The sequence below is a fragment of the Schistocerca piceifrons genome, chromosome 3, assembly GCF_021461385.2.
Source record: "Schistocerca piceifrons isolate TAMUIC-IGC-003096 chromosome 3, iqSchPice1.1, whole genome shotgun sequence".
NCBI classification, from domain to species: domain Eukaryota; kingdom Metazoa; phylum Arthropoda; class Insecta; order Orthoptera; family Acrididae; genus Schistocerca; species Schistocerca piceifrons.
Window position 1 is genome coordinate 739,462,828 of NC_060140.1, and position 229,103 is coordinate 739,691,930.

At 39.2% G+C, this 229,103-nt stretch overlaps 1 protein-coding gene and 1 pseudogene across 1 annotated transcript; one reads left to right on the forward strand and one right to left on the reverse strand.

Moving 5' to 3' along the window:
* The first annotated feature begins 5,256 nt into the window (after positions 1-5,256).
* LOC124787655 (palmitoyltransferase Hip14) lies at positions 5,257-139,440 on the forward strand. The gene is made up of 12 exons (XM_047254456.1): positions 5,257-5,491; positions 5,585-5,710; positions 5,797-5,996; positions 16,507-16,716; positions 28,420-28,582; positions 28,809-28,940; positions 29,379-29,579; positions 52,259-52,420; positions 81,299-81,455; positions 81,555-81,683; positions 92,158-92,264; positions 137,062-139,440. Exons 1-12 carry the CDS (start codon positions 5,438-5,440, stop codon positions 137,320-137,322), a joined length of 1,902 nt encoding a protein of 633 aa, XP_047110412.1. The 5' UTR covers positions 5,257-5,437; the 3' UTR covers positions 137,323-139,440.
* Positions 139,441-169,973: 30,533 nt separating this feature from the next.
* Positions 169,974-170,091, reverse strand: LOC124790316 (annotated as a pseudogene).
* Between the last annotated feature and the right edge of the window lie 59,012 nt (positions 170,092-229,103).

Consider the following 229,103-nt stretch of genomic DNA (forward strand, 5'->3'; position numbering starts at 1 on the left):
TGGCTCCAACTTACAGGTATATTGATTGAACGTTGCTAAATCCAGTTTCAGCACGTTCATTTCCGTGTCTGCACAACATTTCTCCATAGTCACTTCACTATTGTAACAATTAAGTTCAAAATGTGATTGTGTCCAATTGAGAAACGTGTGATATTGCGCATGACCTAACATAATTTCATCGCTCGAACTGAAGAGGTGTTTACCGGTCAAACGATGTGGACGCTATACACGTGTTTTCCTGTACGAGATTTACCATTTTTATACTGGTTTTTTTCGCTCCTTATTTACAATTAAAAAAGGAGAATATACTTACCCATTCGTTCGATGTGGACGTACACACGTTCTCTCCTTTTCATAATTTATCCTTTTTATACTGTGTTTTTGCTCCTTATTTATAATTACAAAGGGGAATGTACTACCTGTCACACTGACTACTAAATTTGTACACAGTGCACTACTGTTAACTAAATTATCACGCGGCGCCGCCTATACTCAGTTGTCAATTCTATGTGTTGAGCTACACATACTAATTTAGTTTCGATTTTGTGGATTGTGTGCAAATATAGTTATTTTATACATTGGAGAGAGATAGTAATTTTTTCCCGACTTGTTCATTGTTACCACAGTCTAAAGCCGGGTTCACACAGGCAACAAAAGTATCGCCTCTGCTAATGGCGAACTGCAGTTACTTTGTAGTTGGATGTGTGAACTCCTAGTTTTCGTTGGCGCCATTTAAGAAGCGCAACTTTTGTCACGCCACAAAAAGTTGAACTTGTCTCTACTTTGTTGCGCCATTTTGCCTTCTCCACAATCGAACAACGTCATTCGATTGCTACCTCGCGGCTGGATTCAAACCTTTCTAGTGCGTATTCGTTCGCAGATAGTGCTTTTGTTTGTGCGTTTATTATTAATATGTCGAAAAAGTGGTCAACAGCGACAATTATGAGATTCTTGGAGGTGTATCACAAAAGCGAATCATACAAAGACAGAAAGTTGAGAGATACTGCATTAATTGAAATAGTAAACAGTATGCGTGAATATGTAACTGGAATTGATGTAGCTACAACAAAATGAAAAATTCGAAATGCTTACAAGAATGAACATAAAAAAGTACTGAAATCACTCAAGAGTGGTGCGTCTACAGATGGTATTTATAAACCCAGCCTTCCTTGGCTTGAAGCTGCAGACCGGTTCTTAAAACATGTAGTCGAGACAAGAGAGACGAGAAACACTTTGGTAAGTAATATTTTACATTCATTATGTTTCCAAAACATCTTATTTAGTAATATGTACAGCCGTTTAATCAGTTGAGACAGTTGACGCCATTTTGCAAACTGCGCAACTACGAATATGTAACAGTCGTGACACTCACTGCTGCAAAAGTTGTTACCGTTTGACAGATGGAGCGACACTAGCACTCCAAGCGCCGATTAAGGTGAACATCAGACGCGTCGTAAGCATAATGTTTGTTTTGCATCCATTTCCTGCGTTATTTACGAAATATTTGAGTTATTTTCTTGTCTCCGAGGGTTTGCGTAGTACCAGAAGGCATATATGTTTCTAAAAATGATTCTAAAATACCCGCAAGTATGGACAAAAACCATGAATCGAGTGACAAGCTACAACACATCCATGAAGCACACTTGTGACGTTGGATAGAATTGCAGCTTACCTCGTTGATATCAAAAGAATATAAACACACAGATTCACTCGTAAGAAGCACAGACATGTACCTCTACATGCAAAATCGATCTACAGCTCATTTACCGTTCTGTAGGCCCACTGTGTTTGTCATTGTCGCCTGTTGCCACAAGTACGACCATCATCTTTATATTATTTTAAGTGGGACAAGCAACTGCCAAATAGCGGGTGAAATATGTTGAAAAATTATAATGAGCTGATTACATTACATTTCACGCAAAACCAAATATTTGAATAATTTTCAAACAATGTCAGTGAACATGGTGCTAACAAAATGTCATCACACGAAGGAAGCAAGGAAAATTAAGTGACTAACAACAGAAGTGAATGAAATACATACCAAACATTACGCTTTTGTAAGAGACGAATAACTGCACTTAAACTAACCACTTCATCGTGAAAGCAGGTCTTTGTTGGCGATTCACACGAATCTGGCACTAATATATGGAGAGCTGACTGGCTGCTTCTGTGTCATAGGACTATTTTACAGCTTTAAATGGATTGTCGAATGTTTGTGGCAGTTTCCTCTTCATCGTCTGTTGAGGTGGCTTATTTGGGATGTCAAACAGTGTGGGTACTGCATTCCGCACGAGTTTATTATTGTCTGCGTTCATGAACTGGTTTTTTTTCGAAATGTAGCGAACAAAACCTAATATTATTATACAGGTAAATTGGGTCTTTATTCATAAAGTCTTCTCGTCGGCTATTAACTAGCCATTTTCTGCTCCTAAAACGAAACATTACTCATTAATACACATGTAGTTTGAAAGTGAATCCTGACAATACAGTTTAGTAACATGATGGAATATATCTCTCAGGATCCTTAGGAAACCTAAAAAAGACAGCTGTGGTGCCTTCTTCCTGTTGTTGCTGCAATTTATTGCGCTACAGACCCTCCCGCTTGTAAAAACCATCGTAGAAATCAAAATAAACAACCAATATTCGCTTTCACGATCGCGCTGAACTCACAGTTTAAGTTACTGGCCGCGCGGGCGCGGTAGGCAAAAAATCGAGGCGTAGTGTCACGATTATGTATGTTAGACGACAGTCTAACATATCAGTCGCGACACTCTCTGCTGTAAAAGTTGTTGCCATTTGACAGATGGAGTGACACTAGCGCTCCAAGCGGCAGGTAAGGTGAACGTCAGACGCGTCGTAAGCATGTTTGTTTGCATCCATTTCCTACGTAATTTCCGAATTATTCGAGTTATTTTCTTGCCTCCAAGAGTCTGTGTAGTATCAGAAGGTATCTACGTTTCTAAAAATGACTCTAAAATATGCGCAAGTATGGACAAAAACCATGAATAGAGTGGCAAGCTACACAACACATTCGTGAAGAAACACTTGTGAAATTGGTCAGAATTGCAGCTTACCACGTTGATATCAAAAGAATATAAACTCACAGATTCACATGTAAGAAGCACAGACATGTACCTCTACATGCAAAAGCGATCCACAGCTCGTTTATCGTTCTGTAGGCCTACTGTGTTTGTCATTGTCGTCTGTTGCCACAAGTGCGACCTTCATCTTTATATTATTCTAAGTGGGACAGGCAACTGCCAAATAGTGGGAGACATATGCTGAAAACATTATAATGACCTGATTGCATTACATTTCACGAAAAACTAAATATTTGAATAATTTTCAAACAATCTGTCTGTTGGCACTTTCCTTGTCCCGTAATAGTTTCGCTTCTGCACATTCTGACACTTCACGCGCTTTTGTAAGACACGAACAGCTGCACATTTCATCGTCAAAGCAGGTCTGTGTTGATGATTTACACGAATCTGGCACTGATACATGGAGAGTCGAACTGGCTGCTTCAGTGTCATAGGACTGTTTTACAGCTTTAGATTGACTGTCGAATCTTTGTGGCAGTTTCTTTTTCATCGTCAGTTGAGGGGGCTTATTTGGAATGTCAAATAGTGTGGGTACTGCATTCCAAACGAGTTTGTTATTGTCTGCGTTCATGAACTGGTTTTGTTCGAAATGTAGCGATCAAAACCTAATATTATTATACAGGTAAACTGGGTCTTTCTTCATAAGGTCTTCTCGTCTGCTATTAACTAGCCATTTTCTGCTCCTAAAACGAAACATTCATCATTTATACACATATCGTTTGCAAGTGAATCCTGACGACATAGTTTAGTAACATGGTGGTATATATCTCCCAGGATCCTTAGGAAACCTAAAATAAGACAGCTGTGGTGTCTTCTTCCTGTTGTTGCTGCAATTTATTGCGCTACAAACGCTCCCGTTGGTAAAAACCATTGTATAAATCAAAATAAACAATCACTATTCGCTTTCACGATCGCGCCGAATTCACAGTTCAGCGCTGCTGGTGCTGTAGGCAACAAAATAGAGGCGAAGTGTCGCGACGGTTATGTTACACTGTGGTTAAGCCCGGTCCACACGCAACGATCTGTCTGCGCAGACATCGGTGCAGATGTCTGTACATGCAAAAGATCGCTGCAAATGTGGTGTGTTCACACGACACAAACCCCAATCTACTACTCGCCCGCCATCTGTCGGTGTAGAAAAGAAATATCAGTGGCAAGCGACTACGCTCCCCGTAAACGTCAAACATTTAATTCAGTTATTTTGAAATATAGAAATGGAGGAAGTTCTGTTGTGGTCTGTGTTCGCAACTTGTGTTGCAAAAAACATTCAGACCAACCGCAGGAAACAGAGAAAGCGGGCAAAATGGTGTAGACAGTGGCTGCTAAAGCGAAAGCAGTTTTCTCACGTAAATTTACTGAGAGAGTTGCAGGACGAACCTAACGACTGGCGAAATTATTTGCGGATGGATGTCGAAACTTATAATTATCTCTTAAAGCTTGTAACCCTTCATATTATGAGAAAAAATACTTGTATAAGAAGGGCAATTTCTCCTCATGAACGGCTGGCGGTAACATTGACACTCCAATTTCATCTTCAATTGTACTCCTGCTTGGTCTTGGCGTTTCTTGATCACTAAGAAAGCCAAGCAGATCAAAATACCATAACGTTGGCTGGTATACTTGATCTACTCCTACACCAGATCTATATTTCTGAACTTTGGATAACTCAATTAGAGCATTGTATGCTGCAGTCTTTTTGTCTCGGTCACTATATTCTTTACTTTTAATCTTCCACAAACATGAGTGGTTTCTACATATTTCAATGAATTCACTTACAAACTCTTGAGAACACTGACGAGTATCAGCCAATTTAATGCCCTGTGCACGCAAACACTAGACTGAGCAAACAGCTGTTTCGCGCCAGATTTGCGGCGATCTCCTGTCCACACGCTCCAACTTGTCTGCGCAGATGTGGTTTGAACCCACAGATTTGAGAGGTTTCGCTCAAACCTCCAACTCCAACTTCCAGGTTTGCACACACCTCAGGTTGGTGCAAATGTTCTGTCCACACGCAACGATCTGTCTGCGCAGATGTGATGTGCGCAGACATTTGCGCAGACAGATCGTAACGTGTGGACGGGCCTTTAGACTGTGTTATTACTTCGCGTCCGTTAGGGTAGATACGAGTGGTACATCTTCGTGTTGATGACAACTCAAAGACGTTGATGTAGGATAAGACGATTGAATGAGACAATAAGTGTTTTGAGGTTGTTGGTAGGGTGGTGGTTGTGTTATGACACACTTTGCAATAAACATGACGTCTAGTTGTCGTGTTATTTTGCGATTCACGTCGCTCTCACTTTTCCGATAGTTATCTTTGTAAATAATTAGTAATAATGATGTCCGGCGAAGTTGACCCCACTTGTAATCCCGTTCACTTTGTGACACAGGCAAGTTTCGTTCGCATGTTTCGGAAATAGTGAAGTTTGTTTTATGTTTGTGTTAGTGGTGGCCTACATAAAAAAAGTGATCTATATTAACAGGATGCTTGCAAGCCAGGGCCTGCGTACAGAGGTGAGCAAAGCGAAGCTCATACGATTTTTCAAGAGCCTGTTACAGCTGTGACGGAGCAAGATTGCAGTGGATTTGATATAGTTAAAGCAACACAGGTACATATGTAAAATCGGCTACACTAGTCAGAACTAAAGTACATTATGTACGTGTCTAGTTATCACTTATAGACTCAATTTTGCAGTACGGGTCGTTGGCGCGCTGCCATGAGCTTATTGAAGCCGGCTATGATGTTAATCAGCCTGACAGTGAAACTGTCACATTACTCCACTGGGCGGCCATCAACAACCGAAGAGATATCATACGGTATTACATAAGCAAAGGGGCTGTTGTTGATGCAATTGGAGGTGAACTTGCTGCGACTCCTCTACACTGGGCCACAAGGTACATGTTCAGACAGATAACTGTATGCATCTTAAACGTGGCACAAAATTTGATTGGAAGCGACTGACATATATAACTGAATATTACAAATACAATTTTCTGTATTTGGTATCTCCCTACCAGACATTACCTTCTGGCACCCAGCACATCCGTCTTGTGAGGTATAGACAAACAAATGTCAAAACACTGTGTCATTTAAAAAAGATACATCATGAGGAGAATGTTGTCAAGTGCTGCTGTCACAAATTACTGCGTAATGGGAAAGAAACTATCCTACTCTTATGACTGAGATCTGGGACTCTGCTTAAGTATTAGAACGCAGTCACATCACACCTATTTGACTTTGGATCTCACTTTGATGCATGTGAAAGTGGGATTTGTTGCATTATGGTCTATTTGTAGAAGTTTATAATTTGCCATTAGGAGTACTGAATGGCATTGGTATGTCCCATGGTACAATTACACGAGTATGGAGTATCAAATAATAGAAAATATTAAAAGAAGATAATTATGCACACAGCAAGGGGCAGTTATCTCCTCTTTCTCACATTTTTCTGGAATATGTTGCAGGCTGCGATCCAACTCCAATTAGGTACATGTTCCATAATAATTCAAAATATAAGCATAAAAGTACGAAGGGGAGGTTAACACATTGAGCTCCCACTCAGGAGTGATATTAAAGTGCTCATCTGGACATGAATATTTAGAGATTTTATGGCTTCCCAAAACTTAATTGGAAAATGTCAGGGTGGAAGCTGAACGAAATCTACCTGTATTTGTATGCTAGAAATAAAAATATTGATGGGACACAGGTGGCATGAAAGGAAAATGGCATTTATGAATACATGGTTGAAACTGTTCTTTAATGGCCTCAAGACAAAAAATAGATCCTCTTACCTAAAGTCCTGTAATGTATAATTACCATTGGGATTCTTTCTCATAATGAAAAACATCAGCATACTGACCAAATTCTGTATCCTTTATGTTGCCTATACATACTTAAATTAGACTGACCACATCTGGAATTTATTTGAAAGACACATTGTAATCAGGCCAGCCCAGCCAGAGAAGATCCTCTTGAAGAGTGAACAAGAACTCCCCAGTCTCATTAAGGCCATGGCCCAAGATTGCTGGTTGTCTGTTTTGATCAGATTTATGGCTATGTCAAAGTTCACCCCAACATTGTAGTCTAAAATAAAATAGATCATTGTATTATGTCAACTGAATTAAAGGCTTGTTCTTATATATTGTGGTGTCTCATCTGATTATTTTTCCCAGTGTGTTGCTTTTCTTCTCTTTTATCATCATGTTTTAATTCTTAGGGCTTTCAATTAACAGGCTGACATCCTCCTTGTCAGCCAAGATAAATTCCAAAAAATCAATCATGCAAAACCCGATTATTGTTTGTTTTGATATGACATCCTAGAAATTGTGAATCAAGGCCATGCGGTAAATGCAGTATTTGTCAACTAGGCATTTTGGACAGCATTTACTCAGTAGCATACCTGAACTTATTGAAGAAAATGTGATTGTTCTGGTTGTCAAGTGAAATTTGTGAGTCGGTTGAGGATTTCATGGTACGGAGGATATACACAGGGAGATCAAAATGTCAGTATAAATTTGAAAACTTAATAAACCACAGAATAATGTAGATAAAGAGGTAAAAATTGACACACATGCTTGGAATGACATGGGGTTTTATTAGAACAAAAAAAAAAACAAAGTTCACAAAACGTCCAACAGATGGCACGTGAAAGATCTCTTGGCGTGCGTTGTTTGGTGATGGTCGTGTGCTCAGCTGCCACTTTCGTCATGCTTGGCCTCCCACGTCCCCAGACCTCAATCCGTGCAATTATTGGCTTTGGGGTTACCTGAAGTCGCAAGTGTACCATGATCGACCGACATCTGTAGGGATGCTGAAAGACAACATCCGATGCCAATGCCTCACCATAACTCCGGACATGCTTTACAGTGCTGTTCACAACATTATTCCTCAACTACAGCTATTGTTGAGGAATGATGGTGGACATATTGAGCATTTCCTGTAAAGGACATCACCTTTGCTTTGTCTTACTTTGTTATGCTAATTATTGCTATTCTGATCAGATGAAGCTCCATCTGTCGGACATTTTTTGAACTTTTGTATTTTTTTTGTTCTAATAAAACCCCATGTCATTCCAAGCATGTGTGTCAATTTGTATCTCTCTATCTACATTATTCTGTGATTTATTCAGTTTTCAAATTTATACTGACTTTTTGATCACCCATTTTTGGAATGATCATGTAGGCTCAGTTGTTGGTAAAGCAAGCGGCAGACTTCAATTTGTTGGTAGGACACTGGGTCAGTCAGTCATTGAAGAACATTGCTTGCAAAACACTCGTGGGATGCATTGTAGAGTATATCTCAAGTTTGTGGAAACTATTCCGCATATGACTGTCAAGAGGTATTGAATATATGCAAAATGTACAAATGGTCACAGGTTTGTTTGACCAATGAGAGAGCATCAGGGAGGTGCTCAAAATTTTAAACTGTCAGACATTTGGCAATAGATGCCAAATATCCCACGAAAACCTACTTCCCTATTTTCAAGAACCAGGTTTGAATGAGGAATTTAGAAAATCATACAACCTGTACATTTCGTTCTTATAGGGACTCCGAAGAATGATTTGAAGAACACTACAAAGGCCATTTGTGAAGATCCCCATGTAACCTGATCTGTAATTTATTTAGCACGTGTGGCATACCATCGCACTATATTCCGTGCCTCGGATAGACTGTGTTGACCACAAAATATTACTGCAGAAGTTGGACCATTATGGAGTAAGGGGAGTAGCTTACAATTGGTTCGCCTCTTACTTTAAGAACAGAAAGCAGAAGGTAATTCTCCGCAATATTGAGAGTGGTAGGCGATGTTCAGTCCCAATGGGGCACTGTTAAGTGGGGTGTTCCCCAAGGGTCGGTGCTGTGGCCACTGCTGTTTCTTATTTATATAAATGATATGCCTTCTAGTATTACAGGTGATTCAAAAATATTTCTGTTTGCTGATGACACCAGCTTGGTAGTGAAGGATCTTGTGTGTAATATTGAAACAGTATCAAATAATGTAGTTCATGAAATAAGTTTGTGGCTTGTGGAAAATAATTTGATGCTAAATCACAGTAAGACTCAGTTTTTACAGTTTCTAACTCTCAATTCAACAAGAACCGATATTTTGATCAGACAGAATGGGCATATTATAAGCGAGATGGAACAGTTCAAGTTCCTAGGCGTTCAGATAGATAGTAACCTGTTGTGGAAAGCCCATGTCCAGGATCTTGTTCAGAAACTAAATGCTGCTTTATTTACCATTAGAACAGTATCTGAAATAAGTGACACTTCAACACGAAAAGTAGTCTACTTCGCATATTTTCATACGCTTATGTCGTATGGTATTATTTTTTGGGATAATTCTTCTGATTCAAAAAGGGTATTTTTGGCTCAAAAACGGGCTGTTCGAGCTATATGTGGTGTAAGTTCGAGAACCTCTTGTCGACCCCTATTCAATAGTCTGGGAATTCTGACATTGCCCTCACAGTATATATTTTCTTTAATGTCGTTTGTTGTTAGCAATATTAGCCTATTCCCAAGAGTTAGCAGCTTTCACTCAGTTAATACTAGGCAGAAATCCAATCTGCCTTTGGAATGCACTTCCTTGACTGTTGTGCAGAAAGGAGTGCAGTATTCTGCTGCATCCATTTTCAATAAGCTACCACAAGAACTCAAAAATCTTAGCAGTAGCCCAAACTCTTTTAAGTCTAAACTGAAGAGTTTCCTCATGGCTCACTCCTTCTATTCTGTCGAGGAGCTCCTGGAAGAGCTAAAAAATTAAGCAAATTCCAGTGTTACATTGTTGATTTTCTTTATTTAAACTTACGACTTGTCACCTGAATATGTTTTTTTATATTTCATTTTATCTGTTTCTAATATCGTGTTATAATTTCATGTATTGACTCGTTCCATGACCGTGGAGACTTCTCCTTAATTTGGTCCCATGGAACAATAAATAAACCCCAACTAGTTTTCATGACTTGTGGGGAACAGTTTATTATGGATGAGGTGTGCTTCTCAACAGTTTTATCTCTCAAGGAGTATTGCACATTACATTACTGCCATCTTTGTGGTGGCAAGATGCTACCAGGCAGACGATTCTCATTCTGTTTCTCATAAGAGTATAAGATTGGTTCAAATGGCTCTGAGCACTATGGGACTTAACATCTATGGTCATCAGTCCCCTAGAACTTGGAACTACTTAAACCTAACTAACCTAAGGACATCACACAACACCCAGTCATCACGAGGCAGAGAAAATCCCTGACCCCATCAGGAATCGAACCCGGGCGTAGGAAGTGAGAACGCTACTGCACGACCACGAGCTGCAGACATAAGAGTATAAGAACAAATAATAATTTGCTGTTAGTCAGCATCACTGTAGAGAAGACTGCACTGATCTACATAAACTTTTTCTGTCCGTCTCCCCAATGAAAATGTATCGATAGTGTAAGAAGTATTTTAATTTAACAAAGAAGAAACATTACATAAATTTTGCAGAACATTCTGTTATCTTATTTAATGATCACACATATTGTTAAGAAGGGGACAGTTTGACATAATCGTAAATTCTGATTCGTTCACACTTTGTGGAAGAATCCTGGGTGAACAGTGGAAAGCAGTTTACCCAGGACACACGGTTACAACACTATAAATTGATTTTTCCTTTACTAGGAGTCAGGATTAGTTAGAGTGGATGCTGCGTGGAAGGGTGACTAACATTTGAGAGCAAAGTTTCTTTTGTGGGAGGGGAAAGCTAATGTAATGCAAGGTGCACTGCAGTGCCTCAAGAAAAACAAAAGCAATGCACCATGCATAAAAAATAAAAATTCCTGTACCAAAGCAAAAGCAGTTCGGAGAATTGTTATGCTTTAAATGAATTAACTCTGTGAGGTAAATAATATTCAGATTTCTGATGACAGTAACTGCAAGATAGATAGTCGATTGAAGTAATTGTCCAGCAAATTTAATAACTTTTTTGTAACAGTAGCAGGAAAACATGAGAAAAAAAAGAGCTATCAAAAGCAGATCCACTAGAGTTATTTAGACGGATTTCGTATACTCTGCCAGCAAACATAAGTTTTTCCTGTTCACTTCTTAAAGTGATAACAAAAATTATTGTTACTGAAAAGCAGTAACTCTTCTGGCTATTGTTCTGTTTCAGCCAAAACACCAGAATTTTAATATGACTTGATAGAACCCCACTTGTGTTACCTTTTGCAGCGAGTCAAGTATACAAGACAAGAGAGAGAGAGAGAGAGAGAGAGAGAGAGAGAGAATAAATGACTCTTCCTCTTACCTGTATTCACAAAAATTTTGAAAAGGTAGCTTTGAACAGTCTGACTGTAACCTTTTAACATATATTCAGTTTAGCATTCATAAAAGATTCTCTGCAAAGAAAGCAATATACAGTGCTGTGGACTCAGTTAGGGGGGGAAAAAAATACCGTCTTGGCATTATCCATGATTTTGCCAAGGCCTTTGACTATGTAAATCAAAATGATAAGGGAACTAAAATGGGCATTAAAGACAGCCCCCTTGGATTGATGGAGTTATATTTTAACAATAGAAATTAGAGGGTCAAATGAACATATGATACCACAAAACTATAACTAAATGAAAAATGGGAGAACATTAAATGTTGTGTCCATTGAGGTACATTACATCACTCGGTTCTAGCCTTGACATAAATAAGTAATTCACTAAAGATATTGGAAGGATCATCAGAATCTGGTATAATAATAATCTGTTATGTCTGCTGATGATAAAGGGTGCAAACATGTCCATACTAGGAGAATAATGGGAGACACTCGAAAATTGGTTCACAGCAAACAGTTTAATTCTCAGTCTTATAGGTACCAGCAACTCTTGATGAAACATAAGTAATTGAAGGAGTGAAGGTAACAGATTACTGAATGGTAGAGACAGGAGTTGTGATTGGTGGAGTAGGTGAGGGGAAAAATGTTAAAATGGGCATGCCACAGTCCAGCTGCCCACCAGAATGAATGAAAGGTCATTGTCAAACTGTGCCAAAGGCCACCCAGTGGCAAAACATGCTGCTGAAAATAACATGCTTGATTTTAATGACTTTCTCAACATGTGCCACCACCCCATGTTGAGAAAGGGCAATTGCTGGCTAGGAGGGACAAGCATCATATGTAGAAGATAGGGATAGGTATCTGACTTCTCTCAGGAGGCATTGCCTGTTCATATTTTTAATATAATATATTAAAATAATATATATCCTATACGCCAGTGAAAGTTGGGAAGTAGTCAAGAAGATAACATCACAATTGCAGAGCTTCGTAAATAGGTGTCCCCAGTTTATCATGAATATCTGGTGGCCAGAAAAAATAAGTAATGTGGAGCTTTGGAGGAAATCAAATCAGTTAATACAAGAGAGAAAGTGGAGATGGCTGGGGCTTACATTGAGAAAGCCAGACAGAACAATTGAGAAGAAGGCATTGGAATGGAATCCCCAGGGAACAAGGAAAAGAGGCAGGCATACAGCTACATAGAAGAGGACAGTGGAAGGGAAAATGAAGAGAGTTGGAAAGGCCTGGGCAGATTCAAGGGAAATGACCAAAGACAGAGGGTAGGCAAGTTCACCTGGATGTCCTACGCTACCATAAGGGCCAAAGGAATTAATAAGTCATAGGAATCTGGCACCAGTAAGACCACTCTGTCCACAGGCAGGGGGGATATGCACAGCTGGTGGGTGATTTATTTTTTTTGAGGGGGGGGGGGGCGTGTGACGACAAAGGAAGGGGATTGTGTAGGGAAAATTGTGTGGGTACAGATTGAGTGGCAGGGTGAATGTGGGTGTGGGTCAGAGGCCAGGAGGATTATGAGATTGAAGGATGTGTTGCAAGGTCAACTCCCGTCTGTGTAATGCATAGAGGTTGTTGTTAGAGAGAGTGAGAGTGGGGTGGGGGGGGGGGGGGGGATTCTGATGACACATGTTGTGGAAAAATGACTGGCCATACGAGTCATGTGTGCTCTTACCTATCTTATCTTATTCTCATGGTCCTTTCTGAAATACATGATAGAGGCAACACAGCTGCTGCACAGTCTTCCTCAAGTACTATTTCTCTGCATTCAACCAACCAGGTTTCTTGAGAACATCACCTGAAGATTCACCATTTTAAGTTTCCTTAGCACTTTTGTGTGGTGTGTATTGACCTGTTTAAGATCCTATCAGTGCCTTCTAATTTCTGTTGAGGTGTATGTTAAGTCTACATCATAATGACTCTAATTTGCCTTCCATTTTATTGATTTCATGTGTCTGTCCCATTTTGTATCAGTTCACAATATTATTCCCAGGTACTTAAACAAAATGACGAGCTACAAAAGATCTTGCAACTGAATGCAATCAGATTCTTTCTGCTTGTTATAGGTGTTATCTTGTGTTTATCCACATTTAAATAATGCTGTTATTCTTTACACAGCCTCTTTAGATTAGCAGCTGCCTTAGGGAATCAAAAACTCATGAAATGACTCTCTAACAACTGCATTCTGCTCACTTTAGCAGAAAGAAAAGGGAAGAAATAAAGAAAACCCTGACCACGTAGACAATTTTAATTTTCTAGTGAAATGTAAATGGGTTCAGAATATTTGCAGAGAAACTGGACTTAAACCGCAGGACAAATCCATGAATCTTCTGGCACCCCTTGTGCTCAACCATAATGGTCTCCATAGAAAGATTGACACACAGTGGAGAAGCGGATGCTGTAGTGGCTACTTTTATTAATGACATATACTACTATCTGTAATTCTAGTGAGCATGAATTTTAACAATACTGAACAGAGAACTCACTACTGCGGGCATGCTTTGCTTTCCGTGTGATTGTGTCGTGGGAAATTCAGGATATGTATTGCAGTTGCTACTTCACACACTGGATATACCTGTCATACTCAGTCATAGTTGAAGGTTTTCAAATGGGTTCTTATGAAACGCAAATGAATATTTAGAGAAGGTGAAACTATAATAGGTTTACTTTGTAGAGTGTTATGAATTTCTCTTTGAAGCAATTGAATTTGTATTTTAAGATTTGGAAAGCAATATGCAAGGTGTGATTGGAAAGTTTCAAGAATGGATCTGCTACTGCTTACTGGTTTGGCAGTCAAGTACACGGAAGGTGGAGAGTGAGTCATTGCCTTGTCCTTGAATGCCCTCTGACAGGAAACTGTGTTTCCTTTATTCAGTTTGTTGTGGCAGCTGGTTGAATTCGGGTCTGTTTGGGCTTGTTGCCAGAGTCTGCGTGAAAATGGACATAAAAACGGAGCAATGAGTTTGTGTGAAATTTTGTTTTAAAACCATGAAATCAGCTTCTGATACATACAAACTATTAAAAACAGCTTTTTGAGATAATTGTATGAGCCAGTCAAATATTTTTGTCTGGTTCAACAGATTTAAAAATGGCCGCGAATCATTTGAAGATGAACCACAGTCCGGCTGTCCATCCACCTCAAAAACAAATGAAAATGTTGTGAAAGTTTGTGACTTAATGTGCCCTGATTGTAGACTTACAATTACGGAGATGGCTGATGAACTTAAGCCACTATGCAGTTCAGTCAGTTTTAACTGAAGATCTGAACATGTGCCGAGTGTTCGCAAAATTCATTCCAAAAGTGTTGTCAGGTTACCAGAGACAATACCAACTTGAAGTGTGCCAAGAACAGATTAATTGGACTAAAAATGACCCACATTTGTTAAATAGGGTAATTGCAGGTGACAAATCGTGGGTATATGGATATGATCTTGAAACCAAAGTGCAGTCTTTGCAGTGGAAGACTCCAAGTTCACCATGACCAAAAAAAGTACGGCAAAGTCAGTCGAAGGTGAAGACAATGTTGGTGATTTTTTTCGATTCTACCTGTATTGTGCATCATGAATTTACCCCTGGAGGACAAATAATTAACCAGGAATACTACAAATGTGTCCTAGAGAGATTGCGCGAAAAGGTGCGAAAGAAAAGGCGTACATTTTGGAAAGACAGGAGTTGGGTGTTATACTATGACAATGCTCCGGCTCATCGTGCCTTCTCCATCGTTGAATTTTTGACCAAATTCAAAATTCCTGTGCTTCCACAATCGCCATATTCCCCTGATTTGTCCCGTGCGGACTTCTACCTGTTTCCTAAACTGTAATTTTCACTGAAAGGGAAGCGATTTGACTCGATTGAAGACATCCAGGCAAATATGGGGAGTGTCCTCAACACACCTCATGAAAAAAATTTCCAGGAATGTTTCCAAAAGTGGAAACACCAATGGAGTTGGTGTTTTCAGTCAGAAGGGGACTTCAGGGGGACTATTTTGAAGGAGATGTATCACAGTACCATGTAAATACCACCGTTGTACAATTACAAGACCATTCTTAAAACTTTCCAATCACACCTCATATATTCACCTAGATTCAATAAAAACATGTCAAAAATTCTGCATTATCATCATCATCATCAGGAAATGGATTTGTATAAACTTGTAATATCTCTCAATGAAAATGAAGTGCAGTTCCTGCAGAACATATAGATCCGAGATCTGTTGCTATATGTAGAATAGTATGAGTGTGTGGAAATTTTTCAAATGTGAGATTAAGAATGTATTGTGTGTGGAATACGGCTATTCTGCTCTCTGCTATCCCATGCTCCTGCCCAAGTGAGTCCTAAAGTATTTTGAACAAATTGTACGTCTATACATTCCTGTGTCAGGAGTGCTGAAATATCTTCCTGTGACGTACTTGTGAATGTGTTTTGGAATATTTGCCTTTCTTTCCCAAACAGTTCTGTAAATATGAACATCCCCTCCACTCCAATCATTATGAAACTGGATGAGTTTGTTAACTTTATTGTGACAACAGTTGTAGATGGGGTTGTGCAACCAGTGTTAGTATTGTGTGCATTTTATCTCAATTGAGCTATCATCTTGTAATATGTTTTGTTTTGCAGTTCTGCTCTTTGTGTAGTTCTGTCTCAGTTACTGTTATTAACACTGAAAAAATTGTCAGGAAAAAAATTATATGTATTTAAAAAAAAAAATTGTTACAATGGGAAGTCCAGGGTGGAATAACAACAATATGGAAAGGTAGACAGATTGCTACTCACTGCATTGAGGAGGCACTGAGATGCAGACAGGCACATTGAAAAAGAACACTAGAAGTATCACATTCAAATAAGTGGAGTCAACTCACAGTGCGCTGTAGGGTCAAGAGTCAGTGGCCATGTGTGCGGGAGTTTTGTTTCTGTGACTGTTTGTGTGTTTTTTTATATCTGAAGAAGGACCTTGCCAAAAGTTAGAAGTATTTCTAGAATTCTTTTCCTTTGAGCATATCTGATTCAACACCTCGTCTATGTGGTGAGTCACAATTGTTGTTGTTTACAAAAAGTGTGTTTCATTGAACTGTATTTCAGTATGTTTATGTCAGGCAGGGCCACCTCGGTACAGTGACATTGCTTATGCAGTACGGAGCAGACCCCTCATTACGTGATGGAGAAGGATGTTCCTGTATTCATCTGGCAGCTCAGTTTGGTCACACAGCAATTGTTGCATATTTTATAGCAAAAGGTGTCAACATGAATATGCAAGACCGTAATGGAATGACTCCCCTTATGTGGAGTGCATACAAAGTTACAAGGTGAGTGTCTGACTGTGTGTGTGTGTGTGTGTGTGTGTGTGTGTGTGTGTGTGTGTGTGTGTGTGTTCTTGTTATGTAAAAACAGAATCCTTACAGGATCACTTCGTTGTCCATTTGTCTTTCTGACTGTTAAAAATCTTTTTCCTCAAGAATGGATAGATGTTTCAAGTTGAAATTTAGGTTGACCTAGAATCATGAATTTTGGTAAAAAGCAAGGATTAACAATGTAACTAAAGGAAAAAAATCAGAGACTTGTTAATTTGTTATTATAACACATGAAAAATATTATCATTTGTCGTCCAACTTCAAACTTAAAATTAAAACATTCTCAAAAGTCTCGTAATGCCTGGAACTGATATCTCACCAGTGGCTACCTCAATAACAGGCAAAAATTGTAGAGTGTTTCAGTATATGTAATTAAGTTTTTATGGAACCCTCAGAGCACAAGTCCTACTCAAAACAGCCAAATTTTTTTGGGCTGTCTGTACCTTTCATTATCACAATTTTATTACCATTAAACCAATTCATTTCAGATTTGAACTCTCAAATCATTCAGTCATAAAAAATCTGTAACTCTAGACAGTAACTAAGGGATGACCCATTGTTTGGATGTAGAGAGACTGCTGGATCAGTGTGTGTGTGTGTGACACCAGTGGAAACAAAGTTATGAATACTGTTTGCAGTACAGAATCTGGGAATGAACTACTCATTTACATGCAGCCAAAACACAGAAGTACGTGGATCACCCCTCACACTTTGTGCCTTTTTCTGTGCTTGGGGTCGATAAAAAATTTATTTCCGAGCCCCCATTCAATGACACCACCAGTCTAACTTACAGATTTCATTAATAACATATTGATGAATTAAAATGGCTGCAGTCCATTCCACAGTTCTGATTCCAGAATTCATTTGTGCCCTGTGCTATGTAAATACTATGCCGTATCCTGCTACTAGTATGTGTGAGTGTGCCGAATGTAGTGTCGCTGCCCGTATGTACTTAAATCAACTGCCAACTGTATCAGTGCAGGCCAGCCACTAGAGGCCACCTGTAGGAAGCGTGCACATGATTATTTTGTCTTGTTCGGTATGGAGTCACAAGAGGCTTATTTCTGTTACTGCTCAGAGGTTTATGAATAAAGCCATATATGTGTCACTAGGATGGGCTTTGTGTGTTACTTGGTTACTACAAACTAATAAGCCAAAACCATGTATTTACACCACAATATTTATTTTGTAAACACAGTAAACAAGAGTTTCACAGTAGCAACAGACATCAACACACTGAAACTTCCTGGCAGATTAAAACTGTGTGCCCGACCGAGACTCGAACTCGGGACCTTTGCCTTTCGCGGGCAAGTGCTCTACCATCTGAGCTACCGAGCTTCTGTAAAGTTTGGAAGGTAGGAGACGAGATACTGGCAGAAGTAAAGCTGTGAGTACCGGGCGTGAGTCGTGCTTCGGTAGCTCAGATGGTAGAGCACTTGCCCGCGAAAGGCAAAGGTCCCGAGTTCGAGTCTCGGTCGGGCACACAGTTTTAATCTGCCAGGAAGTTTCATATCAGCGCACACTCCGCTGCAGAGTGAAAATCTCATTCTGGAGAGTTTTCACACTGTTGCCAACTTATACTTAGATGGAATTCGCAGAAGTAAAAGTGTTATGGATTTACACGACCTACCACAATGTCAGTTCACCCTGAACTGTCCTTTAGCATCTGTCTAAAATCTATTTGTAAACCTTTCTCTAACAACAGTTGATGTGACATCATAAAAATGAAGTACAAATATGTACTGCATAGTAGAACTGTCTGCCTTAATGGCTAGTGATATTTTAATTGATATTAGTCTGAACTCAAAAGAGTTTTTCGTTTGCATGCTAAATTTGTTGGAGTGCCTATTAATGTGGTAGCAATAATAGTTGAGACCACCATTCTTTCCTCAACCAGTTCTTCCATCTTACCAAAATATAATAAATGTGACCTCTGCAAAATAATGTGTAAAGTGTTTAATCTTAAAGGAATATTTGTGATGATTCCAAAACTGGTCTTGGATATCGCAAGTCTGTAATATTTCCAAAGTTATGGAAAATTTAAATATTATTTTTAATATTTTAGTAGTGATAAATCAGCTGATGTGTGTAAAACAAGGTCTTTTGGCCCCCAGCATCGGGAATGAACATCGCTTTTGAAAGAAGTCATTTAATTCAATTTTAATATTGCTCCACAGCTACCTTCGTTAATATGTGATTCACATATGTGAATTAATAGCTCTCCTTTGTAACCTGTTACTATATAATGGTTTAAATGGTCATAGGGTCTCATTTTGTGGTAGCAAAATAGGGTGAGGAATTTCATTGGTTTCAACATTCAGAATGTGGCTTTCTTACAGGAAGCCTAGAATACAATTTCAGGATTGAATAGCATCTGTGGAATCAATGTTGTGCTGTTGTTATAAACATGTCTTTGTATAAAAATGGATTTTACATGATATCCGTTTAGATTAATATCAAGGAGCCTGTTATCAGATGTCACAATTAACTTTACTTAAATAATCGATATTGAAATTGTATCTGAACTTTCATCTGGCAAGCCAAATTCGTCTCTCTCTCTATCTTCTATATCTGATCCTGAATCTCTGCATAAAATATCTTTGATCTCCAACTCTGTCAGCTTGTTACTTGCTGTTTCCACCTTTCTGTTGATGTTGTGATCTTCAGTTGAAAGACTGATTTGATGCAGTTCTCCACATTAAGCTAGCCTACACAAGTGCGTCTTCATGGCAAACTACGTCCAATTAAACCTGCTTACTGAAGTCAGGCTTTTGCGTCCCCTTATGTTTTTTACCGCCACGTATCATTCCATTACCAAATTAACGCTTTCTTGATGCCTGTGGGTGTGCGCTATCAATTGATCCTTTATTTTGGTCAAGTTGTCCATAAATTTATTTTTTCTCAGTTTGATTCAGTACCTCTTTGTTAGTTCTCCCATATTCCATCTAAATTCAGAATTCTTTTGTAGCACTACAGTTGAGAAGTTGGTATTCTCTTCTTGTTTGATCTGTTTGTTGTCTGTATTTTACATCCGTACAAGGGTACAGTTCAGTTAATAAGATTTTGCTTCTGTACAAGGGTACAGTCCAGATTATACCTTCGAAAATGACATCATAAAATTTAAATTTATATTTACTAATAAGGAATTCTCTCTTTTTCAGAAACACTTTTCATTTTGTTGCCAGTCTGCATTTTTTATGATCTCTACTTTGGTCATCATCAGTAATTTTGCTGCTCAAATAACAAAATCCATCTACTACTCTGACAAGGGAACCTCCCCATCACACACCCCTCAGATTTTGTTGTAAGTTGGCACAGTGGATAGGCCTTGAAAAACTGGACACAGATCAATCGAGAAAACAGGAAGAAGTTGTGTGGAACTATGAAAAAAATAAGCAAAATATACGAACTGAGTAGTCCATGCGCAAGATAGGCAACATTAAGGATATTGTGACCTCAGGAGCACCGTGGTCCCGTGCTTAGCGTTAGCAGCTCCGGAATGAGAGGTCCTTGGTTCAAGTTTTCCCTCGAGTGAAAATTTTACTTTCTTTATTTTTGCAAAGTTATGATCCGTCCGTTCGTTCATTGACGTCTCTGTTCACTGTAATAAGTTTAGTGTCTGTGTTTTGCGACCGCACCGCAAAACTGTGCGATTAGTAGACGAAAGGACGTGCCTCTCCAATGGGCACCGAAAACATTTGCTCGCAAGGTCATGGGTCAACCGATTCCTCAACAGGACAACACGTCTGATATATTCTATACATCACTGGTGACTGCATGTGCGTCACCTGACAGGAATATGTTGTCAACCCATCTAACTTGTACACTTGGCGAATGGGTAAAAAGATTCTTCTACCTTGCCCGATTTAGGTTTTCTTGTGGATGTGATAATCACTCCCAAAAAAGTGATGAAAACATAAGAGTTTGTCACATAAACTGCAACAAATGAATGCAACAGTTTCACAGTCGCACAGTTTTCCTTGTGCTCTGTCAAAACATATGTTTTTAATGTTTTCAAATTTTTCCATGTGTAGACCGTCAAATCCTGCATGTGTCCAAGCAAATCTGAACATGACCTGGAATTTTGGAGAGCGAAGTTGATTATGTTTGAGTGCCTGAACTTTGATAATTGTCTGAAAATAAAAAATTAATACCTTTCACTCGAGGGAGGCTTGAACCAAAGACTTTTCGTTTTGCAGCTGCTCACGCCAACCACGGGACCACGGCGCTCCTGAGTTTATAGTATCCTTGATGTTGCGTATCTTGCACATGGACTACTCAGTTTGTATAGTTTGCTTATTTTTTTACATAGTTCCACACAACTTCTTCCTGTTTTCTCGACTGATCTGTGTTCAGTTTTTCAAGGCCTATCCACTGTGCCAGCTTGTAACTAAATCTGAGGGGGGTGTGATGGGGAGGTTCCCTTGTTAGTGTATCATTCAAGACTCTAATTCTTTCAGCTTGTCTGATTTAATTTGACAGTATTCCACTACCATTAACATTAGGTGCATTATGGAGCCCCTTAGGCAGATAGCTTTCAGGGCTGGAAAGAAAGCAATGTGCACGCAGTATGTCTGCTGGGCAGTCTCATCCGGGATGTGAAGGCAACCTTGCCTGCAGCTATCAAGCATGTGGAGTTCAACCATCTGCAAGTTGTGGCTCACGTAGGCACTAACGATGCCTGTTGCATGGGTTCTGATGCCATCCTAAGTTCTTACCGGTGGCTGGTGGAGGTGGTGAAGACTGCTGGTATCATGCTTGAGGTGTAAGCAGAGCTCACAATTTTCAGCATTGTTCCCAGATTTGATCAGGGTCCTTTGATTTGGAGCCAAGTGAAGGGTCTATACTAAAGGCTTCATCAACTCTGTGATGGTCTTGGCTGCAGATTTCTAGACCTGCATAATCGTGTGGGGATTTGCAGGACTCCTCTTGATAGGTCAGATGTGTTCTACACGAAAGAAGTGGCTACTCTGGTAGCAGAGTATTTGTGGAGTGTACATGAGGGTTTTTAGGCTAGACAGTAGTTCAAGGTGCTCTGATGAACACTTGCCAGTGAAGTGAATATGCAGCAGGGGAAGCCGGACAGCATTCAGAAGAAAGAAATTTCAACTGTAAAATTTTAGCAGTAAACTGTCTTAAGTATTTGTAATAAAGTTCCCAAATTTACTGCCGTCCAGGAAAGTTATCACACTCAAATTATGCTTGGGACTGAGAGCTGACTGAAACCTGAGGTGGAAAGCTCTGAGATAGTGAGTCATGGAATGTATATTGGAAAGACAGATTAGAGGCCATAGTAGGGGGAGTGTTCATTGCAGTTGACAAAAATATTGTCTCTATTGAGGTCAAAGTTTAGTGTGTAAGTTATCTGTTTGTGTATAACAGATCTTGGTGAAACCAAGTTAATTGTTGGAAGTTTTTACTGGTCATCCGTTCGCTGTGACAGTTCTAGAGTCATTCAAAGAATGTTTGTGGTCAGTAGCATGTGAATATCCAGATCATGCAATACTAGTTTGAGGCGACTTTAACCTATCGAGTATAGACTGGCATGACTATGGATTCATTTGGGGGGGGGGGGGGGGGCAAGGTACAGACAGACAGATCTGTGGAATACTTTTAAACATGTTTTCTGAAAACTGTCTTGAGTAGATAGCTCAGCAGCCCACACACAGTGGAAATAACATATACCTTGTAGCTACAAATAGGCCATACCTTATTGACAATGTTAGTACAGACACGGGGATTAGCGATCATGATGTCATTATAACAACTATGTTTATGAAACTTGATAAACCAGTCAAGAAGGCTACGGGAGTGTTTCTGGTAGATGAGCAGTTGTTAGAATCTCACTTAGACAGTGAATTGACATCACTTAGTTCCAATAAGGTGGATGTAAGCAATTATGGGTGAACTATGGATGGAGGCTAACAGGCTGATTCCATATTTCTAGATTTCTGGAAAGCATTTGACATTTAGTCCCATTGCAGGATGTTAACGAAGGTACCAGCATATGGAATAAGTTCACAGATGTGTGAGTGGCTTGAAGGCTTCTTAACTAATAGAACCCAGTATGTTGCCATAGTGGAGTGGCTTGAAGGCTTCTTAACTAATAGAACCCAGTATGTTGCCATAGTGGTGAGTGTTCATCAAAGACAAGGGTATCGTGAGGAGTGACCCGTGGAAGTGTGATAGGACCACTGTTGTTCTCTATGTACATAAATGCAGCAACATGCAGTTGTTTGCTAATGCTGCTGTGATGTACGGTAAGGTACTGATGGTGAGTGTCTGTAGGAAGGTGCAAGATGAGTTAGACAAAATTTCTAGTTGGTGTGATGAATGACAAGTAGCTCTAAATGTGGAAAAATGCAAGTAAATGTGGATGAGCAGGAAAAACAAACTGTCATGTTCGGATACAGGGTTACTGGTGTCCTGCTTAATATTATGAAGCGATATGAAATGGAACGAGCATATGAGAACTGTGTTATGGAAGGCAGATGGTTGACCTTGGTTTATTTGGAGATTTCTCGGAAAGAGTGGTTCATCTGTAAAGGAAACCACCTATAGGACTCTGGTGTGACCTATTCTTGAGTACTGCTCAAGTGTTTGAGCTCCATACCAGGTCGGATTGAAGAAAGACATCAGAGCAATTTGGGGTGGTCTGCTAGATTTGTTACCGGTAGTTTCGAACAACACATAAGTGTTACAGAGATGCTTTTGGAATTCAAAAGGGAATGCTTGGAGGGAAGGTGGCATTCTTTTTGAAGAACACCATTGAGAAAATTTAGAGAAGCGGCATTTGAAGCTGTCTGCCAAATGATTCTACTGCCGTCAACATGCTCTGCGCATAAGGACCACAAAGATAAGGTATGAGAAATTAGGGCTCATATGGAGGCATATAGACAGTCGTTTTTCCATCACTCTATTTGCGAGTGGAATAGGAAAGGAAATGACTAATAGTGGTTCAGGGTATCCTCCGCCATGTGCCTTATGGTGGCTAGCAGGTTATCTATGCAGATGTGCCCATGTTTTCAAGTCTTTTTCTACCTGTGAGAGAATTACAGCGCCATCAGAAAATCTCATAGTTTTATGAGAAAAGGTACAACCACAACTGTAACAAGAGAATATCTTTATTGTCTTGCATGGCTAGTTTTGGAGGCACATTACTGCTATCCTCAGGCCCCACCGCTACCAAAAGAGAATTAGAATTCCTTGGCACATTTATTGTGGTGTCATTGTTGCTAGTACGTGTGGGCCAGCTTTCCTCAGGGATTACTCCCGACACCTTGTTGTCTCCAGTCAAATTTCTCCTTTGTTTCCTTCACAGATTGCTCAGTGTTCAGGTTTGAATAACTACTGAGCATAGGTTGCAACCATGTCACACTCCATTCCTTTTAATGTTCTTCGACTCTTCTAGCTGGAATCTGGTTTTTATACGAGTTTTAGTATACAACCACAAAAAAACTAAAAATGGCAGCCTCTTTGTAGTCCACTAAAGCACAACAGAATGAGATACCTGATAAATACTGCCCTTTAGCAGCAAATGAAGGAACTGCTTCCACATTGCAGGACAAAGCAGTTGCACTGAAATGCAAACTGTGTCTCATGCAACAGGTACATTTTCGCCTGTGTCGGGTGTTAAGTTTCAGCATTCTTTTGTAATTCCACATTTCTAAAGTAATTACTGTACTTTATTTCCTGATGAACACTTTATGGTATGGGTGTAAGCTGCATATTTGGTATTTGTTATTCAGAGTAGGTTCTGAATGATTTTCTGTCATATTTCTTTGACATTGGACTCAGAATATTTGGACAGCATTCAGTGGACAGAATTACTTCCAAGGACACACTTCACAGTATTAAAATTTCTAATCACATGCCTAAGTGACATGTGGACTCCTACCCTTACTGCTTCTTATTACACATAAAAGAAAATGATGGAAAAGTCCATTCAATGGGAAGCAATTTATAATTGACACTGAATTTATTATGCTTTAACTCCAGAGAAAATATTCCTGTGATATATAAAATTCACACAGTTCATGACCACAACTACTTCTCTATTATATATAAATAAAGATAAGTATGGAACCACACCCAAGCTGTCAGAGTTCTGCAAGAGTTACCCATTGCTTTTGCATTGAGTATAGTTGCTTTAAAAAGATTCTAGTTTTTCTTAGCAGATACAAAACTAATGTTAATCCACAAATATTACACTTTGGAACCTGATTTTACACAACACACTCACCCATGACCCGATTGATAAGCTCATTCCCAAGCACCAAATCAGCTGGTGCCAAATCCACACTTAACTTGGATTATGGGACATTCCCATACTATCCGTGCTGCTCTGGTCTGAGAGAGATAAATAAGGAGAGATCAAATACATAAAGTACAGTATTGATGTCTGTACCCTTACAGTGTGCATTGAGATTTTCTCCCCAGAATTTTCACACCATTATTTATTTATTTATTGTGTTAAACCAGGTATCCATTTCACCAGTCTTTCTGTAACATAAAGTGTCATTCAACACACAGTTTGGTTAATCTCTTTTAGTATTTGCCTATTGGAGTTTCTTTCAAATCAAGTGTGTGTTTTTGTAACTCTTCTCCATATGCACCTCTAATTTTTTCCCTCTCCCATTTTCTCAGAGTTTATGATTCACAACAGTAGTTTAAAACATTACAAATAACTGTCCTTTTATTTACCAATATCTGCATGATCACAGCGATTATTCTTTTTTACTCTTTACCGTAAATTACCATACTACCCAACTAACAGGTCTCATTTACTTCCTTTAGATTGCATTTCCTGTCTTAGTTTTGGTTCTCACATGTCTTTCTAATTTATTACAATCAGTTTTGTTTTATTTGTGTTTATCCTTAGCTTATGGTTGGTCACTGCAGAAGTCAAAATAGTTAATGTATAATCTGTGTCCATTACTGACTCTGCTAATATGTAAATATCATAGGCAAATCTAATGCACTGTGTTGGCTTGCCACTAATGTTTATCACTTTTTGATGTCTTCAGCGTTTCTGTCATTCTTCCTATAAGCAAAATAAATAAATAAATTGCTCAGTCTTCCAAACTAGTTTTTCTGAGGTACTAGTAAAGACTGTACAATTTACTTTTCAACATGTGTGAAGGATGAGTAACCCTCAAGTACTTTATAAAGAATAAAATACAGAAATTGGCGAGTTTGACTGATAATAAAGATGATCCGACCATAATTACTTACTGTTTCCTCATCATTAATTGCTACATTTCAGAGCAAGATTAGTAAAATTTTTAATTGTACAATTAAGAAAGTGACACATTATGTTCTTAAAATGATATTGGGAGGGGGGGCTTTTGAGAAGTTTGTAAGTTGAACCATCATGCTCATCTTGTTCGTTATGAGTGCGTATACCACTGAATGCCTCTAATACATGAGTGATTCTTTGCTCATTCCATTGCTTAACATAATATCCTTTGCATGTCTTTGTATAGCACAGTCTCTACACCTGTTTGCTATGTCATAGATTGACATTGCATTGCAGTTGATTATTTGAAATATAGTTAGATCAATAAATTGTGGCCCCACTTTGTGAACCCATACAGTTTTCCACCAGCGACTGTTGTTGAATATGCTGTGTGGTAACCATAACTGAGTGTTTTTACGTCCCTAGCATGTAAGTCTTGCACCATTTGCTTGCGTATGCAGGATAGTGAGCACAGGCATTATTTTAAGCCCTTTCTTGGAGGTTCAATTTTGAAAACTATAAAAATTACAAGGAGACATATTGACCGGCCAGTATTTGCCTTTAGGAGATAAAAATCTAAGAAAAAAAAGCTATTGTAGCTTTCAGGTCTGTTAGTTTCTTCCTCAGGGAGGGAAGAGGAACATGTTTGAGAAAGCTAGAAAGGACGGGCAAGTCACTCATACCCCAGATCAAGAATGAGACACACGATGCGCATACCGGGGCAGCAAAAATGGGGCAGCTGATTTTGCGGAGAATTATTCTGAATGTGCTGGCAGGCCCAGGGGCTGAAAGATGGTGCATTTTGAACAGAGACAGCAGCTGTTGGAGGTAGTAGTTCCCAAAGGTAATTTATAGGCCAAGGAAAGAGTGAGTTAACATCTGAGTATTGATCGTTTTGGAATGGAAATGGAGACTGGTGGAAAGATAGATTGCAAGCAGAGATGAACTTTTAAGCTGGGGCTTGTAGGAGTAATACCAAAGTTTAAACAGAACTGAAGGAAAATTGCATGATACTGTTGCTTGCGGAATGAGTGGAGCTATTGAGGTGTAGCATTAGGGAGCATGATGTGATGAAAAAAGGAGAGTTGCTTTAGAGTGCCGAAAGTTGCACTATAAACAGAAAAGTAACACAAGCTGACGAGTTTCTGTATATCGGCAGACTAGCTGCTAGGATAACAATAGAGTATAAAATAATAGTCACTATATGCACTTTAACAATCCCCAAGAATGAAATGCGACTATAAGGAGTAGGGAAAATGTCAATAAATTGAGAAAACCAGTACCTAAACAAGAGAAAATTGTTCGACAGTGCCACAGTGGAAGTAGAAGTGGATTTTCAATGTGCTGAACAGTCAAAGTAGATTGCCAGACAATGCGGATAGACTGACAAACAGTGGAGATGGGTAACCAAACAATAAGAATAGATTACTTAGCATGGAAGAGAAATTGTCAAATGATGAAAGCTGGGGGCTAAGCGACCTGTCACATTTTTCTAACTTACCCCAGATAAGGAAATAACTTCCTAAAATGGGATACTTTTTTGTACTTTTGTATGTGTATTATTGGCAAGACTTGGAATTTCCTCCTGAAGGCAAGTATAATACTCAGTTAATGAATGAAGTTTTCTGATATGTGTGGTGACGTAAAGAAAACTGTTCCAATCATTCAGCATTAGTTTCCTTCCTGAAGTGCTTCACACTTAAGGAAAGAATAAAGACATTATTGGTTTATTGATTTCAAATTCAGAAAAAAACACTGTTTACTGTGGTACTGCTAAGAAGTAGGATTAATTCTTTTATTTCACATTTACCAATGTATAAAAAAGATTTTTCTGTGAAATACAAGAAGATTTGCCAAGAAAGATCTCAACCAAAGCCAGAGAAAAGGTTCTGAAACACAGAAAGATAGATAAATAAATTGAGAATACGGTGGTTATCGGACTACGGTCATGGAGACAGCTTACAAAATGTAGTGAATCTATGTAAAATAAATGAGATCAAAATAGAAGATATACTTTAAAGTTTCCAACTGGTTGATAGTTTCATTTTTCTGGTGAGTATTTCAGCAACTGTCCAAGTCATCTTCATCCAATGCAGTGAACAATTCTTTTACATGTGCTGAACTTTCTATTCCATTAGAATGTGTTTGTGTGTGTGGCTGTAGTTGTGAATTCACAGAGAGTGAGATTTTACATTTATACATTTTAATGTTTATTTTTTGTGTGTCTCAGTATTAGGTATGTACTGAAGGGTTCTGCTAAATTAGCATTAAGACCATGAAGAAAGGAGGGGTATGTGACTGAAAACCCTGAGTAAGACAGTTTGGTTTAGATTTTCTGAGATTATTGTTAATGTGTGTGCTTTTGACATTTAATTGACAGTTAACCAAAAGTAATAAATTTTCATGTTTATATGTTGAAGCTTAGATCCAACTCGCCTGCTGTTGACCTTTGGAGCATGTACATCAATTCAGGACAAGCTACATGGTAATACTGCACTCCATTGGGCTATTCTGGCCCAAAATCATACTGCAATTAGTACACTTATTTTGCATGGTGCCAGTCTGGATATTACTAACATGCAGGTATGTGAGATGTGATCCCTTTAATTGCAGGAAATGAATAGTATGAAACAACTGTGTAGTTGATTAGCTTATTACGATCATTGTATTTTGACGGGGCAGTGTTACCTCATTTTGTTTTGAGTACATTGTGAAAAATCCAACTCTCCTGTCTATATAACAACACAGTGTCTAAGAAATTGACAAATTATTATTATTATTATTATTATTCTTACTGTTACTTTTTCAGGGAGATTCTCCATACACAATGTTAGCAATGTTTCAAAATGCACCTTGGGTAGGGAAGAAAGTTAGAGAAAAAATTCAAGAAGTATCGGTGACAAACAGGAGAAATCCTTGCTATAGATTTACCCGAGACAAGGTATGAGTTATTTTGAAGTTGCAGACTGGTTAGATGCAGCTCTTCTTGTTAGTGTATAGTTTATAAAACTTTTTGTCTTTAAGTAATTACTGCATCCTACATTCATTTCGAACTACTTCCTGCATTCAAGCCTTGGCCTGCCTCTGCAATATTCCTTGATGGCTCAGGATGTATCCCATCAACATATCCATTCTTTTGTAAAAGTTGTGCCATGAAGCATAAATAAAAAAAATGCTTATAAAAATAAATTATAGGCTTGTAGACTACCTGTGCATAATTTCCAGTGTAGCTGTTTGACATTAATGGTAATTATCGTATGATACTTGCTTCATACAATAATTACCATTAATGTCAAACAGTGTTTGCATACTATATGATATGTTATATATAATCTAAGTGAATATGTTACTACATGTGTATGTGTTTGCATTTCTCTAGCGGCTTCGTTTCTGGTGCATGGTCTCAACACCGTTTCTTGTTTTCTACCTGATTGGCATAATCTTGCAGTCAGATCAGAACTACCTAGTCAAACTTGGTCTTTTACTTGCTTGCTACATCATACTGCATTTTGGTGGCCAAGTTATTTTTGATGACCGCCTCATGAACCTGCTACCAATGTCCATATATTTAGCAACAAAGGTGGGTATCTCTTTCAGTATTATTTCTTGTAGGAATAAAATTATTCAGATCTGTCCTGCTGGATTTTGAATGACAACTTGAAGACATGATGTTTCTGATTTACATCAGACTGCAGATACGAGGGTAATCTAGGAAGCTTGCCATTTTGCTTCAATGAATTCCAGGTATATATTTTATTGAAATCAAACAATGGAAAATCCAGGATGGAATGTAACAATATTATGAGAAGGGAAGTTACTACTCACCATATAGGGAGATGCTGAGTCACAGATAAGCACAACATAAAGACTCTCACGATCAAAGCTTTTCGGCCATTAAGGTCTTAAACAACACACACACACACACACACACACACACACACACACACACACACACACACACACACACGACTGCAGTCTCAGGCAACTAATCATTTGTCATATCTGTCCGTGAGCTTTAGGATCAGTCCATGTACTCCATAGCAGAATAAACATAGTTAAATTTAGAAAGGTACCTGAACATTTTGGTATGAGCATATTTTGGACACAGTATGCTTTGATCTGCTTAGGCTTGCCACTCAGAGTTAAGCATATATGATTTACACTGATCAGCCAGAACCTGATGACCACCTAGCTGCTAGGCAGTATCTCCACCTTTGGCATCGATAACAGTGGTGACCTGTTGTGACATGGAAGCAATGAGGCCTTGGTAGATAGCTGGAGGTAGTTGCACCACATCTGCATACACAAGTCGCCTAATTCTCGTAAATTCTGGGGAGGGGGTGTGGGGGGGCGATGAGCTCTGACATCATGTTCAATCACATCCCAGGTGTGTTCAAGGAGGGCAAGCACATCAATTGGAACTCGCCACTGTGTTCCTGGAACTGCTCCATCACACTCCTGGTCTTGTGACATGGCGCATTATCATGTTGAAAAAACCCACTGATTGTCATGAAGGGGTGTACGTGGTTTGCAACCAGTGTATGATGCTCCTTGGCCAGAAAGGTGCCTTGCATGAGATCCACTGGGCCCATGAATGCCCATGTGAATATTCCCCACAGCACAATGGAGCTGCTGTCAGCTTGTCTCCATCCCACAGCATGGTTGTCAAGGAGCTATTCCCCTGGAAGAGGCCAGAGTTGTGCAAACTCATTGGCATGATGAAGGAAGTCTCGGGATTCACCAGACCTTGCAACACTCCAGCTCTCCACCACTGCGCCAACGTCCAATGCCGACGGTCGCATGCTCATTTCTGATGTAGTTGCCAGTGTCATAGTGTTAACTTTGGCACATGCATGGTTTGTTGGCTGCAGAGGCCCATTTTTAGGAGTGTTTGGTGCACTGAGTGTTCACACTTGTACTCAGCCTAGCATTAAAATCTTATGTTATTTCTGCCACAGTTTGCTGCCTGTCCCATTTTACGAGTCTGTCCAGCCTACAGTACCCAACATCTGTAATGAGGGGCTGGCCGCCCAATCCCACGACGTCTGGATGTAGTTTCACCTTGGTTTTGCAATGTGTTGAAGACAGTCACCACAGCATTTCTCAAACACCCGACATGATGTGCAGTTTTTGAAATGCTCATGCTGAGCATCCCGGCCATCACAGTCTGCCCACGGTCAAACTCAGATAGATTGCACATTTTTTTCCCCATTCTAAGTATGGACAGCACACTCACTGATACTGCGTGCACCATGTGTGTGGATGACTAGCAATCATTCCTCGCCAGGAGACTCTGCTACTGCCAGGATGAGTTTATATCGATAGTAGGTTCATGGTCATAATATTCTGGCTGCTCAGAGTATTCAGCAATAGTTGTATCATTGGAATGAACTAACCTCAGAAAAGGGGAAAATTACATCTGGGCCCTCCACAAGGCAGAGTAGTGGCTCGCTCTCGTTTTTTACCTACATAAATTTTCTTCCAGTGACTTTAAACAATGGTTCAAGAACTGTAATATTTTCAATGCCCACTACCTTTGTTCACATAAGAAGCTAGGTAGCAGGCCAGTGCGCAATAACAAGAAACAGTTTACCATGTGATGCTCTAGCAAGCACTGCCATTCTGCTGCATCTGCCTGTAGTGTGTGTTTCAGGATGTGTGTAGAACATTTAGCGTTGGTCTCCATATTCGTTTAGGTATGGTGAGGGCCTTTAGCTACTGTAGTGTTCATTGTGGTGGAATAAGCAAACATGACAAGTTTTATGCTAAGAAGCGGGTGTGCAGCGTACTTTGTGCACGTGTAAAGAATATCCGTCTTTATGTTACCAGGGTAAACATGTAAGAGAAAAATCATAGTTTAATCTTAGTTTAATTGAACAATGATAAACTTTCAAAATATGCATTAAAACTCTGTGTAATTAAACAGTAATGAAATAAACTTTCATTATATCACTGGCCACTTATGCAATTAGTCATTATCTCACAGACAACTGCCTAATTGTGGGATTGTGGTGCTAGCTTGTAATGTGGGTCATTTTCTTGCACGGATCATAAATTTTTTTCTGATCTAGTTTGCTGCATGTTGTACATCATTCCTGCTCACTTGGATATATGACAACACAATCTATCATTGTGTTACCTGAAGCAGTAACGAAGGAATAAGTATGGGCTCACCGTTGTGAAACAACAGTGAAATGGTGCAAAATGATTTAATTTGTGTTTGGTACACTTTATACATAGGTGGCCCCATTCAAAGGTTAAGTAATGTAATGATAGTTCATTGTTAATGCAATGCACAGATTTAAGTTTCTAAGAGCTCTTTCACTTTTGTTAATGTATATACTGATCTGTTCCACATCCCTGTGGGTTATCCTTCTCAATAGAACCCACGGAACACAATAAATGAATGAATCGAAAATAAAATCAAAACAGAGCACCATCACAGGAAGGTTTAGTCATAGACATCAGCTGTGATACTCATGTTTTGCCTGTGGGTACTTTTTAAAGGCTTTTTTGTAGACTGTAAAACTCAACTCCAAACCTTAGACATGAATAAAAAAAATCAGTAAAGGACGTCTTCATGACTGTCTAAATTCGTGTTGTGGTGTTATCTTGTCAAATAACTAGTGACCTGAAAATGTAGTATATCTTTTGTGTCGAAAGTTATATCTGTTGTTCGTGAAATTCACATCTAATTTTTTTTAAATGATTATATGTACAAATTTAAAAGGGTGTTGTGCTATTTTCCTGAAATCAAAGCCTTAGTGCTTTGAAATTGACTGTAAAAAAGAAGTGGCAATTTGGGAGCTTTTTGGCTGTAATGTTCACTTTTGCGAAAACCTCAACAATACTTTTCTGAAATTACCTTTGCTTGTTTCCTCATTTTGGTTCTACACAGCTTTCAACAAATTATTGTTGAGAAGCTGCTCAATTTTCATTCCTCTGATATCTCAAAATTATGTGTTTTTTGAAAACTAATCCATTAATTACAAAATCTGCAGAATATTGATTTGACCTGTAATGGGCATTCATAGCCTTTTGACTCACACTTGACAGTTGTACAGATAGAACCAGAAAGGTACTTAATGTACAAGTAGAACTGAAAATAACTATATTCACACATAAGGGCAAGACTCAAATATTTTAAGAGGTCTTCTTTTCTGGTTACACTACAGTGCAGACACTGTAAAGTGGCATTCGACCATGACCGTAAACAAATTAGAATTTAGACCTCCACAGGAGGAGGAGCAGTGCGGGGAAACAACCCATTGGCAGGGCAGCCAGCCTATACCAGTGTTCTGCATTTCTGCGCAAGCAGAATTCGACACGTGGTCGCAGGGATCAGTGATCCCTTCAGGTGTTTTGAGGGTTGAAACTGAACTCTGTGATGGTGATGGACTGGGATTAGTTTCTTCACTCATTTCCAAATAGGAAAAGAAAAAGCAACCGAGCACAATGCAAAGCCTCCAGTAACAGCTACTGCACAATTGCTTCCTTTTGCTTGCAGTGTCAAAAATAAGGCAGTGTCAAAAATAAGTCAGTTCAGGCCTGATCTTTACTGGTGTTTGACACAACCACAGTTCAAAACACCCAACACCTAAAATGGCCATGCTGAAGTGTCCACATTATAACAGCTTTTGAAGTTCAGATCACAGACAAATGTATGTTTCTTTGTTTTATGATGCAAGGTCCCACGATTGAGTCCAAGGTTGCATTACGTGGCATGTATCTTATGCAAATCATCCAACCACACACATCTGGCATGACACCAGAGCATCAAGTGCATTGACATATTGTTGTTATCGTGCTCTTTTTTTATTTTGCAAGTGCTTTCTTACACATATTACCTTCAAAAAGTTGTCTTCACTAGATGATTTGCAATACCAGTAACAAAACAGTACATTTCAGTATTTGTATGGAGAAAATAAAGCTGTTGCAAACTGCCTTTGAGAAAATAGTTCACCTGGATTCAGTTTGCTGTGAAGTAATGTTTATTAGGTAATTTCATGTCTTCCATTTTGGGGCAGAATTCACATTTATATTTGCATTTACTGTAAATTGCAAATTTTTTAGGGTTTTGCTATTAACCTAGCCATTCGTGGGAAGTTAAACTCCTGCCTTCATTCTTAAGTTTCTTAAACTCGTTTGTTTATTAACTTTAAACTTCATGCTTATTTTTGCATAAGTAGTTCACTCATCCATTCTGCGTCATGAAATATTTGAGAAAACTAGTATTGAAATCTCTACCAAGGTATTCTCACTTACATTTCCTGTGGTTCCTCCGTATCACCTTCAATGAATACCAGGATGATTTACATTTCCTGTGATTCTTCTAAATCACCTTCAACAAGGTCATGTCCAATTCTATCACACACCATCGCCATTTCAATAACATTCTTCATATCACTTTGGCCATTTGTCAGCCAGCTGGTTTGAGGTGTTTCTCTCACTCTCCTCTTTGTAGCCAAGGAAAGGGTCCCCCCCCCCCCCCCCCCCCCCCCCCCCACACACACACACAGTTTAGTCATCAGACCTTCGAGTTATGTGACTGTACCATTTCCACCTGGATTACAAGTGTATTTTGTTTATGGGAACAACTTTAAAACTACCTCTTAGGCTGCAGTCACAGTGGCACAGAAATTGGTGGATTCTGCCAATGGCCAATCCTTCCAAATCAGTACGTCATTATGAGCCCTGTCATACTGTAGCCAATATCATAATCCAAATGTACAGATTTCAGGCAACAGTCAGAGAAATTCAGATCAGTTTGTTTTCTTCAGCCAAATCGACCAACATTCTTAAACGTGAAGTATGGAATGTGAGAAAATGATAAGTTTAATCCAAGAAAGAGTGAGCTTGTGCCATCATGAGAATAAAAATATCATAACTGGGATATAGTTCGGAATCTGTGGACTGAACCTGCAGTTTTATTGGAAACCGCAAGTAGGCAAAATCATTAGTGGAAGTTTTAGGTGTGAATTACAACCTCAAAAAATAATTTGTTCAAGTGAAAAGGGGATAGCATATCTTGTGTTTAAAGTTACTGTAGTGGATTTTCTTTGGGTTGTGGGGGCAGACGTTAGCAGTCTATAAATTATTATTGCTGCTTGCTGGCATTTTTATGTGAGTAGGATGGTGATTCTGCTACATGGATTGGTTTTCAAATGTGGTTTCAGTGTTTGTAGTACCTTATTCTAAATTTTATGTATGTCGTTCATATATATGCTTGTCTTTGAAATTTAGATGTATGTCTGTGCAAACTCAGATAAATTCAGCAAAACGTAGTGGTTTAATCTTGCTTTTCAGGGTCACCACTAATCAACTCAAGTACGGAAAGCTGAAGACACATACATGAAACACTTATGCATAATGAAAGCTAATTTTGAATGCTTGTAGAAATGTGATTCAAGCTCTATTAAAAAACCCAATACCTACAGTAAAGATGCATTTCTGGCTCAAGTGAAACCAGCAGTGACATTTAGATATTTGACATCTGGCAATTACATCTTTCAGTACTAGGCCTATATCACAATCTCAAAAGTACAATTTCAGAGTTTTTGTGTGATGTGTTGGATGCTAATTTAAAAGCTAATATCTTCACTCTTGCACCTCCAAATACTAAGAAATATTAAAGTTCTCCTATACTGAATTTTACAGCTCTGCTCTGTGCAAGTTCACTAAATGATACTGTAGTAAAGTTGTTTTCCTTTATTAAAAGCTACACTCAGTCTGGAATAATACTGCCACCAGAAAACTTGTTACTTCCTTTCTCAAACCCACTGAGAAAGTGTTTAAAGAGCATTGAAGTTTCTATTACTAGAGTTGATTATCTGAATATACTGCCAGTATTGCATTAATTTCACCATTTTTAGAGTAAAGTGAGCTGCTGTTAAACCACAAAACTACCTTTTGTTAAATAATAATTGCTGTCACACACAAGTTTTATCCATGCATCTTATAATAGGAACATACTTCCACTATGTAACATAACCATTATGTGCTCGTAAGTCCATGGGCAAAATCTTTATACATCCAAATTGCACTCCCTACCACTGTATCTTAGTAAACCATACTCTGAACAATGTGTTTTGGAGAGATCCTTAATGTAGTGTATCATTGAAACTACATACTTTCATAATACATATGTTTAAATATGAAAAAGTCAAGTATGGGTCGTTAGGTTCAAAGGTGGCGATGGCGGGAGAAGGAAAGTGGAGTCACAAAGTTACAGTGTTTTTACCTTTTGTGGTGTGGTATTTTTCTTTTCATCTCATATATTTGTAAAACTTGTCTGGTAATTCCAGTAACTGATTGTAGAGTGTACAGCACTCGCCACGTTCTGTTCAAGATGGGTATACACTGAGGTGACAAAAGTCCTGGGACAGCAGTATGCACAGGTACACAAGATATAAAATGACATTGCATTGGTGAACCTGTCATTTGTACTCAGGTGATTCATTTGAAAAGGTTTCCAACGTGATCATGGCTGCATGACAGGAATTAAGACACTGAACGTGATCCGTAGTTGGAGCTACACAAATGGGACATTCCATTTCAGAAATCATTAGGGAATGCAATATTCCAAATCTTCCATGTCAATTGTGTGTCGAGAATACCAAATTTCGGACAGACAAGCAACACAGCATGAAATAACCACAGAAATCAATGTGGGATGTAAGATCGACATATCTGTTATGACATGCCGCGAAATTTGGCGTTAATGGGCTATGGCAGCACATGACCAACAAGAGTTCCTTTTGCTAACAGCACGACACGATCTTCAGCGCCTCTCCTGAGCTCATGACCTGGACCCAAGTTGTCAACAAGGCACTGTGGAAGCTGGTTGTGGCTCCATAATGGTGTGGGCTGCATTTATGTGGAATGAAATGGATCCTCTGATTTATTTGGCTACCTGGAGACCATTTGCAGCCTGGACTTAATAATCCCAAAAGAAGATGGAATTCTTGTGGATGACAATGCACCATGTCACTGGGCCGAAATTGTTCAGGATTGGTTTCAAGAACATTCTGGACAGTTTGAGCAAACGATTTGACCACCTGGATTGCCACACATGAATCCCTTCAAACATTTGTGAGACATAATTAAGAGGTCAGTTGGACAAACTCCTGCACCTTCAACACTTTCACAATAATGGATGGCTGTAGATGCAGCATAGTTCAGTATCTCTGCAGGGGACTTCCAACAACTTGTTGAATCCATGCTACAACTAGTTGCTGCATATGCTGGGTAAATAATGGTTCGACATGATATTAGGAGGTATCCCATGACTTTTTTGACATCAGTGTATGTAAATCATTTATATGCATCTGCCTCTTTTTAATAGCAAATGCCTCATTGCAGCACTTGGCTCTAAGCGCAGAGGTGTCATCGTATCCATTCCACCCTTGGAAGTTAAAATCTAGCCTACTTCATACATAGAATAGGTTCTAACCTAACCTATCCTCCTTGACTCCACCAAATTCTGACGGAGGAGGTTCGATACACTGTGACCAAGTTATCGGCCAGTGTTATCAGGTGACATTTGGCAGTAGTGTCTGACTGCCATTGTTGGTGCCACTGTGAACGCACCCTTATGAATTCATTGTGCACTGTGTCTTTCAAGAATAATCCTCCAGAACATTGTAACATGTACATTTCTCTTGTATGGAACTTCTGTTCATGAGGCTTTTTTAATGCCCTGATTTCACAGCCATATAGTAGAACTGATCTTATTACAGCTGTTTTATAAATATTGCATGTTGCTTTTATGAACTTTTTGCTTCTCTCAGAACCTCTGGAAGCATATACTGCTTGTCCAACCAGATTGGGATGCCTGCTCCAGTTGATCCATCCACTGACATTACTGATCCCAGATACATAAAATTTTTAACTTCTTGAAGACCAACATTCTCAAACTTCATATCTGTGGTTTGTGTGGCATCAAGACTGAAGTCGCACCTTATGAACATAGTCTTTGTTCTACTGATGCTTAAGCCATTTGTTTAAAGTGCGTTTCTCCAGTCATCAAGGTTCTCTTACTTTCCTGGATGGTGTTAGATATAACGGCTACATCATCAGTATACGGAAGATTCCATAGTGTTGCTTTTTGTATCTTTGCAGTTATATAATTCATTATAAGATAAAACAAAAGGCTATTCTCCAAGGGACACTACATTAACATTGAAGCATTTTCATATGCCTTCTGTCAACATGAGCTTTTTTGAGTATTGGAGCAGGATGTAGTTGGGTTTCATCAAAGGTTAAGATAGTTTGTGTAAATAATAATTTTAGGAATTATATAGTATATATAATTATGCTGTTTCACTTTTTGACAACAGATTCAATGTTGGGTACTCATTTTCAGTTACCTATTATGTTGTGAACATACAAGGCAAACATTGGATGAAACATAAATGAGTAGGGTAATGAAGAGTTACCTATAATGTCCCATTTATAAATACCAGCAAAACTCATGGTATAAATATGTATCAAGGACAAATAGCAGATCTCATAAGCTCATGCCTCATATAATCTACAAGGAAGTGGTAGCGAGTAGTGTTGAAGAGGTTGTGAAGAACGAGGAATTTGGTGAACCATGGACCTTGCCATGGTGGAGTGGCTAACATGCCTCAATGTAGTCATACCGTAGGTGCAATCACAATGGAGGAGTATCTGTTGAGAGACTAGGGAAAAGTATTGTTCCTGTAGAGGGGCTATAGCCTTTTCAGTAGTTGCAGGGAGAACAGTCTGGATGATTGGCAGATCTGGCCTTGTAACATAAGCCTACTTGGCCTTGCTGTGCTTGTACTACGGACGATGGAAAGGAAGGGGAAACTACAGCCAGGATGTGTAGCTGTACTGTATGGTTAAATGATAATGGCGTCCTCTAGGGTAAAATATTTCAGAGGTGAAATAGTCCCCCATCCAGATCTCTGGGCAGGGACTACTCAGGAGGATGTAATCATCAGGAGATAGGTTTAAGTTAGGTATAGTGGGAATTAGCGAAGTTTGGTGGCAGAAGGGACAGGACTTTTGGTTAGGTGAATACAGGGTTGTAAATATAAAATCAGATTGAGATAGTTCAGGAGTAGGATGAATAAGACTTGATGTACTCCGTCAATCCTGTGTGGTGAGGATCTCACACCTCACAACAGTATTCCAAAAGTGGATGGACAAGTGTAGTGTCGGCAGTCTCTTTAATAGACCTGTTGCATCTTCTAAGTGTTCTACCAACTTCTTTAAGTTGTTCATAATTGTAATTCCTAGGTATTTAGTTGAATTTACGCCTTTTACATTTGACTGATTTCTCATGTAACCACAGTTTAAAAGATACTTTTTAGCACTCATGTGGACGACTGCACGCTTTTCATTACTTAGTATCAGTTGCCAATTTTTGTACCATACAGATATCTTTTCTAAGTTGTTTTGATCTTCTGATGTCTTAATTAGATGATAAATGACAGTGTCATCTGCAAACAACCTGAGACGGCTGCTCAGGTTGTCTCCTAAATTGTTTATATAGATAAGAAACAGCAAAGGGCCTTTAACACTACCTGGGCCAATGCCAGAAATCAATTCTGTTTTACTCAATGACTCTTTGTCGGTTACTATGAAATGTGATCTCTCTGACAGGAAATCATGAATCCAGTCGCATAACAGAGACGATATTCCATAAGCACACAATTTGATTGCAAGCCATTTGTTAAGTAAAATGTCAAAAGCCTTCTGGAAATCTAGGAATATGAAATCAATTTGAAATTCTTCGTCAATAGCTTTCAGAACTTCGTGTTAGTTAAGAGCTAGTTGTGTTTCATTAGAACTATGTTTTCTAAATCTGTGTTGACTTTGTGTCAACAGATCATTCTTTTTGAGGTAATTCATAATGTTCATACACAATATATGTTCCAAAATCCTGCTGCATATCAACATTAATTGCCTTTCTTGAATATTGATGTGACCTGTAAAACATTCCTGTCTTTGGGTACGGATCTTTTGTCGAGAGAGCAGTTGTATGTGACTATTAAGTATGGGTCTATTGCATCAGCATACTCTGAAAGGAACCTAATTGGTATACAGTCTGCACTGGAAGGCTAGCTGGGAGGGGAGCTGGAACGCCCTATCCTGATGATGTTAAATTTAGTGACTTGGCTTCCCCGTATTTCGGGAACCACTGTAGCCATTGACGAGAAACTTTTACACGACATTAAACTGTATGTTCTGAGTCTACTGAACTACAATAATTGCATTTCAGCCACTGCTTTCGGAAATACAATTTCTTCTTTACACGGTTAAAATTTTTGATACTTTTTTGTACGTTATCCTAACTAGTTTTAATTATACATAACATTATGTTATTTTAGTTCAGTAGACTCGGGATGTGTATGTTGTTACTCCTGAAAATTTGAATACTCTACTCGAAGTGGTTTCTGAGATTTAGGGAAAAATGCTACAGAAAATGTAAATTTTTCAGGAACAGCTTCTAAAGTTTCAAAAGACTGTAACTCACTTAATATATGCTTAGTTTTTTATTTTTAGTCGCTCAGAAGCACCCTGAATCATACTGTATATTATCCTCCTGATCTTTTTCCAAGTTTTTTCTTCTTTCTGGACTCCTTAGTGGCCAACTGTGCCGAATACTCTACTATATCAGTGCGAACCTTTTCTATCCATTCAAGTTCTCTGATGCAGTTTGCTCCAGAATTAATTCCCATATACTGTAGCACTTTCACCCTACCAATGTTGCCATCATTAAAAGCAATAACAGCATCACTGATGCACCACTTTAGTGTCTTCATTCCAACAAAAACATTTTTTGGTAAGCGAGTCCATATAAGATTATTGAATGGCTCATTGGGATTTTGTGTCTCACCATGTAGACACTTCTTCAGTAACTCAGGATTTGCCAGGTCTCTGTAAATAGGTTTTATGCCATCCATGACTGCTGCTGGGATGGAATGTTTATGGCTCTATGAACTGTTTGGGTACTGGGCATTGTGGTAATTGCACCATGAATCAGGTACAGGAGGGCAAAGGTGGTATACTGGTTTTTCATCAGTTGACAGTCTGTGGAAGAAGGTAGCCCATACTGCCTGCTTCATTTTCAACAAATCCTCAGTATTGCTTCTAATGGCCATCCAATAATACTGCTGTAGTTCATCAGTCATTTTGTCTGTTGGCCTGCATCTTATGGTTTTACCATCAGAACGTTTCTTGTCTCTCAAACTTCGTTTCAACTTCCTCAACCTGGTGCCCATCCTCTTCTGGACATGAGGTGCCCATTCACGACCATGGATATTGGTTCGCTTTGGTACCAACTGGAAGATGTTCCATTACATGTTCGGCATAGGATATGGCTCCAACATGACGGTGCACCTCCATGCTCTGGAATTAATCTGTGACAGTATTTGGACAGAACATTTCCAGGGAAATGGTTCGGACATGGAGGTCCAGTTGTATGGCCACTGTGTTCACCTGACCTAAATCCGTTGGATTTCTTCCTGTGGGGACACGTGAAAGAGCATGTGCACTCTACTCCACCAATGAATGTGGAAGAATTGATAGTGTGTGTTCGTGCTGCTCTCGTTACTGTGGACACAGCTTTGGTGCAAAGGGTCCAGAGCTGTATGATCCGGCAGGTTGCGCGATGTTTGGACTTGCTGGGAGGTTGCTTTGAGCATCTGTTGTTTTGAGGATAATGTATTCTGTTGTGGAGGTCATGCGTTCATTAATGTGGACATTATTATTGTCACTGGTTGACATCTGAGTGCTCATATTACATGTAAGGTAAATGACAAGTAGATTTTGTGTTATTGTACTGTGCTGTCACCTTTAGCATCTCGAAATTGATATTGTTTTTGTTGTTATTCTGTCCTATGACAGGTCATTTGTTTCTTATTCGTCTAACCATGTATTTATTATGTTCAGCATTACAAAATGTAAATTTAGGATACATGTGACCTAAGAAACTGTGTATATTACGTTATGAAATGTCAGAAAGAAATTAGCAAATAAAAAAAAATGCGCCTCAACCCAGGATTGAACCCTTGACCTCTTACATGCTAACCCAAAAGTCTATCCACTGCACCAGTTGCAGAGCACAAATTACATGTGCTGACAGAGGTAGTTACCATACATGTGGTTACAATGTTGTCAGATTGCCACTCTTTAACGTCCTTTTTTCTGCCGGATGTACACTCCGAAAGAAATTTTGTGAGAGACATTTTTTTATTGCTGGCATGTGAGGAGTCACGCTGTGAAGCCAAAGTGTGCAAATTTCGATTCACCCTCCATATGTGTGTCTATATATGTATTGCAAATTTTATAATGAGATAAAAATCCGAAAATGTGAAAAAAAGTTTCCCTTCCCCCCCACCCCTGTTATAACTCCCCTTAAGTGATTTAAGCTGCTTCACTACTCCAAGGATATCTACTTCTAAGTTACTCATATTAGCAGCTGTTCTCAATTTGAATTCTGGAATATTTATTTCGTCCTCTTTGGTGAAGGAATTTTGGAAGCTGTGTTTAGTAACTCCGCTTTAGCAGCACATCGTCGATAGTATTTCCACTGCTATCACGTAGAGAAGGCATTAATTGCATCTTGCCACTATCGTAATTTACATACAACCAGAATCACTTTGGTTTTCTACCAGGTTTCGATACAAAGCTTCGTTGTAGAAATATTACAGCATCTCACATTGAAGTCCATGCTAAATTTCGAGCTTCTGTAAAATATTGCGTCTTGGGGATTTTGCATTCTTTTAAATTTGGTATGCTTTTTTCGTTGTTTCTGCAACAGTGTTCTGACTCGTTTTGTGTACCAAGGGAGATCAGCTCCACTGTTTGTTAATTTATTTTGTATAAATCTCTCAATTGCTGTCAATACTATTTCTTTGAATTCAAGCCACATCTGATCTACACTTACATTATTAATTTTGAAGGAGTGGAGATTGTGTCTCAGGGAAGTGTCAAGTGAATTTTTATCTCCTTTTTTTTAATAGTTTATTTTTGGAGGATTTGGAAGTTAAGATATTCAGTCTCACTAAACAACTCTGTGTTTACTTATCTCTGTATCCATTTTGATGCTCGTTAGCTCAGGATTATTTGTTGCTAAGAGACCAAGTGTGTTTCCACAACCATTAACTATTTGAGTGGGCTGATGAACTAACTGCCCAAAATAATTTTCAGAGAATGCATTTACCAAAATTTTGGATGATGTTTTATGCATTCCTCCACATTTAAACATGTATTTTTGCCATTTGCCAATATGTCGAGGGTAAATTGAAGTCACCACAATTATAATTGTATGAGGGGGGCATGTGTTTGAAATTAAACTCAAGTTTTTCTTTGAACATTTCAGCAGTTGTATCATCTGAGTTGAGAGGTCAGTAAAACGACCCAATTATTATTTTATTCTGGTTTCCATGAATGACCTCTACCCATACTAACTCACATGAACTATCTACTTCAGTTTCGCTTTAAGATAAACTACTTCTAACAGCAACAAAACATGCCACCGCCAACTGTGTTTAGCCTGTCCTTTCTGAACACTGCCAGGTCCTTCACAAAACTTTCAGCTGAATTTATCTCCAGCTTGAGACGAGCTTTCAGTGCCTATAATGATTTGAGCAGCAGTGCTTTGTATTAACACTAGGAGCTCTGCTACTTTCCTAACACAGCTATGACAATTTACAACTGTTATACCAATGGTTCCTAAATATAGGTTCTTTCTGTGTTTGACCTGCACTTTTTGAAACTGAAGCCCTTTTTGTTTTTCCTTGAGACCCTCTAACCTAGAAAACTGCCCAGCCCATTCCCCAAAACCACTGCTACCCATGTAGCTGCTTCCTGCGCATAGTGAACTCCTGACTGATTTAGCGGAGCCTGAAACCCCACCACCCTATGGTGCAGCTTGAGGAATCGGCAGTGTACACAGTCACAGAACCGTCTGAGCCTCTGATTCAGACCCTGCACTCTGTTCTTTACCAGAGTTGTGCAATTGGTCCTGTCGATGCTGCTGCAAATGGCGAGCTCTGCTTTCATCTCGCAAGCAAGACTGGCAATCTTTACAACTTCTGATAGCCACTCGAAGCCAGAGAGAATCTCTTCTGATGAAAGGTGACACACATCATTGGTACCAATGTGAGCAACCACTTGCAGTTGGCTGCACCCTGTGCTCTTCGTGGCAACCAGAAGGACCCATTCCACATGTGGAATGTCTCCACCAGTTTTGCACACGGACTGCAAATTGGTGTTCTTCCCCTCCTTGGCAGCCATGTCACTAAGGGTCCCCATAACTTGACTAACATTGGAGCTCCCAACTACCAGTAATCCCACCCTCTGTGATTGACTGGAATTTGCAGGCTGAGAAATTTTCTCTGAAACAGGACAAGTGACTAACATGTGGCTGCGGGGCAGTGTTGGCCACAGACAGCACCTGGATCCTGTTTGTCAGACTAACCAGGGAGGCCTTACATTCGGCCCTCTCAGAAGTCCACCACCTGCCACGCCCCGAGGCGACCTCCCACTCAGCAGTGGGTGAGGGGTCTACCTCAGTGCAAGCAGTAACTGGGCTGGCCACCAGTGCAACCAACCAGCAAACTCATGGGCCATGCTGGATGTCCGTTGGATCCCCACGACCCGCCCACAACAGTAATGCCTATCCAACTGCAGCCTCAAGCTTTGTAACCTAAGCCATCACTGCCTGGGGGCTGAGAGCAAAGTGTCACCAGCTCAGCTTGCATCCACATACAGTAGTCACAGTCCCTATCCATACTAAATGCTGTGGAAAACTACACTGCACAGACAAACAAAGGACTATCGACATCCACTACAAAACTGTACTGTAGACACTGATAAAAATGGGAGAACTGTGTCTAATAAATATGATTAACATGCAGGCATTCAAAAAACTAAACTACCAAAGTAGTCAGGTGTGACTAAATAATTCGCTCCTGATTAGGAGCTTGTAATATGTCCCCAAATCGATTTAATTTCTGACACAAACGTAAAACATGAGAACTGTGTCTATTAAATATTGAATTAACATGTAGAAATTCAAGAAACTAAACTACCAATCACACAGATAAAACTACATAGTTTGATCCTGGTTAGGAACTCACAAAATCAGTTGCTGCTTGTGTTACCGGCCAGTTGCCGCTGCCTGACTGGCTGACTAATACCAACAAGTGGTCACTAACTTTCAAAAAAAGTGAACAAATGGCTATCGACATGCACTCTGGAGCTCTACTGCAAATGCTGACTGTGCAAGAACTGTATCTAATAAATTAAGTTAACATGCACAGATTCAAAAACTAAACTACCAAAGCACTCAGGGTCAGACTAAATAATTCGATCCTGATTAGAAAGAGATAAAAATATAGTTAAGGGAGACAAAAATTTAATACTGATGGTGGACTGGAATTTTATAGTAGAAAAGAAAAGGAAAAATAGTAAAGTATGGACTGGGGGGGGGGGGGGGGGGAGGAGGAGTAGTGAAAAAAGGAGTAGCATGGTAGAATTTTGCAAAGAGCGTAATTTAATCATAGATAACAATTTGGTTTAATAATCATATAAGAAGACTGTTTATGTAAAAAAAGACCTGGAGACACCAGAAGGTTCCTTATTGATTATATAATAGTAAGACAGAGATTTCGGAACCAGATTTTAAACTGTAAGACATTTATAGGGGCAGAGGGTGAACTCTGCACACAATTTATTGGTTATAAAATGTAGACTAAAACTGAAGATGCAAAAAAGGTTGGAAATTAAGGAGGTGAGACCTGGATAAGTTGAAGGGACTAGAGATTGTTGATAGTTTCAGAGGGAGCATTAGGTAATGATTGACTACATCAGGGGAAAGGAATATAGTAGAAGGTGAATGGGTAGCTTTGAGAGATGAAATAGCGTAGGCAGCAGATGATCAAATAAGTAAAAAGGCAAGGCATTTAGGAAAATATCACAGGAGATGTTGGAATTATTGATAAAAGGAGAAAATATAAAATTGCAGCATATGAAGCAGGCAAAAGGAAGAACAAATGTCTTAAAAAGTGAGATTGACAGGAAGTGTGAAATATCTAAGCAGAAATTGCTAGGAGACAATTGTATGGACATAGAATCATACATAATTAGCAGAAAGATAAATACTGCCTATAGGAAGATTAGGGTACCTATGGAGAAAAGAGAAGCAACTATGTGGATGTCAGGAGCAGAGACAGAAAATCAGTATTAAGCAGAGACGGGGAAACTGAAAGGCGGAAGGAATATGTAAAGGGGCCATATGAGGCAAATGAACTTAAGGGCAGTATTGTAGAAAGGGAAGATGACATGGATGAAGATGAGATGGGAGATATGATACTGTGAGTCACAAGAAGAACTTGACAAAGCATTGAAAGACCTAAGTCGAAACGGCCCACTGGAGTACATGACATTCTGTCAGAACTAATGATATCTTTGGAAGAGCCAACCATGACAAAACTATTGTACAAAGTGTGCTAGACATAAGAGAATGGCACAATAGCCCCAGACTTAAAGAAGAAAAATTAAACATGCTACATGCTACCCTTTCCCCCTCCCCTGCCCTACCCCTCCTTTGGAGAGCCCCTAGCACAGCTAAGAATTGGCAACATCATTGCAAATGTTTGATGACCCTGTGGTAGTGCATTTACTTCCTCAGCTGGTCCTCAATTGTTCCACTAAATTCATGTGACTTTCACTTTCCACTTCAACAACTTATGCTACATAAACCTTACGTAACATGAGACACTGAGACAAAAAAACTTAATTTTTGGACTCCAAGAATGCTGTACTTCACTTAAGTAACAACTGTTCTTATCTTGAATGTTGCATTATGAGATTTAGTGACCAATGTTGCGTCGGAGGAACTTACTCCCAGCAGTGTCTCATTAACTCGGTTGTTCCACACCAGTCTTGTAATGCAAAGGTGGTGTGAGTTGTTCTAATCACAGTGCAGACCAGTGCATTCTAGGTTCTTGTTCTGTTTTATTTAATGTCGCTGCAAATTGCCGGAAGAAATTCTTTACCAAAACCTGAAGAAAACCTTTACACATTAAGTGTTCTCAGCAGCTCAATTCAGTAAGCTGTGTTAATGGTCATAGATGTCTGCATTTTCAGTACTGAGCTTCTTCAGTATACAAACATCTCCAAAGAGCTCTGACTTGATTTTCAACAATATGAATTTGAGTTTTGTTCATCACATAGGACCCATATATCATTGTGACTAGTTGTGAAGTGAATATATTTCCTTTGTGCTAAATCTGTGTAATGCCAACTAGGCACCACTGTAGAAGTTTGTTGGTTTAAGTCTAATCGAATACCATAAATATCTCTTTCATCAGCATTTAGTTCTCCATGAATCCATATATGGACATCAAAATGAGCAGTGTACCTGCATTGCTGTAGAGCATGCATTGCAATGTATTCACACAATTTATCACATACATTTACTGTAATAAATCAATCAATGACAGGAAAACACATACACCACAGTTACATGCTATGGCTTTATACATATATCTGACAAAAATATTGCATGAAGAATTGCTTCTAAAAGGAAAAGAAATGAAATAATGCTTTTAATAATAACATTAAACAACATAGTGTAGTATTCCGATTGGATCACAAACTATGATATTAATTTTGATCCAGACTCACATCTTGTATATTAGTGGAGTACAATACCCATCGCATTATATGGGTCATCTGCCTCCATTGCTGTTAGTGGAATACAATACTCATTGTATTAAAATTGGTCATCTGCTTCCATTGCTAAGAGCTTGAAATGCAAATTGCAGACTTTTTTGTGGAGCATCACTCAACAACAGAAAAGCATTTTATACTCTCCAAAGTGATGATCGGTAGCTCACGCTTTTGACAAAGGGTGAAGGGAGCACATTGCTGCCACCGCACTTACTGGCGGTTTGCAGCAAATGAGTCCTGGAGAGCTAAAGGTGCATGCAGCATCAAAGGCAGACAGAGTTCTAAAATATCTTTAAAAATGTTATTGGCTGGAAAATGTTATTGGCTGGAACTGTTATTACTGGTGTGTCCAGGCTTCAGAATTCAAACAGAAGGTGCTATAAAAATTTAGGCAAGGAGCAGTTTTGCCTGCAAGACGTTGCATCCAGAAGTGTGTGATTTACCACTAGACCATGTGCATAGACGTAGAATAGCAGATTGAACAGAAGACAAGACTTCCTCAAGGAACAGCCACAGCCTACAGTGTTACCAGTTTGTGCAGGTAGCTGGACCTCGAGTATTATCAGCATAGCCACAATATTGGTCTCATGCCATGGTTGACACGCAGTTAGATTCTGCGGTGGCTGGCCACTAGCCAGATTTTGTCTCAAAGAGTGTACATAATTCATTTGGGTAATGTAAATTGTAGTCTTCAAGTAGTTAAGCCAAAAGAAAGATATTATTTTAGCTGGCCAACAGAGCTGATGGTTCCATTGTAATCCTCAGTAATTTGACAACTGACCTGTTCATCTGTGTCCAGTGCTGTGAATGATTCCCTATGATTCGTCAATTTGTTTGCCTTTTGGACTCTAATAATCTAATTGGAATCAGGACAGTGACCCTTCGCAAACCATTGATTGCTTCCAACATCTAATATAGACAGAAGATCAGCTGTTGAAATGAAACCGATAATACAGCTCAAACCAAGTATATACCTTCAATGAAATAATGTACTGAGAGGAAAAAAAAAAAAATCTCACTTGTGCCCCCCCCCCCCCAATCCCCCACCCAAAAAAAAAGGTCAATGTGAATATGGATGGACACACACTAGATCACTGAAGGCATAGCACATTTTCTCCAGCGTCTCAAGTGTGCTTCTTTTGGTAACAAAACTGTTTTTCTTTGTACTTCTGTTCTGAGCAGATATCTTACAACAATGTTTAGCTGCTACTACTCATCCTGTTTGCTTGTATGTTACTCTGATGTTTCTTCAAAATTTCTTGCTACTGTTTTATTATTGTAACTGTCTTTCTTTGCTACAGTTTTAAAACTGTGTAAATTAATATGTTAATAAGGTTGAAAAAAGACCTTAAATGTAGTTTCATTTTTCCGAGTTATATTGTCCTAAGAAATAGAAAAAACATTGAGTTAAATGTGCTTCCTGCTTCTTATCTTTATTTCTGTCTACTGACTTGTCCACAAAAGATACTGACTTTCCACTTTGACTGTTAATCACATTGAGATAAAATTTTATCTGTCTATGACCAGCTCATCACACTGCCAAACTCAAGAAGTATGGTTTAGAAACAGAGAATTATCTAAAAGCTAATAGAAGTTTTTATGAAAGAGTGGTATCATTTAGTGATGCATTTAAAGAATGATAGAAAGAGGGAAATGTGAAATTAAAGAACTACAGGGAAGCCCACGAGAAATAGTACATTTTCATTTGCTTGTTTCGAGGTTTAGCTTATATTTACATCAATATAACTTATAGATAACTGTTCTGCAAACATTGCCATTATTGAAAAGCCAAAGATAAGTTTATTCCTTAGAACGCCCATCCTGAAAATGACTCATCATTAGTAATGCAACACTGAAAATGTTTGCATAATCTCGCCCTTACATTCAGAATCATTTCTAGAGAAATCTCTCTCTTCCTGGATTGTGTTTTTCAGTTCATCAGTATTGTGGGGTAGCCATAAACAAATTTTGTTCTTGAGATGACCACGCAGAAAAAATCGGGGGCTGAAAGATAGGGTAACCTCTCTGACCATGCTTTGTGTCTGAAAAATATTGGACACTTTGTTTACTGACAAGCCCATGCAGAAGTATGTTTGCCACGTTAGACATCACAAGTTTTGCCTGAAAGTCATCATTCTGGTTAATTCTGTCCAGGCATGTTGCACAGAAATTGCACGTACTCACTTTATCTCCCAGTCATAAATGTTGAACTGCCTGCAGCTTATGTTTAAATCCTGTTTCACAATCCTCTGCAAAGACCTGAAGGCATTTTTAATGTTCTAGAATGGCAATTGACAGATTGCTATAGGCTTTGTTGCAAAACTTCATGAAGTCATTGGACATTTTCCAGCATTCAAACGGTGATTTCAGGTCCCTTATGGTTCATGTTAGTTACTGAACTCATCTCATCTCATGTCATTGTTTTATTTACCTGGGTATCGACATTCTGTAGGAAACATGGTAATGGCAGCCCCTTAAAAGGTGCTTTGTGTGTTACAGAGGTGCAGTGCTCTGCACATGACAGTATGCATCAGAACTGGCCAAGTTCCATACTCAACTGAATTGTACACTATGTGCATATGATTAAGTGGTGTGAGCATGTTACAGAGCAGCGTTATTACCTTGACTTTTTTTTGTAACTTATAATGGTCTATTCACAACTAAACCAACAACACTTCGAATACTTTTTTTTTTAATTACCTGGACAGTTTTACTTTAGTTAACTGCATTAGTACCTTTTGAAAATTAACTGGACAATCTTACTTTGTCCAGAGTGTTTACTGGAAAAACTAAGGCTCATTGTGAAGCAGTTAAGCACTTCACTTCTTATCTTCATCTATCTTTCTGACAGATTATGTTTTCCAATAAAACACAGTGATAGCATACAACACTAGGCAAGGATCAATACTGATTCATGTTGTGCACAATCCTCCTGAAAAACAATTTAGTACTTGCCACAAATGATGTACACATCTTGTGAGGACAAATTAAAAAAAGCAAAGACTGAAAAATATGACTCATCAAAGTTTTGAGAATCCTGTTCTTGCGTGAATACACAACACTACCATTGCTTTTCATGGTAAAACTTACTGACTAGAAATTACTAATTCAAAGATGTGATTTAAGCAAAGTGAAATAGGTTCTTGAAATGAAATTGTAACACTCATTACAGTTCATGCCAGTGTATTAACTCATAACTACTTTTCACCTAGTTTGAATTTCTGTGAGTCTACCTGTCCTACACAACACTAAAGAATAAAGTGTCTGCGGCTACCCTTCTCAGATGCAGTGCAGGTGAGGACTTGGTGCTAGGATATTTTTGCATATTGTTCATGCCTCAACCAGGGGAAAGGCTTGACCATCATCATGCCTAATGGCTGCCACAGTTTTTTTACAGAATACGTGTTGTGTGATACTATATGTAGGATAAATTTAGTCCATTTAAATTACATATTTATTTATATATTTAAGACTATAACACTAGATAATCAATATCAAATCATCATGTAGTTTCACAAGGCATGATTACACTTCTCTCTATATGACCATCATTACATATTCATAAATCAATTGAATCACATTTTCATAACATACTACAAGAAATGTGAAGTAACATTATTCTGTTATAGATGGTCAATTGAAAATGTACTATTTCCTGTGCAACACCTGTGTACTTTGAATTGTAATAAAAATGTGCGTAAAGAGCTCAAAAAATTTAGTTGTGCAGTTTTAATGTTTCGAATTGATAGTGTTCTGTGTATTCACTGTGGAAGTCATTAGTTGGATGAATTCATTCTAGTCACTGAGAGATTTACACTCAGTTATTATGCATATGTCATTTTGAATGATCTACTTTAACTATTTTTGTTCAGCTTCAGGTTAAGATTTAACTGTTTCAAAAGATTAATCTTTAAATGTTTTATGTTATTGACCTTAGACAATGTTCTACTGTGGGTAACTGTTCCTGTCTTCCTCATAACAATTCATATGTTTTATGTACAAATGTGTGTTGGTTCGATGGCTTCATCTATCAGACTTTAATTTCAAGATCTATGGTTCAATTTTTGGTCTGACGGAGAACTTTTACATAACTTTAGCAATGCTTTCTGTGTTAAAAGTGCCAGCTTGTTCGGTAGTTTAGATTCAGTGTTAAATTGAAATGCCCCTACAATTTGTTGGAGGATCATTTCTGTAAAGAAAAGAAGAGATGCTAAAGATAGAAGACCAAACAAGAAAACTCATATAGACAATAGTTGGTGGATGCAGAGAGCAGATATTGTTAATAATGTCAAACACAAAACATTAATAACAGCAGAGAGCAATGGTTTATGTACTTTTTGCGTCGTATTTTTTCTTTCCTGTATAAGGTTGCTTAGAATATGAATTTATTTTATCTTCAAAATTCAAGGTTCATTGATTATTCAACAATAACAGCTGCATAGTAGTAGTTAGCTTAAACCTTCATTACATTTTGTGAAGCAATGATGGGATCTGTTTCTGTTCCCGTGACAAAATAATTTAATTGCCTATGTGTTATTTTTTCAGTTTTGGATGTACGTCACATGGTTTGTGTGGATTGCTCCTATTGTGGAAGTCTGGATAACAGTGTTGTTTGTTGGTTCCTCTCTCTTTCTATGGTATAATTTTCTACGAGCTTGGAGAGGTGATCCAGGAGTCCTTTCAAGCACTCAAGAAGAAAAATATAGAGTAAGTGGCATTATCTGTATAGTTCTGCTGCTGTGCAATTTTTTTGCCTGTAAAGGATGTTTGCTTTTCTGTATGCTCATTTACAGTTATTTCTTATTTGATGTATTGGAAATCTGGACACAAAGGATAGATAGTTAAATGCAACAAATAAAAATTTATTATTTGGTTGTAGAAGAATAGACTATTGATGTTAAAGATGAAACTTTAAGTATATACAGAGTGTCTCAGAAGTGATGTTCAATAGAATTATTGAAAGTTCAGGCCAAAAGTAGCTAATAAGCTCCAATAAACATGGGTCCACAAATCAGCCATTGCTGTTACACCAGTGAGGAGTACACTGAAATGCACTTCAAGTATGGCAATGTGAATGGCAGTGCCCTGGAGGCTGCACGATTGTGTGAAGAAGCTTTTCATCTCCACAGGCAGCCTGACAGGCGTACGTTTAGCCAGTTACATCAGTGCCTTAGAGAAACCAAGAGTTTCTCAGACAATGTATGAGAAGGTCGACCCAGATCCATAACAACCGATTTTGAGGAAAGAGTGTAACTCATTGAACAGGAATGTCAGAGTACTTCAACGAGGATGTTTGCTACCCAAGAGGTGTCCTGAGTCATAGCAGTGTATGGCAGATTTTACATCAGCAAGTATTTGATCCATATCATCTCCAGTGAGTGCAAACCCTCAACACTGCAGACTTCTCTCCTAGAGAGAATTTCTGCCAATGGGTGGAACAACAATGTACTCTGAATCCCCTGTTTGTAAACAGTATTCAGCTCATGGATGAGGCTGGATTTACCAGTGACAGTATTTTTAAATACCATAACTGTCACATTTGGGTTGATGTCAGTCCTAATGCAACATGCGTATCATGACATAAGCAGTGTTATTTCTTGAATGTCTGGGCAGGACTGCTCAGAGAATGCATAAATGGGCCACACTTACTTCCTCAGAGACTAACCGGACAGCAGTACACGCGGTTTCTGTGGACTGAACTTCCAGATGTAAGTGATGATGTCTCACTGAACCAGCACCTGAACATGATGTGGTTTGTGCTTGATGGTGCTCCAGTCCATTTTCATTTACGAGTGCACCGGCTTCTAACTCAGACATGTGGTCAACATTGGGTAGGTAGAGGAGGGCCCGTGCCATGGCCTCCAAGGTCTCTGGATTTAAATCCCATGGATTTCTGTGTGTGGAGGCATTTCAAAAACGTAGTCTATGCTACTGTGGTCAACTTTCTTGAGGAATTGTGCTTGTGGGTTGAAGCAGCCTTCCAGCATTTACAGAATTCCCCAGGACTGCCTGAGAGGATTCACAACTCATTTCAGAGATGAGTTAAATGTTACATTCAGACACATGGACAACATTTTGAGCATCTACTTTAACATTTAGTGTCTAGGAGCACATGGCATATCTAATGAACCGCAACAGAAAATGGGTTGTATCTCAACAATGATTGGAGCTTTGTAGCTACTTTTGGCCTGTACTTTCCATGTGTGTATTATTGACCATCACTTCTGAAACACCTGTATATTAATTAGTTTCTGTAACTGACAGATTAAAATGTACCTCCAAAGAAACTGAAAAAACCATTTGATTAAGTTGTAAAGAGAGTCCTGATGGCTAAGTGGAAGGACATAAAATATATCATTCAGTGCTTTCTATATGACCATGTTGGAGAGCAATTAGTAGTCCTGTCATTTAATACATAAAGAGTATTGATTTATTCAGAAGTTTAATGGCTCATAAACATTTCAGCACATATGACTTTACCACCAGCTTAGTGTTACAGTTTTTTGTTGCTGAACATTTGCCAAATTTTATACCAAAAAAAAAAAGAAAGATGTCAAGATAATGCAGTGAAGCATTGTTTATATGTTTTTGAAGGCAGATAGTAAAATAAATGTAAAAGTGAGATTCACATTAAAATGAAACCTCTAAAAATATATTCGTATCAACTTGAAATTCATCGAAATTAAGGATAATATACTGTACAGCAGCAGGTACAGCAGTCCAGATTGGCTTAAGCCGACATTATGGACAATTTTAGCCACTTAGGCTTGAAGAATGAGTCAGTTGTGGTTTGTTTTTTGGAAGCAACACTGCATTCATAGATAAAGTCCTCAACTGCAGTTGCTGTACACATCTTACTTCCAATCCAGTAAGTACTTCTGACAGACTGGGAGTGACTGAAGATTCAAAAATTTTGAATGCATCACACTGCAACATAAGCATCACAACCATCAAAATCAGCTCTATTTGAAATATGAGCCCAGTCATTGTCCTCTTTGGTACTTCAGAATCTTCAACAGATTCCAAGCAGTTCTTCTGTACTGCATTGCATAGCTATGCTTGGCTTCATCCCGGAGATGCTGTAGTAAAAGAGCAGAATAAGGTAGAACAGTGTATAATTTTCCATAAAAAGGTTCTTATCCTCATTAAGCATTTCTAACAACTTGTTGGTGAAAATCTTTCTGCTGTTCTCATTGGCGTGCATAATAGAGTGTTTGTTTGTGAAGCATTGAATCTTATGGAATACAGGTCCAAAGAAGTTTTACAAGTTTTTCGAGTCCACTAGAAGGAAAACATGTGGTATAGGCAGGGCAACAAACTGAATTTTTCACAATTGCAAAATCTCTCCTCCATTTCCGTCGAAACATGATCCAAAATTTTCTAATACATGGCTTAATACAATGTGAAGAGTGTGTTTCTAATAAAATACTCACTATATCGTAAGCAGGACTAACATTTAAGACAAACAACACTAAACGCACTACAGATGAAAGTATGCTCCATACACACAGCAACCACTGCTTTACAATCTGCCATCTGGAACTGGAAGTAACCAGGAATAAAATTTCAATCTATCTCAACATGTGACCCCTTCACAGACAAACTCAAGCGGGTGATGTCATGGCTGCTATAACAATCATACAGCTATGCTTGGCCTTTGTCGCCCCCCCCCCCCCCACCCCACCCCAGTGAGGTTGAGCTGCAAAAAAAAAGTGGAGCCTACTTCCTTCACCTTGGCAGAATCACTTGATTGCTGCTACAAGAAAGTTCTTGTGCTGCACAAAACAGGGAAATTTGTTTCGAGTAAATACCAGCATATGTGGTAAGATAAATAAACCTTTTCAAAGTGAGGCCAGATAAAAATATTGGGGAACTGGCATTTCACCTACTACCCCTGAATAACTGCCCCGATCCCCCTCCTTATCTCGGAAACTGACTGCCACGAGGGCATGAACAATAGTGCCACCATGTGTACTGTAGCTATGACATGCAGTATGATTTTGAGTTTGTATACATACAAAAAACCAACAATCAACGGCCACACCATATATGAATCATTTTATGAAGATTTCTTGGTATTTATACTATATAAGTAGGAGAAAAATTGCTGTGGGGAAGCAAAAATGATAGTGTAAAAATGTGAAAATGTATAAATGGAAAAATGTGAAAGTGGAGTCACTTTGCACGCAAAATTGAAAAAGTGCACACTATACAATGTACAAGTGCAAAAAACATAGAGATGAGGAACATATAAATGTGATACAATAAAGAACAACTGCTGTTAGTTGCATACGTGATTTTATTTCAATGCACAATGCATTTCAAGCCCTGGGGGCACATCTTCATATGCTTTGACAGTCTACATTGATTATTTTTCCAGATTTGGATTAATTCTGGTCCTGGTAAGATTACAGTGGTATACTACAAAGTGAACGCATTGTGAATATAAGTTTACAAAACTAACTCAAACCAAAAAATAAATTATTGTTTCCAGTGGTGAATACAGTTTGAGTAAACAAGTTTATGTGCATATATACAGTTTTTGCTCTACAGCACATTTTGGAAACACATGTCAAAACAACTCAAAGAATTTCAAGTGTAAAGATTCTGCATTTCTAAAAATACACAAGTTTTATTCTTTTAAAGGAGATACAAAGCTATTATTAGTTATACAGGATATCATTTATAGAACAAATATTTGTGAATAAGTCAAATGTGGATTATGTTATCAAATGGTTTTTGCACTATTAAAATATGTTTCTTTAGAAAAAATAAACTTTTAAAATTATTGAAAAAACTGTGGCAGCTAATTTCTGTTTGTTCATTCAACATGTTTTCATAAGATTTTACTCTGCGTAACATTATTTCTTATTGTTCTATTAGATCAAGATTTTTTACTATGGTTTGTGGAGTGCAGTTAGGCTGTTGTGATCACTTGTGGTTGGCTATTGTGAATTTGTCAAAGTGGTTAAATCTAAAAGCATCAGTATGTTCTTTCAAACAATAGAAAATACAGGATGGAATATAACAGTATTGTGAAAAAGAAAGTTGCCACTCACCATGTAGCAGAGATGCTGAGTCGCAGATAGACACAACAAAAAGACTGTCACAGATAAAACTTTCGGCCAATAAGGCCTTCATCAAAAATACACCCCCCCCCCCCCCCCCACACACACACACGGATGCGCGCGCACACACACGGATGCGCGCGCGCGCGCACACACACACACACACACACACACACACACACACATACACATATGACTGCAGTCTCAGGCGAGTGAAGCCACACTGCAAGCAGCAGCACCAGTACATGATGAGAGCGGCAACTGGGTAGAGGTAAAGAGGAGGCTGAGGTAGGGACGGGGAGGTGACAAAGGCCTTACTGGCCGAAAGCTTTATTTGTGACAATCTTTTTGTTGTGCATATCTGCGACTCAGCATCTCCGCTATATGGTCAGTGTGTTCTTTGTATCATGTGTGGAAAGTTCCTCCAATTGATCGGTGATCCCTTAGAACGTATCCTACCAAGCGATCCCTTCTTTTAGCCAAGTTGTGCCACAAATTCTTCTCCTCCCCAATTCTGTTGAGTACTTCCTCATTAGTTTCATGATCTACCCTTCTGATCTTCAGCATTCTTCTGCTGCACCTCATTTCGAAAGGCTCTATTATCTTCTTGTCTAAACTGTTTATGATTCATGTTTCACTCCCATACATGGCTACACTCCATACAAATATTTTCAGAAATGACTTCGTGACACTTAAATCTATACTTCATGTTCAAAAATTTCTCTTTTTCAAAAATACTTTCCTTGCTATTGCCAGTCTACATTTTATATCCTCTCTACTTCGACCATTATCAGTTATTTTGATCCTCAAATAGCAAAACTCATCTACTACTTTTAAGTGTCTCATTTCCTAACCTAATTCCCATGGCATCATCTGATTTAATTCGACTACATTCCATTATCCTCATTTTGCTTTTGTTGATGTTCATCTTATATCTTCCTTTCAAGACACTGTCCATTCCGTTCAGCTGCTCTTCCAGGTCCTTTGCTGTCTCTGACAGAATTACAATGTCATCGGAAAACCTCAAAGTTTTTATTTCTTCTCCATGGATTTTAATTCCTACTCCAAAATATTCTTTTGTTCCCTTTACTGCTTGCTCAGTATACAGATTGAATAACATTGGGGATAGGCTACAACCCTGTCTCACTCCCTCCTCAACCACCGCTTCCATTTTGTGCCCCTCAAGTCTTATAACTGCCATCTGGTTTCTGTACAATTTGTCAATAGCCTTTAGCTCCCTGTATTTGACCCCTGCCACCTTCAGAATTTGAAAGATAATATTCCAGTCAACATTATCAAAATCTTTCCCTAAGTCTACAAATGCTAGAAACATAGGTTTGCCTTTCCTTAATCTATCTTCTAAGATAAGATGTAGGGTTAGTGTTGCCTCGTGTGTTCCAACATTTTTACAGAATCTAAACTGATCTTCCAAGCGATCACAGTATGCCCATATTTTTACAACACACTATTACACAGAAATATGGGCATACTGTAATCACTTGTAAGCCCACAACTACAGTTTGTTCCGGGTCATCATAAATTGTAGAACACACTAAGAGTCTGGAAAGAAGAAAATGTGTTAAAAAACTGAGAAACAGTAGTTCAGCCCAATTCAAATCCAGTACACAAAACAGCCAGGTTACAAAAGCACAGTGTAAGCAAGGTAGAGATTTTAGCACAGCATGACACGAACTGTCTTGCAGAGGCCCGGTTGCACAGTGTTTAGCACACTGGACTCGCATATGGGAGGACAACAGTTCAAAGCCGCATCCAGCCATCCAGGTTTAGGTTTCCTGTATTTTCCCTGAATCACTCCAGGTAAATACCGGTATGATACTTTTGAAAGGGCAGAGGCAATTTCCTTTCTCGTCTTTGACACAATGCAAGTTTGTGCTCTGTCTCTGATGACCTCTATGTCGATGGGACGTTAAACCCAATCTTCCTCCTTTTCTTCACAGAGATCAGGTCACTGGGTTTTATATCCAGCTTGACATCAGCGGCGCCGGCCGCTGTGGCCGAGCGGTTCTAGGCACTTCAATCTGGTACCACGCCACCGTTACGGTCGCAGGTTCGAGTCCTGCCTCAGGCATGGATGTGTGTGATGTCATTAGGTTACTTAGGTTTAAGTAGTTTTAAGTTCTAGGGGACTGATGACCTCAGATGTTAAGTCCCATAGTGCTCAGAGCCATTTGAACCATTTTGACACCAGCGGCCAGGGCCATGTGACAGCCCACTGGTGCCTCTTACTGGCTGCCAGAGGAATCATTGATAGCCAACATTGTAGGTTATCGATCTCACTATCAGCTGAGAGAGATATAGCATCCCTACTCCTCCTCCCCCCCCCCCCCACCCCCCCTTGTAATCTGCATGTGATAAGGCCAGAAATATCCCTGTCGGTACCATAATAACTGCATGAGCAGGGGTGACGTGGGTGCACAAGCCAGCTAGAGATTTACTGCCCATCTCTGTCTGGTGTTGCTGTATCCTTTGCTTGTGGCAGGGGTGAGGTGCTAATGCTGCAGTAAGGTGGAGCTGTTGTACCAGTCCCCGAGTCTGTGCTGGAAGTCAATGGTGCAGGAAGTGGAAAAGGTCCCATTCTATGAGGGACCAATTCCAAAGACACAGATCCTGAGGATGTGGGTTGCCAAGTGTCTCAAGTTTATTTATCCATCACCTTAGGAGGGAAAATCATGGTTTTCTTGAGGTTGAAGTCTTTGAGTGTGGACACAGTTGGTTCGCATGTCACATCAGCGTGGTGCCATTGGCATCCACTATGAACATTTGTCCTCCCCGTCCAGCTCTGATAATGCCTGGTATCCTTCTTGGGACCCTCCCAAAGGTGCAAGTCCAGCCTCTATGTCTGGCATCTTAAAGGTGTGGATGAACTGTTCAGCTCTGCCATCAGAGATTGGGTGTTATGGTGCCATTTGTTAAGTGCTGTATGCCATCCCAGGAGCAGAGCTACTAAGTGAGGCAGCACAATGGTTAGCACACTGGACTCGCATTCGAGAGGATGACAGTTCAAATCCACATCCGCCCATCCATATGTATGGTTTCCCTAAATCGCTTGAAGCATATGCCAGGATGGTTGCCTTGAAAGGTCACAGCTGATTTCCTTCTCCGTGTTTCCCCAATCTGAGCTTGTGCTCCATCTCTAATGTCCTCAATGTCAACGGGGCATTAAACACTAATCTCTTTCCTCCTAAGAGCAAAGCTCCTGATTCATATTGGATGAAAATCAATGGTTTCTGGGGTTCCTTCAATAGCGAATATTTTCAGGAAGTTATGTATTGCATACCTTGTTGTGATATTTGACAATATTCTGAAAAGGATAGAATGCTGCTCACCTTATAGCGGAGGTGCTAAGTAACAGACAGGCTCAACAAAAAGACTGTCAAACAAGTAAGCTTTTGGCCAAAAAGGCTTTCATCAGAATTAGACAACATACACTCAACATTCATGTAAGCACAACTCACACACAGATGACCACAGTCTCTAGCTGATGAGTACAGACTTCCCATTTTGAATGTTAGTAATTGTGATTTTGTGACATTCACCTTTTGGCAGAGCCAATCTTTGAGTAATTGAGCTAAGCTAGACCTGCCAAGGAGGAAAAAATGCAAAGTCGCACACCACAGAAGACAAAAAGCTCTGAATAGCAGTACACAGTTTAGCTGTAATTCATAGAGATGCACTGGCGTGCCTCACACAGAGAGCGTCCCAGAGTGCCCCTGAGAGCTACAACACCAAGAATCACTTCTTGGCTTTTGGCAGGCTATATAAGTGTGACTGTTTCTGGTCGGGTTGGCAGTCTGGATCAGGCTGTTGCAGCTCCTTTGAATGTCTCACGAGATGTATCATTTTGGGAGGAGCCGGTACTCACCTGCTACTGTTTACAAGGCCATTGATAACACTGAAATCAGTACTGGTGCCAAGGAGAAGAATAAAGTTAAGGTGAAAGGCAGTGGTTCCCATGCCGTACTTGATAGTCCTTGTGTTTTTATAGGTGGTATTTTGAATTTTGCATTGTTTAATAATGATAATGAGGTTGAAGTGGAATGCAACAGTGAAGTTATCTGGCTGCTTATAACAGGTGTAGGTGAAACCAAATTAATTGTTGGATGTTTTTACCGGCCACCCGATTTCATGACAGTTCTAGAGTCATTCAAGAAATGTGTATGATCAGAAGCACGTAAATACCCAGATCATGCAATACTTGTTGGAGGTGATTTTAATCTACCATATATGTTTGAAAATGAACAGTCGAGATCACAATAGTATTTGTTTATTAACCGGTTTCGCCTTATCTGCAAGCCATCTTCAGAATTTTTTGTCCCCCCTATGGCTGGTGCTAGTGGCTCCTTGGATTTTTCATGATACCATCGTGGTATCTGAGAAGTCACCAGTACCAGCCATAGGGGGCCAAAAAATTCTGAAAATGGCTTGTAGATAAGCTAAGACTGGTTAATAAAGAAATATTATTGTGATCTCAACTGTTCATTTCTAAATATTGAATCAGTTTGCTGCTCTCCGTGGACTATGTTGTCAAAATTTACTACCAAATATAAACTGTGATGTCTATGGATTCATTGGCTAGTAATACTAGGGCCTGTGTTGCCTGGCAGCCTCATCCAGCGGCTAAGTCCCGTTCAAGGTCACCTGCCTAGCGTGCAACCAAGAACGGCACAGCCACCAAAACAAAAAGTGAATACATTTTTTTAATAAAAAGGGAGGGAGATAAGGAAAAGAGATAAGGAAAGGACAGAACACATTTTATTGTCTATAATAAATCATACAATCACCATTGATCTTTATTTTACAATTCCCATTGCCAACTTTAGCCCATAAAAAGAGGTACTCATCAGCATTTAATTTCTTCTTCCTTCTCGTAGTCAAAACAAATGGCATGCTTGGAACAAGAGTACCATAAGGCTGTTTAGCCAACAGTCCTGTAGTCTCAGCAATACTCCACGTCTTCCAAGCCAAAATGTTAGCATCTGGAAATGCTTCAAGGCCACCATAATCTGCTTGATTGCCCCATACAACAGCAAGTGTCAGCCAGGTACTACCTCCAAACACTGCTTGTACATCACAGGTAAAGTTCAGATGGAGTCCATGAAAAACATTTGGACCTCCAATCAATTGCTGTTTATTAAACTGCCCAGCCAAGTCAATATCAATAGCCTTCAAACTGCGATACACAGGTACACTGCGCCGCCAGCGACGACGCCGTGCATGTCGCAGAGGCATTGCTGGGCATGTTAACACAAGTGAACGTTGACAATGTTAGTACAAAAACAGGGATTAGCGATTATGATGTCATTATAGCAACTATGATTACAAAAGTTAATAAATCTGTCAAGAAGGCTAGGGGAGTGTTTCTGGTTGATAAACAGTTGTAAGCATCTCACTTAGTGAATTGACATCACATAGTTCCAGGAAGCTGGATGTAGAAGAATTATGGGCAAAGTTCAAGTAGACTGTAAATTGTGGTCTGGAGAATTGTGTGCCTGGTCAGTGGAAAAAGGATGGGAAAGACCCACCATGGTTCAGTAATGAAATTCAGAAAATGCTGAGGAAGCAGAGGTTGTTGCACTCTTGGTTCAAAAGAGAACGCACAAATGACCACAAGTGTAGGCTAGTGGAGGTTCATGCTTTTGTGAAAGGATCTGTGCATGAAGCATACAACAGCTACCACCATCACATTAAAGTAAAACATCTGACAGGGAACCAGAGAAAATTCCCTTGCTGGCCACTCTAGTGTGGCTGCTGAAGGTAGCAAAATGAAAGCTGAAGTTTTAAATTTCACAGTCAAGAAATTGTTAATGCGGGAGAATCATAAAACATACCATCGTTTGACCATCAAACAAATTCCTGGGTGGATGACATAGTAATAAGCATCCCTGGCATAGAGAAACAACTGAAAAATCTGAAAGCTAGTAAGTCACTAGATGAACATGGAATCACAGTTCCATTTTACAAAGAGTACTGTACAGCATTGGCCCCTTATGTAGCTTGTATTTGTCATGAATCCCTTGCTCAGCACGAAGTCCGAAGTGACTGGAAAAAAGCTTAGGTGACTCCTGTATATAAGAAAGGTAAAAGAACGGACTCACAAAATTACAGACCAACGTCCTGAACTTTGGTTTGCTGCAAATCCTGGAACATGTTCTCAGTCCAAACATAATAAATTTTCTTGAAACTAAGAAGCTTATGTCAACGAATCAGCATGGTTTTAGAAAGCATCGCTTGTGGAAAACTCAGCTTACCCTTTTCTCATATGATGTACTATGAACTATGAACAGAGGCCAACAGGCAGATTCCATATTTCTTGTAGGTTTCCAGACTGTATTTGACATGGTGCTCCATTGCAAGTTGATAACGAAGGTATGACTGACTCACAGATATGTGAGTGACTCAAAGACTTCTTTGGTAACAGTACCCATTATATTGTCCTTGATGGCGAGTTTTCATTAGAGACAAGAGTATCATCAGGAGTGCCCCAGGGAAGTGTGACAGGATCACTGTTGTTCTCTATATTTTATAAATAATTTGGCATGTGGGGAGGCAGCAATCTGTGGTTGTCTGCTGATGATGCTGTGGTGAGCGGTAACATGTCGAAGTTACTGCTTTTCCAATTTACAATTTTCCATGAAGTGTCCAGCATTGTCTCTGCAGATATCATTTGGTCCACCTTTCCTGGATTTTAGAATGAACCCTTGAGCTTATCCATTATTGGCGACCTCAGTAGAGATACTACAACACTTTGTTGGAACTCCAACTCCAACAAACTTTATGTTGTTCATCTTTCTGTACTGCATCCACGTATTAACAAGGCTACTGTCAAGTCAGAATCTAACGAGAGGTCAGTACCATTTTTATTTTTTTTATTTTTTATTTTTTTTATTTTTGAGCAGAGTCTGATCCTGTACAGACCTCTCAGTTTCTCGAAAAGATCAGCACTTCCCATCCCTTTGTTGTACAGGTGTACTAATGTTGGCTGAGGCACAGTTACTTGCTTTCGTTCTGCTTTACTCCATCTCTTGCCAGGTCTACTCGGTAAGACAATCATTGATTTGCAGATTAGTTGCTAATGTCACTTGGGTATTGTCATTTCATCTTAGCAGCATAAGGTGTTCATCTTGAAGAACATGATGAGATCCACAAGGTTCCATTTTTAAGTCTTTCAGTGTTGATTTCTCAACCCTGCCTCTCCAGATAGTGCCAATGCAATTTAATTCATGCTTGCTTTGTGCTTCCAAGAGCGGGAGAGAGTTGAAATAGTTGTCAACAAAGACAGCGGAATTAGTAGGAAGAAAACATACACCAATTTTTTCTGTAATTGAAGTTCCCACTATTTTTCCTCCTTCTTTGTCATCAGCACCAGAGTAAGGATTGAACTTCACAGCATAGCCCTCTGGTGTTCCATGGCACGATAACTTGTAACCATTGCGAATCGGTTTTCTCCTTATGAATTGTTTCATTGTGTTATGTACTTAGTAGGGTTCCGTGGCTTCATCTAAAGAGAACAAACATCCTAGTGGCTGAACAAGTTGCAGAAACATGATGTTGAGGTGTCTCAAGAGCACATCGATTTTGTAAGTTTTATTACTTGGATCTATAGTTGTGTTATCATTGAAATGCTGAAAACATTGATTTTTTTCAAACCTGTTTCTACTGAGTGAATTACTTACAAGATAATTGTAAGTGTCTGCTCATTTCCAAATACATTCTTCTAAAGGGGACTGGATTGTAACCAGAAAGAATAACTATTCTGAAATATTTGTATAACTCATCAACTGAAAGTTGAAATTGTAAATATACTTTTGGAGAAGCATATTTCACTCTCTCGTTACAAATTTACTCCATCAATTCTTCATTGAAAACTGCCTTGAATATATCTACAGGCATGCTATGAGACTGCTTCATTTTAGTTGCAAGAAAAGGCTCTGATATATTAGCAGTGAAATCTAATTGACTGCCAACATTCATGGTCTTCAGTTCCTTTGATATCCACTTCCATGTTATTGTTTGATATTTCTTTGATGTTTCTGGTGTTTTCTTATCTCTGTTGTTGCTTCTTTCTCACAGGCTGCACAATAACACCACTTCTGTTTCCTTCTGAAGTGGCTTGTACTTCCACTGGCTGTAAAAGAATCCCCTTACCAGTGTCACTTAAACTACGAGTCCATCATCTTCACTAGAAGCATCATCACAGGTGGAATCAATTCCATCATGCAATGTAAGAAAGACTAAGTCCAGCTCATCAGCTCAGTCTGTTTCACTGCAGATACTATCTTCATCGCTGTGATTTTCAAGTAGTTTTAGAATCTCTTTTGCACACTTGGTTTGTCAGGATTAAAATAGTTTTTATTTGACCTGCCAGTAAAATATGCTACATAAGAATGTACCAAAATGAGCTCAGGAAACAATTTCATCTGTTATTTTATTGTAAAAGTAAAAAAAAGAAATGTTTCCTGAATTACGTTTAATAGTAGTGATAGTTTTCCATTGTATGATATATCATCCGACAAAGTATTACTCTATTACATAAGACTAGATAAAGATTTTACAACCGGTAACAACATCAAGCTAAATTGTTATTCTAATCTAATACTAAAATCATAAGCCAAACATTTATATCAATACAAGCAGTTTCAGTAAGGATAAAATTCTTACCTGTCACACGTTATCTTGCCGGTTCTGCGTAGCACTAAGAGGAAATGGCTAGCTGTGCAATAATGGTATTTTTGTGTCACTGAAAACTGCTGTTGTTGTGGAGTGGCACCCACTGACTGTACAGACAAACAATAGTAAGCAGCCTACACCATTCCATCCAGTGGTAACAACACAAAATAAAAACAACGTATGGTATAACATACCATGGGCATTGATAGGTTAATGTTTTAGCTTGTAAAAGCCTCTTGACATTGCTATGATCTTTCATAAGTTGTACTTTTTTGTATAGATTATTAAGGGCCTTGCAGACTGGGTGCCGTTTGGTATAAATTTGACATAATAATTTTTTTTCTGAGCAAGAATCAAATGTCTTTTAAGTTCGCAGGGACGTTGATTTTTTTCTATGGCTTCCACATGTTGCTGTGTCAGTTGAAGTCCTTCATGGCTTAATATGTAGCCTTAGCATTCCACTTGCTTTTAAAAGAATTCACAAATTTGTATGGTGCAGTTTAGACTATTTTGTTGTGTCTGTAGCAGTAGGCATAACTGTTTTGTAGTGCCAGATACTAATATACAGGGTGATTATACGAGGGTCACTCCAAAAGAAATGCACACTTTTTTTTTTTTTTTTTTTTTTTTTTTTTTTTTTTTTTTTTTTTTTTTTTTTTTTTTATCCAACTTTTATTCTACATGTTTGAAAGTTTTACAGTGTGTAGATACATACTTTAGGATCAATATATTCATTTCTCCACATAATTTCCATCCCTCTCAACTGCTTTATGCCATCTTGGAACCAGCGCCTGTATACCCGCACGGTAAAATTCTGGACCAACCTGTTGGAGCCACTGTTTGGCAGCATGCACAAGGGAGTCCTCATCATCAAACCTTGTTCCACGAAGAGATGATAGTCACATGGAGCCAGGTCTGGACTGTGAGGTGGGTGATTCAGTGGTGTCCATCCGAGTTTTGTGATCGCTTCCATATTTTTTTTTACTGACATGTGGCCATGCATTGTCGTGCAACAGCAAAACATCCTGCTTATGCCGATGTGGTCGAACACGACTCAGTCGAGCTTGAAGTTTCTTCAGTGTCGTCACATAAGCATCAGAATTTATGGTGGTTCCACTTGGCATGATGTCCACAAGCAAGAGTCCTTCGGAATCGAAAAACGCTGTAGCCATAACTTTTCCCGCAGAAGGTGTGGTTTTGAATTTTTTTTTCTTGGGTGAATTTGCATGATGCCACTGCATTGATTGCCTCTTCGTCTTTGGTGAAAAATGATGGAGCCATGTTTCATCACCTGTCACAATTCTTCCAAGAAATTCATCTCCACCATTGTCGTACTGTTCCGAAAGTTCACTGCATACTGTTTTTCTTGTTTCTTTGTGAGCCACTGTCAACATCCTGGGAACCCACTTGACACAAACCTTTTTTAATACCAACACTTTCAGTATTCTGCAAACACTTCCTTCCCCTATCCCAACGTAGCGTGACAATTCGTTCACTGTGATGCATCTGTCAGCAGTCACCAATTTGTCAACTCTCTGCACATTGTCTGGAGTGTGTGCAGTATGAGGCCTACCACTGCGAGGACAATCCTCAATATTGCCGTGCCCGCTTTCATCATGTAACGTGCTTGCCCGCCGACTAACTGTACTGCAAATGACAGCAGCATCTTCATACACCTTTTCCAACCTCTTGTGGATGTTTCACACTGTCTCGCTTTCACAGCACAGGAATTCTATGACAGCACATTGCTTCTGACGAACGTCAAGTGTAGCAGCCATCTTGAAGACTTGCTGTGATGGTTCCACTCACGGGAACAGGTTGAACTAAGTTTGAAAACAAGCGGGAAGGGTGTATCTACACACTGTAAAACTTTCACACATGTAAAATGAAAATTGTATTTTTACAAAAATAGTGTGCATTTCTTTTGGAGTGACCTTCGTAATTAAAGTTAAACTTTCAAATCACTGTAGAAATAATACTACTGGTCAGAATGACGTCAAATTGCAACGGAATATTATCAGAGAAGGGGCAAAACGTGTGGCAGAAGAAAAATAATTAGTTACAAAATGTAGCAATAGATGGCGCTGTAAGCATCATAATTTAACAGTGGTCGACTACCAATGACAACTGAATCATGCAACAATGCCTAAGGTGTATGTTTGACGTTAAACAAACTGTACTACTCAGTATGTGTGGGTGTACAGGTGTGATACCGTTAGTTATGTTAGCCCATCCATCACGGCAAGGTCATATCACATCGGATGGGAAAAATCGGTTTTTAATTGTCCTGAGGTCAAAAACCACATAAAAAGCATCACTCACATTGGTAGTAAATTGCAGCCAAAAACCGCATAAAAATCATAAACAAAATCAAATCGGATTATTAATTTCCATGTGACGGGTGCAAAACATGTTTAATATGCTGTCCACCGTTTTCTGCAGCAAGTTGAAATCGAGAAACAGCATGTTCCACAATTGATCAAAGTCTTTCCAGGGTCATGTTCAGAATGTGTTGCACAATGCATGCCTTCAATACATCTAAATTTGCAATCGGAACACTGAACACAACATCTTTCAGATAGCCCCACAGCCAGAAGTCACACGGATTAAGATCAGGTGATCGGGCAGCCAGACTGTAGGGAAATGGTGGCTGATAAATCTAGCATTTCCAAAATGGCATTTCAGCAGCTGCTTAAAAGGATTTGCAATGTGCAGAGGTGCGCCATATTGCATAAAAATCATCCCATCCACACTGCTGTAGAGCCATAATGACATGGTTGCACAAAAGACACTCATAGCGCTTACCAGGTAACAGGACCAGGAGCACCTGTCTCTTTGAAAAAATATGGCCCTCTGATAAATGGTGCCGTAAACCCGCACCACACAGTGACCTTTTCAGGATGAAGTGGCACTGGTTGTTTTTCATGTGGAATTTCCGTTGCCCATATTCAACAATTCTGTGTGTTGACATATCCTGTCAGATGGAAGTGGGCTTCGTCTGGCCACAAAATCTTCCATGCCAATCATTGTCCATTTCCATGTGAGCCAGAAATTCTAAAGCAGGTCAACAGGAAGCAACCCATGCACATGGGTAATTTTGAATGGATTGGAAATAAAGGATATTTTGTAAGATTCTACGCAGCTTGCTCACTGGTATGTCCAATGTTTGGGCAACTCTCCATGCAGTATATGTTTGCACACCACTACTCATCTCCTCCTGTATTGCTGTGGCCACTGCTTCTACTGATGTCAGATCTGTTCCTTTCCTCCCTCCACAAGGTTGCACACCAAAAGAACCCATCTTTTTGAATTTCCAAATCATTTTCTCCAGATCCACAGTAGGTATGATGTTGCTGTTGTTACTATTTTAAAATGAAGAGATATAAAAGCATCCATCACAAAAATGTTATGCACCTAATGTGGTGGCGCAACTGAGACTGCGATTACAATGCATTTATTGCACAAAAGTATACCATCCTTGCATTTGTGATGTTTGCTGAAGAGACAGAAAACCAATTTAAGACCTCCGTATAAAAAGGGGATAACTCCACTTTTCCCTATAAGTTTTACAATCTAGTCCAATTATCACTTTGGTGGGAGAAAGGGATAAATACTGTAGATATCCCTATTTTGCATTGAACATTGATGAGACCGCCGCCTATGTTCGACATCGGATTTGTGAAACATGAGATATCCTGTTTTTGCACTGAGTTCGTCAGTTCATCATTTATGATAAAAACTGATTTCAATAAGAAATTGTAGTGATTGTTTGTTGATTGTTAGAGGGAGTGGAAAGTGTTGCAGTTGCTCTGTGAGAGGTTGTAATGGTGGCTATAACATGTTTACACTGATGCGATGTTGTTGGTGCAATATGGTTTTGCTTCTGCAAATTTCCACATGTCCTTGTTTACAGCACTGCACCCAGTGCGTATCCCTATACAGGACTGAGTGGACATATGTTTAGCAAAACATCTGGGCACCCTGGTTACCACTCTCTCCTGTTGTAATAGTTAAGTTGGGTGGTAGGGGGTTATGTGAACACTGTGAGTCAGACACATGCCGCTACTGATTTGTTGTTCTGGGCCATGTCTCTAAATGGATGTTGAGGTTGACTCACAGGTCAGATGATGAAGTATATGAGTTCTGAATGAAGTCACACAAGTGGTGGTGATGGTGAGTGCTGTTCTGGTTTGATAAGCTGTTTTAGTATACCTGTCATTGCTGCTTTTTCAGAATTTGTTTTTGTAGTTGTTCTTGCCATATCTGCTATTGCATTTGAAGTTGCAGCTGTTGCTTTCATTATTCTTCTTGTTCGATCTGCTGTTGCATTTGAAATTGAGGCTGTTGATGCCTTAGTTTCATGAATTCTGAATCCGTGATTACTGTACCTTATTGTCCTACGCACATGCTACGGTGCATTACACACTATATTACACAAAAATATGGGTTCACTGAAATCAATTGATAGTTCACTGAAATCAATTGATAGTTCACTGAAATCAATTGATAGTTCACTGAAATCAATTGATAGTTCACTGAAATCAATTGATAGTTCACTGAAATCAATTGATAGTTCACAATACAAATCTGCACCGAATATCGTAAATTGTAGAATGCACCAAGAGGGTAATCCAGGTAGTCCAGGGTCAAGCAAATCTGTCAATAACTGCAGAACAGCATTCCAAAATGTACTCCAGTTGAAATCCAGTTAACAACCAGATCATGAAAGTATGATGTAAACAAGGTAGAGACTTTAGCACAGCACAATTCGAAGCATCTTATAGAGTCCCGGTACCTGGGTTTTATCCCTAGCTTTTCATTGGTGGCCTTGTCCATGTGCTCTCTCATTGGCGCCTCTTATCAGCCCCTGGAGGAGTCGTTGATAGTGGACATTGTAGGATACCAACCTTGCTGTCAGATGACAAGAGATAAAGTAGCACTAAACTTTCTCATCTTAGTCCACTGAGCCTGTTTAAAATGTATGTTGATGGTAGGATAATTGTCATTCAGTTTCTTTTTCATATACCATTTCATTAAAGTTATCTAACAGGGTTTCATGGGAATGTGGTCACCTTTCTATCAGAGATTCCCAGTAGTGTTGCCTGAATGTTTCCATTACACTTTGATATACACTTTACTAATTTGTTAGGATCTTAGCAGCTTGTTTTTGAATTCATTCAACCTTATTTATTTATTTATTTATATTTTCTTTGCTTGGAGCCATCCCAGTGATGGCTTTTGGAAATGGTAATATTATGACAATAATTGTACTGTCAAAATATGTTATATACTGCAATTGTTGCATCTTATATCTATTTTATAAATTTATAACATGACTCCTGGTACACTACTGGTTCATGTTATAATCATTGTCTTAAAATTCTTTGAGTGAATATAAGCATTTTGCTATCAGAAAATATTTGAATTTTGTGTTAAAATCAGGCCCTGTATGTTTTTAGAGAGTTTTGTAGTTTGTTAAACCAAATCAATCCAGTCATGTAGTGTCTTCTATTTGTAATTTTTAATTTTGTTCTTTTGCAGAAATAATTAAATTTTGTCCAGGTATTGCGATCAAGTACATCACTGCACTTAATAACTTCCTTTAATTGACTGATAAAAATGTAACTAATTCAAATATATATAAAGAATATATTGTTAGGTTTTTGTGCTGCACATATACTTCACTACATGACACTCTGTCGTCTGTCCCATGCATAATCCTTATTGCTCTTTTCTGCAACAGTAGTATTTTTTTTAAGTGGCAGATGCACAGCCTTATAGTTTGAGCCCTGAATTAGGAAAGTGATAAATTGCACCACAATATATTATTTTCAGTGTTTAACTAAGAATTATATCTGCGAGATGCCTAAAGAAGTATAAAGCAGTATGGACTTTTCCAAATTCAAAATTAATGTGGTTTTGTCACCGCAAATTTTCATCAACATACTCCCCAGAAATTTACAGCTTCCAGTTTCTGTTGCGCAGGTGTTGTGCGCATTATTTACATAGCTGTAGTGAGAACTGCCGATTTTATATGCCAGTAATTGAGATTTTGTGACATTCCCCTGTAGGCCCTGATCACTGTAGTATTTTGTTGCTTCTATTATACCACTAGCAGCGAAAGATTCTTGTTGTGTACATTCTGCACTACAGAATAAGATTGACATATCATCTGCATAGCTAATTAAATGGGAGTTAATGGATTGTGCAATGTTGTTATTACATATGAGGAAGAGAAAGGAATCAAGGATTGAGCCCTAAGGTACACCATGTATTACTGTTTCATTTGTGGATTGAAAATTTATAATTTTGTCATCTAGTTTGCATGTAAGTGTACTGCATTGTTTATGATTCAACAAATTTGTGGCTAGAAGATTGTAGATGGATCCCCAATACGATATGACTTCAGTTTTTTTTTATAAGTAAACTATGCTTTACCATGTCGAATTCTTTTGTCAGGTCTAAAAATATACCTGGAGTCTTCATCTTCTGGTCCAACAGACAGTAAACTTCATGGAAGAACTGTGTAACTGCTGTGGTTGCACTTAGCTCTTTTCTGAAGCCATGCCAGGATTCATGTCTGTTTTTTATATAGACTCCAAACGGTATGTAATGGTACTAATCTGGCTGTAGCTGCCGCCTCCTCCTCTACCTCTACTTCTTCCTCCTCTACCTCTACTTCCTCCTCCTCCTCCTCCTCCTCCTCCTCTTCTTCCTCTTCCTCTTCATCTTCTTTTCCTTGGTGGTACTACAAGTTCTTCACCACATAGCTAAAAAATTGTGGGTACTGAGTGGTGGGAAAAAATTACGGGCACAACAACATTGTTTTTAGTTTCATTTGTCCTCACTTTTATTAATTTTAAATTAGCTGTCTGGATGATGATCATTTTCTTAATTCCTCTGTTCGTATATCGCATAGACCAGGCTAACCCATACAGCGACCGTTTAGTGGCAACATATCTCGTAGTCCTTATCCTTCAACCAATCTCAGTTCAAAAACATAGTCAGACAAGCATAGTTCCCTACTAAAGTCACAGTAGACACAGATCAATAACACATCTATAAAGTGCATACTAGCAAACACAGTGCTTCTTTATATCAATCAAAGTAGTTCACCAAGATACTGAATGATATGTAAACATCAATTGAAACAGTTCTGACAGAACATACACAACGTTGCTGCTAATATGTCCAAGCCCAGACTCACTCTTATCGAAGAAGTTCATGAAGATAAATGACTACAGCTTGTTCAGTAACTAAGTAATGCAGAGATATTAGCTTGACTGACTCTGAACATAGACTGAAGATATTTGGGGAGGGCAGTATTTAGAAACAGGTGAAAGGACATTTTATGATTTCATTAAATACATACTAATTTGTGAAATTGTAAGATAAGAATTTGTCATTGCAGATGAGCTGTGTGTTCCAGCAATAACTTGATTTACCTAATACACAGTTAGTTACAAAAATTAACATAAATTAAAGGACTGTTTAGTATCCCTCCACTGTGAATTGCTTATTTACAAGTATAGTTACCATGTTTAAAATTATGTTAATTTATACAATTCTTAGTCAATGACTTGACTGAATTCTGGAGGTTGTAAATCGGTTTAGAAAAATTAAACCAACAAACATATAATATGGATTTTCAGGATTAAACAGGAATAATCAATCCTTTGAGTATGTCTAAACTTTAATTAAAATCACCAACTGAGTTAACTAGTTTTTGGACAGACGAAGATAGTTATAGAAAAACTTTCTACTTGGGGGTGTCAGTCCTCTCAAAACTAATGATTCTCTCTTTTGAATAGCTCCATTGGACACTGTTATAACAATTTCAGTTACACATTCCTTTTAATGAACAAATTTTTATGCAAAACTAACTACATCACTACAGTCAGCAGGTTGAAAATTACCACTTGAACAATAAATTAATTAGAGATAGTACATGTACAGTGTAATGGCCATTCAAATATATGTAATATACACACAATATGTTTAGTCAGTCACAGTTTGAAATATAAAAGGGGAAAAGTTATGAATAGTAGTGCAACAATAACAGATTGAGAGGTGCTAACTATCTATATTTCAGATAGTGCAATACTCTATAAAATTGATCACACTAGTGCCATGAATGCAACTTCTTTTACAGCTAGAATGCTATTTGCAGAATCTTTCCAACAAATCTAGGTCTTCTGATCACATTCAGTGCTAATGATTGAACTTATTTGCGACATTTCATGTCACTTCTTCATGTTACTGCTAAACATATAAATGACGTGGCAGTTCCAGAAGTTTACTGTTATTCTTGTAATTAGATTCTACATTGACCTTGCTTTTTCCTTGAGTATTATCTTACGTTTATTCACTCTGGAAGAAAGCAGTCTTTCACCACACCAAGTGAAAATCATGACACTGTGTATTGTTTTCCATTTCTTTTCATGTGTGACTGTAATTGCTATCTGTTGTTCAGAATCTTTTGGTCAACACCAGTAGACATTCCTATCAGGGTGTGTATCACATGTGACGAAAATTTTGTGTCATAAAGTAATGTAATTACAAGATTTAAAAGTTCTGTGAAGGTTTAAGTCTTTCTGAATTTCCTTATAATTTTTTGTGACAATTCTCTCTTGTAGACAACAAAATTTTCTTTGAACTATAGTGCTGTAGACTGCATCAACAAATTGTTATATATATTGTGAACGTTAGTGCTCTTACTATGCTCCCTGTGATGGACCCAATGTTACCTTCCTTTCTATTCAACAATAGCCTTTTCCCTGCAGCTTCACCCACATATGCATCTGACACATGTATTTAACACTTCTCCTTCTCCCCCTCCCTGTCCCCCCCTCTTCCTCCTTCTATCTGTCCACCTCATCCTCCCATCTCTGTCTGTCTAACTCCTCCTTTTCACTCTATCTATCTCTTCATCTCCTCCTCTGCCTCTCTTTGTCCATTTCCTCCACCCCTCTCTCTGACCATATTTTCCTCTTCACTGCCTCTGACCATATCGTCCTCTCCACTCCCTCCGACCATATCCTCCTCTCTCTCTCCCCCCCATATCACACTGCCCGTATTGGAGCTAGAAGGTTATAAATCCCCCAGTGCTGATACTCATGAGGCCTGCTGTTTCTGTGTCAAATTTGGTTGAAATTGATCCAAAGGTTTGGGAAGCGATACTGGACATACATAAATACACTCTGCTTTTATATACTCAGTGAACATTAATAATACTGACAAACTGCAGGGACAGATTCCTGACTGGAAATGAAGGAAAAAAGGTGCTATGAACTTTTGTCCTGAAATGAATGGTGTATGTGCAATGACAACAAATTGTCCTGGCCACAGAACAGAGCTACATCCCATCCACATCACCACATATTTTCAAAATATCCTCCATGGGATTGCAGGTGATAGGAATAGTAGCAGTTGTCATGCAGGTTACACATAATTGTGCTTTGGCTTACATCATGTTGGCGTGCCACTTGTCTGGAGCTTGTACTACGATTCTTCTCAGTATCCTGTAGAACACGGTCCTCCAAATCTGGTGTTCGCACAGTCCACCACCTCCCTGCACATTCGTCCATCTGAAAGGACCCATGATCACACAAATGCCCAAAAAGAGCTTGAAATGTTGTGTGATGTGGTTGGTTTCTGTGAGAGTACATGTTTTGATATAGCTGTGCTGCCTCTTGACCGTTTCCTTCTGCTTGGCAATACACAACCACCACCTTGGCTTCTTCCTGACATAAATACTGGACCATTCTGCTGCTTACAGTACGCTGCATCAATCACACAGCCTGCAATACACAAGGAACACATGACACAGGGTCAGAGGAATTGTCATTTGTAAACGCCATCTACCATGGCAATGATGCCTTTCCGGACACTTGTTCATAAGCCCGTTTTTCCTCCATTTCCAGTCAGGAATTCGTCCCTGTAGTTTATCGCTTTCATTAATGTTCACCTGATTCCCTGTTCTGTAGAACATCCTGGATTCTATTTGTCACAATACCTTGGAGCTGATCTACGAAGCCACTCCTTATGATCATTAAAACATGCCTGTGAAGATACTCCATGGGATCATACCTGGGTTACCGGTTGGCCATGTAGCTCAGTGTCGATTTTATTTTGGAAATCTGTAAAGGTATAGACTGCTTGTTCATCATCATCATCATCATCATCTACTATTTTCTGTCATGCTGGTTCTGTGAAAGAAGATCCTTTTCCTCCAAGAATGTCATAATGTTTGAGCTTAGAATATACTCTAGGACTCAGTAAGATAAGGATACTGCCATTTCCTTAAACACGACTTATCACTATATTTTCAGTTGTGTGAGAGTATTTGCTGCATGAGGTATTATTGATATTTAAGAGTTTGGGAAAGGGCCAGTTCTATAATGTATTCAATGAAAAATCCAGTAGTCTTCTGTCTGGACTTGGTGCCTTGTTCGCTTTGAGTAGTTTAACTGGTTCTCAGTATTGGGAATGCTTCTTTCAATCTGCCTCATTTATGACTGTGAGCTGTGGTCAAACAGTGGCATGATTTCATCATGTATGAATTCAGAACCTATTTCAGCCTTCCGTCTGATGTCTTCAGTTTTAACACTAGACTAATCCATGAGAGATTCTGTTGAATATTTAAATCCAATCATTGACTTTTCATGTGACCAGAAATGTTTTTGTGCTGGATCCTTATCCAGAACCTGACTGTGAAACTTAATGTAGGTTTATCCCATAGTCCTTCTCACAGGTGCACAAATTGCCATTGTGTGTTTTTATCAGTTTTGCTGTGTTTTCTTTCATAGCAAGATTGTGTAAATATGTTTTTTCACAACAGTATATAAGTACTACTATACACCATGATGGACATTTTTGTATTTGTTTTTTTTATCTTGAGCACGATGGATGTTGTGTCTGGGCTTTAACATACACAACTCTTGAATGTTTGTCAAATTTAAACTGATGGCTCTCAGCATGTTCAAAACAGTTGTCTAAAAATGTTTTTGGTAATACTTGGGATATTTCCTGGTGTATTTGATGAATGTTCAGAGGGGGAGGAACTATGTGTAATAATTACAATGCTGTGGTGTAAAGATGTGCAATTACTGACTTGTTTATTCAGGGTACAATCCACTATCTGATTCCTTCACCTTTGAGTCTTATGTGGTCTGGCCTGTGTTGTAGATAAAAATTGTGTTTATATAGGTTCAGAAAATTACCAAATAATTTTGAAGTCTCTTTTTTTTTTAAGCTGTGTCTGTTCTTCCAACTTATGAGGTGTGTGAGAAAAGTAATGAGACTGACAACACTGTGAGCAATCTGGAGATACTGTGATGTTCTACTTGTGTCGACTGGTATCCTCATCCCTTCCAGATGCTCAGTCTGAGTGTCATCTCTGTACAGCTATCACATGATTTATAACAGTGCCATCAGTGAAGTTGTGCTTTTGTTGTTTGTTACGAAGATGGAACTATGGAATTTAGAGCAATGTTATGCCATTGAGCTTTGTGTTACGTTTGGGGAATCTGTGAGTGGGACCTTTTAAAAGTTGAATCAGGGGCCTATAGGGATCATTCCTTATCAAGAGCACAAGATTTTCACCAGCACAAATTATTTTTGGAGGAAGAACTTCACTCAGGGAGCTCTTCAACTTCAAAAACCGATGAAAACGTGTGAATGCTCTTGTGAGATTGTTCTTCCAGGGCAAACCGTCAACCAACTGATTTACAAAGGTATTCCTGAAAGCCTCGGGAAAAGTGTGAATTGATTGAGAGAGGACATTGCATACAAGTGGATACTGCATCATGACAATGCTCAGTGTCACATGGCCAGTTCCATCACAGAATTTTTGATCTCAAAAAGGCATTCCTGTCATTCCACAGCCTCCCTATTCACTTGATCTGAGGGCTTGTGACTTTTTTTCGTTTCCTGAAATTAAAAATTTCTTAAAAGCACGTCATTTTGGGACTGTGAAGAATGTTCAGAAGAATATGGCCGACATGTTAGAGGCACTACCAGTTGAAGACTGGAAATGACTACTCTGCCAGTGTACAGCTGCCAAAGGAAACTATTTTGGAGGGGACAATATTGTTGTTTGAAAAAAAAAATAAAAACTTTTATAGATAAAAAATCAGTCTCAGTACTTTCCTCACACACCTCATATGCAGCTCTGGAAAATCCCATATACAATTGTCAGCAATTTAGCTTTGACAGTTCCATAAAGTGTGAACAAAATTATCAACAGCTCAGTGTTCGCTCTCTAATAAGCTGTAGCACATACTGTCCAGCAGAACTCTCTCTTCATTTTTTCATCTCATAGGCCATTGTCAAGGTGCACACTATTCTATGGAGTACAGCATGTCTTAGAGGTAGGGACGCTGCTGCATGGAATAATCACCAAATCAGCAGGTGCCTGGAAGCTTGGCAAAGGACAGAACAATCCCCTTCTTGCAGAAATGCTGCTTCCATCAGTCTCATTAACATGCACAAATAATACAAATTCTCCACACAATATGCATATCCAAAGTGCCCTAAAACTACTAATGAAAATTAACTGTATGTTTGATGAGCATAATTTGTCGGTACTATTAACATTGTGCAACACACCACTTCATGAAAGTGGTATGTTACACCAAATACTTCAGGTGATACTGAGCACATTAAAGCTGCCACCAACTCTATTGCCACACAGTTTGGGTATTCCTACTCTCGAGTTAAGGCTGTTTTTGGATGGCCCTACAAATGGTGGGGATGAATCTGGTAAGTGGTAGATGCATCCAGTTATTAATCCAATTCCACCCATCCTGGTTAATCTTGTCCTCATGAGATCCTAGTCGGATTGATTTTGGACCTTGCTAGGTCTAATTTTTTTGCTTATCATTATAAATATTTCACATCATGAGGAGCCTAGTCTAGGTTGTTCCAGCTCAAGTGACCATCTGTGGCAGCCTCATGGGGCAGTGTTGGAAGAGCTTGGTCTGACTTGTCATTCCTATATACAGTCTATACTTTCAAAAATTCCCTTTGTCTCTGCTTGCAGTTTGTCGCTTTCAGTTCTTAATGTAGGAGCTATGGGAGCTGCTTTCTAATTCTGGGACTCCACACCAAGTGTTCTGACAGCTAACATTAATGTCTTTGAATCCTAGATCTCTCATATTTGTTATTTTGTAGTAATGGTTGTCTTCCCTACTGTTGATTTAGAAATTGAAGTTGACTTTAAAAAGGAAAAAAAGAAGCGATGTACATTTTACGTGTACTATGCCAACCAATGGCTATTACCAGAGTATTACACGTACCTGAGCTACCCATGTCGACTTACAACCATTCACCCTGTTGAACAGGTCACAAAAACAAGAAGTCTCTGGTTTATACCCTCCATTTAGTTTTAGATTAGAGGACCTACATCAGTCTCATAATAGCACTGCTAATATAAAGTTGTACTGGGACCCCATGAGGGATGCTAGCTATTTTCAAGGTTTTTGACAGTTTCCTGAAAGAAACTGAGAAGGATTTTATATCCCAGGCAACAGCTGCTGTTGGTGTTGATGTGATCTGCAGTTGAGTTCAAACCGTGCTCTCATTTGGTCTTACGATAGTCTCCTCAATCTAGCAGCTACACACTCTGAGAGCAAATGTGATTTGTGCCCCTCCTGTGACACTATATCTATACTATGGGTGTCAATCACCAAATGTTTTAAATGCTTACACCAAACCTTCTTTTCTTCGCCCTCTGTGTGGATGCCGTGTCATTGACGGAGGAGTGACTACTGCCTGAGGAGGAGAGACAAGGACTGCTGGTTGCCACTCATTATTAGTGGAAGGCAATGACTCAAACTCATTTGTTAGAATTTGCAGTGTACAACATATCCCGTGTAATGGACTCCATATCTTGGCACAACCCGCCAGCCACCATTAGGTCACTGCTTGGTATTAAATTGTGGTTCTCTGTAGTCAATACCAGCAACAGTAGTAACTGGCATGCTCCATGCGGTGTATGTGGTGACAGGAAACTGCTCTGAAACTACATCATCAGCGCAATTCATAGCAGTCATACGACCGCCCCTCGTGGTCTCGCGGTAGCGTTCTCGCTTCCCGAGCACGGGGTCCCGGGTTCGATTCCCGGCGGGGTCAGGAATTTTTCCTGCCTCGAGATGACTGGGTGTTATTGTGTCGTCTTCATCACTATCATTCATCCCCATTACGGTCGGAGGAAGGCAATGGCAAACCACCTCCACTAGGACCTTGCCTAGTAAGGCGGCGCGGTTCTCCCGAGACGCTCCCCTACGCTCTGTAAAAGAAGTATGGGACTCATCATCATCATCATACGAAGCATGTCGACAGTTGTCAAGCAACTTCCAGCAATTCACAGACAGTGGTCGACTACTACTCCATCAATGGGCCAAAACACACACACCCATATCTACTCATAGACTTTGCATATATACCTATCTCTTGCAAATACAAAAACAGGGTGATGTCTTGTATTGACTTTATTGGAAAAGTTGTGGAAATTTCAGGGTACTCTGAAAGATTCAGGGGAATTTTGAAAGACTCTAGTGGTATGCCAACTATTTCCTGATCAAATAACTGTTAGTACATTCTGAGTCATTTTGTTACAATTCACTTGTAGATTCTGCTTGAGGAACAGTAAGTTGTGGAGTCGTGTAAGGAAATGTGAAGAGGGGCACTGAATTGTTTTAATGTTTGTGCCTCAATTTCAGCTATCTCCACTGCACTCACTGACGTCTAGAATCTACTCGGGCTTTGGGTCTATTTCCTATTATATGACTGAAGTGCAGTAGAGTGTAATGAGCATGTAAGAATTTATTATGTAGCTTTGAATTTGTTATTTGCAGATATGGAAAGGTGAGTTTTTAATTTTATGTAAATTATAAATGCAGATCCATATTTGAACATGTATATTTTGTAGTTAAGTTTCAGTTCTTGTTTAATAATTTCAGTGCAAAGAAGCATTTTGCATACTTTCTTGTAGTGTCAAGCTTCAAGTTAACGATAGCCATAGTGTGAAGAACATCCAATTTGAAGCATTGTGCAATGTTCTGTCAAAGTCTGTTGTTATAATAATTCAAAGTTTGTGCCTGAAAGATTTCTCACCTACTTGAGGTTATCACACAATGGCACAGAATGCTGACAGCCAATGGTAAGGAATTCACAGCAGTGGCATGGCTTATAACTTACAGAATACGTGATACAACTCGTAATGCTTGCTCAGCCTGAAATAATTACAAATCAGTGACTTGGCCACAAAAAATTGCCAAATTACCATCAAAACTAGAAAAGTAAAACTTGTTATTGTGTACAACAAAAATTGGTTCTTGGAAATTTCGAATTTCAATGTGGAAAAACTTGGAAATAACAAACTTTTTTGATGACAAAAAGTTGCCAAACTGAAAAAGAAATCATGTAAGTCAAAAACTCTTTGCTGGTTACCTCCTCACAGAAAAATGTGAGAAGGACCACAAAGTGCCAACTCTAGTTTGTGGCTGATGCGAGTGGCACTGCTGGTAATACCACACGTGCGCACATCCTGCCCCCGCCCCCACCACGCATGCGCGCGCGCAGCAGGCGCCGCGCGCGCGCGCGCGCGCGCACACACACACACACACACACACACACACACACACACACACACACACACACACACACACACTCTGTATATGTGACTGTGTTAGTCAGGCTATTATGTAAATGCAGGAAAGACTCATTTCCTCCAGCCCCTTGTTAGCCCACCCTTGAAAGCTAGTGTATCGTATATTAATTACATAGAATTTTCCGTCATAAATTCATTACCTTTTCGTTGTTACAGACCATCATTGAACTGGCAGAACGTGGGGGTTTTGACCCACAAGGTTTCTGCAGCTCGTGCCTTGTTAGAAGACCAGTCCGATCCAAGCACTGTTCTGTTTGTAATCGATGTGTTGCTAAGTTCGACCATCACTGCCCATGGGTCGGAAATTGTATAGGTAAGCTGTTATTATGCATTGAATTACATGTGTGGTCTGTTTTTTACTACAAATTTTTATTGTTGAGATTTGAATAGTAATATTCCAATACATTTCCAGGTGCCAGAAATCATCGTTATTTCATGGGATACTTAATAATGCTTCTCACAATGTGTATATTTTTGCTGTATGGTTGCGTACAGTTTTGGCACATAATGTGCCCTGTCACAAGTGACAGTATCTGGGAAGGTGAGCCTACCATTCAGATTTAACACTTGTAATAATGGTCCTATAAGTAAATCCGATGGAGTGGCTAGAATTTTTTGAGAACTACAACTTTTTTGTATTCATCGTAGTTATAATTTTAAAACTTTTTTTGATTTTTTTGAACTATCTACTTCAACTTATCAATTTTGGTATTTTTTGTATTGAAAATGGACAACTTGGTAGTATTTACAGCAGAAAAAAAGTGATAATATGTTGTCTTTAAATGTATTTATTCATATACCTTCTATAACCAATTAACATGCCATATAAACACCCAAAAACCACAAGATCAAAGAAATTCCGCTTTCATAAAGCAGTCAAGTGTGGTACTTGAAGCAATTGAAAACAGTTCCAATGCTTCACTCACTACACTCATATCCTCTTTGGCCAGCCTTCCCTATTACAAATTTGTCCTTTTCACTCCATATGAATCACCTCCATTGGTCTTTTCTTCTTCACAATCCACTGAAATAATAGGAAAGTCAGGTGTAACAATTGCAGTTTTAAAAAATCAGGATTTACAGTCTTTTCACACAATACATTACCTAAATTGGCATCAAATACAACACCTCATTGTCTGAACATTTGTAAAAATCTCGTAAATCATTTTCTTCTCATATATCTCTTGTTCCCTGTACATTTTTGAAAATGAACACAAATCTCACAAAATACCAGAAAATCACAGAAAGTTCCAGCCTTCAGTGTCTGTGAAACCTAATAGTTTGATAACCAAGAATTTTTACAGTGGCAACAGCTACTGGCCTATCAACTTTCTCAACAAATTTTATGCTTTCCATTTCCTGTAAATGCCATAATAATACGAGGGCTATGAGCTAAGTTTTAATGAAATAAGTAAAAGCGAAGCATACCAGGTGATCAAAAAGTCAGTATAAATTTGAAAACTTAATAAACCACGGAATAATGTAGATAGAGAGGTAAAAATTGACACACGTACTTGGAATGACATGGGGTTTTATTAGAACAAATAATAATAATAATAATAATAATAATAATAATAATAATAATATTGCTAGACGCGTGAAAGATTCTTGCGCACGTCGTTTGGTGATGGTCGTGTGCTCAGCCACCACTTTCGTCATGCTTGGCCTCGCAGGTCCCGAGACCTCAGTCCGTGCGATTATTGGCTTTGGGGTTACCTGAAGTCACAAGTGTATCATGATCGACCGACATCTATTTACAGCGCTGTTCGCAACATTATTCCTCGACTACAGCTATTGTTGAGGAATGATGGTGGACATATTGAGCATTTCCTGTAAAGAACATCTTTGCTTTGTTTTACTTTGTTATGCTAATTATTGCTATTCTGATCAGATGAAGCGCCATCTGTCGGACATTTTTTGAACTTTTGTATTTTTTTGGTTCTTATAAAACGCCATGTCATTTGAAGCATGTGTGTCAATTTGTACCTTTCTATCTACATTATTCCGTGATTTATTCAGTTTTCAAATTTATACTGACTTTTTGATCACCCGGTATATGTCCATTTTTAGGCTGTATTATAGCACAAATTTTTATGAATATTTTATGTATGCATAGTATCCATAGTTATTTAGTTATAATTGAATTATGCATTTTCATCCCAAATGCAGTAGTTCAATATAACTTCATTCTTTTTATTTGCTCTTCCTCTTTACGTTGTTTTTTCCAAAAGATATGTCAGAAGTCTAAAAAGGTTAAGGAAATAAGAGAGTCTGTCTTCATAAATGGATAATCAGTCATTACAGTAGAACTAATTAAATATATAAAAGGAAAATTAATTTGCAAAAACTGTAAAATTATGAGGAGAGGGAATTTCTAGTTGGTACTTAATTTCAGGAAAAAAAAACATGATTCCTTGCTTTTTGAAAAGTTAGTTCCTTCCTTAGGGAGGAAGAAGAGAGATCTTTGGAAAGGTTGGAAAGGTCTTTGGAAAGGTTGGGAAGACAGGAAGAGCCCTTCTATTTTGAGGATAAGGGGAGATATCAGAGAGATATGTGGTCAAAGATAGTATGTTGGTAAATGCTGTTGCAACTGTACAAGTGCAATAGGTCCTGTTCAGGATGAAAGAGGATGTGAGCATTTGAAGGGAACAAAATTTGGAAATGAGGCCGCATTCTGTTATATATAGTATAAAAGTGGACACGCCCAACTCAGAATGCCAGACCATTAATCAGTCAAGATGGCAATGGAAGGATGTCGTCGTGACAGTACACAGTCTGAACAATCAGGAGAAAGAATAGTTGGTGCACATAATGTCCAGCTGGAGGCTGAAGCCAGAGGGAGCGTCCTGTCTTGGACCGACACTCCAGCAGCATCCTGAGTGACTTCTCTCGCACACTTCTCATTGGGTGTTGAGAAGCAGGGCATAGGGGTTTTTGGACTGCACATATAACAGGAACAAGCAATCTCTGCTGAAACGGCAATCCCGCTCAGGACGTGGGCCAGGTGACTTATACATGAACTCCACAGATGATTAGTATGTTTGAGTCTTCAGCAAACATTAAATTTTTTGGACCACACTTTAAAGTCATTAGATAATCATTTATGTAGATTAACAAGACTGATCACTGTACTAATCCTTTTGGGAACCTATGTGTTACGAGTTAAAAAATCAAGTAATGATGTCCTTATAGCTTTGACAATGTCTCTAGCATTGGGAGACAAAATGTGTTGTGCACAGAAACATGCTAAAAAATTACCAGGGGTGTGAATACTGGTCATTAAAGTCTGCGTTGTATGGTCAGAACGGGTTCTTGATCTCCATCTCCCAGACTCTGTATACTGATGGTCTGGGAGATGGAAATCCGTAATCTATTATAGATTCCACTACTGAATTGTAAAAAAAGAAGAAGAAGGGGAGGAGAAGAAGAAGAAGAAGAAGAAGAAGAAGAAGAAGAAGAAGAGATGGCTCTTAAAAGTATAAACATAGTTTGCCTTGCTTTACCTGACTCCTTGACTTTGATGGCAAGGTATCACTTCAGTAATCTAGAATTAGTCGCAATTTAAATTTCACCTGATAACAATCTTTGTTATTTAACTGCTAGTAACTTGGTGTTGTATTATTTGAGTGGTATAATAATTCCATTTGTTTACCAGGTTACAAAACAGTGTTTGAGTGTGCAAAGAAGTGTTTACATTTTGTCCCAATTTGATAGATAGACTTTCCAAATGATTCAAACATAATGACGTAAGTAGCCTGGAGTGCTTTGTCATGTATAGAGCACGTAGTGAGCCCTGGATTTAACCATTCAGGATATTAATTTCTGAACAGTTTGTTATCATGGTAATTGTGTGTGAGTGTATTTGTGGGACAGGGCTATACCTCATCCAGTTTTAAAACCAAGTTTGCAAGAGGTGGAAGCAGACATTGACCAGGAATCCACCTCATACGAGGCTGACACACCTGAAAGTTACTTTTTTCTTCAGGGGTTACTCCTGTAGGCCTTTGTACCCTCCAAGTCATGAAATATTTCCTCTCGCACCTTGAAAACTGTTGGCCATTTTCAGCAAGTACCATAGGCAAGGATCTACAATGGAGTGTTACCTCCAGAACCAGTTGGATTCAGTTTTTTTTTTTTACAGGATTCATACTCCTGATTCATCATCACTTGAAGTATGAGACTCTGGGCATGTAGCAGGCACTAGCAGTTTATTATTATTACGCATTTTTGCCTCCAGGGCAGTGGTTAACTTGAATGTTACATGATTGTTCACTTTTTCCTTTTTTCCTTCTTCCTTTTCTCTTCATTCTTTGGCTGTTTGGCATTGAGTTAAATGTACACAACTCAACATCAAAAATTGTAACTTCATATTCAAAAGGGGACCTTATGGAGTGGCATTCTTCTACTTTCCACATACTTACAGGATATGAAGATCAGTGTCTAGGCACTGATTTGCTGAAATAGTAAAATGCAGTTCTAAAGAAACTAAAAAAAAAAAAAAATGCCTTTGAAGATATAAGGTTAGTGTATCCATGGAAGCCCAGAAAATTTTGTCGGGACGGAGGGGGGGGGGGGGGGCATGTAAGATGCTAAAATTATTTTTTATACAACAGATTCAGTGAATTTGAAGAGAGATTGTGACCAAGAACTAAACATGTAGTAACTGTAATGATTACTAGATGTCCACTCAGTTCACTTTTGTAGTAAGTTACTTCAAAATCCAAAAGTGAAGCATATAATATTAATATATGCAAAATACATCTGTGGAAACACCATGCTGGAATACAAACAATATAGGGAAAAGATAGATTTCTACACACTGTGAAGGTGACATGCTGAGTTGCAATCAGGCACAATGAAAAGACACTTACACATTAGCTTCTGGCCAAAGCATTCTTCAGAAGGGGAAACACACACATCTTCATTCACACAAGCAAACACGTCTCATCCACAACTGACCGCCATCTCCGGCAGCTTAGACCAAGCTGCTAGAGATTGCAGCCATATGTGCATCAGGTGTGCTTGCTTGTGTGAATGAAGGATTTTGTGTGTGTGTGTTTTTCCTTTTCTGAAGAAGGCTTTGGTCGAAAGCTGATGTGTAAGTGTATTTTCATTGTGCCTGTCTGTAACTCAATGTGTCATCTTCACAGTGAGTTGCAGTCTACCTTTTCTTTGTATTATCAAAATACATCCGTTATAGTTTTCACATTATCATGGTTGTCACCTATCTTCAGCTAACGATGAAAAATTACATTTTTATATTATTAAATCAAGTGTATCCAATGAGTTGGGAAATGAAGCTAGAAAGTGTTCACAAAAATATATTTCTATTCATTTACCAGTACCAATAATGTTAGTTTGACAGAGAAAATTAAAAATTTGAAGTAGAAAATGAGTCAGGAAGTGTTACTAAATGTGAACAAAAATAACTAGCAAGAAATATCTTTTATTGCTAAAGGTCATTGAGAGTAACCAACAAGAAATACCACTCAGAAAATTGTAGGAACAAGTCACGTGGTAACGAGTCAAAACCGTCATGTATACAGCTGTGATGCAATATATGTTTTGTGGACAAAAATGTGGAAACACCATAAACATAACACATTACCATGCCTAATACAGTGTAGGAAAACCATTGCCTTTCAAAGCATCATCCAATCATCCCAAAATGAGTAAGTAAATACAGATCCTGTATGGTTTTTCAAGGGCTCTAATACCACCTTCCTGCAAAATAGTGGCAAATTCAGGTAACAATTCTGGAAATGGATAGTGATAATGCACACTTTTCCGCAAAGTAGACTACAAAGGCTCAATAATGGTAACAGTGATGGCCAGGAGAGGTCTGACAGTTCATCCCCATGCTTACAAATTCAATCCTGGACAATGCAAGCTGTGAAAGCAGGGGCACTGTCGTCGTGGAACACAGCATCACCATTTGGGTATAAACACTCTATCATGAGATGGACCTGATCAGCCAAAATGGTCACTTAATCTTTGATAATAATGTGACCTTGCAGAGTAACCATGGGGTCTATGGAATACCATGACATGGCTGCCCAAATAATCACTGATTTCCACCACGTGTTACTCTTGGGTTGTAAATTTGGGAAGAAGTTGGAAACGTTATGCAAGAAGACTTGTCTGATCAAATTATTTTCTTCCATTGCTCCCTTATGGCTTCAGGAGCACATTTTGCTGTTATGGAAATTTACATAACTGATGAGTGCTTTTGGAATTCCAACTCACCCTGCAATTCTGTGCTTATGAGCTCTCTTCGTGTTGTTTTGGTGTTCACAGGATTCGTGATACGATATCGAGTTCTCCAGTGAGTTTTGCAACTGTCATCATTATTTATTTTATTTTTTTCAACCTTGTTTATTTTTCATCACAGTATTCAGTAACCATCTGTCACTTTCACTCCACACACACTGACATTCACATTTTGACATAGCAGATGATGTTTTTCCACGTTCCCTGTAAGTGATATAAATCTTTGATGCAGTGCCTCTTGAAACATCGAACACTTTGGCCACCTTGGTTATGGAAATCACGCACATACCCACTGCATGAGCAGCAATAGTTTGCCCTTGTTCACTGATATCAAGCATTCACAGCTACACAGAACACTGTTTTGACCATGACTGATATTTGCAATCTACTGAAGACATTGCACAGGTGCTGTTCGTGATCAGTTACAGCAGTGCAGCCTGCATGTTGGCTAGTATCTGCGTTTATGTTCAGGCATGCATTTCGTGCAGTGTTTCTATATTTCTGTCCAGTTACTGTATATTACTTTCTTTCCTTACAAAACTTCACACGGAATTGTGTTAATAGATTTATAGGGTTGCTTTCATTCTTTTTGTTTTTATAATGTTGACTGTAATAATCTGAATTGAACAAAATATGTTATGAAAGCTACAGATTGTTTTTGTAACCCAGGAGCAGCATTCGACTATACAAATTGAGAGAAGTTCCCAAAACCACCTGCAAATTGGTCAATACAGCTGACTTAACAGTCTAGGACTGTACCAAGGTGGTCCTTTTCTCTCTATCATCATCATCATCATTTCCTTCCAGCGAGCTGAGTAGGAACTTTGTTAACAATAGTCCTCCATTGATTTCTGTCCTGGTGTAGCTTTTCCCTCTCCACTGCATCCCATATTACTCATCTCCTCTTGAGAGCTTCATTGACCTGATCTGCCCATCCCTTCCAAGGCCACCCAGTTGGTCTTTTTCCTGGTACTTCCATCTCCAAATACCGACGTGGTGTTTGAGTTGGTTGCATTCACTTCACACAACCTCACCACTTCAATCTCGCAATGCTTATTCTTTCCTCCATGGTCAATTAGATACAGTGCTGTGCATCAGTGCCAACCAGGCTACAAAATTCATAACTGTATGGTAGTATGTTTTGTTATGCTCCGTTCCATGAAATTTTAGATGAGGCAAACACCTGGTATTGAAATTTCACACTTTTTTTGTTTTCTTAAGTAGGAAATTACATTTTTTTCTTTTCATCTGTTGCATTTGGGACCACAGATAAGCACACACACAATGTTCTTTAGGGTTTATTGAAAAAATAGCTGCAACAGGTCTCATTCATGTGTGGAGAAAAGGCAAACTACCATTGTCATTAAGTTGTGAAGCAGGGATAGGAGAGAGTTGTTGCAGGAATTGAGGGCTGATGTTGGCCGGGTATACTGCAACCATGTTAATGTTAATGCTGGTTGGGGAGAAGAGAAGTGTCCTGGGAATTTGTGATGGACACCGAATGCCCGGTGTTTAGGACCAGTCCTCTCCTGCAACTCAGTAAGGGCTATACAAGGGAGCGATAGAGAAAAACACAAGGGATCTTATTTCGGCACTTTTGTGTGGAAGTTCATATCGACTTTCACTACAGAACTGCACCAACAGTGCTGCCACACCAAGGAAATAACACTCTCTTGTGAACAGTGAAACAGATAAGCAAACCCAAGTTACATAATAATTGCTGAAATCACAGTAGTTTCCATCCTGCGCGCCAGTGCCAAATGTGCAGTTTATTAGAACTGAAAAATGGAAAATCCAGGATGGAATGTAACAATATTATGAAAAGAAAAGTTGCCACTCACCATGTATTGGAGATGCTGAGTCACAGGTAGGCACAACAAAAGGACTATCACAGAATAAACTTTCGACCAACAAGGCCTTTCTCAAAAATAGACAAAACACACACACACACACACACACACACACACACACACACACACATGAATGCAGTCTCTGGCAGCTGAAGCCACACTGCGAGGAGCAGCACCAGTACATGATGGGAGTGGCTACTGGGTGGGGGTGGGGGAGGGGGTAAGGAGGAGGCTGGTGGGGAGGGAGAAGGGGGAGGGATAGTAGGGTAGGGGTGAGGGACAGTGAAGTGCTGCTGGGGAGCGTGCAGGTATGATGTGGAGAGAGGGTAGAGCACCTAGGTGCAGTTGGGAGGTTAGACGGGGGAAGGGGAGAGGTGGCAGGGGCAGAGGGGTAGTGGGAAAGGAGAGAAGTAAAAAAGTAAAAAGACAGGGTGTGTTGGCAGAATGAGCGCTGTGTAGTACTGGAAAGGGAACAGGGTAGGGACTGGATGGGTGAGGACAAGGACTAATGATGGTTGAGGCCAGGAGGGTTATTTGGACGTAGGAGATATTAATGTGAGAGCTCCCACGTGTGCAATTCAGAAAAACTGGTGTTGGTGGGAAGGATCCATATGGCACAGGCTGTGAAACAGTCATTGATATGAAAGATGTCGTGTTTGGCAGCGTGCTCGGCTACAGGGTGGTCCACTTGTTTCTTGGACACTGTTTGTCGGTGGCCATTCATGCGGACAGACAGCTTGTTGGTTGTCATGCCCACATAGAATGCAGCACATTGGTTGCAGCTTAGCATGTAGATCACGTGACTGGTTTCACAGGTAGTCCTGCCTTTGATGAGATAGGTGATGTTTGTGACTGGACTGGAGTAGGTGTTGGTGGGAGGATGTGTGGGACAGGTCTTGCACCTAGGTCTATTATAGGGATATGAACCGTGAGGTAAGGGTTTGGGAGCAAGGGTTGTGTAGGAATGGACGAGTACATTGTGTAGGTTCAGTGGACAGTGGAATACCCCTGTGGGAGGGGTGGGAAGGATAGTGGGCAGGACATTCCTCATTCCAGAGCATGCCAAGAGGCAGCCAAAACCCTGGCAGAGACTGTAATCAGTTGCTCCAGTCTTGGGGTGGTACTGAGTTACAAGGAGAATGCCCCCCTGTGGCCGTACAGTGGTGGGAAACTGGAAAGATAAGGCACCAGAGATTTGTTTTTGTACAAGGTAGGGAGCATAATTACAGTCTGTGAAGGCCTCAGCGAGACTCACGGTATGTTTCGGAAGGGACCACTCATCACTGCAGATGCGATGACCACAGGTGGGTAGGCTATATGGCAGGGACTTCTTAGTATGAAACGGTTAGCAGCTATCGAAGTGAAGGTATTGCTGGTGGTTAATAGGTTTGATATGCATGGAGGTACTGACGTAGCCATCTATGAGGTGGAGGTCAACATATAGGAAGGTGGCTTGTTGGGTTGAGTAGGACCAGGTGAAGCAAATGGGGGAGAAGCTGCTGAGATTCTGGAGGAATCGGGATAGGGTGACCTCACCCTCGATCCATATCACAAAGATGTCATCAATGAATCTGAACCAGGTTAGGGGTTTTGGATTCTGGATGTTTAGGAAGGATTCCTCTAGATCGCCCATAAATAGGTTGGCATAGGATAGTGTCATATGGGTGCCCATAGCCATACCCCGATTTGTTGTAGGTAATGCCTTCAATGGAGAAGTAACTGTGGGTGAGGACATAGTTGGTCATGACGACTAGGAAGGAGGTTGTTGGTTTTGATACCATTGTGCATTGTGAAAGGTAGTGTTCAATAGTTGCAAGGCCTTGGGCATTAGGATGTAAGTGTAAAGGGAGGTGGCATCAATAGCAAAATTGTTTATTAGAATTGAAGAGATTTATTTCTAGAAAAGGTTGAAAATTCTGTAATGAATTAAAAGTCTGTGCCACCCAATTCAAATTGGGGGCAAGTGCCTCTTTGTGCCACTCGCCTCCCTCCTTGCATACACGTATGAGTCTATCAATGAATTAGTCAGTAGCTCAATGCGTAGTGCAGTTGGATTGAATCATAAGGTCACTGGTTTGAATCTCACTAGTAGTATACTTTTTTTTCTTTTTTATGAATTCTGTATTTACTAACAAAAAGAAATGTTAATTAACAAATACATAATCAAACTTTTATTAAAAACATCTTTTTGGTTTAATTAATATTTGTATGAAATTGTGAATTCACAATAAATTGAAATTAGATACAAAAATGCAGAACATCAAATATAACACCAAATGCTTTTTATTTCTAGAAACTGAATAATATTATTATTATTAATGTATATGTTTTTCATGTAACAAATAGGCATTTTGCTTGTTTATATCAAACTTTAATTTATTTTCATATGGCCAGTAACTGAAAATAAAAGGATATTTGTTTTTCATAAAAATGTATGATCCCATATTTGTTAATTAACATCTCAGTTTGTCAGTGATTATAGAATTTATAAAAGGTAATAAAAAACTATGCCATCAGTGGAATTCAAACCAGTGACTTCAGGACTACAATCTGACTCCAATTTTTTTTACTTAACAGCACTCGGGAAGCTCCTAATAGTCAAAGGCAATTTTTATTTTTTATCATAATTTTTATTTTATATTTTTGCCTTAGGAAATTGATATCCAGGCACTGACCTTCAGATCTTAAAAATCTGAACATTCAAGCTATTATTCTATTGTATTTTTGACCAAATACAAAAGATTTCAGCTGCCCAAGGATCACATTAATTAATTCTAGTTTTCTGTAAATTTACTGAAAAACATCTGTAATCTGTTGTCAATGAAAATATTGTGTAGTAGTATTGTCTTTGATTGTTTGTTATGATGTGCATGGAAACATATTATTTTCTTCCAGCTGTTCTCAATATGGCAAAATGTGATGCGTGGGTTGCCTGGGTTGCTGGCAATGCTCTTCTACATGCAGCATGGGTAGCAACACTCTTTGCTTGTCAGATGTATCAGGTAAGGCAGCTGGTGAAAGCTGAGGAAAAAAGTAATGGCACATCATCTGTTACAATAAACGTCCTGTACAAATTACTTTTGTGGGTAAAATGTATATGTCTGCATTATCTGAAAATGTCGGGAAGCAAATATAGTAGTCAAAGTTTCACATTTTACAGTGTGAGGATTTTAATTTTGCATGTTGTATAAACGGTGTTGGTTTGTGAAACTGTGCTTTGCTCCAGTATCTTACATAATGCTCAACCTCTAAATATGACATTGTAAAATATAATGTAATATAATACACATAACTGTTTGCTTAAGGTTCCATTTTTAGGTGGAGTAGCACTCCAAATTGTTTATGAAATTATTTGAGCTCTTGCTATAAAATTAATGGCATGTTATATAATTCCAATATACAATGACAATTCATGTTTAAATGTGGTCACAGTGTATATATTTTCAGGTGAACTCATAAAATTATTTGTCTTTTGTACTACAGAAGTTAAATTTTAAGAAAAGGGGGGGGGGGGGGGAGTAATGAGACAGAACTTACCTTTTCAATTTCTATCCAGTTTTAGATTCTGCTGCTTGTCAAACATTTTATATGATTTTTGTAGCAGCTTTGTTCACTCCCTTCGTGAAATATAATAATACATTAAAGTTCACAAAGACTAACTAGGAAAAAGTCAGAGAAAATATTATATGATTCTGTAGTTAAAATACTGAACTCCATAAACAACTGTATATAAGATGATAGTATGGCATACATATCTGCAATGAAATCTATCTTCCTTAAGGGTGAGGTAGCTCAGAATATAATCGTGTAAAATATTCCTAATTAAAAATTAAGAAATAGGAATTCACAAAGAGTCAGTATACTGACCAAAACTTAGCTACAGGAGGCTCAACTATTGGCACAGCAAAGATAAAAATGTGCAGATGCAAATTTCCGTGGATATCTTCAGTAAGATTTCTATGATGAGTTACAGAAGCTGAAAAATGGCAGAAAATGTCATTACTAGATGAAATTTTAGTTCAAAGTGGACAAAAACTAATGAAAGATTCTTTTAGGTGAAAACATTGAATACCAGAAATGACATGAGTTCATACAGTAGCAGAAGTTGCCAGAAAAACAAAATGTTCATCCTAAACACATTCTTCTGTAACAAAGCAAATGGAAATTGGTCTTGGCAAGAACCAAATGGTCCTAAAAATTAAACCGGAGCACATTCTCTCAAATAATAAAGAAATTGTACTGGATGTTTGTCTCCTAAACGATTTTAGAATTTCAGGTTGTGATGGCTTATACAACAGAGTGTAACATGGATATAGAGCTAGAAAGAAACAGACTCCAGGCAGAAATCCATAAGTACGGATTATGTGAATTCATTTAAGGGTATGGAAATATACCATATTAAATTAATTACAAAATTCATCACACTACAAAATGAAGATAATACAAAGAGATGAAGAGAAAAATATTTAATAAAGATATTTAGGCAAACAGTATGTATGAAGAAAGCAAAAGGAAGGAAAACCTCAAATAGAATGAGGCAGCTATTAAAGAAAAAATGGGAATTTCTAGCAAACAATAGTATTAACATAATAAAATATAGTGAATTTCAGCAGTATTATTCATAAATGTCTTAGACGGAATGTGGGAAGATACAGTGAAAATTTGAGAGAAAGCCTCTAAAACAATAAGAGTATTATAAAAATATGACAGAAACTTAAATCAGTGTCAATGGTTAAGATTATGCAGTAACTAACAAAAGAGTGAAAACTGCACAAGTGTACTTCCTAAAATTACTAGAATCATCCAGAAAATAAATACTGTTATGTTATACAACATGAAAACACAATAGCTATTGGAAAAAAGCAATTGTGTTATATATATGAAGCTTCCTTCACCTCTCTTTGTGATCACCACCTACATTTAAACATTTGTTGTATCTGGTCATGACCATTTGCCGCCAGTTCATTAAGCCATGTGGTCACTGCATTCTGCAACTTTCATCAGTTCCAAAACTTCCACTGCCCAGCAATTCGTCTATCTTTGGAAAAGGTGGAAATTGCTAGGTGTAAGGTGTGCACTACATGACGAATCATCAGAAGTTTCCCTTCTGAATTGATCTGGTAATTCTTGAGTCGCAGCAGCAATGTAAAGGCTTACATTGTTATGCAGAAGCAAAATTCCTCCAGAAAGCATTCCTTGCCTCCTATTTTGGATGGCATGCCATAGTTTTATTAGTCCTACAATAACAATCTACATTTACCTTTTGGCACAAAATCCACCAAAAGAACACCTTTATGACCCTAAAAGATGATTGCCATAACCATTCATGTTGAGAGTGTGTTTGAATTTTCTTAGTTTTTTAGATGATGAAGGATGATGCCACTCAAAAGTGATTGACGCTTGCTCTCTGGCTCAATATGAGACACTTAGGTCACATCACCAGTCACAATCTCATCAAGAGAGGCATCTCCATCTGTGTGACGTCCTGTAAAGAACATGAGTTTTTTGTTGGTCAGTCAGTTGCCGTGGAACCCATCATGTTCCAACATGATTTTACCAAGCTAAGAATGAGAAATTTCTGGAAACACAATTAGCAATATGTAGAGTGTTCAGCTGTCTTGCAAGATTGTGTTGTTCACAGCAATGTTCAGGTCTTCTGTGACGAGTGAGGAGCATCCAGGTCAAGTTTCATTGTGCACATTTGTTCATCCATTGTTGAGCATTTCATACCATTTTCTCAAATTTCTTTTCTTCGTTGCATTGTCACCATATGCTACCTTCAGTTGCTGGTAAATTTTTACCGGTTTTACGTTTTGAACATTCAAAAATCGAATAACACTCTGTGAGGCAGTGGGTTAAATTTTTTGTAGCTTTGCCATTTTTATAAGAGCCAAAAAACAATTTTTGCAAGCAGCCATAAAGTGATGGAGACCACACTGACAATAATTTCCAGTCTGCAAGTCCATATTATTCTTGTGCTTACTGAAAGAAAATGTTTGTACTAGCTAATTATTCAGCTGGAGCAGGAATTATGACTATAAATAGAAGTTTTTGAGTTCTAACTGATTAATAAGAGTTCACACACACAAACATAACAATATTTGATAAGAATAACAGTAATGTCACTATCATAAACAACACTATTAGCAGTTCAGAGGTGACGTCTATGGTAAGTTCCAAGTAAAATGTTCTATTGCCCTGACTTTAAATCATGAAAGTTAATTGCTTGCCAGAAAAGTGGAAAATAATTTCACCATTTGCCATGCAGTTTTGTCAACATTATGGGCAGCACACAAACAGCTACTTCCGTCAAATCTAAGTGATCCAGGACGGTGTATAGTCCTTGCGAGTTCACGTCCTACTTTTACCAAACACGTTTGGTAGGAACCTACCCCTGACGTCATCCGAAGCAGCACGTGAGCCAGTGTTTGACTGACATGGACAGACTGATAGCTCGGCGCAAAGTGTCTCTTTCCAGAAAACTAAACTATCCAGAATGGTGTACAATCCCCATGAGTTCACTTCCTATTTGTACCAACAACATGTTTGGTTGCTACATGGCTGTGACATCATCCAAAACACAGCGTATGCCACCTTTTGTCTGATGCAGACAGAATGACAGCTCAGTGTGAAGTGTCTCATTCCTGCCTCTCTGGCCATATTGATATATGGGCACAGCAGACAGCCGAACGGAACATCTGATGTCAACTGCACTACGCACAGTCTGCAGCATTTACATGGCCATTTTCTCCGACACTTATTATTTAATAACTTTGTTGTGAAACAATTTAAAATCTTTGTAATTTTTATATCAGTGGAATTAAGTTGGCTTTAGTGACTGACAAAGTTTTAGTTCAACTGCATTTAAACTTTGTCCACTAAAAATTGTTAGAACGGAACTGACAGTAGGGCATGACCTCTAAAGAACTTTTTTAAAAGTTCTTGTATTGATAGTTATTTACATTAAAGTCTTGAAACTTGATACAGATGTATAATTTAATGGATGTAATCAAATGCTGCAATTAGAACTTTTTATCATTAATACAAATGAGACTTAATCTATTATAAATAAAGGCATTCGTTTTTAGTAAATTACTTGAAAACTATTAGAGGTATCGAATGGAGTCACATAGTCAATGTTAATATATGAAACTGATACTACGTTCGAATTTTCATCTTTCTCTGTCTAATATTTACTTTCTTTAATTTTTTGCAAAAATGCAAATTTTGACCAAAATATTGCTCCAGTCAAGTTGAGACTTGTAGCTATTGATTGTGACATACATTTGCACATCCTGAACAGTTTTTGGCTTTCTAGCTTTATTATTTAGTTCCACATTTTCTTAAAACAGTGCACATAGTGAAATATATTCATTTGATGAATTTGAGATTTAGCAGTTTTAACATTAATATACTGAAGCACATATAGACAAAGCTTCAAAAAGTCATATCAATTTTTATTTCATTCTTAGATTATGGCACATTATGATGACATAGCGCTAGTAGCAGTGAACTCGCTCGCCTCTGTACCTCTCAAATGATATTGTACTTGTTTCACCACAACTCCTTACCTCACAGTTGATTTTGACCACACACATTAACTGCATGAGGGCAGCTTCTTACAACCTTCACTCACAGTGTTGTGAGCTTAGCTACTATGAAAGCTGGTTGACCCTGAACAGAGAAAAAGGAGAGAGCTGTGCGACAGAAGTTTGTGAGCAGACTTTTGTTTAATTTACATGACTGACTCATTTCAGATAATGGTGGCGGAAGAGTAGAATATGAGAATTCTGGAACTCGTGACAAAGTACAACAAATTATTATGTAGAGAAGTGAATAAAACTTCAAGTATTTAACAGAACTGTTATTTTTTTCCAATAAATATCATGTTTTTCACTTTGTGTAATTAAACAGTCTTTATTGTGGATGATCCTTGAAAAAGAAGCCATGGTTTTTTGAGGCTATATATTATCTGGATCCAATGCTTCATTCTCCACTGTTGGCCAATTTCAATCTAGGGGTCACTCTGAAGTTTATTTATTTATTGCAATACATATTCCGTAGATCCAGTTCTGCGTATTAACGCATGGATGTGGAACAACTCAAAAACATTTAGTTCTTTATTACATTTGTTTCCATAAGGACAATAAACAAAGATTAATAATACAAGTTGGAAACACAATTGGTAAGATAAAATTACACTCACAAGCAGAGTTCCAGATACAACATTCTGATTTTGTCCAAACAATTTTTTACAGATCACCAATTAATCTGATTAACACAGCAAGATATATTGAGGCAGGAATATACAATAGTATCTGGGAAATAAAATTAGCTAGCTTTGCTAAAACTAGAAAAGCTGGGAATTAACTCTATAGATGTAGCAGTCAGGGCGAACAGGCTTAGATGGTGGGGTCATGTTATGCGCATGGGAGAAGCAAGGTTACCCAAGAGACTCATGGATTCAGCAGTAGAGGGTAGGAGGAGTCGGGGCAGACCGAGGAGAAGGTACCTGGATTCGGTTAAGAATGATTTTGAAGTAATAGGTTTAACATCAGAAGAGGCACCAATGTTAGCACTGAATAGGGGATCATGGAGGAACTGTATAAGGGGGGCTATGCTCCAGACTGAACGCTGAAAGGCATAATCAGTCTTAAATGATGATGATGATGATGAGCTTTGCTATAGAATTCTTCTAGAGAATAGAAACTTTTTTCAGGCAAGAACTCCTTTAGCTTATTTTTAAATATTACTTTTTTTATCTTGTAGTCACTTTATATTACTTGGAAGTGCATTGAAGATTTTTGTGCTTCTGTATTTCACACCTTTTTGCACCAGGGACAGATTTTTCACGTCACATTTCCTCCTTGTGTTTTGGTGATGGTACATTTCATGTGTCTGTATGTGCATCCTGCAGGGAATATATATATATATAATAGAGGGAAACATTCCACGTAGGAAATATATATCTAAAAACAAAGATGATGTGACTTACCAAATGAAAGTGCTAGCAGGTCGACAGACACACAAACAAACACAAACATACACACAAAATTCAAGCTTTCGCAACAAACTGTTGCCTCATCAGGAAAGAGGGAAGGAAAGGGAAAAGATGAAAGGATGTGGGTTTTAAGGGAGAGGGTAAGGAGTCATTCCAATCCTGGGAGCGGAAAGACTTACATTGGGGGGAAAAAAGGACGGGTATACACTCGCGCGCGCACACACACACACACACACACACACACACACACACACACACACACAAGCAGACATATTTAAAGACAAAGAGTTTGGGCAGAGATCTCTACCCAAACTCTTTGTCTTTTAATATGTCTGCTTGTGTCTGTATATGTGTGGATGGATATGTGTGTGTGTGCGAGTGTATACCTGTCCTTTTTTCCCCCTAAGGTAAGTCTTTTCGCTCCCGGGATTGGAATGACTCCTTACCCTCTCCCTTAAAACCCACTTCCTTTCGTCTTCCCCTCTCCTTCCCTCTTTCCTGATGAGGCAACAGTTTGTTGCGAAAGCTTGAATTTTGTGTGTATGTTTGTGTGTCTATCGACCTGCCAGCGCTTTCGTTCGGTAAGTCACCTCATCTTTGTTTTTTTATATATATATATCACCCACGTGATTTACCAACTGACCTGCCTACACTGTGAAGCGTTCTATGTGGGAATGACCAGCAACAAACTGTCCATTCGCATGAATGGACACAGGCAGACAGTGTTTGTTGGTAATGAGGATCACCCTGTGGCTAAACATGGCTTGGTGCATGGCCAGCACATCTTGGCACAGTGTTACACTGTCCGGGTTATCTGGATACTTCCCACTAACACCAACCTGTCAGAACTCCGGAGATGGGAACTTGCCCTTCAGCATATCCTTTCTTCTCGCTATCCGCCAGGCCTCAATCTCCGCTAATTTCTAATTTCAATTTGCCGCCGCTCATACCTCACCTGTCTTTCAACTTCATCTTTGCCTCTGTACATCCGCCCCGACTGACATCTCTGCCCAAACTCTTTGCCTTTACAAATGTCTGCTTGTGTCTGTGTATGTGTGGATGGATATGTGTGTGTGTGTGTGCGCGAGTGTATACCTGTCCTTTTTTCCCCCTAAGGTAAGTCTTTCCGCTCCTGGGATTGGAATGACTCCTTACCCTCTCCCTTAAAACCCATATCCTTTTGTCTTTCCTTCTCCTTCCCTCTTTCCTGACGAGGCAACCATTGGTTGCGAAAGCTAGAATTTTGTGTGTATGTTTGTGTTTGTTTGTGTGTCTATCGACCTGCCAGCGCTTTTGTTTGGTAAGTTTCATCATCTTTCTTTTTAGATATATTTTTCCCACGTGGAATGTTTCCCTCTATTATATATACATGTGTGGATGGATATGTGTGTGTGTGCGAGTGTATACCTGTCCTTTTTTCCCCCTAAGGTAAGTCTTTCCGCTCCCGGGATTGGAATGACTCCTTACCCTCTCCCTTAAAACCCATATCCTTTTGTCTTTCCTTCTCCTTCCCTCTTTCCTGACAAGGCAACCATTGGTTGCGAAAGCTAGAATTTTGTGTGTATGTTTGCGTTTGTTTGTGTGTCTATCGACCTGCCAGCGCTTTTGTTTGGTAAGTTTCATCATCTTTCTTTTTAGATATATAATAGAGGGAAACATTCCACGTGGGAAAAATATATCTAAAAGAAAGATGATGAAACTTACCAAACAAAAGCGCTGGCAGGTCGATAGACACACAAACAAACACAAACATACACACAAAATTCTAGCTTTCGCAACCAATGGTTGCCTCGTCAGGAAAGAGGGAAGGAGAAGGAAAGACAAAAGGATATATATATATATATATATATATATATATATATAGTTATAATAGAGGGAAACATTCCACGTCTTTGTCTTTAAATGTGTCTGTATATGTGTGGATGGATATGTGTGTGTGTGTATACCCGTCCTTTTTTCCCCCTAAGGTAAGTCTTTCCGCTCCCGGGATTGGAATGACTCCTTACCCTCTCCCTTAAAACCCACATCCTTTCGTCTTTCCCTCTCCTTCCCTCTTTCCTGATGAGGCAACAGTTTGTTGTGAAAGCTTGAATTTTGTGTGTACGTATGTGTCTGTTTGTGTTTCTATCGACCTGCCAGCACTTTTGTATGGTAAGTCACATCATCTTTGTTTTTAAATATATATATATATATATATATATATATATATATATATATATATATATATATATATATATATAATGGAAGGAAACATTCCACGTGGGAAAAATTATATATAAAAACAAAGATGAGGTGACTTACCGAACAAAAGCGCTGGCAGGTCGATAGACACACAAACAAACACAAACACACACACAAAATTCAAGCTTTCGCAACAAACTGTTGCCTCATCAGGAAAGAGGTAAGGAGAGGGGAAGACGAAAGGAAGTGGGTTTTAAAGGAGAGGGTAAGGAGTCATTCCAATCCCGGGAGCGGAAAGACTTACCTTAGGGGGAAAAAAGGACAGGTATACACTCGCACACACGCACATATCCATCCACACATACAGACACAAGCAGACATATTTAAAGACAAAGAGTTTGGGCAGAGATGTCAGTCGAGGCAGAAGTGTAGAGGCAAAGAAGTTGTTGAAAGACAGGTGAGGTATGAGTGGCGGCAACTTGAAATTAGCGGAGATTGAGGCCTGGCGGATGACGAGAAGAGAGGATATACTGAAGGGCAAGTTCCCATCTCCGGAGTTCGGATAGGTTGGTGTTGGTGGGAAGTATCCAGATAACCCGGACGGTGTAACACTGTGCCAAGATGTGCTGGCTGTGCACCAAGGCATGTTTAGCCACAGGGTGATCCTCATTACCAACAAACACTGTCTGCCTGTGTCCATTCATGCGAATGGACAGTTTGTTGCTGGTCATTCCCACATAGAATGCATCACAGTGTAGGCAGGTCAGTTGGTAAATCACGTGGGTGCTTTCACACGTGGCTCTGCCTCTGATCGTGTACACCTTCCGGGTTACAGGACTGGAGTAGGTGGTGGTGGGAGGGTGCATGGGACAGGTTTTGCATCGGGGGCGGTTACAAGGATAGGAGCCAGAGGGTAGGGAAGGTGGTTTGGGGATTTCATAGGGATGAACTAACAGGTTACGGAGGTTAGGTGGACGGCGGAAAGACACTCTTGGCGGAGTGGGGAGGAAGCAAATAACCAGAGCCACTTCCTCGTCCCCTCAAACCCAGAATCCCCCACAGAAGAACCACAAAAGTGCCCCACTTGTGACAGGATACTTTCCGGGACTGGACCAGACTCTGAATGTGGCTCTCCAGCAGGGATACGACTTCCTCAAATCCTGCCCTGAAATGAGATCCATCCTTCATGAAATCCTCCCCACTCCGCCAAGAGTGTCTTTCCGCCGTCCACCTAACCTCCGTAACCTGTTAGTTCATCCCTATGAAATCCCCAAACCACCTTCCCTACCCTCTGGCTCCTATCCTTGTAACCGCCCCCGATGCAAAACCTGTCCCATGCACCCTCCCACCACCACCTACTCCAGTCCTGTAACCCGGAAGGTGTACACGATCAGAGGCAGAGCCACGTGTGAAAGCACCCACGTGATTTACCAACTGACCTGCCTACACTGTGATGCATTCTATGTGGGAATGACCAGCAACAAACTGTCCATTCGCATGAATGGACACAGGCAGACAGTGTTTGTTGGTAATGAGGATCACCCTGTGGCTAAACATGCCTTGGTGCACAGCCAGCACATCTTGGCACAGTGTTACACCGTCCGGGTTATCTGGATACTTCCCACCAACACCAACCTATCCGAACTCCGGAGATGGGAACTTGCCCTTCAGTATATCCTCTCTTCTCGTCATCCGCCAGGCCTCAATCTCCGCTAATTTCAAGTTGCCGCCACTCATACCTCACCTGTCTTTCAACAACTTCTTTGCCTCTACACTTCTGCCTCGACTGACATCTCTGCCCAAACTCTTTGTCTTTAAATATGTCTGCTTGTGTCTGTATGTGTGGATGGATATGTGCGTGTGTGCGAGTGTATACCTGTCCTTTTTTCCCCCTAAGGTAAGTCTTTCCGCTCCCGGGATTGGAATGACTCCTTACCCTCTCCTTTAAAACCCACTTCCTTTCGTCTTCCCCTCTCCTTACCTCTTTCCTGATGAGGCAACAGTTTGTTGCGAAAGCTTGAATTTTGTGTGTGTGTTTGTGTTTGTTTGTGTGTCTATCGACCTGCCAGCGCTTTTGTTCGGTAAGTCACCTCATCTTTGTTTTTTTTATATATATATATATATATATATATATATATATAGGCAGCTATAGACAAAATGGAATCAGATTAGGACCATTTGGCAATAACAGTAGAAAAAAGTGTCCAGGGCGTGGCATAAAATGGAGAAAGTGAGTTGTTGATTCAGGAAACATAAGATATCCGACACTCGCTCTATACCTGTCTATGACCAATCTGTAAGGACTGCTTACTTGACTGGCTGGAAGAGGGCACTAAAGAACGCCCACTGGCTATGAGACAGATTACGGAGCTGACTGACTGTTTGAAAAGCAGTGGAATCAACTGGCTGCCAACATGTAGGCGGTATGGAAGCTATGAAACTTTCAAGAATATGTTTGTAACTGCTCGCTATCTACCATTGAGAATCATTTGTTTAATTGAAAATAACTAAAAATGAAAATCCTATTATACCTACTTGTTTGTTCCAAAATTGCATGTCTTTGACGTCTGCAAACTGAAAATATAACTGTGCACGTTTTTGCATGCAGTTTAATGCCAAATATTCCCTCGTGTCAGTTTCCTTGCGGTGTTTGGAAAGCGGAGTGGTGATACAATGAGCAGATTCACTATAAAGAAAATGACCATGAAATTTGGAAGAATGTTTATGCAGACTCTCCATTTGAGTGTGGAAGTAATGTGTACAAGCTGCACTGGGCTTCAGATATTTTTCTTTGTCAGAAAATAGTGAAAGACGTAGTGTCTTAACCCCCCCCCCTCCCAGGTCTCTCTCTCCCCCCCCTCCCTCCCTCTCCGCCCTCTCTCCCCCCCCCCCCCTGCCCCCACCCTCCCACTCCTTTTTACTCCAGCCTCTCAAAATTAATTTAACAATATCAAGTGGTTTCTGTTTAAATTATACTTTTTATTTTAATCTTGAGGGTGAGAGAGAGCTCTTAGTGTCTAGAGAGACACATCATACATTGGTAAATTTTGGCAGCATATCAATTTCCCAAGACACATTTGTGATCCCCAGAGGTACGACACGCTACAGTTTGGGTACAGCCAGACTGTAAAAAACACTTAAGCCTGTTTCAGTGGACAGGTGCGGGAGGTCAGCAGCAGTTTCCCACTTTCGAAGGTGATTGTTGTTATGGTAGTGCAAAGGCATGAGACTTTACAGAGACAGCTTCTGGTAGTATTGGTTGATCAGTTACTTTGTAGTTCGAAGTAGACTGTGAGGAGACTTAGAAGAAATTGACATTATTAATAGAAGGCAACCTTATAGTGCAAATAACTATGGCTCAGAGGCTTGTTAAAAAGAAAATAACTGCATCTTTTTCATGAGAGCTGGTGTGTTTGATTTTTCATGCCTGTTGGATTATTATTATTATTTTTTTTAGGAACATTGGTCATGAATATTTTTCTTTGCAGAGATTTTTTATGAGGTTGTAGTTTTCTGTTCGAGAGTTAAGAGGAGTTGTAGCTATATACGTGTCTGGTCCTCTGATAATAAATAGGAACTAACAGAATGTAATCATATTATTATGGAGTTGATACTAGTGTGTAGGCGGTGAAAATTTTTTTTTATCCTCATCTCACAGATCAAGACAGGGCTGATGACTCCTGTATAAACTATTTTGTTAATAGGCAATATTTGGAGATTGATCCAGACCTGATGATAAATTTTTCCCATAAAGTCGTAATTGCTTCATGTAGTGAGACTGCACTCCTTATCGCTCCAGGACTATGTTGATATTTGCCTCCACAAGCACTAGTAGCAAAAGCAAGAATACATCTGTGACATGCGTTAGGGGACTGTTTATCATTTAGGGACAAATAAACATATGAAAACTAAAAGATGCAGTTAACTTGCTCTGGTGCCTAAATGTTTAATGTGTTCGAACCATGGACCTTGCCGTTGGTGGGGAGGCTTGCGTACCTCAGAGATACAGATAGCAGTACCGTAGGTGTAGCCACAGTGAAGGGGCATCTGTTGAAAGGCCAGACAAACATGTGGATCCTGAAGAGGGGCAGCAGCCTTATCAGTAATTGCAGGGGCAACAGTCTGGATGATTGACTGATCTGGCCTTGTAACATTAACGAAAATGGCCTCGCTGTGCTGGTACTGCGAATGGCTGAAAGCAATAGGAAACCAGAGCTGTAATTTGTCCTGAGGTTATGCAGCTTTACTGTATGGTTAAGTGGTGATGGTATCCTCTTGGGTAAAATATTCCAGAGCTAAAATAGTCCCCCATTCGGATCTCCAGGTAGGGACTGCTCAGGAGGACATTGTTATCAGGAGAAACAAAACTGGCGTTCTACGAATTGGAGTGTGGAATGTCAGATCCCTTAATCGGGCAGGTATGGTAGGTAATTTAAAGAGGGAAATGGATAGGTTAAAGTTAGATATAGTGGGAATTAGTGAAGTTCGGTGGCCAGAGGAACAAGACTTCTGGTCGGGTGAATACAGGGTTATAAATACAAAATCAAATAGTGGTACTGCAGGAGTAGGTTTAATAATGAATAAAAAAATAGGGGCACAGGTAAGCTACTACGAACAGCATAGTGAATGCATTATTGTAGCCAAGATAGACATGAAGCCCACGCCTACCACAGTAGTACAAGTTTATATGCCATCTACACTATGTGATCAAAAGTATCCAGACACCTGGCTGAAAATAACTTAAAAGTTCATGCACCCTCCATTGGTAATGCCTTATGACAGCTTCCACTCTCGCAGGCATACGTTTAATCAGGTGCAGGAAGGTTTCTTGGGGAATGGCAGCCCATTTTTCACGGAGTGCTGCGCTGAGGAGAGGTATCGATGTTGGTCAGTGAGACCAACCCAAAGATGTTCTATAGGATTCAGGTCAGGACTCTGTGCAGGCCAGCCCATTACAGGGATGTTATTGTCATGCAACCACTGCACCACAGGCCGTGCATTATGAACTGGTGCTAGATCGTGTTGGAAGGTGCAGTCGCCATCCTCGAATTGCTCTTCAACATTGGGAAGCAAGAAGGTGCTTAAAACATCAATGTAGGCCTGTTCTCTGATAGTGCCATGCAAAACAACAAAGCGTGCAAGCCCCCTCCTTGAAAAACACGACCACACCATAACACCACCGCCTCTGAATTTTACTGTTGGCACTACACATGCTGGTATATGACATTCACCAGGCAATTTCCATAGCCACACCCTGCCATTGGATCGCCACATTGTGTACCGTGATTCGCCACACAATGTTTTTCTGCTGTTCAATCATCCAATGTTTATGCTCCTTACACCAAGTAAGGCATCGTTTGGCATTTACTGGCATGATGTGTGGCTTATGAGCAACCGCTCGACCATGAAATCCAAGCTTTCTCACCTCCCGCCTAACTGTTATAGTACTTGCAGTGGATCCTGATGGAGTTTAGAATTCCTGTGTGATGGTCTGGATAGATGTCTGCCTATTACACATTACGACCCTCTTCAACTGTCGGCGGTCTCTGTCAGTCAACAGACGAGATCGGTTTGTACACTTTTGTGCCATAGGTGTCCCTTCACATTTCCACTTCACTATCACTTTGGAAACAGCAGACCTAGGGATGTTCAGGAGTGTGAAAATCTCTTGTACAGACATATGACACAAGTGACACCCAACCACCTGACCACGTTTGAAGTCCGTGAGTTCTGCAGAGTGCTCCAGTCTGCTGTCTCATGATGTCTAATGACTACTGATGTCGCTGATATGGATTAACTGGCAGTAGGTGGCAGCAAAATGCACCTAGTATGAAAAGCGTATGTTTTTGGGGGTTGTCCGGATACTTTTGATCACATAGTGTAGCTACACAGATGACAAAGAGATTGAAAAAATGTTTGATGAGATAAAAGAAATCATTCAGATAGTGTGGGGAGATGAAAATTTAATAGTTATGGGGGACTGGAATTTGATAGTAGGAAAAGGAAGAGAAGGAAAAGTATAGGTGAATATGGAATGGGGGTTAGGAATGAAAGAGGAAGCCGCCTGGTAGAATTTTTCACAGAGCGTAACTTAATGATAGCTAACACTTGGTTGAAGAATCATGAAAGAAGGTTGTATAAATGGAAGAGGCCTGGAGACACTGGAAGGTTTCAGATAGATTATACAGGAGCCTGGATAAGCTGAAAGAACCAGATGTTGTAGAGAGTTTCAGAGAGAGCATTAGGGAATGATTGACAAGAACTGGGGAAAGAAATACAGTAGGAGAAGAATGGGTATCTTTGAGAGATGAAATAGTGAAGGCAGCAGAGGATCAAGTAGGTAAAAAGACGAGGGCTAGTAGAAATCCTTGGGTAACAGAAGAGATATTGAATTTAATTGATGAAAGGAGAAAATATGAAAATGCAGTAAATGAAGCAGGCAAAAAAGAATACAAACGTCTCGAAAATGAGATCGACAGGAAGTGCAAAATGGCTAAGCAGGGATGGCTAGAGGACAAATGTAAGGATGTAGAGGCATATAACATTAGGGGTAAGATGAATACTGCCTACAGGAAAATTAAAGAGACCTTTGGAGAAAAGAGAACCACTTGTATGAATATCAAGAGCTCAGATGGAAAACCATTTCTAAGCAAAGAAGGGAAAGCAAAAAGGTGGGAGGAATATATAGAGGGTCTATACAAGGGCGATTTACTGGAGGGCAATGTTATGGAAATGGAAGAGGATGTAGATGAAGATGAAATGGGAGATATGATACTGCATTAAGTGTTTGACAGAGCACTGAAAGACCTGAGTCAAAACAAGGCTTCGGAAGTAGACAACATTCCATTAGAACTACTGGTAGCCTTGGGAGAGCCAGCCCTGACAAAACTCTACCATCTGGTGAGCAAGATGTATGAGATAGGCAAAATATCCTCAGACTTCAAGAAGAATATAATAATATCCCAAAGAAAGCAGGTATTGACAGGTGCAAAATTTACCTGGCTATCAGTTTAATAAGTCACAGCTGCAAAATCCTAACACGAATTCCTTACAAAGTAATGGAAAAACTGGTAGAAGCTTGCTTTGGGGAAGATCATTTGGAATTCTGTAGAAATGCTGGAACACGTGTGGCAATAACTGATCCTATGACTTATCATAGAAGATAAATTAAGGAAAAGCAAACCTACATTTCTAGCGTTTGTAGACTCAGAAGAAAGCTTTTGAAAATTCGACTAGAATACTCTCTTTCAAAATCTAAAGTTGGCAGGGGTAAAATACAGGGAACGAAAGGCTATTTACCTTTTGTACAGAAACCAGATGGCAATTATAAGACTCGAGGGGAACAAAAGGGAAGCAGTGGTCGAGAAGAGAGTGAGACAGGGTTTTAGCCTATCCCTGATGTTATTCAATCTGTATATTGAGCAAGCAGTAAAGGAAACAAAAGAATATTTTGGAGTAGGAGTTGAAATCCATCGAGAAGAAATAAAAACTTTGAGGTTTGCCAATGACATTGTAATTCTGTCAGAGACAGCAAAGGACCTCGAAGAGCAGTTGAATGGAATGGACAGTGTCTTGAAGGGATGGTGTAAGATTAACATCAACAAAAGCAAAACGAGGATAATGGAATGTAGTGGAATCAAATCAGGTGATGCTGAAGGAATTAGATTAGGAAATGAGACACTTAAAGTAGTAGATGAGTTTTGCCATTTGGGGAGAAAAATAACTGATTATGGTCAAAGTAGAGAGGATATAATATGTAGACTGGCAATGGCAAGGAAAGCATTTCTGAAGAAGAGAAATTTGTAAACATTGAGTATAGATTTAAGTGTCAGGAAGTCTTTTCTTGAAAGTATTTGTATGGAGTGTAGCCTTGTATGAAAATGAAACATGGACGATAAATTGTTTAGACAAGAAGAGAATAGACGGTTTCGAGATGTGGTGCTACAGAAGAATGCTGAAGATTAGATGGGTAGATCACGTAACTAATGGGGAGATACTGAATAGAACTGGGGAGAAGAAGAATTTGTTGCACACTTGACTAGAAGAAGGGAACCCATTTAATATTGGAGGGCAGCATAGAGGGTAAAAATTGCAGAGGGAGACCAAGAGGTGAATACTCTAAGCAGATTCAGAAGGACTTAGGTTGCAGTAGGTACTTGGAGATGAAGAAGCTTGCACAGGATAGGGTAGCATGGAGAGCTGCATCAAACAAGTATCAGTACTGAAGACCACAACAACAACATTTGTAGTTTTAAATTATTTCATTTAATTGATTCATTTACTCAAAGAATCACTTCCTCAGTTGGACTCAACAGCCTTTTTAAGTATCCCTAACTTCAGATAATAATGAATAAAAAAATAGGAGTGCGGGTTAGCTACTACAAACAGCATAGTGAACGCATTATTGTGGCCAAGTTAGACACAAAGCCCATGCCTACTACAGTAGTACAAGTTTATATGCCAACTAGCTCTGCAGATGATGAAGAAATAGATGAAATGTATGACGATATAAAAGAAATTATTCAGGTAGTGAAGGGAGACGAAAATTTAATAGTCATGGGTGACTGGAATTCGTCAGTAGGAAAAGGGAGAGAAGGAAAGGTAGTAGGTGAATATGGATTGGGGGGAAGAAATGAAAGAGGAAGCCGCCTTGTAGAATTTTGCACAGAGCATAACTTAATCATAGCTAACACTTGGTTCAAGAATCATAAAAGAAGGTTGTATGCCTGGAAGAATCCTGGAGATACTAAAAGGTATCAGATAGATTATATAATGGTAAGACAGAGATTTAGGAGCCAGGTTTTAAATTGTAAGACATTTCCAGGGGCAGATGTGGATTCTGACCACAATCTATTGGTTATGAACTGCAGATTGAAACTGAAGAAACTGCAAAAAGGTGGGAATCTAAGGAGATGGGACTTGGATAAACTGAAAGAACCAGAGGTTGTAGAGAGTTTCAGGGAGAGCATAAGGGAACAATTGACAGGAATGGGGGAAAGAAATACAGTAGAAGAAGAATGGGTAGCTCTGAGAGATGAAGTAGTGAAGGCAGCAGATGATCAAGTAGGTAAAAAGACGAGGGCTAATAGAAATCCTTGGGTAACAGAAGATATATTGAATTTAATTGATGAAAGGAGAAAATATAAAAATGCAGTAAATGAAGCAGGCAAAAAGGAATACAAACGTCTCAAAAATGAGATCGACAGGAAGTGCAAAATGGCTAAACACGGATGGCTAAAGGACAAATGTAAGGATGTAGAGGTTTGTCTCACTAGGGGTAAGATAGATACTGCCTACAGGAAAATTAAAGATACCTTTGGTGAGAAGAGAACCACTTGTATGAATATCAAGAGCTCAGATGGCAACCCAGTTCTAAGCAAAGAAGGGAAGGCAGAAAGGTAGAAGGAGTATATAGAGGGTTTATACAAGGGCGATGTACTTGAGGACAATATTATGGAAATGGAAGAGGATGTAGATGAAGACGAAATGGGAGATAAGATACTGCATGAAGAGTTTGACAGAGCACTGAAAGACCTGAGTCGAAACAAGGCCCCGGGAGTAGACAACATTCCATTAGAACTACTGATGGCCTTGGGAGAGCCAGTCATGACAAAACTCTACCATCTGGTGAGCAAGATGTATGAGACAGGTGAAATACCCTCAGACTTCAAGAAGAATATAATAATTCCAATCCCAAAGAAAGCAGGTGTTGACAGATGTGAAAATTACCGAACCATCAGTTTAATAAGTCACAGCTGCAAAATACTAACACGAATTCTTTACAGACGAATGGAAAAACTGGTAGAAGCGGACGTCGGGGAAGATCAGTTTGGATTCCGTAGAAATATTGGAACACGTGAGGCAATACTAACCTTACGACTTATCTTAGAAGAAAGATTAAGAAAAGGCAAACCTACGTTTCTAGCATTTGTAGACTTAGAGAAAGCTTTTGACGATGTTAACTGGAGTACTCTCTTTCAAATTCTGAATGTGGCAGGTATAAAATACAGGGAGCGAAAGGCTATTTACAATTTGTACAGAAATCAGATGGCAGTTATAAGAGTCGAGGGGCATGAAAGGGAAGCAGTGGTTGGGAAAGGAGTGAGACAGGGTTGTAGCCTCTCCCCGATGTTATTCAATCTGTATATTGAGCAAGCAGTAAAGGAAACAATAGAAAAATTCGGAGTAGGTATTAAAATTCATGGAGAAGAAGTAAAAAATTTGAGGTTCGCCGATGACGGACTTGGAAGAGCAGTTGAACGGAATGGACAGTGTCTTGAAAGGAGGATATAAGATGAACATCAACAAAAGCAAAACGAGGATAATGGAATGTAGTCAAATTAAGTCGGATGATGCTGAGGGAATTAGATTAGGAAATGAGACACTTAAAGTAGTAAAGGAGTTTTGCTATTTAGGGAGTAAAATAACTGATGATGGTCGAAGTAGAGAGGATATAAAATGTAGACTGGCAATGGCAAGGAAATCGTTTCTGAAGAAGAGAAATTTGTTAACATCGAGTATAGATTTAAGTGTCGGGAAGTCGTTTCTGAAAGTATTTGTATGGAGTGTAGCCATGTATGGAAGTGAAACATGGACGATAACTAGTTTGGACAAGAAGAGAATAGAAGCTTTCGAAATGTGGTGCTACAGAAGAATGCTGAAGATAAGGTGGGTAGATCACGTAACTAACGAGGAGGTATTGAATAGGATTGGGAAGAAGAGAAGTTTGTGGCACAACTTGACTAGGAGAAGGGATCGGTTGGTAGGATATGTTTTGAGGCATGAAGGGATCACAAATTTAGCATTGGAGGGCAGCATGGAGAGTAAAAATCGTAGAGGGAGACCAAGAGATGAATACACTAAGCAGATTCAGAAGGATGTAGGTTGCAGTAGGTACTGGGAGATGAAGAAGCTTGCACAGGATAGAGTAGCATGGAGAGCTGCATCAAACCAGTCTCAGGACTGAAGACCACAACAACACAACTTCAGATACTTGCTTCCTGAAACTGCAGTGGAAATGTACTCAAATTCATTAAGTTTAATCAACCAAGTCAATATCACATTACTCTAGTATGGAAATGCTTCTATAATTCTCAATTTTACCTTAATTGTGAACTATTTGTCCTTGTCATATGTTTCTTCTTATGTGATACCTTCTGCCAACAACTTGTTTCCGCCTGCTTATCCTGGTCTGTGGTCACTGTATTTGAACAGTCGCTGTATTTAAACGTCTTCTTCATCTTTTCCCTATTTTTACACTAACATGTTATACATACTTATTGGGATTAATACTAAGTGGTATGTGTGTCTCCTCCTCTTTATAATACTTTTATTAGAAAATATAATTACTGTCAATGTAATGTATTTACTTGATTACCCATCAACTTTCATGTTTCTTAATCCTCTTTTAACCTTATCCTCCAATAAATTTCGTTCAGTCTTCCATGTTTGTAGCTTTATGTGCACATCAGAACACTCCCTTTACACTCTGAGGATTCTGTTGCAATTCTTCCGGCTCTCCATTGTTGCAATAAGTGATGTGCGATGTGCACATGTTCATCCATCACCTTTCCCGTTTATTTGCTGCATGCACCCTTTCCCCCACAACATTTGATGCAACTAACATATAACACTAATTATCAGTCATAAAATTTTGTCTAAGGTTCCCATGTGTGTCATTTTCCTTGGCTACTCTGTTAAGACAGGTGGCACTAAAATAATCTGTAAGAAGGAAGAGTTTCAACAATAGAAAATTGTGAATATGAAATAGTGGGAAAGACAGAGTTGGTCCTCCTATTGGAGAAGTAAGAAAGGAAAAGAATGAAAGATTGTGTTCTGTACCATCCCCAACCAAGGAAATCTCTTCTGCTAAAATTCTTCATTGTGACAAAGAGTGGGAAGTTGGCCAACATTTCCTACAGAACGGACTTGTCATATTTTCACCACCACAGATCCCAAAAAGTGACCCCCAACAAGTCCGTGTTGTAAGTGTGTAGAGAAAGAATAAAAATGAACACCACATGGTGGGGGGATGGCGTATCATTAATCGTCAGTACCTTGTGTCCATTTGTCCAATGTCTAACTTATAGTACTACTTTAATGTTTTTGTTAATGATTCTCTAGTATAATAACTTTACACTGATACCTCCCCCACAGAATCTTCATAAACCCAACCATTGTTTATTAGATTTTATTAGCAAATGTTAACAAAAAAATCCCCCGTATAAAAACCCTAAAAATAAATCCATCCTAGACATTTATTCACATGTCCATATTGCCACTTTTTTTTCTGCTTGAATTCATCCAATGTGTTAGCGACACACAGTCAGCAATATTCTGTAATGTTAATTAACTCAACAGCTGACTGGTAACAGTTGAGGTGCTTAGCACACTTCATCTACATCGATACTCCGCAAGCCACCCAACGGTGTGTGGCGGAGGGCACTTTACGTGCCACTGTCATTACCTCCCTTTCCTGTTCCAGTCGCGTATGGTTCGCGGGAAGAACGACTGTCTGAAAGCCTCCATGCGCGCTCTAATCTCTCTAATTTTACATTTGTGATCTCCTCGGGAGGTATAAGTAGGGGGAAGCAATATATTCGATACCTCATCCAGAAACGCACCCTCTCGAAACCTGGCGAGCAAGCTACACCGCGATGCAGAGCGCCTCTCTTGCAGAGTCTGCCACTTGAGTTTATTAAACATCTCCGTAACGCTATCACGGTTACCAAATAACCCTGTGACGAAACGCGCCGCTCTCCTTTGGATCTTCTCTATCTCCTCCGTCAGACCGATCTGGTACGGATCCCACACTGATGAGCAATACTCAAGTATAGGTCGAACGAGTGTTTTGTAAGCCACCTCCTTTGTTGATGGACTACATTTTCTAAGCACTCTCCCAATGAATCTCAACCTGGTACTCGCCTTACCTACAATTAATTTTATATGATCATTCCACTTCAAATCGTTCCGCACGCATACTCCCAGATATTTTACAGAAGTAACTGCTACCAGTGTTTGTTCCGCTATCATATAATCATACAATAAAGGATCCTTCTTTCTATGTATTCGCAATACATTACATTTGTCTATGTTAAGGGTCAGTTGCCACTCCCTGCACCAAGTGCCTATCCGCTGCAGATCTTCCTGCATTTCGCTACAATTTTCTAATGCTGCAACTTCTCTGTATACTACAGCATCATCCGCGAAAAGCCGCATGGAACTTCCGACACTATCTACTAAGTCATTTATATATATTGTGAAAAGCAATGGTCCCATGACACTCCCCTGTGGCACGCCAGAGGTTACTTTAACGTCTGTAGACGTCTCTCCATTGAGAACAACATGCTGTGTTCTGTTTGCTAAAAACTCTTCAATCCAGCCACACAGCTGGTCTGATATTCCGTAGGCTCTTACTTTGTTTATCAGGCGACAGTGCGGAACTGTATCGAACGCCTTCCGGAAGTCAAGAAAAATAGCATCTACCTGGGAGCCTGTATCTAATATTTTCTGGGTCTCATGAACAAATAAGGCGAGTTGGGTCTCACATGATCGCTGTTTCCGGAATCCATGTTGATTCCTACATAGTAGATTCTGGGTTTCCAGAAATGACATGATACGCGAGCAAAAAACATGTTCTAAAATTCTACAAGAGATCGACGTAAGAGATATAGGTCTATAGTTTTGCGCATCTGCTCGACGACCCTTCTTGAAGACTGGGACTATCTGTGCTCTTTTCCAATCATTTGGAACCCTCCGTTCCTCTAGAGACTTGCGGTACACGGCTGTTAGAAGGGGGGCAAGTTCTTTTGCGTACTCTGTGTAGAATCGAATTGGTATCCCGTCAGGTCCAGTGGACTTTCCTCTATTGAGTGATTCCAGTTGCTTTTCTATTCCTTGGACACTTATTTCGATGTCAGCCATTTTTTCGTTCATGCGAGGATTTAGAGAAGGAACTGCAGTGCGGTCCTCCTCTGTGAAACAGCTTTGGAAAAAGGTGTTTAGTATTTCAGCTTTACGCGTGTCATCCTCTGTTTCAATGCCATCATCATCCCGTAGTGTCTGGATATGCTGTTTCAAGCCACTTACTGATTTAACGTAAGACCAGAACTTCCTAGGATTTTCTGTCAAGTCGGTACATAGAATTTTACTTTCGAATTCAATGAACGCTTCACGCATAGCCCTCCTTACGCTAACTTTGACATCGTTTAGCTTCTGTTTGTCTGAGAGGTTTTGGCTGCGTTTAAACTTGGAGTGGAGCTCTCTTTGCTTTCGCAGTAGTTTCCTAACTTTGTTGTTGTACCACGGTGGGTTTTTCCCGTCCCTCACAGTTTTACTCGGCACGTACCTGTCTAAAATGCATTTTACGATTGCCTTGAACTTTTTCCATAAACACTCAACATCGTCAGTGTCGGAACAGAAATTTTCGTTTTGATCTGTTAGGTAGTCTGAAATCTGCCTTCTATTACTCTTGCTAAACAGATAAACCTTCCTCCCTTTTTTTATATTCCTATTAACTTCCATATTCAGGGATGCTGCAACGGCCTTATGATCACTGATTCCCTGTTCTGTACATACAGAGTCGAAAAGTTCAGGTCTGTTTGTTATCAGTAGGTCCAAGATGTTATCTCCACGAGTCGGTTCTCTGTTTAATTGCTCGAGGTAATTTTCGGATAGTGCACTCAGTATAATGTCACTCGATGCTCTGTCCCTACCACCCGTCCTAAACATCTGAGTGTCCCAGTCTATATCTGGTAAATTGAAATCTCCACCTAAGACTATAACATGCTGAGAAAATTTATGTGAAATGTATTCCAAATTTTCTCTCAGTTGTTCTGCCACTAATGCTGCTGATACGGGAGGTCGGTAAAAGGAGCCAATTATTAACCTAGTTCGGTTGTTTAGTGTAACCTCCACCCATAATAATTCTCATATGTTTCACATTAGCTGACATACCTTCACATTGTACCTTACTTACTACCCATAAGTACAAAAAAAAAAAAAAAAATTGCGTTCATACAAAATATATAAAATATGGATTTGAAATGACTCAAGTTTTAACCAGTATAAATATTCATATGCATACGAGGTATCATTTTATGAACTTGCCAAGCGGCGGCAGAACAACACACACGTAAAAAGGTTTAACTTTTACAAGCTTTCAGAGCTGTTTCTTTCGTAGCCGTGCCTCTTTCTTCTGGCAAAAGCGTTGAAGGGGAGGGAAGAGGGGTGAAGGAAACAGACTGGAGAGGTTTAGGGAAAGGGGTACAATTCAGAAAAGTCACCCAGAACCCTGGGTCAGCAGAAACTTATCGGACAGGGTGAAAAGGAAAGTCTTTCCTTCCCATCCTGCCTGGTAAGTTTCTCCCGACCTAGGGTTCTGGATGACTTTCCTGAACTGTACCCCTTTCCCTAAACCTCTCCAGTCCTTTTCCTTCACCCCCTCTTCCTTCCCCTTAAAGTCTTTTGGTAGTAGAAAGAGCCCCTAGCTCTGAAAGCTTGTAAAAGTTAGACTTTTTGTGTGTATGTTCTCCTGCACCGCTCGCTGAGTAGATTTTTTATCTATCCATTTACATTATACTGTCAATAATTGATTATTTTCATTGTTTTAATTGTAGGATAAGGTAGTTAGAGATAATATCTATCAAAAGATTATAGAATAGAAAAAGAGTGAAGAAACTATTCTACAGAAAATGAAAGAACAAATAAACAGTTAACTTGGGGCTTGACGGACATTGCCCTGCCGAACTTCCTTAGAATGCAGGTTCCCCAGAGCACTTAAATCATGTTATCATATCAGTATTATAGGGACCTTTATCTTGGCCTGTGGTGGGGTCGACAAGGTATACCGCTTTTGGGTATACTCACAGTCTTGTAGGGTCCACAATACTTTCGAAAAAAAAATTACTAGTTTCTTTCTTTATATGGAAACTGTGGTGAAGATCTTGAACAAGAAGTAACTTATCAACAGTGAATATTGGAGTCTGTGCTTCCCAATTAAATTATTAAATTTATTCATCAGAAGTTTTTTTTTTTTTTTTTTTTTTTTTTTTTTTTTTTTTTGGACAAAGCATAAGCTATTAATGTCAGTAGACGTTACTTTTCATTCTTCTGTTAATTATAGACTGAATGACATTTTTACATGTTAAAGTCTTTACTATCAGCATATTATGTTCCTTTTTACATTCTGTTTTCATTTCTTTATGCTTTTGCATCACATTTTTTTGGTCATTGTCAATTATTTCTTTGCATAGTTCACATTATTGATCTGAGGTTTCATAGTGCTTTTAGCTTGCAGAATTTCTCAGTGCATGTTTGCCTTTTGCATTTGATGATCTGTTTTGTTCTTATTTGCATTCCTCAGGATTGGGAGCAAGTGACAGTGACAGCCTTCTTAAGAAAAACCTTTCTTTCAGTCTGTGACAGTCAAAAGATGTGTTACCTATGCATAATGCTTGGATTATAATCATCACCAATGCCTGAAAACAGTGAATTGTGCCTGGTGAATGAGCTCTTCAGTTCACAGTACGCTTAAAAAATAAAAACGATAATAACTCTGATAGTTATTGATGTTCATCATGCAGTTGGTGAATATGCGAATTATTAGGATTTATGCTTTAGCTCCTAAACCTAATTACAGAAATGAGAGTACACGTAACTTGCTTTCTCTTTTGGTATATCGGACCTGGGTCAACTCCCCAGACGCATGTTTGAAGTGTGATCTGTGCTCCTCACTTCCAAGCCGACATCATCAGTGGAAATATATACTTCCTATGGCTATTATAATTCCCAACATCATATAATATGTTTGGCAACTTTGTGATTCTCAAGTTACTTCTGGATTGGCACAGAATTATCCTGCTAAATTCACTTTATATTTTCTCATCATTTTCATTAAATAATGTGAGTGATTTTCATCTAAGGTGTGCCATAGTGTAATCAGATTTGTGCTTAAAGGCCTAGGAAGGTCATTCGTTACAGAAAGTACACTTAATCTTGACTTTTAGTCTGAAATTATCAATCTTAGTTTTCATTAAGTCTATGACAGGGCAGATATCATAGTAGTGCCTCACTAGCTGAGAGGTAATGCTTTACTTGTGGATTCCAATCTCACTGGGGGAGAGGTGAATTGCGTTTGACTTTCTTCTCTTCTTCAGACAAACAGGCTAAATATTGGCAGGTAAATCTTAAGAAAACCTCTGTGTCATAAGTCTTTTCATAACATTGATTGAGAACCTTATAGATCTAAACGTGAAAACATGAAATTCATAAATTACACACTTGTTAACACCAGCAATTTCCTGCTTCATCCAGGAAACCTGAAAAATTTTTGCAACTACACAATTTCATTAATTACTGAGTGGCATTGAACAATTTGTTAATAGGTAGAGAACTTAATTTCATGTGTAACAAAATGAGACCTAAGTCATGGAGCCAAGAAACTATAGTTCAAATGATCACCCCAGCATGTGGATGGAGCTTAAATCATATACCTGGACATAATCTGACATGTTACGTGAATATTACTCTCTATTTCAAGTAGAGCTTCCAATGGAGAGATTTAGTCAAATTCTAATAGTATATGAAAAAAATTCATTTGATTTCCTCTCAGAAACATTCAGTTTTCCCAAAATCAGTTAAAAATCACAGAGGCTATCATAAAGGTACAATAAAGCCTTTGCAATAGATTCTGGGAACACTAACGTGTCTCCCAATACAGCTATTAATCAGCTCTTATTTAACTGAAAAATTGGGTGTATATAAATATAACATAAGGGAATGACAAACAGATATTGAGACTAGTGACCCTCAGTTGGAACTAATTAAGAAGTCAAAAAATTCTATTGCAACAGTTTAAGAAAATATGACAATGGAACACATTAAACATTTAGACACCAAAGCCAGTTAACTGCATCTTTTAGTTTTCATATGTTTATTTGCCCCCAAATGCTGAACAATCCCCTAACACACATAACAAATGTATTGTTACTACTGCTGCTAGTGCTTGTGATGGTGAACATCAGCGTAGTCCTGGAGCGGTTAGGGGTGCAGTCACACTACATCATGTAATAATGACTTTATGGGAAAAATTTATCGTCAGACCTGGATCAACTACAAACTCTTGGCTTCTAACAAACTAATTTAGACAAGGGTCACCAGCCCTATCTTGATCTGTGAGACGAGGATAAAAAAATTGTCACATCTGCATACTAATATCAGCTCTGTAACAATATGATAACATTCTGGTAATTCCTATTTCCTACCACAGAATTGAAAACATATATTCCTGCTCTCTCTCTCTCTCTCTCTCTCTCTCTCTCTCTCTCTCTCTCTATTCGTTTAGTCGGTTCCGACTCTTCGTGACCCCATGAACCAAATCACGCCACTTTTTCCTGTCTTGCACTTTCTCCCGTAGACCTTCCAGGTTGGAACACATTGCTTCTGTGATGCCATCGATCCATCTCATCCTCTGACGTCCTCTTCTTCTAGTTCCTTCAATCTTCCCCAGCATTAATGTTTTTTCCAGCGAGGCATGCCTTCGCATTGTGTGTCCAAAGTAGGTCAGCTTTCATTTTAACATTAGACCTTCCAGGGAGAAATCTGGTTTAATTTGCTCCAATATTGATCTGTTCTCTTTGCAGTCCATGGAACTCTAAGAAGTTTCCTCCAACACCACAATTCGAAGGAGTCAATTCTTCACCGTTCAGCCTTTCTAATGGTCCAGGTCTCACATCCATACATCACAACTGGAAAGACCATAGCCCTCACAATACGGATCTTTGTTGCTAGTGTTATATCTCTGGACCTTATAACCTTGTCAAGGTTTGACATCGCCTGTCCACCGAGCAACAGGCATCTCCAGATTTCATGGCTGCAGTCACCATCAGCAGAGATCTGTGAACCGAGATAACTGAATGTGGTCACTACCTCCATGGTTTCTCCTGCTATATCCCACGAATTGGTAGGTGTAGTTGCCATAATTTTCGTTTCCTTCACATTCAGCATAAGACCGGCCTTTTCACTTTTGTCTTTCACCTTCAGTAAGAGTGTTCTCAATTCTTCTTCACTTTCTGCCAACAGGATCTTATCATCCGCGTACCTGAGGTTGTTTACATTTATTCCAGCTATTTTAATTCCTGTTTCTCCTTCATCTAGCCTCGCATTCCTCATAACATGTTCTGCATACAGATTGAATAAGTATGGTGACAGTATGCAGCCTTGCCGGACCCCTTTCTGAATCTTTATCCATTTCGTTGTTCCATACATAGTTCTCACTGTGGCTTCTTGGTCACAGTATAAACTCCATATCAGATGAATGAGGTGATCTGGTACAACCATGTTTTTCAGTACGTTCCATAATTTGTTGTGATCGACGCAGTCAAAGGCTTTGGCATAGTGAATAAAGCAGAGGTACACATCTTTCTGGAATTCTCTCACTTTTTCCATAATCCACCGAATGTTAGCAATTTGATCTCTAGTTCCTCTTCCTTTCCTAAATCCAGCTTGTTCTTCTGGTAGCTCTCGATCTAGATATTGGCGAAGACTATTTTGTAAGATTTTCAACATAACTTTGCTAGCATGTGAAATAAGTGCGATTGTTCAGTAATCTGAGCATTCTTTAGAACTTTTCTTCTTTGGAATGGGGATGAATACTGATCTTTTCCAGTCTTCTGGCCACTGCTGCGTGATCCATATTTTTTGACATATTGAGTGCAGCACTTTCACTGCATCCTTTCCAGTGACTTTAAACAATCCTGCTGGTATTTCATCATGTCCACTAGTTTTGTTATCAGCCATATTTTCAAGGGCCCACTGGATTTCGCTCTCCAAAATATCTGGCTCTAGTTCTAAATTAACATTAACATCAGCAGTAGGAGCCCTGTCATGATGCAGTTCTTTCTTGTATAGGTCTTCTACATATTCTGCCCATCTTTCCTTAACATCCTCTGCTTCACTCAGATCTTTCCCGTTTCTATCTTTTATTATTCCAATTTTTGCCTGGAATTTTCCTTTAATTTCTCTAATTTTCTTATAAAGATCTCTTGTCTTCCCCATTCTGTTACTATCTTCAACTTCCTTGCACTGTTCATTAAAGAATATATTTTTATCTCTTCTAGCTAATTTCTGAAAATCTTTATTTAATTCAAACATAGCTGATCTATCTCCCTTGATTTTTGCTTTCCTTCGTTCTTCTGCAACTTGCAGTGCCTCAACTGATAGCCATCTAGCCTTCTTACTGTTCCTTTTCTTGGGAATGTGTTTCTCTGCAGCCTCCTTGACAGTATTAGCTACTTCTGTCCACATCTCTTGCGAGCTTTTGCCCTCCAGCTGTAATACATTAAATCTGTTTTGTACCTCTACAGCATAGTCGGAGGGTATAGAGTTAAGGTCGTATCTGCAAGTTGGGATACTTTTTGCTACATTCTGAAGTTTCAGCCGAAATTTTGCAATCAGGAGCTCATGATCTGATCCGCAGTCAACCCCAGGTCTTGTTGTAGCTGACTGAACCGCGCTCTTCCACCTCTGATTACAAAGTATGTAATCAATTTGGTTCCGGTGTTGGCCATCTGGCGAAGTCCAGGTATATAGGCGTCGCTTTGGTAGTTGAAACAGTGTATTAGTAATTATCAATGAATTTTCTTGGCAGAATTCTAGGAGTCTCTGTCCAGCTTCATTTGTTGTACCAAGACCATTTTTCCCTGTTATACCTTCTACAGCTTCATTTCCCACTTTTGCATTCCAATCGCCAACTATGAAGACGGTATCCTTTTTTGGTGTTGACAGTAGTAATTCTTGTAAATCTCCATAGAACTGGTCAATAATTTCCTTTTCAGCATCGGTTGTTGGTGCATAAACTTGAATTACTGTGATGTTGAGGGGCTGACCGTGAAGTCTGATGGATATCATTCTATCATTTTTATATTTGCATTCCATTACAGCTTTTCTCACTTTATCACTAACTATGAAGGCTACTCCATTACTTCTGTTGTTATCGTGCCCAGAATAATACACTAGATGGCCATCCGAAGCAAATTCTCCCATGCCAGTCCACCTCATTTCACTTAATCCCAATATGTTGATGTTAATTTTCTCCATTTCTCTTTTCGCTATGTCTAGTTTTCCTTGATACATGGATCTTACATTCCATGTTTCTATGCAGTGCTTCTCTTTGCACCATCTTACTCTTCATGAAGCTCCTCTCAACCTGGTTCCCCCCGGAGATCCGATCGGGGAACTTGAAACTCCGGAACATTTTGAGCTGAGCGAAGCCATGGGGTTTTCTTGGGATAGTTCAGTGGTGGTTTCCCATTGCCTTCCACTGTCCTCCAACTCCTATCTGCTCACCGACTCAGTTTCCCGCTGGGGTTGGTTACCCAACCTTCCGCTGAGTTGATAGGCTTAACAGGGGGCACCACGTGTAGGTAGGAAGTTGGAGAATTGAGGTGACAGAGGCTGTGAGAACTCTCTTGCTGAGTTCTTGTAATCGCGTATCACCCCCATTTTATGCCAGAGTCTCATGATGTCTGCAGAGACCCCCCCCCCCCCCCAGGTCATTTCCTGGGCCCATATTCCTGCTACACTCCTCTTACCTCCCAAATAGAAACTACAACCTCATCAAAAAATTCTCCTCAAATAAAACTTCTCGGGGCCAGTGTTCATAATATGAAAACCCAGTAATCACAAAAATGAAGTAAATCCGCTCTCACAGAAATGATACAGTTACTTTTCTTTTTAACAAGCCTCTGAGCCATAGTTATTGACACAATAAGGTCGCCTTGTACTAAGAATGTCAATTTCTTATAAGTACTGTCACACTCTACTTCGAACTACACACTTACTGCTCAACTATCACTACCAGAAGCTGCCCGTGTAAAATCTCGTGCCTCTGCTCTAAATAACAGCAGTCACCTTCAAAAGTTGTAAAGTGCTGTTGAACCTCCACTTACACACACAATAACATTTTTATAGTCTGACTATACCCACTGCACCCAAACTGTAATATGTCCTATCTCCAGGGATCACAAATGTGTCTTGAGAAACCAATATCCTGCTGAATTTAGTTATTGAATCATGTGTCTCTCTAGATGCTAATACCTCACTTATAGCCTCTCAATGGTGTGTGGGGGAGGGGGGGGGGGGCAGGTGCTCACACACGTGCCTGTGTAAATGAATAAGAGTTTGGTTTTGACTACATTTGTGTGAGAGAAAGAGAGACAGTTAAGAAAAAAGTATAATTTAAATGAAATTCATATTGTTTATTAATTTTGAGGGAATGGGGCAAAGTGGTGTGGGAGGGGAGAATGTGAAAGAGGGTGGGGGGGGGGGGGGGTTGCTTATTTTTCTGACAAATGCGTGTCTGCACATTTGAGTGACAGACTTTTTTACGTCCAAAATACTATCACTATTAAACTATTTGGTATAGCTGTAGGCAAAATAATGGCTGTAGGCAAAATAATGGCTGTAGTTTCCCCTCACTTGTAGCCATGCTGCAGTACCGACATGACAATGACATGATTTCTGATGTTAAAAGGCCATATCACAAAATTTATGAATGTTCAGTGTTGTAACTTTTGAAGTACGTAAATGAATGCATACTGCAGATGAAATCTTCTCATGCTTCCATCCAGGTGGTTGCATTGAAATTCTCCTGTTTCCTCACCAGAAGATGATCAGAGTGACACTCGTCAAAATGTTGCGTTATTTCAGTGCAGCCATCTAGGTGTACTATGTTTCTAAAATGAAGAGAAGAGGATCTCTATTGTTTTGCACCTGCTAGCTTGACACAGGTGAAAAGTTATTACATGTGTGTATTTATCATGCCATATTAGTACATGATTGTGATTTTATGTTGTCACAGAGTAAGAGCACAATTTAATTTTGATCAAATCGATCAACTCCATGGGAGTGGGTGACCAATTTGTTACAGCCATATGCTTTCCCTCTGGTAATTTTATGCACCCAGCAGTTTTTGTGTACAAGATATGACCAAACAGAGAGAGAGAGAGAGAGAGAGAGAGAGAGTAAAACTAGACTCTCAATACAAATTCTTTATGCTTACCAAATGGATTGTTGTCAGAGTAGAACCCACTTGAGTCTGCACTCACCACCATTTGTTCCTTCCCCTGCTCAAGACATTTCTGCATTATGTTTTGCTGTAAAGCTGCACAGTAACTCAGCTGTTCTTACCTTATGGCATAGTGCAAGAACTACTCTGTTGCAAACCGTTTGTCAACTGCCACTGAGTTGACACTTTTTTTAATGCGTTGTGATGCAGGTCACCATCAAAAAACAGTCGTCCACTAATGCCTCATTACAAGTAATTCCTTACTAATGCAAGCAGTTTCACTTCTTTTGCATGATGTGATTTTGAGACTAATAATACGTGTCATCTGCTAGAAGAAATTGTTATGCTGGATGTGCCTTAAATGGAATGTCATTTACATATACACTGACAGAAAAACATTGCAGCACCAAAAGATAATTAATGTAGAGTAATACAAAGAACGTTTCATAAATAATACAAGGGATATTTTATAAATAATGTATGTGTTGGTATTACTGTTGAATTGTTTGTGTTAGGAGCTTGAGGAAGCAGCACGTATTTGTTTTTTCGCGGTGTAATCTAACATAAAATTGGTGAGAGATAGAAGTGGAGCCTGTGGGGGGGTCTTGGGTGCTGTCATACATGATGATCAAAACTTTACACAGCAAAAACCCAATAGAAATCCACAGTGCATTAAGTGAAGTTTGTTGTGAGTTTACCACAGAACATAGTACAGTTTCACATTGGGTGAATTGTTTTCATGGTGGTTGTATAAGCATAGACGATAATCCAAGACCCAGAAGACCAAAAATGACAACAGATGAATGAAGTATAAAACTTGTGGCAGATGCTGTTGAAGAAGATAGCACTGTGACTTGTGTTGAACTCTCTGAAGCCAAGGGAATTCCCTCAACATCAGTATTCCATATTCTTATAAATGATTTGATGAAGAGAAAATTTCTGCGAGATCAGTTCCAACTGTTTGACTGCTGAAGAGGAACAGAAATGCCTCGGCATTGCAACCTTGCCCAAAAAAAGATTTCACTGTGAAGGTCAATGATTCTGGTCTTAAATTGTTGCTATTGATGAAACATGAATTACAGACTTTGAAGCTGAGTCGAAATAACAGTCCAGTGAGTGGAGAGCTTCAGATTCTCCACATAAAAAAGAGTTAACGTGCTCCATCAAATTTTTGCTTATGATCACCGAGGAATAATCGTGACAAGTAGTCCCATGTGGAACAAGTATCACAACAGTGTATTAAACATCATGCTAAACCTGTACAGAAAAATGCACAAAACCTGAAATCAGTTGTGTGAGGCTGAGCCACTCATTCTCCCATTCTCCACACAATGCTCGCCCACAAACCAGCAATGTTGTAGCCCAAAAACTGAGTGATACACAAATGGGAAGTGTTGCTGTATCCTCGCTAAAATCCAGATGTGAGTCCACCGGGTTTCGACTTGTTACTGAAGTTGAAAAAACCTATGCATGGACGTTGTTATCTTTCTCTGGAAGAGCTTTCTACTACCGATACCCGAGTCATTCAACAGTTGAACAGGAGTGGTGTCTTGGAATAATAGAACTTCTGAGATGTTGAGATTCAGTCATAGAGAAGGAGGGAGACTATATTGAAAGACAGTAAAGAGATATTGAAAAATAAATAAAGATGGCGGACAGTTCAGTGCAACGTATTGAGAACACTCTTATGAAGATCAGAAAAGTGGCAAAAGGAGGAGGATATATGAAGAAGAAAATGAAGAATGGAATTACTAGAGGCGGTGAGTGACATAAGAAAATGCTTAGAATCTTTGAAAAACAAAACAAAAGCAAAGGAGGAGGAGAATAGGAGTCCTACAAGAGAGGTTAGGAACCTCCAACAAGAGGAGATGAGTGAGGAAGAAGACAGCTGGACAACTAGCAACACCTATCGGAGAAATGCAGGAAACAGCACATAGCGAACAGAGGCAGACGGAAGAGACACCTACAGGATCTGAGAAGAACTTCAGTGGAGATATTAGAGTGGGTAGCTCTATCAGAAAGCAAAAAAAGATGAAAATAACACGGAAATGGGAGAACTGAGGCATAAAATGGAGGAGATAACTGATTTCCTAAAATACCAACTAGGGATATTAATACAGGAGCAAATAAAGAAAAATAGAAAAGGAAAGTCACCTAGAAAACCAAAACGGATGCAAAACAACATACAAACTAAATACAGAAATCCTCTGCTCCAGCAACAAAATCAGCCACAAGTCCAGATCAATGCACATGAGCATAATAAAACCCGAAATCAGGTTAATGAACTAGAGGAATCAACTTGGAGTACTGTGGTAGGGAGGAGCTGGTACAGAAGAAACTAGTTTAAAAATAAAACCATAATGGGTACCAAAGAAAAAAGATGAAGAAATGCAAGCAGCAGAAACAACAGTGTGGTTATACAGGGTGTTTCAAAAATGACCGGTATATTTGAAACGGCAATAAAAACTAAACGAGCAGCGATAGAAACGATTACTGCATCATGCTATCTGGACATTCTTCGTGAATTTGTGGCGGTACAAACTGCCTTAGACGACACTGCGAACACCTCGTGGTTTATGCAAGATGGTGCCCGGCCACATCGCACGGCCGACGTCTTTAATTTCCTGAATGAATATTTCGATGATCGTGTGATTGCTTTGGGCTATCTGAAACATACAGGAGGTGGCGTGGATTGGCCTCCCTATTCGCCAGACATGAACCCCTGTGACTTCTTTCCGTGGGGACACTTGAAAGATCAGGTGTACCGCCAGAATCCAGAAACAATTGAACAGCTGAAGCAGTACATCTCATCTGCATGTGAAGCCATTCCGCCAGACACGTTGTCAAAGGTTTCGGGTAATTTCATTCAGAGACTACGCCATATTATTGCTATGCATGGTGGATATGTGGAAAATATCGTACTCTAGAGTTTCCCAGACCGCAGCGCCATCTGTTGTTGACAATTGTAACTACTGTAATTTCGAAAGTTTGTCTGCCTGAAAATGTACTGTTGTCCCAAGCATATTGCAACAAACGGTGTATTTCTATCGCTGCTCGTTTAGTTTTTATTACCGTTTCAAATATACCGGTCATTTTTGAAACACCCTGTATATTCCTAACTTAAATAGAACCGCCACAACTCATACAGTAGTGAAATACCTCAACAAGAACGAAATACTGAGACAACTTGAATGTGAAGAACTGCGCACACTGTGACAAAAAAGCTTTCAAATAGGCAGTCTGTTTGAAGATCTACAAATCACACAAGAACCAGATTTCTGGCCTGAAAACATAAAAGTACGTCGATTTCGTTTCCCAAGACGATCAATGGAAGAGGGAGCAGAGCTCAACTAAACTAAGAAGAAAACCAGAAGGACAAGAAATAAAAGCAGTCTTGTGGAATACAGAGGGAATAAAAAATGCTCTTAACCTAACACCAACAGACATTCTGCAAAGCTTGGATCTTGCAGTTCTGTCAGAAACCTTCCTGATAGACAACTGGCAACATAAAGATTTCTACAATATTCACCTAATGCCAAAGAAGGGAGAAAGAGGATGACCCATGGGAAGAATATCTATCCTACTGAAACCCTGGATGACCCCCACCGAAAAAAATCATAAAACAAGAAAATAGTATGCTAGTAGAAGCAGCAAACATAAATATAATTGCAGTCTATTTTAAACCGCACACAAATGCTGTAGAAATAATTGATGAAATAGCCACACTCATCAAACAATGCGACAGCAAACCCACCATTATTGCAGGCGATCTCAACTGCAGAATAGACAAGGAGAACTATAAAACAAGACTAGTCATTGAAACCCTAGAAGAGGATGGTTTCACCCTACATATATATTCCACAATGGGAAAAGTGCCATTGATATCGCATTAACAAGAGGAGAAATAAAAGGAAGTATTCAACCAATATGGCATGACTCCTATACGAAAGCACATTCCAGTGAAGATAAATATAAATAACGTCACATCACCACCAGCAAGAAAGACCCACCAGATCACACAAAGAAAAGCAGATAAAGAAAAATTAACAAACCAGCAAGATCAAATAACACAAATAGAAACTTTAATAGAGGAAGGAGACCTTGAAGATGCAACAGACAAAATAGAAGACCTCCTAAAAAATTCAGTGATACAAACAAACCCAAAAACAAGGACGGCAAAAAGATGGTTCGATGCTGAATGCTACAGCAAAAGGAACACTGTTCTAAGAACGCTCCACAGATTAAGAAACCAGCACGGCGAGGAAACGTGCAAACTATATGCAGAAGAGAGGAGAATCTACAAAAAACTAATAGAAGAAAAGAAAAAAGAACACACAGAAAGAGAAGCAAAAAGAGAAGCGGATGAAACAGAGAAAGACCCATACATAGCAGCAAGACCAAGAAGAATGGCTCATACACCAAATATAGACATGAAGGAATGGGAAGACCACTTCGATACTGAACAAAAAAGGAATCAAAACATCCCCAAAGAAAGAGAAACAACATCAAACAAAGAAAAAAGACAATGTATGGGAACCTCTAAATGAAGATGATGTTAAAGAAGTAATAAAAACACTGAAGAACAAGAAAGCAGCAGGACCCGTTAATATATATAATGAACATAAAAAAGATGCAAAAGAGGCTCTCCAACATGTATGGATCAAACTATTAAACAAATGCCTGGAACTTGGAAGAATTCCGACCCAGTGGAGACACTCGATAATAAAAGTTCTTTAGAAAGGTAGAGGAGACCAAACGGACACAAACAAGTACAGAGGCATAGCCCTGGAAAATACTTAGTTCAAGATGTTTTCAAAGATAATTACACAAAAAATCAAAGCCTGTGTGGACAGTCACCTCCCAGAACAAAACATGGGTTTCAGATCTGGACGATCAACACTTACGGCAGTCAGGCTTCTTCTAAACATCATCAACAAAGCGCTACAAAAGAAACAAATGTTCTACGCAGTGTTCATAGACGTTACCAAAGCCTTTGACCTACTGGAAAGAGGTTCATAGTCTGAAAACTGGAAAACACAATGGGAGAAGATAGCATATGGGCAAGAATAATCAAGTCAATCCACAAATACAACTTAATCACAATATCAGACAACCTCTCTTTTTCGAACATCATTCTGCAATCAAACGGAGTCTTAAGTACCAAGGGGTGACATGGCAACCAACAGCCAAATGCTTCACAAAACATACAACAGAACGTGCAGCCCAAGCAACAATAGCAATACAGGACATCGAAAACATCCGCCTACTCAGTCTAGAAACAGCCATGAAATGATTCAATGCAAAAATCTTGCCATTCCTAATTGAAGACATCAAACTTCGATATATGATGCCACACACCAGGGCTTCCAGAAATCAACTGAAGATCACGGAGGATAAACAAGAAAAAGTATGGCCGGAATTCCACGGCACTGAAGCAATGACGAACCACTCTGTGTGTGTGTGTGTGTGTGTGTGTGTGTGTGTGTGTACTGTGTAACAAAGCCTGGAATGATATCACATAGAACTGTGCAGTAAAAGAGTGAAATATATGCAAAAATGAAAAATGTAAATGTAAAATGTTAAGAAAAGTAACTGTATGGCTATTTGGATGCAATTTTATTAAATAAAAAAATAAATAAATGTGTAAGTAAAAAACTTAGTGTGCATAATTTATGAAATGCCCATCATAAAATTTGCATAATACATTTGTCTAGGTAACATGTTTAAGTGATTAACATTGCAAGATCACAAGTTAGTGTAAGTTCGAGAGAAGCCATTGCAACTGTGAAGTGCTGGTACATTGTTGTTGTTGTTGTTGTTGTTGTCTTCAGTCCTGAGACTGGTTTGATGCAGCTCTCCATGCTACTCTATCCTGTGCAAGCTTCTTCATCTCCCAGTACCTACTGCATCCTACATCCTTCTGAATCTGCTTAGTGTATTCATCTCTTGGTCTCCCTCTACGATTTTTATCCTCCACGGTGCCCTCCAATGCTAAATTTGTGATCCCTCGATGCCTCAAAACATGTCCTACCAACCGATCCCTTCTTCTAGTCAAGTTGTGCCACAAACTCCTCTTCTCCCCAATCCTACTCAATACCTCCTCATTAGTTACGTGATCTACCCACCTTATCTTCAGCATTCTTCTGTAGCACCACATTTCGAAAGCTTCTGTTCTCTTCTTGTCCAAACTAGTTATCGTCCATGTTTCACTTCCATACATGGCTACACTCCATACAAATACTTTCAGAAATGACTTCCTGAAACTTAAATCTATACTCGATGTTAACAAATTTCTCTTCTTGAGAAACGCTTTCCTTGTCATTGCCAGTCTACATTTTATATCCTCTCTGCTTCGACCATCATCGGTTATTTTACTCCCTAAATAACAAAACTCCTTTACTACTTTAAGTGTCTCATTTCCTAATCTAATTCCCTCAGCATCACCCGACTTAATTTGACTACATTCCATTATCCTCGTTTTGCTTTTGTTGATGTTCATCTTATATCCTCCTTTCAAGACACTGTCCATTCCATTCAACTGCTCTTCCAAGTCCTTTGCTGTCTCTGACAGAATTACAATGTCATCGGCGAACCTCAAAGTTTTTACTTCTTCTCCATGAATTTTAATACCTACTCCGAATTTTTCTTTTGTTTCCTTTACTGCTTGCTCAATATACAGATTGAATAACATCGGGGAAAGGCTACAACCCTGTCTCACTCCTTTCCCAACCAATGCTTCCCTTTCATGCCCCTCGACTCTTATAACTGCCATCTGGTTTCTGTATAAGTTGTAAATAGCCTTTCGCTCCCTGTATTTTACCCCTGCCACCTTCAGAATTTGAAAGAGAGTATTCCAGTTAACATTGTCAAAAGCTTTCTCTAAGTCTACAAATGCTAGAAACGTAGGTTTGCCTTTTCTTAATCTTTCTTCTAAGATAAGTCGTAAGGTCAGTATTGCCTCACGTGTTCCAACATTTCTACGGAATCCAAACTGATCTTCCCCGACGTCCGCTTCTACCAGTTTTTCCATTCGTCTGTAAAGAATTCGCGTTAGTATTTTGCAGCTGTGACTTATTAAACTGATAGTTCGGTAATTTTCACATCTGTCAACAACTGCTTTCTTTGGGATTGGAATTATTATATTCTTCTTGAAGTCTGAGGGTATTTCGCCTGTTCATACATTGTGCTCACCAGATGGTAGAGTTTTGTCATGACTGGCTCTCCCGAGGCCATCAGTAGTTCTAATGGAATGTTGTCTACTCCCGGGGCCTTGTTTCGACTCAGGTCTTTCAGTGCTCTGTCAAACTCTTCACGCAGTATCTTATCTCCCATTTCGTCTTCATCTACATCCTCTTCCATTTCCATAATATTGTCCTCAAGTACATCACCCTTGTATAAACCCTCTATATACTCCTTCCACCTTTCTGCCTTCCCTTCTTTGCTTAGAACTGGGTTGCCATCCGAGCTCTTGATATTCATACAAGTGGTTCTCTTCTCTCCAAAGGTCTCTTTAATTTTCCTGTAGGCAGTATCTATCTTACCCCTAGTGAGACAAGCCTCTACATCCTTACATTTGTCCTCTAGCCATCCCTGCTTAGCCATTTTGCACTTCCTGTCGATATCATTTTTGAGATGTTTCTATTCCTTTTTGCCTGCGTCATTTACTGCATTTTTATATTTTCTCCTTTCATCAATTAAATTCAATATTTCTTCTGTTACCCAAGGATTTCTATTAGCCCTCGTCTTTTTACCTACTTGATCATCTGCTGCCTTCACTACTTCATCCCTCAGAGCTACCCATTCTTCTTCTACTGTATTTCTTTCCCCCATTCCTGTCAATTGTTCCCTTACGCTCTCCCTGAAACTCTCTACAACCTCTGGTTCTTTCAGTTTATCCAGGTCCCATCTTCTTAAATTCCCGCCTTTTTGCAGTTTCTTCAGTTTCAATCTGCAGTTCATAACCAATAGATTGTGGTCAGAATCCACATCTGCCCCTGGAAATGTCTTACAATTTAAAACCTGGTTCCTAAATCTCTGTCTTACCATTATATAATCTATCTGATATCTTTTAGTATCTCCAGGATTCTTCCAGGTATAAAACCTTCTTTTATGATTCTTGAACCAAGTGTTAGCTATGATTAAGTTATGCTCTGTGCAAAATTCTACAAGGCGGCTTCCTCTCTCATTCCTTCCCCCCCAATCCATATTCACCTACTATGTTTCCTTCTCTCCCTTTTCCTACTGATGAATTCCAGTCACCCATGACTATTAAATTTTCGTCTCCCTTCACTACCTGAATAATTTCTTTTATCTCGTCATACATTTCATCTATTTCTTCATCATCTGCAGAGCTAGTACATTAATAACTGGAATGTTGAATCCGAGCATGCAAACATGCTTGCATTGTGTCGTACACATGCCCGATGTCAGTTTGTGGGATGGAGTTCCGTGCCTGTTGCACTTGGTCAGTCAATAAAGGAATGGTTAATGCTGTTTGTGGATGATGCTGGAGTTGTCACCTGATGATGTCCCATACATGCTCGATTGGAGATGGATCTAGTGATCGAGTAGGCCGAGGCAACATGCCAACGCTGTAGAGCTTGTTGTGTTACAACAGTGATATGTGAGTGAGTATTATCCTGTTGGAAAACACATCGCGGAGTGCTATTCACGAATGGCAGCACAACAGGTTGCACCAGATTGACGCACAGGTTTGTAGTCAGTGTGCTTGGGATAACTGTGAGAGTGCTCCTATTGTCATACGTAATCGCATTGGGGACCATAACCTCAAATGTAGGTCTGAGGTGTCTAGCACACAAGCAGGTTGGTTGCAGGCCCTCATCTGGCCTCCTCCTAACCAACACATGGCCATCACTGGCACTGAGGCAGAACCAGCTTTCATCAGAAAACACCACAGACATCCACCTGCCCTCCGATGAGCTCTCACTTGACACCATTGAAGTCTTAAATGGTGGTGGTTTGGGGGCAGTGGAAGGCATACTACAGGGCATCTGCCTCAGAGCTGCCCTTGAAGTAAGCAATTTGTTGTGTTACTGTGGTGTCAATTGTTGCTGCAGATGTAGTACAATGTGCCAGAGCCATACACTGAACACGATGGTCTTCCCTTTTAGCAGTGCCATGTGGCTGTCCGGGGCCAGTCTTCTTGTAACAATATATTCTTGTGACCACCATTGTCAGCAGTTGTGTACAGTGGCTACATTCCTGCCAAGACATTCTGCCATATCTCAGAGAGAACAGCCAGCTTTAGGCTTGTTACATTATCTCATTCAAACTCTGTGAGGTGTCTTTGTTGCCATTAAGGCATTCTTGATTACCATCAACTCACCATGTCCGATCTCAAAGGTAACTAATGCTGATGACCATTACAGCACGTATTTAAAGCAAACTGAATTTGCATCCTCATAGTGGTGCTACTAGCACGACTCTTATGCGACTGGTGTGAAATTTTAATAGACATCATCTTTCAGATGTAGAAACAAGGCTACCAACTTTGTCATATAACTCCTATTTGGTGCTAAAAAAATTTTTTCTATCAGTTTATGATTCAGTGCAGAAATAATTGTTCATTCTTGTGGGTGCTACCCTTAACAGATGGTTCAACCCTGTAAATGTGCGGAGACCTCAGTGCATTCTTCATATGGCTAATCAAATCTCTAACAGAAAGAAACAGTTGTATATACATGCAGGTCTCCCTAGCTTTCAGACTCTTTAAGGACTCTATATACAATCAAACTTATTTGTCAAGTTCACTCTTATCCATCCACAGATTTGTCAAACAAGCCTGTACATTCCTACAAATGCTTATAAAGCATGTCTAACATTCCAGAATGAGATTTTCACTCTGCAGCAGAGCATTTGCTGATAAAATACATCCTGTCGGATTAAAACTGTGCGCTGGACTGAGATTCGAGCTCCTGACCTTTGCCTATTGTGGCCAAGTGCTCTACCAACCGAGCTACCTACCTTCCTAACTTCACAGAAGTTCTTCTACAAGCGAGTTTTGTGTCTAACATTGGCTCTGGCAATGTGTTCGAAGAAGATGAAAAAGAGCTAAACGTATTCAGCAGATCAACAACACAAATAATGTGTGCCATCTTGTCAAATTTTCTGTCAATCAAAATTTCTCTCATTCGTGCCAGACATGCTCTGTATTTGACAATTGCATCAGACAGCCACAAACAGTCAAATATTTTGCAAATATAGTAAAGTTTAACAAATTGTTTTATTGTGCATAGGGGCCTTCAGTGAAATTTTCACAACATCCTCTTCATCCTCCTCCTCCTCCTCCTCCTCCTCCTCCTCCTCCTCATCACCACCACCACCACCACCACCACCACCCCCACCATCCCCACTCTCTTCCCCCAATAATTTTTATTATTAGCTTGGTCAAATGCTTTGGATTTTAACACAGCTGCCTACAGTTATTTTAGTATATCTTGGATTTAGATACAATTGTATGCAGTTACTTTAGTATATGTACGTTGCCAAAAATGTGGAAGAATTGCACTAAGAATTTGCATGACCTTTTCACTAACTGGATAATAATAGAATATTAAAGAACTGTGCACGTGCAAATTTTCACAAATGACTACATCTGCACAAAACTCTCATTATACATTTTCACATGGTTCTCTTTTGTGTTCTAATCTTGAAAACATTTACTGCCATTAATATAATTGCAGATGGTCCTGGGCAGAATACGCAACATTGTATGAGTGATGACAGTTACTCACCCAGTACATGGAGGAAACATCCATCTTATCCCCCCCCCTTCTTATTCCCTCCCCCTCCTTTCTATCAAGTTGACAAACTGGCATCACAATTACTTCATTTTCTCTTTGTTCCTTCTTGAAAGATTTTCTGTTGTCTCTCAGTTCTTTTATGTTGCTTTTTGTTTTTTTCTTAAATCCCGGCTATTGTTGACTTCTTTTTCTAGAAGTGCTGGACAAGTTACTTGTTGGTAATTTATGCATGGTTTGGTAGCAAATTTTAAGATTTGTTTTGCACTGGAATTGAGAAGTATGGGGTGATCATAAAATTAATCTCTCAAAACACTGTAAAAATAAGACCACTGGTCAGAATGACGTCAAATTTCAACGGAATATTATCAGAGAGGGCGGAAAACGTACAGCAGAAGAAGAAAAATAGTGTGAAAATTGATCAGTATTGACACTGTATGTGTCAGAATATGTAAATGAAAACACCTGTCATGTGCATGACCCATTAAAGTTGGTATAAGCAAGCCAGGTAGTTGGCTTTTCCTCCTTTTGCGTCTGTGACGTTCACCATGACTGTCTCATTGCACGATAATGCGTGGTTCTGCAGAAGTTCTAGATACAGAAGGGTTTGAAGAAAGGCATTAGTCCTATGACTTCCGTGGATCTGAAGAAAATGATTTAGAAATTTGAAAAGACGGGTTCTTTTGGCATGCAATCTGGTAGACGGAGGAAATGAATTGATTCAATATCAGTGGAAGCAGTGCCCACAGCAATGCAGGAGGAACCAAGTGGTGGTGTGCAAACATGCAGTGCATGGAGAATTGCCTGAACATTGGACATACCCATTAGCATGGTGCGTAAAATCCTGCGAAACATCCTTCTTTGCTGTACATTCAAAATTACCCACGTGCACAAGTTGCTTCCTGTTGACCTGCCAGCAAGAAAGACCTTCGCCTTTGCCTTAGAATTTCTTGCTGACATGGAAGTGGACAATGATTAGCCATGGAAGATTTTATGGACAGACAAAGCCCACTTCCATCTGTCAGGATATGTCAGTACACAGAATTGTCGAATATGGGCAATGTTATCTGTACCGTCACTGGTAAGTGCTGTGAGTGTCTTTTGTGCAACCATATCATTCCAGCTCTCCAACAGTGTGGATGGGATCATTTTTATGCAAGATGGTGCACCTCTGCACATTGAAAATCCAGTTAAGCAGCTGATGAAGTGCCATTTCGGAAATGTTAGAATTATCAACCTGGCCATCCCAGTCACCTGATCTTAATTTGTGTGACTTCTGGCTGAGGGGCTATCTGAAAGATGTGTTCAGTGATCTGATTGCAAACTTAGCTGCATTGAAGACACGCATTGCTTAACACATTATGAATGTGACCCTGGAAACACTTTGATCAGTTGTGGAACGTGCTGTTTCTCGATTTCTACTTGTTGCAGAAAACAGTGGACAGCGTATTGGCCATGTTTTGCACCAGTCACATGGAAATTAATAATTTGATTTGATTTTGATTATGCTTTTTATGCGGTTTTTGGCCAGAGGACGATTAAAAACTGATGTGATTGATGCTTTTTATGCAGTTTTTGGCCTCAGGACAATTAAAAACCGATATAATTGATGCTTTTTATGTGGTTTTTGGTCTCAGGACAATTAAAAACTGATTTTTCCCATCCAATGTGATATGACCCTGCCATTGTGGATGGGCTTATGTAACTAACAGTATCACACCTGTACACCCATGCGCACTGAGTAGTACAGTTTGTTTAACATCAGACTTACACCTTAGACATTGTTGTATGATTCATTTGTCATTGGTAGTCGACCACTGTTAAATTATGATGCTTACAGCGCCATCTATTGCTACATTTTGTAACTATTTATTTTTCTTCTGCCATACGTTTTCCCCCTTCTCTGATAATATTCCATTGCGATTTGCGTCATTCTGACCAGTGGTCTTGTTTCTTCAGCAGTTGGAAAGTTTATCTGTAATTATAATCACCCTGTATATTTCTGTCCCACTACATTTCAGGAAGAGTATAAGAACACTGTCTCTCCCATCTTATTCTCTTTAGATGGAGCATCAGGTACCCATAGAAAATAAGTGATATTTAAGTAAATCTGAGATAATTGTTGGAACAGATTCCTATAAAGTCGTTTCATTCATTGATACTACTTAGTTGTTTCATTGAAGGATTCTCTTCTGTCTAAACAGTATGTACTGATACTTCACTAGGCGCTTCATAGTATATGGGTATTGTCAAACATTTATTAAAACAAACCAAAAAATTTAAGTATGGAAGTCACAACCATATTCTTCCCTTAATACTGTCCAGTTTTGGCATTTGTCATTCACTTATGAAACAAAGTTAGATTAAATTTACCAGTCACATTCATTTGATAATCTTCTCTGCCATCAGATGGTGCTACACTCGTTGCTCCCTTCTCATGATGCTAATTGGTGGCCTAAGCTTTCATAGCTTCACACACAGTTTTGAAAATGGTTGTTGTTCCCAATTGAAAACTGCTAAACATGATTAAGCAGTCTTGCTTCAGTAATGTGATGCATCACATACCAAAGGAACAAATAAGATTTGTTAATCCATAAAAGATGGATGTAGGAAAAAGTTGTACTCCATTTGAAAGTTAAAAAGATACTACAACCTAGAGTTATTACCTTTACTTATCTAGTTTAAAGACTGCGGGAATTTCAGTTGTCACTATGTTGAAGTCACCTTGGTTTCAGAATAATCGAGGAAAATTAGAAAGTATGTAAATTTAGATAAATACTTTTTTGTTGCAGATAATGTGTTTGGGAATGACAACAAATGAGCGTATGAATAGTGGTCGCTATAAACATTTTCACACAACAGGACGATTGGGTCAGGAAACGAGAAGTCCGTTTCATAGAGGACTTTGTCAAAACCTCATTGACTTTGCTGAATTCCGTTGTTTTGGCTTATTTAAGCCAGACAGTACTGATTGGCTGACACGGTATGATATTAAAGACTCTGTTGAGCAGATGCCTCTACTTTCAGCCAAAGAAAACTATCAGTATGTATAACAGTGCAGCTAGGTCATTTATTCCACTATTGGTGGCATATTCTGTGATTTTATTGTAGTAAGTGTTACAGAATAATTATTTTTAGTCTGTTCAGTCATATTTGTTCTGTACACTGTGCTTGACTGCCACAATTTTCTATGTAATTTATCTGTGATATTCAGTGAAATATTTTTAGTAATTTACTGTTATCTGTATGTTGTCAGGTAAAGGCTATTCTCTTTATACAAATGTAATATTACATGAAATAGATTCTGTCTTTTTTAGAATGTACATGTTTTTGCAGTGTAGAAATGTGATAAAAATTGTTGGTGTATACTTAACTTTGTTAAGTTGTATATTTGTTGTGAATAGTGTGCATTATAACAAATAATCAACATTTTTGTTAAGGCTGCATAATTTTAACAAGAAGATAAATATACAGACGCACACACACAGATCTGTAGTTGATGAACAAGTAAGAGCTTCCATAGTGTCAGACTGACTGAATGTTGAGAGAATATCGGCAGCACCATTAGCTGCAAATTCACCTTGACCTCTGGTAGCAAGTGCAATTTTTTGTGCCTTTCGTCACTCTTATTAGAAGATAGTTTCAAATCAAATAAAGGCTTCTAGAATGAAAATATTTAAACGTTTACGATGGAAATCAAATGTAGAGCAAAAAGGAGATGGTTTCACATTTTAGACGTTTAAAAACATCAGTAACATAAAATGATTGGTGTTAAAAATTGAGTTTATGGTACAGAGCTGTTAGTAACAGAATCAGTGGGTAATGAAGTTATAGGTAAAACATATATAGTGGCAGTGAGGGTAGAACGGGATGTGGGAGAGAGGCAGGGTAATGAAAAATCAGAAATAGTTTTCAACGTATTCTGTGTGTGGTGTTTCTTTTTTTGTATAAAAATAATCACAGTTTATTTTACTCCATAAGGCATCAGTGTTTTACCAGTATTAAATAAGTAAACTAAGTAATAAACAAACTTCTAGTCATATTGTAAGTTGTCTGTATGTGCCTTTTATGTAAAAAGTCAAATAAGGACTCTTGTAGTCTTTTTTTTATTAGCTCACACAGTATAACCATCATTCCAACTGTCATTTATGGTGAATTCTAATAATAATTTATATCCTATAGGATGCATGGAGGTACTGTGTGACTAAATAACGTAAACTCATGAATTGTCATAGGTATTATAAACTTGTATATAGTCTAATGCTCCAAAGGTTGATTTTGCAACAGTAAAATCCTCTAGTAAAACAAGTTAGCATATAATTTTACCTACAATATATAGAACTTCTATGTGGAAGACAAAATCAGCTTAAGAAACACAGGAGAACTGAAAAATAAACATAATATTGAAAAACTTATTTTTGCAAATCTCAGATACAGCAAGTTATGTGTAATATCTGCCTTATGTATATTTGGTTTGTGTGTGTGTGTGTGTGTGTGTGTGTGTGTGTGTGTGTAGGAGATTGCACCTGCCTTCACGTTTCTTTGTGTTCTTGTGTATGAAGAGCAGTTGATACAGAGAAATGATGAAGACTAGAGAAGTAATTGAGTAGGAATTGCTGCCACTCTTATTGACAAAATTTCAAATTTGAAATTTAATATAAAACCTCCTGTTTTCATCTCTTTTTGCTTCTGACCATAGGTACAGGTCAGTGATGTCCAGGGTCTAACAGGCTTGTTCTCTTCTGCCATTATCAATGAAGAAATTGACAACATGCTAACATGCTCTTGCTAATATGAACTGTCCTTTCTAGACCGGAATGCGGCAGATGGTAATGCATTTGAGTGTTATTGTTTAACTGTTACAGACTCCAGTAATCTTGTATGCTAGAACACAATTATTGATGAATTTCCAACTAAAATCTGCCTTTGTGGGTTGTATATTACAGTAGCACATTATAAATAAACAATACTAAGCTTACATTTTTACTGATAAGAAACAGAAATGATCCTTTCCTAGTTAGTGGTGCAGAGTAAATCATCATGGGGAAGCAACTATTTTGAGGCAATATGAGAAAAACAAGAAATCAGTACAGCAAAATATTTTTTCAAAGGTGAAAAGCTGTTTTATTGTTGGTTAATGTGTGGTGTCTGAAATTTTCCACACCCTGTGTTTTGACATGGAATATTTTAATTTTTATTTTTTTCAACATGGTTTGTATTTGTCTTTTCAGGATGAAAAGTTAATTGTATTTCATTCTTATTTGATGATTTCACCACTTTCCTCTTCAATCTCTTTTTTCCTCTTTTATTTTATCCTGCAAGATAGTGTTTGAAAACTATTTGATTAGTTTCTTAACCAGATAGATTTGCCTCATTGAAGTGTTTGTTATTCATCATTGTGGCATTTAGAAAGTACATTTGTATTTGTATTTATTGTAGATTTAAAGTAATACTTTTAAAGACCTCACACACTTCCTACTTCAATCACTCATTATTTTCATTAATAATTTGGCATGGCATGTTTCAGCAGCATTCTGCCATCTGTCACCGGCCGCGGTGGTCTAGCGGTTCTAGGCGCTCAGTCCGGAACCGCGCGACTGCTACGGTCGCAGGTTCGAATCCTGCCTCGGGCATGGATGTGTGTGATGTCCTTAGGTTAGTTAGGTTTAAGTAGTTCTAAGTTCTAGGAAACTGATGACCACAGATTTTAAGTCCCATAGTGCTCAGAGCCATTTGAACCGTTTTTTGCTCAGAGCCATTTGCCATCTGTCATTGCCCATATATTGTTATTACATTAATATGCTGTGTAATCCTTTGAGATGCAACATTGCTGCTGGTTGAAACATTTATGTTAGGAGATGAAATTTCGCCAGCTATATTTGTGGCACATAAATAGAAACATTTATTCACAATTATTATTTGCAAATATGTTTACACAAGAAGTTTAAACTATCCACAGATAATTCAAAAACTTGTAATTATTACCATTAAAGTTTATAGGAATCTAAAATACTTCAACATAACTTTGGAAATATTGAGTTGTATGAATGGATGTTACCTGTGGAGATGAGAGGACATAAAAAAGAATGGAAATTTTATTGGCAGCTTAAAAGATGAGTCGTAAAGGGTTACTTCATTCAGGAACCAGTGTCATAAATGACTGCAGTGAGAGGGTGGTCTTTTGGTTTTTTAATTTCATTTGATAGCTTCTTGGAGATCTCGTTGACACAGTTCTGTGCCACAGCTTTTAAGCATTCTTTTACGTATATTCCTGTACACCACCATAATAATGAATGACAATTTCAAACACTAGAGATTATGCAGAGGAGTTGTTACTTGTCTTAATTTGGAATGCCATAGTCAGTTTTACTGATTAATTGCAATGAAATGCTGTGCTATTTGTTAGTAATGTTAAGGTTGAGTTTTTATGTGCTATTAGATGTTTATTTCCAGATATTATTCCTTGTTTTCTCTTTCCTCCATATCCTGGTGTTGCTTGTAAAATGGTGTTTGTTCTCTAGTTCATTTACCTAATGTTGCCTGTTTTAAAGACTGTATATGCAATAACACTGCATAGTTCTGATGCCTCTCTGATGTGGGTCTCTTTCTTTTCAGTAATCTGTAATTATTATAAAATAATTTATTTTATTATTCTTTTCCCTTTACCGAGCGAGGTGGCGCAATGGTTAGCACACTGGACTTGCATCCTGGAGGACGATGGTTTAATCCCGCATCCAGCTATCCTGATTTAGGTTTTCTGTGATTTCCCTAAATCACTTCAAATGCCACGATGGTTCCTTTGAAAGGGCCGACTTCCTTCCCTAATCCGAAGAGACCGATGACCTCGCAGTTTGGTCTGCCCCAGATCAACCCAACCCCTCTTATCCCTTTCATTGAGGCTTGTCTTATTATTCTTTTCCCTTTCATAGAGGCTTGGCTGCACATCATCAGCTGTAGTATGTAACTCCTCTGGAACCATATGCTGTTGCCTTATATCTACAATAATAAAAGATGCTTTAGATTCATACTATTATTCTCTTAAAATATAATTTGATTTTCACGTGTTAGTTGTGATTTGTGAAGTACAACCCCTTGGCACCTTCTTCTTCTTCTTCTTCTTCTAATCTATTTTGTTAACTGAAATATTACAATTCTGTATGTTTGTGCAAACCTTAACACAGGTCATGTAGATAGTGAACTGTGTGTTATTCATTACATTCAGAGAAAGACACCATTTCACAACTTTGGTATTCTTCTTTTTTTAAAGTTAGTACGTAATACTTGCATAAATGTTTTAATGATTCTAACACTTCCAATGTATAGATGTGTCACATGGTGTATGGTGACAGTCCTGAAGTTTACCATTGACACTGAAGACAACCTCTATTTTATAAATCTACAAAATTAAAAGGAGAAAGAATGGCTGGTCATTTCTGTACTTCAGGCAGCAAAATTTGAGGACTGGTTATGCACATACAAACTACAAAAAACTGCCTTAGCTTCAGGGAGGAAATAGGGATAAAGTTGGAAAAGGTATGTTAGAAAAGTAATGGCCATTAGGTTATAATAAAATGTTGTGTTGTTGTTGTTGTTGTTGTTGTTGTTGTTGTTGTTGTGGTCTTCAGTCCTAAGACTGGTTTGATGCAGCTCTCCATGCTACTCTATCCTATGCAAGCTTCTTCATCTCCCAGTAACTACTGCAACCTACATCCTTCTGAATCTGCTTAGTGTATTCATCTCTTGGTCTCCCTCTACGATTTTTACCTTCCACGCTGCCCTCCAATACTAAATTGGTGATCCCTTGATGCCTCAAAACATGTCCTACCAACCGATCCCTTCTTCTAGTCAAGTTTTTTTGTAGTTGATTGGTAACAATTTTCAGAACCCATGTTGCACAAAACTTACCATCTCTGTGCATTTTTGTGAAAGTCATGTAAATAGTGGTGCATCCAGTGTGGGAGAATTCATCAATCAGGTGCTCTAATCATTGAATCAGATCAGTTTTTTTATCCATTTAGTGCACAATTTCATTATTCTGAACAGTGGACCTGCCGCTTCACTCTTGCACATTTGTATGGCTACTTTTAAAGTCTTAACACCATGGTCTAACCTTTCCTTTACTTATTATTGTAGACCTATAAACCACACACAGCTCCTGATTAATTTAAGTACCTGTAGATCATTTTGCATACAATAACAGGATTTATAGTTTGCACTTCACAACTGATGGGAACAATGTCAGTTGTTTGTTTTCACCTACTGAATCAAAACAGTGGCCTTATAGTCAGTCAGTAGATTTTGCTGAAATTGTGCAACTTTGTTCTGAGCTGCCAGTGTTTAAATGTAATTTCTGTGGTCTTGTTTCTAATGGACCCCAATTCATTGATGCTTAAGACTCAAGTCTCCAGATTATCAGCTGTGTGCCTTTTTTCCCTTTTTATGTAATTTATAATTTCCTACTTCTCATTATTTTCTCCTCAGACATTTGTCTCAGAATATATACATCCTGAAATTTAAACACTTACTTTTCTACTCTTTAACTCCATTAATCAGTGAAATTTACACAAAACCTGTGCAATTGGAATGTAAAGCTGACCTAAACCTGACAAAATTTTGTATCCACAAGAGCTTTTTTACATTTGTCTTGAAACACAACTGCTGTTTTCTTCAACTTATTCTGCAGCAGTTCCTCACAGTAAAAGCCTGAAAATAGCACTTAAATCCATTTCCCAACTACGTGCATTCTAAATTGGATGATACTTAGTTTTTCAGTGTTTCCTTACTTTAAAAGTTCTTTTCACAGAGAATAAATGTTTGCTTCAAGAGTGCAAAAGCAATATAGCCTGATGTTTCAGAAAGCCTGGTCTCTCTTTAATTAAACATGTGATAATTCTTTTACTATTTTACGTATGCATGTAATGAAACAGATATTTGGTCGAGCAGCAAATATACAGTTGTCCCCATCATTCCCCTCACAAATGTATGTTTACAGTTCCCTTCTGTATTTAATAAACAATACAGAATTTATAAAAATAAATTTACAATTTCAGAATTTTCCTTTTATTTTTATTAGAGAAAACATTTCATAGTGGCATGACATTTTTAGTAGCCTTAAGCTGTTATAGATTTCTTATCTTTTTTTAATAAACAGAAATAGTTACTTAAATGCTATAGTCAAGGAAACAGTTGATTGAGTTCCTATTCCAGCATGTATTGATACCAATAAATCATCTCTGCTCCCAGCTGCATGTGATTTAATATCAGCATGACTGCTGAATGGCAGCATTTTTGTCGTCCTAAATGTATAACTATGCGGAAACTATGTTATCAAGAGGAACTGTGAGAAATTTCATTACCATAAATAACTATAGGCACAGAAAGTTGACGTGCAAACAATATGGATAACAGAAAAATGAGTGAAATAAAATGTGGTATATGAATAAATTTAAAGGCCAGGGATACATCCAAAGAGTCAAAAAACACACTGACTTCAAAAATGTGTTGTAACAGGCAAATCACTAAATGCCAGAAATATCAAAGAAAACAAACATGTTTATCAATTGAGAACAGCCTTAATTTGTGCTGCTCTGTCTGAAATTATGTATTTATTCATCACTGTTATCCTTACATAAATGGAAGCACAGGAGTTCCATTCTACTTCAAATGTGCTGTTTTGTTTACAATAGTCAACATGTGGTAGTAAAAACTTCAGTCTCAATGTATTAGCTTCTAATTTTTTAACTGTAATGAATGATGATGTTGCAGGAGTAGTATAAGAAAAATACAGAGGCATATCCCCACCAACCAAAAACTGAAAACTGCTAGTACTGATAATTTCCAGAGCAAAAGATCATTGTGCATAGGGATAAGCAAATGCTGTAGTAAGTTGAGAAATATGTCCTAGACATTTACAAATGCCAGCTTTAAGATTTATAAATTTTCAGTGAAGTGCCAGTAAATAGTGATGTTGATGATGTATTTACAGTTTTCTAGTCATATTGAAATTGATGGGTAGTAAGATGTGTTAAAATTGTTTAAAATTTAATCACGAGTCATCTATTATTTCAAGAGGAAGTTACTAACACAGGAAGTTATTAACACAATCTAACAAGTCTAAAGTTAAAAAAATTATTTATGTTTAGTGAAAATTAGAGAAAAGGATTACTTTTGTTTTGTTTCATCTACCTTTATTTGTTCTGTTTTTGGATCATAAGGTTAAAAAACCTCTATTGATGCAAAGCTTATGAGAGTGTCAGTGTCAGTTGTGTTCTTAAGAAAATTCATGTTTTGTAACCATGATTTGCAGCCACTTTTAAGTATAAATAAAATGCTAAATCCTTTGATTAATATCTTGTGTTCAGAGTAATGCCAGAATTAGTAGCTGGTGCAGCATACAGGTGACATAGTAGGTGCCACTCTCCATTTTATTGAACAGTATCTCTCATTAGATAAGACACTGGTCTCAAACTCAGGAGAAGCAGCGTCTTGCCACCAGCATTGAGGTTTTCTGAGATTTCCCTAAATTAGTAATGTGAATAATGGGATGGTTCCTTTCAACAAGACAGGCCTATTTCCTTCTTTATTTTGCCCAGAACAAGCTTATGCTTTGTCTTGAATGACCTTGTCATCAATGGAGTGTAGAACCCTAATCTTATGTGCTCCATATGCCTGTTTTCCTATACTTATTCTGCCACCGAAGGTTCACTTTACCTCCTCTTCCCTGACTGACCACCTCGAAGGCCTGCATCTTCCAAATTTTCCAGTAGTTCACTTTCAAACCATTTTACAAAGCCTACTCATTTTCACATGTCTTTGCCATAATGTAGGTTATTCCTTCTTTATTCTACATTTAGGTGTATATTGATGAAAATGTGAAAGGAACTAATTTAGGGATACATTTTCAGATGAACATGAAATTTGATTTTGAATACAAGGTTGCTTGATTATAATTTTTCAGGTGTCTCTCATGCTTCCCTTCTTTGTGTCTGCCTGTATATTTTTTGTATATTTTCTGTTGTACATCCATTAATTTCTTTGCTGTATAACAATACTTATTATTGGCATGATGAGTTTAAGGATTCAGTATGATGTTAACAATAATTCTCTTTTAATGCCAAGTAAACCAAATTGTATAACTATAGAATGGGAAGAATGACTTTTTGGTTGTCACAGTGCCATAAAACAAGTAAGTTCGTTATACAGAATGTGTTAACTGGTACAAGTGTCAGTGCAGATATTTCTACTGGTGAATGAGGACAGTGTACGGAACAACACTACATGAGTACTTATGTCATTTGCAGACTAATAATTATAGCTATTACGAGTTATATGTACCTCCAAGTATCTGTGGCAAGAGCAGGACATTAATGCTTATTTTCCCCTGGGCAGCAAGCCAGATATTGAAATGTAGACACATGGATGCAAACCAGTCAGTGAGTTAGTGTATACTGATAGGTGTAATCCACTTAGTGACGCAGTTACAACCAAACAGAAAACATCAAGTTGTAAAATTTGTGGCATGTTTGTGAGAAGACTGTTCAACACACAGAGGAGAAAAAAACCACACTGATATGTGTACATATTAAGGCACCACATATAAAAATATCTGCACTTATACCCATTACACAGGTAGTGGGTCCTTTTACTTTTATATCTACCTATCAGCGATACTGTACATTTCACCTCCTGAAGGTAAGTAATGGCCTGCAGACCCATCTCGCACAATAAATAACTACTACTACTGAGACATTGAAATGTGCCCACAGAAACTTCCTGGGAATATGCAGGTATTAGGAAATCGTAGCAAATGAGTAGTACATTTTTTTTTTATTTTTTGTGACAGTTACAAAACTGAGAACCTTTGTTATAGCATCACAAGAAACAGTTCTTTTTGCCATGCACTCGAAATGTGATATTACATTTTGAACACCTCATTCATAACTTGGCTTTCACACAAAACTGTCTTGCCATTTGTGGTTATTATGCACTGTTCAATGTACAGCAGATACATACTTGTATCCTAGTCTTGTTACTGTTAATGATACCACTTCCAAAGAAGCCAAGCATTTCAGAATGATTTTTCTCTCTACAACAGAGTCTGATTTTGAAACTTACTAACTAGTTAAAACTGTGTCAAACCATGACACAGACTCAGAACAAGGTTCGAGTCCTGTTTGATTTTAATTATCACATGGTAGGAGATTGTTGTTATTTGCCATATGAATTTATAGTCACAGTTCAAATCTGTTTCTTGAAAGCAACTGTGTCAATTCACTTAGTTGAGCCCAGCTCCTTTTGTTACTCCACTCAAGATGCTATGTACTCCAAAAAATGTTCTACTATAGAGTAACTGGTGTTCAAAGTACGTATTTCTCTCATGCAGTGTGTACAAATGTTATATCTAAGAAAAACTCTATGAAATGCATTGGTGTATTCATTCATGACAAAATAACATTGCATTATGTGTCAAGTTTCTTCAGTTTTGTATTGTTAAGTTTTGCTTGTTGTGTCTCGACCATAAGTGTCATCCAAACCAATCAGCGAGAGAAATGATGATGCTCAAAATTATTTTCCCTTATTGATTCTTCCTCATGGCAAAGAAAATCCTGAGTTATGCCTTACGTCTTTCCTGTCATAATAATTAGTTTGAGTCTTGATCATCTGAAACCTTAAAAAGTCAGCTTATCAGGCACTTCACCATTCAGCATATACTACAGAGTCCCATTATTTGATAATCTAAATATTTGGGAAGTAATATAATTAACTACTTTAGTGATATGACATTTTGTGGTGTATCAATTCCTGTCAAGAGGTAAGAGGTTCTCTTAGAACCCAATATTTATGACCTCTCACCAGAATCATACAACTCACACAATCATGCAAGTTTTTGTCTGCAACTACATTTATTCTCTTGTCGTTTAACAATAAAGTAAAAAGAATAGTTCAAATCAAAGTGTAAAATTTTTCAAGCATGAATCAGGCAGGCCATGCAGCTACAGCCAACATCCAACTACTTATAGATGATAAAACTAGAGTGTGTTTACACCATCCAATCATAACGATTATCAATTAATGCACCAAGCATGTCAGAATTTAATACTGCCAAGCGAACCCATTGGACAGTGATAGAGATCTTGTGAACACTAAAGAAATGCAGTGTGTCTATACGGGCATCACAGACTGAAAGGCATTGAAAGCTATGCAAGATTTAGTTTCTGTCTTTTTACAACATATCAAAAAGAAAAAAAAATATTTTAAACCTTTATTTCTGTTTTACTTCTGCCTGTGAAGACTAAGATACTTTTTAATTGAGTTGTTAATGTGTAAATGCTGGTTTTAAAGTCCCATAATATATCATTCTTCTTATACTTAAACATGAATGTTCTGATGCTTAAGGAGTTTGGACACTACTGGTATTCTACACTCATTACTAGATGTTTAATCAGTAGATGATGAGTGACAAATTGTCACCCTGTGAGAAATTGCTTGGATAACAGGATACCTCTTGTTAATTGTTGCATACAGAATTATGAGGCACATTGTTACATTGTCGGCCCACTGTATGTTTACATTATTAGGGATGCACTTTATATAAACTAATGCACAAATATGCATTTATGACATAATATTATATGGGCTACTTAAAAATTCTTAACTTGTTTATATTGTAAACACAGTCAGTATATCTATTATTAGCCACACACGTGAGTCACAAATTTCTGCATAGTGATGGATGTACCAACTGGCTATCAGTATTCAGGGTTTATTACAAATTTGGATTAAGAAGTACTATAGTGGGACCAAGGCTCCACAAATGGATAATGTTATTATCATGTCGTAAAACAGTCAAAGATGACATTAAAATTTTAGTCTCCATAATAGAATTTTGCATTGAAGAAGTCATCTGTCCTTTATGTATCACATCAGACTTTTTAATTTTTATGTACTCTAAAAAATATAGTATTTTAGTTTATAATTAGTCATGGAAATGCATTTTGGGTTCCTGAGTTTTTAATATACCAAAAATGTGTGAAAGAAACTCAAATGTGTTTTTGTTGAAATGGCGAACATGAAACTATATCATCATTTCTGTGTCTGATACTGTGAATAGCCAGCATGCTGTCATTTTGCTCTTCACTCGTTGTATTCAATTAGTGTAAATATACACACATTTTGAGATATAAAATAATTATTAAACACAAAGTTGGCAGGCTTCAAGGGAGTCCATAGTATATAGCATGATGGCTACAAATGTTTTTTGGAGCTCAATTTTCAAAAACAATTTTATATTTTTATCATATTTTGCATGGATATTGAGCAATAGAGTGTGCACCAAAATTGTATGTTAATACATTAGTATAAGTGTGATTAAAAACTGTTATTCAGGGAAAATGCCTTTCTTTCTTTCTTTATTAATTCTAGAAGGTACATTTTATCCAGCAATGTGTCACTTATTGTACTTAGATGTTATCTTGAATTATGTAAATTGGTGCTTTGCTTCATCTGCCATTGTCTATCATATAAAACTGATGTTTGTCATTATAGTTCACCATTTTTAAAATTGTGTCAAAGATTTTGCTCCAACTTCTTCTAATCATATTTCAGAACTTTTAAAAGAAACATGTTTTTGTAATAATTGGCTTGTCAAAGAAGTAATATATGGATGAATTTTCTAAAATAAAAATTATCATTGAAAAACAAAAGACAGCTTCACACATAGGAATACATGGTCAACAATGTTCTGTTGGTACAAGAAGCATGAAATACCAAAAACAAACTGACAAATCTTGGTTTATTAGAAATATGTGTATGTGCTTTCTGTTGGCAACTGGCCAGTATTTCCTTTCCTTTCATGATGCCTTCAATAAACAGTATATTATTTTTTGCTTCAGTTTTCTTCACCTGACAAGAAAATAGGTAAAAACAGTGACTGGAGCAAGAGCTTTTAGAGTAAATGGTTAAGGGGTGACATTGTGAAATAATATGGATTTATAAATGGTAGTGATAGTGGAAATTTAAAAAAATCTGGAAGTAGAGAGGATAACATAAGTAAATTGTCCAGTAAGAATGACTCTTTCCATAAACCACCAAGCGGGTTGATGCAGTGGACTTACATTTGGGAAGATGGTGATTCAAATTTGCATCCGGCCATCCAGATTTAGATTTTCTGCAATTTCCCTATATTGCTCCAGACAAATGACAGAATGGTTCCTTTGAAAAGGATAGGACTAATTTTCTTCCCCATCCCTGTCCATTCCCAACTTATGATCTTGTCTCTTTTGAGCACATCATCTTGAAAAGAACTTTCTTTTCTAGCAATCAGCTGGTGGATTACTTTTGATTTGCTACTGTAAAATTAAATTGTACAAGAAGCTGTTGGCTCAAATTTATGAAGTATGTGTTTGGCCTGGATAGCACAAAGTATATATGTATGCAAGGGACTGATTTGGAAACTGTGAAGTGTGAGTTGAGTGGGTAATAGGCAAGCCACATCGAAGCAGATTCATTTTTCACTAAAATCTATACAGCTGAGTTATGGGAAAAATTTAAATTATTGTTGTAAGTTCAAAAGTCTAGTTTACAATGACAGATGAGTGAGAAGATGTCAGGATACTGCAGTCAAAGATCACTTTTGGCCCATCTGACATCATTACCTAAAAAGTGTGGAACAACCTACATTCCTACATCAGGAAGGATCAGTCGCATCAATAAATTTGGAGCACAGTATGACACTCTGTAAAAGTATGCTTATATTATGTTTCAAAAATTGAAATGAAAGGCTATATTCTACTTGTCTATTGAATTAAAAATAATTAGAGCAGTACTGACAAGCATGCAAATATTTGTTTGGAAAAGCTGGTTAAATTTCAGTCTTTTGATATTTTAAGAAAGGGACAGGCAAAGAGAATATACATAGGAACTCATTGGAGGGGGTTAGGGGATAGAAATATCACCTCAGACAGTGTCATGAGATAAAAAGGATGCTATCTCACACTGGGGTCAGAGTGACCTTTTTAGCCTTCCCCAATCTATACCTCTCTCCTCCTTCAGGAAGGAAATTTTGGTTCTGGAAGCTACAATAATGAATGTACTTTTATAATTGACTATTGGCAGTACTGACATGTCTTCTGAAAACTGGCTAGCAATTCTGTCATAATTTTATAGTTTTCTCAAGAGAATTTTGCTTTTGATACAATTTCCTTTCTTTTGGGTATATTTAGTGAGAGAGTCAATGCCATAACAGGTCTGTCCATGAAGTTCAAAGCAGTGGGTAAAACAGTGAAACCATTATTAGACAGAACAAGTTGTTCAGTCTTGTTGCATCTAAGGCCTGCAATCAGATGGACAATGGGAAAGGAAGTGCTCAGCAGTGCAGTAATCAAATACACTTCACAGCACACAGCTGGAGGAAGTCACAGCTTAAGTCCGATACAGGGCTGACATGAATGAAATGCAACACGGTCATTTTTTTCTATCTATCTTGGGAACATGTAGATGAGGAATTATTATTTCAAAAATTACAGAGAACTGAACTTGTCAGCATTCCAGATCTGTTCTAAGAAAGCACAAAATCTTTTCTGTAAATAGAATATGCTAGTATTATCTATAGACAACTGAATAGATGTAAGTTCAGAAAGCTATTAAGCTTATTATGTAAAGTGTATTACATCCAAGTCCTTTTCTCTCTCCCCCCCCCCCCCCCCTCCCTCCCTCCCTCCCTCCCAAGAGACATGTTCATGTTGTTCTGGTTCAGGTGTTTGTTGCTTATCAAGCCCTACATTGTATTATATGAAACATATTTCTATAATGTGCAGCTTATTTCTCGTAGAAGGTGCAATAGAATTTTTGGCTATAAATCAACCAGCATCACTACTGGTGGAGAAGAACCTTCCTGGACCCTAAAGATTTAATTTACTACTGTTTGAAATTACATAATACATGAGACTTGGTCCCACAGATTTCTGATATTACTTGGAGACAGACTGAGTCTATCTGTTTGCAAGCACACCATTCGTTCTATAATATCCAATGACAGTACACAAGAAAGGGCAAATACCGGCACCATATTGCTTTCAGTCGAGTCACATTATGCGTGTGCCATGCTTCACCAGTCAGTGCACTACTCATGACTGCACCATTGCTCATGCGGAGGAAGGAGGCCAGAAAATGGTATGGCATTCCTGAGCCCACTGTGCGACAATGGATAAAATATCGAGATACCAAAAAATCCAGTAGGCTTGGGGAATAGAACTTTGACTTGTAACAACACCTGTCCGGGATAATGAACTTGTCAACACCTCATGGCACAATCATTTTGTAAACACAGTGCAGTTGAAAGATGTTGCTGTGCTTCCCAGGCTACAGAAGGCTGAACTACTTAGCAAATGAGCGGCCATCAAGGAGATGTTTCATGATGATAATTGACACTTTTGATTAGTGTTTGCTTAGGACAGTGTCCATCAGGAATGACAGAACATGATATTTCCCAATGAATCAGTACTGTACTCAGCTAGTGATAGTCCAGTATGAGTATACTGTCTGTACGGTGTCCATCTTGATCTCAAATACGTCTATGAGTCATTTTACAGTGGCTGTGTGTCTGTGGCAGTTTGGGGCTAGATTTGTTCCCTTGTTCCTGGAATACTTCACAAGATACGTGGTCGACTTGATGCTGTTCAGTATACCCATATAATGAGTAATATTCTCGTCCCATCATTGACAACTATGTGCTGTTTCGAGTTGGACTACTCTCCTACACACATCAGGATGGTACAGGTGTGGTTTACTGAACAGAGTGAGATTTTCCTTTTTGGTTGGCCTCTTCCTGCACCAGATGCAAATCGTATTAGAAACTTATTGGCAAAGACGAAATGGGCCATGAGAGAAAAGAGCCTTGACCCAGTGCCAAGAACCTATTATGATCTTCGGAATGTCACCTAGCTACCTGGAAGGAGGTGGCATAATATGAGGGATTTATTACCTATCTCATAGCCTCCCTTCCTCACACTGTGCATCAGTTTTTGAAGCTGAAGGCCTTTGGATGGGATATTAAGTGGTACAGAAGCTGCATGCTGTGCCCTTTTGAGAGCCAAAATATCTTATTAAGATTTTTGAACTGTTTGTTCAGTTAATTTCTTGATTTCTAAAGATTAAACAAATTAGCAGAGAAACACAAAAGATTTGCACTACACCAGATACAAATAAAATCTTGTCACTAGGCAGTTGCCTACTAGACTGCTGTCTATGCCACTGAGTTATGAATGCGTTATTCTACAACTGCTGAAATTTAGGCACCTTGTACTGCTCAACTACACATCACGAAATGAAGTGCATTTACTTGGCCTGCAATGCTATGAATGTTTTGGTGCAGTTTTCTTGGGTGTTTTTAGAGGGTGCGTCATGCTAAGTATCAGAAAGGCATTACTTCTTCTACTACACTCACAATGACAAGTGTTCTTTTCTTTTATTAGGGGTTTTGTATACCCTGTAATGTGATTAGTATTCAAATTACAGCCACGGCTGTTTTTTGTGCTGTCAAGAGTACAAATGGATCATTTTCATACAGTGGTATAGGAATTAAAAGGTCATTTGGTTGGAAAGGGACAGGCTACATAGTGTTTATGTGATCTTTCAACCTATCTCAGTGAAATTGATCATTTTCAGGTTTTGAATTTTTAGCCAGGTTAATGGTGTCATTTTACATAATATTCCAACAGCTTCCTTAGATGTCTTCATCAGATGTGTCTGAGCAAGCTACGCACTGCCTTTTTCTGCAGCATTGACAATCTTGCTCTTTTGTAAATCTGTGCCCAAGGTATTCCTTAATTAAGGTACAGCCTCTATCCCTCATGGTTAAATTCTAAATTTGCCACCATTTATTATGCTGTTTTAGTATTTTGATACCTGTGCCACAGTGCCAGTATCTTTGTATTCCATATTCATGGGTGAGGCCATGCTTGATGATAGCTGATTTAGTTGCCTACTGAGTCCAAATAAACTGTGTGAATGAGGAAATTGATTTACAAAATTAATCTTCCCCAAAATCAGCTAACTGAATGTATTATAACAACAGAACAAGTAAGTCAACCTGTTGTAACAGTCACCAAATTTATCATAATATTTTCAATTATTAATGTAACATAAAAAGTAACACAGTACTAAATCTTAGCTGGTTGCAAATAGACCAAGGCAGTTATAAATTTTGGGTGCTGGGCCATACCAGGTAAAATTGTTTGGTTTGTTAAGGTTAGATTTTTCACGTTTCAAAAGGTACATAATGTTCTGTGACTGTGAAAATAACTAACTCACAAATACTGAATCCAAAGTTATGGATCAAAGAAAACTTGACTGAATTCAACTTTATAATAAAAAATATCAAACATTCAGCTCTCTAATAAAGGCAAGCTTTGGCATTAGGTCATTGTACAAAAGTGATGTTTATTATGCCTGTTGCAACACAGCAGCAACAATAGCCCTTACAAGGAACCCCTTGAGGGTAGCAAGTTCAGTCTTTAGTAAGGCTCATTTGAAAGTGTTGTGTTAACAAGTATGACAGGGAAAATATTTCTAATGACTCACCATGAATGTCAAGGGGATGACAGCAATTGAGTGTCCAGGAGAAGTAGGGCTCAACAATCTATGGTATGTAGGTAATACACTTCACAAAATGGGCATTGTCAGCATTCAAAAAATATTTGAAACAAACCATAAAATTGCACCATGAACATGGTATGAAAAATGGTGGGCCATAGTGATCGCAACGGTTCATGCCATCAAGATTTGAGGTGTACAAACCATGTAGGATGTTCAGCTAAATATCCACTCTTAAAGGTGAGTACAGAACCATGTTGGTGTTATGGCATGATGAGAGCTAATGGAATGTGATGGCATGCAACCAAATGCAAAACAGTCTGCCATGGAGCTTATCATGAAACTTACTATTCTTTAAGATGCAGCTGCAGATGGTGTGATGATATGTTTTATAGGAACAGAAAGAAAAGCAAATATCCATAGTCTGAATTTGTTGAGTGGTTCCTAGTAGTATGAATTGCAGTGTCACACACTTTTTGGGAGGAATAGTTTGCTGTAAAGGAGTACAATTTTTATATGCAAACCAGGAATCAAGCAAGAACGAGTTATTTCGACCAGCTATTGGCCACAAGCAGTGCTCATACCATAGCTGTAGTTCTCTTACAACCATTTTCCCACTTTTGCTTGCTCTGATGTAAATATTCCCTACTGCCCTTGCAAGATCATGCACATGAGAAAGAATCGCAGGAGGCAGAGCACCTGCAATTTCTTGCAGCACAGTAACTAACTTTCCAGCTAATTTACCATCAAGATTAACAGCAGGTATGATTGTATGCAAATGTGTTAAAGCATTGATGTTAGTTAACCTTGATACAACTCCAAGGTTCCTTTGATAGTCATTTCCTCTTGAAATCCCAATTGGGCAAAGTTCAAAATATATTCCTTACTGAATGATGGGATAAGTTTGTGTATCTCACCTGGTTCCACAGTTTGCTGTGCATCATCAGATTGATGATTTGTTTGAAATTTCATTTATCTTACATTTTCCAATTCTGCAGCACTGTTTTAAGTTATGCAGCCATCCACTTCTTCCCTTGAAATCACTGTATCTATCTTGTGCACAATTTGAAGTTATGCAACCATCCACTTCCTCCCTTGAAATCACTGTATCTATCTTGTGCACAATTTGATGTGCAAGACGTAAGCAAGCAACTATCATGCACATTCTGTAAACTGTATCAAGCAACCTTGAAATGCGCCAACACCAGTTTTTGTAACAATCCTTGAATATCCACAGTTTTTCTTGTGCACCAGATGGTCATATTGCTTTGGAGTTATTCAAAATCTGTTCATAATTGTTTTTTTACTATGCTGTGGATGATCATCCATTTACATAATTACAATTAGTACCTGCTCCTTGCACAATGATGGTCCTTTACTACTTTTCGCTGGAGACAGGATTTGTGGCTCCGTATATGACGTGGATGAATATCTACATGGCTTGACACCTGTCTCAGTATCACTTTCACTTGTTAAACATGTAATATCATCATTGTACTCCTCATGTATATCTTCCACACAGTCGAACAAATATGACACCACACACTACTCCATTGACTCATCTTGCAGAAGTGCTAATATTTTATCTGTCAGTCACTTCTTTCCCACACTCCATGATATTTCTAGGGTTCCTTTCTGACGAAATGTCAACTTCAGCAACTGTTTCTGTAGATATAATGCAATGTTTGCTTTGTTTATCATTGCAATTGCTCAGTTTTGTATCAACACAAATAGCACTGTGACCTCATGCTATGCTTACGATTGGATACCCCCAGCCCCACCCCTGTTGCCATTAGCAGCCAATATTGTGGTTGCATGGCAGACAATATGTGGGGTGTCGAATACCTTTTGTGACCCCACAGTCCAGGGGTCCTTATTAGAATTATATACAGGGTGAACAAAAATTTATTCACTTGGATGTCCCAGGGTGATTCCTTGAACATCAATAGTCTAAAAAGTCACTTAACAAAATTTTGTCCTGTACATTTTTTTGGTAGAAAATGGATCTTAAAGAAAGGCAATTTGGCACCAGTGTATTCACATGACCAACAAGTATCCTCATTCAATATTATGTAGCTGTTCTGTGCAATTAGTGTGGTGGATAGAGCTTTGGGTTGGAGTACTCGAGGTGCAGAGTTTGATTCCAAGTCTAGGTGTAACTTTTTTTTATTTCACAATTTGATGCTATGATACATTTGCCTTCTTATTCATTATATGGAAATTATTGCAGTTTCTTATATGAAGCACAGGTAATTATTTACAATGAAAGAGATACTTTCACTGATAGCATATTTAAAATCTGACAGCTGGCAACTCTTACTGAGTGTAGTATGTTAAAACAGTTTTTGTTTTGGGGTAAGTATTGTTTAAGAAACAGCATATGCTACAGCATTATTGTACTGATGAAAATTAGAAAATAAAGAAAATTATATCCAAGCCGGAATCGAACTGTCTGAATTGAGTATTCTTACTCAAAACTGCACCCAATGTGCTAACTGTGCAGAATGGCTACACAGTCTTGAATGCAGATATTTGTCAGACATGTGATTACATTGTTGACAAACTGCATTTCTTTGACATTCATTTCATACCAGAAATATGCAGAGGATGAAATTTTGTTAGTGTTAGTATCCAAGGAGTTGGACTGTGTATCTGAGTGCAAGAATTTTTGTTCCCCTGTATAAAAATGCTGAAATAAACCACATTCACTCAACAAGAAAGTACTATAATCAACAGAAACACTTATTAGTTATGACTTGATAGAACAATGAGATGAGACAGCTGTCAAATTTCAGTTTCAAATTAGCAGTATTAAAGAAACTGTCACACATTCCTTTATAATGCCGAAAACTGGCAATATAGTTGAGATTATTTATAATAAGCATAGATTGGGGGAACTGAATTGCAAGAAATAAACGAGTTCTGCCTGTCACTGCTTTCCGTACCATCATATTAAATTGACTTCACCTGGTAATCTTCTGCTCCCTGGACTGTGGAGGCATGGGACCTCTTCTCTTACTGCAGGGGATTCAGTTGCCAAGAAAAATAAATAAAGTGGTTAATGAAGCAGACAGGGGCAGATTATTAATGAAATACAGAAATGCAAGGCAGTCTCTTTGCATGAAGTAGGAATCTGCCTGCCCACAATTTTGGATTACACATCAACCCACAGCATGGAAATACATAGCAACAAATTAGGTATAATGATAACTTGACCATTTATTAAGGGAGTATTGATCTTAAAACAGAGAAGAACTGTAATAATTTAGAACTAAGAGCAAATGTAATATGCCATGAGTAATCATGAATTATGAGTACACTGACAGAGGCAGCATGGCAAAGCTAGCATTGCAGGTACCATAAATGTCATTGGGATACAAATCATGTACTTGCATCTTAGTCACAGATGGATGTGCTATGATCATTCTACCACGAATGTCTGGGGTAAAGCTGAATGTAATGTAAGGCGGTGGAAACCAACATATGCAACATGAAAAAGATGGCACCTCCCACACTAGTGCTAGTCAAGAAGTGATGCAACCAAGAACAGCAGTGAAATGAGGCTGAGAGGGCATCTCTCAGTAGTTTTATTACCTCGGATACCACACAGCTGTGTGCTTTCTCGGACAGTAAAAGGCTCGAAAAGGTTTCTGTAGCCAACTTGACTGGGGAGAAGATGTATATGGTTCTTTAACCTTTATGCCAAGGGGCAGTTTGGCCCACCCACTCACAAGTTGGCAGTCCTGAGGTGGTCCTAGCTTTCTGACTATGAGAAAGGTTAATATCCCTTCATGCCACTGTAGCCTTGACTTAAATTGGAAGCTAAAGACCAGTGTAACTTATGCAGATTTATTCCATCTTGAGTATTTTATGGATTAAATGGTTATGGTCACGAAAATTGTTCCAACCCCACCATTCAACAGTCTATGTAAGGAAGCTGTCGGTGGCTTCAGTTAGCTTGGAGGAATCACTTTTAATGTATAAACAAGCACATTGAATTTGTCAGCTTTTTAGTTAATTGGTGTACAGCTCTGTGCCTCCTACCATTTAACTCATAATTGCATGAACAGTCTGAATCTGTGATTGGAAACACAATTATAATTTTATTTTACCCTATCTGTAATGAGAATGGAAAGGACAGCTGACAAGACTTAGCCACACGCTCTAAATGTCTTCAAAAAATCTCTGGGTTACAAAGAGTTGTTGAAATCCTTCCAACTGGCTACAACTCTTAAAAGCTTCCTGAAGCATTTGTGTGTCTCTGAGGAGAGGCAAACATTATTGGTGAAATGACTCATGATAAGTCAATTGAACTTTCTATCAAAGCCTGGAAAACTTAAATTTCCAAAAACCAAACAGAAGTGCCATCAGTTTGTTGGAGTCCAAAACACTTGAAAGATCATCAAACAGACAAAAGAAACACAACCATTATGATATGGCTGGAGCCAATAAGATTTTGAAAAAAAAAAAAAAAAAAACACGCAAACCACAAGGGAATATGGTACAACTGCTGAAACTCGGAAAATATATGGCTTAGGCCTCACTGAGAAAATTTTTGTGTTTGTCATAGATATCAGGCTCAAGGAAAAAGTCCTCAATGGCTGACATCATCCCCTATTCTCCCATTTACAAAAGATAGGGGAGAAAACAGACATAATAACTACAGAGCACTTTCCATGCTATCTTCCAGAAGACACTTAAGTACAATCAGACCATCTAGTTGGAGAATATCAGGCAGGATTTAGGAAAATCAGATCTTGTGCAGAACGAATTCTCAGTCTCAAAGCTGTTATACAAAGGCAGGGAAACAGATTTTAGAAAAGCATAGGTTCAATAGATACATATACACTATTCAATATATTAGAAGAATTTTAATTAGATAGAAGAACGACAGAACTAATAAAACTTGCACTAACAACTCAAAATTTAAAATTTACTTGAAATGCTTGTACTTTTTGACATTGACAAGGAAATGCATTATCCCCTCTATTGTTCAATCTTATACTGGAATAAATAATCATGACCTGGGAAGAAGTAGTAAAAGAAAAACTACATTAAAATAAAATTTGTTTAGAATGCTTCATCATTGCAAACTATCTAACAATTATCTCCAACAGCAGTAAAGAAACAATTCATTCCCAAGAAAAATTTATGAAATTATGGCCAAATCTGAGCTGATGGAAGAAACTATGGTGCTTTGATGGACAGGTTACAGTGGACTCAGTTTTTGGCAAAAAGTGTCATGGTATGTGTATTCAGATACCTAGGGGAAATCAGCAAACCTTCTGGCTTAAATTGTGAAGTTAATGAAGAATGTTTCAATTTGTGATTGGTTGTGGTGCTGCCACTGTTGGGACTGAGTTTTATTTCTTTTGACATACCAGTATTACAGGAACAGTTTTCTGCAGGGAAGAGGGACTGTTGTGCTTGTAACACCCACATTTGTTGTTATTAACTACAGAATGTAAGTAATGTAGTTAATAACAACAAATGTGGGTGTTACCAGCACAACAGCTCCCTCTTCCCTGCAGAAAACTGTTCCTGTAATACTGGTATGTCAAAAGAAATAAAACTCAGTCCCAACAGTGGCAGCACCACAACCAATCATGTAATTAAAAGTAAGCTCAAAATTTTTCACCAAAATATTCAAAGCCTGCTCTGTAAGTTAGACCAATTTATTGTAAATATTGATGAACCAACAGGTGCAAATTGTGCTCGTATTCTCTGTCTGACAGAACATCATGCCACTTTTGGCATCAAAATGCTCAATATACCAAACTATGTTATAGCTACCTCATTTTGTAGAAAGCATATGTGCAAAGGTGGGGCAGTTATTTGTGTGAAAAACAGCCTGTTCTTTAATACAATAGATGTAGAGAAATATTGTGTAGAGGAAAACTTTGAGGCATGTGTCACAGAAATAGTAGAAGCTAACAAGAAACTAGTAATCGTAGCAGTATACAGGGCTCCATTTGGTAATTTTAAAGTATTCCTGAAACAATTAGATTCTGTGCTATTGTATCTCACAAGAAAAAATAGCGACATTATAGTGACTGGAGATTTTAATATAGATTTCCTAGAAAGCTTATCTTCTAAGACAGAGTTTGCAAATTTAATGCATACCTACAACCTTGTCTCCACTGTCAGTTTTCCCACAAGAACTACTGCCACTTCCAGCACTCTAATAGACAATATCTTTGTAGATATGAGTAAAACTAATCACATCAAAGTTGAAAAAGTCATAAATGGTCTCTCTGATCATAATGGGCAAATACAATTGACAACTTTAATACAAATCAGAACAAACCTAGTGCACAGTGGAAACCATTAGAAACATGAATGAGGAAAATATCAAAAAATTCAAATTATGCATTCAGGAGACTGACTGGAGGTATGTTTATCTTGTAAATGATGTTAATACAAAATATAATTTATTTACTGATGAATTATCAGGTATATTTGAAAATGTCTTTCCAAAAAAAGTCTGTAGACTACAGAACAGGCAATCAAGCAAAAAACCATGGCTCACCAGGGGCATAAAAATATCATGCTAGAGAAAAAGAGAACTGTATATAATATCTAGACAATCCAATAATCCCCTCCAGATGAAATATTATAGGACATACTGCAAAATCTTAACTAAAGTCATTAAAAAATCTAAAAGTATGTGCATGCAATCTGAAATTAACTGTTCAAACAATAAAATCAGAACGATTTGGAATGTAATAAAGAGGGAAACAGGTACTGCACCATCTGACAATGAAAAAACTGCTGTCCTAAAAATTAACGATTTGGAAATAACTGATAGTAAACAGATAGCAGACACATTTAACAACCACTTTCTAAGTGTCACCTCTCAAATAGGTTGCAGTGGTGACCTAAGGGAAGCTTTAGATATTCTGAAACTTAACCTCCCACAATGTTTTAATGATACAAATGTAACACCCATAACTGTTAATGAAATAAAAAAATAATTCACTCATTGAAAAGTAAAGGATCTTCGGGTATAGATAACATCTCTAATAAACTGTTGAAAGCCTGCAGTAATGATGTAAGTGTAGTACTTGCTCACATTTGCAACACATCTCTTTATGAGGGAGTTGTTCCAGAGAGAATGAAATATGCGATTGTGAGATCTCTTTTCAAGTCTGGCGATGCTACAGATGTAAAAAATTATCGTCCTGTCTCTCTCTTAACAACATTTTCAAAGGTTCTTGAAAAGGCAGTGTATAACAGGATTGTGGCACATCTTGATAAACTTAATATTATTAACCACAGACAGTTTGGTTTTCAAAAAGGGGTTTCCACAGAGCGTGCCATATATTCACTCACAAATGATGTCTTGGAGTCTATTAATAGTAAGAAGTCACCAGTTGGTGTCTTCTGTGATATTTCCAAGGCCTTTGACTGTGTAAACCACAAGATACTCTTGGAGAAGGCCTATCACTACAGAATCAAAGGGCCTATAGGTAACTGGCTAAAATCATATCTTGAAGACAGGAAACAAAAGGTGGTTCTAAATGGCTGCAACAAAGGATCTTCTAATCTAGTGGATTCTGAATGGGGAAAAATTCAGCATGGAGTTCCCCAGTGGATCTGTCCTTGGACCCTTGCTGTTTTTAATATATGTTAATGATTTACCCCTGTCCATTAGTAAAAATTGTGAATTCACAATGTTTGCTGATGATACAAGCATTGTTGTAGATGGTAAGTCTACTGCTGATCTGGAGACTGATGTTAATGATATACTCAGAGAAGTTACAGCTTGGTTTTCAATTAATTCTCTTTCAGTTAATATTAAAAAAAAAAACTAATTTTATACAGTTCCACACAAAAAATAAAACTCTAGAAAATATAGTAATTGCTCATGACAACCAGGAACTAGAACAGGTGCAATCCACTAAATTCCTGGGGCTTCACATTGACAGTAGGCTCAACTGGGAACAGCAGTAGGCTCAACTGGGAACAGCATGTGTCCCTTACTCTAAAAAGGCTTTCATCAGCAACTTTTGCTCTAAGAATATTAACTCATTTTGGGGACATCAACATTTTAAAATCATCTTACTTTGGGTACTTTCACTCATTAATGAGTTATGGAATAATATTCTGTGGTAATTCACCAGCCTCAAAAAAAAATCTTTACTGCTCAGAAGAGAGCAGTCAGAATCATGTGTGGGGTTCCTCCACGAACCTCATGTAGAAAACTTTTTACACAGTTAGGTATTCTGACCACAACATGTCAGTACATATACTCTCTGATGATTGTAGTTAATAAAGACTATGCTCAGTATGAAACAAATTGTTCATACCATAACTACAATACTAGAGGTAAAGATGATCTACATGTTGAACTAAAAAATTTAACACTTGTACAGAATGGAGTAAAGTATGCTGCTATAAAGACTTTTAATGCATTGCCTAATTATATTAAATGTACAAGAGAAAATGAAATGCTGTTCAAAGGTATGTTAAAAAAATACCTGCTTGACCATCCACTGTACTCGTTAGATGAATTCTTTTCCAGAAGTAATGCCCTCCCTTAACAATAGATGTATTTAGTCTCTTAGTTATTAGATGGACGATACAATATTATGTTAATGTTAAAGTGTTAATGTTATAGTTATAATGTTATATTGAGAATTGCTATACTAGTTAAATGACAGCTTGTAAATGAGAAAAAGTGATACTTATAATATCTATATCATTGTATTATATTACTATTCTGTAGCATTAATTGTATTTGTACAATTGTATTGACACAGTCCACATCCAGGTGAATCACTCGCATGTACAGATCTATGGAGTACACATACCAAATAAAAATAAAAACCAAAATACCAAATAAAGAGATAGCCTACACAACAAAAACTTAATATCACACAATAACACACAAGTAAGACACAACAAAGCAGTTATCAAACTGCCAGTGTTGTATGTATTGGAAACCTATGTAGATCTGGAGGCAGAACACTTATTCAAGACATAGAAAACAAAGAAAGGAAAATTTTTGGCCTAGGCTGCTCAGATGAAATTTTGAATGAAAAGGAAATCTCAGTAATTACATCAGTGTACTCTGAAACTTTCTAGAAGAATGAGAATGAATGAGGATAGAATGACATAAATGATTCCTTTGCAGTCTCAATGAAAGTTAAGAACACTGCAAATTGAAATGAAATCTCCAGGTAATTAGCATCACAAGTGACATCATATAGGACAGATCTGCATTTAGAACACTAGTTGAGAATCATCAGTTTGCAGGCAGATCAAGAACTGGAGCTAAGAGGAAGTGGACAGAAAGTGAGAAGACCTCAGATTATGGCAGAAGGAGAAGAGAAACTCATCAGATAAATAAGTCCAATTGCACTTCACAGCTGCGCATAACAATGCTAAAAAAAATTGAAAGCTTGTCATGGTGTAGCATCATTTATGGTTTAATTGTGCTTAGTTATATGCACGTGTTCATTAAGTTGTGTACAGGCTTTATTAGGAACTGGTTCTTACCTCCACAGTATTTAATTCCAAATAGTAACTAATTTGTGTGTCAAGTTTGGTTGAAATCGATCCAGGATTTTTTTGCTGCATACGTGCATGTCACACATGTTTCACACATATTTAATATATTTCACATGTATTTCATCTGTATCTCTAGTGAATTTCAGCTGCAGATTTGTTTTCATACAACTCAATATTTATGATGTCATATATCCTGAGCTATGTGCCACACAATGATACCATTTTGCAGTACATTCAGTGGTGTATATGAATACTGTCTACAAAATATGTCACGAATACAGCTAGCAGTAAAGTAGTAGTAAATTAAAACATGATGCCCAATGTGGCAGCTGCACTGCATGAACAGCAAAGATGTAGTACCAAGAATGAGAATAAGCACTCCTGCAAGGTTCGCAGAAGAGTTTCTGTGAAGTTTGAAAGGTAGGAGATGAAGTAATGGCAGAATTGAAGCTATGAGGATGGGTTATAAGTCGTGCTTGGGTAGCGCAGTTGGTAGAGCACTTGCCCGCAAAAGGCAAAGGTCCCAAGTTCGAGTCTCGGTCCGGCACACAGTTTTAATCTGCCAGGAAGTTCCAAAGATGTAGTAAGTGATAAACTTTTTCCCTTCCATCATTTTGTGGTGATCGAGAGCCATACAAAGTTCAGGTTTGAAATGTTGTGTAAAATTTTTTGCAAGTCACTAAGTACTCTAATTCTCAAATGCTGGATGAATAAGGTTGTGCACCTAACTTCTTTCTCACCCCAACCCTTTTGACAGAATGAATTTTCCTATTAATTAAATACCAATGTATTTGGATAAAGATGCTGAAGTTGAATAAATGTATACAATTCAATAAGAAGTGGCAGCAAAAAATAAATAAATAAAAATAAAAAGTGATACCAAGGTGCTTGAAAATGACTTGTGGTAAACATTAGCTAATCACATGATTTAAATAAATGACATTATATTACAGCCTATAATGGATGAGGTTTTTGTTTATAAAGTACTAGCTGACAAACCCAGCATTTCCCAGGTATTCATTTCATCAATTTTCTATTAGAAACAAAAACAAAAAATGAAATGTATTTGTAGTGAAGTAACAAAAAAATTTGATTTCCATGTCTTCATGAAAACATCTTTGAAAATATGAAACAGTTGGACAAAGAAATATGGATAATGTACACATATATAAGTGCTACAGTATTCAAATTAAGAAACATGATCCTGGACAGTTTCTATACCCTGGACAGTTTCTATACCCTGGACGCAGGTGTTTTGTGCGTCTACAACACGACTCTGTGAACTTCTCTATTTCAATGCCTCTGCACAGCTATATAGACAGCTGCTGCTTTTGCCTACAGGCTTTTGCTTATCACAGTTGAAAGTTGTCAAAAGTGCTGCCAGGTGTCAGGGATTTCCTTATTTTGTCTTGACTGAACAAGTGTCTTAGAAATAAGGAATACATGTATTAAAACTTCATGCATGATGTAACAATTTTTCATGCATCTCAGTGTTTATGACTTCATATCTCTTGAACTATGTGTCATACAGTGATGTATTTCTGAAGGTATATTCAGCAGCACATGTGGATACTGTTTGTTGGAAATGGAGTTCGTAGATTAGAATGGCATGGGATACTGCAATTGAATACCAACATACTTGGGTACAGATATTGAAGCTGAATGGATGTATATGGTTCAATAAGAAGTGCCTGAAAAAGGATGTGATACCAAGGTCCTTGAAAATGACTTGTCATCGAAATTAGCTAATTGCATAATTTAAATAAAGAACATTTACATTACAGCCTACAATGCAGCATGTTTTGTTTTATGTTTAAAAAAGGATAAATTATGATTGATCAAGAGCTCTTAGTCATAGCGTGGGCAGTGAGGCACTTCTGACCTTATGTATATCGAAGAAAATTTATCATATACTCATGTTCAGGAAAAACATAACACCTTGATCGACTAGAGATAAGATGTTCATATTCACAGGACATGTACATTAGTATGTTCCGCAGAAATGATTAGCATTTGAACCATGTCGGCCTACGGGTTCAAGGTCAACATCAATATCACAGCACAACTTCACCTACTGGTAAAATGTGCCTGCGGCTCTCATTGTCACTATAAACTGAAGGTATTGGATCAGTGTGACATGAGCAGACATGCAGGAAGCCTTGCAGATGTATGAGTGAACTGTACCATTAAATCAGTGAGTTTGAAAGAGGTTGCATTATTGGCATGAGAAAATGTGATGCATCCATCCAGGAAATTACTGTTCATGTGGGATGAAGTGTTTTGGCTGTGTAATTGGTGCATGCAGAATGGTTCATGGAAGGCTGTAAAAAACAATGGGATGGGCAGGTTGCACCACCCAGACTAATCTCCGACAAGATTGACACCTCATCCAAATGGCATTGCACAACAGATCTGCATCCTCCTCAGCTCTGGCGCAACAGTGGAATAGTATAACACATCATACATTATGAGGGGTGACACATAGTCACCATTTATTATGGCATGTCGGCCACTTCTCTGCCTACATTTGACGAATGTGCAGGAACATGCTACACAGCAATGTGTATGGAACGATGTCAGTGGGGACAGGAATGGCATCAGATAGTGTTTTCAGACGAATTCAGGTTAAGTTTCAAAATGATGGCTGCATTTTGGTTCTCTGCAGACAGGAGAGCTGCACCACAGTTACTGCATTTGCAAAAGACATACAGCGCCAACTCGAGGGCCTTATGGTGTGGTGTGCTATTGGGTACAACCACAAACCACAGTTGGTGCATGTCCAGGGCACTGTGACCAGTGTGACCTACATGAATGATATCCTGCGACCCATAGCCATATCCTTTCTGTGCAACACCCCAAACGCCATTTTGCAGCAATGCAATGCACGATCACATGTTGCTGCACAAACACGTGCCTTCTTGGTGCCACAGGATGTCATCCTTTTGTCCAGGCCTGCCAGATCACCATACTTGTTTCCAGTCGAAAATGCGTGAGATATGGTGAAATGATAGGTGCCAATCCCCACAGATGAACTTTGGAACCAGGTGAATGCAGCATGGATGCTATACCACAGAACACCTTTCGTGCCTTATACATGTCAATGCCATCACGCATTGAACAAATTATCAGGGGCCATGGCGGATCCTGTGCCTACTAGGCAACAGGACACATGCTGAACAGAGGTGACTGAAATGCTAATCATTTCTGCAGCACAAACTAATGTACATGTCCAGTAAATCTGAACATCCTATCTCTAGTTTTTCGAGGTGTTCCGTTTTTTCTGAACACGAATGTATGTACCGATCACAAACCCTTGAACTTGTTGGCACATATAAGTGATCCATCATCAGGATTAATGAATTTCAGGATTAAACTGGCAGAAAACAATTCTGAGACTATATATAAAATGGAACTGCACAACACAGTAGCAGATGGATTGTCATGCATAGCACATGACCCAGCTGCAGCCATTAGGAGTGTGGAATAAGCCCACAAGAAAGAACAAGTCAACTAGTGATCAGCTATTTGTGAAAAAGAGAAATGAGCTATTTTGAAGCAATGCCATGATCCACCCTTAGGTGGACACAAAGGGATCAGCTGTAGATATGATCACCTGGAAAGATATAGACAATGAAGAGGTATGCAGAAAGACATTACATTTGTTGTCAGAAGAACAAAATTATGCAGAATAAGGTGAAGATGCCCTTAGTGCTAACTGAAATATCTAACAAGAAAATTGCTCATTGTGATATCGATGAGGTTGGTCCACTTCAGATAACAGAGAAAAGGAATACATACAGCATCCAGTGCAAAAACTTGTAGGAAATGTGCCTGTGAATTGTGATCTGGTTGATGGGAGAAACTCACAAGAAGTGTACCCTCTGAGTGAAATTATTTGTATTTCCAGTGCTTCATCACTGGATGCACAGGATTGCAGATGAAGGAAGGAGAAGATATGATTACATATTGTACATATTTGTGAAAAAATTTTATGTATGTATATTTATAAGTTTAAGTGTAAGGAAACATTTCAGTACGTATATGTACACATCTCTGCAACTTCTATAATAAAGAATTATAAAATGAGTTCCTATGATCTTAGGTCAAATCTTCTCCTGGGACGGGTGATGTAATAATGAAATCAAGGAGGACTGCCATAAAAGTAAAAAGAGTCATCTTATTAGCAATAAGTCATGTAACTTATGTGGTGACATACAGTGCCAGTCACTTTGATTTAACACTCACTGATAGCAAATTGGATGCAAAAGTTGATGCAGTGATGCACCATCTGCAAGCAAACAGGCCCAAATGCAGTTTATAGAGGCCACCAATCAACAAACGGGAGAGTTCCAGCCAGCAGCAAAGCTCAACCACAATGTCCTTCGAAACCAGTGCCTTAGATGGTCACCACCAATATAAGGAGCTATGTGGGAGAGAACTATACTCAGTTAAGCTTGTCACTAAAAAGGACTTACTGTGTGTGTGTACCCTGTTCCTGATAGAATGTTAGACCAGTGTGGCCATTTATTCTAGTCCACTGGTTGAAGCATCTGATAATGGTGTGAGGTTACTAGCCTCATCTATGTTTTACATGTACGTTACATGGATCTTAGGACTTAAGTGATAAACCATGGTCTGTGCCCTTCAGCATGTTCACGTAAACACATGAAGAAATAGACCAAAAGCCAACCCAGACTCTCAGTTCCTTATTACCACAGTGTCTACCTAAGCCTGGAATCGAAGTAATTTTGTAGTTTCCCTAACCGCACGGACCTGAATAATATCAGCTTGACACCACTACCATCTTGCCCCCTGCACATAGCCGCAATCTGATCGTGAGATTTAATAGACATAGTGACCCACATTGGGTTACGACATTAGAAATAGAAATATTACAGATGGTGGTGGTGCATGTCATCTAAAAAATACAGCAGCAGTTACATAAGAAATGAAGCAGTCATAAAAACTGTAAAAAAAGACCTACACAGTGTGGTGTACTGCATCAATTATGCCTGTCATCTGGGATCTGAGGTCATACTCAGATCATTCCAGCGACTAGCAGAACAGATTCAGAGCAGTGGTTCTCAGTGGGGATGGTACCAACCACTCGTAGGTGGTGATAAGATCGGGGGGGGGGGGGGGGGGGGGGAGATTTGGCTCAAAACAAATTTAGGAGGTGGAGGTGTTGATGGCCACTTGCTAGCCCCCGTCTCTCCCCCACGGGCAATACTTGGCACAGTCGTGACAGAAAGGTATAGTAAAACTGAAATTTATTAAACGCTTGTTTAAAAACAACAATTCTAAATTACTTTCAAGCAAAATTAGTCTGTTTATAAGTGTAGCTTTCACCCTTACAACATTTTTGACAAGATGTATATATCAGTTTACCTCTTGAGTATAAACTGTCTTTTTATGTTGTGTCTTTCCTTTGGTGCACTTGCTGATGCACCCTGCTATCTGATGCATGTGTGCATTGAGTGAGCTGTAGCATGTGCAGTTCACAACTTTGGGCATGATAATCTGCAACTGTTGTGGCCAAATCAACAAAACTTACCCTGTACCAGTCTGCAGTGGTTCATAGCAAGATTAACATACATGCAGAATACCAAAGATATCTGTGTTTCAATGGTTCATTTAACTCCAGATACATAAGGCTTTCTTTTCACCCAAATTTTTTTTAAGGTCCTTCACAGCAACTGTGAACCTCTACAAAGCACATTCAAAGGATTACTTATGTTGTGTGCGTGGTAAAAACACATTTCTGTTGCAGTAACCAGTTACAACAGAGGTAAGTTCTTGTATTTTATAGAGTTCTATGTTTATTATTTCTTCTGGCAAATGTGTAAGATGGTAACTGAACACACAGTTATGTGGATTATAATTTTATGTGTGTGAAGCTTTCAGATAAAGGATAAATAGCCAACTTTGTATGTGATGTAATATACGAAATAACAGAAAAATGTTAAAACACTGCTTACCTATATTTCAAAAATGACAAAAATAAGGTATTGTTGACTGAATCACCATAATAATAAAATAAACAATGCATATGAACAAACACTTGCTCCATGACTTAGAAAGTATTTCATTTGATATGAATTCAGTTATTTTTCTTATGGCTCCAGCAACACCCAGTTGTTGGTTTATCTGCATAGACTTTAAATACCTGAAGGTGCTAAGGGCACCACTGCAAATTATTTTTCAGGTTTTTGTACATTTTTCTCTGCTGACATTGCTTTCCTGTATTCTGGTGTTCAAGTTTCTGAATTTCTATTTATGATAGCACTTGTTCTCACAAAGATGTTTTTGGAAGTGTGGCTTATTTAGATGGAACTTTGGGAAGCACCTCATTGAAAGTTGCAATATTACCTCTGTAATCAAGTAATAACTAAGTAAAGTAAAACTCCGTCTTCAGGCCACGAGTGGCCTAACAGGACCATCCGACCACCATGTCATCCTCAGTGGAGGGTGCGGATAGGGGGGGCGTGGGGTCAGCATACCGCTCTCCCGATCGTTATGATGGTATTCTTGACTGAAGCCACTACTATTCGCTCAAGTAGCTGCTCAATTGGCATCACGAGGCTGAGTGAACCCTGAAAAATGGCAACAGCGCATGGCGGCCTGGATGGTCACCCATCCAAGTGCCAACCACGCCCGACAGCACTTAACTTCGGTGATCTCACGGGAACTGGTGTATCCACTGTGGCAAGGCCGTTGTCAATCAAGTAATAACTGGGGAAAATAATCCATTATTGCTGACTGGTATTTTCTACTTGACCATTCTGTCTCGTGTCATTAAATTTTGTAAGCAGTTATTGTCATATGCACTTGAAAGGCAAACAGCTTAGCAACAAAAATTATAAGTACCGTGCATATCGTAGGCCTGCTTATTTGGAGCAGTGCCCTTACAAATTCAGGACTAGAACACAACTCACAACAGTTCACAATTTAACTGTCCATTATCTTTCTCCATATCTTGCCAAACTTCTGTAATATGGTATTCTTGAATTAAGACTGAGGTCACTGAACTATTGTTCGGAAATTGTGTTATGATCAAAGCTAGATGGAAAACTTTGTTAATTATTTATAGACTGGGATTGTGTCTAATTTCCTTTCTCTGATAAAATGGGTTTGGGGGGAGGGGGGGGGGGGGGGTGTTCGAGTAAATCCCCCCCCCCCTCCCACCCCAGAAAGGGGGCAGTGGTCCAGAAAAAGTTTGAGAACCTATGGTTTAGAGAAACACCCTTGCACACAGAGTTTCAAAGTAGTTCACAATTTACAACATTGTCCCCCAAACTGATTGTGGCTCCCTGGTTCTGAGATGAATAGAAGGAAAGAATCAGAGACTTCGAAGATTCTGTTACAGTCTAGGCTCCTACTTTCCGGACTTCCACTCTAGGTTTGAGAACAGTAGTCACCCTAAGTGAGTCACATGTGCACAACACATTGGGGGCCTGTTACCCACATTGCTGACAGTGTGTGGGGTGCACACGTGGTTTTTTTCTTTTAGATTAGGTGACTCTTCTTTCACTCCAGATAATGATAGTTGTAGGGGACCTGGAGGTATCAGTTTAATATCCGAAGTACCCTACAGGTGAGAGTACAAAAATTCTAGAAGTTGACTGCCAAACATTTGTAATAAAATGACAGAGTTTGAAGCACTACTAAAAAGCTGTGGAGCTCACATTATACTAGGTACAGGAAGTGGTTAAAATCTGAAATTGATGGCTGTGAGATATTTGGGGAAATTTTAAGCATATAGAAAAACAGGCTATTGGTAAATGGAGGTGGTGTATTTGCCACTGCAGACAAGAAAGTCAAATCCAACAAGATAGAAACTGAAACTGAATGTGAGATTATCTGGGCAAGACTCAGTATAAAGAGTGGGCAATAAGTTATAATCAGATTCTTCTATCAACCACCAGACTCACTTTCAAATGTAACCAAAAGCTTTAGACAAATATAACGTTAAATATCATTTCTCCAATCGCGCAATCATCATTAGAGAAGACTTGAATCATCCAACAATCAATTCGTAAAATTAGAGTTTTGTAAGTTGTAGGTATGGCAAAATGACCTGCAAAACATTACTAAACACTTTCTCTGAGAGCTACCCGGAATAGATTGTACAGAAGGCCACTCATATAGAAATATACTGGATCTAATAGTAACAAATAAACCAGGCGTCTTTGAGGATGTAACACATATAAACTGGTATCAGTGACAGTGAGCCTGTTTAATTACAGGTACAGCAGTTCAGATCTTCCAGGCAACAACAAATATGAATCTGAAGACACATATATTTGAAGTGGAATGCTGCCCTCTAGGCCCTGATGACAGAACCCAGAATAGTTTGTGCTGAAAATATATAAAAGTGGAGAAAGAAGATAATACATAAAGCAAAATATAAGAAGATGCTACTCACCATACAATGGAGATGCTGTGTCTCAGATAGGTGCAACAAAAAGACTGTCACAAATAAAGCTTTCAGCATGAAAGGAGTCTCAGGCAACTGAGGCCACACTGCGAGCAGCAGCACCAGTGCATGATGGGAGTGGCAACTGGGTGGGGATAAGGAGGAGGCTGGGTGGCGAGGGGGAGGGATAGTAGGGAAGGTAGGGTAGGGGGTGGCAGACAGTGAAGTGCTGCAGATTAGATGGAGGACAGGTGAGAGGTTCGGAGGAAGGGGGGTGGGGGGGGGGGGGAGGTAGCAGAAAAGGAGAGAAGTATAAAGACTGGTTGCGATGGTGGAATGAGGGCTATGTAGTGCTGGAATGAGAACAGTGAAGGGGCTGGATGGGTGAGAACAATGACTGACTAACAAAGGTTGAAGCCAGGAGGGTTACGAGAACGTAGAATATATGAGGTATGTCCACAAAGTAAGTTCCTTTTGGTTATATAAAACAAATGTGTACAGACACAGAAAAAAATATTTATTGTACAAAAATCTACACTGTTAAACTACTTTTCTACATAGTTTCCAAAATTTTGTAGGCACTTGTCATAGCACGGCACAAGTTTTTGTATGCCTTCTTCATAGAAGGTTGCCGCCTGTGTATTCAACCATGTGGTAACATCTTCTTTCAGCTCATAATCATCGTTGAAGTGTTGACCACCAAGGACAATTTTAGGTGTAAGAAGAGATGAAAGTCAGTAGGAGCGAGGTCTTGGCTGTACGGAGGATGATCATATGTGTCCCAGTGAAATTCCCGTAAGAGTTGTTTGGTCACATTCACCGTGTGAGGTCGGGCATTATTGTGGAAAAAAACAACACCTTTTGACAGTAATCCTCGGCACTTGTTCTGTATTGCACGGCACAATTTCTTAATGGTCTTGCAGTAGCCATGTGCATTGATCGTTTGGCCTCTTGGTAAGAAAGCAATCAGCAAAAAGCCTTTTCTGTCCCAAAAAATGGTGCACATGCTTTACAAAGTGTCAAGACTTGCTTAGGCTTAACCTTCATTGAGGATGAAGTGTGCCTCCATTCCACTGATTGCCATTTTGTTTCAGGGGTGTCGTACGATACCCAAGTTTCATCCTCCATGACTATCCGAGAAAGAAAACCCATCACCTTCTTCATTGTAGCATGTCAAAAACTGAAGTGCCCTGCCCATATTTTTTTTTTGTTTGTGTTGTTCAGTAAGAATTTTGGGTACCCAGTGTGAGCAAAGTTTTCAAAATTTCACTTTTTCAGTAACAATTTCATGAATTAGTGATCGTGAGATTTGTGGAACTTCCATAGCAAGGGCACTAAGTGTAAACTTACAGTTGTGCTTAATCTTCTCTTCATTTGTGTGAACCAGTTCATTGGTAACCACAGACGAGTGTCCACTTCATTCTTCATCGTGCACTTGATCACATCCTTCACTGAACAGTCTGACCCATCTTCTAACGATTGAATCACTCGGAAGATTTATTAATGATTACCACTATTGTCTTTAGCAACAAAGTAGAAAGCTATGATGAAACAATTAAGTAGTTATATCCAAGGAGATAAAGTGGTTTGAGAAGAATGAGGCAATGTCCTGACTGACTCTTCAACACCCAGACCAAACTGCTTAGAATAGAAACTTGAAATTTGGAGATGGTGTTGATCTTATGTTATGATTTTCGAAATTCCATCACTAAGGAGGTGAAATAGGGGATTTTTTTTTATTATTACTATTTAAAAAAAGGCCTGTCGCTTTAACGGCAATTTTGAAGCTTGAACTACGAAAATTGGTATTTGGTTTTTCAGTCAGAAGTAAAGAGGTACATGCCTCAGCATTTTTGGAAATTCAGTGACTAAGGAAATTAAATAGTGGGTGAAAGTCTTTTTTAAAAATAAATCATTGTTAAAGCATTTTTGAAGCTACATCTATGAAAATTTTTATTTAAATTCTCAGTAATTAATAAAAAATAAGTGTTTCACTTGTTTTTGGAAATTCAATCACTCAGGGGATAACATAGCAGATAAAAGTTTTACAGAAATATTTCATTGCAAAAGCATTTTTAAAGCTAAATCTCTGAAAATTCGCATTACTTCTTGGTTAGAAGGGGGTGAAGTAGGGCATGAAATTTTTTATGAAGATATTTCATTATATTAAACTGGTAGTTCACTTCTAAAGATATATGTGTTAGGAGATGATACTTTCTATGGAAATAATGCCACAAGGACTTGAGAGGCAGGATTAACAAAGACCTCTGACTCCAGCTATGAGAATTACTTTTTAGTCAGAAGTACATTTGGAAAAGACCACACTAGTATGGTCTTACTTAGCATGAAGAGCTTAGAAGATGTTGCAGTTTGTGAATAACATAAAAGTTCAATTAAAGAAAAACAATAAAGAATTTGTGCAAGTCAAACACTCTATGAAAGCAAAACAGCAGGCACTAAGCTAGTACTTTTATGAAGTCTGCGACTCTGCTGGTTAGCAACCGAGACTACAAAGGCCTACGACTGGTCATAAAATAGATGACTTGGGATGTTAATTTCGACCTTCCAAATGATGCACTAATCCACCTCTATGGACTTCATTGCCAGTGATGGTGGCTGCCATGCGGAGGACCCAGGTTCAATTCCTAGTACTGCTAAGGATTTTTCCTTGGTGGGAGGACTGACATATTATGCACTCAGCCCCATGATACCAACTGAGTAGCTACTTGACCAAATAGCAGCGTCTCGACAGTCCGGAATACTGCAAAATGATGGGAGAGCATTGTACCGACCACATGCCCCTCCATACCACATCCGCACAATGCCACAAGGCAGAAGATGACACAGCAACAGGTATACAGCCGTGGACCTTCAGAGCCTGGTGAGGACCTCATTTTTAAATGATACACCACTGTGTAATTTTGTCTAGGTACTGCTGCAACTTATGATGTGTGAAAAGCAGATTGGGAGAACTCTTGCATAAAGCTGTATCATCAGAATAGAAAGCTGTCATGTCACCAACCAGTTTAGGGAGGACATTTATGTACACAGTGTGTAGGACAGGAGTAAGACCGAACCTTGTGCTACTCCTGCCTCAGTCAGTCATGTCTGGCTGAATATACTATTTATTATTAAAAATTGCTGTTTCACGAGGAAGGAACCGATAATACAGACTATGTGTTCTGGCCACATACGTTGGTCAAGTTTGTATATGAGTCCAACATGACAGATGCAGTCAAATGCCGTTTATACATCTAGGAATACTACTCCTGTTGATTCTCTTTTTGCCCTGGTCAGACAGATATGTTCTACTAAGTGCAGGGACTGCTGAATAGTGGAATGCTTAGCATGAAAAGCAAACTGCTCATGCCAGGTTGTTGTTGTCTGTGAGGAATTGGCAGAGAGGAGTGAGGATTATTAGTTATAAGATTTTGCTGAGGCGTGTTAGTTGGGAAATGGGTCTATAACTTTCAGGAAGGAGTAGGTTTTTGTTCAGTTCTGGGAGGCTGATGATCTTCACAGTTTTCCATGCTGAGGTGGTATTATGTTAGTTTTAAGCAAATGTTATACACTGAAGTCCAAGGAAACTGGTATAAGCATGTGTATTCAAATACAGAGATATGTAAACAGACAGAATACAGCACTGCAGTTGGCAATGCCTATATAAGACAACAAGTGTCTGGTGCAGTTGTTGGAACGGTTACTGCTGCTACAATGGCAGATCATCAAGATTTAAGTGAGTTTGAATGTGGTGTTAAAGTCAGCAAGAACAATGGGACACAGCCTCTCCGAGGCTGTGATGAAGTGGGGATTTTCCTGTATGACCATTTCACGAGTGTAGCATGAATATCAGGAACCCGGTAAAACATCAAATCTCCAACATCGCTGCGTGTGGAAAAAGATCCTGCAAGAATGGGACCAACGATGACTGTAGAGAATTGCTCAGTGTGACAGAAGTGCAGCCCTTCTGCAAATTGCTGCAGATTTCAATACTGGGCCATCAACAAGTGTCAGCATTTGAACCATGTAAGGAAACATCATTGCTATGGGCTTTCAGAGCTGAAGGCCTATTCCTGTACTCTCGATGATTGCATGACACAAAGCTTTATATCTTGTCTGGGCCCATCAACACTGATATTGGGCTGTTGATGACTGAAAACATGTTGGCTGGTTGGATGAGTCTTGTTTCATATTGTATTGAGTGGATGAACGTATATGGTTATGGAGACAACCCTATGAATCTATGGACCCTGCATGTCAACAGGGTACTGTTCAAGCTGGTGGAGGTTCTGTAACGATGTTGTATGTGTGCAGTTGGGATGATATGGGACACCTGATACATCTAGATATGACTGACCGGTGACACTTACGTTAAGTATCCTGTCTGCTCACTTGCATCCATTCATGTCCATTGTGCATTCCGACAGACTTTGGCAATTCTAGCAGGACACTTCTGAGTTTAAACACTTCCACTGGCCACCAAACTCCCCAAACATGAACATTATTGAGTATATCTGGGATGCCTTGCAACTTGCTGTTCAGAAGAGATCTCCACCACCTTGTACTCTTACAGATTTATGGACAGCCCCGCAGTATTCATGGTGTCAGTTCACTCCAGCAGTATTCATGGTGTCAGTTCACTCCAGCATACTTCACACATTAGTTGAGTCCAAGCCATGTCATATTGTAGCACTTCTGTGTCCTTGCAGGGGTCTTTCTCAATATTAGGCAGGTGTACCAGTTTCTTTGGCTCTTCAGTGTAATTTGTTTTGTATGTTATAGAACAAGGGGGAAAGTGGGGCGCCATCATGATCTGGGCCAGGGTGTGTTTGGTTCCCTTGACACCTGATTAGGGCACATACTGTCAGCTCACTAATGGGTGTGATTTCTTTTGTTGATTTCATATTTCTTATGTTAGTCACTCATCCCATTATAATTCTTTCCTAACTGTTATTTTCTTCATCAACTATAATGTCAGTTCAGAACTGTGACTCCAGAGCTTTTGCCATTATTTCTAGTCCTCTGTGGCTGATACAATAAGACTGAAGTTTTTACTGACAAAGGTATCCACACTGTCTGGATTTCTGTTCGCACCTGCAGGAATATGTGCAGGTATGTCAGGTGCATTGTCACCTAGGGTGACTCCTCTTGACAAATCTATACAGTCTCCATCCAGTTGTGCTCTCAGTATGGAAGACCCATACTCTATGCATTGAGTTTAGGTCCCTTCATATAAGTACACAAATGCTGATACCTGGTAGAGCCTGAAGGTCCTGTTCTAAAATGGTGGAGTTGGGGGAGGGGGCTGGGAGAGGAGGTTGGTAAGCCTAAGTGATGTGCTAAATATTTTACCCTAATTTGACTTCTACACCAGCACACTCAATACTTTGCAGCAGCAGTAGGTTCATGGCACGAAAGCACTTTCTGCCTTAAGAACCATGACTCAGCTGCCAGGGTGGCCCACCCAGTAGTTTCGTATTGTGAAGTGATCTTCAGGTGGTAGCTGAGGTTCCATCAGGCACACAAAATTGATGGCTTGCCAGTCTAGGAAGTGTGGGGTAAGCTCTGGGAACTTTTCTGGGCCAGGTGCAGTCAGTCTGTGATCGCTGGAACTGGCAGAGCTTGCAGCCAGTGCTGTGGACATGACAACAGTCTATGGCAGAACTGCTTGCCATCAATTTTATTTGATCAGGCAGCAGCTGTAGTTTGCCAGATGGCTCTCATTACACAAGGCATACTTGGCCAGGGATGCCCGACTCTTTTTACAAATTTCAAAATTAATTTGCTGACTGCAAATCCCTTGAGATCAACTGTATTAGATATAGATTTACTGCCCAATAGTGACATATGAAAATTTTGTGCTGGTTCTGGACTCGAACCTGGGTTCCCACTTATTGTGAACAGTCACCTTAACCACTTCATCTATCTGTGCACTTTGCTCCCTGAGGCCACCCAGACTTTCATATTTCACGCTGTCTACATCCTTATATCATAGTGCACTAAGCAAGAAATCCAAGTTTGAGGCCCAGCCTGAATTAATTTTGAAGTATTTTGTACATCTGTGAATTGTCAATGATGCCTGTTCTTTTAGACCTGCATGTAACTTTTTACATATCCATCAAGTGTGCTCCAGCACATTTGACATGCCTGGGAAGGTGGTAGAGGGTAGCAACGCTGGGAACCATGGGAAAGCAGCTAGCATTGAACAAGGCAAGGCCTTAAGGCTGTCCATACTTCTTGGCTGTGACTGTGGAGTACAAAATAGTGTTCTTCTTAGGCCTTGTGTGAGACTGTGTCAGATCTCAAAGGCTCAAGTGGCCCTTGAAGCTACTGAGCTGAATAAGGGCACCACCATCATCACGTGATGCCAGTTGTGTTACCATCTCTCATGGTGCTATTGTTCTTGATTAAAAGTAATTGATCATCATTCAGTTGGTGCATAGTTGACTTCCATGATTTATCTAACTTAACATCTTTTCTGTTAACTTATTTTAGTGTTTGTAAATATCTATCCTCTCTCTTCACATACACTCATTGTAATGCATTGTCCTTGATAAAACATTCATCTCACTGAATTTCATTTCGTGGTTTCCATCATGGAAAACATGTTCTGCTGAGGACAGTTTGTTAGTATGTTCCCGGCGGCAGTTCCATTTGCATTTGGCTGTGTGAACATTAACACTTACTTTTCTGTATCTAATATAATGAAAATGGAGCTGGAATAATATAATTAGATTGATACTTGCAAACTCACTCATCAAACCCTATAGGCTACTTCCCATTGACCCAGAATCTAGAAATTTGACAAGAAGCAAGATTTAACAGTAAAAATAAAGAAAAAAAGAAAAAAAACAAAAATTGTTAATTTGTAATGATACATCATAAAAATATTTTTTTGTCATTATAAACTTACATTGCATTCATAAGTCATCAAAAACATCAGAAAGTACTGTAGGGATTTTGATCTGGTTTTCACTAATAGGTAAAGTGATTCATAAGGAAAGTTTTTGTGTATAATTTACAAATATTTCATGCTAACTGGCTGAGCTACAATGAAGTGAAGTCCCCTGCTGCTGTGAAAACAATGCTTTTGCTGTCTAGTGGTGATAGGCATAAGGCTACCCAACTACTGCATCATTCCAGCACTAGTGTCATAGATCCTTTATGAACTACTCATTCTATATACAAATATTCCATGACAGTCATTGGTCTTTGCCTATGACACATATGGCAACCATAATGTTTCAAAGCAAAGTAATACTGGTAACTGATGCAGCATTGCACTTCCATTGTTTGATAAGAGGTTCCACTGTACCATAAAATATCCTGTGAAGCATTCCACAGAACAATTTGACAATTGCATAATAATAGCCCTGTGCTCAGCTGTACCACATTCTTCTCTGGAGACTTCAGTCAGCTTTTATCCTTTATTGCAACAGGGGCAAGAGCAGACCAAGTCAATGCATCTGCAGTTGCCCATTAGCATAGCATGTTTATATGACCCCATAATTAATAAACTAAATAAAAATTACAATAGCAAATGCAAAATTACACAAAAATTTTGAAGTTGAAATTAAAACAGTCTCAAAAGTCTTCAAATTCCTGGCATTGGTATCTTGCGAGTATCAATATCGATAACAGGCAAAAAATGTCAAGTTTTTCGATTTCCGGTATGGATGAACTATCTGCATACATAATTAAGTTTGTACGGAACTTTCAAAGTGCAAGCTCTACTTGCACTTCTCTAATTTTTTTTACTGTTTTTACATTGTACTAGACAGAATAGAGTGTTTGTTTATGATTCTTCAGTTACAGTTTACTTCTAGCATGGCTGGCCCTGTTGTCCCCTACAGATTCATGAAATAGGGCAATGGGCAATGTGGGACCAGTTGGCCAATAAAGGGTCCAGTTATACCATTTAAAAAATAATTTATGTAGCCCTACTGGAATTATTCAGTTGGATCACAGTGCAGCTTGGTGTAAATAACACGTTTCTGTCGATACTTTGTGAGGTACTGAAATGTGTGCTCTTGTTAGTATTTATTTTCCGTTAGAAAGCAATACATTTAAGCTACAAGAGCATAAAAATTGTGAAGAATGTTTACAATGTGTTGTACAATGCTTGTTGACTTTATCTTATTATCCAAGCTGATTTTTATCTGTTTATTCCCAAAGAAGGGTGTGTTCTGTGTGGTAATTATTTTGTTTTTGTGTCATTTTGCTGCTCATTAAATGGCTTATCAAACTGTCTGTTGCTGAATAATATTACATTATTTGTTGTTGTATGCAGATATTGTGAACAAAAGATCATATTGGACATCTTGTGCACAAGGCACTCAGTGTCCCTATATCTAGACCAAAATGTGAAAGAGATGGAGACTGGGAAGGATACTATGCTGAAATTGTACAGGATGTCACTTTTAGAGTAGAATCATTGGACCTTACTGATAGCCTTCCCTAAATGTTATGCCGTTTGATTGACATGGGGTAAGTAATTGCTAGTTTGTTATCATGCTACTGTGTATTACCACAAAGGAAACTCCAGGTAGGAATATCAACAATGTAGGGAAGACAGATTGCTGCTTACCACAAAGAAGTCACATTAAGTTGCAGACAGGCACAATTAAAAGACGCTTACATAAAACTTATGGCCACAGTCTTCATCAGTAAAAGACACACCATTCACACACACAAGCAAGCACACCTCGGGCACACATGAACTCCATCTCTGGCCCAAAATGCTGGAGATGACAGTCATGTGCGCATGAGGTGTGCCTGCTTGTGTGTATGAATGATGTGTGTCTCTCTTTTACTGATGTGGGCTGTGGCCAAAGGCTTTACGTAAGTGCCTTTTAATTGGGTATGTTTGCAACTTAACATGTCTTCTTTGCAGTAAGTAGCAATCTGTCTTTTCTGACATTGTTGGGTATTAATGCAGTTTGTTTTTGATAAGAAAGTATTACTTTAAACATTTAAATCTAATTGGGGTGATTGCTTCACCATATTAACAGATAGATGTAACAATGTTTTCAACATTATTTTAAGGGGGAGGTCATTTACAGCCTGTAAATATTTTTGAAAAATTATGTATTGCAAATGGATACATGTGTTTTAATTAAAACTACCAGTTTTAGTCATACAACAGGTCAGCCTCATGTGTGTGTATGTGTAGTTTTGAAAAAAGTGACATACAGCCATTGTAAAAATCATGATTCTTCCTAAATAATGTTTAAAAGCTCACATGTGTAGTACTCCTAGAGAACATGATAGTTTGTCATATCAGCTCAGCATGCATTCTGTGAAACAAATTTGCTGAACTTTCCTACCATTGTATGATGAATTTTGTATCAGCATTATTTGTTAACTTTTCAAAAAGATTTTAAGGATTTCTGCAATACATGAGAAGTGTGTTAAGCAATTGAAGGATAAATCCTAGTTATATACTCAGAGTACAGTAATCACTATATGTGTAATTATTAATGGTGTGTTTTAGATTGGGTCAGGAATATGGAGTCAACAAGTTGTCTGAACATCTCAAAGCACACCATTGATCAGTCATGCTAAGACAACCTGAAGGAGAGATCAAAGTATACGCTCCCCCCCCCCCCCCCCCCCCCTTTCTCCTCCCTGGCCCGCAGTCTCCTTCCAGTCTACTATTGAACACCTACACTATGTTGTAAGCCCATATCATTTGCAATTTATATCTTCTGTACCATGGGGTATTTCAATTAGTTCATTTCCATTTTATTGTTGTCCAACTTGCTGGATTTTGCTGCATTTAAGTTTGTTGATGCTGCTAAAGTATCTTAGGAATTTCATATTGTCTTTACCTAACAACATGCCACAGTGTTTAAAATCCTGAATTTGCTTTAGGAGGCATTTACCGGGTCTATAAGTCCACTCTTGACAAATGTTGTGATGATTTCTACAATTAGGCCATGACTGACATCATCATCTTTGCAGAATCATTATTAAGATGTGTAACACCAATTGAATTCTTATGTTATTTGTGCATATTATCATTACTTTTGTCAGTGTTATTTTCATTCTACTATCCAGAATATTTAGGGTTTCAGTACTTTCTTTAAACTATTCTGGAAAATGCTGGAATGGTTCCATTGGAAAGGCTACAGTTGATTTCCTGTTTATCAAAGCCTCATTTCATCTCTTATAATATGTTTGCCAGTTGAACATTAAACCCTAATCTTTAGTCCTTGTTATATCTAGGTCCATTTGATAGCTTAGCAGGCAACCAAGATGTCAGCTGTGATTCTTCATCTCCTTCCAGTGTGATTCATAATGAAATAGTTCATGGGTGAACATTCACGTATCAATGTCCAATGGGCACAATATTTTAGTACTTGAACATATTTCCGTTATCAGGTGCCCTGATGAACTGACAGCTTAGTGTTCAACATTCTGAAGTCTGTTATGCACACACATGGAGAAAAAAAATTTAATATCTCTAGCAGAGAGAGGGCAGCCATAGGGAAACTAAGAAACATCCAGATATTTAGATTAGATTAGATTAGATTAATACTTGTTCCATAGATCATGAATACGACACTTCGTAATGATGTGGAACGTGTCAGGTTAATAAAAGATGTCTGTACAAGATATTACATTACACAAAATATCGCATGACACTAATGTTTAAGTTGTTTTTTTTTTCCCCCTTAATTTATATCTAAAAATTCAGCCAATGAGTAGAAGGAGTTGTCATCTAGAAATTCTTTTAATTTATTTTTGAATGTTGGTTGGCTATCTGTCAGGCTTTTGATGCTGTTTGGTAGGTGACCAAAAACTTTTGTGGCAGCATAATTTACCCCTTTCTGTGCCAAAGTCAGATTTAATCCTGCATAGTGAAGATCATCCTTTCTCCTGGTGTTATAGCTATGCACACTGCCATTACTTTTGAACTGGGTTGGGTTATTAACAACAAATTTCATAAGTGAGTATATATACTGTGAGGTTACTGTGAGGATCTTACCAGCTGACAAAGGTGTCACAACTGTGGTCCTATCCCTCCACGATTACATTGAGAAGATGTGGGGGTCTGCTAAGACTCTGGTCCAACCGAGAGGGTGTAGAGAAAGACTATGGCACTTCTCAAAGAAATTGGCTTGCCAAACAAAGTTGTAAAGAAACTATGACAGAGACCACCTGTTCCACCAAGACTTTATACATTTCTGAAGATTTACAAAGATGGGGGCACCTTTATGCCCCACTGTTAGCAACATTGGTGTCTTCACATACTCACTCACTACATACTTTGTGTTAAAAAGTGTTCACATTATATTTGCAACTCACTGGACTTTGTTGGACACCCTTAACAACTTTGAGCTTAAGAAACTGGCATCCTTGTGAGCTTCAACATCATCTCTCTTTTCACCAGAGTGCCTTTGCAAGAATCCTTGGAACTTATTGTCCAGAAATTTAACACAGAGACAATCCACCTTTTTAGGCTTGTCTTGACATTGACATACTTTCATTTTGATAGAGGCTGCTATGGAAGGAGTAGCCATGGAGAGTACACTTTCACTAGTCCCTGCTGATATGTATATGGAACATTTCAAGAAATAAGTCTTGGAATCAGCCCAATGGAAGTCTATACATTTTTGTGGTATGTAGACACCTTCATCATATGGCAACATGGAAGGGACAAGTTGAATGACTTCCTCATAAATCTCAGTTCCATACATCAGAACATCAGTTTTGCTACAGAAGTCAAAGTGGGTCGAATGCTCACCTTCCTGGATGTCCTGGTAAAAGAAGAGCAAATGGTACATTGGGCCACAGCATGTACAAAAAGAAAATGCACACTGACCTATTTTCACAAGCAGATATCTGCCACCACCTGGCACAGAGGAATGGAAACATGACAAGAAAGTCTCAACCAACAACTTGAACATCTGAGCATGGTTTTCTGGAATTGCAGCTATGTGTTTTTGTTAGTCGATAGGCATAGAGCTGGCACCTGTTACTGACATCAAAAGATGCTCCTTACTATCGGAGCATGGTCATGCCAATGAGACGAAAGTAACAAGACATACAGAAGTTCTCTGTGCCACTATTGGCGGTCTACCTCAAAACAGACTGACACACAGACACGAAGTCAGTTCTGTACCAGGCTGCATTGCAGTCAGTGTCTAGTCTACAGCAAGCATGTAGTCAAGAGTACTGTGTTCATTGACAACAGAGTTACAGACAACCAACTAGACTCTTCAAAGTAATCTGCAAATTCTTGCATAAGTTTGTGAACTTTGTCTTTGACAGTGTTACAAGAAAGAGTGTCTTGTTTTGTGTTATCAACAACAGTCTATTTCAGTGGAAGTGTTACACTGGTTCTACGTATATAAATATACCTACACTCTGGCTCACAGTCATAGCAAAAAGATGATGTATAATGAAAGCTAAGTGTTCATTTTCACTGTAAATACACTCCTGGAAATTGAAATAAGAACACCGTGAATTCATTGTCCCAGGAAGGGGAAACTTTATTGACACATTCCTGGGGTCAGATACATCACATGATCACACTGACAGAACCACAAGCACATAGACACAGGCAACAGAGCATGCACAATGTCGGCACTAGTACAGTGTATATCCACCTTTCGCAGCAATGCAGGCTGCTATTCTCCCATGGAGACGATCATAGAGATGCTGGATGTAGTCCTGTGGAACGGCTTGCCATGCCATTTCCACCTGGCGCCTCAGTTGGACCAGCGTTCGTGCTGGACGTGCAGACCGCGTGAGACGACGCTTCATCCAGTCCCAAACATGCTCAATGAGGGACAGATCCGGAGATCTTGCTGGCCAGGGTAGTTGACTTACACCTTCTAGAGCACATTGGGTGGCGCGGGATACATGCGGACGTGCATTGTCCTGTTGGAACAGCAAGTTCCCTTGCCGGTCTAGGAATGGTAGAACGATGGGTTCGATGACGGTTTGGATGTACCGTGCACTATTCAGTGTCCCCTCGACGATCACCAGTGGTGTACGGCCAGTGTGGGAGATCTCTCCCCACACCATGATGCCGGGTGTTGGCCCTGTGTGCCTGGGTCGTATGCAGTCCTGATTGTGGCACTCACCTGCACGGCGCCAAACACGCATACGACCATCATTGGCACCAAGGCAGAAGCGACTCTCATCGCTGAAGACGACACGTCTCCATTCGTCCTCCATTCACACCTGTCGCGACACCACTGGAGGCGGGCTGCACGATGTTGGGGCGTGAGCGGAAGACGGCCTAACGGTGTGCGGGACCGTAGCCCAGCTTCATGGAGACGGTTGCGAATGGTCCTCGCCGATACCCCAGGAGCAACAGTGTCCCTAATTTGCTGGGAAGTGGCGGTGCGGTCCCCTACGGCACTGCGTAGGATCCTACGGTCTTGGCGTGCATCCGTGCGTCACTGCGGTCCAGTCCCAGGTCGACGGGCACGTGCACCTTCCGCCGACCACTGGCGACAACATCGATGTACTGTGGAGACCTCACGCCCCACGTGTTGAGCAATTCGGCGGTACGTCCACCCGGCCTCCCGCATGCCCACTATACGCCCTCGCTCAAAGTCTGTCAACTGCACATACGGTTCACGTCCACACTGTCGCGGCATGCTACCAGTGTTAAAGACTGCGATGGAGCTCCGTATGCCACGGCAAACTGGCTGACACTGACGGCGGCGGTGCACAAATGCTGCACAGCTAGCGCCATTCGACGGCCAACACCGCAGTTCCTGGTGTGTCCGCTGTGCCGTGCGTGTGATCATTGCTTGTACAGCCCTCTCGCAGTGTCCGGAGCAAGTATGGTGGGTCTGACACACCGGTGTCAATGTGTTCTTTTTTCCATTTCCAGGAGTGTATATTTCAATTCTTACATTTTATGTGTGCAATAATTATGTCATTTATTGCCTGTTAAAAACCCAATTCATTTGTGACAAACCATTGAAACAAAATGGAGTAACAAATTCAAAGAGCTCTACATCCAACATCCATTGTGCAACTGCCAGAAATGGAAGAGAAACCTTTTATTTATTTATTTATATTTTCTTTGCGTGGAGCCATCGTAATGATGGCTTTTGCAAACGTCAGACTTAATACTATGGTTATATTTACACTTATAAAATACACTATATTCTGTGGAAGTTGCTTTTTATGTCTATTTTTTACATTTATCACATTACAACTGATATGCTAATGCCTCATGTTACAATCACTATCTTAAAATTAGTTGAAAGAATATAAACATTTTTCTGTTAGAAAAGATTTTAATTTTGTTTTAAAAACATTTACCGCATATGTTCTTAGAGGGTTTGGTAGCTTGTTATACCAAATCAAACCACTGATATATGGACTTCTATCAGTCATTTTTAATGTTGTTCTGTTACGGAAATAGTTACACTTTGTTCTAGTGTTGTGATCATGTACATCACTGCCTTTGATAGCTTCTCTTGGTTGACTTATAAAAAATACAACTATTTTGAAGATGTACAGAGAATATATTGTCAGATATTTGTGCTGCACAAACACTTCACGACTGAATCTCTAGGTCCTATCCCATGTATATGTCTTATTGCTCTTTTCTGTAGTAGTAGTATTCTTTTTAAATGTACATCAGCTGCACAGCCCCATAGTTCAACTCCATAATTGAGAAAGGGGTAAAGTGTTCCATAATATACTAATTTCAGTGCTTGGCTAGGAACTATCTTTGCGAGCTGGCTGACGAGATATATGGCACTACTGACTTTTCTGCATACAAAATTAATGTGGTATGTCCACCGCAATTTTTCATCAACATACACACCCAGGAATTTACAGTTACCGTTTTCTGTTGCAGAGATATTACATACGCTATTCATATTGTTGTGGTGAGAACTGCCTGTTTTAAATGTCAGTAGTTGAGATTTGGTGACATTCACCTTGAGTCCCTGATCACTGAAGTATTTTGTTACTTCTGTTACACCACTGGTAGCAAGAGATTCTAGTTCATTTGATTCACTCCCATAGAATAAGATTGGCGTGTCATCTGCATAGCTCACAATATGGGAGTTAATGGGTTGTGCAATGCTGTCAATATATACAGGGTGTTACAAAAATATACAGTCAAACTTTCAGAAAACATTCTTCACACACAAAGAAAGAAAATATGTTATGTGGACATGTGTCCAGAAACGCTTACTTTCCATGTTAGGGCTCATTTTATTACTTCTCTTCAATTCGCATTAATCATGGAATGGAAACACACAGCAACAGAATGTACCAGCATGACTTCAAACACTTTGTTACAGGAAATGTTCAAAATGTCCTCCGTTAGCAAGGATACATGCATCCACCCTCCATCGCATGGAATCCCTGATGCGCTGATGCAGCCCTGGAGAATGGCGTATTGTATCACAGCCGTCCACAATACGAGCCCAAAGAGTCTCTACATTTGGTACCGGGGTTGCGTAGACAAGAGCTTTCAAATGCCCCCATAAATGAAAGTCAAGAGGGTTGAGGTCAGGAGATCATGGAGGCCATGGAATTGGTCCACCTCTACCAATCCATCTGTCACCGAATCTGTTGTTGAGAAGCGTACGAACACTTCGATTGAAACGTGCAGGAGCTCCACAGTGCATGAACCCCATGTTGTGTCGTACTTGTAAAGGCACATGTTCTAGCAGCACAGGTAGAGTATCCCGTATGAAATCATGATAACGTGCTCCATTGAGCGTAGGTGGAAGAACATGGGGCCCAATCAAGACATCGCCAACAATGCCTGCCCAAACGTTCACAGAAAATCTGTGTTGATGACGTGATTGCACAATTGTGTGCGGATTCTCCTCAGCCCACACATGTTGATTGTGAAAATTTACAATTTGATCACGTTGGAATGAAGCCTCATCTGTAAAGAGAACATTTGCACTGAAATGAGGATTGACACATTGTTGGATGAACCATTTGCAGAAGTGTACCTGTGGAGGCCAGTCAGCAGCTGATAATGCCTGCTCACGCTGTACATGGTACGGAAACAACTGGTTCTCCCGTAGCACTCTTCATACAGTGACGAGGTCAACGTTACCTTGTACAGCAGCAACTTCTCTGACGCTGACATTAGTGTTATCGTCAACTGCACGAAGAATTGCCTTGTCCATTGCAGGTGTCCTCGTTGTTCTAGGTCTTCCCCATGTTCCGTGCTCCCTAAGACGTCAATCAATTACTTCAAACGTCTTCCTGTCGGGACACCTTCATTATGAAAATCTGTCTCGATGCAAATGTACCGCGTCATGGCTATTGCCCCGTGCTAATCCATACATCAAATGGGCATCTGCCAACTCCGCATTTGTAAACATTGGACTGACTACAAAACCACGTTCATGATGAACACTAACCTGTTGATGCTACGTACTGATGTGCTTGATGCTAGTACTGTAGAGCAATGAGTCGCATGTCAACACAAGCACCGAAGTCAGCATTACCTTCCTTCAATTGGGCCAAGTGGCGGTGAATCGAGGAAGTACAGTACATACTAACAAAACTAAAATGATCACTAACATGGAAATTAAGCGTTTCCGGACACATGTCCACATAACATCTTTTCTTTATTTGTGTGTGTGTGAGGAAAGTTTCCTGCAAGTTTGGCCGTACCTTTTTGTAACACCCTGTATAAGGAAGAGAAAGGGTCCAAGGATTGAGCCCTGTGGTCCGCCTTGTAATACAGGTTCACTGGTGGACTGGGAGTTCATGATTTTATTATCTAGTTTGTATGACAATTTAGTGCTTTGCTTATGATTCAGCAGCTATGTGGTTAGAAGATTCATGGCTTGATCCCCAATCCTATAAGCTTTTAGCTTTTTAAGAAGTACCCCATGGTTAACCGTATCAAATGCTCTTGTCAGGTCCAAAAATATACCTGCAGTCTGCATCTTCTGGCCCAACAGACAGTAAACTTCATGGATGAACTGTGTAACTGCTGTGATTGTACTTAGCTCTTTTTTGAAGCCATGCTGCGAATCTACAAGCAGTTTATGTTTTGTGAAAAAGGCACTTAGCTGAGAAAAGATAATGCTTTCGAATATCTTACTGAAAGTGGGAATTAATGATATTGGTCTACAGTTGGAGACATCTTCCTTACTTCCCTTTTTATACATTGGTTTCACTACACTCATTTTTAGAACTGTTGCATACATGTTTTCTCTAATACAGCAACCTCAAGAATATGTGGCCATTGCATTTATTTCATTCAGTTGCACATTATCTGGAAAGGTAGAGCAAATTCTCCAGAAACATCAAGCGGAGACAATCTTCTGCCCACCAGCTAAAACACGGGCACTGTTTGGTAGTGTCAAAGACTGCTTGGTAGTGTCAAAGACTACATTGGATATGAAAATCTGGAGCCTATCAGACAACCTGCCAATGTCACAAGGTCAAATGATGCGTACTGTTGAAGATCAGTGCCAAGAACAGTGATGGCACACCAGACCGTAAGGGCCTAGCAGGTCAGAAGTCGTGGACCACTGCCTATCAGAACTACACGAAATGGATTATGAGCATACTAAGATTCTGACACAGACCTCTAACTACTGAGAGTGTGTCGTTAAAGAATCTGCCAAGATGCGAGTAACGGAACTGCTGATCACTCACGATAGTGGCTAAATCCTTAAAAAGGTCTGGGAACCTGCATTTAGTCTGATTAGGAAGAGGAAGGAGATATCCCTCAATGAACTAACTTTGGGCCCAGGTGGAGCAACAGCATATGCTGCTAGCACATGTCCCTGTGTGCAAACCGAGGACATAGCAGTGTGTCGGCGGGAAGAGATGGTGCTGGGATCAGACGGCGAACAGAGCGGCAGGCTGGAGGAAAAGGCATCAGCTAAAATAATTTCATTAAAGCATGTATAATCATTGTTGTTCTTTGAGAGCAGTTAGCTGGAAGTTATTGTATGAAGGTCGCAGAAAGTAGTCATACTGTGTGTGTGTCATGTCATATGAGTTTCAGACGTACTGGAATGTTGAAATTATGATGGCTCATAATGAAGAGAATTAAATGCTCTATATGAAAGATAAAATGCCTGCAACAAGTTATTTCAAATAATGTGTTTCAAACCAAAACCTGAACATCCTCCTGTAAGCAAAAATATACCTACAGTTGTTGATACAGCAAAGATGTTGCAATACAGTGAATGAAGACAAGTCAAAAATCATGATAAAAAGTAATTTAATATTTTCATTATTTATCTTTGATATATTTTTTCTTAGTGGCAAAATATTTCATGCAGATATATGCAAAGAAATAATTTGCAACGTTTGCTATAAAATTACGTATTGGATATGAGTACAGGTAAGTCTGAACATGTAGGCATCAGCCATTATATAAGTAAATATAAATATATACTGAAATGATATATTTGTTGCCTGAACAGAATTAATAAAATAAAAATAACAATGTGTCTACAACTGGAGAGTCAAACAAATACATTTGAAGAAGGGTTGTGTACCCTGGAGAACAATAAAGGAATTGGCATTGGACTGATGACAGTGGCAACATATATTGACACATGAAGGTAAATAAAAAAAACTTTTTCTAACATCACAGTGTTTTTTTTTTTTTTTTTTTTTTTACTCGTTTATTGTGTAATTTGAAGAAAAAAGTTAAGGAAAAATGACCATTTTGGAGCTAAAATTTAATCAAAAATAGGTATGGGTGTAGATTTAGTGAACATGAGAGATTTAGACAAAACAGTTAAACAAGAGGAGGAAATCATGAAATCATTAGAACTAAATAATTGGGATGTAAAATCAATGCTTTTAAAAACATACCCACGGATGAAGAAATTGAAAGAATGTTCAAAAGCCTTTCCGAGTCATTTATGGAAGGAATGAATCATCTGATGCATTCTTTAAACAATCAATGGGCAAAAGTCTTGCAGAACATAAAGAACGAAATAGCCGAACTTTAGGAAAGAAATAATAAACAACCTGTAGAACACATGGTAGATTCAAATAAAACGGAGATTAACACTCAAAATGATTCAGAAAATTTGCAAACCGTTAATGACAATGTTGAGAGAGAGGAGCAAAATGCATCTTAAGTCTGAATCTGTTTTAGTGGCTAAAACTAATCCTGTAGTTAATGTTGAAAAGTTTGTTGTATCTGACATAGTAGAGAAGAGAATGTAATTAATTCATATAATGATGTAGATGCTATTAATGTTTTGAATAAAGCAGTTGATTTTGATGAAGAAAACTGTTTTCTTGTTTTGAAAGAAAAATTTGTAATTGGAGAAATTGGAGACGAAGTATCAGAGTTGTTGGTTAAAAATGAGTTTTCAACATTATGTACAGAAAGTTGCTTAACATCTAGATTTTAGGAAAATAGTTCTGTGTGGGAGAAATTAAACAAATTTTGTAATCAAATGCCGATTGATTTGTGGGAGAAGTATTAACATGATCTTTGACAACAATTCAAAAACAATTCCAAAGAACACTGCTTTATAAAGAAAATTACGTATAGTCATGTAAAACAGTTGTTTCTGATGAAAAATTTCAAAGCATTGATCTTTTAGTCACACTGAAGGAAAGAATAATTGAAGTCTATGAAAGTAAATTTTTGTTTGTTCTTGTGAAAAAGGTACACAGTTTTGGTTTGCCAGTAACCTTAAAAGAAAAAAAAATGGGTGTAAGATGTAGAACCAACATTTGTCTGGTTATGGAAAATGTATTGGCAGGGAAAATGTATAGGTAGGATGTGTTTAAGTTTGACACTGAAATAGAAAAGATGCCACAAATTGTATTAAATGAGAGGCCATGGAGACCACCTTTTCTACCAGTGTAACACAGAATTATTAGTAATTGTCTAGATAAAAAATCTACCCACCAGTCAGCAGCAGCAAGGAGAACATGCTTATAAAGAAAGGTTTAGCATATGCATGGTTTTGGAGCCAGTGTCTCATTCTCCTGGCAGGCGGGTTGAAGGGGAAGGAAGAGGGGTGAAGGAAAAGGACTGGGGAGGTTTAGGAAAAGGAATAGATTGTTTCCATCTCACCCTGTCCAGTATGTCTCCCCTAACTCAGGGTTCTGGGTGACTTTTCTAAACTCTGCCCCTTTTCCTTACTCTCTACAGTCCTTTTCCTTCACCCCTCTTCCTTCCCCTTCAACCCTTCAACCCTTCTGTTGGAAGAAGGAACCACTGGCTCCAAAAGCTTGCATACATAAAACCTTTTTTCGTATGTGTGTTCTCCACCATCACTTGATGAGTACATTTTTTATCCATCCAATTACATTGATGTTGTTGTGGTCTTCAGTCCAGAGACTGGTTAGATGCAGCTCTTCACGCTACTCTATCCTGTGCAAGCTTCTTCATCTCCTAGTACTTACTGCAACCTACATCCTTCTGAATCTGTTTAGTGTATTCACCTCCTGGTCTCCCTCTACGATTTTTACCCTCTACGCTGCCTTCCAATACTAAATTGGTGATCCCTTGATGTCTCAAAATATATCCTACCAAGCGATCCCATCTTCTAGTCAAGTTGTGCCACAAATTTCTCTCCTACCCAATTCTGTTCAATACCTCCTCATTAGTTATGTGGTCTACCCATCTAATTTTCAGCATTCTTCTGCAGCACCACATTTCGAAAGCTTCTAGTCTCATCTTCTCCAAACTATTTATTGTCCATGTTTCACTTCCATACATGGCTACACTCCACACAAATACTTTCAGAAAAGACTTCCTGACACTTAAATCTATACTCGATGTTTACAAATTTCTCTTCTTCAGAAACACTTTCCTTGCCATTGCCAGTCTACATTTTATATCCTCTCTACTTCGACCATCATCAGTTATTTTTCTCCCCAAAATGCAAAACTCATTTACTACTTTAAGTGTCTCATTTACTAATCTAATTCCCTCAGCATCACCCAACTTTATTTGACTACATTCCATTATCCTCATTTTGCTTTTGTTGATGCTCATCTTATATCCTCCTTTCAATACACTGTCCATTCCGTTCAGCTGCTCTTGCAACTCCTTTGCTGTCTCTGACAGAATTACAATGTCATCGACGAACCTCAAAGTTTTTATTTCTTCTCCATGGATTTTAATACCTACTCCGAACTTTTCTTTTGTTTCCATTACTGCTTGCTCAATATACAGATTGAATAACATCGGGGAGAGGCTACAACTCTGTCTCACTCCCTTCCCAACCACTTCTTCCCTTTCATGCTCCTCAACTCTTATAACTGCCATCTGGTTTTTGTACAAATTGTAAATAGCCTTTTGCTCCCTGTATTTTACCCCTGCCACCTTCAGAATTTGAAAGAGAGTATTCCAGTCAATATTGTCAAAAGCTTTCTCTAAGTCTACAAATGCTAGAAATGTAGGTTTGCCTTTCCTTAATCTATTTTCTAAGATAAGTCGTAGGGTCAGTCTTGCCTCACGTGTTCCAACATTTCTACGGAATCCAAACTGATCTTCCCCGAGGTCGGCTTCTACCAGTTTTTCCATTCGTCTCTAAAGAATTTGTGTTAGTATTTTGCAGCCGTGACTTATTAAACTGATAGTTTGGTAATTTTCACATCTGTTAACACCTCCTTTCTTTGGGATTGGAATTATTGTATTATTCTTGAAGTCTGAGTATATTTCGCCTGTCTCATACATCTTGCTCACCAGATGGTAGAGTTTTGTCAGGGCTGGTTCTCCCAAGGCTAGCAGTAGTTCTAATGGAATGTTGTCTACTCCCAGGGCCTTGTTTTGACTTAGATCTTTCAGTGCTCTGTCAAACTCTTCACGCAGTGTCATATCTCCCATTTCATCTTTGTCTACATCCTCTTCCCTTTCCATAATATTGTCCTCAAGAACATCGCCCTTGTATAGACCCTCTATATACTCGTTCCACCTTTCTGCTTTCTCTTCTTTGCTTAGAACTGGGTTTCCATCTCAGCTCTTGATATTCATACAAGTGGTTCTCTTTTCTCCAAAAGTCTCTTTAATTTTCCTGTAGGCAGTATCTATCTTACCCCTAGTGATATATGCCTCTACATCCTTACATTTGTCCTCTAGCCATCCCTGCTTAGCCTTTTTGCACTTCCTGCTGATCTCATTTTTGAGATGTTTCTATTCCTTTTTGCCTGCTTCATTTACTGAATTTTTGTATTTTCTCCTTTAATCAATTAAATTCAATATCTCTTCTGTTACCCAAGGATTTCTATTATCCCTCGTCTTTTTACCTACTTGATCCTCTGCTGCCTTCACTATTTCGTCTCTCAAAGCTACCCATTCTTCTTCTACTGTTTTTCTTTCCCCCATTCTTGTCAATCATTCCCTAATGCTCTCCCTGAAACTCTCTACAACCTCTGGTTCTGTCAGTTTATCCAGGTCCCATCTCCTTAAATTCCCACCTTTTTGCAGTTTCTTCAGTTTTGATCTACAGTTCATAACCAATAGATTGTGGTCGAGTCCACATCTGCCTCTGGAAATGTCTTACAATTTAAAACCTGGTTCCTAAATCTCTGTCTTACCATTTTGTATTCTATCTGAAACCTTCTAGTATCTCCAGGGTTCTTCCATGTATACAACTTTCTTTCATGATTCTTAAACCAAGTGTTAGCTATGATTAAGTTACGCTCTGTGCAAAATTCTACCAGGCGGCTTCCTCTTTCATTCCTTACCCCCATTCCATATTTGCCTACTATGTTTCCTTCTCTTCCTTTTCTTACTATCGAATTCCAGTCACCCATGACTATTAAATTTTCGTCTCCCTTCACTATCTGAATAATTTCTGTTATCTCATCATACATTTCATCAATCTCTTCATGATCTGTGGAGCCCTATTACATTATATTGTCAAAATTGATTATTACAGAATTATTAATGGTGCACAGAAGTTTGTCTGCAAACTGAACTGTAACGTACGACACTGATAAGGCTTATGTATGTGATTTATGATGCACTATGACAATTTGTTCAGTATTATTTGCATTTGCTTACTTTATACTATTTTTTACAAAGTCTGTTCAAAAAAATATTGGAATTTTGTCCACATAATTTTTCTACACTTACCTTTCACTCCTTTGAAATACTCTCCTCCATCATTGATATACCACTCCTAATGTCGTTTCCACTTCGGGATGAAGTCTTTGTATGACTCTTGCTGTCTTGTGTGAAGTGCCGTCTGGAGGGAAAAAAAAAGTGAGAGAGAGGAGGAGAAGAAGAAGAAGCTCTGGACGGGCCAGGTCTGGAGAGTATGGAGGACAAAGCAGCATGCAAGAGCCATGAATTGTCTCACCACATTTCAGGCCGTTTCCTGCTCATATTTGCTTGCAGGCATTGCAACATGTCACGATAGCATGATCAAGTAACATTTTGTCCCTGTGGCATGAATTTATGATGAAGTAATCCTTCAAAATCAGATAAAACTATCAGCATGGCTTTGACATTTGACCTGACCTGACATGACAAGCTTTTCTGGTCTTGAAGAACTTTTCCCGACTCATTGTGAAGATTGAGCCTCGGTCTCAACATCATAACTGTAGACCCAAGTCTCATCACCAATTATGATTCTCTTAAGGAAAATCTTGTTCTCATTTGCACAATCCAAAAGCTCTTCAGGGATTGCGAGACGGAGGTCTTTCTGGTCTTGACTCACGAGCTGTGGCATGAACTTGGTGGCAACAAGATGCATTCCCAGATTCTGTGTCAGGGTTTCACTGACATGATAAAATTGAATTGTTACATTCTTCTGCAATCTCTCAGTCAGTCAGTCTTCAATTGGCATGCATGATTTTATTGACATTCCTGACATGAGCATCGTTGGTAGACATCAAATGGTGTCGTGAGTAAGTGTCATATTTAACTTCCATCTGGCCATTTTTGTAACACAGAGTATGGCTTAAGAACTCATCACTATAGGTTTCCTGCATCATGTGGTGTGTCTCAGTACTGGTTTTCTTGAATTTCACATAAAATTTATAGCAGACATGTTGCTCTTCTAATTCTGCCATCTCAAAACTTGCAAACTGTGCAACATAATGTCCTCCTCAATACAGCACTGAAAAATAACTAACAGATATACAACAATGAAACTTCTGGACGTTACACATTAAACACAGGCATGTGCAGGGACACCAACCGCATTTCACTCCAACACACTATTGGCCGAAATTACAAGAGTTCCAGAATTTTTTGAACAGACCTTGTATACAACAATATAGACACTGATATCTGAGTGATTTTTCTAGTGATTATTTAATGATCTACAATCATTCAGAACTTTACTTGGCTTGGTAAATACTTTGTTTAATTTGTGGTAGGATTAATGATGATTTGTGAACAGTTAATGTGTTTCTTTTGCTCATGGTTTATACTGATTCTATGACCTGTGATGTAAGATGAGTTACTGATTATGCTACACAATGGCTTGTAATAATTAATGGTTTTATAAGTTTCAGAGTATGTGATACATAATGATGACTTAAGGGTTTTTGATGTGGTGACTTGTATAGAGAACTGTGCTATGTACTAATTAATGTCAGGAATTAGGTTACACTATGTTGTCTTCATGATTAGAGAACTATGTCTCTTCTATATTAAGCAGTGCACACAAAAAATACGTTCAATAATGCTTTATGACTTACTGAATTTGCAAAGTAATGATTAGAGTTTAGAAATGTCTTAGCTTATGTTGACTTGTGGATAAGTTTTTCAGAAAATAGTTTTTTGTTTGTCAAGATTAAACAATAGACAGTTCCATTACTTTTCTAGCATCTTCATGCTTGCAAAATTCTTGGGAATTAATGGAAATGGTCAATAGCTCATCTTTCACTACGTATAGTACGTTGCAGTACACTGAAAGAAGTGAATTATTCGATACATTCCATAAATTTACTGTACAATACAGATAGTTTTGAAATTATAATTTCGCTTTCCACATAGTTTGACACCAATAAGATAATTTTGTGCACTTATATACAGAATGTGTGTTGAGACATTGATCTAACACCAATAACATTAATTTTATTATCAAAAATATTGTTTTTCATATATTGGATTTATTTCAATATTTCACTATTCATTTTTAATTCCATTTCAAGTCATCCACATTAAAACTGTTAATTATAAACTTATAGTATAATCTGAAAAAAAGATTACTGATAAATAACTTATTTGTCATGTAAAATAACTTCTTTGAAGCATGTATAATCTTCCTCATTCTTGGTGAGCAGTTTGTAGCTTAGTTGGAAGTTATATGAAGTTAGCGGTATGCTGTTATACTAGATGTGTCATGTCATATTCTAAGTTTAAGACATACTGAAATGCTGAAATTGCGATGTCTTGTAATGAAGAGATTTAAGTGCTCCATCTGAAAATAAAGTTCTTACAACAAGTTCGAAACACTTATTTTAAATCAAAATCTGAACATTCTCCTGCATCCAGAAATAAACCTATAATTGAGGAGCCAATAAAGACATCAAAATACATCAAATGAAGACAATATGTTAAGTGGCTCAAATGGCTCTGAGCACTATAGGACTTAACATCTTAGGTCATCAGTCCCCTAGAACTTAGAACTACTTAAACCTAACTAACCTAAGGACATCACACACATCCATGCCCGAGGCAGGATTCGAACCTGCGACCGTAGCAGTCCCACAGCAGAACCGCAAGACCACCGCGGCCGGCAATATGTTAAGTAATGAAAATACTAAATTAATATTTATCATAGTCTTTATTTCACGAATAATTCAGCCTCTGCCCATATTTGTTCTCACTAGCAGAACATTTCATGCAAACAAATAATTCGCAAGGTCTGACACAAAATTAAGTGTTGGATATGATTATAGAGATGTTTGAAACTCCATTGAGAATGTCTGAGCAGTGAATGTTTATCACAATATAGTGAGTAGAACAGGAGTCTAAACTAGAAGTGCTACTTGTTTGCCAGCCCTCTTTGAGGCTAGTCTACAAAAGGGGCAGCCAAGAATTCAACTCATGAGCTGTGCCCTAACATGAGTTCCATAGTGCTCGGCGTAGCTGCACTACTTCCCACAACACCACGGCATGCTGTCTGAGCCCTGAACCGCATTCAAACAGCAATGCAGTCACAGTGCATATGATTTCATTTCACATTTCTCAACAAGACATATCATAAAAAATACAAATTTTCAGCATTATTTAATTATATTTAGTGCACTGAGGATATAATTTTTATCTGGTATAAACTCTTGACATACACTCAGACACAGGTAGTTCCACAGATTTTCACACTCAGCTTGCTGCTTATTTAGTTTCATAATCGAAAAAAATGTCTTTAACACATGTGTTAATTGAAATTTTGTAGCACTTTCGTAACCTCATTATGGATATGTAAAAACTCTACCTGTGGAAAACAATGTAGACATTGTGGGCATTTTAAACATAAAAGGATTTGTCTTTAAAACGGGAACTACATTGCAGATCAGTTACATCTGCCCATGCACAGCTGCACTTTCAACTGAAACATGTTCTAATTTTCACTCCTGCACTCCTTTGTTCTTCATAAATACAACAATACTGGGTTTTAAATTGAAAAATCATTCCAGGCGTGTACCTTGACTCAACCAATGTACTTTGCAGTGACATATAAAGTCTCCATGCTCTTTGTTCCATTCCATCGAAAAATGTTGAAACTGACAGAGGAATGTGACTTCAGAAATTTTACTATTTGTACCACCAATTTCTTTACATTTTCCATGCCTGCAAATTACACACAATGCTTCTTGATGTACAGAACAAGGAACCCCATAAGTTGATCATTGTAATTTTTTGCTCTTCCATCATCAACTAAATATTTAAATTCTTTCTGCAAGGTATTGTAATGTCGTTTCATTTAAAATTTACAGTACCTATCGCTTATGCGATTGCATAACATATACTGTGAATTCTCATCCTTCTTGTCTGTCATTCCCATTCAGTTTTAAAAGCTTATGATGATAGATTGCTAGACTACCTCATTTTGTGCAAACAGCTACTAGACCTGTGGACGTCCTTCACACCATAAACAAATAACGAAGGGTAAACAAAACTGAAACCATGATTCTGCCAAAATGAAGAAAGTTGTGCTGGCTGAAAAATCCCACATCACAACACTAAATGAAATTTCACACTGTACCAAGTACTTCTGAGAAGGTCCGAGCAGAGGCAAGACATGCCAAACATTGGCCTGCACACACAACTCATGAGCCACTTGGCCCATCATGACTGGCCCTGGTCTACATGCATAGAAAAATGGAAACAATGTACAAATGATTAGGGACAAGGAAATTTCACAAAAACAATGATGTGAAAAATAATACAAAATTAGCGGCTTATTTTTGCAATTGTTATGAGATATTGTGAAATCTGTAATTTTTTGTGTAAAAATGTTAGAAAGCTGAGGATGTCAGTTCACTACTATTCATAACTGAAAGTTATTGAATGTTAAAACTGCATTTTGACTTCTAATCCCCTCAAGGCTGAGTTTTGTGTATAATATTAAAACGACAGTTCAATTACTGTGTAACAAACTTTGATGTCACAATGAAAATAACACCGAATTTGGCAAAAATAAACACCAAATTTTGCAAAAAAAAAAAAAAAAAAAAAAAAAAAAAAAAAAAAAAAAAAAAAAAAAAAAAAAAAAAAAGAACCTGTTTGATATGAAAAGCACAGAATATAGCAACCCAACACTTAATCTGAAAAAGAACAACACCGAATTTAGCAAAAAAAACACAAAATTTGGCAACAGGTTTTACGAAAACAACTTTAGCAAAAACAACTGAATCTGGCGAAAAACTACCGAGTTTGGAAAAAAAACATATAATTTGATAAAACAGCAAATTGGCAACAACAACAAAAAATTGGCAAAACAAAACTAAATTGGTATAAATAACACTAAATTGGCGAAACCAACACCAAATTGGCAAACCAATGCAAATTGGCAAACCAACACAAAATTGGCAAACCAATGCCAAATTGGCAAAACCAACGCCAAATTTGGCAAAAAAACAATATGGAATTTAACAAAAAACAATATGGAATTTGGCAAAAAATGATATCGAGTTTTGCAAAGTACGACACCAAATTTGACAAAAAATTTCACTGGGATGTGGTAGATAAATTCCACAGAATGTGGCAAAAAAGTTACAAAATTCTGATAGAAAACGACCACATTTAGCAAAAACAGCAACAAATCTGGCAAAAATAAGGCCTAAACTGGCAAAAAAAACCACAAAAGTCGCAAAAAAAAAAACTGAAATTGGCCATAAAATAAAACAATTTTTTCCTGTCCCTACAAATAGTTTATGATCAAAATAATTAATGACTACTGCTGGTATTACTCTAAGTCGTAGGAAAGGGGAATTTTGTTAAAAATTCAGTAAAGGCGAGGTTGGGCGAAGAAGTCTGGGGCCACTGGCAGTGTGTGGTAGTAGTCGCCAGCCAGTAGGTCAGGCAGGATAAACATGGTGAGGAGTTGCAGAGGCGCATTAGACGTACGATTTGTTTGGAGTGGAGCAACAGCGAGGCAGGGAACTGCAGCATTGCTTTAAGTTATTGCTATGTATGAGGCGAGGCAGTAGGCCGGAGCTGGGAGTACCAATGTGTAAGTGGCTTACATACGGTAATTTACCCCTGCCATAGTTTCTGTCTGTCTCTGACACTACGCCAGAAGTGAGGGGAAAAGCAGTATAAATATTCAGGCACTTTTAGCTTGAGGGTGCGCCAGGTCAGTCGAGAGTTGGGTCAGACCTGTGCTGGTCTACGCTTATAGGGGCCAGTCTGGCAACGATGTAAATATTCTGTGTAAACTTGCACTTTATTTCTATGTACTTGTTTGGGCTATATTCTGCCTACAGGGACACAACACCGGGGTGGGACGGAATGGCAGCGGGGTACTTTGACACTGCATGATCTGCCTGAAGGAGGGCAGTGACAGTGGTCTGCAGCAGGTCCAGGACGGGCCATGTTCGCTTCCCAACTGGCGTACTGGCGTCCGGACGAGGGTGTATGCTAAGGGAGGCGCAGCAGTGCTGAAACAGCGTTAGGGATGGTGGTGGGTGTTGCCATCTGGCAAGCATCACTAGCAGCAAGTTGCAGCACGGCATCCAGGAGGACGCAGGTTCAAGTCCGATCCTGTCCTGGGAGCAGCAGCAGCCAAGGGCCATGGGCACCAGTACAACCACCTTTGTCCCATGGTCGGATAGAGCAGGCCAAATGGGGCAGAGGGTGGCGGGGACCAGGGACTGTAACAGTCTCCGGAATTGCGAGCAGTAGAGTGGCGCCAGTCACTACACCTCGGCAGGCAGCTACCAGGTGAGCACAGCTGACTTCCACCGTCGGGTGGCCTTGATGAACGCAGCAGTGGTGTCAGCAGTCCAGGAGTGTTGAGACAGCCGGACTTGCAGAAGAGTGTGTGGGCAGCGCGCCAACATTACGCTTCTGTAAACTAACTGAATAAAGGAATACTTCCAAATACCGCTGTATCACTCTGCACTGCCCCTCGATGCTATTGAACTTCCTTGGCCTCCTGATGAAATACGTTGTGGTGGGTCCTAGCTTCAGCTCGGCCAGCTGGAGTTTCAGGTTCGACCCACCGATGGCCCGCAACAGTGGTGTCAGAAGTGGTGCCAATTACAATGCTGGTACCATATTTCCACTCCCACATCTTATGTCGAGCAAGCAGCGTTGAGGTGTGACTGTGTAGAGAGGTAGTTGAGGTGTTTGGTTGTGTTCATGATGGGTGGTCATACACTTCTTGTTACGTCTTGTAGTTCAGGAAGTGTTCGTCCATGCTACACTCCTGGAAATGGAAAAAAGAACACATTGACACCGGTGTGTCAGACCCACCATACTTGCTCCGGACACTGCGAGAGGGCTGTACAAGCAATGATCACACGCACGGCACAGCGGACACACCAGGAACCGCAGTGTTGGCCGTCGAATGGCGCTAGCTGCGCAGCATTTGTGCACCGCCGCCGTCAGTGTCAGCCAGTTTGCCGTGGCATACGGAGCTCCATCGCAGTCTTTAACACTGGTAGCATGCCGCGACAGCGTGGACGTGAACCGTATGTGCAGTTGACGGACTTTGAGCGAGGGCGTATAGTGGGCATGCGGGAGGCCGGGTGGACGTACCACCGAATTGCTCAACACGTGGGGCGTGATGTCTCCACAGTACATCGATGTTGTCGCCAGTGGTCGGCGGAAGGTGCATGTGCCCGTCGACCTGGGACCGGACCGCAGCGACGCACGGATGCACGCCAAGACCGTAGGATCCAACGCAGTGCCGTAGGGGACCGCACCGCCACTTCCCAGCAAATTAGGGACACTGTTGCTCCTGGGGTATCGGCGAGGACCATTCGCAACCGTCTCCATGAAGCTGGGCTACGGTCCCGCACACCGTTAGGCCGTCTTCCGCTCACGCCCCAACATCGTGCAGCCCGCCTCCAGTGGTGTCGCGACAGGCGTGAATGGAGGGACGAATGGAGACGTGTCGTCTTCAGCGATGAGAGTCGCTTCTGCCTTGGTGCCAATGATGGTCGTATGCGTGTTTGGCGCCGTGCAGGTGAGCGCCACAATCAGGACTGCATACGACCGAGGCACACAGGGCCAACACCCGGCATCATGGTGTGGGGAGCGATCTCCTACACTGGCCGTACACCACTGGTGATCGTCAAGGGGACACTGAATAGTGCACGGTACATCCAAACCGTCATCGAACCCGTCGTTCTACCATTCCTAGACCGGCAAGGGAACTTGCTGTTCCAACAGGACAATGCACGTCCGCATGTATCCCGTGCCACCCAACGTGCTCTAGAAGGTGTAAGTCAACTACCCTGGCCAGCAAGATCTCCGGATCTGTCCCCCATTGAGCATGTTTGGGACTGGATGAAGCGTCGTCTCACGCGGTCTGCACGTCCAGCACGAACGCTGGTCCAACTGAGGCGCCAGGTGGAAATGGCATGGCAAGCCGTTCCACAGGACTACATCCAGCATCTCTACGATCGTCTCCATGGGAGAATAGCAGCCTGCATTGCTGCGAAAGGTGGATATACACTGTACTAGTGCCGACATTGTGCATGCTCTGTTGCCTGTGTCTATGTGCCTGTGGTTCTGTCAGTGTGATCATGTGATGTATCTGACCGCAGGAATGTGTCAATAAAGTTTCCCCTTCCTGGGACAATGAATTCACGGTGTTCTTATTTCAATTTCCAGGAGTGTAGTATATGGAGGAAAGCAGGAATGTCACCTAGGCATGAGCATGATGGGGATGAGTGAGTTGCATTTGACTTATTGTTTATGTGTCATTTTTTGTGTTTTAAGGGGTTAAGTGTCAATTACGATGGACTTTTTGAAGGTGTCTTTTGTAAGGCTAGAGGAGTCTGTACATTTATCTGAATTCAGGGGAAATGGGGGGACATGACAATGTAGCGCCTAAGTGATGTAATTTTTGTAACCTGTCAGGTCTCAGATTTCCGTGTACAAAGTGGGTGCCAAAGAGTTGTTTTATTTGTAACAGATTTGGACATTTGGCGTGCAATTGTTCAGACTGTAGAGGGCAATAATTCGCTGCAAGAACTAAGTTTTAGGAGCAGCAGAGTGGAATTAATACTAACAGTAGAGCTATAAGCAAGAATGGTGGAAACACGGCAAGCAGCGGAGGCTGTGGCAGTGACTACAGCGGAAGTTGTAGCTGCTCTAACTGAGCAAATTCGGGTATTGTCGGCAGCAAGGATAAGGGACAAAGAAAAATATGAAGAATTAGTGAGGAGATTTGAGGCATTGCAAGTATGGGAAGGGACATCGGGTGAAAGTAAATTGCAGGTGGGGAGTGTCATAGACTGTTTGACCTGGCAATCGCAACATTGATTAACCCCTTTTCAGGTAAAACAACAGAGGATGCATCCTTAATGACATTATCACAATGGCTGAGGCCAATGGGTGGTCAGATGTTGTAATGTTGAGAGTGGCAAAGTTACAGGTGATAGGGGATGCCAAGTCGTACGTACTGTACCATGAAACGTTGAACAATATGGGGATGTTTGCAGAGCTTGATGCTGGGTTATGACAGAGGTACCAAAAACAGAATAGTACCAGGTTTTTTCTGGAAAAATTAAGTGTGTTAGTTATGAGAAGAAATGTGACTGTGGAAGTTTTCTCAGACAGTATTCGAAAGCTGAAAGCACAAATGTTCGAACTGTCACCGAATGGGGAGACGAATAGAGTGCTGTTACAGGAGGCCGAGAACAGGGTGTTAGATACGTTTTTACGGGGAGTACTGCCGGAGATGCCATGTCAGGTGAGAATGGAGAATTCCAGTGATCTTGCGGTGGCTCTAAGGATTGCCACATGCTTAGAGAAGGTGGATTATGTGATATAGCAAAGGGTGGAGCATAAAGTTCTGGCAGCGGAAATTAAGTGTTTTGGTTGTGGCCAGGTAGGGCATATTAGAAGGCAGTGTCAGCATCAGTTGCAGTGTTAACCATGTGGGAAAATGAGTCACTGGGCAGTGTACTGCAGGAGTAAGAGTAGTGGGGGTAGGGCATATTAGAAGGCAGTGTCAGCATCAGTTGCGGTGTTAATCATGTGGGAAAATGAATCACTGGGCAGTGTACTGCAGGAGTAAGAGTAGTGGGGAACCTCGGCAACAGCAACCATTAAACGAGAACGGGACTGCTTCAACCATCGGAAGGCGGTCCCAGCGAAATTAGGTAATGCACTTGTAGGTGCACATATAGAATGCTACTTATTAGGCTTGTTGAACGGAAGGGAACAGAGGTTTATGGTTGACATGGGGGCACATGTGTCTGTTATTAGTCTAGACCTGGTTAGCAGGAGAAGGCTTGAGCCACCACATTATACGTTACGTGGGGTGGGGGATAATAAAGTGGAGTCATTGGGTATGACAGTACTTAAATTTGTGATCGCAGGAACTAAGTTTAGTGAGCAGGTAGAGGTGTTACCATGTGTGGGTGAGGGGTATTCGGTAGTTCTCAGACTGGACTTCCTTGACAAACATTGTGCGAAGCTAGATCTTTGGCAACAAACAGTGGAACTCAGTAGAACAATGTTTTGCATGGGGAAAACGTTTGCAAATGGACGAATGTCGCAAGGCACACTTAACGTGAAGTTGACGCCAGCTAAACTGCGAACAGATTCATTAAAGGTCGATCAGCAGGCTAACGTACTGGCAGGTACAGAGAAGGTAGTCCGGGTTTCGATAAATACGGACTTACCAAAGGATACATTGTACATAGTGGAGCCACTCTCGAGTAACGAGGAGTTGGATAATGCGCACTGTTTTGTACGGAGGAGTTTAGCTCATGCAACTTATGTGGAAGGAGATTATAGGGCTTCTGTAAGTATAGATAACTTTGGCAGAGCGGATTTCAGCTTGTCGAAAGGGTTGTTATTGGCCACATTGGGGTTTTTTGATGAAGATGACCTCTACAGGGAGGATTTAGAGGCGAGCCATAAGCAAAATGTCGATGCAGCAGAACTAAGGGGAAAATTACAGCATTTGCAGGGAGACGACAGGGTCATGTTGGAGGAATTGTTATTGACATTTAGCGATTTATTCGGAACAGAGGGTAAGTTACCGGCAACACCGATTACGAAGCATCAAACACCAATGGAGGATAATACACCAGTGTTTAGGAAACCATATAGGGTAGCACATCACATGCAACCACTACTGGAGGAGTTTATAGAACAACAATTACAGGATGGAATCACAGAGCATAGAGATAGTCCGTATTCAGGCAATGTAGTTCTCGTACCTAAGAAGTCGGTGGATGGTACAAGGAAATATAGGTTTTGTTGTGATGATAGGTTTCTGAATGCGAAAAACATTTCAGACACATATCCGATTCCAAATATCATGGACACATTGGATAATCTGGGACAATGTAAGTATTTTATGACAATGGATTTACGGAGTGGATACCACCAGTTGGAAGTAGGACCAGAGGACAGGGCAAAGACAGCTTTTACTGTTCCTGGGGGACACTATCAGTATATACGTAAGCCGGTCGGGTTGAAGAATGCACCGGCCACTTTTCAGCAATTATTAGATAGGATTTTAAGGGGATTGAAACCAAAGACATGTATGGTTTACCTAGATGACATTATAGTATTTTTGAAGGATATACCAGAACATGTATCGCATTTAAAGGAAGTCCTTAGAAGATTGTGGTTGGCATGGTTAATATTAAGTTTAGGATAATGTAATTTTGCGCAGGCACAGGTCAAATATTTAGGTCATGTAATCAGTGAACAAGAGATTCAAACTGATCCTCAGTTAACAGAGGCAGTTCAAAATTTTCCAACACCTCGTACAATGAAGCAATTACAATCGTATATTGGGTTATTATGTTCATATTATAGTAAATTTGTAAAGGATTTTGCTAAAATAGGTAAGCTGTTAACAAAGCTTTTAAAGAAAGGGGTTAAATTTCAATGGATGGAGGAATGTCAGCAAGCTTTCAATGAATTAAAAATGAGATTACTTTCTGGTCCAGTGTTGGTGTTTCCAAATTTTGAAGAAGACTTCATCTTATCACGTGAAACTTCAAATGGCACAGTAGGATGTGTTCTGGGGCAAATGGTAAAGGGACTGGAGCATCCGGTGGCGTATGATTCCAGACAGTTAAATAAGGCAGAGCGGAATTATTCCACAACGGAAAAGGAAATGTTGGCTGTAATATATGGCGTAATGTATTTTCGTTGTTACCTTTATGGTAGAAAGTTTAAGGTTGTGACAGATCATACAGCGTTGAGATGGTTACTGGGACTCAAGGACCCTTCTAGTCGGTTAACATGGTGGGCTCTAAAATTAAGTGAGTTTGACTTTGAAGTAATTCATAAGACAGGGAAGAAACACAGGAATGCAGATGCACTAAGTCGCAAGTTAGACACATTAGAAGTAATCGGTAAGAGTGTCACGGAATGGCAGAGGGCACAAGCAGAGGATGAGGAGAGCCAGGATTTTAGAACTCAACCACATTTCATTGTGGAGGTGAAATTTGTTGTGTAGAGTTACCAGGTGTGGACCATGGGTAGTGGTACCAAATAGTTTGAGAGAGGAAGTCTTAAAGCAGGCCCATGATCATGTGCTTTCAGGGCATGGGGGTCGTCAAGCAACGGAAAATCGAGTAGTAGAACGATTTTGGTGGTGCACTCAGAGAAGGGATGTGGAACAATACATAGCAAATTGTGTACCGTGTGCACAGCAAGTGGATGTGTTGCGTGCAAGAATTGCATTGCAACGGTTACCAGAGGCTTCGAAACCTTTTGAGTTTATCGGGCTAGATATCTGCAGGCCATACAACAAAACACCGGCAGGGAACCGTTACATTTTAACAATAATTGATCACTTTTTGCAGTTTCTAGCCATGGTTGCAATACCAGACAAACAGGCAAGTACGGTAGCACAAGCTTTAATCAATAACTGGTTATTGAAGTTTGGGGTGCCTGATGCCATAATTACAGATCAGGGAACAAACTTCATGTCAGAATTAATGACACAGTTGTGCCGGTTATTGAGAATTAAAAAATTATGGACCAGTCCATTTCATCTGCAGGCATATGGGAGAACAGAGTGAGTACATAAGACAATTTCAAAAATGCTAAGTTATTATGTGAATGGAAACCATGATAACTGGGACATTTATCTTCCGAACGTGGTATCGAGCTATAACACCAAAATACATTTGGGGGTTGGAATGTCACCGTTCGAGGTAGTCTATGGAAGAAAGATACCATCATCATTTGATGTTCTATGTCCAAAATCATGAGCTAAAGAGGAGGCAGTGAGGATATTTGCACGGACAATTTGGGAAGTCTGGAAGAGGGTACAGAAGGCCAATATGAAAGCATTGGAAAGGTAGGAAGAACAGAATAAGCAGTTGGGACCTTTACCACAGTACAGGATAGGTCAATGGGTACTGATCACAAATCCATATACACTTAAGGGAAAGATGAAAAAATTTTTGACGAAGTACCACAGCCCATACCAGGTCGTGGAGATGACTTTGCGTGTAAATGTTAAAGTGCAGCTGTCAACAAAAACATCCGTTATCCACATAAGTAGAGTAGAGTCTTTTAAAGGAATGGTGGACGGATTACCTCAATTACAAGGAAGTGACCCAGTTGCAGAGGCTAGGCACAGCAAATGGAAGAAGGAGGTCGCGGCGGAGGGACAACAGCGGACGCATAACATTCCGTATGCATTACGGTCACAGAGGGAGTAAATTATTATATGTGTATAATTGTATGGCATGTTTACATTTTGTGTTTTTGTCTCAAGGGATAGTTTGCATTTTTTGTGTGTGTATGTTTTGGTGGGTCAGATATTAGTTGCATTTTTCTTGTTTGTTGTTTTAGTTTCGTCATTGTATGGGGAAGACTATTTTCGGAGAATTCGATAGGGGCGGAGTGTACTATTGGGAATTTTTGGGGATGTCATAAGATGTTGTAGTAACTTGTAGTGGGAAAGAGTTGGTGCAAGCATGTTTGTTCCTTTTCTTCGCAGAGTCAGTATGTATGTGGATGTGCTGGATGACAGCCATGGGGATGCTGATCTGTGGTCACAGCAGCGGAGCCGGACATCAACAAATAATGATCCAGACCTTGCAATCAGGAGTATTGTATTCATGGCAGCCAGGTATATTAGTAACAAGTCATAAGTGGTCGCTGCAAACAACAATAGGGGTATGGAATATCAGGAATGAAGTACGGAAATTACAGGAATCATTCTCGGGATTGTATACCGAGGGGGAAAGGAATCGCATATTAAACGAAGTGCAAGAGGAATATCAAGAATTACAGTTGACTTATGGTAAACTGAGGGAGCAATTGTCTCGTTTAGTGGAGAGTGTGCCACAGGTGGTAACTAGGCACAAGAGGGGATGGATAATAGCAGAGGTAAAGATACTGAAAACAGTGTTCGAGACAGCGGATGATGATGATGATGATGATGATGATGATGATGATGTCCGAGCATTGAATCAATCAGTAATGCAGGTGGAGCAAGCAGTCAGTGAAATTAGAGGAACCATAGAGTGGCACGCAACACGCTTGTCAAGCCTGGAAATGAGAGTCTTGAATAACACCAAGCTTGTACAAACCTTAGCAGAATAGTTGACACGATATGCGGGAGAGATACAGGAAATTATAATAGCGATTTAGAGATGCTGCAGAAATGATTAAACATATTGGATGGTAAGTTGGCTATTGTCAGGCTGCTCAGGATATTAGCAGATCAATTAAGTGATGCACATACAGGAGTTATGATGTTATAGGAAGCAGTATATCATGCGGTAAACAGGCATTTTAGTCCAGCGTTAATCTCGCCAGTGGGTTACAATCAGTGAAGAGGCAATTTCCACCAGATATAGAACATGTAGTGGAAGTAACACAGGCCACTATACCAATATTCTTTCATGTGTCATTGGTACAAGTGAGGACGGATGGGGCGCGAGTTTACATTGATGTCAATTTTCCAGTAGTCGTAGTTGATTCACATTACGAGTGTTACACTATTCATCCATACCCAGTGAAATGGAAGGAGATCGGGAAATGGGTGCAGATTAGGACGCAAGGCATACTTTTTATTTCGGTGAACAGAGAAGCTCACGGAGTACTACCATTGGTGGGGTTGGAGCATTGCACGCAAGGATGAAAGATGATTTGCCCTAATCAACCAGTTTTTTTGTATAGTAGTATATGCGAAGTTGGGTTATTGCTGGGGGTTATGAATGGCTCAGATTGTGAGAAAGTGGTGTTATCGACACACTCCTACTTCCAGAAGGTAGGGACGCATTGGTTACATTCGGTATTTATGTCGATATGGTGATGGTCACTTGTTATACCAATCAGAGTCCGGATAAAATAAGGAGGTTGCAACTGCAGGAGAGTGGAATAATTATAAATGGTACAGTTTGTGAAATTGTGGGGAATGATTTCCGTCTTCCAGCATCATGTACAGGTGAAAAAGCTTTAACTTTGTCACAGGGAATGTTGCTTTATCCGGAAGGGGTTCTGGAGATATTACCAATGCAGAATCTGACATATTTAAACTCCACATTAAATCCAGAGTTTTTGGAAACGTTTGCATTCCTTTATTAATGCACAGGAAGGATCTATCACGGTTAATTAAGTATTGGAACACATTCAAACATTAGAACAGCATCGCACTGACAGAATAATGACAGTGAGCATTTCAGCCACAGGGTGTGCGGTTTTTCTATTTTTCTTGAGTACAGCTTTGTGGAGAGTGTGGAAACGTGCACCAGTAGAGGAGGTGCCAACACATCAGTTGTGTATGGCATGGGTAACCAGTGTAAACAGTGTATGGGGTTAGCATTAACGTTTTATGTTCTCATTAGTTTTAGTCCGTAGCATATAAGCTTTGTGAACAAGGTATGTTTATGCAGCCACAGGCCACAGCTGTTATATTTCAATTCAGGACGAATCTTGTTGAAAGGAGGAAGGTGTGTTGCACTAGTATTAGCCTTTGTCATAGGAAAGGGGAATTTTCTTAAAAATTCAGTAAAGGTGCAGTTGGGCGAAGAAGTCTGGGGCCACTGGCAGTGTGTGGCAATAGTCGCCAGCCAGTAGGCCAGGCAGGGTAAACATGGTGCGCAGCTGCAGCAGTGTATTAGACATACAATTTGTTTGGAGTGGAGCAACAGCGATGCAGGGAACTGCAGCATTGCTTTAAGTTATTGTGATGTATGAGGTGAGGTAGTAGGCCAGAGCTGGGAGTGCCAATGTGTAAGTGGCTTACATATGGGAATTTACCCCTGCCATAGTTTCTGTCTGTCTCTGACACTATGTCAGAAGCGAGGGGGAAAATAGTATAAATATTCAGGCACTTTTAGCTTGAGGGTGTGCCAGGTCAGTCGAGAGTCGGGTCGAACCTGTGCTGGTCTACACTTATAGGGGCCATTCTGGCAGCGATGTTGTAAATATTCTGCATAAACCTTTACTTTGTTTCTAAGTCCTTGTCTGGGTTGTATTCCACCTCAGGGGACACAACACCAGGGTGGAATGGAATGGCAGCCGGGTACTTGGAGATTGCACAATCTGCCTGAAGGAAGGCAGTGACAGCAGTCTGCAGTGGATCCAGCACGGGCTACGTTTGCTTCCCACCTGGCTTATTGGGGTCCGCGCGAGGCGTACGCTGCGGGAGGCACAGCAGCACTGAAACAGCATTAGGGATGGCGGCGGGTGTTGCCATCCTGCAAGCACCACTAGTGGCAAGTTGTGGCATGGAGTCCAGGAGGGCGCGGGTTCGAGTCCAGTCCTGTCCTGGGAGCAGCAGCGGCCGAGGGCCACGGATGACCAGTACAACCACCTTCATCCCATGGTCAGACAGAGCAGGCCAAATGGGACGGAGGGTGGCAGGGACCAAGGACTGTAATAGTCTATGGAAAAGCGGGCAGGAGAGTGGCGCCAGTTGCTACGCCATGGCAGGTGGCGACCAAGCGAGCGTGGCTGACTTACAGCTTCGAGCTGCCTTGATGACCACAGCAGTGGTGTCGGCAGTCCAGGATTGCCGAGACAGGCGGACTCACGGAACAGCGTGCAGGTGGCACGCCGACATTACGCTTCTGCAAACTAGATGAATAAAGGAATACTTCCGAGTACTGCTGTATCACTCTGAACTGCCCCTTTACGCTATTGAAATTGCTCGGCCTCCTGACGAAATACGGCATGGTGGGTCCCAGCTTGAGCTCGGCCAACCGAAGTCCTGGGTTTGCAATGAAATCATTCGCCTCAGGTCAGGATATGTGGTGTATGCAACGTATCACTTTGTGTGTGTGTGTGTGTGTGTGTGTGTGTGTGTGTGTGTGTGTGTTTTTTTTTTTTTTAATTCTCTAGCTAGTTTAGAATCACAAACTGCTTGGAAGTTTGTTGTTGTTCATGCATCTACACTGGTACTGATGTCACCATGTGTCTCCAAGTTGAGATGATGTCAGTCTGGCTAAGCATTGAGGTACCTGCTGGATTGGCAGTTATTCTGTGCTATGACATCCCAGCTAGGGGCACAGAATTGAATAAAGAGGCCGCCTTGACAATGGTGCTGATATCACAGACAACATACAATGATTCATTCTCACAGCCAGATTTGTAGATAACTGTCATTAGTGCTATCAGATTGAGTTTATATAACATCTGATTGAATGTATGAACATTCTTTGTAGATGTGGTGTTCCCTTATATCAAAAATTGTAACAGAAGAAATACTTTCTATCATTTAGTAGGATTTCAGCACAAGAACAGCTGCAGCGCTGGAGGAGACCATATTAAGAATAACTAAAAGGTTTGTCCAAGTAGCACTTCAAATAATAGTAGTGGTTCAGAATTTGAGAGCAACAACGCTTGAAATATACACACTACTTCAGACGCAGGGAATACTTCACCATTACTGTCTACTTCTGGTGCTTATAGGTCATTATTGAGATTTGTGAGATTAAGGATTTAATTGTCAGATGTGAACCATTCACATGATTTTTCAGCCATCTGAGCTATGTTTGCTAAGGTTAAGTTTGAGCCCTTGATAAGCATACTTGTGTCATCATCAAACATTGTCATTTTTAACTACTTTTTAAAGTCATTGTAAGATCATTTATGAGGGTTAAGAACAAGGGTAAGCCTTGTATCGACCCTTGTGGCAGGCCTCGTGTTATGTTTTCCCATTCTGAGGTTAGTTTCATTCCTGTGACAGTCTGTCAATGAGACCCCCTGCTTTCTGTTTTGAAGGTGACTCTATTCATGCAAGAAGAATGCCGTTAATACCATAACACAGAATATATCAATTGGATAAGTATTCTTGTTTAGGCCTGCTAATGTTTCATTTTTTAGGTCTTGTATTGCTTTCTCTGTAGAAAGTCCTTCACAAAAGTCAAACTGAGAAGCAATTAACAAGTTCTGCACAGTTAAATGAGTCAGTATTCTAAAACAAACAGTTTCTCAAACACTTTTCATTGGTCATCGTGAAATGGATGTACTGTCAAATGGGGTGATTTTGGACAGTTTTGTCGTTATTTTGATTGTAACTTTCGTATATATTGTTAGATTAAATAGATTGTTATGGAAGTGGTAGGGTACATGTGTAACAAATAAAATATCCCAGAACCAGAAAGTGTATGTGTAGGTATATTTATCTGAGGCAGTTAAATGAAGTGTCTGAAGTCAACCCACAGATTGGGGTGATTTCGGACACGTGTGTTTTTTAAATCTCTGTCCGAAATGACAGTATATAGAAGGTTAATTCGGACAGTTATTGCCTTTTTTTTAAAAAAAAATTCTACATGCTTTTTATTTGATTTTGGTGACATTTTACACATTTTAAGGTAGCCCTTTGTTACGAATAAGTGATATGGATTGATGGTTTCATCATAGTTGATCATGTTGCTAGGTGCGAGATTTTCCAGCTTTACCTTGATATTGGAGAAAAACATCTTAACAGTCTCTTTGTACACTTCTGCACGAGTTCATTTAATATTTTCACTTAAGCGAACGGAAAGATCTTCTGACTGTCGTTTGAGGAATAAATGTACCCATTCTTCTCCTGGCAAATTATTACAAAATTTCTGCTCTTTTTGGCCAGATTTATCAAGGTAGCCTTTAACTAAATATCTAATAACCAATTTAGTGCAGGGAAATCCCCAAAGTGCAGCCCTCAAGATACCTTGCTTCAACATTTCTTCTTCTTCTTCTTCTTCTTCTTCTTTATTTAGCACTGTCTGTCCTCCCATTTTTTTCAGATGTGCTTCCTGCACTTTATTTTGTAGGGTTGATTTAGGTATACCATACAAATCACACACTGTCTGTACAATAATTTACCACACTGAATATCATGAACAGCTTCATCTAAAAGTTCCGGGTCATAATTACACCGTACTGTAGCACCTCTCCTGCTCTTATACGTTCTTGGCATTGTCCGAAATCACCCCATACAGTACACAGTTTTACAACCTTTTATAACCTTGGACAAGAAACTCGACAAACTTGTACAAAAATTGTCTCAATGTCTGTTAGCTACGGAGCACATCGGTAATTATGGTTACAATAACTTCCCGCTCAACGCAACAATAGAAAGTTTCCACTTTACGATAATGCATGGATTTTTAACACTGAGACTGTTCATCAATTATTCACATAGGGAAACAATTGACGCAAAATAAAAGTTATGGAAAGTGATAAATGCAATCTTGCGCTTAAAACAACTGGCGCACGGACATTAAAATAAATAACTCTTTGTTTCTATGCAGTGGCATAGTACAAATAAGCCATACTGTCCGAATTCGTCCTGGTGTCCGAAATCACCCCCTTTGACGGTACATATGAGGTGGACTGCGTACCTACAGTTTTACAGATGCTTGTTTCTAAAGCATATTCCAGTCAGTCAGTAAATAAGGCCCAAGTCATTGATTAATTATAGAGATAGCTTAAGGATAATCACATCAAGTCACCAAAAGGTTATAATGTTTTGCTAGAAACACCTTCATAAGCAGCACAATTGTTAGTTTTTAGTGGCCTTATGAATCTTTTAGGTTGCTTAGTGGTTGTATTTTGAAACTAATGGCTATAGGTGGGGCAAGTAGTGACTATACAAGTAAATCTCAACACATCTGTATTTGGTTGTTTGTTAGTGAGTTTAATGTTTGGTGCCATGGTGAGAAAGTCTCATTCAGTTTTATGGGCAATGATTTGAAAGTCTCACCATTTCTACCAGAGCTCTTCTCCTCCTTTCTTTGAGCATCATCAAATCTTTTGCTGCCCAAATAGCGGAACTCATCTACTATAAGCAGCAGTCAAACAAAAAATAAACTGTTTACTATTTCAAAAGTAATTTCCATAATTTTAATGCATTGAGCCCACTGTGAGGCAAGATGATCAGTGCCTTCACGGAAAAATGTTTGTGGTTGCTTATGGAACTAGGATTGCACCCAGGAGTGCACTACTTCTTGCAAAGCAAATCGACGGCCACGAATATCTTTCTTCAGGGCTCCAAAAATATGGAAATTGTATGGGGAGAGAATGGGACTGTATGGAGGATGTGTAAGGGCTTCCCAACAGAACTTCTGCAGTATTCAAAACAACGTGCCAACAAAATGTCTGCCCACATTGTACAGAAGTTTTGCATGAAAGAAGGTCACATTGTCAGACTGTTTCATTTGAAGGAAACTAACATCAGAACATAACATGTGGTGTCACAGGATCAGTACTGGATCAGATCTTGTCCTTCACCTACATAAATGATCTTCCAATGACTTCTACAGGTGGTTCAAAAACTGTAATGTTCTCTGATGGCATAAGCATAGTGATCAAGGAAACACTGTGTGTAAACTCCTTGGGATGCAGCTAGATAACACATTGCTAAAATGGAGACAACACACAGATAAGTAACCAAGAAGCTCAGTTTAACATGTTTTGCTCATCCAACTATTTCTCATTGTGCTGATCAAAAGACAAAGATGTCTGAATATTTTTACATGTTCTTTTATACATTTAACTTCTAGGACAAGAAACCTACATTAAACAAAGTTTTTATCCAGAGAAGCAAGAACACTGTGTTACACATATAAAGACAAATACTGCATAGGTCTCTCTAAAGATCTTGCAGCTCTTACATTCACTTCACAGTGCATTTACTCCTTAAATATATTTCTGTTGATGATGAAAATAAATTTAGCTCAACTGTTATTTGCACAGTCACATTAGTACACACAAAAAATAATTTTCATCTGGAGTAGTGTATTGTAAACAAGCCTGTTACAGACCTAGCAGTGTATTGATATAAGTACAACTAGCATACATAAGCATATAGTCTGAGAGATCAGTCTTTGGTACAGACAGCACAGCAGCATTTTTCCATTGCCTAGTGACCACAGGAAGCCAGCCAATGACTGAGTGTACTTCAGCGGGTAGCACAAGCCACATTGCTGCTCTGCAAATCTGACACATGCACATGTCTGACGCGTACCAGTGAGTGTCACACGTGTAACTGGTGCAGTCATTTTGCTGTTAGTCTATATAGAAGTTAGTTTATAGTTTATTTCATTTTTATTGTTTTATTTCAAATAATGTCCATTGCAACAAGTAGTGACAGTCTGACAAGTGAAGTGAAACCGAGGAAGAGACGTGTGCTACACAGCTAGGCCCAGGAATTTGCATTTTCATTGAGGGGTTACTTTGAGAAATAAAAGGAAAAAAGGTGAGCCCTTATTCCTTGTTGCTCAGGTTAAGAGACTGCAACAGCTTTGAAATCAAGCACAAACACTGTTGTAATAGCAAGGAGAGGAGGAGAAGGAGGAGGAGAAGGAGATTGGTGTTTAATGTCCTGTCAACAACAAGTTTATTAGAAACAGAGCACAAGCTTGGATTAGGGAAATATGGAGAAGGAAAGTGGCCATGCTCGTTTGGAGGAACCATCCCAGCATTTGCCTTAAGCAATTTAGGAACTCATGTAAAACCTATATGAGCGTGGTCACAACAGGCTTTGAACCATTGTCCTCCTGAATGCAAGTCCAGTGTGCTAACCACTGCGATGATATGGAAAGAACAGTACAATATAGATTGTGACGAGAGTGGCACAACAAGGCTCCACATACCAAGAAAGAAGTGACTGGGGAAGGAGCCAATGACAGCTTTGCAAGATTTCCAGAAAGGCACTGTTCATTGATAAGAGGGACAGTACCACACTATCTAAATTACCTGTGTTGCTTCAGAAAGATGATCTGTACAGTTCTGGAAGACAGAGGCTTCAGCTATTCCATGTTTAATGGACATACAATATTAACAGAAAGGACAGATGTTGTTGCATGGCAGTACAGATTTCTGTGCAGGGCTGTACGTGAGAGATTCGAAAGTATAGTGTGACTAGATTGAACTTGGATTAAACCCAACCATTTATTTATTAAGTAGAGGCTGGAGTGATAGAAAATGCCTGAGGGGACTATGGCAATCACTTTCAGAAATAGGTTTTACATGCAGATACAGTTTTGGGCAACTGTCTGTTAATATTTTGTTCGATAAAGACAGGTGATTACCATGAAGAGATGAACAGTGTAGTTTTTCAAAAGTGGTTTGACACAGCAGTTATGACAAATTGGACAAATCCAGCAGTGATTGTTATTGATGGTCCCTCACATCATTCTGTTGTTCACAATAAGACATCAATTTTAGCAACAAAAAAAAGACACTGTTATTCTGTGGCTGAAAACATGAAAAGTGGATCTCAAAGATGATTTGAAGAAGGCTGAATTGGTCAAAATTGTGGCACAAACGAAACCACACTTTCCAACATACGTAACTGATAAGATTGGTAAAAGGCATATGTATTAGATCATATGGCTTCCTCCATACTATTGTCACTTAAATGCCATTGAAGGGGTATGGATGCAAACAAAACATCAGTTTGCTGTTAACAACAAAATATTCATGATCTCTGAAATTGGAAATCTTGTGGAAGCCATCAGCCAAGTGACAAGTGACACCTGAAAGAAAACTGTGAACATCACTGCAAGTGTCATCAGAGAGGCAGCCAAAAAACAAGCCATACAATAATACATCAAAATTTTATGCAGAGATGACAGAAGACATTGGATACCTCCTAATATTGTGTCAGACCTACTTTTGCCCAGCACAGCACAGCAACTCAACATGGCATGGACTCAACAGGTTGTTGGAAGCCCTGCAGAAATACTGAGCCATGCTGCCTCTACAGCACAATTGCAAAAGTGTTACTGGTGCAGGATTTTGTGCACAAACTGACTTCTTGATTACATCCCATAAATGTTTCATGGGATTCACGATGAGCAATCTAGGAGGCCAAATCATTCACTCGAATTTTCCGGGATGTTCTTCAAACCAATTGTGAACAACTGTGGCATAGTGACAAGGCACTCTGTCATCCATAAAACTTCCACTGTTGTGCATGAAGTCCATGAATGGCTGCAAATAGTTTCCACGTAGCTGAACATAACCATTTCTGGTCAATGATTGTTTCAGTTGGACCAAAGGACCCACTCCATTCCACGTAAACAAAGCCAACACCATTATGGAGACACCAATAGCTTGCACAGCATCTTGTTGATAGCTTGGGGTCCACAGTTTCATAGGGTATGTGCCACATTTGACCCCTACTATCAGCTCTTACTAACTGAAATCAAGACTCATCTGACCAGACCACAGTTTTTGAGCAGTCTAGGATCCAACCAATATGGTCATGAGCCCAGGAGGGGCGTTGCAGGCAATGTCGTGTTGTTAGCAAAGGACTCACATCGGTCATCTGCTGCCATAGCCCATTAATGCCAAATTTCACCACACCGTCCGAACGGATAGGTCCACCGCACATCCCACATTGATTTCTGTGGTTATTTCATGCAATGTTGCTTGTCTGGTAGCACAGACAACTCTACAGAAACACTGCTGCTCTCAGTCGTCAAGAGAAGACCATTGGCCACTGCATTGTCCACGGTGAGAAGTAATGCCTGAAATCTGGTATTCTTGGCACACTCTTGTCACTGTGGATCTCAGAATATTGATTTCCTAATGATTTCTGAAATGTGTCTAGCTCCAACTACCATATCACGTTCAAAGTCTGTTAATTCTGGTCATGCAGTCATAATCACATCCGACACCTTTCCACATGAATCACCTGAGTACAAATGACAGTTCTGCCAATGAATCACCTGAGTACAAATGACAGTTCTGCCAATGCACTGCCCTTTTATACCTTACATGCATATATACTACCACCACCTGCATTGTGGCCAAGCGGTTCTAAGCGCTTTAGTCTGGAACCGCGCGACAGCTACGGTCGCAGGTTCGAATCCTGCCTCGGGTATGGATGTCCTTAGGTTAGTTAGGTTTAAGTATTTCTAAGTTCTAGGGGACTGATGAGCTCAGATGTTAGGTCCCATAGTGCTCAGAGCCATCTGAACCAGTTTTGAACCCCCTGCATGTGTACATATCGCTATCCCATGGATTCTGTCACTTCAGTGTAGTTATACATTTGGAAGGGAGCACTGACAGTGCTGAAAAAGACTATTCTAATCAGACTCCGACAGGAAGGCAAGTGGTGTTTTCCTACTAGCATCACACAAAGTGTACTTTTTGTCAGAACAGTTAATAAAATGATAAATTATTCTGTCACTCATTGTAGAACTGATTAAAAACTGTGAATGTTTGACAATTTGTGAAAATAGTTTTGATTTTTGTTGTGAAGTATACCAAATAACTTCACAGTATTTCAGAATATTAGATATTAAATAGCTCTTTTCAGTTTTTGTATCATCAATAGTGACTGCAAATAAATTCATGTATACAAATGCGATCTGCGTGTTGTTTAGGCTTTTGTTCTGCTGCTAGAGAATATGACTATTACTGACTGGGTGGTGGTGCTGTAAGCCATGTTCGAGAGTGGTTTGTCTTTTGTTAATTTATGCCTTGCCTCATTGCAGGTGCCTCCTGTTTCCATATAAATGCTGAATTGTTTTGTACCCTTAAATTTTCCTGTCTGGTGGGAACATACTGTATGAATGACAGTTAAACACTTAGGCTAGTAACTGAAAGTCTTTTGGAATTACTCATTTACTGGTCAAGTGCTATGGATTGACATGGTACTGTAAATTATCTACTGAGAGACCTTCTGATTGGTCCCCTACATTGTTGCAAAATAGATAAATGGAATTCACCAAGAGGTATATTATATCTTCGTCAATGTTTTTCATATACCATTGAATGTGAATGTAATTACATGGCTTTGCAATCATCTAATACACTAAGTGATCAAAAGTATCCAAGACACCCCCAAAACATACATCTTTTCATATTAGGTGCGTTACCTACTGCCAGGTACTCCATATCAGCGACCTCAGTAGTCATTAGACATTGTGAAAAAGCAGAATGGAGTGCTCCGCAGAACTCATGGACTTCGAACATGGACAGGTGGGTGGGTGTCACTTGTGTCATACATATGTACACGAGATTTCCACACTCCTAAACATCCCTAGGTCCACTGTTTCTGATGTGATAGCGAAGTGGAAATGTGAAGGGACACGTACAGCACAAAAGCGTACAGACCGACCCTGTCTGTTGACTGACAGAGACCGCCGACAGTTGAAGAGGGTCATAATTAGTAATAGGCAGACATCTATCCAGACCATCCCACGGGAATTCAAAACTGCATCAGGATCCACTGCAAGTACTATGACAGTTAGGCAGGAGGTGACAAAGCTTGGATTTCATGGTCGAGCGGTTGCTCATAAGCCACACATCATGCCAGTACATGCCAAACGACAGCTCACTTGTTGTAAGGAGCGAAAACATTGGACGACTGAACAGTGGAAAAATGTTGTGTGGAGTGGCAATCCAATGGCAGGGTGTGGCTATGACGAATACCCAATGAATGTCATCTGCCAGAATGTGTAGGGCCAACAGTAAAATTCGGAGGCGGTGGTGTTATGGTGTGGTCATGTTTTTCATGGAGGGGGCTTGCACCCTTTGTTGTTTTGTGTGGCACTATCAAAGCACAGGCCTACATTTGTTTTTTAAGCACCTTCTTGCTTCCTGCTGCTGAAGAGCAATTCAGGGATGATGATTGCATCTTTCAACTCGATCCAGCAGCTGTTCATAATGTGCAGCCTGTGGCATGACAACAACATCCTTGTAATGGACTGGCCTGCATAGAGTACTGACCTGAATCCTACAGAACACCTTTGGGATGTTTTGGAACTCCAACTTCATGCTAGGCCTCAACAACCAACATCGATACCTCTTCTCAATGCAGCACTCTGTGAAGAATGGGCTACCATTCCCCAAGAAACCTTCCAGCACCTGACTGAACATATTCCTGTGAGTGTGACAGCTGTCATCAAGGGTAAGGGTGTGCCAACACCATATTGAATTCTAGCGTTACCAATGGAGGGTGCCGCAAACTTGAAAGTCATTTTCAGCTAGGTGTCCAGTTACATTTGATCACACAGTGTAGCAAGTGATATATTATCTCATTCTAGATAAGAAGCTGCAGGTTCTTGAATATATGTTTTTGGAAGAGATCAAAATGGATGACTTTTCTTTGTTCCAGTTACAGATCACAATATTTTACAGTTGTTGTTGTTATGGTCTTCAGTCCAGAGACTGGTTTGATCCATGCTACTCTATCCTGTGCAAGCTTCTTTATTTCACAGTACCTATTGCAACCTACATCCTTCTGAATCTGTTTACTGTATTCATCTCCTGCTCTCCCTCTACGATTTTTACCCCCCACACTGCCCTCCAATACTAAATTGGTGATCCCTTGATGCCTCAGAACATGTCCTACCAACCGGTCCCTTCTTCTAGTCCAGGTGTGCCACAAATTGCTTTTCTCCCAAAATTCTATTCAACACATCCTCATTAATTATGTGACCTACCCATCTAATCTTCAGCATTCTTCTGTAGCACCACATTTCAAAAGTTTCTATTCTCTTCTTGTCCAAACTATTTATCGTCCACGTTTCACTTCCATACAAGAACACACTCCACACAAATACTTTCACAAATGACTTTCTGACACTTAAATCTATACTTGACGCTAAAAAATTTCTCTTCTTCAGAAACACTTTCCTTGCCATTGCCAGTCTACATTTTATATCCTCTCTACTTCGACATTCATCAGTTATTTTGCTCCCCAAATAGCAACACTCATTTACTACTTTAAGCGTCTCATTTCCAAATCTAATTCCTGCAGCATCACCCACTTTAATTTGACTACATTCCATTATCCTCGTTTTGCTTTTGTTGATGTTCATCTTATATCCTCCTTTCAAGACATTGTCCATTTTGTTCGGCTGCTCTTCCAGGTCCTTTGCTGTCTCTGACAGAATTACAATGTCATCGGCGAACCTCAAAGTTTTTATTTCTTCTCCATGGATTTTAATACCTACTCCGAATTTTTCTTTCATTTCCTTTACTGCTTGCTCAATATACAAATTGAATAACTTCAGGGAGAGGCTACAACCCTGTCTCACTCCCTTCCCTACCACTGCTTCCCTTTCATGCCCCTCGACTCTTATATAACTGCCATCTGGTTTCTGTACAAATTATAAATAGCCATTCGCTTCCTGTATTTTACCCCTGCCACCTTCAGAATTTGAAAGAGAATATTCCAGTCAACATTGTCAAAAGCTTTCTCTAAGTCTACAAATGCTAGAAATGTAGGTTTGCCTTTCCTTAATCTATTTTCTAAGATAAGTCGTAGGGTCAGTATTGCCTCACGTGTTCCAACATTTCTACGGAATCCAAACTGATCTTCCCCGAGGTCGGCTTCTACCAGTTTTTCCATTCGTCTCTAAAGAATTTGTGTTAGTAATTTGCAGCTGTGACTTATTAAACTGATAGTTCGGTAATTTTCACATCTGTCAACACCTGCTTTCTTTGCGATTGGAATTATTATATTCTTCTTGAAGTCTGTGGGTATTTCGCCTGTCTCATCCATCTTGTTCACCAGATGGTAGAGTTTTTGTCAGGGCTCGCTCTCCCAAGGCTATCAGTAGTTCTAATGTAATGTTGTCTACTCCCGGGGCCTGGTTTCAGTTTAGGTCCTTCAGTGCTCTGTCAAACTCTTCACGCAGTGTCATATCTCCCATTTCATCTTCATCTACATCCTCTTCCATTTCCATAATATTGTCCTTAAGAACATCACCCTTGTACAGACACTCTATACACTCCTTCCACCTTTCTGCTTTCTCTTCTCTGCTTAGAACTGGGTTTCCATCTGAGCTCTTGATTCTCCAAAAGTCTCTTAAATTTTCCTGTAGGCAGTATCTATCTTACCCCTAGTGAGATATGTCTCTACATCCTTACATTTGTCCTCTAGCTTAGCCATTTTGCACTTCCTGTCAATCTCATTTTTGAGACGTTTGTATTCCTTTTTGCCTGCTTCATTTACTGCATTTTTGTATTTTCTCCTTTCATCAATTAAATTCAATATATCTTCTGTTACCCAAGGATTTCTACTAGCCATCGTCTTTTTACCTACTTGATCCTCTGCTGCCTTCACTACTTCATCCCTCAAAGCTACCCATTCTTCTTCTTCTGTATTTCTTTCCTCCATTCCTCTCAATTGTTCCCTTATGCTCTCCCTTAAACTCTGTACAACCTCTGGTTCTTTCAGTTTGTCCAGGTCCCATCTCCTTGAATTCCCACCTTTTTGCCGTTTCGTAAGTTTTAATCTACAGTTCATAACCAATAAATTGTGGTCAGAGTCCACATCTGCCCCAGGAATAGTCTTACAGTTTAAAACCTGGTTCCTAAATCTCTGTCTTACCATTATGTAATCTATCTGAAACCTTCTAGTATCTCCAGGGTTCTTCCATGTATACAACCTTCTTTCATGATTCTTGAACCAAGTGCTAGCTATGATTAAAATGCAAAATTGTACCAGGCGGCTTCCTCTTTCATTCCTTACCCCCATTACATATTCACCTACTACATTTCCTTCTCTTCCTTTTCCTACTACCGAATTCCAGTCACCCATGACTATTAAATTTTCATCTCCCTTCACTATCTGAATAATTTCTTTTTTCTCATAATATATTTCATCAATCTCTTCATCATCTGCGGAGCTAGTTGGCATATAAACTTGTACTACTGTGGTGGGCATGGGTTTCATGTCTATCTTGGCCACAATAATGCGTTCACTATGCTGTTTGTAGCAGCTTACCCACACTCCTATTTTTTTATTCATTATTACACCTACTCCTGCATTACCCCTATTGATTTTGTATTTATAACCCTGTATTCACCTGACCAGAAGTCTTGTTCCTTCTGCCACCAAACTTCACTAATTCCCACTATATCTAACTTTTTTTTTAATAAAAAGTTAGATTTTACAGTAGGTAATTGATTTTGGTCTATGTTAACCATCTTCAAGACCTACAAAATAAGACAAGAGCATCTTACTATAAAAAGTGTGCCGAACTCACAAAGTACATAAGAGTGAGGGAGATGGGAATGTGGGATTCAACAAAATTATCTGTCAATAACTTGATGTAAAAAAAATCATTAAGAAAAATCTAGTAGAACACAGTCATGTCAATGGTCAACTTGCTGCCATATTTTTCACTGAATACTTTACTATCATTATGAAACTGATTCATTCCATTTCATAATGAGAGGTTGCAGTTATGAGCCATGGTACATGGAAATAAACTAAAGCACATTGTGACATTTGGATTCTCCCTATCACCAACAATTTTTCTGAATTGTGCATAAGGGAACTATTTTTGCAATGTATCTTTTGTTCCCATAAAATCCCTATTTTTGATCTCAAGCAGTTCTGTTTTTCCTCTTGCTTGTCCCAGCACCTTTCCTTGTTCTCATCCCATGTTCCACAGCAGCCTCTCAGAACTTCCTTTCTCTATTTCTTATTTCTTTCTCCTACTCCGTCTCGCTCATTCTCACCCTTTTCATTTCTTGGTGTTCCTCCTAGCACATCTACCCCTGAACGTCTCTCTGTAATCAGCTACATGTTGCACACCAGCATAATCTTTCCTAAATCCTCCTGTCAAATGGGACACCCTTCACACTCTTTTTAAAACAATTACTTTTATCTGGAATGGGTTGCAATGAACTGCTTTACACTTTGCATGTAGGGGGTGGGAAAAAGCCACCTCATATCTGCTGACTGGTTTTCACATAGTATTCACATTCAATTTTAGAACAGTAAACGGGTACAAAATAAACACAATATCTCCCAATGAAATGAATGGAAGCACTCAGCAGGAGAAGATACGACAAAAAGGCAATAACCTGATATTCATGCAATAGTGAATGTGGAAAACTTTTTTACGAATGTCGTTTCTTTTAAACTCCTGTTATTTCATTGCCTTAGAAAAACTATTTGTCATTTACACTATAGCACCATTCACATAGTCAGCTTAGCTGTGTGACAGTGACAACCCAACCAGCAGCAGATTTTTTTTTTTTATTATTTTTTTTTTTTTTTTGGGGGGGGGGGGGGGGGTAGATCTCATATCAAAACTTTTTAAAAGGCATCATTGACTATAACATGTACGCATTGTCTGAGGTCTTAATTTTTTTTTTTTTGCGTATTCCACTGAAAATGAAATTCTAACAGTCAGAGGTGACAATGTCTTTTAAAACGATCATTTATCTTAATTTTTTCAGTTTTCTGTCTTTCCTTAGTTGCTTTAAATTCATGGAGGTAAGTTCCATCTATGCAACTGAATGAAGTCAGTTTGTTTATTGCCATACGTGTTTCGCTTCTTTTATTTGGGAAGCATCTTCAGTGGTGATTTCCAGTGCCGTTAACTCGTGCGTGGTCCTGGAGATGTATTGGTTAGTTCCTATGCTCCAGCTGGCCGATTTCTGGCGTTCTTTCACCCACATTTGTCACACTGCATGTATCATTTGCACTTTCCATTTTGTAATCAACATGTATATGTTTTAGGTGTGTAGTGTTGCCAACTGTTGTTTTGTCACAACAGCTGGCAACACTCTTGTTTAAAACCTGGCATCTGTGAAGGCACATCACAAGTCCTGCTAAGATAATTCAGTGTATAAGAGGATTATCCAAGAAAGATGGGGGATCAGAGATTGGTTCTTGGTCTGACATACCATTGTTTTGACTGAAAATTTCACTTAACATGAAGTTCTATGGTCATTGAAGTCTTAGTGCAAGTCATTTAGCAATCAATTTTGAAATCACATTTCATGTACAATGTCCAGGTTTGTGATATCTGACTCTCTTTGTGCCACGTCTTTGTAAAACATCACTTTATTAGTATTACATCATGTACAGGCTACGCTTCCAAGAAAGAGCAAAGCAAATTCATAGAGGCGATGCTAGACTATTTCTGAAGGGTGTGTTGCCTGTACCACATAGGACTGACAAGGGATATTGAACATATTCATAGAAGGACAGCATGAATAGTCGAAGGTTTGTTTGACTTGTGGTAGAGGGTCACAGAGATGTTGAAAGAACTGAACCGACAGACTCTTGAAGATAAGAAGTAAACTATCCCAAGAAAGCCTACATACACTGCTGGCCACCGTAAATGCAACACCAAGAAAGACAAGAGGTAGCACAACAAAATTTATTTTGTAGATAACATGTTGACCAAGTATCAAATGATTACGTTTACAGACATCTGTGACATATGGTTCCTGCCAGAATCAGTAGCCAGAGTAGCTGCCATTGTTGGAGATCACCGCTGCCACACGTCTCGGCACTGAGTCAGACGTTGGATGTGTTCCTGGGGTACAGCAGCCCAAGCAGCTTCCACATGTTGCCAAAGATCATCTGGTGTGGCAGCTGGGGATGTAATCTGGGTCACTCGTTGAGCAACCATGGACCACGTTTTCTATCGGCGAAAGATCCGGAGAGCGAGCCGGCCAGGGAAGCAGTTCAATCTGGTTATTGACGAAGAACCTTTGGACAATGCGTGCCACGTGTGGTCGCGCATTATCCTGTTGAAATATGGCTGTGGCCGAGCCCTGAAGGTAAGGAAGGACAACTGGCTCCAGCACCTCGGATATGTAGCGCCGGCTATTTAAAGTACCGGCAATGCGTACTAGAGGCGTGCGAGAGTAATATCCAATACCGCCCCATACCATAATACCCGGTGCAAGACCAGTGTGGCGGTGCATAATGCAGCTGTCCAGCATCCTCTCTCCATGGTGTCTCCACACTCGAATCCGACCATCGTGGTGCTGCAGACAGAAGCATGCCTCGTCAGTAAAGACAACGTCATTCCATTCTGCCGTCCACATCCGTCTGTCATCACACCACTGGCGACGGAGATGTCTGTGGTTCTGCGTCAATGGTAGACAAAGCAATGGACGTCTTGCGGACAGACCATTCTGCTGTAAACGGCGTCAAATGGTACGCGCAGACACTGGATGATGCGTTACAGACGCAATGTGCTGTGCTATGGTTCGGGATGTCACTGAGCAATCCGTCATTGCCACGCGCACAATTTGCCTGTCAGCACGTGCAGTGGTGCACCAAGGTGAATGCGATCGACCACGTCGATCCGTCGTACCCTCCTGCATCCAACGGTCACAAATCCGCATTACAGTTGTTTGGTTTCGTCCAACACGACTAGTGATTTCTCTGTATGATAATCCACATTCTCGGTAAGCCACTATCCTTCCTCTGTCGAACTCAGATACTTGATCAAACAATGATCGCTGTTGTCTATGAGGCATAACTGATCGTCTTGTGAAACAACCACAAGGTAAACACACGTGCTGAACGTACACTCGTCGAAATCGCCAAGCCTTAAATGGCGCTATGAGGTGGCGCCACAGGCGCGCGTGATGTGTGTCTGCACTGAAATTCTAATCAGTTGCATATCTCATCGCTGCAAACCCATGGCGTAAATTTCACTTGATTCGGATGCTTCCTTCAGGGTGTTGCATTTACGGTGGCCAGCAGTGTACAAAGTTTCAGAAACTGGCTTTAAGTGATGACAAGGAATATGAGGTCTGTTCAAAAAATTCCAGAACATTGTCCACAAAGTTTTTCTACACTTACTTTTTACTTATTGTGCATGGTCTCCTTCGAAATACTCTCTTCCACAATTGATACAGCACTACCAACGCCGTTTCTGCTTCCAGAAGCAGTCTTGGTATGCCTCTTACTGGATTGCACTAAGTGCCATCTCCGAATTTTCTTTTGTCTTGTCTGTTGTTGCAAATCTTCATCCTTTACACAGGACTTTCAACTTTGGAAATTAAAAAAAATCTGCACAGGGCACATCTGGAGAGTAAGGAGGATGAGACAGCACAGTGATTTCATTTTTTGTGCACGAGCCATGAATTGTCTCGCCACATACAGGCTGTTTCCTTCACACATTTTCTCGCAAGCATTGCATCACGTCGTGATAGAACCCTCGATTAATGGTTAGTCCCTGAGGCACAAATTCATAATTAACTAATCCATCAATGTCAAAGAAAATTGTCAGCATAGCTTTAACATATGACCTGACAAGCTCCTTTTGGTATTGGAGAACCCTTCCCAATCCATTGTGAAGACTGAACCTTGGTCTCAACATCATAACCATGACCCACGTCTCATCTCTTAAGAAACATCTCATTCTCATTTGTGTGATCCACAAAGATTGTGAGGTGAAGGTCATTCTGGTCTTGATTCATGAGCATGGGATGAACTTGGTGGTAACACGATGCATTCCAAGATGCTGTGCCAGGATTTCGTGACATGATCTAAATGAAATGTTCATTCTTCTGCAATCTCTCAGACAGCCACTCTTCTCAACTGGCATGTGCAATTTCATTGATGTTCCTGACATGAGCGTCATCAGCAGATGTCGGACATCCAGAATGAGGTCATTGTTAGCTTCTGTCCATCATTTTTAAACCATGTGAACCATTTGTAACATCAAGTTAAGCACTCATAACCAAAGACTTCCTGCATCATTTGGTGTTCTCTACAGGTTTTCTTGAGTTTCACGCAAAATTTAATGAAGATGCGTTGCTCCTCTAGCTCTGCTATCTCAAAATTCGCAAACTGCGTGACAACATTCTATTCAATACAGCACTGAACAATAACTAACAGACATACAACAATGAACCTTCTGGATGTTACACATTAAACGTGTGTGTGTGTGTGTGTGTGTGTGTGCAGGGATGTCAACCGTATTTCAGTCCAACACACCACTGGTGTGAAATTATGGATGTTCCGGAATTTTTTGAACACACCTCATCTACTACACCCCCTAAATACCACTCCCCTAGGGAATGTGAGAACAAGAACAGACTAATTACAGCATGCACAGAGGCATTCAGTCAGTCATGCTTTCCACGTTCCATATGTGGATGCAACTGGAAAAAGCACTAATAACGGGTAAAATGGGGCATACCCTCTTCCAAGCACTTCAGAGGATTTGCAAAGTATGGATGTAGATGTAGATTCACACCAAACCGTATACCACAAGAGGATTGCTGTTCCTCTTGGCCTCTCAAGTCTTAGTCCTCTTTCATCTTACATAATGATGAACAACATTCACTGTTCCTCTACAGCAATTTCTGTAACACCAGCTAAGGGATGTGTTGCTGAGCATTCCCATCCTAGACATACTGTTACAAATATACTTTGCTAAGTTTCAAATTACATGCTTCCTCTATGTTGTTGCAGTTTTCACATTCAGTAGGATTCATATCAAGTTATAGTTTAGGCACCCAATACAGAAGACGGTTGGGAGGGGAACAACATATTAGGGCCAATGGATGCATTAGATACAAGCACTATGTTTTAGCCTAAACTCCTACCACAGTATGTCCTATGT

Excerpts from the sequence above, each read along its gene's own strand:
- LOC124787655 (XM_047254456.1), top strand. The coding sequence starts at position 5,438 with ATGATGTCCGGCGAAGTTGACCCCACTTGTAATCCCGTTCACTTTGTG. Across the intron at positions 81,456-81,554 it reads ATGGGTCGGAAATTGTATAG|GTGCCAGAAATCATCGTTAT; the intron begins GTAAGCTGTTAT and ends ATACATTTCCAG. Across the intron at positions 81,684-92,157 it reads AAGTGACAGTATCTGGGAAG|CTGTTCTCAATATGGCAAAA; the intron begins GTGAGCCTACCA and ends ATTTTCTTCCAG.